The sequence below is a fragment of the Bufo bufo genome, chromosome 9 (assembly GCF_905171765.1).
Source record: "Bufo bufo chromosome 9, aBufBuf1.1, whole genome shotgun sequence".
Taxonomy (NCBI): Eukaryota; Metazoa; Chordata; class Amphibia; order Anura; family Bufonidae; genus Bufo; species Bufo bufo.
In genome coordinates, this window is record NC_053397.1 from 34,240,102 (window position 1) to 34,481,307 (window position 241,206).

Below are 241,206 nucleotides of genomic sequence, written 5' to 3' on the forward strand. Positions count from 1 at the left end.
TATTCTAAGTTCTCTTCTTTCTCTTCTTCTCTCTCTTTCTGTGGATCTTGTAGAGATCTGTTAGTCTCTGAAGCTTTATGGGCCTAAGAAGGAGCATAGGTCACTGCTTTCTCCCTCTCTCAACTCCCAAGCTAGGGATGTAGCCAGCCACCACCTAGCAACCTGCAGGGGCTGAGACAAGATTGTTAACCCTGGTTGTGTCATCCATACACAGCTATGCTGGGCATAATACATTACATAACATTAAACAACAAACCATTTGCAGATATAGTTCCATCTAACATCTGTTTGTAGCATTTTCAACAAAAAAAAAATACTCATAAGCCCACATTTATCAATTTCTGTATGCCAGATAATTTTAATTAAAAACAATTCCAAATTTTGGCACATGCCTTGATTTGGACACAAATTTGTGTTTCTTTGGAGTTTTTTCACCCACTTTCCACTTTTTCAAAAAGTGAGTGGGAAGTGGGCAGTGTCGGAGCCGGACATAGCCAACCCGGAACATTTATTATAATTTCCTCCAGTAAACGGTTGTAATTTAGACCTCAGATGAGACCAGATTTCCGTTCTGGTGCACAGACCTGCAAATTTATGCTACAAATATAAAGGCATGCACCTCTTAATAATTGTGGTTCATCTAACACCAGCGAGACCGAGATAGAGGCTGGCATACAATACCACCATTAGTGGTTTTTCTACCAAAATCTAAATGTGCCATAAAATTCTTAGGACCAGCACTGCCTCATCTCATGATTGACAGGGCAGTGCAAGCCATGTCCTGTGTGTTAAACCTGAGACCAAGAAGTGGAGAGCAGCGGGGACAGCAACAGCGGTGGGGGATCGGTGAGGTGTGTAATGATTATTTGTTATTTTCAACCCTTGTCCCTCATTTTTTTTAAAGCTATGTGCACCTTTATGGTATTTTTTATTATTGCATTGTACTTATTTTAAGCTAAAAAAAAATTCTTACCTTGGTCTTAAAAATATGGATCTGTACAGAGCTGACATGCTCTAGTAGCAGTCTTTGGATTTTCTGTCTTTTCAGTCAGACCCGGAGCAGACAGACTCCTTATCTCTGCTCTCTGACCTCCTAAACACTCATTATAGCTCAGTCCTTATTTAAGTCACATTCTTATCAGTAAGATAAGTGTTTATGTCCTCTTAGTAGTTTAGAGATAAGGTTTATTAGATGACCTGCACAAAGTGAAAGTGAAAGTACCAGTCACACAGCTAGAAAAACAGTTAACCCTTTGTGACAAAACAGCTCAATATTTTTTAATAAAGGCCAATTGAAAAAAAAAATTTTTATCCAAAAATGAGTAACATGCAATCATAAAAAAATTGCCTTCCGATTGCCTTTTAAGTATTCCTTTGGAAAAACCCTTTATAGTGTAACTGTTAGGAGCTGGGGGGAGCTATTACTCCGGAACGGAGAGCGATGGTACGTATTCAACTCTAACTTCATCCGAGACAGGGACTGATTGGAGACAGGACTCCCCCTTTCTTATATCGAGTGCCATTCCCAGCTGTCAGTCCCGCACTGATCAGACATTTAGGGCACATGTCGATGATATAAGGCAAAATTCTATAATCGAAAAACCCTTAAATTGAATATTGTTTAGTGAAGTCATGGATAAATTCCTATGTAATCTCAGAGGCCGAATCTTATTGTTTTCTAACATTTATTTATTACAGGACATATTACTGCCTCCAACTCCGCCAGTGGGAGTCACAAACTAACCTGGTGCCTTGGCTGCCATTTTACTGTGCCTGCCATATTGTGATGCCTTGGTTATGTTGACTTTTGCTCATACTGTATGTTGTGTGACGCACTTGATGTTATATCATATGTCTAATGGAAAATAAAGCAAGCACGCAAGTCTTGGTTCCTTGGAAATAATTTTTTTAGGTATGGATGACTATATATAAGTTGTACCCTGCGGTTATATATTCTACATTATAAATTTTTACAGCCTAGGTCTGATCACACTGCATCGGCCCGGCGGGTAAAGGCCTGTAGTGAAGAAGAGGACAGGAGTGGTAGTAGTGGAGGATGCTGGGGCTACTCACAGTGGTGGTGGTCCTGCTTCACCGCTTCCCTGGGCTACGAACAGTGCAAGGGGAGTAGGGGACGCACCTGTTGTTCCCCTGGTTTGGGGTCTCCTGTCTGTTGGAAGGTGGGGTGACCTGGATGTTGAATGTCTGTCAGGTGCAAGGAACTGGCAGCAGATGGAATGGAGAGGCCAGGGCAGTTCAACATGTAGCAAACTTTTACTGAAGAACCAGCAATTACCAAATGCGTTCACATTTCAATGTACTGTATGCACAGTTCTTAAGTAGTATTAATAAATTCCAGGCTGAACCAGGAGAGTTGTCTCCGGGTACCTGTCCTTATGTTATGACTGGGGGCCTGAGGCTGTTGAAACCCAGCCATGGCCTGTGGAGTCCAGCAGCCCCAACATCAGCGCTACCTCCACAGTCCATTCCCTCGCACCCTCCAGTTTGTCTGCTCAACCTTCTGAATAAATAGTCTTTTTCCTCACTCCTCACTCAGTCTGGTAAGTTCCCATGAGTTTCTCTTTGGACCCCAAAATCTGACTCTAGATGCTCACAGGACTCCACCTCTTGCAGGCTGTTCATCCGCCATATCCTCATGCCTCATCCGCCAACTATTAAGACACAGAAAGGAGCCAAACCCCTTCCTGGCGATTTTTGACAAGGACCTGGGATTAACCCTATGGGTCAGCCAGGAGTTATATAACATTCACAAAATATAGTATAAAATGAAATCTGCAAAACCCTGGCCACTGGGTCACTGCAACAACCAAGTAAAATTCTTCCAGTTGCTCCTCACTTGCTCCTTTGTAACAGACTATACAATCCCAGCATTCATTATTAATTACAAGGCTTACCCTAAGAATCATTTTAATTGTAACATTTCTACGATATTTTAGCACATACTGCCGATGGTTTTGCAGCAGTTAGGTGATAATCATGGCTGCAGAAATCAGAAAAATAATACAGGGTGGCCCATGAAAAAGTAGCCCGCCTCCAGCGATAGTATGATAAGATGAACGAGCAAGTGAATTGTTTTTTTTAATTACCAAGAAATCACAAAAGATGCTGAAAGTGGTCCCCGTTAACGTCTATGCATCTTTGGTCACGTCTGATTATGTTGACTGATACTGCTTGCAGCTCTCCAGCAGTGATGCTGCAGAAGAAGAAATGTCCTGCCTTTTCCAGCAAGATAGGGAAACATGCCGCACCTCAGGGAACTCACCGGCACGGGTTCATGAACTGTTTACGGAGGAGCGAACTATGAGCAAGGGGTTAAGGCCACTACGTTCCCCAGACTTGTACACGTGAGATTTTGTCATTGGTGGAAAGTGGGGCGGACAACAAGTACCAGGCCCCCCTAGGATGCAAAACATGATGCAGATACAGTAGGGAGCATAATTTGGATATTTGCTATGGTGCCCATCCTTCCCCTCTATGTACCCCCTGTATTGCCCTATTTCCCATCTATGTACCCCTATATTGCCCTTTTCCCCCCTATGTACCCCTATATTGCCCTTTTCCCCCCTATGTACCCCTATATTGCCCTTTTCCCCCCTATGTAACCCCTATATTGCCCTCTTTCCCCTCTATGTACCCCCTATATTGCCCTCTTTCCCCTCTATGTACCCCCTATATTGCCCTCTTCCCCCTATATTGCCCTCTTCCCCCTATGTACCCCCTATATTGCCCTCTTCCCCCCTATGTACCCCCTATATTGAATTCCTTTCCCTCTATGGACACCTTCATTGAGAAGAGCTCTTTTTGTACATTGCAGAAATGTTATTAAATAGAGCAAAGTTGAGCTTTGTGGTTTGTCTTTATGATATGATTATTCATTTACAAACATAACCTTGTCTGCAATCTGATTATCTCATCATATAATCCCAGTTTAGAAGTATTTATGACTCTTTCATCTGCGATAGCACCAGATGTAAGGTAGCTATCCTATAAGTCAATGTTTGACCCTTTAACTAGGCCTTCATACATTACTCATTATTAAATAAGCCAGCACCCCATCTGCAGACAGCAGTTTCGGGGTGATTGTCCCTCATCAATGCAGAGCAGAGAGTATTAGTGTAACTTGGTGAGTGAGGGGCAATCTGCAGATGGGGTGCAGGAGGCGGGGGAGTTAAGAGCTGTACTTACCCCTTCTGCATACTTGTGAGTACTTCCATATGTTTTTGTATACGTTAAACGGGTGGTAAAAATGTCATGTGAACCCAGCCTTAGTGCTAAAAAAAATAGAAACTAAATATTCAAAACATCTCGACTTTGAGTATTGAGTATGAGCACCAGACACAGAAATACTTGACATGCTATCACGCTGAATGCACTTGGGCATGCAAATCATCAAGATCAGCTACTGACAGCTGCCTTTGCAACTGCCGACCAATGATGTAAGATGAAGGACCATTATGTGAGGGTCCAAAATGTAGACTGTACATGTATTTAACCCCTTAGGGACCCATGACGTTCCGGTACGGCATGGATCCCGAGTCCTTAAGGACCCATGACGTACCGGTACGTCATGTATAGTTCCGATCACCGTCGCCCGGCGGGCGGTGATCAAAACCCGGTGCCTGCTCAAATCATTGAGCAGGCGCTGGGGGGTCCCGTGACCCCCCCCCCCCTTCCCCGTGTCGGCGATCGCCGCAAACCGCAGGTCAATTCAGACCTGCGGTTTGCGGCTTTTACCTATTGCGGCGGTGCCATCGGGTCCCCATGGGGCTGTGGGGGGGGACCCGATGGCATGGAAGGCAGCGCGATGCCTAAGGAAGGCATCGCGCTGCCTTCCGGTGAAGAGCCTGTGAGATCCAGCCCCATCTCACAGGCCGGAAGCTGTATGAGTAATACTCACAGTATTACTCATACAGCAAATGCATTCCAATACAGAAGTTGTAAAGGATTAGACCCCCAAAAGTTCAAGTCCCAAAGTGGAACAAAAAATAAAGTAAAAAAAAAAGTTGAAAAAATAAAGTCCCCCCCCCCCCAAAAAAAATTAAAAGTTTCAAGTAAAAATAAACAAAAACGTAATTTTCCCCAAATAAAAATTGGTAAAAAATAGGGGGGGAAAAAAGTATACATATTAGGTATCGCCGCGTCCGTATCGACCGGCTCTATAAACATATCACATGACCTAACCCCTCAGATGCACACCGTAAAAAAAAAATAAAAAAAACTGTGCTAAATAAACCATTTTGTCACCTTACATCACAAAAAGTACAACAGCAAGCGATCAAAAAGGCGTTTGCCCACCAAAATAGTACCAATCTAACCGTCACCTCATCCCGCAAAAAATGACCCCCTACCTGAGACAATCGCCCAAAAAATAAAAGAACTATGGCTCAGAATATGAAGACACAAGAACATCATTTTTTTTTATTTTTAAAAAGCTGTTATTGTGTAAAACTTACATAAATAAAAAAAAAAGTATACATATTTGGTATCGCCGCGTTCGTATCGACCGGCTCTATGAAAATATCACATGACCTAACCCCTCAGATAAACACCGTAAAAAAAAATTATAAAAACTTTGCTAAATAAAAAAAAATTTGTCACCTTACATCACAAAAAGTGTAATAGCAAGCGATGAAAAAGTCACACGCACCCCAAAATAGTGCCAATAAAACCGTCATCTCATCCCGCAAAAATCATACCCTACCCAAGGTAATCACCCAAAAACTGAAAAAAATGATGGCTCTCAGACTATGGAGACACTAAAACATGATTTGTTTTTGCTTCAAAAAAGAAAATCATTGTGTAAAACTTACATAAATATAAAAAAAGTATACATATTAAGTATCGCCGCATCCGTGACAACCTGGTCTATAAAAATATCACATGATCTAACCTGTCAGATGAATGTTGTAAATAAGAAAAAATAAAAACGGTGCCAAAACAGCTATTTCTTGCCTCACAAAAAGTGGAATATAGAGCAACCAAAAATCATATGTACCCTAAACTAGTACCAACAATACTGCCACCCTATCCTGTAGTTTCTAAAATGGGGCAATTTTTTTGGAGTTTCTACTCTAGGGGTGCATCAGGGGGGCTTCAAATGGGACATGGTGTCAAAAAAAACAGTCCAGCAAAATCTGCCTTCCAAAAACCGTATGGCATTTCTTTCCTTCTGCGCCCTGCCGTGTGCCCGTACAGAAGTTTACGACCACATATGGGGTGTTTCTGTAAACGACAGAATCAGGGCCATAAATATTGAGTTTGGTTTCTCTGTTAACCCATGTTTTCTAACCGGAAAAAAATTATTAAAATGGAAAATCTGCCAAAAAAGTGAAATTTTGAAATTGTATCTCTATTTTCCATTGATTCTTGTGGAACACCTAAAGGGTTAACGACGTTTGTAAAATCAGTTTTGAATACCATGAGGGGTGTAGTTTCTTAGATGGGGTCACTTTTATGGAGTTTCTACTCTAGGGGTGCATCAGGGGCTTCAAATGGGACATGGTGTAAAAAAAAACAGTCCAGCAAAACCTGCCTTCCAAAAACCGTATGGCATTCCTTTCCTTTCTCGCCCTGCCGTGTGCCCGTACAGCGGTTTACGGCCACATATGGGGTGTTTCTGTAAACTACAGAATCAGGGCCATAAATATTGAGTTTGATTTGGCTGTTAACCCTTGCTTTGTAACTGGATAGAATGGGGTCATTTTTGGGTGGTTTCTATTATGTAAGCCTCGCAAAGTGACTTCAGACCTGAACTAGTCACTAAAAATTGGGTTTTTGAAAATTTCTGAAAAAATTTCAAGATTTGCTTCTAAACTTCTAAGCCTTGAAACATCCCCAAAAAATAAAATATAATTCCCAAAATGATCCAAACATGAAGTAGACATATGGGGAATGTAAAGTAATAACTAATTTTGGAGGTATTACTATGTATTATAGAAGTAGAGAAATTGAAACTTGGAAATTTGCAATTTTGTAAAAAAAAATGGTAAATTTGGTATTTTTTGATAAATAAAAATTTTTTATTTTTTTTTTACTTCATTTTACCAGTGTCATGAAGTACAATATGTGACGAAAAAACAATCTCAGAATGGCCTGGATAAGTCAAAGCGTTTTAAAGTTATCAGCACTTAAAGTGACACTGGTCAGATTTGCAAAAAATGGCCAAGTCCTTAAGGTGAAATAGGGCTGAGTCCTTAAGGGGGTAATGTCTGGATTTTTTTATGGAAAGTGGATTTTTCAATTTGCCGACCAATGACGTTCCAGATGTGCTCGATGCTCACGGTAGTATGAGCAACATGAGACCTGGTGTTGTTCTGTTGAACACTGGATCCTTTGTCACTTTTGAGAAATGGCCTTACTACTGGTTCAATGTAACGCTATTAGAGTACCTGAAATGAAGACTAGAGGGGTCTGGCTACACCCCACACCATAATCCAGGAAGTAGGACCGGTGTGACTTTCCCTTGTGAAGGCCTCTTCATGACGTTGCCCACATGGTTTCCAGACCAATCTCCGGTTATCATCGTGTCCGAGACAAAAGCGGGACTCATCGCTGAAGAGGCTAGACCTCCATTCCAGCCTCCATTGCTACATTACTGGGCACAATGATAGGCTTTGAGACCAGTGACATGGGGTCAATGACACGTCGGGCCAATCAGGCTCTGTTCCCGCGTCTAATTCCTCACTAGATTTCTAAGTGTTTGAATCTCTGGATCAAACCTTTGCCTGCTGACGCTGACATTGCTTCTGCTTACTGACTTTGCCTCTGATGTGACCTCCTGGTATTTGACTTGATTGCTAGTTTATGACCTCACCTTTGCCTGCTGACTTTGACGTTTTCTCCTGGTTTCACTTTGCTGTGTATTTGCATCTGATTTTGGATCCTGGTCTGGATTTCAACTCTTCCTGTCTCCCTACTCTTTCCTATTTGGTTGAGGCTCCTCCATTTAGCTATGGCTACTTTCACACTAGCGGCACGGACCTTCGGCAGGCTGTTCCGTCGGGTCAGATCCGTTCTGCCGCTAGTGAACGTTTGCCCCCGGACTGCCGCACCGTCCCCATTGACTATAATGGGGGCGGGGGCGGAGTTCTGGCGGAGGCACAGCAGCGCACGGCGAGAGGCTGCCGGAATAAAACTATGACATGTCCGACATTTATTCCGGCAGCCTCTCACCATGCGCTGCCGTGCCTCCGCCGAAACTCCGCCTGCCCCCATTATAGTCAATGGGAATGGAGCGGCAGTCCGGGGGCACACGTTCACTAGCGGCAGGACGGATCCGACAGGCTGCTTACCCGACGGAACAGCCTGCTGGAGGTCCGTGCCGCTAGTGTGAAAGTAGCCTAAGAAGGGACTGCCGTCCAGTTGTGGGCCGTCACTTAGGACAGATCATGCAAGTAGGTAAAAATAGTGGTGCGGCTGGACCACAGGGCTGCACTGTTCCCTATGCTTTCATGACAGGCATACACAGAAATCATAGGGCCCTATAACAATGTAGTTTAGGCCCCACTGAGAGAGCCAACAAATTTACTTATTTTTTATTCAGGTTATGCTTGACAAAACTTTATAACAGATCTTTATTAATGGAGCTCTGGTAATACTGATGCACGGTGCCAGCAGTGCTCCAGTATCGCTATACTGGGCAGGGTATCCACAGGGTGCCTGCCCTGTTGATGAATCTTGCTTATTCTAAAAATGCCAGGTCGGACCTTTTCCAACACATTTCTAGAAAATTCTTAAATTTTAAGTTCTACATTTTAAATTCTAAGGGGGTCATTCATCAAACTGGTGTAAAGTAAAACTGGCTTAGTTGCCCATAGCAACCAATCAGATTCCACCTTTCATTTTGGACAGCTCCTTTGGAAAATGAAAGGAGGAATCTACTTTACAGTTCTACTTTACACTAGTTTGATAAATGACCCCCTAAGTTTTTTTAAACTAATCAAGCAGCCTATGTACCTCACCGTAGCATCTCCTTCTTCATCCAATTTACCTGCCTCTACTCTAGCGCTGACTTATGCCAGCTTTTACTTTTTTTCCCAATTTATTACCAATCTTGAAAATGTTCCGAACTTGTAGAATGTCTACCACTATGTAATATGGATTTCCCAAAAATATCAGAAGGTCCCCTGCATATAATGACATGTTCTCTTCTAGTGAATCATATCTAAAGTCTTCCATCCTACCTCCTACCTCTATCTCTGATTTTACAGGCTAAGGCCTCATGCACACGACCATATGTATTTTGCGGTCCGCAAAATACGGATCCGCAAAAAGTACAGATGACGTCAGTGTGCATTTTGTATTTTGCGGAACGGAAAAGCTGGCCCCTAATAGAACAGTACTATCCTTGTCCGTAATGCGGACAATAATAGGACATGTTCTATTTTTTTGCGGAACGGAAATTCGGACATACGGAAACGGAATGCTCACAGAGTAACTTCAGTTTTTTCTGCGGACCCATTGAAATGAATGGTTCCAGATACGGTCGGCAAAAAAAAAATTGAACGGACACAGAATGAAAATACATTCGTGTGCATGAGGCCTTAGACCGTGTTGTGTTTTGCGGTCCGCAAATTGTGGATCTACAAAACACGGTTGCGGACCGGAATGGGCCGCCCATAAATAGAACTGTCTATTTTTGTCCGCAAAACGGCTGTGACATCACCACACACAGTTTACAGGGCACGATACTCAGGACGGCTAACCCACAGCACTGAATGCGATACTTCAGTATCACGCTGGCGTCACAAAGTGGCTTAAGGCACTTCACATGTTGTCACACGTAACATATAAGGGTACTTTCACACTAGCGTTAGAGGAATCCGGCAGGCAGTTCCATTGCCGGAACTGCCTGCCGGATACGAAAATCTGTGTGCAAATGGATACCATTTGTTTCCAAACCCGGATGTGGATCCGTTTGACAAATGCATTGAAATACTGGATCCGTCTCTCCGGTGTTACCGGAAAAACAGATCCGGTATTTATTTTTTTTACATTTTTAAGCTTCTGCGCATCCGCAGATCGGAAAAATTTATCAGTTTTTCTGGAACACTTGGTACCGGATCCGGCATTAATACATCTCAATGGAAAATAATCCCGGATCCAGCATGTGTTCCGGAATTCCGGAATGCTGCGGTATTTTCTCTGCCGCAGTACAGTAAAAGTGACTGAACTGAAGACATCCTGATGCATACTGAACAGAATGCTTTCCATTTAGAATGCATTAGGGGAAAACTGAAGCGTTTTTTTCCGGTATTGAGCCACTATGACGGAACTCAATACCGGAAAACTTTAACGCTAGTGTGAAAGTACCCTTAAAGTGCTCACATACAGTACAGACCAAAAGTTTGGACACACCTTCTCATTCAAAGAGTTTTCTTTATTTTCATGACTATGAACGCATCAAACTATGAATTAACACATGTGGAATTATATACATAACAAACAAGTGTGAAACAACTGAAAATATGTCATATTCTAGGTTCTTCAAAGTAGCCACCTTTTGCTTTGATTACTGCTTTGCACACTCTTGGCATTCTCTTGATGAGCTTCAAGAGGTAGTCACCTGAAATAGTCTTCGAACAGTCTTGAAGGAGTTCCCAGAGATGCTTAGTACTTGTTGGCCCTTTTGCCTTCACTCTGCGGTCCAGCTCACCCCAAACCATCTCGATTGGGTTCAGGTCCGGTGACTGTGGAGGCCAGGTCATCTGGCGCAGCACCCCATCACTCTCCTTCATGGTCAAATAGCCCTTACTTTCAAAGTTTTCCCAATTTTTCGGCTGACTGACTGACCTTCATTTCTTAAAGTAATGATGGCCACTCGTTTTTCTTTACTTAGCTGCTTTTTTCTTGCCATAATACAAATTCTACTGATGGTCCCAACCCCATTTATAAGGCAAGAAATCACACTTATTAAACCTGACAGGGCCCACCTGTGAAGTGAAAACCATTTCAGGGGACTACCTCTTGAAGCTCATCAAGAGAATGCCAAGAGTGTGCAAAGCAGTAATCAAAGCAAAAGGTGGCTACTTTGAAGAACCTAGAATATGACATATTTTCAGTTGTTTCACACTTGTTTGTTATGTATATAATTCCACATGTGTTAATTCATAGTTTTGATGCCTTCAGTGTGAATCTACAAATTTTCATAGTCATGAAAATAAAGAAAACTCTTTGAATGAGAAGGTGTGTCCAAACTTTTGGTCTGTACTGTATACATACATGAGGTAGCAAGCCACATAATCACACCACTGGTGTTTGTTCAACAACTGTTCAAAGTCTGTCCTACTGCTAGGTGCAACTGCCTGATATAACTGCACTGTGTGAGGAGTATAGAGACTGTCCTGTTACCAGTGGCAACCACCTGTACAGTATAGAGACTGCCTGTTACCAGTGACAACCACCTGTAGAGTATAGAGACTGCACTGTTACCAGTGGCAACCACCTGTGGAGTTTAGAGACTGTCCTGTTACCGATGGCAACCACCTGTGGAGTAGAGACTGTCCTGTTACCAATGACAACTGTCTGTGAACATATTTTGCAAACTGAATGTAGAGACTGTTCCATTGCTATAGATAACATACTAGGGATCGACCGATTATCGGTTTGGACGATATTATCGGCCGATATTGAGGATTTTGAACGTTATCGGTATCGGCATCTATTTTGCCGATATACCGATAACATATTGGGAACACAGAACACGCTGCTCTCAGCGCTCTGTGTTCCCTCCGCAGCACAGGGGAGAAGGAAGTAGTGTCTCCCTCCCCCTGTGCTGCTGCTGCCGCCAATGAGAGGAAGGAGGACAAGAGAAGGGGAGGGGCTGTGGCCGCTGCGCCACCAATGAAGATGAGTCTTTCATTTATTCATATACAGGAGGCGGGAGCTGCAGAATCACACAGCCGGCTCCCGACCTCTATGAGCTGTAGCTGCGGTCCGCGGTAGTTAACTCCTCAGGTGCCGCGGATCGCAGCTACCGCTCATAGAGGTCGGGAGCCGGCTATGTGATTCTGCAGCCAGCTCCCGCCTCCTGTATATGAATAAATGAGAGAATTATCTTCATTGGTGGCGCAGTGCGCCCCCCCCCCCCCTAAGCCCCCCAGTATTAATCATTGGTGGCGCAGTGCGCCCCCCACCCCCATCCCAATAGTAAAAACATTGGTGGCGCAGTGCGCCCCCCCCACCCAGTATTACTCATTGGTGGCAGTGGCCACAGGGTCCCCTCTCCCCTGCTCCTCCGATCGGAGCCCCAGCTGTGTAATCCTGGGGCTCCGATCGGTTACCATGGCAGCCAGGACGCTACTGAAGCCCTGGCTGCCATGGTAAGCTCCATGCTGCTGTGTGCACAAAGCACAGAGCAGCAGGGACAGAGTGAGATCCTATTCACCCTGATAGAGCTCTATCAGGGTGAATAGGACAAGGGTTCTAATCCCTAAGGGGGCTAAAAGTTAGTAAAAAAAAAACACAAAAATATTAAGTATAAATGAAAAAGATTTAAAAAATAATAATAAATAAATACACATTAACAATAAACAAAAAAAATACACATTAACAATAAACATATTAATTTTCAGCAGATTTGTGTAGGAATTTTTTTTTTTCTCAAAAATGAAAATTCCCAGAATATCGGTATAAATTATCGGCTATCGGCCTGAAAGTTCACAAATTATCGGTATCGGCCCTAAAAAATCAATATCGGTCGATCCCTATAACATACACACGAACAGTATGTGTGACCATGAAGCTCTGTGCCACAATGCATACTGTATGTAACCAACAAGTGAGATTGTATCCTCGAGTGGGGTACCGTATGATGGCCACAGTCGACAGACAGGCCCCCTCACTAAATAAGAAAAAAATGCTGGATTCTTCCCAGATCATAGGTTGTGTCTGTGTTTTGTTATTGTACAACTTTTTTTTTTTTAATCATTAAACTTGTTTAGCATTTTAGACTTTGCCCTGTAATTTTTACCTTTGCCTGGTCTGAAAGAGAGTCCGCCACCTCCAAAATCAGCTTCAATGCAAGCATAGCACCATCTCAGGATTAGGGCTCATGCACACAAACGTATTTTCTTTCCATGTCCGTTCCAGTTTTTTATGCGGAACCATTCATTTCAATGGGTCAGCAAAAAAACGAGTTACTCCGTGTGCATTCTGTTTCCGTATGTCCGTGCCGTAAAAAAATAGAACATGTCCTATTATTGTCCGCATTATGGACAAGGATAGGACGGTTCTATTAGAGACCAGCTGTTCTGTTCCGAAAAATACGGAATGCACACAGACGTCATCCGTATTTTTTGCGGATCGCAAAATACAGGGAGTGAAGAATTATTAGGCAAGTTGTATTTTTGAGGATTAATTTTATTATTGAACAACAACCATGTTCTCAATGAACCCAAAAAACTCATTAATATCAAAGCTGAATATTTTTGGAAGTAGTTTTTAGTTTGTTTTTAGTTTTAGCTATTTTAGGGGGATATCTGTGTGTGCAGGTGACCATTACTGTGCATAATTATTAGGCAACTTAACAAAAAACAAATATATACCCATTTCAATTATTTATTTTTACCAGTGAAACCAATATAACATCTCAACATTCACAAATATACATTTCTGACATTCAAAAACAAAACAAAAACAAATCAGTGACCAATATAGCCACCTTTCTTTGCAAGGACACTCAAAAGCCTGCCATCCATGGATTCTGTCAGTGTTTTGATCTGTTCACCATCAACATTGCGTGCAGCAGCAACCACAGCCTCCCAGACACTGTTCAGAGAGGTGTACTGTTTTCCCTCCTTGTAAATCTCACATTTGATGATGGACCACAGGTTCTCAATGGGGTTCAGATCAGGTGAACAAGGAGGCCATGTCATTAGATTTTCTTCTTTTATACCCTTTCTTGCCAGCCACGCTGTGGAGTACTTGGACGCGTGTGATGGAGCATTGTCCTGCATGAAAATCATGTTTTTCTTGAAGGATGCAGACTTCTTCCTGTACCACTGCTTGAAGAAGGTGTCTTCCAGAAACTGGCAGTAGGACTGGGAGTTGAGCTTGACTCCATCCTCAACCCGAAAAGGCCCCACAAGCTCATCTTTGATGATACCAGCCCAAACCAGTACTCCACCTTGCTGGCGTCTGAGTCGGACTGGAGCTCTCTGCCCTTTACCAATCCAGCCACGGGCCCATCCATCTGGCCCATCAAGACTCACTCTCATTTCATCAGTCCATAAAACCTTAGAAAAATCAGTCTTGAGATATTTCTTGGCCCAGTCTTGACGTTTCAGCTTGTGTGTCTTGTTCAGTGGTGGTCGTCTTTCAGCCTTTCTTACCTTGGCCATGTCTGAGTATTGCACACCTTGTGCTTTTGGGCACTCCAGTGATGTTGCAGCTCTGAAATATGGCCAAACTGGTGGCAAGTGGCATCTTGGCAGCTGCACGCTTGACTTTTCTCAGTTCATGGGCAGTTATTTTGCGCCTTGGTTTTTCCACACGCTTCTTGCGACCCTGTTGACTATTTTGAATGAAACGCTTGATTGTTCGATGATCACGCTTCAGAAGCTTTGCAATTTTAAGAGTGCTGCATCCCTCTGCAAGATATCTCACTATTTTTGACTTTTCTGAGCCTGTCAAGTCCTTCTTTTGACCCATTTTGCCAAAGGAAAGGAAGTTGCCTAATAATTATGCACACCTAATATAGGGTGTTGATGTCATTAGACCACACCCCTTCTCATTACAGAGATGCACATCACCTAATATGCTTAATTGGTAGTAGGCTTTCGAGCCTATACAGCTTGGAGTAAGACAACATGCATAAAGAGGATGATGTGGTCAAAATACTCATTTGCCTAATAATTCTGCACTCCCTGTACATACGGTCGTGCATGAATCGAATTCTCAGAAGATGGTTAGGTTTTGTGGCCTTTACTCTACATGGCGGTATACTTACTTTAAAAATTATTCTGGAGGTGACAGAATCCTTTAAAATGTTTAGCTTTTAAGGTTTCTATTTGGTAAAAAAAAGTATCATTTCTCAAAGCTTCATAAGGCAGGAGTAACGAATTTAGGCTGGATTCACACACCGTATTGTACCACAGTTTTTTTTTTACTTTTTTGGGGGGTAACATTTTTCTTTTTCAGATCAAAATTACTGCAGCAAGACGTTACTTTAGCCACTTGCCGGTCACCCTGCACTGTGATATCACATTGTGGCGGCGATGTGGTTAATACAAGCTACCATACTAGTACAACACAATGATGGTCTATTCACAGGCTCCCTCTGTAAGCCCATCAGTGGCCCACTATACAGCCAAGGGATGCCAATGGGTTACCATAACATGAAAAAAGATACAGCGGCTCACCCCTACTTCGTATGGATAGGTGCTCACCCTCCGGTCCTACCCTCAGGACCTAGAAAGAGTAGATAGATATATGCAAAAATGAGGGGGCACACTCAAAAGGGAAACACTAGATGGATGGTATACTGGTATTTTAATACTTTAAATACACACCCTTAAAATTAATATAAAACATACATAAAACGTACATCACACATATGTAGCAATCCTACACAATAATGTGGCAACAGTATTCCAATTCAATGTGCTGGTATTAGTAGTGCAAAAAATGTCCCAATCAGACTCTTATTCACGTATGGTCCTGATGAAATAATGGCACTGTGGCCAAGCGTCCCAATCAGATTCTGATATTATACAGTACTGATATAGTAATGGCGCTATGGCCAATTCAGTTAGAACAGTAGCGATGATATAGCACTGGCACTATGGCCAAATCCTGATGGAGCAGTAATGGCAGTTATATACCCAGTACCAAGGTCCAGTACTATGAGCGTTCACAAGTATATGCAAGTTATTGGTGCTATCTTCACAATGAGACTGACACTCCGGTTACTTACAGTCTCTCGCAGCCTGTAATGTCCCAGTGTGTGCCTGGTCTTGTCCCTCTCGGCTGCTTAACCGCAGCGCTGGCTTCCCAGGTGGCCGTACACTCGCAGCGTCCCACGTGATGTACTCGGCCTAGCGTGGCGTCCCACGTGACCTGGTTGTCTAGGGTGCCGGCTGCACGCTGAACTGACGTCACTGTTGTGCGACTTGTGTTCCGGTTCTATGCCGAACAGAAAACTCAGATATTCGTATCCTCAGATGTCCGGCTTTCTTGTTCTTTTTATAAATCCACGCTCACTCTGTATTGCCAGACGTGTTTCAGGGTCTTACGCCCCTTCCTCAGTGGCCAACCGAGTGAGTGGATTCTCACTCCTTATAAATGGAATTTTCTTACCCACAATCCCACTTTTTTGTGCTTATCCTAATATGCGGGATGGATTGGATTGCTCATTCTTTATTTCATACTTCACGATTAAAATATACTTAAATGAAAATTATAATCATAAATATTACTTCCCCTATACTTAATCCACAATAAAAACAGTTTGTAGAGAAGACTGCAAGGTCTGGAGATCATTCTGAAGGAAACCGCATGCAAAACGCATCCAAAACGCATCAGTGTGAATTGCGTCCTACATGCGGTTTTGTAGTCTATAAGATCAGGCAATCATGCTGAAGGGAACTGCATCAAAAACGCATCAATATAGATTGCGCTTTATGTGCGATTATGTAATCTATTGGTCATTTCATTACCATATAAGTTTTAGTTGAAGTTATTGTTGTTGTAGCTAGGCAGGAGTCGTCCAACAGGGAGGGGAGATCAGTGTCGATAGTCGGCCAGACTGCGATGTCCCATCCCCACCGGACAACCCCCCCACTGATCACAAAAACCCAAACACCTCCATCTCGGCGTTGAGGCCCCTGGGAGCAATAGTGTCATACTCAAAGATTCTGCGGGATTCCTGTCTTGACATGTGTGCAATATGGTTACCCCCTCTCCATACTTTCTTGACCCTCTCTATGGCCGTAAATTTAAGGCTAGTTGGGTCACAATTGTGTTGAATTTTAAAGTGTCTGGATAGGGAGTGTGTTTCTAAGCCTTTCTTGATATTTGCCACATGTTCCGCTATCCTCTTTTTGAGCGTTCTTTTTGTTCTGCCTATATATTGCTTCCTGCACCCACATTGTAGCAAATATATGACATCAGTAGAATCGCAGGTCAGGCATTCTTGTATTTCTAAGCTAAATGAATTTACCGTAGATACTACTGTTGTTGTTTTTTTAGGAAAACTCGTAATTCTACAATTAGCGCATCTGCCACACTTGAAGAACCCATTTACTGTCAACCAATTGCTTTTTTGTTGTTGTGGGTTATCCTTGCTAACTTTCACGGTCGGGGCTATTTTACCTGCTAAATTATTAGCCCTCGTATAGGTAATTTTCGGTGCATCACTCAGAAGAGGGCCAATTATCTTGTCATTAAGCAAATGTCCCCAATGCTTCCGAATACTCCTTTCCATCACCCTATACTGGGAACTAAATGGAAGGATAATCCTCAATGTTTCATCTCGTGGTTGTAGCGGACCTGCTGCAAAGAATTCTTTTCTTTCCATCATTTTTACTTTCTCTAATGATTTGTCGATAATCTGGACTGGATAATCTCTTTCCAGCAATTGTTGTTTCAAGCCAGTGGCCTCTTCCTCAAATTTGCTATCAACCGTACAGTTCCGCCTGAGTCTGCGGAACTGGCTGGTCGGTATATTGATCAGCCACCGTGGAAGATGGCAGCTAGCAAACCTGATGAAGCTATTTTTGGCCATTGGCTTGAAAAACGTATTGCAGTGCAGCTGGTCTTCCTTTATCCATATTTCCAGATCCAAGAATTCAACCTTTTCTTTACTAACAATAGGACTGAATATAAGATTCCTATCATTGTTATTGATGTTATTGAGGAATAAATCAAAGAGATTCAGTTGTATCCTGCCAAATAAACAAAATGTCATCAATGTACCGCCGTCATAGCACCAGATCCGTCCCCAGCCTGGGTAGGATGACCTCCCTTTCCCACTGAGCCAAAAATAAGTTGGCATAGCTGGGGGCGAATCTGGTGCCCATGGCGGTACCGGTACACTGTACATAGAACTCCCGTTCAAAAGAAAAATAATTATGAGACAAAATATATCTCACTCCATCCAATAGGAATTCCAATTGTTCAACAGGAAGCCCGGCTTCTCCCGACAGTTGTTCATATAGTGCCTGTATCCCCTTAGTGTGCTCAATCACTGTATAGAGGGATCCAACATCCAGTGTCCCCAAGATCCATCCATCCACCCATTTGACATTCTCCAGTGTTTTAATAATGTCGGTGGTATCCCGAATGTAAGATGGCACTCGTTTTACATAAGGTTGAAGCCATTGATCAATGTACTTGGACAAGTTACATGATATGGATTGGATACCCGACACTATTGGGCGACCTGGGGGTGCTTCCAGGTTCTTGTGGATCTTGGGGACACAATAGAACATCGGAATCCTCCTCTCAGTGTCCAGGATAAATCTAGCTTCCTGATCAGAAAGAAAACCCGCTTGTGCTCCCCTAGCACAATAATCCTTCAGAGTATTATAATACTTATCTGTTGGGTCTCCTTTTAATTTTTGATAGGTGTTTTCTAATCCTAACTGTCTGTAGCATTCTTGCAGGTAATCTACCGTGTTAAAGGGCTTCTGTCACCCCATTAAAGTTTTTTTTTTTTTCTTTACTAATAATCCCTACACTGCGATCTCATCATACATAAGCTAATTAATGATTTTCGTTCAGTAGAATTTGTTAAAAATCGATTTTTATAATATGTAAATTACCTTGCTACCAGCAAGTAGGGCGGCTACTTGCTGGTAGCAGCCGCATCCTCCGATGGTAATGACGCCCCCTCTGCTTGTTGATTGACAGGGCCAGGGAACCGAATCCTTCTCTGCTGGCCCTGCCTGTTTTGATTCAATATCTGGCGCCTGCGCCGCGGCCGTACCTCTCTTCAATCTGCGCAGGCGCACTGAGATGTGGCAACTCACTCGGCCGCTCGCTCCTCAATGCGCCTGCGCCGGGTGTAGATGTGACGTCATCGGCGCAGGCGCACTGAGAGGCAGCCACTCACTCGGCCGCTCCATCCTCAATGCGCCTGCGCCGATGACGTCACATCTACACCCGGCGCAGGCGCATTGAGGAGCGAGCGGCCGAGTGAGTGGCCGCCTCTCAGTGTGCCTGCGCAGATTGAAGAGAGGTACGGCCGCGGCGCAGGCGCCAGATATTGAATCAAAACAGGCAGGGCCAGCAGAGAAGGATTCAGTTCCCTGGCCCTGTCAATCAACAAGCAGAGGGGGCGTCATTACCATCGGAGGATGCGGCTGCTACCAGCAAGTAGCCGCCCTACTTGCTGGTAGCAAGGTAATTTACATATTATAAAAATCGATTTTTAACAAATTCTACTGAACGAAAATCAATAATTAGCTTATGTATGATGAGATCGCAGTGTAGGGATTATTAGTAAAGAAAAGAAAAAAAAACGGTTTAATGGGGTGACAGAAGCCCATTAAGTAACACAACAGCCCCGCCCTTATCGGCTGGCCTAATTGTGATATCATTTGCCTCTTGTAATGATTTGATAGCCTTAATTTCTTCTTTATTCAGGTTTGTATTGACCCTACGGCTTTTAATTCTCCTCAAATCACGCTCCACATTGTTCTTAAATGCGGCCATTTCACTACTGATCTCCTGCCTCGGAAATTTTTTGGATCTAGCCTTCAAATCTGTGTGTAGATATTTGCTTGTATTCCCTTCCATATCCCTCTCTCTATTAATGGGATTTTTAAAAAAATATTTCTTAAGACATAATCGTCTGATGAACTTCTCCACTCCTATGTATGTGGCAAACTTGTCCATAGGATTTGTGGGGGCAAACTTTAGACCCTTATTGAGAAGCTGTATCTGAATGTCTGTGAGTACAGTGTTACTGATGTTTATTACATTGGTGGTTGTCACTATTGATTCCTGTGTTTCCTTCTTGTGTGCATGTCGTCCTCTCCGAATTGTTCGTTGTGCTCGTGTCTTTGTGGCCTGCTCATTACTGGTGTGTAGTGATGTGCTGTGTTCTGATCGTGCCTGTGCTCCTGTCTGTGTGTTTGATAGTTCCCTCTGCCCTGTGCATAATTCCTCGGACGCTCCCTCAAATTGTAATCGTGTACATAACCCTGTGTCTTGTGGCTGTGTTTCTTTGTCTCCTGTCGTGTTGGGGTAGGGGTGCGTGTGCTCCTCGTTCGTGCTTTGTGATGCGGGGGAGTGAAATCTAAAAAATGTGGTGTTGCCAGTGTCTCAAATCTATTTGTGATTTTAACATTTTCAAATTGCCCCTGTGTATTGTTGTGTTCAACCTCCCTCTGTTCATAAACCTCAGTGGCTTCTTTTCTCTCCATATGGTGCAATTTCCTAGATTTTTTCCCTATTATCTCCCTTTCCAATGCGTCCGAATTTACAAATTCTCTCATGCCATTTGCGGACTGCATCAGTATCTGGGAATATTTCCATTTCCCTTTTTAGGGTATCTATTTGTCCTGTCATCTCCTCTGTCATTTGAATCCTTCTTTTGATGATCATTTGTATAAGGGCTCCCGGGTTACCATAACAGCTGAGGGTCTAATAAAGACCCCCAGGTCTGCACGGACAGAGGTCTACTAGGCCCTACACAAGGCAATGTCTAATACATACCTGCGGATTTTTGAAAAGCCCAATGAGGGACAACAGCAGTGGTGTCATTTTTATTTTTTGCACTAAATCATGCCTTTAAGGGCTTGTTCACACGACCGTTGCCCCTCCGTGCCCGTGCTGTGGAAATGCAAATTGCGGTCCGCAATGTACGGGCACCGGCCATGGGCTGCCGCATGCAGATCGCGACCCCATTCACTTGAATAGGGTCCGTGATCCGTCCGTTCCGCAAAAAGATAGCTCAAGTTCCGTAGTGCTTCCGTAGGGTTCCGTTCCGCATCTCCGGATTTGGGGACCCATTCAAGTAAATTGGTCCGCATCCGTGATGCGGAATGCACACGGCCGGTTTCCCGTGTATTGCGGACCCGCCTTATGCGTGCCGCAATTCGGCAACGGAGGGGCAACAGTCGTGTGAACAAGCCCTAACTCTGCCTAATGCCTGTCTATACATGCCCAATCCCTTGTGCCTCCACACAGTGGTTATTCCCCCTTAGTACCCCCACAAAGTAGTGTTGTCCCCTTAGTGCCCCACATACAGTAATGTTGTCCCCTTAGTGCCCCCTTTACAGTAGCGCTGTCCCCTTACAGCAGTAGTGCTGTCCCCTTAGTGCCTCCCTTAAAGAGGACCTTTCACCGATTATTACACTATGAACTAACTATACAGACATGTAGAGCGGCGCCCGGGGATCTCACTGCACTTACTATTATCCCCGGGGGCCGCTCCGTTCTCCCGCTATGTCCTCCGGTATCTCCGTTCCCTAAGTTATGGTAGGCGGAGTCTGCCCTTGTTCTTCTGTAGCGCTGGCCAATCGCATTGCAGAGCTCACAGCCTGGGAGAAAATAACCTCCCAGGCTGTGAGCTCTGCGCTGCGATTGGCCAGCGCTAGAGCAGAACAAGGGCAGACTCCGCCTACCATAACTTAGTGACTGGAATCTCCGCCTACTATAACTTAGTGAGCGGAGATACCGGAGGGCATAACGGGAGAACGGAGCGGCGCCCAGGGATAATAGTAAGTGCAGTGAGATCCCCGGGCGCCGCTCTACATGTCTGTATACTTAGTTCATAGTGTAATAATCGGTGAAAGGTCCTCTTTAAAGTAGCGCTGCCTGCTAAGTGCCACCCCTACAGAAGTGTTTCCCCCTTAGTGCCCCCTTTACAGTAGCGCTGCCCCCTTAAAGTAGCACTGCCTGCTTAGTGCCACCCCTGCAGAAGTGTTGCCCCTTAGTGGCCCCCTTACAGTAGTGCTACCCCCTTACAATAGTGCTACCCCTTAAGTATCACCCTTACAGTACTGCTGCCCCCTTAGTGCCCTCTTACAGTAGTGCTGCCTCTTAAGTATTACCCTTAAAGTAGTATTGCCCCCTTACAGTAGTGCTGCCTCTTAGGTACCACCCTTACAGTAGTATTGCCCCCTTATTGCCTCCCTTACAGTAGTGTTGCCCCAGTAGTGTTAATACGATAAAAAAAAATTTAAGTCACTTAGCCCCATTTCCCCTATGAGCGAAGCACATCCCGCTCTCCCCGGCAGCAGGCATAATGCAGTGACATTGATCCTGCTGACCTGGGTGGGAGAGCACACAGGCCGATGCCCCGGGCACGGAATGATCCCCAGCCTGTGTGCAACCCTAATCAGCCTCAGGATACAGATACAGTTGAAATCGTGAGATACCTCAACCGTCCCGAGACCACGGGAGAGCTACCAAAATCTGGGATTGTCCTGCCAAATATGGGACGGTTGGGGATGCTTGTCAGTATAATTGCTAATTGCTAGGCTATGACAAAATGAATGCACGTGCATGCCAGTCACTAGTGTTGAGCAAACTTGGGTTTGTGGTAGCGGAATCCATAACGGAATTCTTAGATAAACCGAACCCAAACCTTGTACGCCAAACTTGAAAACACAAGTTCACTCATTCCTAATCCTCACTTATTTCAAATGGCAGGATCACCTTGCAGTGGCGTCGCTACAGGGGGGCAAGGGGGGGGCAATTGTCACCCCCAGGTCATTCCGTGCCCCCCCCCCTGGTGCCCCCCCTGCTGATTCGCTGAATCGCATTAGTAATCGCTGCCTGCTGCTGCTGCCTGCGCCCGGCCGGCCGGCCGCACTACTCAGTGATTAAAGTTAAAGTACACAGAACAGATGAGAGTCAAATGACAGATGGGGGTGGGGGCGGCGTTCGGACCTAGCGGACTCGCGGAGGCAGAGCGTGCAGGGCGGGCGCAGGCTGGGAGTGTGGCAGCCGCAGAGACGAGTTGACGACTTGACGTCACGTCACGTCGCGCCTGCCCGCGCGAATGGACTTTGCTGGCTAAGCTGCCTTCATGTTCTGCTCCTGCGTCACAGCGGCTGTCTGAGCCTGTCTACCGGTGCCCACTGCCTAGGGCTAGGCCCCAGCTTCCGACTGTCAGGAGAGGAGGACAGTCGACTGTGTCTGTGGCTGCTGTGGCAACTTCCCAACTCTGCCTGCCTGGCCCTAGAGAAAAGAAAACAAAGTAAGGATAAAAAGTAAAAAAAAAAAAGTATGTACCCCAATACCCCCACTACCTCGCCTCATGCCTGCCCTCCTGCTTGGCTTGCGCCCAGCCCCTCCTCAACCCTGATACCCCTATAACTTAGGGGTATCAGGGTACATTATACAGGGGTAATATAACTGAGGACCCCTGTATAATGTCCCCACTCCCCTGATAGCACTGAGTCCTCCTCAGTTATATTACCCGTGTATAATGTACCCTGATAATACCCCTTAGTTATAATATTACCCATAATGTCCCCTGACTGATACCCCTCAGTTATATAACTGAGGGTAATCAGGGTACATTATACAGGGGGTAATATAACCAAGGGGTATCAGGGTACATTATACAGGGGGTAATATATCTTATATTACCACGGTATAATGCCTGATAGGCCTCCTGAGTTATATTACCCTTGCATAATTATATACCCGGATACCCCTTAGTTATATGATCCCGGCGGGATCATATAACTAAGGGGTATCAGGGTACATTATTATACAGGGGTAATATAACTCAGGAGGCCTATCAGGCATTGTACGGTTGCAATATAGCTTACATTACCTCTGTATAATGTCCCATGATAGCCCTCCTCAGTTATATTACATTTACCCTTGTATAATGTACCCTGATACCCCTCAGTTATATTACCCCTGTGTAATGTACCCTGATATCCCTTAGTTATATAATATAACTAAGGGGTATCAGGGTGCATTATACAGGGGTAACATAAGGAGTTCTATCCTATCAGGGACGTAATACAGGGGTAATGTAAGCTAAATTACCCCTTTATAATGTCTGATAGCCCTCCTCTGTTATATTATACCCAATGTACCCTGATACCCCTTAATTATATTACCCCGGCGTCAGGGGCGTAGCTGCAGGGGAAGCGGCTGCTTTAGTATTTTTCAGTAGTATGATTAGCTGGTGAAAATTATTAGTGCCCCCCCCCCATTTTTGACTGTGTATCTTCTGTGCCCCCCCCCCCCCCCCCCCTATATATTGATCCTAGAGTCGCCACTGTCACCTTGGTATAGGTGATAATGGCGGATGACCCCTTTCATTTCATGAATCTCTGTAGAATTCTCTTTCAAGAGGTTTCGCAACTTACAGTCTGGTCTGGAAAGGGTTACCCCAGTGCACGCCTCCCTGTACTGACACATAACTGTGCTCCCATGTGAGGGCCTCCTTCTCCTCCTCCTCCAGCCCTGCACATTACCATCAGGGAGGACAATTCCTTTTATTTGCAGATCAGGTCCCGCCCTCAGATCAGAGTCCCGACTGTACTTAGAGCCTGTGCAAAGCTACCATCCAGGCAGTGTCAGTGTGACCAGTGCAAAGAAGACCCCAGATCCCTGTACACAGTGCACTATGGCCTGGTGGAAAACGAGCGCTGCAGGGAGAGACCCTAACCCTGACCTCAGCAGCGAGAGGAGAAGCCCTTCCTTCAATGTGGAGGCCCTTACTAACATTCTGGATGGAAGTGTGGAGGAGACTCGCTTTAGGAGAACAGTAGGTAAGGGCTCCTGTCAGGTGCACTGGGCACTGTGTCTGACTTTGTGCTCCTCTTTTATTACACTGGGTATCTGGAGTTTTGTTAAGTAATATATACGGATGTAGCAGAGCTGAACTTGTAGTTGTATTACGCACACGCCTAGACTAATTCTCTTTTGCATGCATTCCAATTTATGAAACGTTTGCAACCGTTCCTAAGCCAGAAAGCGCTGTTCAGCCTATGCCCGGTGAGAGTAGTTGGTCACTTAGGCCACCTGCACACGTTGTGGAATACGGGCGGTTTTTCTGTGCGGATTCCAGTGTGAAAAACCCCGCAGCGTAGTACAGTACCAGCAAAGTGTATGAGATTACACAGATCTCATGTACACTTTTTCCTGTGCGGATTTCCAAATTTAAAGCATGTCCATTACCTTTGCAGTTTTAGCTGCGGATTTCACCCTTTTCAATAAAAGAGTGAGATCCGGGGCAAAATTACATCTAATCTGCACAAAAAAGTGCAATTAGACATTGTGGATTTTAGTACGAATATGCTGCAGAAACAAACATATATCCACGCGGAAATTCATGCGGATCTCATATCCGTTCACCCACACCTGTGTGCAAGTGGCAGGGATCAGCAACTCGGGATGAGCGAACTTGTGTTTTCAAGTTCGGCGTACAAGGTTCGGGTTATCTAAGAATTCCGTTATGGATTCCGCTACCATGTTCCGGAATTCTTAGATACGCCGAACTTGAAAACACAAGTTCGCTCAACACTATCCGCAACCTCCGGCACTCCAGCTGTTCTGAAACGACTACTCCCAGAATCCTCCTTTCACTTCTATAACGGCTCATGCACATGACTGTATGTTCGGTCCGTATCTGATCCGCTTTTCTTACGGATGGGATGCGGGCGCAGACCCATTCATTGCAAAAGATGCAGACGGCGCACCCCAAGTCCGTTCCGTGGCCCAGATTTTTTTTTTTAACATGTCCTATTCTTGTCCATTGTGTGGACAAGGATGGGATATTTCTACAGTAGTTTACAAACAAAAATGGTGGCATGCACACGGCCGGGCTCCGTGTTTTGCAGATCCATGATTTGCAGACTGCAAGATGGATGCGGTTGTGGGCATGAGCCATAAGAGTTACAAGAATTAGTAAGGGCTCATTCACATGACCGTGGTTTTGGTCCGCATCCGAGCCGCATTTTTTCACTTCAAAGGGGCGGCAAAAGATGCGGACAGCATCCGTTGCACCGTTCCGTGGCCCCGCAAAAATGATGAGTCGTCCTATTCTTGTCCGTTTTGCGTTTCTATTAATGGGCCTCCTGGTCCGTTCCGCAAATTGCAGAAGATACACGCACGGACCCCAAAACACGGCAAGGTTGTGTGAATGAGCCCTAAATCAAATTACAAACTCGGCTCTGCTGCACCTGTAATGTATTGGAGAAATGCTTTCCCTGAGGATTGTCTCACACCTTAGGGGGTCTTTGCCTCTTTTCACATCAATATCTTATTAACAAACCAATAATTAGACCAGCCATAAGCTGGGCCTAAACGACTGACTCAGCTCTTTTACCCTCCTTTTACCCTCCTTCTAATAAAGTAGCCGTGACATTTAGTAAAACAAGCAGGCGGGGCAGCAATCCTTCCACAGGTACTTGTCTGACCGCGCACGGCTGGCAGACACCGCACTTATAAACCCGAACCAGGTCCCAAGTCCGAAGCTCCCCACCAATCCTATGCCTGTTGCTGGGCATCCTTGCTCAATTCTGCCTAGCAACGGCATCTAATAGGTCCCTCCCACACCCAATGAATGATCTCTGCCCTTCTGCCCAGTAACCCTACTATTTTTAGCCCATATACCTAATTTCTTTGGCGGGAAATTTCCTGCCAAAATCCACTAAATGTAAAATCTCTGGGATGATTATAATCCCATGAGGATCCCTCCATATTTCTTTGCGGGATCCTGACATTTTTTCTGTATCGATGTGGTAATGGCGGCATTAAACTAAGGTTACATACCGTAATCCCATATATCGGTGGTGGTGAACCTATGGCACGGGTGCGAGAGGTGGCACTCAGAGCCCCCTCTGTGGGCACCCGCACCCTGGAAAAAGTCTATGGTGTACCAATATGCCTTAGACTTTTCCTGTCACTCATCAGCGCAGGGCGCGCCATGGACGGCACAGGCAGAGCACTGAATGTAGTCAGGGTATTATAGCTAAATGATAAAGTACATGGAAGATATACTATACTGGACTGTAGTATTCACGTTACATTGCCATGTTGGCACTTTGAGATAAATAAGTGGATTTTGGGTTGCAGTTTGGGCACTCGGCCTCTAAAAGGTTCACCATCATAATATACGCAGATACAGATGTAGCGGTGCTACATTTGTCATTAGGCAAATACATGTTGATAGTTTATCTATGGTTTTACATAGGACTGCAGGTAAATTAGCATTATCACAACATACAAGTGATCTGCTGAATGTGCATGAGCTCGTACTATAGAGCGCAGCTGCTCCTATGACAGTACAGTGTGAATGGCTGCCTAATTACAGTTCCGTACAAAATAAAGCTGCACACGACCGTTTGTATTTTGTAGTCTGCAAAACTCGGATCCGCAAAATGTGGATGTCGTCCGTGTGATGTCCGTATTGACATCCGTTTCTGCAGACCCATTTTGGCGCCAAGTATAGGACATCTTTTGCGGGACGGACATATAGATGCAGACGGTATCTGTGTGCTTTCCGCATTCATATGTCCGTTCCGCAGAAGATACAACATGCTCTTTTCTTGTCCACAAAGGTGGACCATGGACCCATTGAAGTCGATGAGTCAGCAAAAAAAGCGGATGCAGCACGGACACCATCCGTATTTTGCAGGCCACAGAATACATACGGCCGTGTGAATGAAGGAGGCTGAGGTTTTGGGCCGGTCGGAGCCCTTTTTAAGTGAAGGGCGATTTTTAGATCCTTATATATATTTTTTGGTCTCTTGGCCTTGGTGATTACGTAAATCCATTTTCTTGAATATTTTCTTCGCATTTCGCTTTCTATAAATGATAACGGTCACCCATATCTGCTCTGATTTCCCTAGTGGGCGCCATTATCAAGGACCCTGTCTTCAGCCGAGAATATCTGTACTTCAAGACCCGCTCTGAGAGATATGAAGGAGCCGTCAGGAACACTTTCCACTTGAAGAAGATGATGAAGGAAATGGGATGGGATGAAAACGGCCCGGAAATTGAACTAATTTACAGGTTATTTCTCTAGATTTTTACGTATTCTCCCCGGTGAAGGGATGACGTGCAGGAAAATGGAGATTTCCCGTGTACTTAATTCATGTAGGGGTCCTCCAGGATACTCGCGCAGTGAAGGTCAGGACACTGCGGAGTCTACGTGCAGCTATTTTCCTCCTCAAATTTTGTCATGCAAAAATTTTGTCGCAGATTTTCACACTTTGCATTGCAAAAGGTGAAATCCTTTCTGAAAATCCGCTAAATTTCCACCCATAGAGCAGGCCCTGGATTTCGTCCAGATTTTTTCCAATACTTAGGGTTCATGCACACGAAAGTTTTTTGTGTTCCGTATACGGCCCGTATTTTGATTCCGTATTCAGAACCATTCATTTCAATGGGTCCGCAAAAGATGCGGACAGCACTCTGTGTGCTGTCCGCATCCGTTGCTCCGTTCCGTGACCCTGCAAAAATTATGAGGCATGTCCTATTCTTGTCCGTTTTGCGGACAAGAATAGGCATTTCTATAATGGGCCTCCTGTTCCGTTCCACAAACTGCAGAAGGCACACGGGCGGCATCAGTTTTTTGCCGATCCGCAATTTGCGGACTGCAAAAAAAAGGCACGGTCGTGTGCATGAGTCCTTAGAATACCCCATCTGCGTGTGTTCTTCTTTAAGTTGTCGCACACCAAAAAAATCTTTGACAATTTTGCCACTTGACCATATAAGTTTGCAACCCAACCGATCAGGTCATAACTTTAGGGGGGGGGACGGGACGCTCCCCTTCAATTTTCACAGGATTCCCACAAATCTAATTAAAAAAATGGGTTGTGCTGGATTTTTTTTGAAAAATTCATCCCACCCCACAGCGGTACATGTGAAGAGATCTATAGGCACCTGCTTTCTTCCACCCTGGTCACTGCCTATCGGCTTCTGCGCGGATAGGGTCACACGCGCCAATGACTGGCCTCAGCAGTGACACAAGAGACATGTCGCCTTTAGGGTATGTATACACGCACAATGGATTTTCTGCACAGATTTTCACTCGGAGATCATAATACAGTACCAGCAAAGTTAACGCGATTTTTCAAATTCCATTTACACGCGGAAATTGACCTCCAGTGCAATCTTTAAAATCTGCGGCTGTGCAGCTGATGTGATGCGGTTTTTCCTCATAGACACTCATAGGGGTGTCCAAATACACAGGAAATCGGACCATTTGGTGTGGATTTTGCGGCATTATCACACTAAAAACCGCGATAAATAATGTGAATTTATGTGCAGTGTTTATCTCTGTTTTCACATGGATTTTCCGCATACAAATCCGCACGGCGTACATTCGCAGTATGCACACAGCAGTGCGGTTTAGACATTTTTTTTTTTTTTCTCTCATGCGGTTTTCGCGGATTTGCCATAGATCTTTCCCTCTCCATTGTGCAGATTTCACCCTTTGCAATCAGTTCTGGATATTAAAATCCGCTCCGCAGGTCAATTTCCACTTGGAAAATAAATCTCATCCGCTTAGTTGGTACTGTATCATGCTGCGGACTTTCAGCTCGTAATACGCACAGTGTGAATATACCCTTAAAGGGAAACCTGAAGGCTCCCGGCAGTGTCGGACTGGGGTGCCTAGGGCTTACCCGTGAAATTTATTTTGGGGGCCAACTGTACGGATACATTCAAATATTACCTGCTCACACAGCAGCAAGATGCTACCGGATGATTGAATATAGGGGTCCCTGCAGCGACTTTGAGAAGGTAGGTTATACTGTCCTCATACACGTTAGCACAGTGTGTAATCTGACATGTAGCTAAACCTTCTGTCCTCCGAGGAAAAGAGACTGTTCAGCTTTAAGGTTCTCTTTATTGCTCGTAGACTGACAGGAAAGGTGAAACTACAGAATAAAACTGTAGTATTTTAGAACATAAATATCCATGGTACATGGCATAAGACACAGAATAATCTGCTATACATTCAGTATATGAGATAATACAATGATAGTGAGCTATCAGATACAATAAACATAATAAACTACAGTAAATGTCACGTACATAGTGCTCTTACCGACTATGCTCAAAAACAGGCTGAATAACATGATGTGGCAGGAAAACCAGTGAGAGTGTGCGGCTCCTGAGACATAAGATGGTGGCTGCTCGCTGTACCAGCACAAGACTAGCAAGAACCAGGAACTACCCACAATGCTCTGGGACTCCCATACTGCATAGAGAAAAACAGGCTGGATGAAATGCCTAAACTCATCAATAGATGGTGCTGTTACCGCACAATGCAATGCAAATGAATTACAACACAGTTAAATGCCATGTCAATTGCTAAACAGACAGAAACAACTGGATCTGAATCTGGGGACAGAACATAGGTCCTGGGGAAAAGAGGATACTGGCTTTCCTTCCACCAGTGGCGGGGGGGCCTTTGCCCCGGGCGCAAAATTTTAAGGGGTGCCAGCAGGGCCACACCGCCAATTAGGCAAAGTGAGGCGATCGCCCCAAGCGGCGCGGCACGGCCCTGCTCACAAGTGGGGGGCGGCAGCAGGGCACAGGGAGATGAGCGCTTCCATTGTGGAAGCGCTCATCCCCATAGTCATCTGTATCGCTGTCCTCAGGACAGTGATACAGATGGATGGGCTGCGGGGCAGGGGAGGGAGAGGCGTCTCCCTTCCTCTGATAGACAGCAGCCTATCATCGCGCCGCCTGAGCCGTACAGCACGGGACACAGGCCGGAAGAGGCCTACATCGCACCGCTGCCATGGAGGTAAGTATAAGTGTTTATTTTTTTTTATATTTTACAATACTGGCTACTGGCACATGATTGGGGGGCACTTGTTACTGGCACATAATTGATGGCACTTCTCACTGTCACATGATTGGGGGGACATCTATGGGAGGCACTTCTCACTGGCACATTATTGGGGGGCATCTATGGGGGCACTTACTGGCACATTATTGGGGGCATCTACTGAGGCCACAAAGGAGTATTTTATATGGGGGACTCTGTATAGGGGCATTTTATACTGGGACACATTATGATGGGTACTATGGAGAAGGGGAGAGAGGAGTACTATGGTGTCATTTATGGGGGGCACTAAGAAGGGGTATTTTATTGGGGAAACTGAGGGCATCTACTGGGGCACTATATATGGGGCATTTTATACTGGTACAATATGGGGGGGAGAGGAGCACTATGGGGGCATTTACTGGGGGCACTATATAGGGGTATTTTATACTGGCACATTATGGGGGCACTATGGTGACATTAGCTCAACTGGGGGCATTAAAAGGGGGTGTTTTTTTTTTTTGCACTGGCACATTATAAGGAAAATTTATTACTACTGGAGGCATTATGATGGGCTTTATTACTACTGGGGGTCTATGGGGAACATGGTTACTAGTATGGGCACTATGGGAGCATTATTACTTCTGGGGAACAGTGGGGACATGTTGGGGGCACTGTAGGAGCACAATTACTACCATGTGTGCTCTAGCAGAGAATTATTCCTATTGGTGGGACTTTGGGGGCCCCTTGGCACAGTATCGGCTTACTACAATTATTTTTGGGGGGACGTTATGTTTACACTATTAGTGTCAGGGGCACTATTTGGGCACAGTTATTTCAGGGCACTGTGTGCAAATTATTGAAGGGGGCATTATCTGTGTGGTACTAGTATTACCAGGGGGTTTATCTGTTTCTGCAGTATAATATTGGAGAGCACAGCAGGCAGAGTATTGGGGATGGTAGGATGATTTGTCCAGAAGATGAGAGGATGATGGAAAAGTAGTAAACTAATACATATTTTTTTTTTTTGTCAAACTGCAGAAACGAGAAATGGCTGAAAAATGGTGGTCTGGTCTGAAAATAGAAGATGAGGTAAGGAACATCTACATTACTGGATGTAAGAGGTATGGGGCCCTAACCCTGTATGTTCTTATGTTCTGTAGTGATGGGAGGGTGGATATAGAATTTGGCCCCCACTGTAGCAGCCTGGCCCCAGACGTCTGGCGACACTGTGCGTGTTCTGAAATCTGGGGCCTCACACCCATCTACTATATTATCTGTACACAGAGCGTTATCACAGTGTTATCTGTGGTGTTACATAGGACTGCGGGTGACAACTACTACATTATCTGTAAAAAGGGGCGAGTCCACAGGTTGGGGGGGGGGGCAATACTTGGCTTGTCCCGGGTGCTGGCAACCCACGCTACGCCACTGCCTTCCACTATACCTACAAGTCTTCTCAGCTCTGATCGTGTCTATAATAATAAACTGGGGAGTTTTTCTTTAATAATCTATCAAGTTTTTATTTGAACATCGGCTGATTGAGGTGCTGTACATTGAATATATGTCTACTGTGTTATGTGCCACTTGTGCAGGGGGTGGGGGACTAGGGACCCACCTTGCTCAGGGGCCCACCGGGGGATTCACCTGTAACCCTGTGGGCCAGTCCGAGCCTGGTTCCTGGTGTTCATGGCGGAGAGGAACACGAAGACTTGTTCCCTGGGTGTGACTCCCTTTTAGCAACCTTTGATCCTGGACATTTCAAAACAGTCAGCGTGTTTTACATTTAGAAAGGTGTGGATATATGTCATTTACCTCGTGTTTTTCTAGTAAATTGGTGTCTTTTAATATAAGAAAACCCCAAGGGCATTAATTACTGCATTATGACTTGAAAATGAAATTAATTTAATTGTAAATTCAGTGATAGGGCTCCCATCATTTTTACCAATTATTGAAAGGAGTGCTGATCCATTTCTAATGAGAATGTTTCGGTAAGCGGATTATAAAGGAAGGGCGCCGTTTCACAGTTTTTGCATTTGCAGTAACCACGGGGGAACACGCCGGCGGGGGAGTCCCTTTAAGGTGTTATGAGTTAAGAGTTTGTCGTGACGCCAGTTGTATTTCAGCAACAAAGGACGGAGTCCCCCTAAGCAGATGGAGATAGTGATACCCAGGTGTAGGAATGCCAGAGTGATGTAAGGGTTGCCTATAATGTCCCTTTAGGTGTGGCTGTGCACTTGTCATGGTGCTCCGACCTGGATACACTGGAACCCCAGGCGTGGTCATCCACAGCCGTGCAACTAAGATGAATAGTTGGTGAAGGAATAATTAAAGAAATGACTTGATATGACGTTGAACAGCAGCTTTACTTGAATAAACTTGTGTTAGGCAACAATCTTCCAACTTTATCTTGGTCACCAGCAAGCTTTGGCATGAATTCTGGCAGGCAAACACACTTGGCACTGCTACATCAACTGCTCTCTAGCTCTGCTGTGCTGTCAGGATTAAATAGAAACGTTTCCTTTCTGCTGTACTTAACTTGCTGTACTCTCACTCTGTCTTTATCTTTATCCAGGGAACCTTTCCTCCTGGCTTCTCTGAGGCTCTTTTCTCTTGTTCCAGCAGAGCTGATGATGCTCAGCTGTCCTAGGCAGGGCTCGCCCAGAAGGGATGAGCTCTCTGCAGCACAACCTCCCTCTTGCAGGGGGTCCTCTCAACACCACCTCTCCCCTAGAAGGGGAGGCTAGACTGACTTTCACTAACTAAACTCCTTCCTCTAAAGAGAGAGCTAGAATGGAAAGAAAAGCTCTATTCCAGGTAAACTAGGTCTGCCATTACTGCCGCCATCTGCTGGTGAACCAGGTACATTACATATAAACGTAACAGTTACATAGAAATGAATACACACATTTTTGCAGGATCAGGAGAAAAATGCATAGAATGATGTTGTGTCAACCATAGAAGATAGTGGAAAGGCGTAAAAGGTGATAATGCCACTCTGGGGTGTTACACATTTGAAAAACATGGCCTCCTTTCACCTCATTACCAATTGATATAGACCATAAATGTATTAAAATAATATATATATTTTTTTGTTATTTTATATAATTTTATTCTCTAATTTACACTGCTGTTTTTTTAAATTGTCAAACAGGTAGCAGCTTAAAGGGGTTGGCCAGCTTTTACAAACTTTTGGGCAGCGAAACCCCTTTCCGGCCGGACCTGTGGAGGGAGGCGTACTTACCTGCTCCCCACCACTTAGTTCCAGCTCCTTTAGTAAACCACAGTGTTCATTGCGCTCTGGTCCCAGCTCGTTAAACTCTGACCTGGACTGGGTCACATGTGCCGCTGCAGCCAGTAACTGCCGCTTGGGTGATTCATGACCACTGCAACCAGTCATTGGCTGCAGCAGCACATGTGAGCCCTGTCTGTTCATAAGTTTACAAGCTGGGACTGGAACGCAAACACATTGGTGAGGGGCTGCCCAAAAGTGCTTGAAAGCTGGACAACCCCTTTAAGGCCCTATGCACATTAGATTGTGGCCTGCCAAACGTTCCGATTTTGGGTGGGGCTAGACCACTAGTTAATGTATGGGGACCTCCCAACTGTCCCCCAAAATATGATGTTGGGGGAATGGAGTGGGATCGGGCAAACTGCATGTTAATACCCTATTCTTTAGTTAGAGGTGTCTGGCAGCAGCTTCTTTGAAAACCCATGCATGCTCGTCCGAAAGGAGAAGGGGGGGGGGGGAGAACATGCATGTGTATGGAGGAGGCAATCAACCGCTCTTGAGGGTGTAGGGGCAATAAGTTCCCACAATGCACTGCTATTCCAAAACCTGAAACCCACAGACTTCAAAACCTAGCTTTAGACCTGAATGGAGAAGAAAAGATCATGTAACTTAAAATCACTACATAATAAGTAAAAGCAAAGTAAAAGCAGGTGCCTCGTGTCATATAGGATTTCATTAGAGACCAAAGCTGTCAAACTGTGACCACTCTGATCAGGCCGGTTAGACATGGTATATTTATTATTATCCCTACTATATTATTTCTTCAGTGATCACCCCCTGATGAGCCGCGAGTTGCGGAGGAAACGCGTCGGAGTCGCAATATTTCAGATCATCTTCATGCTTCCAGCAGTTCATATACACTTGCTGGGTATATATATGTATGTAGGGCTGTAATAGGGTGTGGTTTAGGGCCTAGGCACAGGCACAGGGACAGGGTGCCTCCACCATTAGGGGGCACCCCTGGGCAGAGACTACCTTAGGGTCGGTTAGGGATAGATTTCTTATCTACCCAGCCTCTTCATATCTGCTACCCCAGAGATTATGCCTATACCTGCACCATCCCTGCTAATCTATCGATCGTATTGTTATTGTTAGGTGAGCGTAGTCTTTTATCAATAGGTTCGTCCTATTGCCCATAATTTATTAATAAAGTTAATTTTAGAAGCACGTATATTCCTCTTTTTCACTTATGCTAATTTAATCATTACGTGTCTAATATCTGAAACATTTACTACTGTATTCTAATTTTCAATGGTTAGACACGGTATACTTTTTCATCAGGCTTTCCGAACGATCAGCGTTAATTGTAATGTCAGAAAATAACTGAAGATGGAGTCTCCCTTTAACCCCTGGGATTTTCCATTTTTGAATTTTCGTTTTTCACTCCCCACCTTCCCATAGCCCTAACTCTTTTTTTCCCCACTCACATAGCCTTATGAGGGCTTATTTTTTGCGGGACAAGTTATACTTTCTTTTTTTTTGGTCATCTGTGTTTTTATTGTTTTGGATAGCTAAGAGAAGATATCCAATATGGTCATGACAAAATACAAACAAACCCCAATCGGGGTCATGAATATCAATGCATAACATGACACATTAAAGATACAGCATATGACTAGTATTACATCATACTGAGTTACATATCCTGATGATATCATATAGGTTAACAAACTTGTTTTATATCCATAGACTAGAGTAGAGAGTTAGTATGCATTTAGGAGAGGATATGCTAGGCTAATGAGGGAGGGGGGGGAAGGATGACAGGAGCATTTCAGGAAGCTATTTCAGGAAGCTATTTCACTAGGTATTAGGAGGAAAGATTGGCACATGTTTCTCTGCTGTATGATGATTTCAGCCAAACGTCCCAAATTTTGAGGAACTTATGATGGGTGCGACATGATCTACTGGACATCTCTTCAAACCTACAAATTTGATGTAACTTTTCAAGCCATTCGTTAGTAGTGGGGGGAGCAGTATTTAGCCATTTCAAGGGAATTAGAGATTTGGCTGCTGCTAAAAAATGATTAATCAAGGCCAAGGAGTGTTGGCGTGTGTCCGATAACGGAGACCCAAGTAAAACCAGAGCCAGATTCAACGTTAGTTGTGTACCCAAAATTTATTTTGCTATACGTTCAATTTCAGACCAAAAGGGTCGTATAATCGGGCAGTCCCACCATATATGAGTATGCGTACCAACCTGAGATTTACACCTCCAACACTGGTTATTGGGGGAGAGGCCATGTGCATAAAGAAACTCAGGAGTTTTATACCAACGAGCAAGAATTTTGTAGTGTGTTTCTTGTAAACGTACACATCTTGAGTAACCGTGGGAATTCTGAAGGATTTGATTTATTTCCATCTCAGTGAAAGAAAGATCCAATTCCTTTTCCCAGGACAAGATATACCCAGGGTTACTCAAGTGTTTTACTCCTCTCATCACCGATAACACTTTAGAAAGCCTATCAAACTTGGAGACCGTAGATGATAGATCTGATTCAAATTCAGTAAGCTCTCTGAAGAGATAGTTGGCTTGTAGGAAGTCTGCACAGCATCTGTTGAAGTGTGAACTATGCAGAAACGTGAGAGTGAAGTTTGGAAGCAATTCTTGTAGTTCTGTACAGCTGGGAATCCCTCCACTCGGGAATAAATTAGAGATTGTTACGTGTGCTAGTTGATCCCACATAGGTTTGAAGGTCAAAGATTCTCTGCCAACGACCACAGGTATTAGGCTGGAAGGCAATAATGGCGAGATTTTAGGAGCTAGAGAAGGTGAGAGTGAGGCCCAGGTGTTAGAAGCCCCTTTAAAAAGCAGGTTATTGTCAAGTAGGTTATACTTATTACGCACTTTAAAGGGAATCCACATATCACGCAATAAATCCCCTTTATAAGCCCTTGCAGACCATTGGAATATGTTCTGCAGTTCAGAGAAGCCAGTCAAATTGATCCATCTTCTCAATTGAATCGCCTTATATAATATTTGTACATCTGGCAAACCTATACCTCCTTTCCCCGAAGGCCTAACTAGGAGTTCATGTGCCAAACGAGGGCGTTTCCGTTTCCATATATAACTCGAGAACAATGATCTTAATTTTGCAAAGAAGACTTGTGGTAATGCAATCGGTAACATTTGCATGTTATATAAGACCTTGGGAAGGATATATGTTTGAATGACATTTTTCCTGCCAAACCATGAGATCAGGGGAATATCATAGTCTGAGAGGATTTTTGGGATTTCCGTAAGGAGCGGGCGAAAGTTCATATCATATAGTTTATGCATGGACGAAGGGGATATGTACACCTAGGTATTTGAGGGAAGAAGGGGACCACACAAAAGGCGAGACACCCTTGACTCTCAAAAGATTTTGTTTGGTGAGGGATATATTTAGTAACTCCGATTTCGTGACATTTACCTTGAAGTTTGACATCTCCCCAAAAAACCCAAACAGATCAACCAGACAGGGCAGCCCCACCTCTGGCTCAGGCAGTAGAAACAGTAAATCGTCTGCAAAGGCCAAAACTTTAAGTTCCCCTTCAGGAATAGGAAAGCCCTTAATGTGCGAATGTTGTCTTACTCTTTGAAGCAACGTTTCCATTACCAGTACAAATAAAGTGGGGGAGAGAGGACAGCCCTGTCTGGTACCATTTGCTATCTCAAAGGGAGGCGACAAATAATCATTAACCAGAAGAGAGGCCGATGGTTGAGAGTAGAGCGAAAAAATCGCTTCTATGAAGGCAATTGGAAAGCCAAACTTTATGAGAGTAGAGTGCATAAAGAGCCAATTAACTCTATCAAAGGCCTTCTCAGCATCTACTCCGAGAAGGACCAATGATTTAGCTTCTGTATGTGCTTGATGTATCGCTGTGAGTAGTTTAGTCGTATTGGTCCTCCCCTCCCTCCCCGGGACAAAACCCGATTGTTCTTCACCTATCAGGTGAGGCAGGAGCTTCTTTGTTCTTAAGGACAAAAGCTTAGCCCAGATTTTCAGGTCTAAATTTAGAAGTGATATGGGTCTATAACTCCCACATTCTTCTGGGTCCTTCCCTTCTTTTGCTATAAGGGTAATATGCGCCTCTTGAGACTGCTTAGGCAATGGGTCGCCTCTAAATAATGAGGAGCAGAGATCTAAAAGATGAGGCATGAGCACGTCTTGAATTTTTTTGTAAAAAAGCAAAGGGAGTCCATCCGGACCTGGGCTTTTTCCTGGGGGGAAGGAGGCGAGGACCATAGATACTTCTTTGTGTGTGATAGGAGTGAGAAGGGAATTTATCATAGCTTGGTCTAGCTTTGGCAGGGAAATGTCTTGTAAGAAGTTTTCTGTCAAGATTTTCTTCTGATTTTCGCTGTGTGTCGTATTTGCTTTATCTATATTATATAGTGCTGAGTAATACTTGTGGAACACTCCTGCCATCTCTGGAAGAGACGAGGTTGTCCTACCCATGTGGTCCCTAATTTTATGAATGTGTTGCTTTGCTTTCTCCTTCTTTAGCAAAGCAGACATAAGCTTCCCACCTTTGTTTCCATGGGCATATATCTTATGTCTAAAATGCAGGTAATCCTTGGCAGATTTATTTTGTAGATGAGTGAGGAGCTCTTCTCTCAAAACTCTCAGTTTCTCTTGCGTTACACGTAAGCTGGAATTTTTATGTTCCTTCTCTAGAATGGTTATCTGTTCTAGCAGCTCGTCTGTGACTTTTTGCCTTTCCTTTTTTAATTTAGATCCCCAAGATATAAATATGCCCCTTACAAAAGCCTTACAAATTATTGGGCTCTTTGGGCCTGAGCTTTTGTTTAGTTCGAAGAAGACGGAAAGTTGCTTTTGTATATCCATAGATGCTTTAGTGTTTTCTAGAATCTGTTCGTTAAGGCGCCATCTCCACGTTGTGGGAACAACATCAACTAAGGTAAGGGATAAGTGGACCGGTGCATGGTCTGATATAGTTATAACCGAAATACCTGTGGCCGTTACCCGTGATAGCAGAGATCCATGAACCATTAGATAATCCAACCTTTGATGCGAATTATGGACTGAAGAGAAATATGAGTAATCCCGAGCGGAGGGATTCTGTAGCCACCAGATGTCTGAAAGAGAAAGTTCACAGAATTTAGAACGCAATTTAGCTAATGCACGTTGAGAAACACCAGACTTATTAGTTGAGGAGTCCAGCAAGGGGTTCAAAGTTACATTCAAGTCTCCTCCCAAAATTATCGGGCCATCTGCAAATAGTTTAAGTTTGTCTAAGGTGTCTATAAGCCAAGGAACCTGCCCATGGTTGGGGGCATACAAATTTGCCAAAGTAAGCTTGGTATTATATATTTGAACCCTCAGAAATAGTATTCTACCTTCTAGGTCTGTGAACTGTTGCAGAATTTTGATAGGGATAGATTTGTGTACTGCTAAAGATACGCCCTTAGAGGCTGAGGTAGCATGGCATGAATGATACCAATTTGTAAAGTATTTAGAGGGTAGCTTGGGGATTTTGTTTTTCTTAAAATGAGTCTCTTGCATGAAGAGAATGGAGGCTTTAAGTTTCCTGAGCATGTCCAGTATATGATGTCTTTTATTAGGGGTATTTAAGCCCCTTACATTGAAGGTTGCACATCTGATTTCGCTCATATTCCTGAATACTCCTTATACCTAGTACAGGAAGAGTGCAGGGAAGGCAGTGGGGCGGGGGGGGGGGGGGGTGGTAATAATAATAATAGTAGCGTGAGAATAAGAATTCACCAGCCTCAGCACACAGGTAGTGTAAAGGCCAATAAGGATGAGATGGGTGAGAGGGGTAAAGCAAAGGATGAGCTTCAAATCTTTGAAGCCAATAAATGGGTTATTGTGTGAGTAAGTACTCCGGGTGGGGGTAACAAAGTGTTCAAATTGTGAACAAGTCTTGACCTGTGGTGTACAGGCATGTAACATTATGCATAACAAAAAGCTACTCGCCAATTAGTGTAAACCTTGACTATAGCATCAGCATCAATCCAGGGAAATAGATAACATCTGGACTGGATTTGGGAAGGGGGGGAAAGAAGGGGGAGGAGGGGGGGGGGTGATCACTTTGCTTCCGAAATAGAAATTATATATATCTATCACATTTTGCAAACATATTCATTTACCTAGAAAAAATGTGGGGGGTTGAGTCAGCACAACCTGTATGTAGGTGCATATCACTATGGCGAAATACATATACAAACGGAAAATGCAAATGTGATCGCACACTACATCCAGCACTCTGCCCTGCCTCCATGCTGGATGAGACATTGGTGTACATTTTGGCCAAAGCGTAATAAGCCACTCACCGCGTCAAGGTCGTCTCATTTGAGTGGTCCCTAACTCTAGTTCCTACCTGTTCATGGGCCATGACAGCCACACAAAGTCCAGGGAATGCAGGTCAGCATGCAAGCCAAGCACACTCTGCTTTTAACCCCGTCCGGTGCCATTACAGCTTTCATCGGATCCAGGGATGCAAGTACCAACATGCATGCTGAGCCCACCATATACTTCTCCTGGAGCCAAATGGCTACTGGTAGGTTCTATATAAGCAGACTCAGTTTTATACTGACTTTAAAACCAGCCTCCAGGACAGATTGACTGGTCAGGTGTGCATGACTCAAAGGAGATCGCCACGCCTCCAGTATAAAACTGGGTTCAGCGAGGAGGTGAGTTGTTATGAGTTGATGATCTCTTGGTTCTCTGGGGTTTCGGACGAGATGAAGCATGCCAGTCCTCTAACTGTGGTAAAGGAGGTAATCGCACTAACTCCGCTGCCGGCGACCATAACGGAACCTCTACTGGTTCTATACCTAGAATAGACCACGCGATTTCCAGATCAGCTGGGGTTTTTATGATGATCCGCTTATCATTCTTTAGTATAGAGATCCCAAATGGAAATAGCCAAGCATATTGTAGGTTTTTTGCACGCAGCTTGTCTAGCAGCGGGCGCAGCATACGCCGTTTCTGGAGAGTAGAGGGAGCAATGTCCTGGTAAAGGGAAATCTCGACTCCTTCATAAGAGGTAGGACTCTTTTCTCTAGCCGAACGTAGGGTCGCCGCTGTATCCACAAATGATAGCAGACCACATATTATGTCACGTGGTGGTTCGTTGGGTTTTGGTTTTGAGCGGAGGGCCCTGTGTATCCGCTCTATTACAACCTCCATGGCACGATCCGGTCCCAAGAGTCCAGCAAATATTTCTTGTGCCACTTTAGGGAGGGCCTCATTAGCCCAGGATTCCGGTAGCCCTTTAATTCTAATATTTTTCGACGGCTTCTGTTCTCTTGGTCTTCTATTAATGTGTACGCCGTATTCACATGAGCTTCCAACTGCTCTGTTCTGGCTGCCAGACCTGAGGCATGAGCAGTGAGCTCCGAGCACGTCGACTCTAGGGCCTCCGTTCGGAAACCGAGGGCATGTAAGTCCGTCTTAATATCGGCTAAGTCGTCTCTTACCGGTCTCAGTGCCTGGGCTAAGGTTCTCTTAAGTACTGCCGCGGTGAGCGTTTCATCTGAAGACCGATCGTCTTCACTGCTGGAGTGATGTTCCTCTTCAGAATCTGTTTGTTCAGTGGGCTCCGGCGCCATCTTAGCCTGCGAGGCGGGAGAGTGCGTATGTCTCTTTGCAAAGAGTTTCGTTACCGCTGCTTGGTTCATCTTTGATCTGGCGATTCCTTCACCTTCCCTCGGCTGGTATCTCCCTATTTTACCCATAATTTAGGCGATTTGATGGGGTATTTCAATGCTAGTGCAAGTACGTGGCAGGAGAGAGCTCTCTCAGGCTGCCATCCAGTCCGCGGTCAAGCTCCGCCCCCCAAGTTGTACTTTCTGATGGCACCATTTACAGTTGCATACCATGTAGTAGGGAGCGGAAAAAAAATTTATGTCCCTATTCTACCTTCAATTTCCCCAATGACCCTTTTAGGTCTCTCACCAGATACCACTCTGTATGTTGGAAATTTGTCATAAGAGAATTAATATCCTCTGTTGACAGATGTTTAGAAATAAAAGCATTCCATTTGTCTAAGAATCTGGTTGACTTCTGATTTTTATGTGCCTCTGCCTCCAGTTGGTCCATCAGTAAATAGTGTCTCATTTGCCTCTGGAATTGTCCTTCTGATGGTGTCTGAGGGACTAACCAGTTGCGTAATAGACATCTCAAAGCTACAAGTAACGCTCCATCCATTAACCCTGGAATCCTAAGATTTTCCGGAAAAACATGAAATAATATCACCCCCGGTTCACAGGGCAAAACTATTTGCCAGGTGTCTTTGATCCAGGATAAGATCCACTCCCAAAATAGACGTACCTTTGGGCAGAGCCAAATACAGTGATCAAGGGTAGCTTTAGGAGTACCACATTTAGGACATTCGGTCAATCTGGCCCTGTTGACACCTGAGCCTGGGATGTTAAAGGCATATATTGCTCTGTGAATCAATTTTAATTGTGACTCCCTCCATCCCTCACAAGCTACTGCTTTCCTGGTTCTCAACCAACCATGCATACTTTTATCCTTCCAATCTTCTTCTTCCCCCAACAACGTCTTCCATCCCCTAATCCCCTACATAGTTGGCCGAAAGCTTTATCATTCTCTCTATCCCTCAGATGTTTATATATTTCCGACAGTGACACCTTATTCCCCAGCTGTTTGAGTAATATATCGAAACTATTTGCAGAACATTCTCGACTTACATCTCTTAATCTGCTTTTACAAAAATGCATGAGTTGATAATACTGTAGTTCATGCCCCATTGGTAGCCGAAATTTTTCCTGCATTTCCGGGAAAGTCAGATATCTTGGATCTCCATCATGAAGGAGGTGGCGAAACAACACAACACCCCTATCTTTCCATAGACCAAATAATTTATTTTGGCTTCCTATTACGAAATCAGGGTGATTCCAGAGTGACATAAATTTAGAAGCCAAAAAGGGTAAGTTATACAGCTTCCTCACCTCCTTCCAAGTAACTATTGTGTCTCTCCTATAACTTTTTTGTAGCTATGGGTACAGGGCTGTGTGAGGGCTCATTTTTTGCGGGACGATCTGTTCTTTTCAGTGATACCAATTTTAAGTGTCTACGACTTTTTGATCACTTTTTATAAAAAATAAATATTGTGTAGTTGAAATGGCAAATTGCTGTTTTTATATATTTTTTTTATATTTGTAAAAACGTTTTACTTTTTTTAATTCATCTTGGGTGACAATAACTGGAAATCATTCGATTGCCCATAGTATTCAGTGATGGCTAAATAGCCATCATTGAAGACTTAAAGAGGACCTTTCACCAGAATAAAGTATCTAAACTGACTATACAGACGTGTAGAGCGGCGCCCAGGGATCCCCCTGCACTTACTGCTATCCCCGGGCGCCGCTCCGTTCTCCGGTTATAGCCTCCGGTATATTCATAGTTAGGCTCCACCCAGCACCTCCAAGGCGTAAAGGGCAAGCTCAGGCCATGTGCCCAATTTGAGGACCCAGAAGTTGAATGGGGCAGACCCGTCATTCAGTACGTGTAGGCGTGTGCACACGTACTGCTCCACCATGTTGGTGAAATGCTGCCTCCTGCTAAGACGTTCCTTATCAGCTGGTGGTCCTGGTTGTTGTGGTGTGCTGACAAAGCTTTTCCACATTTCGGGCATGCTAACCCTGCCTTCTGAGGTGCTGGCGGTGCCCCAGCTGCATTGGCGACCTCTTCCTCCTCCTCTGCCTTCGCCTTGTGCTTCCACTGTGCCCCCGCTGTCAGGTGGGAATGCCACCAGCAACGCGTCTACCAGCGTGCGCTTGTACTTGCGCATCTTACGATCACGCTCTAGTGACGGAATTAAGGACGCCCACCTAACTAACAGACGAATAAAACTACATTTTTCTGTGTCACTGGGCTCCGGGCAGGGTACAAAAATGTTGCATTCCACCCACATAAAAAAATCGCTGTAGATCGCAGAGTTAACAACAAGTTTTGATATCAGATTCTTTCCTATTCTCTCCCTCACAGCAGCAGCATCCTGTCGCTACACTAAGCACAGGAGAGTGATGTGCAGCGCTACTTGACTCCAGCTTATATAGAGGCTGGGTCACATGCTACACTGGCCAATCACAGCCATGTGATGGCCTCTAAGGGCACACTAGTTAAACGCTTGTTGATTTGCTGCCCTGCAGCCTTTCAAAAAGCGCCATTAAATCGACGAACACCGAACCCGAACTTTTACTGAAAGGTTCGCGTCCGGGGTCCAAAAATCCAAAAGTTCGGATTCGCTCAACCCTACCTCCGATCTCAGCCAGGGAACGCTGTTACCGGCCCGGAAGCGCATGACTTCCGGATCTGGTCTGCGCAGGTGAAAAGTAAGATGTATGCGATTATGGCTGATCGCATACATGTGCCACGGGTCTCTTCTAAGGTGCCCGCTGCACGATGCGAGCGGGCGCCATGTTTAGGGATCGGATCCATGACATACAGCTACGTCATGGATCCTTAAGGGGTTAAATTAGAAAGGGGGGGGGTTTAAAATGGTGAGCCTGTGCTGGTGCGAGACGTCTCCTGTTAACTACGATTTCAGCCTTGTTTACTGATTCCGTTTATTCTAATCTTCTGATTTCAGGGCGCTAGGAGGAGAAATTGGTCTTAATATACATAATGTGTTTGTGAAATCAATCAGCGCCCTGGGCAACGATGAGCAAGTTGCTAAGTGGTTGCCCCTCGCACAAAATTATAAAATCATAGGAACCTACGCACAGACTGAACTAGGACATGGTAAGTCGTTATTCTTTAGCTGATGTTAGATCCTAGCAATAATATCTCTGCACATGTAGCAGTGCAGCCATGAACAAGCAGCAATCAATCATATACAAGTCAATTGTCGTTCGTTTTAAGGGGCATTTCACACAGTCAACCTGATGCAAAGGGAATGGGAGCGGAATGATCATTATTACGATCATTCGTCCCCCATTCAGCTTGCATATTGTCGGCAATATGCAAGCTAAATTTTTATTTATTTATTATACACACTTATATAGCGCTGACATATTCGGCAGTGCTTTACAGACATGAACATCATGCTGTCCCCAATGGGGCTCACAATCAAAATTCCCTATCGTAATGTCTTTGGAGTGTGGGGGGAAACCAGAGAACCCGGAGAAAACCCACACAAACACGGGGAGAACATACAAACTCCATGAAGGTGTTGTCCTTGGTCAGATTCGAACCTAGGACCCCAGCGCTGCAAGGCACGGCGGATGAATGATCATAATAATGATCATTCCTCCTCTATTCACCTTGCATCAGGCTGTGTGAAAAGCCTCCTTAAGTGCCAATCTTGTATACCATTGATCAGCGCTTGTTTTTAAGGGGCTTTTCACATTCTCTGAAGAAAGGCAAATGGGGAGTAATGATCGTAATAATGATCATTTATCCCTCTTTCATCTTGCATATAGCTGGCAGAAAATCCCCTGGTTGTACAGGGGGATGTTTGTCAGGTGACTGTATCTTTCATGCGGTAGTACATCAACCTGTATAACCAAGGGATTTGCTGCAAACAATATGCAAGCTGAATGGAGGACGAATGATCGTAATAATGATCACTGCATGAGGCTGTGTTAAAAAAAAAAAAAAAAGCCTCTTTAAAACGAGTGCTGACTTGTATATCATCGATCTCGCTCGTTTTAAAGGTGCTTTTCACATACCCTGAAGAAAAGTGATTGGGGAGGAATGATCATTTGTCCTGATCATTACTATGATCATTATTGCGATCATTAATCCCCCATTCAGCTTGCATATTGTGGATGGCAAATCCCTTGGTTATACAGGATGACGTGCTGCCAAATGAAAGATGTGATCACGCAACAACCAAGTGTTTGCACCTTTTACATATGGCTGTATGTGGCACTGCTATAGTGTATCTGACCCGTACTTTATGGTATTTCTGTGGGGTACTACCGTACTATAAAACCTTTGTACTACACAACTATATGGCACCGAAAATTGAGCCCCAGACTGATCGGCGCACTCGTACTGTATAGGGACACTGCTACTGGAGTACATTTGTCACATGATCTAACCGTCTGCATATTTTATGCCTTTATGTTATACTTTTGCAGGAACATATCTGCGGGGTTTAGAGACCACGGCCACGTTTGACCCTTCCACCCAGGAATTTATAATAGACACTCCCCAGATTACAGCAACAAAATGGTGGCCAGGAGATTGTAAGTCATTTTATTAAATTTTGCGCCCCAATTTTTGAAGTATTATAAAATATGACATAACGTCCTGTTATTTATGTATTTTTGATATGTACAGTAGGAAAAACCAGCACTCATGCTTTGGTCCTAGCTCAGCTATATAGCAACGGAAATAAATACGGCATGCATCCGTTCATAGTCCAGGTCCGAAGTCTTGAGGACCACTCTCCACTCCCAGGTAACAATCACTAGACTGTTTTACGTGGACACCTGAACATGACCCATGCACTGTGTAAGCTTATCCGACATCTCATTTCCAAAAGTTATTTGCGCTATAACAGTCACTCTTCTTAAAGGCTATGTACATGTCACGGATGGTGTACAGGAAACAAGACAATACTATATAAACAATGTCTCTCTGGATCCACAACTAAGGAACAAAGGGAGACCCCTGCAATAGACCTGCCGCTCTCCCTCACTGCTCAGCCTATGCGAACACCCCAAAGGTGGATGTCCGCATATCCACGTTCCTCGGCTATCTATTACCTGAAGACCCTACAATAGTGAAGGGACACGACCACCGGCTCCCTACACTGACACGGAGGGAGTCAGGGTCACCTGGATCCAGAAAAGACAAAATCATAAATACATAAACAGCACTTATCTTGGAGACGAATGACGACTGACGACTGGGAACAGGGAACTGGGAACTGGGAACAGCATGCACACACACTCCAGGAAGTTGTATCAGCCGCACACTACTGCATTATGGGGAGGAACTTAAAGGGTAGCGATCAGTCTGACTGCATGACAGCTGAGATAGACTAACGAGATGAGAAACTAAACCAAAACAAAGAAATTCAAGGAGGAGGATCTGAGAAGCTCCTGTGAGCGCTTCTCAGCTGTCTGGCTGTGACAGTACACCTTTGAGAAAATTATTATTCTTTTTTTTTTTTTGTGATTGTATTTCGGGGCTAAAAATAATTTTTGGAATAGGTCTTTATTAAAAATATTGAGCTGTTCTGTCAAAAAGGGTAACTGTTTTTGTAGCTGTGTGCATCCTACTTTCACTTTGTGCCAGTCATCTAATAACCCTTATCTCTAAATTACTAAGAGGTCATAAACACTTATTTAAGCCACATTCTTATCTGTAAGATAAGGATTGAGCTTTGATGAGTGTTTATAATGTCTGAGAGCAGAGATAAGGAGCCCATCAGCTCCCTGCCTGAAAGAGCAGAGAGAAAATTCAGATCCTGCTAGTAGAGCATCTCAGCTCTGTACAGAGAAGAGAACTCAATATCTTTAATAAAGACCAATTAAAAAAATGATTCTTGGCTCATAAGGAGTGCAATGCACTAATAAAAACAAATTGCCCCCAAAGGTGTACAGTACATAGCCTTTAAAACATGGATTCAAGTCCATTTAGTCAAAAGAGCAAAAGTGAGGTTGACAATCATTTTGGGCACTTTGGTCTGGTTCACAGTTGGCTTCACCCTGACCGATGTAAACCTGGCTATAAAGCTGAGATAACTGCCGGCCTACAGATATCTGTCATGGCTCCCCCATATGCATGGAATAAATGATAGGGCATAATGAAATCCAATATGCCTAATCCTTCGTTCCCCGAATAGCATCTCCCCATAAAATAACAATTCCAGAGCTACCTCCTAGAACTCCGCATTGTGCAGTTCCTCTGTCATTTTTGCAGGTAACGTATGCATAAATTAACTGCCGATTTTTACTATTCCCATTGTCAAAGGGGCGTATTCCTACACAACAGCACTGACCAATCAGAGCTGACAGTGCCAAACTGTGGAGGGACAACACCCTACGGGATAGTAGCACCCAGTTGTTAGTGAAGTCATACATTTCCAGGAGGAATAACAGAAGAACAGCACAATGCTGAGATCTAAGACAAGAATAATTTCTTATAGAATAAAAGCATTTGCTTAAACAAACCTATACTGAAGCTGAACGTTTCTTGTAAAAGAAAATCGTAGCAGTCACAAGTAAGAAATGTCGCCTTGGTGATATATATATATATATATATATATTTCTATTTTTATTTTAACTTGACCAGTTTCTTTAACCCCTTAAGGACGCAGCCCTATTTCACCTTAAGGACTTGGCCATTTTTTGCAAATCTGACCAGTGTCACTTTAAGTGCTGATAACTTTAAAACGCTTTGACTTACCCAGGCCGTTCTGAGATTGTTTTTTCGTCACATATTGTACTTCATGACACTGCTAAAATTGGGTCAAAAAAGTAAATTTTTTTGCATAATAAAATACCATATTTACCCAAAATTTTGAAAAATTTGCAAATTTCTAAGTTTCAGTTTCTCTACTTCTGTAATACATAGTAACACCCCCAAAAATTGTGATGACTTTACATTCCCCACATGTCTACTTCATGTTTGTAGCATTTTGGGAATGATATTTTATTTTTTGGGGATGTTACAAGGCTTAGAAGTTTAGAAGCAAATTTTTTAATTTTTCAGAAATCTTCAAAATCCCACTTTTTATGGACCAGTTCAGGTTTGAAGTCACTTTGTGAGGCCTACATAATAGAAACCACCCCATTCTAGAAACTACACCCCTCAAGGTTTTCAAAACTGTTTTTACAAACTTTGTTAACCCTTTAGGTCTTCCACAAGACTTCATGGCAAATGGACATAAATTTTAAGAATTTAGATTTTTGGAAAATTTTTCCAATATAATCAATGTTTTCCAGGAAAAAAACAAGAGTTAACTGCCAAATAAAACTCAAAATGGGTTGCCCTGATTCTGTAGTTTTCAGAAACACCCCATATGTGGTAGTAAACTACTGTTTGGCCAAACGGGAGGACATAGGAGGGGAACACCATATGGGTTTTGCAAGGCAGATTTTGCAGGACTGGTTTTGTTTATACCATGTCCCATTTGAAGCCCTCCGTTGCACCCCTAGAATAGAAATTTCAAAAAAGTGACTCCATCTAAGAAAGTACACCCCTCAAGGTATTCAAAACTGGGTTTACAAACTTTGTTAACCCTTTAGGTGTTCCACAAGAGTTAATGGCAGATGGAGAAACAATTTAGAAATTTATATTTTTTGGGAAATTTTCCATTTTAACCCTTACTTTATTACTGAAAAAAATGGGTTAACAGCCAAACAAAACTCAAAATGGGTTGCCCTGATTCTGTAGTTTGCAGAAACACCCCATATGTGGTCGTAAACTACTATTTGGCTAAACGGCAGGACATAGAAGAAGGGGAACGCCATATGGTTTTTGGAAGGCAGATTTTGCTGGACTGGTTTATTTACACCATGTACCCTTTCAAGCCCCCTGACCCCATCTAGGAAACTATGGGATAAGGTGGTTGCTGTTTTGGGACTATTTTAGGGTAAATATGATTTTTGGTTGCTCTATATTACACTTTTTTGAGGCAAGGTAACAAAAAATTTAAATTCTAAAATTGTTTCTACATTCGCTATTTAGTTTTGTGGGGTTAACAAAGTTTGTAAAGTAACTTTTGAATACCTTGAGGGGTGTAGTTTCTTAGATGGGGTCACTTTTTTGGAGTTTCTAGTCTAGGCTACATCAGGGGGGCTTCTAATGGGACATGGTGTCAAAAAAAACTGTCCATCAAAATCTGCCTTCCAGAAACCATATGGAGTTCCCTTCGTTCTATGCCCTGCCGTGTGGCTATATAGCCATTTACGACCACATATGGGGTGTTTCTGCAAACTACAGAATCAGGGCCATAAATATTGAGTTTTGTTTGGCTGTTAACCCTTGCTTTATTACCGGAAAAAAAAGGATTCAAATGGAAATTTTGTCCAAAAATTGGTGTTTTGGCACCGTTTTTATTTTATATTTTTAACACTGTTCATCCGAGGGGTTTGGTCAAATGTTATTTTTATAGGGCAGATTCTTACGAACGCGGCGATACCTAATATATCTACATTTTAGAATTTATTTAGATTTTACACTACATTATCATTTTTGGAACCAAAAAAAATTATTTTAGTATCTCCATAGCCTGGGAGCTAAATTTTTTAGTTTTAGTTGGGCGACTATCTAATGTAGGGGCTCATTTTTTGCGAGATAAGATGGCGGTTTTATTGGCACTAATTGGGGGTGCATATGACATTTTGTTCACTTGCTATTACACTTTTTCTGATGTTAGGTGACCAAAAAATTGCTTTTTTTACACGTGTTTTTTTTTTTTTTTTTTTTACGCTGTTCATCCGGGGGGGGGTTGGGTTAAATGTTATTTTTATAGAGACGATTTTTACGGACGCGACGATGCCCAATATGTATGGCTCTCAGACTTTGGAGACACTAAGCAGGCATCCTAAAACTGCGGCCCTCCAGATGTTGTAAAACTACAATTCCCACCATGCCCTGCTGATGGCTGTAGGTTGTCTGGGCATGCTGGGAGTTATAGTTTTACAACATCTGGAGGGCCGCAGTTTGAGGATGCCTGCACTAAAACTAATATTTTTTTTGGGGGAAAAAAATTGTTTCCGTGTCTCCAAAGTCTGAGAGCCATAGTTTTTTATGTTCTCTAGTGGACTGTTGGGGATTATAAAAATGTAGTACTCCATGGAAGTGTGATACTCCCTGAAGCAACCAATAATGCAGAGGCCCGGATGATCGGGGCAAGTGTCGCACTGAGTAGTGGTGTCCTTCCGTATCCTCCTCCTGCGACACACTCTGCACTTTTTTGGGGTTCGTCCCTTCTTTCCAGTATGTGGGACCACACCTGGAAAGTGTTGGCCAGGGACGATCCGGGCGCCTCCAATTCCCAAGGTACTCCGGCCTGCTCTTTCCCGGTCCAAAAAGATCAGGTCCTTGAAGACTGCCTCATAGAATTGGAGGAATATCCCTGTGCTGCCAGCGCTTCGGGATAGTACAAAAGAGTTGTACAAGGCAACCTGTACCAAGTAGACCGCAACTTTTTTGTACCATGCCTGGGTTTTGCGCATGGCATTATATGGCTTGAGGACTTGATCAGAGAGATCAACTCCTCCCATATACCGATTGTAGTCGATGATACAATCGGGCTTGAGGACCGTTGCTGCAGTACCTCGCACAGAGACGGGGGTGGTGCTGTTACCGTGGATTGTGGACAGCATAAGGACATCCCTCTTGTCCTTATACCTGACCAGCAACAGGTTTCCACTAGTAAGGGCACGGGTCTCACCCCTGGGGATAGGTACCTGGAGGGGGTGGGCAGGGAGGCCGCACTGATTTTTCCGCACGGTCCCACAAGCGAACGTGGATCTGGCGGCAAGGGACCTAAACAATGGAATGCTGGTGTAAAAGTTATCCACGTAAAGGTGGTAACCCTTATCCAGCAGTGGGTACATAACACCCAGAGTGGGGGGACATTCTGGGGGTTGAATCCGGGAATCTCGCCCCTCGTACACACAAAATTTGTAAGTGTACCCTGAGGTACTCTCACAAATTTTGTATAGCTTCACGCCATACCTCGCCCGCTTAGTGGGAATGTATTGGCGGAAACTGAGTCTCCCCTTGAACGCAACGAGAGACTCATCAACCGCAACTTCCCTTCCAGGTACGTAGGCCTGCTGAAATTTGGCCCCGAAGTGATTGATGACCGGCCGTATCTTATACAGACGGTCATGGGTAGGATCACCTCGGGGGGGACATGCTGCATTATCGGAATAATGCAGACCTTTCCGGATGGCCTCAAACCGGGAGCGTGTCATGGCCGTACTGTACAGTGGGGTCTGGTAGAGTATGTCCCCACTCCAGTATTGCCTGACACTGGGTTTTTGCACTAGACCCATATGCAGCACGAGGCCCCAAAATGTCCTCATCTCGGCTGCACTGACCGGTGTCCAGCCACCGGGTCTAGCCAAAAATGAGCCCGGGTTTTGAGCGACGAACTGTTGGGCGTACAGATTCGTCTGCTCCACCATCAGATTCACCAGCGGGTTACTGAAAAAAAAAAAAAAAAAGTCAATTTCAGTAAACCCCACTGTGGGAATCTGGATTCCCAGCAAAATCCGGAATCTCGGGCTCAAAGTCCACTGGGGGACACCAGCTAAGTTCATCGGCAGGGGGCTCTGGTGGGCTTATTTGGTGGGCCGGGAAACCAGTACGAACCCCAAGGCGGCTCGTACTAGGGTGGGCCACAGGATCCCTAGCATGTGAGGCCCCTGGCTCCGCCTGTCGGCGTCTCCGCCACCTTGGGGGCTCATCGTCATCAGATGATGATGACGAGGATGCGGATGACAAAAGGAACGTGGGGTCATCCTCATCCTCACTGGGGCTCTCAGAGTCGGAGGCAATCTGGGCGTATGCCTCCTCGGCCGAGAACATCCGGCTGGCCATGGTTGTGTGTGCGTGTATATGTGTGTGTGTGGAAACCTTTATTCTATGTGCGTGTGTGTGGGGGCACGGGTGTTCGCGTACTAAAAAGTCCAGGCAAAAAAATGGGCAAGTGTTAGAGGGGGGGTCTGGGGTCTGAAAGATGGAACAAAGAAAGTTTAGATAAAAGTTTTTTTTTTTTTTCTAACTAACTTTTCCCTTCTGTCCCTGCCTAAAGGTGCCTCTCCCTCACTGACCCTAACCTACCTGGAGGGCGATGGGTGCAGGAGGGTGATGGATGCCGATTAGGGGGACTCAGGAGCTGGTGCTGCAGGGTGCTCGTGCAGAACAGGAAGAGGAGGGGAGAGAGGAGCGCAGGAAGTTTGAATCTTGCGCCTCTCTCCCCTGCACCAATCAGCACCCTGGACAGCAGCATTCAGCACCAGGACCAGCACCGCCTCTCCAAATCTTCGGACTGTGATTGGTGGTGTATAATCACGCCACCGATCGCAGTCTTTTTCCGGTTCATCGGGTCACCGGAGACCCGAATGGACCGGAAACGCAGCAAACCGCAGGTCTGAATTGACCTGCGGTTTTCTGTGATCGCCGATACGGGGGGGTCAAATGCCCCCCTGCGTTGTTACAGGATGCCGGCTGAATGATTTCAGCCGGCATCCCGTTCCGATTAACCCCCGCGGCGCCGGAATCGCGATTTAAAGTTAGGACGTACCGGTACGCCCTGAGTCCTTAAGGATTCGGGAAATAGGGCGTACCGGTACGCCCTACGTCCTTAAGGGGTTAAAGAGTATCTGTCAGCAGGATCAACCCCATAAAAAATAAATAAACATAATGGCTGATCGCACTGACCCAGCTGACTGTCGATATTCCTTTTCCCCCTGATCCATTGCTGCATATAAGAGAAATAAGTACTAATTTTAAAAGAATGCAAATTAGGGCCAGAGTGCACCAAGGCCTGGCCCAAGCCACTTGGTGCACCTAATCTCTTCTGCTTTGCTTCCCCGGACGCACCCCCCTCCAATAGATTAAATAGCAAGGCTTCCAGGTGGAGGGGGGGGACTGTCCAGGGAAGCAGAGCAGAGGAGCAAAGGTGCAGTGGGTAGGGCCAGCCCTTGGGGAATGTAAGCCCTAATTAGCCTATTTTGAAAGCAGTTATTTCTGGCAAATCAGCAAAGTCATCCCTACCAGGCATTATGGCTAGTTTAATAGGGTTGATCCTGCTGACAGAGGCTTGATATTCCATTTCGGTCTATAACAGAGCAGATCATTTACCTCTTTTTAGGAATAACTGTCGGGGACATTGGACCTAAGATGTCCTTTGAGAACATTGACAATGGATTCCTCATAATGAGAAATATTCGCATCCCTAAGGAAAACATGTTAAGCAGATATTCACAGGTAACACTTGCTTATATATCTTGTAAGTCATCGGGTCCCTTGTGTATAGTGGTTTTCCCCATAGATTTCCATGGGGTTGTTACCAAAAACAAAAAATATGCACCAAAAAAACACGTAAATGCACCAAAACCTTGATAAATAGTGCAGATTTATGTGCAGTTTTTTTTAGCCAGCATTATGCCCGATCCTGTTTAGACCTTGTCTGATGACATCTGGGTATCATACCTCATTATAGCACCAACAAATCGTATATTGGCCCCACGGTAGGGCCACATGTTGCCTACAGAACAGTTAAACCCTGCTGTTCTAGATATACAGTGGTGTGCATGTTAATTCTTGGCATGGAAACCGCGATCAGCAGCCATTCGCAGTTTAGCGTTTTTTAAATCCATGGTCGCAACTGCAGCATATAAACTGAAAATCCACAGCAGAAATCCAAGGGTCGTGGATCTCTCACCGTGGGAACCTGCCTTTGGCTGTAATACACTTTCTCAAGCATCTAAGAGAGAGAACCTGTGCACACACTGTAGTCAGGCGGTCCTGGGAGGAGTAGTCGCATCCAGTGTTTGTCTACTTCTGTCACTTGAGACTTATTAAAACTTCTGCAACCCATGGGTGACACCTTGTTTAAGGATCACATGTGCATCTTCTGCTTACATAAGGGTCACCACTGTGTCACATAATGTACGTTCAGCAGATTTTTAGTATCTTCAGCATAATTTATTTGCAAATTCTCTGCATTTAATTCACAGTAGGGTGGATAAGATAAATGGTAGATTAGATAGATGCATAAAGAAAGAGGTAGATGGTAGGTGGATAGATATATGATAGATTATAGGTAGATATTAGATAATGATAGACACAGTAGATAGATGATAGAGAGATATTAGATAGTAGATATATAATAGATAAATAGATAATAGATATATGATAGTAGAAAAATAGATATTAGATGGTAGATGATATACAGATAGTAGATATTAGACAATTTTTTTTTATGTATTCAAATTTTCATCAATTTGTTCGAAACTGAACCATCAAAAAGGGGCAACATAATCTATTATGTGGGTTACCTGTCCGAGGCTCCGACCGCGTTGTCTGAGAAGGCAGCAGTGCTCACATTAGCGCCACGGCCTTCTCACAGCTTTTCCTAGACCATGTGAAGGTCTGTTCACTGGTCACATGGCCTTGGTGCAGTTCAGCCCCGTAGAAGTGAGTAGGCCTAAGCTGCAATGCCACGCACGGCCACTATACTATGTACAGCGCTGTGCTTGGCGAGTTGAGAAAAGACTGCAGCGCTACTGCGAGCTCCAGTGCCTTCTCAAACATCTGATCAGTGGGGGTCCCAGGTGTCCAATCGCCAACGATTAGAGGATAGGTCATCGGTAAAACAAAATTTTGTTAAACCCCTTTAAGTGTGTTTGGGTAAAGTCCCGTGACCCTTGACCAGAAAGGTTAAATTATCCCACAAGACCACAGACTATGAGTAATATCTGCTTGTGGAGACCCACAGCAAAGACAAGAGTCTGAGGGGTAAATGTCAATCTTAAAACCTCTGACAGGTCACATATCAGATCTCTGAAAAGCTTGGAGAACCATTTCCATCTTTCTGGCTGATGGGAGTGTTTTTAGGGATGTAATCCATTATATTTAAGAGATCCTTAATGTCCAGCCCAGGAAAGACAGGGAGCCATGTCACCATGTAACTATACAAGGCAGTGAACGACTGAGAACCCAGTGAAAAGTCGATAGACAGATATTAGATGGGTACGGGGTTGATTTGGCCCAGCAGAGTACCAGAAAATCCTTTTGGTGGGCCCATGTTTTGACAATAATGGACCCCTAATTAAACATGGCCTTAAAGGTCCTGTATAAACAGAGGTTTGGGCCCTCAGAATAATTTCCTTTGGACCCAAGGGACATCAGTCTGATGCTGGATGGATAGATATTTAATCGATATCATAAATTAGATACTAAAAAGTGAAGATAAAAATATTCCCCATTACGACGCTGATGGTGGCTGTGCCTGCAATACTAAGTAGAATGTCCTACATGGGGCCGATCACGGGGTTCTACATAGTATGTGATGCCCCAGCAGTAGATGGTGTAGGGCAGGAACAGACATCGGGAAGGCCGGGACCTCACAATGTCAGCTATGATGAAACATGTGAATGGTATATTACTGCAAACAAAGAAGGACTGTGTGTGAACATAGCCGAGGACGTATCACCCCAGCCGTGAGAGAAGGAAAGTACTTTTCGTGATACTGCTTCATGTAGAATCTGTTATCAGCCACACACGTGTCTCAAGAGATTTATTCTCCGCACACCCAGTGATGTTTCGACCCATAAGCATAGTTGGGCCATTCACAAGCCGTGTTCATGGCCCTATAGGTGTGTGGAGAATAAACTTTTTAGAAATTGTGAGACCAAAAAAGGGATTATCCAGTAGAAGCACCATGGCCCCATCATGTGTGCTGTTCCACATGTTTCACGCTGTACAACAGGAGAAACGTATAATAATCCAGCGCTTGATATTTCCATAAATTCTGTACAGTAGAGATATTGATGTTGATTACCTCTTTGGCAACAGGTTCTGCCTGATGGCTCCTATGTTAAACGTGGATCTGACAAGATGAACTATTTCACCATGATCGCTGTGAGGGTCAACATGCTCCAACGCGAGGTTCTGGATGCTCTGATGAAAGCCTGTACCATCTCTGTCCGATATTCTGCTGTGAGACGCCAGTCAGAGCTAAAACCAGGGTAAATTTCTCCAGCATTCGATGACCATGTATATCACCAAGAACCTTCTGCTTGTGTATAACTTTCAGTTGTCTTCTTCTGTCAAGTTTTTTGAAACTTCTACTCAACCATTCATAATGATTGCTTTTCAAAGAAGTGACAATTAATTTGGCCGCCATAACACCTACATCAATGTTTGTCAACCAACTTTCTCAAATATCTGAAATGCAACTTTCTCTATCCCTATATAACTAGGCAGGTTTGTTTATGAGGCCTCTAGAAAAGCAAACTGTAATAGCGGTCACATCGGGAGCCACAAATTTTTAATTTTTTCACCTACCGAGTGAGTTTTTATTGACTTCTCATGAGATCACAGGTTGACTTGGTGACATCACTCATCCTTAGGCTGTAGTCTGAACATAATGGCTGTCATCACTTGAAGGAGTTGTCCACCTTTTTCGTTAGAAGGATCCCTTGATGAGTGTACCCCAACAATCTGCTGTAATTTGTGGGTTGTTCAGTCTCCCTGCAGCGCCTCTACAGGAAAAGTCAGCAATTACATGGTTTTCATTAAAATAAATGGGCTCCCCCTATTATTGCCTGGCCATGCTAGGTCCTTCAGAGTAAAAGATACACCATCTTTAGGTAGCACTAACTAACAACAGATAAGTGCCTATAGTTGGTGACCACCCCCTCCCTCCTCTATTAACTCAGTTTTCCTCAAAATGGTAATTGAAAATGAGTTTTCTAAAGCGGATAACCCCTTTAAGATCAAATACAGGCTACCACTATAGTGGAGACTTGAGAGCTTCATCAGACGTGGTAATGGTTTCCATGCTGGTAAGAAATTATCAGAAATTACAGGCAGCTCTTTATGTTTTTTCCATGCTTTATTGTGACTTTTTTTTATTTTTCACCCTAGGGACAAAGAACCAAAAATCCTTGAGTACCAAACTCAGCAACAAAAACTTTTGCCCCTCGTGGCTACGTGTTATGCTGTCAGTTTTACAGCAAAATATGTGAATACATTTTACCACGACGTGTACAGTGAGATTAAGAAGGAGAACTTTAACACTCTTCCTGAGGTACAGTACAATGATGACTTTGTTCAATCTTGTAGATCACCTATTCTATCACTCGTATATTAACACCTTAAGGACTCAGCCCTATTTCACCTTAAGGACTTGGCCATTTTTTGCAAATCTGACCAGTGTCACTTTAAGTGCTGATAACTTTAAAACGCTTTGACTTATCCAGGCCATTCTGAGATTGTTTTTTCATCACATATTGTACTTCATGACACTGGTAAAATTAAGTCAAAAAAATTAATTTTTATTTATAAAAAAAATACCAAATTTACCAAATTTTTTTTTAAAAATTGCACATTTCCAAGTTTCAATTTCTCTACTTCTATAATACATAGTAATACCTCCAAAAATAGTTATTACTTTACATTCCCCATATGTCTACTTCATGTTTGGATCATTTTGGGAATGATATTTTATTTTTTGGGGATGTTACAAGGCTTAGAGGTTTAGAAGCAAATCTTGAAATTTTTCAGAAATTTTCAAAAACCCAACTTTTAGGGACCAGTTCAGGTCTGAAGTCACTTTGCGAGGCTTACATAATAGAAACCACCTAAAAATGACCCCATTCTATAAACTACACCCCTCAAGGTATTCAAAACTGATTTTACAAACTTTGTTAACCCTTTAGGTGTTCCACAAGAATTAATGGAAAATAGAGAGATAATTTAAAAATTTCACTTTTTTGGCAGATTTTCCATTTTAATAATTTTTTTCCAGTTACAAAGCAAGGGTTAACAGCCAAACCAAACTCAATATTTATGGCCCTGATTCTGTAGTTTACAGAAACACCCCATATGTGGTCGTAAACAGCTGTACGGGCACACGGCAGGGCGCAGAAGGAAAGGAATACCATACTGTTTTTGGAAGGCAGATTTTGCTGGACTGGTTTTTTTGACACCATGTCCCATTTTAAGCCCCCCTGATGCACCCCTAGTGTAGAAACTCCAAAAAAGTGGCCCCATTTTAGAATCTACGGGATAGGGTGGCAGTATTGTTGGTACTAGTTTAGGGTACATATGATTTTTGGTTGCTCTATATTACACTTTTTGTGAGGCAAGATAACAAGAAATAGCTGTTTTGGCACCGTTTTTATTTTTTGCTACTTACAACATTCATCTGACAGGTTAGATCATGTGATATTTTTATAGACCAGGTTGTCACGGATTCGGCAATACCTAATATGTATACTTTTTTTTTATTTATGTAAGTTTTACACAATGATTTCATTTTTGAAGCAAAAAAAATCATGTTTTAGTGTTTCCATAGTCTGAGAGCCATAATTTTTTTAGTTTTTGGGAGATTACCTTGGGTAGGGTATGATTTTTGCGGGATGAGATGACTGTTTTATTGGCACTATTTTGGGGTGCGTGTGACTTTTTGAACGCTTGCTATTATACTTTTTGTGATGTAAGGCGACAAAATGGTTTATTTAGCACAGTTTTTATTTTACATTTTTTACGGTGTTCATCTGAGGGGTTAGGTCATGTGATATTTTTATAGAGCCGGTCGATACGAATGCGGCGATACAAAATATGTATACTTTTTTTTTATTTATGTAAGTTTTACACAATAACAGCTTTTTTTTTAAAAAAAAATGATGTTTTAGTGTCTCCATATTCTGAGCCATAGTTTTTTTTTTTTTGGGCAATTGTCTCGGGTAGGGGCTCATTTTTTGCGGGATGAGGTGATGGTTAGATTGGTACTATTTTGGTGGGCAAACGCCTTTTTGATCGCTTGCTGTTGTACTTTTTGTGATGTAAGGTGACAAAAAAATGGTTTATTTAGCACAGTTTTTATTTTTTACGGTGTTCATCTGAGGGGTTAGGTCATGTGATATGTTTATAGAGCCGGTCGATACGGACGCGGCGATACCTAATATGTATACATTTTTTTCCCCTATCTCTTACCAAATTTTTTTTACTTTATTTGGGGAAAATGACGTTTTTGTTTATTTTTACTTGAAACTTTTAATTTTTTGGGGGGAAAACTTTATTTTTTTCACTTTTTTTTTTCCACTTTTTTTTTTGTCCCACTTTGGGACTTGAACTTTTGGGGGTCTAATCCTTTACAATGCATTCCAATACTTCTGTATTGGAATGCATTGGCTGTATGAGTAATACTGTGTGTATTACTCATACAGCTTCTGGCCTGTGAGATCCAGGGGGCTGGATCTCACAGGCTCTTCACCGGAAGGCAGTGCGATGCCTTCCTTAGACATCGCGCTGCCTTCCATGCCATTGGGTCCCCCCTACAGCCGCATGGGGACCCGATGGCACCGCCTCACAGCCGCCGCAACCGCAGGTCTGAATTGGACTGCGGTTTGCGACGATCGCCGATACGGGGGGGTCCATCCTGTCACATGACCCCCCCCAGCGTTGTGACAGGATGCCCGCTGAATGATTTCAGTGGGCATCCTGTTCCTATTAACCCCCACCGCACCGCAATGTCTGTTTAAAGTTAGGACGTACCGGCACGCCCTGAGTCCTTAAGGACTCGGGAAACAGGGCGTACCGGTACGCACTAAGTCCCTAAGGGGTTAAAGGCTATTGACACCTTCAGGGGCAATTTTTTTTATGATTGCATTTTACAAATTTTGGGCTTAAAATCATTTTTTCAGTTGGTCGTTATTAAAAAATATTTAGAAGCTTAACTTCTGGGTTAACTTTTGCCTTGCTGTGTAAATCGTACTTTCACGCTGTGTCTGTCATCTAATAACCATTATCTCTAAATTACTAAAAGGTCATAAACGGTTATTTAAGCCACATTCCTATCAGTAAGGTAAGAACTGCACTATAAGAGTGTTTATAAGGTCAGAGATTAGAGATAAGGAGCCGTCAGCTGAGCTGCTGGCCAGAACACAGCAAAAACACAGAGCCTGCTACTGGAGAATCTCAAGGCTGTACAGAGAAAGGGGCTAAACATTTGTAATAAAGACCAAATGGAAAAAAATGATTTTTAGCTCAAAATAAGTACAAGGCAGTAATTTAAAAAAAGTCTCTAAAGGTGTACATAGGATTTAAATACTGTATGGAGGGAGCATGTCTACTGGGTATACAAAGCTGACATCTATTACATCTATTTGGATGCTTGCTTAAAAACTGTGCTGCCTGCAGGATGTAAGTGCGGATTATGCTGCTTGTATTCTGTGAAAGGGTTACTGATCGGGGCTATCACAATATCCTGATAGGCATCTCAAAAGCCCCTGTAGGCAAAACATTCACAGAATAAGAGCTGCTGTAAATGGCACCTATACTCTGATAGTGGCCCCTACAGGGCTGCAGAAACTAATCTGATTTCTCTGGCAGTGCTCTGCTCTGTTACTGACATTGCGATGTGATGGTGATATTATAATCTGAACTGTTTATAGTGGCATTCACTAATAAGTGACTCCAAGTTAGAGTTGCACTTTAAAACTACACATGTTCATTATATCTATTTGAAGGGTCAATGAGTTCTTATAAAACGTATGATATGTCATAGACACATATAAAACGTGTTGATCCCCGGCGGTGGTGTCAGCGCTGAGACCCTCACGATCACTTGAACAAGGAGAGAGAAGTGTTCACATATTGTGTCTCTCTCACAGAAGTGAGATGGGCCCATAGATATTCCTGCAGTGAGAAAATAGAGCGCTATATGCATACACTTCTTTCTCCTCCCCCTAGCGATTGGTGGGGGTATCAGCACTCACTTCTTTTACTGGAGGAACTCAAATTGAAAGCAATACAGGCAACGCACTAAATTGGCTTCTCCAGTTTTCACTCTGGCAGAAGAAGGTTCTGTGCTGAGGAAAGGTCTGAGCTAGTTGTCCCTCTCTATTTCAGAAAACTGGTACCCTGACCAAAAGGGCTGTTGAACCAGGGTCAGTGGCAGAGTATACCTGTTTCCGCATCTTCTTCTGGTCACTTGTGCAGTCTGGCACTCTCTCCTACTGAACCCTGGTCCCTATCTGCAGAAGACTAGGTGCTCTGACTGCTCTATTTTTATACAGTTTCTAAATGAACGAGAATATTCTAGTGGGAGGGGTGAAAACGGAAGTAATGTTGCAATTTTAGTCTGTCATAGACTTGTATAGAACCTCAGTACAAGTCAATGGGAAAAACTAAGCAATTTTAAGACCTAAACAGTCTAACCGAGATTAATCAGATGGTCAAAAGGTCTGTTTTTTTTCCTTCAAAAACGTAGCTTTCCATATTCTCTAATAATTAATAACTGTGGAAAATTTATCGATTCTCAGTGCACAGGTAAAAAGTCCCAAAGTCTCTCAGTATTATCTGGCTGTGTATTACCCCTTTCTACGGAACAGTGCAAATGAACAAGATAATAAACCATATAAAATTTAGTTCAACAATATAAAACAGTATAAGTGCACAAAACAGCATAAATCATAGTGCAAGTCAACCCTTTGAAGTGCAATAAAGTAGGGAGTTGATGTCTTTGCATAGTAGCAATAGGGGCAAATGTCCAAAATACCCTTTCTCCAGGGCACTACAGATGTTATGTAGATTGTGTAACACTTGTAGATGAGTAGAACAGAATAAATAATCTAGTTTTTCACATTGTACTATCTTTTTTGTATTTTCAGCTCCATGCCCTTACAGCCGGAATGAAGGCTTTCGCAACAGAAGTCTGCTCAAATGGAGTAGAAGTTTGCCGCAAGGCATGTGGGGGCCACGGCTATTCCCTTTACAGTGGTTTACCCTCTCTCTACACCAAAGTGACTGCTTCGTGTACTTACGAAGGGGAGAATACCGTCCTGCACTTGCAAACTGCAAGGTAACAATATATAACAATATCTGATATCAACAGAGATGTTGTTCATGCATTTTCTTTCTGAATTCATTTTCACTTATTATTTTTCCTAGATTTTTGATCAAATGTTTTACTGGTGCCCAGTTGGGGAAACCATTACCAGCCAGTACAGCCTATCTATCCTCTCCAGGGGCTGTTGGATGCAAGGCCATGAGACCTGCTGACTTCCTGAATCCGGAGGTGTACCTGAAGGCATATGAGTATAGGGCATACAGGTAAGAGAAGGTTGGCACTGAACTTCTGATGCCCTCTTCTGATGTTCAATAGCACATTACAGAACCGTCTCATACATAGGCAGATTACTTACCAGTTATGTTTTGGTGGTTGGAGGACAGGGTTAGCCCAAATGGCACCAAATCTGAATATCCGCAGTAAGGTTATGGTGTGGAGGGACGGACTGTACAGCAATTTCCCTCTTTAGAAAATGGTGAATTGAAGCATTTGCCTTCTTAAAGAGAACCTGCCATCCCGGAATGTAACTGGAAGTCTCCAGGACAAGATGCAGAATCTTTTAACAGGTCCACAAAGCTATTACCCACCATAGTACCATACTGTTATGTGGCAGAGAGGCTGTTGGGCCATCTCGAGGGCCAGGTAGGAGGGAAGAAGGAGTGGACATAGTTGAATTTTACATTCTCGATCTTTGTGTTCTCTAAGCCTGGCAGCGAATTACTCCCCTCTCCGGTTTAGAACACATATATACACTTGACAGAAGTTGAGCGTGTATTAGGGAAGGGGTCTAGAGGAACCTTAAAGGCTATGTACAGCTTTTGGGGGCAATTTTTTTTATTTATTATTGCATTGTACGTATTTTGAACTAAAATTCATTTTTTCAGTTGGTCTTTATTAATAATATGGAATCCTTTTTTGTGTACAGAGCTGACGTGCTCTACTAGCAGCCTCTGGATTTTCTCTCTTTTCCGTCAGTTGGGGATGTGACAGACTCCTTATCTCTGCTCTGTGACATTATAAGCATTCTTTTAAGCTCAATCCTTATCTTACAGATAAGAATGTGACTTAAATAAGTGTTTATGACCTCTTAGTAGTTTTTAGAGAGAAGGTTTACCAAGTGAAAGTACCAGTCACACAGCTAGAAAAACAGTTAACCCTTTGTGACAGAACAGCTCAATATTTTTAATAAAGGCCAATTGAAAATATGATTTTTAGACAAAAATTTGTAAAATTCAATCATAAGCAAAAATTGCCTCCCAAAGGTGTACATAGCCTTTAACCCTAAAGTTGATGTAAGATGTAACAATTATACAATTGGTAAAAGGGGTGCTCCTGGAGAACAGTAATGATGACCCGTCATCAATATTTAATTGGTAGGGGTCCAACTTCTGGCACTGCCATAGATCAGCCATGATAAGGAGCCCACAGTGCTCTGGTGAGTGCTGCAGCTTACCAAGCAGAGCGCCATACATTGTATAGTGGCTGTGCTTGGTATAGCAGTCCAGGCCCCTTCACTTGAATTGGACTGAGCTGCACCTAGGCCATGTGACTGATGAATGTGACATCACTGGCCTAGGAAGAAGCAGTGGCGCTGCAGCCTCCTCAAACAGCTGATCGACAGGGGTGCTGGGAGTCGGATGAATATTTTACTCTCTTTAAATCTAATAGCAGTGTAGTAACATAAAATTGGGTATCATCAGAGAGAGTGCATACTGAGCCATGGAAATCCATAATATTTCACACTGTACACTGCCGAGTATTCCAGTGACAGACAAAATGCTCATCCTAACCAGTCACCACTGAAAAGCCATTCTGCAGACTTCCCGCCCGCCGGCCAGGTGTATAGTGCTGCTCTATCTCTAGAACTGCATTGTATCTCCATGATGTTCGTCAGTGTAATTACACTGTAAATGATACAATAATATATATTTTTTTCAGTTTAGTCAAATCCGCAGCAAATAAAATCGAGAGCTTTGTGAAATCGGGGGCTGAGCAATACCTGGCGTGGAACAGCACCTCTGTGGAGCTTGTGAAAGCCTCAATAGTAAGTGTCTACTCACCTAGTCTGTCAATGTAATGAAATGTGAGAAAAATTCTCATCAGAGGGCCATCTCATTATTCCTCCTAGAAAATGATGAATAAATTGACAGCCGGATGTTACCCGTTGAAGGTGTGGTTCTTTACATTGTCCATTGAGTCCCAACAGTGTAGGGACACACCCGTATGACCAGGGGAATTGCAACATCTAGTTGTCAGTTTATACGTTTCCAGGAGGAATAACAGAGGAACGGCACTGTGCAGAGTTCTAAGAAATGATGATCCAGAATTATTTCATGAAGAATACATGTACATACTGTATGTCAGGAGTGGTGATTGATGTCGTCGTGTCTTTTAGGCTCATTCCCACTACTTAACCGTGAAGATTTTCGTCTCGGCTCTGAATTCGCTGTCCGATGAGCCTGACATTAAAGCTGTTCTGAAGCGGCTGTGTGACCTGTACGCATTGCACGGAATATTCACAAGTGCTGGTGATTTCTTACAACATGGCTACCTGTCGGGGAAACAGCTGGACATGGTCACCACTGCTTACCTCGGCCTCTTGGCTGAGCTCCGGTGAGTGATTTGGTGAAGGTTGGCACATGGCACATAGTGGCAAGAGCTGATATGAATGGCTTGGGATTAAAGAGGTTGTCTGAGTGTTTAACACTGATGACCTACAGTACGAAGTGAACGCAGGAGTCTGTAACGCACTGGATGCAGGACTTAATGTAAAAAAAGAACACTCACAAGAGAGAATACCAGCCTTCCCCTGGCCCTGCTACCTGCTTGCCCAGTCTGTCTCCTCAGTAGGTGCTGCCTGCTCATCCCGTGCACTTATGAAACAGTCTGCCTCCTGCAGAGTCCGCACTGTACGAGAGGGAGAGAGATAGCAGGGCTGTGAAGGGAAAAGTACCAGAGCGCACAATGACAGCCCCAGAGCCTTTCTGCTGCCTGGCCAACCGTATGGTGCCACAGCGCCAGCCTGCAGGACATCAGAGAGGCCAGGGGTCCACATTACAGCACCACTACATTTACATTTATTTATTATCAAAAAGCATCATACATTACAGGGGGAAAAAACAAAACAATTTTTACTGTCCCTTTAAGCAAAACCCAGAACATAATAAAAGACAAAAACAGACATTAAACGTAACTATATTTATAATAAAACAATTTACTTACAAAATAAGCTATTCAGTCGTCTGCTGTGCCGTCCTCTGCTTGCTTTCGCGGATTCTTTCCCCTCCTTTCTGTCTCTCCTCAGTGCGCAGGCGCACTGTTATGGGGGATCTGTGGATAACACACTGTTTGTCCCCATTCACACGTTCATAACGTGTTTCGCGGATCCGCAAAACACGGACACCGGCAATGTGCGTTCCGCATTTTGTGGACCGCACATCACCGGCACTAATAAAATATGCCTATTCTTGTCCGCAATTGCGGACAAGAATAGGACATGTCCTATTTTTTTCGGGAAAGGAAATGAGGACCCGGAAGTGTGGGTCCGCATTTTCAGAGCCGGGCCGCATATTGTGCGGCCCCATACAAATGAAGGGGCAGCAATTCCGTTCCACAAAATGCAGAACGAAATTGCGGACGTGTGAATGGGGCCTTATGGTGGATCTGTGGATGACACACTGTTATGGGGGACCTGTGGATGACGCACTGTTGTGGGGGACCTGTGGATGAGGCACTGTTATGGGGAACCTGTGGATGAGGCACTGTTATGGGGAACCTGTGGATAACACACGGTTATGGGGGGACCTGTGGATAACACACTGTTATGGGGGGACCTGTGGATAACACACTGTTATGGGGGGACCTGTGGATAACACACTGTTATGGGGGGACCTGTGGATAACACACTGTTATGGGGGGACCTGTGGATAACACACTGTTATGGGGGGACCTGTGGATAACACACTGTTATGGGGGGACCTGTGGATAACACACTGTTATGGGGGGACCTGTGGATAACACACTGTTATGGGGGGACCTGTGGATGACACACTGTTATGGGGGGACCTGTGGATGACGCACTGTTATGGGGGGACCTGTGGATGACGCACTGTTGTGGGGGACCTGTGGATGACGCACTGTTATGGGGGACCTGTGGATGACGCACTGTTATGGGGGGACCTGTGGATAACACACTGTTATGGGGGACCTGTGGATGACACACTGTTGTGGGGGACCTGTGGATGACACACTGTTGTGGGGGACCTGTGGATGACGCACTGTTATGGGGGACCTGTGGATGACGCACTGTTATGGGGGGACCTGTGGATAACGCACTGTTATGGGGGGACCTGTGGATGATGCACTGTTGTGAGGGACCTGTGGATGACACACTGTTGTGGGGGACCTGTGGATGACACACTGTTATGGGGGACCTGTGGATGATGCACTGTTATGGGGGGACCTGTGGATAACACACTGTTATGGGGGACCTGTGGATGACACACTGTTGTGGGGGACCTGTGGATGACACACTGTTGTGGGGGACCTGTGGATGACGCACTGTTTTGGGGGACCTGTGGATGACGCACTGTTATGGGGGGACCTGTGGATAACACACTGTTATGGGGGGACCTGTGGATGACGCACTGTTGTGGGGGACCTGTGGATGACACACTGTTGTGGGGGACCTGTGGATGACACACTGTTGTGGGGGACCTGTGGATGACGCACTGTTATGGGGGACCTGTGGATGACGCACTGTTATGGGGGGACCTGTGGATAACACACTGTTATGGGGGGACCTGTGGATGACGCACTGTTATGAGGGATAATGGATCTGTGGATGACGCACTGTTATGGGCAGGCAGTGTCCCCTAGTGAGTAGTGAAGCGGTGCTCCACAGTCCGTGCCATCCCCACCCCTCTACACCAGGGCCCAAAACCCCCCACTTCCCTCATCTCAGATGAGCCCCCTCCTCCTGGTGGATGCCCCTTGAGGGGCAGCAAGACAAGCCTGGGTACGTGGAAACCCCGCTGGCAAACGTGGGGTGTCCGTGCACAAGGCTTCTTGAGTGCATCGGTGCAGAGGGAATGGACCTCCAGCATCAAGCATGCCACCTCACAGCAGCAGCCAGGAGACCACGAAAGGACCAAGAACCCCTGCATCCTCCCTCCCTGCTGGGTTTGGGGGTCTTTGGGGCTGAAGGAGCGTAAGTGTCTGCGCTCATTGCTGTTCGGTAGGGTTGAGGGGTGCGATAAATGCTGGGGAAAGCCTCATTCAGAAGTTTGGGATGGGCCTCTGGGGAGGAGCCTCTGGCTGTGCTCAGTGTCGCCCTCTGCTGCAGCAGAGAGGAGCGGAGAAAGGGAAGTGATAACTGAGATGGGCATATTTCTGATTTACAAAAGTGGTTGTCAGTCTTCCAGTCCATCTGTTGTCATACTAACCTGAACCCCCTTAGGGTGTATTCAGACGTTATGTACATATTGCATTTTTTTTTTCACGTCTTCCTTCAAATACATGGCAAAAACTGCAATCTGACTGTCACGTGTGAACACGCCCTGAAGCTGACGGCCCAGCGCAGCCTTGGCTCATTTTCCCGAGGAGGGATATGCTGCCTTTCCCTTTAAGTGACAGCTCCACCAGCTCTTAACTCAGTCTCTACTCGCTCTCACAGTACTAGTGTTGCGTAGCAGCAGTCCGGACAGCAGCGTAACGCCACGCGCCTGCTCCTCCCACTTTATTAATGAAGCAGGTGCGCGGCGTGAAGTGAGTGACGTTAAGCTTGCGCTGCCATCCGGCCAGGCCTGCCTGCTGCGCTACTTTGATAGTGACCCCTTCTTGAGTAGTACAGTACAGTAGACCCTGCAGCAGGAACCTCTCATGGGGCCCCCTAGGACGTGGGCCCTCGGTCCATGCCTGAGTGCCTGAATGGTCAGTCCACCCCTGTACAGTATCCTGTACAGCTTACCAAGCACAGCGCCGTCCATTGCATAGTGGCTGTGCTTGGTACTGCAGCTCAGCCCCATTCATTTCAATGGGACTCAGCTGCACCTAGCCCATGTGACTGTGACCAATGAAGGTGAGGTCACTGGCCTAGGAAGGGGACATGGCGCTGTGTCTCTTTAAATAGCTGAAGTGCCAGGTGTCGGACCCCAGCGATCACCTGTTTGAAATATTTTAACCCCCCCACCTTTTAGGAAATTTTCCTAACTTTCCGCCTGTAAAACATTTCTTTTTATTTGTAGGAAAGACGCAGTTCTACTTGTTGATGCCTTTGATTACACAGATGAAGAGTTATTATCGGCCCTGGGGAGCTATGATGGCCACGTGTATCATAACCTGCTTGAGTGGGCTCAGAAAAATCCGGAGAACAAGAAGGTGAGTCCTGAGGGTGATGGCGACTGATATCCCAGTGCTTATCGGAGCACGGGATTGATGGTCCTCTTAGTTGTCAGGCCACCAAATTTTTATGGTATACCCATTTAAAGGGGTTGGCCACTGTATGCTAACTTTTCCTAGTGTCCTGGAAACTGCATTATATTCAGCCTACGAATAGGCTGCAAAAAGAGCATCAGCATTGTTGGCCTCCTGTGCTGAGCCAGCTCCCCCTTATATATAACAGTCATGCTCAAACATGGCTGCTGATGGAGGGACTCGAGACAATCCAATCCATCAGTGGGCCCCCATTCAGTAACGCTGTGCATGCACTGGTTGCTCATGCTGGGCACACGGGTCTCTTCTCTTGCCCATCCATCAGTGGTCCTATAGGGGCAGGATTGTTATGCATATGCAGGAACTGGCTGTCAAACCAGTGGGGGTTTGGGGCTGCACAGAAAGGTTAAAGGGTATGTTAACATTTGGGGGCAATTTTTTTTTTATTATTGCATTGTACTCATTTTGAGCAAAATTTTTTTTTTTCAGTTGGTCTTTATTAAACATTTTGAGACCCTTTCTCTGTACAAGCTGCAAAGAAAAAGGGGGTCAGTCAGCACATCCCAAAGCGCAGGGGCACGTTGCTATGGCTGAGAACAAGACTGTTAAACAAAACAAGCAATGCAACAGCTCACTGCAAACCAAATAAAGTACAAAATTGCATCTAATTGCAAATGCTGAACTAATAAGTTAGAGATACTTGGCAAATCGTTTTGTACAAAATTATTTGAGCCCGTCTGCCGAACGTCAAGGCAATCTCTAGTTAGACGGGTTCCTAACACTAAATATACCTGTTATGTGCCATAGCGGCTATCATATAATTCAGAAAGTGCAGGTTCCACTTACATGCTGGATCCGCCAGAATTTCCGGTGCCAAAATGGCCTCCATTATATCCAGGGAAAGCAGTTACCAGCATGTATGCCAGGCCCACTCCACACCACCCCTGGCGCCACATGGTCACCAAGGACTGCAATGAGAGTCCACACACTATCTCTCTCCTGGTGCCAGATGGCTTCAGTGAGTGAGGGGGAGCGGGCCAAGCTATATACTAACACTAATTAAAAACCTGTGGGACAGACGAGCTGGTCAGGAGTGCACGACTGGTGAGGCAGCCACACCTCCAGCACAAGCTGCAAAGAAAAAGGGGGTCAGTCAGCACATCCCAAAGCGCAGGGGCACGTTGCTATGGCTGAGAACAAGACTGTTAGTAAGTGGAACCTGCACTTTCTGAATTATATGATAGCCGCTATGGCACATAACAGGTATATTTAGTGTTAGGAACCCGTCTAACTAGAGATTGCCTTGACGTTCGGCAGACGGGCTCAAATAATTTTGTACAAAACGATTTGCCAAGTATCTCTAACTTATTAGTTCAGCATTTGCAATTAGATGCAATTTTGTACTTTATTTGGTTTGCAGTGAGCTGTTGCATTGCTTGTTTTGTTTAACAGTCTTGTTCTCAGCCATAGCAACATGCCCCTGCGCTTTGGGATGTGCTGACTGACCCCCTTTTTCTTTGCAGCTTGTGCTGGAGGTGTGGCTGCCTCCCCAGTCGTGTACTCCTGACCAGCTCGTCTGTCCCACAGGTTTTTAATTAGTGTTAGTATATAGCTTGGCCCGCTCCACCTCACTCACTGAAGCCATCTGGCACCAGGAGAGAGATAGTGTGTGGACTCTCATTGCAGTCCTTGGTGACCATGTGGCGCCAGGGGTGGTGTGGAGTGGGCCCGGCGTGCATGCTGGTAACTGCTTTCCCTGGATATAATGGAGGCCATTTTGGCACCGGAAATTCTGGCGGATCCAGCATGTAAGTGGGACCTGCACTTTCTGAATTATATGATAGCCACTATGGCACATAACAGGTATATTTAGTGTTAGGAACCCGTCTAACTAGAGATTGCCTTGACGTTCGGCAGACGGGCTCAAATAATTTTGTACAAAACGATTTGCCAAGTATCTCTAACTTATTAGTTCAGCATTTGCAATTAGAAGCAATTTTGTACTTTATTTGGTTTGCAGTGAGCTGTTGCATTGCTTGTTTTGTTTAACAGCCTTTCTCTGTACAAGCTTGAGTTTCTCTAGTAGCAGGCTCTGTATTTTTACTGTTTCCTGTCAGGCAGCTCAGCTGACGAGCTCCTTATCTCTGACCCTACAAACACTCATTATAGCTCAGTGCCTTATCTTACTGATAAGAATGTGGCTGAAATAAGAGTTTATGACCTCTTAGTACTTTAGTGAAAATGGTTTTAGATGACCGGGACAAAGTGAAAGTACGATTTAACACTGCTAAACAATCCTTTGTGACAGAACCGTTGAATATTTTTAATAAAGACCAATTGAAAAAATAACTTTTAGCCCAAAATGAGTAAAATGCAATAAAAAATAAATAAAAAAATTCATCCCCACATACAGCAGCCTGGATCACCAGTGCTTGTGGGCAACATGACCGTAGGATGCCTCAGTATGCATCTATTTTCATATTTATAATTTTTTTTTTTGTTGTATGCTAAGATCCCATGTTAGTGAGCTATTCTCCCCCAAGAGAATGGCATCTGATAGAGCATTATGTTATGGGGGCTCTGCCATGTGCATAAGGTCTTACTGTTCTATATGCTTGTCCTCTGCTTGGTGGGACATTCAAAAATTTATTTATAAAAAATGTAGTCAGGCACCTAACTGCATGGATGAAGCCGAGCACGGAGAAACCAGGAACAAGTCCAAAAGCTCCTATTCACACTATACTAATAAAGACGCACGTATCACCGGCTCTAAAACGTTTCATCCAACAATAAGGCAGAGGCCTCAGAGACTCGCCTCGACCTCAAAGAGAATATAGGATAGAGTGGTCTCCTGTGATTAAATAAAATCTAAATTTAGTTGCATTTCCTGAGTATTGCTCAATACTAAATCTGTGGTGTGGATAATATACCCCTTTCTAATTCTCTTGCAGGTGACTCCAGTGTTTGAGACTTACCTGAAGCCTCACCTGCAAAGCAATCAATCCAAATTATGAAGAGGACATTCCCACAAGACCCAGATGCCACATTACGTGATTATAACGTGTGCTCTTTTCCTGTTTTCACACCTCAGGGATGGTTTTTATAAAGTTTTTAGTCACTGATAAGAATCTCAAGGAATTAATGGTAGAGCGAAACTATGTCTGAGGCCTCATCTCGGCTGCCGTCAATCAATGTCTGGAAGAAAAGCCATTAATCTGAACTGTAAATGTAAACTTCTACAGAAGATCACGATGTCAGCTAGAGAAGAGATTGACCAGAAATGGTGCATGTGAAGAGTGGAGAAGCGGCAGCTAGTTGCCTCTTTCCTCTCTAAATCTCCTCTGTCCTCTCTGTAGCTGAAACAGAGTCTCTTAGAAACGGAACTTCTTGTCTTTCCCCCATCTACTAACCTACCTAAGGCCTCAAGCTCACAACCGTATCCATTTTGTGGTCTGCAAATCGTTGATCCTGTCAATGTGTCATCTGCACCTTTTTTGCGGACCCGCTGACTTCACTGGGTCCGTGGTCCGCATTTTGTGGACATATTCTATCTTTTTGCAGAACGGACATATGGATGCAGAAGGCAAATTAACGATCGTGTGCCTTCCACATCTGTAGGTCCATTCCACGAAAGGATAGAACATGTCTTATACTTGGCTGCAAAAAATGCGGATGCAACAAAGATAGTATCTGTATTTTGCGGATCTGCAATTTGCAGAGTGCATGAGGCCTAAACCTAATAATTCAGTTTCAGTCTGTGGCACAATCGTAACTCCTGGGCAGCATGCCTACTGTCTTGGGGTTATGTGTGACTCAGATATTTCCTTTGCTTCCAATAGTCAATCACTTGTCACCTGCACCTTAAGAACATCTCCAGAATCCGCCCTTTTCTCATTGTGGAAACGGCCAAAACTTCTCACCCACAAAGCTCTCCACAGTGCTGCACCTCCTTACATCTCCTCCTCTCTGATGTCCATCTACCACCCTTCTTCTGCTCTCTATTCTGCCAATGATCTAAGACTAACATCCTCCATAATTCGAACCTCTGTCTGGTCTTCAAGACTTTTCTCAAGCTGTACCTGCTTTCTAGAATGCATTGTTCCGGACATTCAGGTTGATGCTCAACTTTCTTTGCTTGAAACGTGCCTTAAAAAACATTTCTTTTGAGGCCGGCTGCGGACTATGGTGGCGCTATAGAACTAAAGATTATTATTAAAAGGGCCTCCAAAAATTAGAGCTTTACTCTGATTACTTGCTGTAGGAAACTGCTCCACTTTTCTTTTTTTTTTTCTTCTTTTTTTGCACCCCCTGATGATGACTGTATAGAATATCAGCATTTAGTCACCGGATCACCAGGGGCCCACTGGGTTTTAGAACTGCCCCCTTTGTGGAAACTATCATCCTTCTCTTGTCTGCTCCGTGGGCAAAAGAAAAATGCATTGCAGTAAAAAAAAAAATATATATTTAAGAACGCAAGTTCGAAACGCGTCAATTGTGCGGGATAGCAGGGATGTGTTCATACATGTGAAGCTGTTTTTGAAAATAAAGACTATGCAACAAAATCGCATTCAAGTGCTGGAACCTTTCTTTTCGTTTCTCTACAATCAAAGGACTTACCTGGTTCGTTCCGTGCATGTGGATAAAGATTAAAGGGCTTCTGTCACCCCACTAAACCTTTTTTTTTTTTTTTGCTTACTTATAATCCCCACACTGCGATGTATGCCTACATAATCAAATTATTCATTTTGGTCCTGTAGATTTTGTTTAAAACATGCTTTTAAAATATGCAAATTACCTTGCTACCAGCAAGTAGGGCGGCTACTTGCTGGTAGCAGCCGCATCCTCCGATCCTAAAGACGCCCCCTCCGCATTGTGATTGACAGGGCCAGGGAACGGAATCGTTCTCTGCTGGCCCTGCCTGTTAGCATTCAAAATCTGGCGCCTGCGCCGCGGCCGTACCTGTCTTCAATCGGCGCAGGCGCACTGAGAGGCGGACCTCGCTCGGCCGCTCCATCATCAATGCGCCTGCGCCGATGACGTCACATCTACACCCGGCGCAGGCGCATTGAGGATGGAGCGGCCGAGCGAGGGCCGCCTCTCAGTGCGCCTGCGCCGATTGAAGACAGGTACGGCCGCGGCGCAGGCGCCAGATTTTGAATGCTAACAGGCAGGGCCAGCAGAGAACAATTCCGTTCCCTGCCCCTGTCAATCACAATGCGGAGGGGGCGTCTTTAGGATCGGAGGATGCGGCTGCTACCAGCAAGTAGCCGCCCTACTTGCTGGTAGCAAGGTAATTTGCATATTTCAAAAGCATGTTTTAAACAAAATCTACAGGACCAAAATGATTAATTTGATTATGTAGGCATATATCGCAGTGTGGGGATTATAAGTAAGCAAAAAAAAAAGGTTTAGTGGGGTGACAGAAGCCCTTTAAGGTCAGCTGGATCTCCATATAGACGGTAAAAAAAAACTAAAAAACTAAATAATGTTCCCTAAATGTCTACTGATCTTATGCCTGATATATAAAATTATAAAATAACTATTTAAAAACAAATAAATAAATAATAAAAATATATATAACAAATGTGCTGACCAGAACTCCGCTTGGATTTTACTGCGCTATGTTAGGCTGCCATCAGATGACGGTCATGGGGGGTGCATTTTGGCATCATATTTCCACCGCAGCACCCGGATATCCGCTGTGGGTTTCTATGCTGATCTAAGTCTGGTTTATTAGAACTACAGGAAATCTGAGATTTGAGGCTTTAATATGGAAACTAAACCCACATTATATGAAAATGTGTTACCAACATGAAATAAAGAATCAATTTTATCGCCGTAAACCAGATTGTGACTGGCTTCATTCAGACTGTCTAAAGCAGACATGCCCAACCTGCGGCCCTCCAGCTGTTGCAAAACTACAATTCCCAGCATGCCTGCACAGCCTACAGCTTTTAGGGCATGCTGGGAGTTCTAGTTTTGCAACAGCTGGAGGGCCGCAGGTTGAGCATCCCTGTAATTGTCAAGTGACACATTTTTTATTTTTTATTTCTTTTTTCTTTTCTGTGTGCGGATTTCACCCTTTTCAATGCAAAAGGTAAGATATGTGGAAAATCTGCAAACGCATTTAGTTTTTAGTGTGAAAATGCACAGAAATCTGCATGAAAAACGACATGAGTTTTTTCTCTTTTGAAACCAGCACCCGTGTGGGTTTGTCTGAAACATCTGCAAAGGCTAAGTGGCTGCGTACAGCTTCACTAGCAATGAAGGTGCTGTGTACTTTGTTTTAGGCCTCATGCACACAACCGTAGTTTCCGGATGCGGACTTGTTCATATCAATGGGGCCAGAAAAGATGTGTAAAGCACATTCTTGTCCATTTTGCAGACAAGAACAGGACATTATTTCAAAAACAGCCCTACTCCTGTCTAGTAATGGTGCCTGGTATTGCATCTCGGCTCCCTTAAAGTCAATGGGGCCCATAGTACCCACCATAATGTGCCCTAGTATAAAATGCCCCTATACAGAGCCCCCCCCCCCCTATTAAAATACCCCTAAAAAAGATTTTTTTTTTAAATCTTTATTTGACAAGTTTTTTATTAGAAAAACATCAAATAACACAAATAGTGTACATCAGAGAATATAGCACAATTGAAGATCATTAGAACATATCTCCGACTCTGTAGTTATATGGCCATAAGACCAATCCATAACGCCAAAATGGCGCGAGGAACTAATAAAGGGTAGCAGTATAGTTACAACAAGCTAGAGTCATCCAACTGTACCATTCACGCTGATGTTGACTGTTACCTTAAGGCCTCCTGCACACGACCGTTTTTTTTCCCCGTTTACTGGCCGTTTTTTGCGTTCCGTATACGGAACCATTCATTTCAATAGTTCCGCAAAAAAAACGGAATGTACTCCGTATGCATTCCGTTTCCGTATTTCCGCTTTTCCATACTGTTTAAAGATAGAACATGTCCTATTATTGCCCGCAAATCACGTTCCGTGGCTCCATTCAAGTCGATGCGTCCGCAAAAAAACTGAACACATACGGAAATGCATCCGTATGTCTTCCGTTTCCGTTCCGTAGATTTTATAAAATCTACAAAATTCCTCTGCTATGGCAGGGGTCGTGGTCAGTCTGTTGCCTTCTTTAGATTTAAAAGCACTAATAAAGGTTTTATTTCTCTGGGCTTTCAGAAGGGAGGACATTAACTTAGAACCTTTGTCCCCATGTGAGTAATATTTAAAACGCAATGACTGTAAGGTCCTAGCTGACTTGACATTTAACATGTCTTTCAATTGGGAGCGTAAAAGGCTAAGTGTATTTTGGATATCTTCTGACAAAGTAGACTTATGTTGTGGAGATCTGTAGAAGAAGGGAGTCTATTTTTTTTGTTCTTTGTCTTTTTACTTTGGTACCTAGGCTAATCATTTCTCCCCTAATTGTTTTGTGGGCTTCCCATAATATTGTTCTGGATAGGTTGGGGGTATCATTATTTCTAAAATAATCCAAGATCCTCTCCTTTATATGCTCCTTGTTAAGCGTATCTTCGATTAGAGTGGTATTTAGCCTCCAAGACCATGCTTTAGGTGGTATATTCTGAAGCCTCATTTGTAAGCTTACTGGGGCATGGTCTGATACTGTTATAGAGCCTATTGAAGTGTTTATGACCGAAGGGAGAGCATTATTTGAGAGGAATAAATAGTCCAGCCGTTTGGTAAGACTTATGGACTCGGGAATGGTAAGTATAATCCCTGTCCCCTGGATTAAAAATTCTCCATACATCAGATACTCCCAATTCCGCTAACCCTATTTGGAGCTTGCGAATTTGTTTTAGAGATACTGAGACAGAGTTGGAGGTGGAGTCCTTAGAAAAATCTAAGGCCAGCTTGAAGTCTCCGCCCATGATGAGTGTTCCTTCAGCGAAAGATTTCAGGATATCTAATGTCTGGGTTAACAAAGCAACCTGCTTAGTGTTAGGAGCATACAAGTTGGCAAGTGTAACCGCAGAGTTCAGGATCTTACCCTTAATAAACAAATATCTACCTTCTGGATCTACCAGTTTAGCCGACATCACTAAAGGGACATTTTTACCTAACCCTATGGATACTCCCCTCGCTGCTGATGAGTATGTAGCATGCTGGGTACATGGAGTATGTAACAAGCTTGGTACATGGAGATGCCTGAAATGAGTTTCTTGAAGGAAAGCTATATCTGCTTTCTCCTTCCTAAGCATATGATATATCTGACTGCGTTTTTGCCCTATGTTCATCCCGTTCACGTTAAGTGTCACTACTGTGACATTAGCCATTTGAGAGTTGTTTAATGCTAGAGGCTAGCAATAGTATAAAGATCCTAACTGACTTAAAAAAAAAAAAGTGAACCATATACAAGTGTCAACCTAAAATAGAGGTGCAGACACCTCTGAAACGCACATCTGCGTATGAATAAGGTAAAATAAAGAGGAAAGAGTGTTAGGGGTGGTAACTTAGTGGTGTGAGCCAAGGTCATATTCGGAGCACCACGACCGTGGCTTAGAATGAGTGTAACCTGCTTAAGGCTATTTAATACAGGTCTGTATTGAATTGAAGGCTCTGGGGTATCGCCTCAGGGGAGGGGCCGAAACATCTTCAAACTGGCTCAGAGATTACATTGCCCGATCTACCCCCAAGATCCCTCACCAGAGCCCACAAGGATCTATACAATTCTAATAAAGAATAACCAAACCAGTTATATATTCAGTTATGAGAATAATGGTAAGCTATAAACTGGGCAAACTTCTAAATCCTACTATAGGAAGTTGATGTAATTACAAACATTACGTTAATCACATCTGTAAACCAGTAACTGTGCTTTTGAGTCCCTCCAGTCGGACCTAAAAAGGAAGATGTTAAAGCATTTTCACATGAGTCTCACGTGTGGAACCTCAGTCTGCTGGATCAGCTCTCTTCTTTGGAGACTTGAACTTCGTCACCCGGTTCCACGGAGAAGGGGCGGTCAACTGGGGAAGTTCTTCTAAGTCTGCGACCGGGAGCCAAGGTGCAATGTCCATCGGCGCGATATCAAGTGCTTCACATATCTTTGGTAGATCGTCAGGGTGTCTCACAAGGATCTGTCTCCTATTGATGGAAGTGCTCAAACCGAAAGGGAACAGCCATCTAATGGGGTGCTTCCTAGATCTCAGCTCTGACGTGAGCGGGCAAAGGGCTCTGAGCTTAACCAGAGTGCTTGCGGCCAAATCTTGGAATAGCAGAATCTTATGGTCGTCAAGCAGGATTTCTTCCCGATCTCTTGCTGCTTTTAGGACTTACGCAGTGTCCAAATAATTTAGCAATGCGCAGACCGTGTCTCTGGGAGGATCCCCCGCCGGAGGTTTCGGTCTCATAGCCCTGTGGGCTCTTTCTACCGTGATGGTGGCTGCACTATCCGGGCCCAGCAAAATGGCGAAAATGCGTCGGGCTGCTTCCATCAGCTCATCAGCTGAAATAGATTTGAGTATGCCCCTTAATCATTTTTTCTCCTTCCCCGACTTTTGATCTTCAAGATACAGGTAAGCGTTATTAATCTGTGAGCAAAGTGATTGCACTTGAGTTTGCATCCCTTTGCTATGCTGGACTATTGCAGCTTGAGATTCTTCCAGAGCCTCCACTCTGTGCCCCATGTGCTTTACCTCCGACTTTATATCGGCCAGCTCCCTCATTACTGGGGTTAAGGCTTGCGCCAACGTGTGCTTCAGGAAGGATCTGGTGATGGCCATCAGGTCTTCCCCACCATGCGCTTCAGAGTGGGTGCACGAGCTCGCGCCATCTGAGTCTTCTTCCTCATGAGCCGCTTCACTGTAATCTGCAGCCGCCATTTTACAGCGCTCGGCCGCTAAAGACAACTTCTTCTGGAAGTATTTATTCATGTCCCCTTGGGATTTCTTGACCCGCGGGGTACTCTCCGGGTCCTTGCTTCTCTCTTTGCTCAGTTTGCCCATGTTTTGGCAGGTAAAATCGCTATTTTAGCTAGTAAGCCGGGCAGTGTGGTGAGGAGCTCAAAGCTCAAGCATCCTGCAACATGCTCTGCTGGCTCCGCCCCCCCAAATACCCCTTCTTTGTGGTCTCAGTAGATGCCCCCAATAATGTGCCAGTAAAAAGTGCCACCAATAATGTGCCAGTAAGATGTGTCCCCCAATAATGTGCCAGTAAGGGCTCTTTCACACTTGCGTTCTTTTCTTCCGGCATAGAGTTCCATCGTCGGGGCTCTATGCCGGAAGAATCCTGATCAGGATTATCCCCATGCATTCTGAATAGAGAGAAATCCGTTCAGGATGCATCAGGATGTCTTCAGTTCCGGAACGGAACGTTTTTTGGCCGGAGAAAATACCGCAGCATGCTGCGCTTTTTGCTCCGGTCAAAAATCCGGAACACTTGCCGCAAGGCCGGATCCGGAACTAATGCCCATTGAAAGGCATTAATCCGGATCCGGCCTTAAGCTAAACGTTGTTTCGGCGTATTACCGGATCCGACGTTTAGCTTTTTCTGAATGGTTACTATGGCACCCAGGACGCTATTAAAGTCCTGGCTGCCATAGTAGTAGTGAGGAGCGGGGGAGCAGTATACTTACAGTCCGTGCGGCTCCCGGGGCGCTCCAGAATGACGTAAGGGCGCCCCACACGCATGGATGACGTGATCGCATGGATCATGTGATCCATGCGTATGGGACGCTCTGATGTCATTCTGGAGCGCCCCGGGAGCCGCACGGACTGTAAGTATACTGCTCCCCTGCTCCCCACTACTACTATGGCCGCCAGGACTTTAATAGCGTCCTGGGTGCCATAGTAACACTGAACGCATTTTGAAGACGGATCAGTCTTCAAATGCTTTCAGTTCACTTGCGTTGTTACGGATCCGGCGGGCACCTCCGGCAAATGGAGTGCACGACGGATCCGGACAACGCAAGTGTGAAAGAGCCCTAAGATGTGCCCTCCAATAATGTGCCAGTAACAAGTGCCCCCATAGATGCCACCCAATCATGTGCCAGTAAGTAGTACCATATAAAAAAATAAACACTTGTACTTACCTCCATCAGGCTGGCAGCGATGCGATTCAGGCCTCTTCCGGCCTGTGTCTCGCGCTGTACGGCTCAGGCAACGTGATGACGCCATCGCACCGCCTGCACCGGCCTCTGATAGGCTGCAGGCATGCCTCTACGTCCCCTGCCCCGCCGCAGCACATCTATCTGTATCTCTGTCCTGAGGACGGTGATACAGATGACTATGGAAATGAGCGCTTCCACAATGGAAGCGCTCATCTCCCTGTGCCCTGCCGCCGCCCCCCCACTTGTCACCAGGGCCGCACCGCCTGGGGCCATTGCCTCACTTTGCCTAATTGGTGGTGCGGCCCTGCTAGCGCCCCCTGGAATTTTGCGCCCGGGGCAACTCCCCCCCACGCTACGCCACTGGGCAGCGGGACTCAAGAGGCATCTGCCTTGGGCCCCCCAGGAGCAACTGGGCCCCGGGCAGCTGCCTATTTTTCCCCGCATTAAAGACTGCCCTGAATATAGGCTGGTTGAGGTGCTGTACATTGAATATATGTATGTAGTGCAGTAAATCTAATGTGTTATGTGCCAGGTGTGCAGGGGGTGGGGGACTAGGGGCCCACCGGGGGATTCCCCTGTACCCCTGTGGGCCAGTCCGAGTGTGGTGGAATCCATAACATATTCTTAGATAACCCGAACCTTGTACGCCAAACTTGAAAACACAAGTTCACTCATTCCTACTCCTCACTTATTTCAAATGGCAGGATCACCTTGGTATAGGTGATAATGGCGGATGACTAGGGATGAGCGAACCCGAACTGAAAGGTTCGGGTTCATACCGAACTTTAGGGTTTTTTGTACCAGGACCCGAACCCGAACATTTTCGTAAAAGTTTGAGTTCGGCGATTTAATGATGCTTTTTGAAAGGCTGCAGGGCAGCCAATCAACAAGCGTTTACCTAGTGTGCCCTTAGAAGCCATCACAGCCATGCCTACTAATGGCATGGCTGTGATTGGCCAAGTGCAGCATGTGACCCAGCCTCTATATAAGCTTGAGTCACATAGCGCCGCTCGTCACTCTGCTCTTACTAGTTGTAGGGATAGGATGCTGCTGCTGTGAGGGAGAGATTAGGAAAGACTCTGATATCTGCACTTGGTGTGAAGTCTGCGATCTACAGCGTTTTTTGTTTTGGGGGTGCAATGCAACATTTTTGTACCCTGCCCTGAGCCCAGTGAGACTGAAAAAAAGGTTTTAATCCGTCCGTCCGTTAGTTGGGCGTCGGCGGCCATTTTGTGCATCCGCAGTGCACCAGCACAGCATATGTGCCAGGGACAATAATTTAATCCTGTTCTTGTAGTTCAGTGGCCGACATATACCCATTTGTAAAGTTCACCTGCACTGCGTATGTGCCAAGGGAAGGGAAAATAATACCGTATGTGAGTTCAGGGACACAGGGGGTGACATATCCCCATTTTTTTCTGTAAAGTACCCCTGTGCTGCATTTCTGAGAGCGAAATATAATCAGTTAAATCCATCTGTTCCATTGTGGGGTGACATATTTACTTTATTTTTTTTGCAAAGTACCTCTGAGGCCTGCACTGCATATGTGAGAGGCAGGCACATAAATTCAGCAAATCCATCTGTTCCATTGTAGGGGTGACATAGCCACCATTTTTTATGTTAAAAACCCCTGTGATTCATTTGTGAGAGTGAAATATAATCACAGTTAAATCCATCTGTTTCATTTAGGGTTAAATAAAAACCTTGTTTTTGGGCAATAAAGTACCTTTTTGCCCTGTGCTGCATTTCTGGTAGTTAAAGAAATACAGTTAAATCCATCTGTTTCATTGTGTGTGAGAAAAAAAACTTTTTTTGGACAATAAAGTACCTTTGCTGCCTGCACTGCATAGCAGACCGGGCAATAAGTTTAAAAAAATCGTCTGTGCCATTGTTGGGTGACATTCACCACTTTTTGGCTGTGATATACCCCTGCTCTACATAGCGGACAGGGACATAAATTTCACTAATTCGTCTGTTACATTGTTGGGTGACAAATTCTCATCTGTTGCGCTAGAAAGTACATTTGCGGCCTATGCTGCATTTATGACAGTCCAATAAAACCATTAAATACTGATGTTACATTGTTGGTTGAAGAAATAACACTTTTTGTGCTAGATAGTACATTTGCAGACTGCGCTGCATTTCTGGCAGTCAAATAAAACCAGTAAATACTGCTGTTACATTGCTGTTTGACAAATTAAAATAATTTTTTTTGACAGTGAAGTAATTGTATTCAATTCAACTGTCACACTGTCATGTGACGTCAAGAAATTTTTCCTCTTTATGACACCGGCACAGCCTTTCTGTCAATTAACTTAATTGTTGACTATTGGCGGTTACATTGTCGCCTGACATAAACCATCTGTTAATTTGATTAGTGAACGCAAAGAATGAGGAGAGCATCAAATAAGGGACGTGGCCCCGGGCGTGTTGCTGCTGGTGGAGCTCCTGTTGCAGGGAGAGGACGTGGTCGATCTGTGCCAGCTACACGCACAAGTGAAACACCTTCAGCATTATTTGGTAGGGCCGAATGCCTCTCTACGAATAGTGAGTCCAGAACAAGTACAGGCGATAGTAGATTGGGTGTCTGACAGCGCCTTCAGTTCCTTCACATTGTCTCCCACCCAGTCCCCTGCTGAAAGATCAGAGTTGCCACCTGCAGCCGATGTCCATCAGTCTTTCAACTCACCCAATTGCAAATCAGCCAAGCAGTCTGAGCTCCAAGTCATGCACTTCTGCTTTTTGATGACTCTGCTGATAGGGTTTCCGTGGGCCATCCACATAGCCCTGTCCCAGAAGTGGAAGAGATTGAGTGCACCGATGCCCAACCACTTATGTTTCAGGATGAGGACATGGAAAGACCACCTCAGCACGTCTCTGATGATGACGAAACACAGGTGCCAACTGCTGCGGCTTTCTGCAGACCGACAAGGAGGGCAGGGGTGAAGACTGGGTGGAAGATGATGTGGAGGACGATGAGATACTAGATTCCACATGGAATCAAGGTCATGTGAGAGACGTGTGCAGTTTGGAGGAAGAGGCGGTGGTCGCTCAGAGGCACCAGCACAGCAAAAGAAAAACGTCTGTTACATTCTCAGGTGACATTTTACAATTTTTGCCGTATACAAACCACTGCTCTGCATAGGTGACAGGGACCTAAATTTCTAAAATTCGTCTGTTACCTGCATAGGTGACAGGGAACTAAATTTAGTAAAAACATCTGTTACTGATCAGAAGATGCGCGACTACAAGCGCATGCTGGTAGACGCGCTGCTGGTGGCATTCCCTCCTGACAGCGGGGGCTCAGTGGAAGCACAAGGCGAAGGCAGAGGAAGAGGTCACCAACACAGCTGGGGCACCGCCAGCCCCTCAGAAGGCAGGGTTAGCATGGCCGAAATGTGGAAAAGCTTTGTCAGCACACCGACACAACAACCAGCACCACCAGCTGATACGGAACGTCTTAGCAGGAGGCAGCATTTCACCAACATGGTGGAGCAGTATGTGTGCCCACGCCTACACGTACTGAATGACGGGTCTGCCCCCCTTCAACTTCTGGGTCTCCAAATTGGGCACATGGCCTGAGCTTGCCCTTTATGCCTTGGAGTGCTGGCCTGCCCTGCAGCCAGTGTATTGTCTGAACGTGTGCCTAGCCAACGTGGACAAGCTCACGTTCATTAAAATGAACCAGGCAGGGATCCCACAGGACTTGTCCGTACCTTGTGCAGAATAGACATGTATACCAGCCTTAACCAGCCATTGTTATACTCCAGCGCACTCTCTCTTTGTTTTATTTTTTATATTTCCCAATGTTTTGGGGTCTACCCAAATTTAAACAAAAAAAAAAAACTGTGTTGGCTACCTCCTCCTTCTCCACTGCCACTTCCACCGCCTCGTCAACCTCCTCCTCCTAGATCAAGATTATTATTTTTTATTTTTACGTATTTTATATTATTTTAAGTCATTTCCCTATCCACATTTGTTTGCAGAGCACTTGCCATACTCTTAACCATATTTTGCTGCCTTTTGCAGCCCTTTCCATAACTTTTTTCGAGCCATTTAGTGCTCAAAAGTTCAGGTCCCCATTGACTTCAATGGGGTTCAGGGTCAAGTTCAGGTCCCGAACTCAAACTTTTTTGCGAAGTTCGGCCGAACCCATCGAACCCGAACTTCCAGGTGTCCGCTCAACTCAATGGATGACCCCTATAATTTCATGAATCTCTGTAGAATTTTTCAAGAGGTTTTGCAACTTACAAGTCTGATCTAGAAAGAGTTACCCCAGTGCACGCCTCCCTGCACTGACACAGGAGCATAGCTGTGCTCCCATGTGAGGTCCTACCCCCCCAGCCCTGCACATTAGCATCAGGGAGGACAATTCCTTTTAGTTGCAGATCATATCCCGCCCTCAGATCAGACTTCTGACTACTTAGAGCCTGTGCAGAGCTACCATCCAGGCAGTGTCAGTGTGACCAGTGCAAGGAAGACCCCAGATCCCTGTACACAGTGCACTATGGCCTGGTGGAAAACGAGCGCTGCAGGGAGAGACCCTAACCCTGACCTCAGCAGCGAGAGGGGAAGCCCTTCCTTCAATGTGGAGGCCCTTACTAACATTCTGGATGGAGGTGTGGAGGAGACTCGCTTTAGGAGAGCAGTAGGTAAGGGCTCCTTTGTGCTCCTCTTTTAATACACTGGGTATCTGGAGTTTTGTTAAGTAATATATACGGATATAGCAGAGCTGAACTTGTAGTTGTATTACGCACACGCCTAGACTAATTCTCTCTTGCATGCATTCCAATTTATGAAACATTTGCAACCGTTCCTAAGCCAGAAAGCGCTGTTCAGCCTATGCCCGGTGAGAGTAGTTGGTCACTTAGGCCACCTGCACACGTTGTGGAATACAGGCGGTTTTTCTGTGCAGAATCCAGTGCGAAAAACCCTGCAGCGTAGTACAGTACCAGCAGTGTATGAGATTACACAGATCCCATGTACAGTACACTTTGCAGGTTTTTCCAGTGCGGATTTTCAAGTTTAAAGCATGTCCATTACCTTTGCAGTTTTAGCTGCGGATTTTACCCTTTTCAATGGAAGGGTGAGATCCGGGGCAAATTTGCACAAAAAAGTGCAATTAGACATTGTGGATTTTAGTACGAATATGCTGCAGAAACGAACATATATCCACGCGGAAATTCATGCGGATCTCATATCCGTTCACCCACACCTGTGTGCAAGTGGCAGGGATCAGCAAGTAGGGATGAGCGAACTTGTGTTTTCAAGTTCGGCATACAAGGTTCGGGTTATCTCAGAATTCCGTTATGGATTCCGCTACCACGGTCCAGAATTCTTAGATACGCCGAACTTGAAAACACAAGTTCGCTCAACACTATCCGCAACCTCTGGCACTCCAGCTGTTCTGAAACGACTACTCCCAGAATCCTCCTTTCACTTCTATAACGGCTCATGCACACGACTGTATGTTCAGTCCAGATCTGATCCGCTTTTCTTACGGATGGGATGCGGGCGCGGACCCATTCATTGCAAAAGATGCAGGCGGCGAAACCATGTGCTGTCCTTATCCGTTCCGTGGCCCAGAAAAAAAAATGTAACCCGTTCTATTCTTGTCCATTGTGTGGACAAGGATGGGATGTTCCTACAGTAGTTTGAAGGGAAAAAAAAATGGTGGCATGCACACGGCCGGGTTCCGTGTTTTACAGACTGCAAGATGGATGCGGTTGTGGGCATGAGCCATAAGAGTTACAAGAATGAGTGAGTAAGGGCTCATTCACACGACCGTGGTTTTGGTCTGCATCCGAGCCGCATTTTTTGCGGCTGGGGTGCGGACCTATTCACTTCAATGGGGCCGCAAAAGATGCGGACAGCATCTGTTGCTCCGTTCCGTGGCCCCGCAAAAATTATGAGTCGTCCTATTCTTGTCCAATTTGTAGAATGGGCCTCCTGTTCCGTTCCACAAATTGCAGAAGGCACATGGGCGGCATCCGCGTTTTGCGGATCCGCAATTTGCAGACCGCAAAACACGGCATGATTGCGTGAATGAGCCCTAAGTGTGCATGCTGGGAGTTGTAGTTTCACAGTAGCTGGAGTGCCGGAGGTTGCTGCTCCCTGCTTTAGCGGTATATGCACACGCGGTGTAATACCGTCCCAGCTAAGTGAGATGAGATTTTCAAAATCTCATGTACTCGATGCAGAAATTGACCTGCCGTGTGGATTTTGAAACCCGCAGCATGTCGAGTGTTGCGTGTGGATTTTTTGTGCAGATTTCACCCTTTTCAATGTCAAAGCTGGGACCGGGTGCAAATCAGTCAAAATCCACAAGCGGCTCATGCGGGGAAAATCCGCAGAAACTACACTGCCGTGTGCATCTACCCTTCAGGTAGGTTGTAAATTGCAGGAAGCACGCCAAAGTCGCATACGTCGGTGTGACATTTGTATGCGTTCAGTGGAAAACGTTATTTTATTTTTATTTTATAGGAACGTGTGAGCAAAATGTCATTATATGGCACGGGTGCGAGAGGTGGCACTCAGAGCCCTCTCTGTGGGCACCCGCACCCTGGAAAAAGTCTATGGTGTACCAATATGCCCTAGACTTTTCCTGTCACTCATCAGCGCAGGGCGCGCCATGGACGGCACAGGCAGCACATTGAATGTAGGCAGGGTATTGTAGCTAAATGATAAAGTACATGGAAGATATACTATACTGGACTGTAGTATTCACGTTACGTTGCCGAGTTGGCACTTTGCGATAAATAAGTGGATTTTGGGTTGCAGTTTGGGCACTCGGTCTCTAAAAGGTTCGCCATCATAATATACGCAGATACAGATGTAGCAGAGCTACGTTTGTCATTAGGCAAAATACATGTTGATAGGTTATCTATGGTTTTACATAGGACTGCAGGTAAATTAGCATTATCACAACGTACAAGCAATCTGCTGTATAAGCTCGTACTATAGAGCGCAGCTGCTCCTATGACAGTACAGTGTGAATGGCTGCCTAATTACGGTTCCGTACTAAATAAAGCTGCAGTGCGTCCATACGCATGAAGCCTGGGGTGCATTTGCAGTAAGCCGGGTTTGACTAATGCACACTGGTGCAGGTATAAATAATAGTTAAGCTTTTTTTTTTTTTGTGACGCCAATTGCAATGCACGCAGGTTACAGTCTCGGGGCCCTTTAAGGTGTTGCAACTCGCGTACCAAGTGAGGAATGCCAGAGTGGGGATAATGTCTCTGTGTAATGTCAACGGTGTCTCCTACCTGGGTACGGCTGGACTCCTGGATACTGGCTCACTTGCAATAAATGAGTGTTGCTAGTAGGAGTAATTGAGGATTTTGGTAGCAGTAAATTAGATCCAGACTTGAGATATAATCCAACTCGTCTTTACTAAAGGCAGCATTAATCCATATGAGGTACAGCAATAGTCTTGGGTCCCAGCAGGTATTGGCAATGTATGGCAGGGATCAATATCTCTTCTGCTCCTATCATGTGCCTGGAGAATATGGCAGGAATCTGTCTTCTGCTCTGTCTATCTTCTGCTTGGTATGGGCCTGACTAGCTGAGGGGGAATTTGGCTTCTCCTGGTCTCTGGATAAGTACTCACAGTTATGCTCACAGGGAATGGCTCTTCCTGGAGGACTGGAGGTGGCTGCTTGCTTGTCACCAGTTGAGGCTGAAGGGCTCAGACTGGGAATGGAGATCTTTGGCCTCAGCCGAGGCACGATCAGAGTTGGGATCCCTAGAACTGGGAGCTCCTACCAGCACAGCCTTCCCCTAGCAGGGGTAGCTGGCACACTAACTAGAACTCCCCTTCCTCTCCATGAGACAGGACATGGGCCAGCCCACTTTTGCTCAAAAAGGGGGGAGCTAAGCTGGAATGAACTATTCCAGTTTAAAAACACTAAACTGACACTAGAGACCTGCTAACATTGCTGCCACCTGCTGGTGTACATGGAAATTACAGCAAATATATGAAACAGGCATAGAAAATGCACATAATGAAGGATGCAATGTTAGATTATACCAGGTGACAAGATAAATACACTTAACATGTTGTAGCGGGGTTAAAGTGTTTAGTAACATAACTCTGAGATGTTACACATTCACACGACCGTATGTATTTTGTGGTCTGCAAAACTCTCATCCGCAAAATGTGGATGTCGTCCGTGTCATGTCCGTATTGACATCCATTTCTGAAGACCCATTTTGGGGTATAGGACATCTTTTGCGGAACGGACATATGGATGCAGACGGTACAGTCCTGATGAAAAGTTTAAGACCACTTGAAAAATGGCAAAAAATCATATTTAGCATGGCTGGATCTTAATAGGGTTCCAAGTAGAGCTTCAACATGCAACAAGAAGAAATGAGAGTGAGACAAAACATTTTTTGAGCATTCAATTAATTGAAAATAACGATTAAACTGAAACAGGCTGTTTTTCAGCTGATCCAAATTTTAGGACCAGATACCTTTAAAAGGCCAAATCTGTGCAAAGATGTGGATTCATTGTCATTTTCTGTCAGATAGTCACACGTTGTGATGGCAAAGGCAAAAAAACTCTCCCTTTTTGAACGTGGTCGGGTTGTTGAACTGCATAAGCAGGGTCTCTCACAGCGCGCCATCGCTGCTGAGGTGGGACGCAGTAAGACAGTCATTTGGAATTTCTTAAATGATCCTGAGGGTTATGGAACAAAAAAGTAAAGTGGAAGACCCCAAAAAATTTCATCAGCACTGAGCCGGAGGATCCAATTGGCTGTCCGTCAAGACACTGGACGATCCTCGACCCAAATTAAGGCCCTTACTGGTGCTGACTGCAGCCCCATAACCATCAGACAGCATCTGAGACTGAAGGGCTTCCATAACAAAAAAAGTCTTCAAAGACCTCGTCTCCTTGAACGCCACAGAACTGCTCGTTTGGACTTTGCAAGAGAGCACCAAACATGGGACATTCAAAGGTGGAAGAAAGTTTTATTCTCTGATGAGAAAAAATTTAACCTTGATGGTCCTGATGGTTTCCAACGTTACTGGCATGGCAAGCAGATCCCACCTGAGATGTTTTCTACGCGCCACAGTGGAGGGGGCGCCATAATGGTCTGGGGTGCTTTTTCCTTTAGTGGAACAATGGAGCTTCAGGAAGTGCAGGGGTGTCAAACGGCCGCTGGCTATGTCCAGATGTTGCAGAAAGCATTCCTCATGACTGAGGGCCCTCGTTTGTGTGGTAACCACTGGGTTTTTCAACAGGACAAAGCTACAGTACACAATGGCCGCAGGACAAGGGACTTCTTCCAGGAGAATAACATCACTCTTTTGGCCCATCCTGCGTGTTCCCCTGATCTAAATCCAATTGAGAACCTTTGGGGATGGATGGCAAGGGAAGTTTACAAAAATGGACAACAGTTCCAGATAGTAGATGGCCTTCGTGCGGCCGTCTTCACCACTTGGAGAAATGTTCCCACTCACCTCATGGAAAAGCTTGCATCAAGCATGCCGAAACGGATTTTTGAAGTGATAAACAATAACGACGGAGCTACTCATTACTTAGTTCATGTTTGGAAGTTGGATTTCTGTTTTGGGGAGGCTTATTTTTTTTTTGGAGGTGTGGTCCTAAACTTTTGATCAGCTGAAAAACAGCCTGTTTCAGTTTATTCGTTGTTTTCATTAAATTGAATGCTCAAAAAATGTTTTGTCTCACTCCCATTTCTTCTTGTTGCATGTTGAAGCTCTACTTGGAACCTTGTTAAGATCCAGCCATGCTAAATATGATTTTTGCCATTTTTCAAGTGGTCTTAAACTTTTGATCAGGACTGTATCTGTGTGCTTTCCCCATCCGTATGTCCGTTCAGCAGAAGATACAACATGCTCTATTCTTGTCCACAAAGGTGGACCATGGAACCATTGAAGTTGATCAGTCAGCAAAAAAAGCGGATGCTACACGGACACCATCCGTGTGAATGAAGGAGAATGAGGTGAACGGTGCTTTTTAGATCCTTTCTATTTTTTGGTCTCTTGGCCTTGGTGATTACGTAAATCCATTTTCTTGAATATTTTCTTCATATTTCACTTTCTATAAATGATAACGGTCACCCATCTCTGCTCTGATTTCCCTAGTGGACGCCATTGTCAAGGACCCTGTCTTCAGCCGAGAATATCTGTACTTCAAGACCCGCTCTGAGAGATACGAAGGAGCCATCAGAAACGCTTTCCACATGAAGAAGAAGATGAAGGAAATGGGATGGGAGGAAAACTGTCCGGAAAATGAACTCATATTCAGGTTATTTCTCTAGATGTTTACGTATGATCCGTGGTGAAGGGATGACGTGCAGGAAAATGGAGATTTCCAGTGTACTTAATTCATGTAGGAGTCCTCCAGGATACTCGCGCAGTGAAGGTCAGGACACTGCGGAGTCTTCGTGTTCTTAGGCCTCCTTCACACTGGCCGGAGGGCCGGTCACGTGTGAGGGCCGGACAAGATGCGGGTGCGTTGCGTGAAAATCGCTGCTCATGTGCACAGCCCCATTGGAGTGAATGGGTCCAGATTCAGTGCGGGTGCAATGCGTTCACCTCACGCATTGCACCCGCACGGAACTCTCACCCGTGTTAAAGGGGCCTTAGGGCAGCAATTTTCCTCCTCAAATTTTGTCGCAGATTTTCACACTTTGCATTACAAAAGGTGAAATCCTTTCTGAAAATCTGCTAAATTTCCACCCGTAGAGCAGGCCCTGGATTTCGTCCAGATTTTTTCCAATACCTAGAAAACCCCATCTGCGTGTGTTCTTCTGTAAGTTGTCGCACACCATAAAAATCTTCGACAATTTTGCCACTTGACCATATAAGTTTGCAACCCAACCAATCAGGTCATAACTTTAGGAAAGAGGGGTGGGGGGCGCTCCCCTTTAATTTTCACAGGATTCTCACAAATCTAATAAAAAAAATGGGTTGCGCTGGATTTTTTAGAAAAATTCATCCCACCCCACAGCGGTACATGTGAAAAGATCTATAGGCACCTGCTTTCCGCCACTCTGGTCCCTGCCTATCGGCTTCTGCACGGATAGGGTCACACGCGCCAATGACTGGCCTCAGCAGTGACACGAGTCATGTCACCTTTAGGGTATGTATACACGCACAATGGATTTTCTGCACAGATTTTCATGCGGAGATCATAATACAGTACCAGCAAAGTTGATGCGATTTTTTATTTTTTTACACGTTGCAAATTGCGTACGTGCGGAAATTGATCTCCACTGCAGCTTTTAAAATCTGTGGCACGTCAATTTCTTGTGCAGCTGATGTGATGCGGTTTTTTCTCATAGACCCTAATAGGGGTGTTCAAATACACAGCAAATCGGACAATTTGATTTGGATTTTGCGGCATTTCCACACCAAAAACCGCGATAAAGAATGTGGATTTATGTGCGGTGTTTCTCGGTTTTCACGTGGATTTTCCGCATACAAATCCGCACAGCGTACATTCGCAGTATGCTCACAGCAGTGCGGTTTAGACAGTTTTATTTTTTTTATGCGGTTTTCGCGGATTTGCCATAGATCTCTCCCTCTCCATTGTGCAGATTTCACCCTTTGCAATCAGTTCTGGATATTGAAATCCGCTCCGCAGGTCAATTTCCACTTGGAAAATAAATCTCATCCGCTTAGTTGGTACTGTATCATGCTGCGGACTTTCAGCTCGTAATACGCACAGTGTGAATATACCCTTAAAGGGAAACCTGATGGCTCCCGGCAGTGTCGGACTGGGGTGCCTAGGGCTTACCAGTGAAATTTATTTTGGGGGCCAACTGTACGGATACATTCAAATATTACCTGCTCACACAGCAGCAAGATGCTACCGGATGATTGAATATAGGGGTCCCTGCAGCAACTTTGAGAAGGTAGGTCCTGGGAAGAAGAGGACACTGGTAGCGTTCCTCTATACCCTGAAGTCATCTCAGCTCTGATCGTGTCTATAATAATAAACTGGTAAGTTTTTCTTTAAAAATCTATAAAGTTTTTATATGAACATCGGCTGGTTGAGGTGTTGTACATTGAATATATGTCTGTAGTGCAGTAAGTCTACTGTGTTATGTGCCACTTGTGCAGGGGGTGGGGGACTAGGGACCCACCTTGCTCAGGGGCCCACCGGGGGATTCACCTGTAACCCTGTGGGCCAGTCCGAGCCTGGTTCCTGGTGTTCACGGCGGAGGGGAACACGAAGACTTTTGATCCTGGACAACCAAAAACGTAACATTTCAAAACAGTCAGCGTATTTTACATTTAGAAAGAATATATGTCATTTACCTCGTGTTTTTCTAGTAAATTGGTGTCTTTTTAATATAAGAAAACCCCAGGGGCATTAATTACCGCATTATGACTTGAGAATGAAAATAATTTCATTGTAAATTCTTACCATTTCATTTTTACCAATTATTGAAAGGAGTGCTGATCCATTATGATAATGTTTCGGTAAGCGGATTATAAAGAAAGGGCGCCGTTTCACAGTTTTTGCATTTGCAGTAACCACGAGGAACACGCCGGCGGGGGAGTCCCTTTAAGGTGTTATGAGTTGTTAAGAGTTTGTCGTGATGCCAGTTGCATTTCAGCAACGAGGGACGGAGTCTCCCTAAGTAGATGGAGATAGTGATACCCAGGTGTAGGAATGCCAGAGTGGTTTAAGGGTTGCCTATAATGTCCCTTTAGGTGTGGCTGTGCACTTGTCACGGTGCTCCGACCTGGATACACTGGAACCCCAGACGTGGTCATCCGCAGCTGGGCAACTAAGATGAATAGTTGGTGAAGGAATAATTAAAGAAATGAAGTCCAGACTTAATATAACATAACATTGAACAGCAGCTTTACTTAAATAAACTTGTATCAGGCAACAATCTTCCAACTTTATCTTGGTCACCAGCAAGCTTTGGCATGAATTCTGGCAGGCAAACAAACTCAGCTCTGTTACACCAACTGCTCTCTAGCTCTGCTGTGCTGTCAGGATTAAATATAAACTTTTCCTTTCTGCTGTACTTAACTTGCTGTACTCTCACTCTGTCTTTATCTTTATCTTTATCTTTATCTTTATCCAGGGAACCTTTCCTCCTGGCTTCTCTGAGGCTCTTTTCTCTTGTTCCAGCAGAGCTGATGATGCTCTGCTGGCCTAGGCAGGGCTCGCCCAGAAGGGATGAGCTCTCTTCAGCACAACCTCCCTCTTGCAGGGGGTCCTCTCAACACCACCTCTCCCCTAGAAGGGGAGGCTAGACTGACTTTCACTAACTAAACTCCTTCCTCTAAAGAGAGAGCTAGAATGGAAAGAAAAGCTCCATTCCAGGTAAACTAGCTCTGCCATTACTGCCGCCATCTGCTTGTGAACCAGGCACATTACATATAAACGTAACAGTTACATAGAAATGAATACACACACATTTGCAGTATCAGGAGAAAAATGCATAGAATGATGTTGTGTCAACCATAGAAGATAGTGGAAAGGCGTAAAAGGTGATAATGCCACTCTGGGGCGTTACACATTTGAAAAACATGGCCTCCTTTCACCTCATTACCAATTGATATAGATATAAATGTATTAAAATAATAATTTTTTATTTTTATGTTATTTTATATCATTTAATTCACTAATTTACATGGCTGTTTTTTTTAATTGTCAAACAGGTAGCAGCCTAAAGGGGTTGGCAAGCTTTTACACACTTTTGGGCAGCGAAACCCCTTTCCTGCTGGACCTGTGGAGGGAGGCGTACTTACCTGCTCCCCACCACTTAGTTCCAGCTCCTTTAGTAAACCACTGTGTTCATTGCGCTCTGGTCCCAGCTCGTTAAACTCTGGACTGGACTGGGTCACATGTGCCGCTGCAGCCAGTAACTGCCGCTTGGGTGACTCATGACCACTGCAACCAGTCATTGGCTGCAGCAGCACATGTGAGCCCTGTCTGTTCATAAGTTTACAAGCTGGGACTGGAACGCAAACACATTGGTGAGGGGCTGCCCAAAAGTGCTTGAAAGCTAGACACCCCTTTTAAGGCCCCATGCACATTAGATTGTGGCCTGTCAAACGTGCTGATTTGGGCGGGGATAGACCACTAGTTAACGTATGGGGACCTCCCAACTGTCCTCCAAAATATGATGTTGGATCGGGCCAACTGAATGTTAACGTCCGATTCTTTTGGTTAGAGGTGTCTGGCAGCAGTTTCTTTAACCCCTTAGGGACGCATGACGTACCGGTACGGCATGTTTCCCGAGTCCTTAAGGACCCATGACGCACCGGCGGTTGCGGCGCGGCGGGGGTTAATTGTGACAGGATGCCCGCTGAAATCATTCAGCGGGCATCCTGTCACAACGCCGGGGGGGGGTCATGTGACCCCCCCATATCGGCGATCGCCGCAAACCGCCAGTCAATTCAGACCTGCGGTTTGCGGCTTTTACCTGCGGTTGCGGCGGTAGTCGGTGGTGCCATCGGGTCCCCATGCGGCTGTGGGGGGGACCCGATGGCATGGAAGGCAGCGCGATGTCTAAGGAAGGCATCGCGCTGCCTTCCGGTGAAGTAGCGGCATCCATGGGGTTAATAGAGGGAGGGGGCTCCCTCTCTCAACCATCAGGGCTGCTGCGATCGCAGCGCCCGATGGTTGCCATGGCAACCGGACGCTTTGCAAAGGCGTCCGGTTGCCATGGCAAAGGCGTCCGGTGCTGCCACCTACAGGGCATCTGATTGTATTATACTTTGCAATGCAAGAGCATTGCAAAGTATAGTACAACCATCAGCCCCACTGGATCTTCAAGATCCAAGAGGGAACTGATAAAAAAAAAAGTGAAAATAATAAAAGTAAAGATAAATAAATAAAAATGTAAAAAATAAGTTGCCTTTTCCTATAAAAAAAAACCAAAAAACCAAACAAAAACCACACATATTAGGTGTCACCGCGTCCGTAACGACCATCTATATAAATATATCACATCATCAACCTCGTCCAATAAACACCATAAAAAATAAAAACGGTGTAAAAAAATATGCTATTTTTGTCACCTTACATCACAAAAAGTGCAACACCAAGCGATCAAAAAGGCGTATATACCCCAAAATAGTACCAATCAAACCGTTACCTCATCCCGCAAAAAATGAGCCCATATTTAAGACAATCGCCCAAAAAATAAAAAAGCTATGGCTCTCAGACTATGGAGACACTAAAACATCATTTTTTTGGTTTCAGAAATGCTATTATTGTGTAAGGCCCCTTTCACACGGGCGAGTATTCCGCGCGGATGCGATGCGTGAGGTGAACGCATTGCACCCGCACTGAATACCGACCCATTCATTTCTATGGGGCTGTTCAGATGAGCGGTGATTTTAACCCATCACTTATGCGTTGCGTGAAAATCGCAGCAAGTGCGGATGTGGTGCAATTTTTACGCACGGTTGCTAGGAGACGATCGGGATGGAGACCCGATCATTATTATTTTCCCTTATAACATGGTTATAAGGGAAAATAATAGCATTCTGAATACAGAATGCAAAGTAAAATAGGGCTGGAGGGGTTAAAAAATAAATTAAAAAAAATTAACTCACCTTAGTCCACTTGATCGCGTAGCCCGGCATCTCCTTGTGTCTCCTTTGTTGAATAGGACCTGTGGTGAGCATTAAATACAGTTACAGGACCTTTGATGACGTCACTCCGGTCATCACATGGTACGTCACATGATCTTTTACCATGGTGATGGATCATGTGATGACTGGAGTGACGTCATCAAAGGTCCTAACAAAGGAGACAGAAGTAGATGCCGGTGTTCTATGAATAAACCTTAAGTTATAACCAAACCTTAAGTCAGCTGATTTAAGTGGGCTCGCCGGGGGTGTGTTCTTCGGCGCAAGCGCACTACGCCGAGACTGGTATTCAGCGCATGCGCAAACAAATGGAGGTCTGAAGAAACCTCTCTCATTCAGCCCTATTTACGGGGTTATGAGAGGCGCGGGGATCACACGGGCACGGGTGTATGAATAAACCTTAAAGGGTTTCTATCACTTCGTTTCACCTATTTAGCTTTCAGACACTAGCGATCCGCTAGTGTCTGCTTTATCTAACCATCCTAATATAAGAGCTTATTGTCCTGCCGTTTAGCTAAAAAAAGAACTTATATAGATATGCAAATGAGCCTCTAGGTGCTATGGGGGCGTGATTAGCACCTAGAGGCTCCGTCTACCTTAACAAACTGCCGCCGCCCAGCGCGTCCCTCCAGCCCGCCCATCTCCTCCGGAATGCGATGCTCCTCGTATTCGGCGCATGCGCAGTGAATGTCTGATCGCTTCCCTGCTCAGACATCTCCACTGCGCCTGCGCCGATGACATCATAGTGCTCAGAGGAACAGGCGCAGTGGAGATGTCTGAGCAGGGAAGCGGTCAGACATTCACTGCGCATGCGCCGAATACAGACGCGCACAAGGAGCATCGCATTCCGGAGGAGATGGGCGGGCTGGAGGGACGCGCTGGGCGGCGGCAGTTTGTTAAGGTAGACGGAGCCTCTAGGTGCTAATCACGCCCCCATAGCACCTAGAGGCTCATTTGCATATCTATATAAGTTCTTTTTTTAGCTAAACGGCAGGACAATAAGCTCTTATATTAGGATGGTTAGATAAAGCAGACACTAGCGGATCGCTAGTGTCTGAAAGCTAAATAGGTGAAACGAAGTGATAGAAACCCTTTGTCATTCAGCCCGACACTGACACTGCGCAAGTTCTGAAACTGACATTCTACTGTGTGTGTCTTAAATTTTAAAATTGCCGCTTAGCGCATGCGCGGTGTGTAACGCTAATTAACATATAATCATTTCATTAACATAATCAGTTATAGGGTGGCCGCGCAGTGTCAGCACGTGCCGCGCGTGCACGTGTAAAGTAAATCGGGCTGAATGACTTAAGGTTTATTCATACACCCGTGCCCGTGTGATCCCCGCGCCTCCCGCGCCTCTCATAACCCCGTGCCTCTTAAGTTTTCTTCATACCCACGTGCAATGTGAGCTCATAACCCCTTGCCACTTAAGGTTTCCTCATTAAGGTTTCCTCATACCCCCGTGCGATACGTGCCGCGCGTGCACGTGAAGTAAATAGGGCTGAATGAGAGTTAAGGTTTCTTCAGACCTCCGTTTGTGTGCACACCCCCGGCGAGCCCACTTAAATCAGCTGACTTAAGGTTTGGTTATAACTTAAGGTTTATTCATAGAACACCGGGCCGCGATCAAGTGGACTAAGGTGAGTTAAATTTTATTTTTATTTTTTTAACCCCTCCAGCGCTGTTTTACTTTGCATTCTGTATTCAGAATGCTATTATTTTCCCTTATAACCATGTTATAAGGGAAAATAATACAATCTACAGAACACCGATTCCAAGCCCGAACTTCTGTGGGTACCAAACATGCGCGATTTTTCTCACGCACATGCAAAACGCATTACAATGTTTTGCACTCGCGCGGAAAAATCGCAGGTGTTCCCGCAACGCACCCGCACATTTTCCCGCAACGCCTGTATGAAACCAGCCTTAAACTTAAATAAATAAGAAAAAGTATACATATTGGGTATTGCCATGTCTGTAACGATCTGCTCTATAAAACTGTCACATGACCTAACCCCTCAGATGAACGCTGTAAAAAAAAAAAAAAAAACTGTTCCAAAACAGCCAATTTTTTTGCCACCTTGCCCCATAAAGTGTAATAATGAATGATCAAAAAATCATATGTACCCAAAAATGGTACCAATAAAAACTTCAACTCTTTCTGCAAAAAACGAGCCCCTGCACAAGACGATCGGTAGAAAAATAAAAAACATATGGCGTTCAGAAAACCAATCCAGCAAAATCTGCCTTCCAAAAACCATACGGTGTTCCTTTCCTTCTGCGCCCTGCCGTGCGCCCTTACATCAGTTTACGACCACATGTGGGGTGTTTCTGTAAACCGCAGAATCTGAGTAATAAATATTGAGTTTTGTTTGGCTGTTAACCCTTAATGTGTTAAAGAAAAAAATGTAATAAAATAGAAAATCTGCTAAAAAAGTGAAATTTAGAAATTTCATCTCCATTTTCCTTTAATTCTTGTGGAACACCTAAAGGGTTAATAACGTTTGTAAAATTGGTTTTAAGTAACTTGAGGGGTGTAGTTTCTACAATCGGGTCATTTATGAGTAGAGATGAGCGAACTTCTGTTTTAAGTTCGGCGTCTAAAGTTCGGCTTCCGGTTAGCGGAGGATCCCGATATGAATTCCGAATTCCGTTGTGGTCCGTGGTAGCGGAATCAATAATGGTCATTATTGATTCCGCTACCACGGACCACAACGGAATTCGGAATCCATATCGGGATCCTCCGCTAACCGGAAGCCGAACTTTAGACGCCGAACTTAAAACAGAAGTTCGCTCATCTCTATTTATGAGGGGTTTCCACTATGTAAGCCCCACAAAGTGACTTCAGACCTGAGCTGGTCCTTTATTAAAAAGTGGGTTTTGGAAATTTTCTTAAAAATTTTAAGAATTGCTTCTAAACTTCTAAGCCTTGTAACGTCCTAAAAAAATAAAATAACATTTCCAAAATGATGCCAACATAAAGTAGACATATGGGGAATGTTATGTAATAAATATTTTATGAGGTATCACTTTCTGTTTTAGAAGCAGAGAAATTGAAATTTAGAAAATTGCTAATTTTTTAAAATTTTTGGTAAATTTGGGATTTTTTCATAAATAAAGGTGATATATATTGACTCAAATTTATGACTATCATGAAGTACAATGTGTCACGAGAAAACATTCTCAAAATGGCTTGGATAAGTAAAAGTGTTCCAAAGCTATTACCACATAAAGTGACGCATGTCAGATTTGTAAATTTTGACCTGGACACTGGGGCATCAATGACCTTTGGTCATTAAAAGGGTTAAAGTTATCAGCACTTAAAGTGACACTGGTCAGATTTGCAAAAAATGGCCAAGTCCTTAAGGTGAAATAGGGCTGAGTCCTTAAGGGGTTAACAACACATGCATGCTCGTCCGGAAAAAAAAAAGCATGCATGTGTATGGAGAAGGCAGTCAACCGCTCTTGAAGGTGTAGGGGCAATAAGTTCCCACAATGCACTGCTATTCCAAAACCGGAAACCCACAGACTTCAAAACCTAGCTTTAGTCCTGAATGGAGAAGAAAAGATCATGTAACTTAAAATCACTACATAATAAGTAAAAGCAAAGTAAAAGCAGGTGCCTCGTGTCATATAGGATTTCATTAGAGACCAAAGCTGTGACCTCTCTGATCAGGCCGGTTAGACACAGTATACTTTTTCATCAGGCTTTCCGAATGATCAGGATTAATTGTAATGTCAGAAAATAACTGAAGATGGAGTCTCCCTTTAAATTAGAAAAGAAAAAAGGAAAGAAAAAAAAACCCGATTACAATGGTGAGCCTGTGCTGGTGCGAGGCGTCTCCTGTTACCTACGATTCCAGCCTTGTTTACTGAATCCGTTTATTCTGATTTCAGGACGCTAGGAGCAGAAATTGCTCTTAATATACATAATTTGTGTGTGAATTCGATCAGGGCCCTGGGCTCCGATGAGCAAGTTGCTAAGTGGTTGCCCCTCGCACAAAATTATAAAATCATAGGAACCTACGCACAGACTGAACTAGGACATGGTAAGTCGTTATTCTTTGCAATCTAGCTGATGTTAGATCCTAGCAATAATATCTCTGCACATGTAGCAGAGCTGAATTTGTCATGTGCTTGACATACAGTAATTAAATCACAATCGATATGTGCTAGGCTCTTTTTACACCAGGAAGCAATGAACAAGCAGCAATCAATCATATACAAGTCAATTGGCGTTCGTTTTAAGGGGCATTTCACACAGTGAACCTGATGCAAAGGGAATGGGAGCGGAATGATCATTATTACGATCATTCGTCCCCCATTCAGCTTGCATATTGTCGGCAATATGCAAGCTAAATTTTTTTTTATTTATTATACGCACTTATATAGCGCTGACATATTCGGCAGTGCTTTACAGACATGAACATCATGCTGTCCTCAATGGGGCTCACAATCAAAATTCCCTATCGTAATGTCTTTTGAGTGTGGGGGGAAACCAGAGTACCCGGAGAAAACCCACACAAACACGGGGAGAACATACAAACTCCATGAAGATGTTGTCCTTGGTCAGATTCGAACCTAGGACCCCAGCGCTGCAAGGCACGGCGGATGAATGATCATAATAATGATCATTCCTCCCCTATTCACCTTGCATCAGGCTGTGTGAAAAGCCTCTTTAAAATGAGTGCCAATCAACTTGTATATCATCGATCAGCGCTTGTTTTCAAGTGGCTTTTCACATACCCTGAAGAAAGGCAAATGGGGAGGAATGATCGTAATAATGATCATTTATCCCTCATTCATCTTGCATATAGCTGGCAGCAAATCCCCTGGTTGTACAGGGTGATGTTTGTCAGGTGACTGTATCTTTCATGCGGTGGTTCATCAACCTGTATAACCAAGGGATTTACTGCAAACAATATGCAAGCTGACTGGAGGACGAATGATCGTAATAATTATCATTTCTCCCCTATTCACTTTGCTTGAGGCAGTGTTAAAAAAAAAAAGCCTCTTTAAAACGAGTGCTGACTTGTAGATCATCGATCTCGCTCGTATTAAAGGTGCTTTTCACATACCCTGAAGAAAAGTGATTGGGGAGGAATAATCATTACTACAATCATTTGTCCTGATCATTACTATGATCATTATTGCGATCATTTCTCCCCCATTCAGCTTGCATATTGTGGATGGCAAATCCCTTGGTTATACAGGATGACGTGCTGCCAAATGAAAGATGTGATCACCCAACAACCAAGTGTTTGCACCTTTTACATATGGCTGTATGTGGCACTGCTATGGTGTATCTGACCTGTACTTTATGGTATTTCTGTGTGGTACTACCGTACTATAAAACACCTTTGTACTACACATATATATGGCACGAAAATTGAGCCCCAGACTGATCGGCGCACTTGTACTGTATAGGGACACTGCTACTGGAGTACGTTTGCCACATGGTCTAAACCGTCTGCATATTTTATGTCTTTATGTTATGCATTTGCAGGATCATTTTTGCGGGGTTTAGAGACCACGGCCACGTTTGACCCTTCCACCCAGGAATTTATAATAGACACTCCCCAGATTACAGCAACAAAATGGTGGCCGGGAGATTGTAAGTCATACATTTATTTTTTTTTAACCATTTTGCGCTCCAATTTTTGATATATTATAAAACGTGACATAACGTCCTGTTATTTATGTATTTTTGATATGTGCAGTAGGAAAAACCAGCACTCATGCTGTGGTCCTAGCTCAGCTATATAGCAACGGAAATAAATACGGCATGCATCCATTCATAGTCCAGGTCCGAAGTCTTGAGGACCACTCTCCACTCCAAGGTAACAATCACTAGACTGTTTGTACGTGGACACCTGAACATGACCCATGCACTGTGTAAGCTTATCCGACATCTCATTTCCAAAAGTTATTTGCCGCTATAACAGCTTCTTAAATGCTATGTACACCTTTGGGGACAATTTTTTTTAAAAATTTAATTTTTAATTTTTTATGATTGTATTTTACGCCTTTTGGGGCTAAAAATCACTTTTTCAATAGCTCTTTATTAAAAATATTGAGCCGTTCTGTCACAAAGGGTAACTGTTTTTCTAGCTGTGTGCATCCTACTTTCACTTTGTGCCGGTCACCTAATAACCCTTAACTCTAAATCACTAAGAGGTCATAAACACTTATTTAAGCCACATTCTTATCAATAAGATAAGGATTGAGCTTTGATGAGTGTTTATAATGTCTGAGAGCAGAGATAAGGAGCCCATCAGCTCCCTGCCTGAAAGAGCAGAGAGAAAATTCAGATCCTGCTAGTAGAGAATCTCAGCTCTGTACAGAGAAAAGAACTCCATATTTTTAATAAATACTAATTGAAAAAAATGATTTTTAGCTCATAAGGAGTGCAATGCACTAATAAAAACAAATTGCCCCCAAAGGTGTACATGGCCTTTAAAACATGGATTCAAGTCCATTCAGTCCAAAGAGCAAAAGTGAGGTTGGACACTGATTTTGGGCACTTTTGCCTGGTTCACAGTTGGCGTCACCCTGACCGATGTAAACCTGGCTATAAAGCTAAGATAACTGCCGGCCTACAGATATCTGTCATGGCTCCCCCATATGCATGGAATAAATGATAGGGCATAATGAAATCCAATATGCCCAATCCTTCGTTCCCCGAATAGCAGGTAAAGGACAGGTTGTCCATTTCATGTAATACAGATAAAAGTCTTGGTCTCCATCTCCCCATACAATAACAATTCCAGAGCTACCTCCTAGAACTCCGCATTGTGCAGTTCCTCTGTCATTTTTGCAGGCAACGTATGCATAAATTAACTGCCGATTTTTACTATTCCCATTGTCAAAAGGGGCGTATTCCTACACAACAGCACTGACCAATCAGAGCTGACAGTGCCAAACTGTGGAGGGACAACACCCTACGGGATAGTAGCACCCAGTTGTTAGTGAAGTCATACATTTCCAGGAGGAATAACAGAAGAAAAGCACAATGCTGAGATCTAAGACAAGAATAATTTCTTATAGAATAAAAGCATTTGGTATTTATTCACACATTAAGTAAGTGACAAAAAAAATCAGTTCCCAGAAAAAACTGTCACCATGATTCTGGTGTTCGTTCACACCAGGCAGTAACGCAGAAGTCCTTGTAGAAAGCAGATTCCACGTGCTTTCACACAAACAAGGTAGCAGGCCTTAATCCCGGCCCAAACTCCCAGGCCCCAACACAGAGACTGGCAGTGCTCCACTGTCAGAGAGGAGTAATCCACACCACCTGACAGTGCTGCCTGTGTTTTATATCCCAAACCAAGACATGGCCTGGAACGTGGGGAGTAGCCACCCACCCTTCACTTTGACTACTCCCAATAAGAGCCGTCCCGGGTTAGCTTTGCAGCCATACTAAGACAGCTGAAGTGTCAGACTGCAATCTGCAAAACTGACACTTTGAGAAAAACCGGCTCTTACCTCACCGAGGCCAGGAACTTTGGTGATATGTACCATCCATCAATGATGACCCCTTGTTCCTTCCTACAATATATATATTTATATAAATTTATATTTTTATTTTAACTTGACCAGTTTCTTTAAAGAGTATCTGTCAGCAGGATCAACCCCGGCCGACTGACAATATGCCTTTTTCCCCCAATCTATTGCTGCATATAAGAAAAATAAGTGCTAATTTTAAAATATGCAAATTAGGGACAAAGTGCACCAAGGCCTGGCCCAAGCCACTTGGTGCACCTAAGCTCTTCTGCTTTTCTTCCCCGGACGCACCCCCCGCCAATAGATTAAATAGCCAGGCTTCCACTAATGAGATAACTCTGCTTTATGACAACATCTCTGTTTTATGATGGATGTGAATTGTGTTAACGTCCTCTATACATGAAGATGCATCATCTATATGTAATCCTATCATTTTGCCTGTCAATTGAATGTGATGTTTGAGGTTACATTGTGTTGAGGGGGTTGTTCCCCTATTCAATGTATTGTTTACTTTTCTGTGAAAATGGAAAAATAAAGCCTTTAAAAAAAATAGCCAGGCTTCCAGGTGGAGGGGGGGGGGGGGGGGGGGGGGGGACTGTCCAGGGAAGCAGAGGAGCTAAGCTGCAGTGGGTAGGGCCAGCCCTTGGGGAATGTAAGCCCTAATTTGCCTATTTTGAAAGCCGTTATTTCTGGCAAATCAGCAAAGTCATCCCTACCAGGCATTATGGCTAGTTTAATAGGGTTGATCCTGCTGACAGAGGCTTGATATTCCATTTCGGTCTATAACAGAGCAGATCATTTACCTCTTTTTAGGAATAACTGTCGGGGACATTGGACCTAAGATGTCCTTTGAGAGCCTTGACAATGGATTCCTCATAATGAGAAATATTCGCATCCCTAAGGAAAACATGTTAAGCAGATATTCACAGGTAACACTTGCTTATATATCTTTTAAGTCATCAGGTCCCTTGTGTATAGTGGTTTTCCCCATAGATTTCCATGGGGTTGTTACCAAAAACCACGTAAATGCACCAAAACCTTGATAAATAGTGCAGATTTATGTGCTTTTTTTTTTTTTTTTTTTTAGCCAGCATTATGCCCGATCCTGTTTTAGTCCTTGTCTGATGACATCTGTGTATCATACCTCATTATAGCACCAACAAATCGCATATTGGCCCCACGGTACGGCCACATGTTGCCTACAGAACAGTTAAACCCTGCTGTTCTAGATATACAGTGGTGTGCATGTTCATTCTTGGCATGGAAACCGCGATCAGCAGCCATTCGCAGTTTAGCCTTATTGAAATCCATGGTTACAACTGCAGCATATAAACTGAAAATCCACAGCAGAAACCCAAGGGTCGTGGATCTCTCACCGTGGGAACCTGCCTTTGGCTGTAATACACTTTCTCAAGCATCTAAGAGAGAGAACCTGTGCGCACACTGTAGTCAGGCGGTCCTGGGTGGAGTAGTCGCATCCGGTGTTTGACTACTTCTGTCACTTGAGACTTATTAAAACTTCTGCAAGCCATGGGTGACACCTTGTTTAAGGATCACATGCGCATCTTCTGCTTACATAAGGGTCACCACTGTGTCACATAATATACGTTCAGCAGATTTTTAGTATCTTCAGCATAATTTATTTGCATGGCAGAATAAACACATTAAAAATGGACGTTCTACCCAGACTTCTTTATTTATTCCAGACAATCCCCTGTCGGATCCCAGCCTCTTACTTCACACGTTTAAGGAAACTCACTTCTCGCTTTATATGGGGTAGATCCAAAGCCAGGTTGAGCTACAATCTTATGATCAAGTCCAAGGAACACGGAGGCACAGGTTTGCCTAACTTCCTATCATACTACAGAGCAGCGGTCGCCAACTGCGTGATTGACCTTACCCATAATCTTGAGGGAAAACTTTGGGTTGAATTAGAACACACTCTAGCCCCTGGTCTTATCCCAGGCGTTTTCTGGTATCCGACAAGTACACTGACCCAAATGCCCATTCAAAGGTTATCACCTTTTCTATCTTCTCTAGTACACATTTGGATCAGGTTCGCCTCTACAACTCGATTGGTTACGATCCCTGGCCCTCTCACAAACATATCTGGTCATCCGTTGATGCCAGCCGCACTGTTAGCTCTACCAGCCCTCAGCTTACATGCCAGACCCCAGATTAGAGTCAAAGATATATACTCAGTTAGAGGGTTGAAAGATCTTAAAGACCTAGGCCATATTATACCTGACTCTCCAGGGCGATGGTTTCACTACCTACAATTACGCAGTTTCATTGGATCTCTGGCACCCGGTATGCAACTTCAATCCTCAGTGACTGATTTTGAGAAACTATGCCTAGCTTCCTCTGCTCCTGGGCATTCTATATCTCTTATATATGCCATTCTGAACTCGGGAGAGATCGGGGATGACACAGAAGAGTTCCCTCCCCCAACTAAGAAAATTATGCTATCATGGGAATCTGAGTTGGGATATCCTCTCACACCTGATCAATGGAAAAGATCTCTCCTTTTCACCCATAAATCTTCAATTTCCTGCAGGATTCAGGAACTTAATTATAAGATTTGGTCTAGATGGTATAGGACCCCGGTTAAACTTAACCAGTTTTATCCCTTGGTTCCAGACACGTGTTGGAGGTGTTCGAAAGATAGAGGCACTATGCTACACATCTGGTGGGAGTGTACGGGAGTAGCAACACTATGGAATGACATCTTCAAGCTACACAAATATTTGTTCAAAATCCATATCCCTTTGTCGCCCCAGATAGCTCTCCTTTCAGTTTACCCGGGCAGAATTAAGATAGTCAAGAAGGGCATTCTTAGATTTTTTGTTATAGCAATGCGTCAAATAATTCCCAGGGCTTGGAGATTGCCAGATAGTCCCCTTAGGATCACTTGGGTTAATGCGTTGGACTCTCTGGCACGTCTTGAGGAGCTGGGATCCGAAGATCAAGGTCTTGGAGTCGCTCACTCTAAACAATGGGAGGCCTGGTACCAGTTCCGTGCATCAGCAGGTTTCTCGGGTTGGTTGTCCTCAGGATCTACCACTTAAAATATTCTATCCAGTCTGACTGCAGTCATATCTTGTATAGATTGCCAATTCAATCTCATTCCCCCCCCCCCCTTCCTCCTTACCCTTCCCCCCGGATCCCTTGTCTTGTCTCCCCCTGTTCTACCTCATCCGTCTAATATTGATGTTTGATGACTCTTTTTTCTATGTACTGACTTGATTTGTACTATGGTAATACCCACAAAATACATATACTCAAATGTAACTAGCTCATACTGCATGTTTTCAAATGTATATGGTTTTCAATAAAAACAAATTGAACCATAATTTATTTGCAAATTCTCTGCATTTAATTCACAGTAGGGTAGATAAGATAAATGGTAGATTAGATAGATGCATAAAGAAAGAGGTAGATGGTAGGTGGATAGTAGGTAGGTGGATAGATATATAATATATAAATAGATAATAGATACAGTATATGATAGATGATAGGTAGATATTAGATAGATGATAGAGAAATATTAGATAGTAGATATATAATAGATAAATAGATATATGATAGAAAGATATTAGATGGTAGATGATATACAGATAGTAGATCTATAGATATATAGTAGATATTAGATAGATATTAGACAATTATTTTTTTTATGTATTTAGTCAAATTTTCATCAATTTCTTCGAAACTAAACCATCAAAAAGGCACAACATAATCTACCATATAGGTTACCTGTCCGAGGCTCCGGCCCACAAGCCATATTTAGGTAAGCTTTCTAGGGAAAGGCAGATGTTAAAAGTTCAAGTGGGTAAAGATATGGGCTGTGGATGAGCAGCAGTAACAGGGCAACACAAGGTCCTCAAAGAAAATGGCACAGGTAATCGGAGACTTGGACAAGAGTCGGGAGCAGTGATCGAACACATCAGGCAACACTGTCCTCGGTGTTCACATTAATACAGAGAACAAGCAGCGTTACAAAAAAAAGGGAAGGAAGGGGGAAAGTCTGAGTCCGCAGCTGCTCCTTCCATAAGTGGCGCCATATAACATGCAAAGGGGATCACCCTGTATTTCAGGTACCACGTAGTGTATGTGAAGTGATCTTTGACTGTATTCTGAATGGGGTGTGAGAGAATGGATGGCTAGGACTTTCATATATGAAAAAACATTTTGACCTAAAGTTCTTTATGACCAGTTACTTCAACCCAATCTGGGACTTGGGGGTCTGTCCATTTTTGTAGAATGGCTTCACGTGCAGCTGCAGAGATCATGTGAAGCAATTTTATTGTCCCTGGATCACAAAAATGTTGCTTTGTGTCCGCTCAGGTCATCAGTATCTGATCCGTGGGGGTCCGACAACCGCGTTGTCTGAGAAGGCATCAGTGCTCACATTAGCGCCACGGCCTTCTCACAGCTTTTCCTAGACCATGTGAAGTTCTGTTCACTGGTCACATGGCCTTGGTGCAGTTCAGCCCCGTAGAAGTGAGTGGGCCTGAGCTGCAATGCCGCGCACGGCCACTATACTATGTACAGCGCTGTGCTTGGCGAGTTGAGAGAAGGCCGCAGCGCTACTGCGAGCTCCAGTGCCTTCTCAAACATCTGATCAGTGGGGGTCCCAGGTGTCCAATAGCCAAAGATTAGAGGATAGGTCATCGGTAAAACTAAATTTTGTTAAACCCCTTTAAGTGTGTTTGGGTAAAGTCCCGTGACCCTTGACCAGAAAGGTTCAATTATCCCACAAGACCACAGACTATGAGTGATATCTGCTTGTGGAGACCCACAGCAAAGACAAGAGTCTGAGGGGTAAATGGCCATCTTAAAACCTCTGACAGGTCACATTTCAGATCTCTGAAAAGCTTGGAGGAACCATTTCCATCTTTCTGGCTGATGGGAGTGTTTTTAGGGATGTAATCCATTATATTTAAGAGATCCTTAATGTCCAGCCCAGGAAAGACAGGGAGCCATGTCACCAATCTGGTGGAGCAGATATGATAATGTAACCTGGGATGTAAATAACTATACAAGGAAGCGAACGACTAAGAACCCAGTGAAAAGCTGAGTCGATAGACAGATATTAGATGGGTACGGGGTTGATTTGGCCCAGCTGAGTACCAGAAAATCCTCTGGTGGGCCCATGTTTTGACAATAATGGACCCCTAATTAAACATGGCCTTAAAAGTCCTGTATAAACAGAGGTTTGGGCCCTCAGAATAATTTCCTTTGGACCCAAGGGACATCAGTCTGATGCTGGATGGATAGAGATTTAATCAATATCATAAATTAGATACTAAAAAGTGAAGATACAAATATTCCCCATTACAACGCTGATGGTGGCTGTGCCTGCAATACCAAGGAGAATGTCCCACATGGGGCCGATCACGGGGTTCTACATAGTATGTGATGTCCCAGCAGTAGATGGTGTAGGGCAGGAACAGACATCGGGAAGGCCGGGACCTCACAATGTCAGCTATGATGAAACATGTGAATGGTATATTACTGCAAATAAAGGACTGTGTGTGAACATAGCCGAGGACGTATCACCCCAGCCGCGAGAGAAGGAAAGTACTTTTCGTGATACTGCTTCATGTAGAATCTGTTATCAGCCACACACGCGTCTCAAGAGATTTATTCTCCGCACACCTAGTGATGTTTCAACCCATAAGCATAGTTGGGCCATTCACAAGCCGTGTTCATGGCCCTATAGGTGTGTGGAGAATAAACTTTTTATAAATTGTGAGACCAGAAAAGGGATTATCCAGTAGAGACACCATGGCACCAGCATGTGTGCCGTTCCACATCTTTCACGCTGTACAACAGGAGAAACGTATAATAATCCAGTGCTTGATATTTCCATAAATTCTGTACAGTAGAGATATTGATGTTGATTACCTCTTTGGCACCAGGTTCTGCCTGATGGCTCCTATGTTAAACGTGGATCTGACAAGATGAACTATTTCTCCATGATCGCTGCAAGGTGCAGCATGCTCCAAAACGAGGTTCTGGATGCTCTGATGAAAGCCTGTACCATCTCTGTCCGATATTCTGCTGTGAGACGCCAGTCAGAGCTAAAACCAGGGTATGTTCTCCAGCATTCGATGACCATGTATATCACCAAGAACCTTCTACATGTGTATAACTTTCAGTTGTCTTCTTCTGTCAAGTTTTTTGAAACTTCTACTCAACCATTCATAATAATGATTGTTTTTCAAAGAAGTGACAATTAATATGGCCGCCATAACACCTACATCAATGTTTGTCAACCAACTTTCTTAAATATCAATTCAACTTTCTCTATCCCTGTATAACTAGGCAGGTTTGTTCATGAGGCCTCTAGGAAAGCGAACTGTAATAGCGGTCACATCGGGAGCCACAAATTTTTAATTTTTTCACCTACCCAGTGAGTTTTTATTGACTTCTCATGAGATCACAGGTTGACTTGGTGACATCACTCATCCTTAGGCTGTAGTCTGAACATAATAGCTGTCATCACTTGAAGGAGTTGTCCACCTTTTTTGTTAGAAGGATCCCTCGATGAGTGTACCCCAACAATCAGCTGTAATCTGAGGGTTGTTCAGTCTCCCTGCAGCGCCTCTACAGGAAAAGTCAGCAATTGCATGGTTTTCATTAAAATAAATGTGCTCCCCCCTATTTTTGCCTGGCCATGCTGGGTCCTTCAGAGAGAAAGATACACCTTCTTTAGGTAGTACTAACAACAGATAAGGGCCCATAGTTGGTGAAACACCCCTTCCTCCTCTATTAACTCAGTTTTCCTCAAAATGGTAATTAAAAAAGATTTTTTTAAAGCGGACAACCCCTTTAAGATCAAATACAGGCTACCACTATAGTGGAGACTTGAGAGTTTCATCAGAAGTGGTAATGGTTTCCATGCTGGTAAGAAATTATCAGAAATTACAGGCAGCTCTTTATGTTTTTTCCATGCTTTATTGTGACTTTTTTTTATTTTTCACCCTAGGGACAAAGAACCAAAAATCCTTGATTACCAAACTCAGCAACAAAAACTTTTTCCCCTCGTGGCTATGTGTTATGCTGTCAGTTTTACAGCAAAATATGTGACTACATTTTACCACGACGTGTACAGTGAGATTAAGAAGGAGAACTTTAACTCGCTTCCTGAGGTACAATGATGACTTTGTTCAATCTTGTAGATCACCTACAATCAGGTCCATAAATATTGGGACATCGACACAATTGTAACATTTTTGGCTCTATACACCACCACAATGGATTTAAAAGCTTTAATTTGAGGGTATTTACATCCAAATCAGGTGAACGGTGCAGGAATTACAACAGTTTGCATATGTGCCTCCAACTTAAGGGACCAAAAGCAATGGGACAGAATAATTATCATAAATCAAACTTTAACTTTTTAATACTTGGTTGCAAATCCTTTGCAGTCAATTACAGCCTGAAGTCTGGAACGCATAGACATCACCAGACGCTGGGTTTCATCCCTGGTGATGCTCTGCCAGGCCTCTACTGCAACTGTCTTCAGTTCCTGCTTGTTCGTGGGGCATTTTCCCTTCAGTTTTGTCTTCAGCAAGTGAAATGCATGCTCAATCGGATTCAGGTCAGGTGACTGACTTGGCCATTGCATAACATTCCACTTCTTTGCCTTAAAAAAAAACTCTTTGGTTGCTTTTGCAGTATGCTTTGGGTCATTGTCCATCTGCACTGTGAAGCGCCGTCCAATGAGTTCTGAAGCATTTGGCTGAATATGAGCAGATAATATTGCCTGAAACACTTCAGAATTCATCCTGCTGCTTTTGTCAGCAGTCACATAATCAATAAATACAAGAGAAGCAGTTCCATTGGCAGCCATACATGCCCACACTATGACACTACCACCACCATGCTTCACTGATGAGGTGGTATGCTTAGGATCATGAGCAGTTCCTTTCCTTCTCCATACTCTTCTCTTCCCATCACTCTGGTACAAGTTGATTTTGGTCTCATCTTTTCATAGGATGTTGTTCTAGAACTGTGAAGGCTTTTTTAGATGTCGTTTGGCAAACTCTAATCTGGCCTTCCTGTTTTTGAGGCTCACCAATGGTTTACATCTTGTGGTGAACCCTCTGTATTCACTTTGGGGAAGTCTTCTCTTGATTGTTGACTTTGAAACACATACACCTACCTCCTGGAGAGTGTTCTTGATCTGGCCAACTGTTGTGAAGGGTGTTTTCTTCACCAGGGAAAGGATTCTTCGGTCATCCACCACAGTTGTTTTCCGTGGTCTTCCGGGTCTTTTGGTGTTGCTGAGCTCACCGATGCATTCCTTATTTTTAAGAATGTTCCAAACAGTTGTTTTGGCCACTCCTAATGTTTTTGCTATCTCTCTGATGGGTTTGTTTTGTTTTTTCAGCCTAATGATGGCTTGCTTCACTGATAGTGACAGCTCTTTGGATCTCATCTTGAGAGTTGACAGCAACAGATTCCAAATGCAAATAGCACACTTGAAATGAACTCTGGACCTTTTATCTGCTCATTGTAATTGGGATAATGAGGGAATAACACACACCTGGCCATGGAACAGCCAAGAGGCCAATTGTCCAATTACTTTTGGTCCCTTAACAAGTGGGAGACACATATGCAAACTGTTGTAATTCCTGCACCGTTAACCTGATTTGGATGTAAATACCCTCAAATTAAAGCTGACAGTCTGCAGTTAAAACACATCTTGTTCATTTCATTTCAAATCCATTGTGGTGGTGTATAGAGCCAAAACTCCTGTGTGGATACTATTTCTTTTAGTATACACCATGATATACAGGAGATTTCATTTTTGGATCTGCGCCTGAGGGGGATCCTTCCACCAGTAAAATCCATACGTGTACTTACAGAAAGCCCCTGGCAGGGAATACGACCCTACATGCCACATCCTGTCATCCCAGACATGTTATAGCAAACATACCGAGGGGCGAGAAAATCCGTGCAAGGAGAATCTGCACGGATGAAAAAAGCTTCATGATTGAGGCTGAAAATATCGCCCATAGATTATACAAAAGAGCATATGCCACAAGACATGTTGATGATGTAATACGGCAGGTCATTGACATTGAAAGAGGGTCTCTGATCTATCCAGAGCAGGAGAGTATGTTTAAGGGGGATGAACTCCGCAGTATAGTTGCAAACAAAAACAAAACTAAAACTAAAAAGAGTTCACACAAATCTGTTACATCATAAAGAAACACTTTCCTGTTCTGGCATATGATAAGGAATGGACTGACATAGTTGCGGATGGGGTTAAATGTGCAGCTAGAAGAGCGCCTACCATCGCAAACTATGTTAGTCCGAGCCTATACCAGGAAAAGAAAAAAACGCAGCCTGTCTGGCTTACGACTAAAGGGAGCTACAGGTGCGGACATCATAGATGCATCTGTTGCACCCATATGTCGATTTCCAATACCTTTGTCTCAGCTTCAAATGGCAGGATTTTTCAAATGAAAACATACCTCAATTGTAACACAACCTTTGCAGTTTATTTAATTACATGTAAAAAATGCAAACTGCAATATGTGGGTTGCACCACTAATGCCATCAAAGCCAGAATACGCAAACACATTTCCAATGTGCCCCACCATGGCAGCCGCAATATATCTGCAGCTAGTCTGCATTTTGCTGTCTGCCATGGTGGTGACACATCGGATCTGGTGGTACAGGGTATAGAAAGGGTCCTACTGCCCAAAAGAGGAGGAGACCACAGAAGAAAATTATTAAATAGAGAATCCTTTTGGATTTTCGCACTGAACACGCAGCAACCTGATGGTCTGAACAAACGTTTCGATTTAATTCTGCAACAATAACCTACACTATTAGTGTCCCTGCAGCTTCCCAATTTTTATGAAAAAAACTTTCTCCTTTATTTCTTATTTCCTACAGCCACTATATGTATAGGCTTTCTTATTGTCTAGTGTATGTTTTTTTTATTTTTCTCATGAGAAGTTTTGCCCATAAGCGTGGCATTTTTTAGAGGGTAACGTATATAGATAGTGGCTTACCCTTCCTGTTAACACAGACAGGTGCTCTCACTATTATGTGATTCACCCTAATCACAAATTAAGGAATTGCAAAAAGTAGAAATATAGTGGGCACTCAATATCTGGTCATACATATTGGGTACAACATGTTTATTTACTCAAAAATCAATCAATATAAAACACCTTATTATGAGACAATCAAAACACAATATAGACAATCCCTAAAAATTGATAAAGGAGTTAGTTATTAGTGAGTTAGAATGTTCCATAAAAATATTCCATGAAAAATTCCATAAAATTTATCAGAGAATTTTGCATTGAATGATAAGGTGTGCTTAATAAGATCCTGCTGTTATACTTCAATATTCTTGGAAAGAAGTCACTTAGGAGTCGTGGTTATATTGCACATATTTTTTACCACTGCTGGATATTATTTCAGTCAATCTGGGTGTTAGTTCTTATTAGGGGTTGTTATATGCAGTTTAGCTATGGAATACTCACTGCTTGCTGTTCAATTCTTTCTGTGATCTGGCCGTGGTGGCGTCCCACCACAGGTCAGTACTCACCCCTCGTCTTTCACCCAGTGGCGTATGTCTGCCTGCAGTATCCTCCAGAGCTGTGGTTGCGGTGTTCGAGGACCTCCTTCCAGTTTCGGTTCGGCGTCCCACGTGTTCAAAGCGTCCCACGTGATCAGAGCGTCGGAGCATCCCACGTGACCTGGAAGCTATTCAATTCGCTTAACCACCTCCCGACCGCCTAACGCAGGGATGCGGGCGGCCGGGTTATTCCTCCTGGACGCATCGGCGCGTCCTCTCGTGAGACGCGAGATTTCCTGTGAACGTGCGCACACAGGAGCGCGCGTTCACAGGATCGGCAGGTAAACGAGTGGATCTACAGCCTGCCAGCGGCAATCATTCGCTGGCAGGCTGTAGATGCGATTTTTTTTAACCCCAAAAAGGTATATTAGACACTGTTTTGTTAACAGCGTCTAATATACCTGCTACCTGGTCCTCTGGTGGTCCCTTTTGCTTGGATCGACCACCAGAGGACACCGGCAGCTCTGTAAGTAGCACCAAGCACCACACTACACTACACCCCCCCCCCCCCGGTCACTTATTAACCCCTTATTAACCACTGATCACCCCATATTAGACTCTCTAATCACCCCCCTGTCATTGATCACCCCCCTGTAAGGCTCCATTCAGACGTCCGTATGTGTTTTGCGGATCCGCGGATCCGCAAAACACATACGGACGTCTGAATGGAGCCTTACAGGTGGGTGATTAATGACAGGGGGGTGATCACCCCATATAGATTCCCTGATCACCCCCCTGTCATTGATCACCCCCCTGTAAGGCTCCATTTAGACGTCCGTATGTGTTTTGCGGATCCGATCCGTGGATCCGTAAAACACATACGGACGTCTGAATAGAGCCTTACAGGGGGGTGATCAATGACAGGGGGGTGATCAATGACAGGAGGGTGATCAGTGAGTATATATGGGTTGATCACCCCCCTGTCATTGATCACCCCCCTGTAAGGCTCCATTCAGACGACGGTATGTGTTTTGCGGATCCGCAAAACACGGACACCGCGGATCCGCAAAACACGGACACCGGCAATGTGCTTTCCGCATTTTGCGGATCCGCACATTGCCAGAACTATATAGAAAATGCCTTTTCTTGTCCAATTGCGGACAAGAATAGGACATGTTCTATAGGCTCTACAAAAAACGCAGTGTTCGCCCCGATCAGGCCTGATCTTGTGCGCACACTTGCGTTCAGTCCGCCCCACCACAGTGACAGAATATTTTTTTTTCTGATCACTGCAAAAACACAGTAAAATCGCTGCGGCGCTATAAAGATCACTTTTGAGGGGCATGGCGAGTTCATAGATTTTTTTTTTTTTTGCCACAAGTTAGTGGAAATAGATTTTTCTTTTTTCTTTTTTCTTACAAAGTCTCATATTCCACTAACTTGTGACAAAAAATAAAATCTCACATGAACTCACCATACCCCTCACGGAATCCAAATGCGTAAAAAATTTTTGACATTTATATTCCAGACTTCTTCTCATGCTTTAGGGCCCCTAAAATGCCAGGGCAGTATAAATACCCCACATGTGACCCCATTTTGGAAAGACGACACCCCAAGGTATCTCGTGAGGGGCATAGCGAGTTCATGTAAAATTTAATTTTTTGTCACAAGTTAGTGGAATATGAGACTTTGTAAGAGAAAAAAAATATATAATTTTCCGCAAACTTGTGCAAAAAAAAAATATTCTAGGAACTCGCCATGCCCCTCACGGAATACCTTGGGGTGTCTTCTTTCCAAAATGGGGTCACATGCTAAAGTGTGAGAAGTAGTTTGGAATCCTAAAGATACTCATTGGAATTTAGGCCCCTTTGCCCACCTAGGCTGCAAAAAAGTGTCACACATGTGGTATCGCCGTACTCAGGAGAAGTAGGGCAATGTGTTTTGGGGTGTCTTTTTACATATTCCCATGCTGGGTGAGAGAAATATCTCTGTAAATTGACAACTTTGTATAATTTTTTTTTAAAAGTTGTCATCTACAGAGATATTTCTCACACACAGTATGGGTATATGTAAAAATACACCCCAAAACACATTGCCCTACTTCTCCTGAGTACGGTGATACCACATGTGTGACACTTTTGGCATGCCATGAGAGAATAAATATGAACCAAGAATAAATATGAATCAGGAAAAAAACATGAATCCAACATGAATTGTGTAGAACAGAGAACAATCAAATCCCAGTTTTATTAGTATATAAAGGGAAGGAGGGGGGAAATATAAAACCGCATGAAAACCGCATAAATATTATATACATCTGAATAGTGAGAATCTTCAGGTATACGATAATATACCGTATAATCCATATTTTATATTTTATATATTTTTTATTTTATTTTATGAATGTATGTATAGATGTATGCATTTTATACAAGAGTCAATGTTCAATAAGATGTTAATGATTATGTAGAAGGGGGAACAATCTTATCATTATATAAAGAGAAGAAAGAAGGTGAAAATTTAGAATCGCATGAAACTTAAAATCGCATTAAATTCGCATAAAATTCAAAATCGCATAAAAATCGCATGAATAGTATACCTTTATATAAATAGCAGTGAGGATTAAGAATTTCCAGACATTGGATAGGATATTATATTGATTGCCAGAGGAGGATGTATATTCCATATCTTATGAATACATAGATAATGCATTCAATAAGGTGCAAATGAAGGAATGATTATAGGATCCTGACCAGATTTTGTAAGGAGCCCTAATTAAGCCAAAGGACGCAACCCATAAGGGTATATAAGGAAGCAATATAGGATCTCAAAAAACAGCTACTGAGGAAGAGGTGTGCAACCTCGAAACGCGTATAGCAGGAGTGGATGAGATCCTTATATTAAGAAGACGTCTTATAGTAATATTACTGAAACATTCAGCGGACCGTTGTGGAAAAATCAATAACAACATTGATAAAATCACATGTACGGAGGCTGGTACCACCTCCGGAATACGTAAGGAGCTTTAATTAAGCGAATTGAATAGCTTCCAGGTCACGTGGGACGCTCTGATCACGTGGGACGCTTTGAACACCTGGGACGCCGAACTGAAACCGGAAGGAGGTCACCGAACACCGCAACCACAGCTCTGGAGGATACTGCAGGCAGACATACGCCACTGGGTGAAAGACTAGGGGTGAGTACTGACCTGTGGTGGGACGCCACCACGGCCAGATCACAGAAAGAATTGAACAGCAAGCAGTGAGTATTCGATAGCTAAACTGCATATAACTACCCCTAATAAGAACTAACACCCAGATTGACTGCAGTGGTAAAAATATGTGCAATATAACCACGACTCCTAAGTGACTTCTTTCCAAGAATATTGAAGTATAACAGCAGGATCTTATTAAGCACACCTTATCAAGCAACGCAAAATTCTCTGATAAATTTTATGGAATATTTTTATGGAACATTCTAACTCACTAATAACTAACTCCTTTATCAATTTTTAGGGATTGTCTATAATGTGTTTTGATTGTCTCATAATAAGGTGTTTTATATTGATTGATTTTTGAGTAAATAAACATGTTGTACCCAATATGTATGACCAGATATTGAGTGCCCACTATATTTCTACTTTTTTCTAATTTTTTAGAGGGTGTCCGCAGTCATGTGACCACAATCAGTTAAGACAGGTGCAGTCCCTCTATAAATACTGCCACTTTTAATGTCGTATTGTGTCATGAGTAAGGGCTTGAATTGTTTTTGGTAGCCCGAAACGCGTAGACAAGACTTTTGTAATTGTAACTGGATGTGATTTTACCGCAAGCAAAATAAATTTTTCCTTTACCGAAGTGGAGCTGGATTTCTTGAACTCTATTGCATAGTGCCAAAAATGTTACAATTGTGTCGATGTCCCAATATTTATGGGCCTGACTGCATGCTTGACTCGTATATTAAAGGGTATTGACACCTTTAGGGGCAATTTTTTTATGATTGCATTTTACAAATTTTAAGCTTAAAATAATTTTTTCAGTTGGTCGTTATTAAAAATATTCAGCAGCTTAACTTCTGGGTAAACTTTTGCCTAGCTGTGTGAATCGTACTTTCACGCTGTGTGTGTCATCTAATAACCATTATCTCTAAATTACTAAATGATCATAAATGGTTATTTAAGCCACATTCCTATCAGAAAGGTAAGAACTGCACTATTAGGCCTCTTTCACACGGGCGTTGCGGAAAAATGTGCGGGTGCGTTGCGGGAACACCCGCGATTTTGCCGCGCGAGTGCAAAACATTGTAATGCGTTTTGCACTCGCGTGAGAAAAATCGCGAGTGTTTGGTACCCAAACCCGAACTTCTTCACAGAAGTTCGGGCTTGGGATCGGTGTTCTGTAAATAGTATTATTTTCCCTTATAACATGGTTATAAGGGAAAATAATAGCATTCTGAATACAGAATGCTAAGTAAAACAGGGCTGGAGGGGGTTAAAAAAAATAAAAAATCATTTAACTCACCTTAATCCACTTGCTCGCGATGCCGGGCATCTCCGTCTGACTCTTTTACTGTATAGGACCTGTGGAGAGCGTTAACTATAGTTTAAGGACCTGGGATGACGTCACTATGGTCATCACATGGTATGTCACATGATCTTTTACCATGGTGAATCACCATGGTAAAAGATCATGTGACGTACCATGTGATGACCAGAGTGACGTCATCCCAGGTCCTTAAACTATAGTTAATGCTCTCCACAGGTCCTATACAGTAAAAGAGTCAGACGGAGATGCCGGCTACGCGAGCAAGTGGATAAAGGTGAGTTAAATGACTTTTTATTTTTTTTTAACCCCTCCAGCCCTGTTTTACTAAGCATTCTGTATTCAGAATGCTATTATTTTCCCTTATAACCATGTTATAAGGGAAAATAATAAGGTTCGGGTCTCCATCCCGATCGTCTCCTAGCAACCGTGCGTGAAAATCGCACCGCATCCGCACTTGCTTGCGGATGCTTGCGATTTTCACGCAACCCCATTCATTTCTATGGGGCCTGCGTTACGTGAAAAACGCACAAAGAGGAGCATGCTGCGATTTTCACGCAACGCAAAAGTGATGCGTGAAAATCACCGCTCGTGTGCACAGCCCCATAGAAATGAATGGGTCAGTATTCAGTGCGGGTGCAATGCGTTCACCTCCCGCATCGCATCCGCGCGGAATACTCGCTCGTGTGAAAGGGGCCTAAGAGTGTTTATGAGGTAAGAAATTAGAGATAAGGAGCCGTCAGCTGAACTGCTGGCCAGAACACAGCAAAAACACAGAGCCTGCTACTGGAGAATCTCAAGGCTGTACAGAGAAAGGGACTAAACATTTGTAATAAAGACCAAATGGAAAAATATATATTTTTAGCTCAAAATAAGTACAAGGCAGTGATAAAAAAAAAGTCCCCAAAGGTGTACATATGCTTTAAATACTGTATGGAGGGAGCATGTCTACTGGGTATACAAAGCTGACATCTATTACATCTATTTGGATGCTTGCTTAAAAACTGTGCTGCCTGCAGGATGTAAATGCGGATTATGCTGCTTGTATTCTGTGAAAGGATCACTGATCGGGGCTATCACAATATCCTGATATCATCTCAAAAGCCCCTGTAGGCAAAACATTCACAGAATAAGAGCTGCTGTAAATGGCACCTATACTCTGATAGTGGCCCCTACAGGGCTGCAGAAACTAATCTGATTTCTCTGGCAGTGCTCTGCTCTGTTACTGACATTGCGATGTGATGGTGATATTATAATCTGAACTGTTTATAGTGGCATTCACTAATAAGTGACTCCAAGTTAGAGTTGCACTTTAAAACTACACATGTTCATTATATCTATTTAAAGGGTCAATGAGTTTTTATAAAACTTTTGATATGTCATAGACGCATATAAAACGTGTTGATCCCCGGCGGGGGTGTCAGTGCTGAGACCCTCACAATCACTTGAACAAGGAGAGAGAAGTGTTCACTTATTGTGTCTCTCACAGAAGTGAGATGGGCCCATAGATGTTCCTGCAGCAAGAAAATAGAGCGCTATATGCATGCACTTCTTTCTCCTCGCCCTAGCGATTGGTGGGGGTATCAGCACTCACTTCTTTTACTGGTGGAACTCAAATGGAAAGCAATACAGGCAAGGCACTAAATTAGCTTCTCCAGTTTTCACTCTGGCAGAAGAAGGTTCTGTGCTGAGGAAAGGTCTGAGCTAGTTGTCCCTCTCTATTTCAGAAAACTTGTACCCTGACCAAAAGGGCTGGTGGCCCAGGGTCTGTAGCTCAGTCGGCCAGCTGGCCCCCTGGTCAAAGCGCTGTTGTACCAGGGTCGGTGGCAGAGTATACCCGTTTCTGCATCTTCTTCTGGTCACTTGTGCAGTCTGGCACTCTCTCCTACTGAACCCTGGTCCCTATCTGCAGAAGACTAGGGTCCCTATCTGCAGAAGACTGCTCTACTTTTATACAGTTTCTAAATGAACGAGAATATTCTAGTGGGAGGGTTGAAAACAGAAGTAATGTTGCAATTTTAGTCTGCCATAGACTTGTATAGAACCTCAGTACAAGTCAATGGGAACAACTAAGCAATTTTCAGACATAAACAGTCTAACAGAGCTTAATCAGACTGTCAAAAGGTCTGTTTTTTTTTTCCTTCAAAAACATAGCTTTCCATATTCTCTTATAATTAATAACTGTGAAAAAGTAATCGATTCTCAGTGCACAGGTAAAAAGTCCCAAAGTCCCTCAGTATTATCTGGCTGTGTATTACCCCTTTCCACGGAACAGTGCAAATGAACAAGATAATTGTCACGACGGGGAGTGGGGGAATCCCCCCCATCGCGCAATGTCCTTTGCTACCGGGCTGCAATGCAGGGAAAAGGGAGCTGGTCACCTCCTAAAACTTCCCTCAACAGGCCCTAGTCTCCTAGCTGTATGAGCCCCCTTCAAAGGTAAGGGGACTCATACCCACGTGCCTAAAAGTCTAAGTATCCCTGCATTGCCCTACAGCTGGTGACAGGGCAGAGAACACCTGTTCATCCAGGACACTGATGACAGGCGTCTCCAGAGGCCCAGTAGCTGGCAGGGTGCAAGACTATAAACAGCACGGCAGGTAAATAGCACAGCAACACCACAAATGATATCAACTCTTACCTGCCGCAGCCGAGATGGAAGGAAGGCACCAACGACAACCCGGACCTCCCTGCGGCTACAAGAAGCATGGAGGTTCCAGGCTGGAAAGCACACAGTCTTGCATATTGCTTAAACCCCTCCAGTGCAACATACACACACCAAAAGTGACACATCAAGCAGCCATGCTGGTAACAACACCACAAAGACCAGACATGGCACACCACACTAGACGTACAACAAAACCAGAGAGGAAGGGTACAGGGAACAGACACAAATAATAACAATGACAACTAAGGGTGGCTCACACAGCATGACACATTCAGCCAGGGAGCAGAGCGCCAACACAGACTGACAACAAGCAAACTCAAACTGACCTCAGCTCCACCACATCAACATATAAGGAGGCCTGAGGTCACACCCACCACACTCCAACAAGTTTAACCCCGTGCACAGCAAAGCAGGGAAAACACCATTAAACGTTGCCGCAGGCAACTAAATGAAGCTACGAACTTAACACAAGGTCGTGACAATAATAAACCAAATAAAATTCAGTTCATCAATATAAAACCGTATAAGTGCACAAAACAGCATAAATCATAGTGCAAGTCAACCCTTTGAAGTGCAATAAAGTAGGGAGTTGATGTCTTTGCATAGTAGCAATAGGGGCAAATGTCCAAAATACCCTTTCTCCAGGGCACTACAGATGTTATGTAGATTGTGTAACGCTTGTAGATGAGTAGAACAGAATAAATAATCTAGTTTTTCACATTGTACTATCTTTTTTGTATTTTCAGCTCCATGCCCTTACAGCCGGAATGAAGGCTTTCGCAACAGAAGTCTGCTCAAATGGAGTAGAAGTTTGCCGCAAGGCATGTGGGGGCCACGGCTATTCCCTTTACAGTGGTTTACCCTCTCTCTACACCAAAGTGACTGCTTCGTGTACTTACGAAGGGGAGAATACCGTCCTGCACTTGCAAACTGCAAGGTAACACTATATAACAATATCTGATATCTACAGAGATGTTGTTCATGCATTTTCTTTCTGAATTCATTTTCACTTTTTATTTTTCCTAGATTTTTGATCAAATGTTTTACTGGTGCCCAGTTGGGGAAACCATTACCAGCCAGTACAGCCTATCTATCCTCTCCAGGGGCTGGTGGATGCAAGGCCATGAGACCTGCTGACTTCCTGAATCCGGAGGTGTACCTGAAGGCATATGAGTATAGGGCATACAGGTAAGAGAAGGTTGGCACTGAACTTCTGATGTCCTCTTCCGATGTTCAATAGCACATCACAGAACCGTCTCATACATAGGCAGATTACTTACCAGTTATGTTTTGGTGGTTGGAGGACAGGGTTAGTCCAAATGGCACCAAATCTGAATATCCGCAGTAAGGTTATGGTGTGGAGGGACGGACTGTACAGCAATTTCCCTCTTTAGAAAATGGTGAATTGAAGCATTTGCCTTCTTAAAGAGAACCTGCCATCCCGGAATGTAACTGGAAGTCTCCAGGACAAGATGCAGAATCTTTTAACAGGTCCACAAAGCTATTACCCACCATAGTACCATACTGTTATGTGGCAGAGAGGCTGTTGGGCCATCTCAAGGGCCAGGTAGGAGGGAAGAAGGAGTGGACATAGTTGAATCCAGGCCTGGGAGCGAATTACTCCCCTCTCTGGTTTAGAACACATATATACACTTGACAGAAGTTGAGCGTGTATTGAGAAAGGGGTCTGGAGGAACCTTAAAAGGCCATGTACAGCTTTTGGGGGCAATTTTTTTTTTATTAGTGCATTGTACGTATTTTGAACTAAAATTCATTTTTTCTTTTGGTCTTTATTAACAATATGGATTCCTTTTTTGTGTACAGAGCTGACATGCTCTACTAGCAACCTCTGGATTTTCTCTTTTTTCATTCAGTTGGGGATGTGACAGACTCCTTATCTCTGCTCTCTGACATTATAAGCATTCATTAAAGCTCAATCCTTATTTTACAGATAAGAATGTGACTTTAATAAGTGTTTATATATGACTTCCGGTTCCTGCGCAAACATGATCGGCAGCATGTGTAACATCCCAGAGTATGTCACTAAACTCTCTTCACCCAGCTTCATTATGTTAAGATGTGAATGTGTTAATATCCTCTGTAATCTGACATTGCATTTGTGTTTAATATGTATATGCTGTAATTTCCAATGTACACCAGCAGGTGGCAGCAATATGTAGACAGCATAAGGCCAGTTAGTATACCTAGACTGGAATAAACCATTCCAGGCTAGTTCCCCCATCTGAGGAGGAGTGGAATGTCCCAGATCCTACTTCAGAGGGAGGACAGAAAGTTTTAGTGAGTGTGTGCCAGCCACCCCCTGTTGGGGTAGGCTGTGTGAATAGGAGCTCCCAGAAAACAGGGACCCCAACTAAGGATTCAGGCCTAACCTGAGGCCTAAAGCAACCTTCCCAGCCTGAGTTCCTTACCTCAGCTGGACGACCAAGAAAGCAGCCAATTTCAGAACTACTAGATCTCCAGGAAGAAACCACCATTCCCTGCGAGCAGTCCTGTAAGTACAGATTCCAAATACCAGGAGAAGATAAGTACCTCCATAGCTAGTCAGGCCCAAACAAAGCAGAAGATAGACAGAGCAGAAGACAGATACCTGCCAGATTCTTAAAGGCATATGTTCTAGATGCAGAATATATAGATATAATTCCTGCCACATATTGCCAACACCTGCTGGGACCCTAGACTATTGCTGTATACTTGTATGGATCTAGAGCTGCATAAGATAACCTCAAGTAAAGACGAGTTGGACCCTATTCTCTGTGTGGAATTCCATCATTCCTCCATTACTCCTATTTACAACACTCAATTTTGTTGCATGTGAGCCAGGATACAGGAGTCCAGCCGTACTAAGGTAGGAGACACCGTTGACACAATACAGAGACAATATCCCCCTCTGGCATTCCTAACCTAGTACATGAGCTATACCATCTTAAAGGGCCCTTCTATAGTACCTGCGCAAGCTGCAACTGGCGTCACGAACTTAGTTACACCCAAATCTGACCCACTGCATAGCAGCCCCAACTGAACCAGTGTCCTGCTCATTGCACATGCAGTGAGAGCTCCGCTCCCTAAAGCTCGGAATTCGGAATTCCTATCAAACTGACTGCCTCAACACCTGCTGCGGTCAGGACAACCGGTCAGGAAGAATAACTCCTGGTCTATGGACCGATTTCTTATCCCCATGGGGAAAAAAAAACAAAAAAAAAAACTGCCAAGACATCAGGGGACGGCAAGATGGCTGCGATGCGGGAAAACTCGGAGGAGCCCTGTTCCCTGATGTGTGCGGGATCGGACGGCTGCCCTGTGGGTGAGGACTCTGATAAATTAGACATTGACTATAAACTGCTGGCAGTGGAGGTGGCGGCGTGTCTCTTGCCCGACCTCCAAGAGGCTTTGTCAACCACAGTTGCGCAGTCCTTTGCAGCCCTGCAGGCAGAGGGTCACATTTCATGCCTGCAAGATTGAGGACCTGGAGACAAGAGTACAGGGGATTGAATCCCTTGCCAACACAACTCAGGCGCAACTGCGAAATGCCTTGGCAGAGAACTCTAAGCTTTGGCACAAGATAGACTATCTCGAGAACCGCTCAAGGCGCAGCAACCTTCACATTGTCGGCCTCCCAGAGGTGATTCCGGCTGGTGAGTTGGATACACTCTGTGAAAAAGAACTCCCTGAGGCCCTGGGTATTTTTACTCGTTGCAAGGTGGAAAGAGCCCACAGAGTGGGTATGGGTATGCCTTCCCTGACTGAATTCCGCCAGCCGAAGTCAGCCACAACACCACCCAGGAACAACAGGCCAAGACAAGTTATCGTGAAATACTTGGACTACTCAGATAAGGCCTCCATTCTACGAGCCTACAAGCGGGGTGGAGGTCGGGTGACAGTATGGTACGGAACCACCTGGTTCTCATTTTTGGAGACTTTTCTGCGGACGTGTGCAGACGCAGACGGGCGTTTGCCCCCATTTGCACTGCACTGGTTCGGGAGAAAATTTGCTTTGCGCTGCTGTTCCCAGCTATTCTAAAGGTCTTCCGATGGATCCGCCACTACCTTCATTGATCCGGCAGAACCTTCTAAAGTCTTGAAGATCCTGTGTCTAAAATCTACGCAACTGCTGGCACTCACCTACGTGGCGGACTCGGCCGCGACACATCGGGAGCATACCCGGCACAGAGATGAAGATACCCACCGGTTTTCCTCCACCTCTAACAGAGACTCGCTTACATCTGATGCTTCAGGGGCGGGATGAGAAGCCATTGCTGCATCCTCATGGGCGATAAGTATTAACGTTTGCCTTGTTTTATCCAGGCTAATAGACTTTCCAGGGAACTAGACCATTAACTTCTATACTTTCCTTGTAGTGTGTTTAGTTTTTTTTAATTTTATTTCATATGTCTGTTAGGCTCTTGTACACATATACTGTGGTTCCCTAAAGATGGCGGCAGGGACGGGTTCCCGCCGGCGGGGAAGTTGACCCGGTAATACCTGACATGTGTTCTTGTAACTCAAAATCTCGGGGAGCACTGGACGTAGGGATGATCATGCTTAGCACGTTTCTTGTACTTGGGCAGTAACACCGTAGTCTCCCTATTCCCTTATATGTTCTGTGCTCTCTGATGACCCTACACTCATCCAGGAATGATGTCCTGTGTTCGTTGCTTACAGGGAAATGTACACCTCTGTTTCTGTATTCCTCCTTATGTTGGAAAAAAGTGAAGTTCTAGCTAAGCATTTAACCGTAACTGTTCTGGTTTTGTTTGCTATAGGGCTATGTGTTGCCCTTCATGCACCACTATGGTGTTGGTTCTCAATTGTTATTTGGGGAAGGGGCTCTGGGGGGGGTAGTTTTTGTTCAGTTTGCTCTCTCTGTGGCAATTGAACAACTCTTTATCTCACATCTAATGATCCATGATGGCTAGCTCTATAAAAGTGATATCGTGGAATGTACTTGAGGGGCTAAGATCTCCATGTAATCAAATGATGATTTTAAAACATTTGAAACGGTTGGGGCGCAGATATCGCCCTGTTTCAGGAGACACATCTGAAGCTTGTAGATTTTCCCCGTATGAAACGCCTGTGGGTGGGGGAGGTACAAGGCTCACCGGCAAATGGGAAGAAAGATGGAGTTCTCACACTGCTGACGCGAGGCCTCCCGTATACAGTCCACGCACACGAACATGATGAAGTGGGAAGATTGTCTCATTTACATCTTACTTCGCCGAGGGGGGATACAAGTATCTATAATGTTTATGTTCCCAATGACCCTGATGCAGAATTTTTTTTATCTCTTTGAGGCAGAGGCTAACTAAGACTTGTGGGAGGGGATATGAATGCGGTAGTAAGCCAGACGGCTGATAGGAGAAAAATGGATGGGACACCTATTAGATCCGGCCTCGGGGATCAGAGACTCCAGCATTTCCTGAAAGATGCTGACTTAATTGATGTATGGCGATTGTTTAACCCCGAAGGTAGGGAATTTACCAATTTCTCGCATGCCCATTGCTTATGGTCACGCATTAATTATATATTAACTATTAGGGATGGTATTGGTTACTACTCACACCCCAAAATTGAAGATATGGTAATCTCTGACCATGCGCCAATATCACTCCTATTACAGGGCTCGATACTCAAAGGCACTGACTTTATATGGAGATTCCCCTCTAATATGATAAAAGATGAAAACTTTCGAGATCTCCTCAGAGGGTGGTGGCTGGGAATATAAACAGGACAATGAGGGCTCTGCTGATCCTCAAGTACTGTGGGACGCAGGGAAAGCGGTTCTTAGAGGTAGAATTATGACATACATGTACAATATCAAACGCACGATTAAGGGCTTACTTGGCCGACTCAGTGCCAATCTTAGCGATTCGTACACAGCGTTTACCCTCACCCCGTCCCTGATCCTGCGGGGAAAAGTGGCAGAAGGCCAAAACAGAGTATGAGGAAGTACTCCAGAAATGGGAAGATATGGCTCAGTCCAGGTGGGAAGCACATCTATTTAGATATGGGAATAAAGCTGGTGGTCTTCTAGCCAGAAGGGCTAGGGGCCATAGAGCTCCAACTGTTATAGCTACTCTTAAAAATGATAACGGAGGAGTCTGTACACATCCGCAGGATGTAAATAAGATCCTGAGAGAGTTTTACGCCACCCTGTATAAAGATCCATGTCTCCTGATCTCCGAGATGGAAAAATGGTTGAATGAAGTCCCACTGCCCGTTATAACTGATCTAGATAGAGAAGTGCTAAACGCACCGATAACAACAGAGAAGGTCACCAAAACTATCAAATCTCTATCTTTAGGAAAAGCCGCTGGCCTGGATGGGTTTATGGGCAAATTTTTTTCGCAGTTTGTCTCAGGATATTGCTCCCAGGCTTTCTCAGATCTATTCTGGGTACATGCGGGGTTCTATGATTCTGGCTCAGACTAACACAGCACATATAAAGGTTTTGCCTAAACCAGGCAAAGATCCTACATTAGCGACGTCCTATCATCCAATCTCCTTAATTAATGTAGATCTTAAGATTGCCTCAAAGATCCTTGCTGACCGATTGGCACTTATTCTACCTGCATTGATCGCCCCAGCTCAGGTGGGATTTTTTCAGGGGAGGGCAGCCGTAACCAATGTCCGTAAAGTACTGGCGGTACTGGATGAGGTGAAACTGCATCCGACAGCCCATTCATCCCCGGGCCATGATAACCATAGATGCACAGAAGGCATTTGACAATGTGAGTTGGGGATGGGTGGGGTCTGTTCTGGACCGTATCGGTTTCCATGGACCTTTCAGACAATATTTATCAGCTGTATATGCCAACCCGCAGGCCAGAGTTCACACCCCAGGGTACCTCTCAGCTCCATTTCCTCTATATAAGGGTACTAGGAAGGGGTGTCCTCTCTCTCCCCTATTGTTCAACCTAGCAATTGAACCATTATCTCGTAAAATAAACCTTAGCCGGAACATTGAAGGCATTAGAATAGGCAAATTGACTCTCAAACACGCTCTTTTTGCTGATGACCTCTTAATTTTTCCAGACCACCCGGAAAGGGATCTATCGCATGTGCTTCAGCTCCTGGAGGAATTCGGGGCCATATCGGGTTTTAAGGTCAACGCTACAAAATCCTAGATCTTGTTTCTTAAAAACGATCCGACTAAAGATGGTTCTTGCCACTTTACCGTCCCCATTAAAATAGCCCCTACCCACATAACGTACTTAGGTGTACGCATTAGAAAACGGCCGGAATCCTTGTATCTGTTAAATTATCCACCTCTTATTAAAAAGATCATGGCTGATATTGAGCGTTGGATGAATCTCCCTCTGTCGTTGGGGGGGAAGGAGCCAGCTCCTAAAAATGATCTCTGTCCAGAAACTTTTGTACCCCATGCAAACTATCCCTCTCCTCTTGAAACATTCAGACGCAAACTTATTGGAAACGGTGTTCAGATCCTTCTTATGGGCGAGTAGGAGACCTAGGATAGCTTTAACGAAGCTTCAACTCCCTAAAATTAAAGGGGGCTTAGCCATCCCAAACCTTAGTAACTATAAAGAAAAAAGGGGGTTAGTCAGCACATCGCAATGCGCAGGTGCACGTCGCCACGGCTGAAAACATAAATAAAACAAATAATGCAACAGCACTCTGCAAACCAAATGAAGTACAAAAACGTATTACTTTGCGAATGCTATGCTAATAAATTAGAGATGCTTGGCAAATACATTTGTACAAAAATATTTGAGCCCGTCTGCCGCACGTAACTATAACTTGGCTAGTCTTATGAGACACTATCGACTGGATCTTCGATACTAACTTTTACACCAACGGGGCCCTGGAGGCTCAATTGGTCTACCCTTGGAACCTGAAAGCTCTCTTACACACCAAATATGCAATCTGCCCCCCCCCCCCCCCCCCCGGTAAGATCTAGCTTGTTGTTGAAAGATACAATAGCAGCATGGAAAGAGACACACAAAATATTCCGTCTTCCCGTCACACTTTCCAAATACATGTGCAGCGTCCCACTACGTGTGTGTGGGCACTGCTTAAAAGCACTTTTTGGTCTTAGCAATGTATTGTACAGTATGGTATAACTTTGTATTTATTAGAGGTGGGACGAATCCAAATTTTTTCGAATCCGAATCCGAAAAGGTTCTCGAATATATCGAATCTTTCGAATCTCGAATCCTACGAATCCTGTACATAATTGTGTGAACGCACGGTGTAAGAAACAAAGTCAGACCGCGTCAGTTTGTCTGAACCTCCACCTCCCAGTCACGGTCGCACACTATATGACCGCGATGACCCCTGCTCCTATCACTACAGAACATACAGGGTAATACAGCCACATACCTCTTACATCCAGTGACGTCTCTTGTAGATGTTCTCTTTCCTCATCTTCTCCTTTCAGACCTTCAGACCAGACACCAGTTTTCAGCCATTTTTCGTCTCTGCAGCTTGACAAAAAAAAATAAAATCTTAGTTTACTACTTTTCCATCATCCTCCCATCTTCTGGACAAATCATCCTAACACCCCCAATACTGTGCCGCTGTGCTCCCCAATACTATACTGCAGAAACTACCCCTGATAATACTAGTACCACACAGAGCCCCCCATATAAAATACCCCTTCTTTGTGGCCTCAGTAGATGCCCCCACAGTGCCACCCAATAATGTGCCAGTAAGTGTCCCCATAGATGCCCCCCTAATCATGTGCCAGTATCAAGTGCGGAGTGCCTCTCTCCTCCCCCCATGTGCCGGTATCATAGTGCCATCTCCCCCCCAATGTGCCCGTATCATAGTGCCACCTCCCCCCATAATGTGCCCGTATCATAGTGCCACCTCCCCCCATAATGTGCCCGTATCATAGTGCCACCTCCCCCCATAATGTGCCCGTATCATAGTGCCATCTCCCCCCATAATGTGCCCGTATCATAGTGCCACCTCCCCCCATAATGTGCCCGTATCATAGTGCCATCTCCCCCCATAATGTGCCCGTATCATAGTGCCATCTCCCCCCATAATGTGCCCGTATCATAGTGCCTCCCCCCAATGTGCCAGTAGTATCATAGTGCCTCTCACCTCTCCCCCTGGCATTCACAGACCCCCCCCACCCCATAACGGTGCCATCCACAGACCCCCCCCACCCCATAACGGTGCCATCCACAGACCCCCCCACCCCATAACAGTGCCATCCACAGACCCCCCCACCCCATAACAGTGCCATCCACAGACCCCCCATCCTATAACAGTGCCATCCACACCCCATAACAGTGCCATCCACACCCCATAACAGTGCCATCCACAGACCCCCCCACCCCATAACAGTGCCATCCACAGACCCCCCCCCCACCCCATAACAGTGCCATCCACAGACCCCCCCCACCCCATAACAGTGCCATCCACAGACCCACCACCCACCCCTTAACAGTGCCATCCACAGACCCCCCCACCCCATAACAGTGCCATCCACAGACCCACCACCCACCCCTTAACAGTGCCATCCACAGACCCCCCCACCCCATAACAGTGCCATCCACAGACCCCCCCCACCCCATAAAAGTGCCATCCACAGACCCCCCCCACCCCATAAAAGTGCCATCCACAGACCCCCCATCCTATAACAGTGCCATCCACACCCCATAACAGTGCCATCCACAGACCCCCCCACCCCATAACAGTGCCATCCACAGACCCCCCTACCCCATTACAGTGCCATCCACAGACCCCCCCACCCCATAACAGTGCCATCCACAGACCCCCCCACCCCATAACAGTGCCATCCACAGACCCCCCCACCCCATAACAGTGCCATCCACAGACCCCCCCACCCCATAACAGTGCCATCCACAGACCCCCCATCCTATAACAGTGCCATCCACACCCCATAACAGTGCCATCCACACCCCATAACAGTGCCATCCACAGACCCCCCCACCCCATAACAGTGCCATCCACAGACCCCCCCCCCCACCCCATAACAGTGCCATCCACAGACCCCCCCACCCCATAACAGTGCCATCCACAGACCCACCACCCACCCCTTAACAGTGCCATCCACAGACCCCCCCACCCCATAACAGTGCCATCCACAGACCCACCCCTTAACAGTGCCATCCACAGACCCACCACCCACCCCTTAACAGTGCCATCCACAGACCCCCCCCACCCCATAACAGTGCCATCCACAGACCCCCCCACCCCATAAAAGTGCCATCCACAGACCCCCCCCACCCCATAAAAGTGCCATCCACAGACCCCCCATCCTATAACAGTGCCATCCACACTCCATAACAGTGCCATCCACAGACCCCCCCACCCCATAACAGTGCCATCCACAGACCCCCCTACCCCATTACAGTGCCATCCACAGACCCCCCCCACCCCATAACAGTGCCATCCACAGACCCCCCCACCCCATAACAGTGCCATCCACAGACCCCCCCACCCCATAACAGTGCCATCCACAGCCCCCCCCACCCCATAACAGTGCCATCCACAGACCCCCCCACCCCATAACAGTGCCATCCACAGACCCCCCATCCTATAACAGTGCCATCCACACCCCATAACAGTGCCATCCACACCCCATAACAGTGCCATCCACACCCCATAACAGTGCCATCCACAGACCCCCCCACCCCATAACAGTGCCATCCACAGACCCCCCCCCACCCCATAACAGTGCCATCCACAGACCCCCCCACCCCATAACAGTGCCATCCACAGACCCACCACCCACCCCTTAACAGTGTCATCCATAGACCCCCCCATTGCCGCTCCAGTAGTTATATAATGTGTAATTGTGATTAATAATCATGCTGCCCCCTCTGTGTGTAGTATTACATTCAATAAATCTTACTTACAGCCGGCTACTGCTATCGTAACAGGCCGGCCGGGCAGACGAGCGGCAGCGTCACTGACTGACGTCACCTGCCTGAGCCGCCTGCTTTATGAATGAAGCGGCGCAAGCAGGTGACGTCAGTCAGTGACGTTGCCGCTCATCTGCCCGGCCGGCCTGTTACGATAGCAGTACTAGCCCTGTAAGTAAGATTTATTGAATGTAATACTACACACAGAGGGGGCAGCATGATTATTAATCACAATTACACATTATATAACTACTGGAGCGGAGGGGCCGGAGCACAGTGAACGCACCGGCCCCCAGCTCTGCCTCCCAGTCCCTCCCACCAGATTCGTCGGATTCGTTTCAGGCAAATTACGTCTGGATTCGAGTCCACGAATCCCACGAATCCAGCAAGATTCGAGGGATTCGTGGATTCGACGAATCCTCCGTCCCATCTCTAGTATTTATGTATCTGCAAAATCCCTGTTAGCAGGCAGTTTAGGTGTAATTTATACATCCCACCACTAGATGGGGATAAAGTTCAGGTCATATATATATACCTAGGTCAGGCCTAGTTAGTCAGTTGAGGCAGATGAGAGTTGATGATTAGTTCAGTGGGGACAGAGACAGGTCAGTGTGGAGATCAGTAAGTAGACTGATACTGAGAGAGTGAAAAGGTGCAGATCCAGCACTTCAGCTCTGAGGAAAAGTTTTAGTCCAGAAAGGGACAAAAAGGACAGACTTATATACATCCAAAGGATAAAAGCCGCAAACCAGGCATAAAGGACCTTTGGGATATTCAGGTGAAGGATACTATAGCCTCCGGCAACCTCACCAAAATTGCACTGATATTGGAGATAACCCACTGCTCCCAAAACTAGAAACCTGAAAAGCCTAGAAACAGTGGATTTGCAGAATCAACTCTGTACCATCAAGAAACTGTATTCAGTACTGCTGCAACCAAAGACATCAAAAGTAAAAGTTGTGAGTTGCATTTCACCACTGTCTACCTCATTATTACCACTATTGGTTGTACCACCATTAACGGTACTGGCGTCATGACAAATACCATCAAGGGACTCAGCTGCAACAAGCACCCTAAGCACCCCTAACATCAAGGGCACCTCAACCACCATCTTGGCTGATGCTTCCTACCACAGAGTGTGCCCCGGAGGATTTCGTGCTGTCCACCTCAACACTGTGCTGCCAGCCCAGGGAGGCTATCTGCTAACCGTGAGTAAACTGATGAACTGTGTGTTATACTATCTGGCCCCTCATCGGTCCACCGTGCACCTCATATGTTGCCCCTGCGACTGGCTGGCTGCACATGACTGTATGGGGACACCCGGAATTCCCAGCAGGGATGGAATCCAAACACTTTACAAAATGGAAGGAAGCAGGCATTGGGAACACTTTAGATTTGTGGAAAAAACAGGAGAGGCGCTATTACTCTTACACCGAACTTCAGGAAAAATATCAACTGGATTGCTCCCAGCACATACTGGCATACTTTCAACTTAAAAAGTTTCTATATCAGAGAGTTTTGGATCCGAAGGAGACTCCCCTAACAGCTTTGATTGCCTACTAGGCCAGGGTAAGAGTAAGAAGTCACTTTCTGAAATGCATCAAGTGACTAGAGACACTAGACCAAAACCGGTGGCAGAAACCTTTTTTTTTTTTTTCCTGCTGGAAGAAGGACTTTCCCACTATGGATGTGCAGCGGACAATCTTGCAGGGCTGGGAACGGTTAAGAAAAATTATTCATAATGAGGGGTGGAGAGAAACCCACTTTCGAATGATGCATAAGGCCATGTATGGCTTCCAATTCTCTGCGCAAGCCCCAGGTCAAAACAAGTTGACTAGATGCCTGAAGTGCCATCGTACTGGCGCCGACATGGTCCATGGAGTATGGTCCTGCCCGGTAACGAAAAAATTCTGGAAACTGATTTAAAAATCAAATTAAAACTCATTTGAAACTTTCCGTTCCTTTAGTTCCTGAGATTGTTCTGTTTCATGACACAGTTAACCCTTTGTGACAGAACGGCTCAAAATTTTTAATAACGGCCAGTTGAAAATATGATTTTCAGACAAAAATTACCGTAGTAAAATTAAATCATAATCAAAAATTGCCTCCAAAGGTGTACATAGCCTTTAACCCTAAAGTTAATGTAACAATTATACAATTGGTAAAAGGGGTGCTCCTGGAGAACAGTAATGATGACCCGTCATCAATATTTAATTGGTAGGGGTCCAACTTCTGGCACTGCCATAGATCGGCCATGATAAGGAGCCCACAGTGCTCTGGTGAGTGCTGCAGCTTACCAAGCAGAGCGCCATACATTGTATAGTGGCTGTGCTTGGTATAGCAGTCCAGGCCCCTTCACTTGAATTGGACTGAGCTGCACCTAGGCCATGTGACTGATAAATGTGACGTCACTGGCCTAGGAAGAGGCAGTGGCGCTGCAGCCTCCTCAAACAGCTGATCGACAGGGGTGCTGGGAGTCGGATGAATATTTTACTCCCTTTAAATCTAATAGCAGTGTAGTAACATAATATTGGGTATCATCAGAGAAAGTGCATACTGAGCCATGGAAATCCATAATATTTCACACTGTACACTGCCGAGTATTCCAGTGACAGACAAAATGCTCATCCTAACCAGTCACCACTGAAGAGCCATTCTGCAGACTTCCCGCCCTCCGGCCAGGTGTATAGTGCTGCTCTCTCTCTAGAACTGCATTGTATCTCCATGATCTTCGTCAGTGTAATTACACTGTAAATGATACAATAATATATATTTATTTTTTCAGTTTAGTCAAATCCGCAGCGAATAAAATGGAGAGCTTGGTGAAATCGGGGGCTGAGCAATACCTGGCGTGGAACAGCACCTCTGTGGAGCTTGTGAAAGCCTCAATAGTAAGTGCCTATGTAACATCCCAGAATTATGTTACGAAACTCTTTTACCCCGCTACAACCTGTTAAGTGTATCTGCATTGTCATCCTGTGTAATTTAACATCACATTCTCACAAATTCTAAGCCGGTTACATGTATTTGCTGTAATTTCCATGTACACCAACAGGTGGCAGCAATGTGTTACCAGGGCCTTAGTAACAGTTTAGCATATCTAGACTGGAATAGTACATTCCAGTTTAGCTCCCCCCTCTTTGAGCAGAGTGGACTGGCCCATATCCTGCCTCATGGGGAAGTTCAGTTAGTGTGCCAGCCACCCCGGCTAGGGGAAGGCTCTGCTGGTATAGGAGCTCCCAGTTCTAGGGATCCCAACCCAGGATCTTGTCTCGGTTGAGACCAAAGATCTTCATCCCCAGTCTGAGCCCTTCAGCCTCAGCTGGTTGACAAGCAAGCAGCCACCTCCAGATCTCCAAGACGAACCATTCCCTGTGAGCATAACTGCGAGTACCGTCCAGAGACCAGGAGAAGCCAAATTCCTCCTCAGCTAGTCAGTCCCATACACAGCAGAAGACAGACAGAGCAGAAGACAGATTCCTGCCATATTCTCCAGGCATATGATAGAAGCAGAAGAGCTAGTAATCCCTGCCATACATTGCCAATACCTGCTGGGACCCAAGATTATTGCTGTATCTCGTGTGGATTAATGCTGCCTCCAGTAAAGACAAGTTGAATTATATTCCAAGTCTGGATCTCATTTATTGCTACCAAGTTCCTTAATTACTCCTACTAGCAACACACTCAGTTATTGCAAGTGAGCCAGGATCCAGGAGTCCAGCCGTACCCAGGTAGGAGACACCGTTGACACTATACCTACTACTACACAGAGACATTACACCACTCTGACATTCATCACCTGGTACGTGAGTTGCAACACCTTAAAGGGTCCTGAGACTGTACCCTGTGCACGCTGCAATTGGCGTCACGAACAAAAACCATACATTTATATACCCATATCCGGACCCACTGCAAAATTTGGCGTCCTGCTCATTGCACCTACTCACCTAGTCTGTCAGTGTAATGAAATGTGAGCAAAATTCTCATCAGAGGGCCATCTCATTATTACTCCTAGAAAATGAAGAATAAATTGACAGCCGGATGTTACCCATTGAAGGTGTGGTTCTTTACATTGTCCATTGAGTCCCAACAGTGTAGAGACACACCCGTATGACCAGGGGAATTGCAACATCTAGTTGTCAGTTTATTTATACGTTTCCAGGAGGAATAACAGAGGAACGGCACTGTGCAGAGTTCTAAGAAATGATGATCCAGAATTATTTCATGAAGAATACATGTACATATGTCAGGAGAGGTGACTGATGTCGTCGTGTCTTTTAGGCTCATTCCCACTACTTAACCGTGAAGACTTTCGTCTCGGCTCTGAATTCGCTGTCCGATGAGCCTGCCATTAAAGCTGTTCTGAAGCGGCTGTGTGACCTGTACGCATTGCACGGAATATTCACAAGTGCTGGTGATTTCTTACAACATGGCTACCTGTCGGGGAAACAGCTGGACATGGTCACCACTGCTTACCTCGGCCTCTTGGCTGAGCTCCGGTGAGTGATTTGGTGAAGGTTGGCACATGGCACATAGTGGCAAGAGCTGATATGAATGGCTTGGGATTAAAGAGGTTGTCTGAGTGTTTAACACTGATGACCTACAGTACGCACTGAACGCAGGAGTCTGTAACGCACTGGATGCAGGACTTAATGTAAAAAAAAGAACACTCACAAGAGAGAATACCAGCCTTCCCCTGGCCCTGCTACCTGCTTGCCCCGTCTGTCTCCTCAGTAGGTGCTGCCTGCTCATCCCGTGCACTTATGAAACAGTCTGCCTCCTGCAGAGTCCGCACTGTACGAGAGGGAGAGAGATAGCAGGGCTGTGAAGGAAAAACTACCAGAGCGCACAATGACTGCTGCCTGGCCAACCGTATGCTGCCACAGCGCCAGCCTGCAGGACATCAGAGAGGCCAGGGGACCACATTACAGCACCACTACATTTATTTATTATCAAAAAGCATCATACATAACGGAAAAAAACAAAGTGTCCGCTAGTGAGTAGTGAAGCGGTGCTCCACAGTCTGTGCCATCCCCACCTCTCTACACCAGGGCCCAAAACCCCACCACTTCCCTCATTTCAGATGAGCCCCCTCCTCCTGGTGGATGCCCCTTGAGGGGCAGCAAGACAAGCCTGGGTACGTGGGAACCCCGCTGGCAAACATGGGGTGTCCGTGCACAAGGCTTCTTGGGTGCATTAGTGCAGAGGGAATGGGCCTCCAGCATCAAGCATGCCACCTCACAGCAGCAGCCAGGAGACCACAAAAGGACCAAGAACCCCTGCATCCTCCCTCCCTGCTGGGTTTGGGGGTCTTTGGGGCTGAAGGAGCGTAAGTGTCTGCGCTCATTGCTGTTCGGTGTGGTTGAGGGGTGTGATAAATGCTGGGGAAAGCCTCATTCAGAAGTTTGGGATGGGCCTCTGGGGAGGAGCCTCTGGCTGTGCTCAGTGTCGCCCTCTGCTGCAGCAGAGAGGAGCGGAGAAAGGGAAGTGACAACTGATCCGGGCATATTTCTGATTTAAAAAAGTGGTTGTCAGTCTTCCAGTCCATCTGTTGTCATACTAACCTGAAACCCCTTAGGGTGTATTCAGACGTTATGTACATATTGCATTTTTTTTTCCGTGTCTTCCTCAACTACACGGCAAAAACTGCAATCTGACTGTCACGTGTGAACACGCCCTGAAGCTGACGGCCCAGCGCAGCCTTGGCTCATTTTCCCGATGAGGGATATGCTGCCTTTCCCTTTAAGTGACAGCTCCACCAGCTCTTAACTCAGTCTTAGCAGGAACCTCTCATGGGGCCCCCTAGTGGACGTGGGCCCGCGGTCCATGCCCGAGTGCCTGAAAGGTCAGTCCACCCCTGTACAGTATCCTCAGAATAGCTCCTCAGTATGTGATCGGTAAAGGTCCGACACCCAGAAACCACCCCCCTCTTTCCCTCCCTCCCTCCCCCCCTCCCCCGGGGGCAGCTATTCAAGGAGGCCTTAGCGTTTTGGTGAGTGCCACAACCTCCTCACAGCTTACCAAGCACAGCGCTGTCCATTGCATAGTGGCTGTGCTTGGTACTGCAGCTCAGCCCCATTCATTTCAATGGGACTCAGCTGCACCTAGCCCATGTGACTGTGACCAATGAAGGTGAGGTCACTGGCCTAGGAAGGGGACATGGCGCTCTGTCTCTTTAAATAGCTAATTAGTTGAAGTGCCAGGTGTCCGACACCCAACGATCACCTGTTTCGAAACATTTGAACCCCCCCCCCCACACCTTTTAGGAAATTTTCCTAACTTTCCGCCTGTAAAACATTTCTTTTTATTTGTAGGAAAGACGCAGTTCTACTTGTTGATGCCTTTGATTACACAGATGAAGAGTTATTATCGGCCCTGGGGAGCTATGATGGCCACGTGTATCATAACCTGCTTGAGTGGGCTCAGAAAAATCCGGAGAACAAGAAGGTGAGTCCTGAGGGTGATGGCGACTGATATCCCAGTGCTTATCGGAGCACGGGATTGATAGTCCTCCTAGTTGTTAGGCCACCAAATTTTTATGGCATACCCATTTAAAGGGGTTGGCCACTGTATGCTAACTTTTCCTAGTGTGCTGGAAACTGCATTATATTCAGCCTACGTACAAAAAGAGCATCAGCATTGCTGGCCTCCTGTGCTGAGTCAGCTCCCCCTTATACATAACAGTCCTGCTCAAACATGGCTGCTGATGGAGGGACTCGAGACAATCCAATCCATCAGTGGGCCCCCATTCAGTAACGCTGTGCATGCACTGGTTGCTCATGCTGGGCACACGGGTCTCTTCTCTTGCCCATCCATCAGTGGTCCTATAGGGGCAGGATTGTTATGCATATGCAGGAACTGGCTGTCAACCCAGTGGGGGTTTGGGGCTGCACAGAAAGGTTAAAGGGTATGTTAACATTTGGGGGCAATTTTTTTTTTTTATTATTGCATTGTACTCATTTTGAGCTAAAAATAATTTTTTCAGCTGGTCTTTATTAAACATTTTGAGCCCCTTTCTCTGTACAACCTTGAGTTTCTCTAGTAGCAGGCTCTGTATTTTTACTGTTTCCTGTCAGGCAGCTCAGCTGACGAGCTCCTTATCTCTGACCCTACAAACACTCATTATAGCTCAGTCCTTATCTCAGGCTGGGTTTACACTTGAGCGTTTTACAGCGCGTTCAAACGCGCTGTAAAACGCTCAACACATGAAAACCAATGCTTCCCTATGACCCTGGTTCACACTTGAGCGTTTTACAGCGCGTTTGAACGCGCTGAAAAACGCCCTACGCTCAAACAAGTTCTTGAGCTTCTTTGGGGCGTTTTTTTTTAATCAAATCGTTTTTATTGAAACAATAAATACATAGTATTACAGAAAACAATACGTTGTTTTTTCTTTCTTGCTTTATCCACCGTGTGGAGTCAGAATACAACAGTAACCGTACAAATATTGACACACAGTTTTATCCAGTATCAGTACATAATGTGTATACATGCTAAAACAAATATTGAAACAAAGGATTATACATATCTAAATCCCCCCAAATCCCTTCCCCCCCCCCCCCAACTTACCTAACACCCCCCTCCGTGATAACTAATCTTGATTTTGACGAGCCTAAATAACCACGTGAGTGTGAGATAACCAATCACTCCACAATTTATCAAACTTTTGCGGACATCGTCTCTTCACATACACCCCTTTTTCAAGTATCATCATGTCATGCACCTTCCGTTCAAACTCACCCAGTGTAGGCGGACTTCCCTGGATCCACCTCATAGCAATCAGTTTCCTGGCCACATATAGCAATCTCCCCACAGCTACCTTGACCGATTCAGTCCCTCCAATCTCAGACACGTATCCCAGTACACACACCTTTGGGTCCTTTTGGATTCTCAATGTCATTCTGCTATTAATCATATTTCTTACCTCTTCCCAATAATTACCAATTACTGGGCAAGACCACAGCATATGTACCAAATCCGCACCCTCTTCCATACACTTTGGACACCTGTCATCAATTCTTACTCCAACCTTTTTTAGAAACACCGGTGTTTTGTACACTCTATGTATAATAAATAGCTGGGATAGTTTGCCCTGTTCGCTCAAGGACACCTTGGGGACCCCTTCTAATATATCTTCCCACTTATCTTTAGACATAACCCCCACGTCAGCCTCCCATTTTTTCATTCTTGAGAGCGGAAACCCCTCCAGGAATTTTTCCAATAAAAGAGCATACAATTGTGATATCAGCCCTCTTTTACCTCCCCCTGTCGGGAGAACAAGCTTATGAACCACCTCCATCTGAGCTATCACACATCCTTTCCGCAGTGTGACCTCAAGGGCATGCCTCATTTGGAGATATTTATAGAACCACCCCCTAGGAATATTAAATTCCTGCTGCAGGTTTTGAAATGACTTACATATCTTGTCCTCGATTAATTGGCCAATTCTCGTCACTCCATAAGTTTCCCAGTTCCTAAGTCCTGGTATGGCAAAAAATTCGGGCAACAGATGATTCTTTCCAATAGGGGAAAGTTCACTAATTCCACCTACACCTCTTAGCTGCTTCACCTTTGCCCAAACTTTTTTCATAAGTTCAATAAGAGGGAGTTTTTCTCTCCCAGCATGCATTCCTGAGCCTTCCAGAATGCCCATGAGGTCCCGACTGCCCAACCAATGTTGCAATATGTGCCCTGTCATATCTGGAGCTTGTAAATCAATCCATCCCTTGAAATGTTGACATTGGGAAGCCAGAAAATAGATCCATGCATTAGGGACAGCCAGGCCCCCTTCCGACTTAGTATATTGCAATGTCTCCAGTTTAATCCTAGCCTGCCCATATTTCCAAGTAAGATCCCTAAATATAGAATGAATTTTCTTGAATCTATCCTGGGGGATCCATACGGGAGCATTATTCAGTACATAAAAGCAACTGGGGCATCATAACCATTTTTAAAAGGTTAACTCTACCTACCACCGAAAGAAAGAGTCTACACCACGACCTCACTTTAAGCCTGAAAGTAGCCAGCAATGGGGACAGATTAAGGTCTTCAAAATCCGATAGTCTCGGTGTTATATATAGTCCCAGATATTTAAATTTATCCACCCAAGGCACCAGGCTATCTACTTGTCTGCCTGACAGGGCCTGCCCATCTATTGGCATCAAAGAGGATTTTTGCCAATTTATCTGAAGTCCAGAGAAGCCACCAAATCTGTCAATCAATGCCATGGCCGCATCCAGGGACGCACCAGTATCGCCCATAAAAAGCAGAGTGTCATCAGCGTACATAGCCACTTTATTGTGCAGCCCACCGTATCTAAACCCCACTATATTTGTTGATAAGCGAATATGCGCCGCGAGCGGCTCTATTGCGAGAGCAAACAATAAGGGCGACAATGGGCATCCCTGTCTGGTGCCCCTGGCAAGAGCGAAACAATCTGACAACCCTCCATTAGCTCTAATTCTCGCCTTAGGACTAGAGTATAGGACCTTTACCCACTGAATGAACCGTGCTCCAAAACCCATAGTTTTCAAGACCCCCCACAAGTAGATCCACTCCACACTATCGAACGCCTTGGCGGCGTCAAGAGCAAGCAAGGCCCTGTCTCCACAATTATCCGCCGGAATATTTAAGCTAGCATACAGCCTACGGAGATTAATAGCCGTCGATTTCCCAGGCATAAAACCCGTCTGGTCCGGGTGTACTATAGTCAGAATTACTTTGGACAGCCTGTTCGCCAACACCTTCGCCAGGAGCTTAACATCGGCTGTGAGAAGCGAAATTGGTCTGTAGGAATCCGGTATTTTAGGATCCTTCCCAGGTTTAGGTATAACCACAATTATAGCTTCCTGCATCGAATGTGGTAACGAACCTGCCTCCAATGAGTGCTCAAGCACCTTAAGTAATTCAGGAAGTAATATCCCCTGCAGCTTTTTATAAACCTCTACTGGGAGGCCATCAGCTCCAGGCGCCTTACCATTCGCCATACCCCCAAGCGCAGCCTCCAGTTCTTCCAGTGAAATCTGCTCTTCCAGCCTTACTCTATCCTCCTCTGACAGCCTCGATAACTGTGCCTCCCCTAGAAATTCATTAAGAGCCTCCTTAGAACTAGAACCAGTGGAAGCATATAGAGATACATAAAAGCTTTTTAGAATATCTAATATTCTTTTCGTATCCTGGCTACTATTCCCCATGTCATCTCTCAGTTCCTGGATACAAGAGGAGCCTCTCTGAGCCTGTGATACCACCAACAACAGATGACCCACCTTCTCACTTTCTTCAAAGGATCTCTGACGATAAAAACTTCTCTTTCTCTCTGCGGCCTGCACTAAATGACACCTCAGCTGCTCCTGAGCTACCGCCAGCGCCTCACTATTAATCAGGGTGGGGGATCTACCAAACTCTCTCTCCGCCTCAGCCACCAGTACATGCGCCTTAACATCCGCCTCCCTAGACCTAGATTTATGCTTGTTAATTTCTTTCATCAAGACTCCCCTCAGGAATGCTTTCATGGCGTCCCAGACACCCGGTACCGAGGCCGTCCCTGTATTGATGGCAAAGAATTCCTTAATTTCAAGAGAGATCCCAGATAGGTCACCCAACACATTTAGCCAATGTGAGTTACATTTCCACAGCCTCGGTCCCTGTCTGAGCACCCCCAGGCACAAGTCTATCTGCACCAAAGAATGGTCAGACAACGACCGAGGATGATAGACAACATCCCCAACCAGTGGCAGCATTATATCATTAACAAGGGCCAAATCAATACGCGATAACGAATGATGCGCGGCAGATCTGCACGAGAATTCACGCTTATCAGGGTTACGCAATCTCCATACATCATGTACACCTATTTCCCCCATAATATTTCTGAGAGCCACACTCCCCGGTAAACCCCCTGCTCCTTCCACCCGGCATCTATCTAGGGAGTCATTCAGCGTGCAGTTAAAGTCCCCAACCAGTAGCCACGGCAACCCAGGGAAGTCCGCCACAAAGTCCATAATCTCTCTTATCAATGGGGATGCAAATGGTGGGGGCACATACACAGACACCAGCACCACCTGTATTCCGTCCACCTTACACACCGCACACACATATCTACCATCCGCATCCACACATTCCTGCATATGTTCATACCTAATGCTACTATGCACAATGATACTAACCCCTCTAGAGTGAGAAGAATGAGTTGAATGTAACGCATATGTCACCCAATTTTTACTCATCCAGTGTAGATTTTCTCCAATCAGATGAGTTTCCTGAAGACAACATATAGCCGGCTGAAACCGCCCCAAGTACTGAAAAACACACTGTCTCTTTCGTGCATCTGCCATCCCTCTCACATTCCAGCTTAAAACTCTAATCACCTGTGACATGATAGAATTTCAGACCATACTTGGACCTCACATCCCACTCCAACTTCCTCAGCTCATATTTCAAGACCATATCTCTTCCCCCCAACTCCCTACCCAACCTCCCACCCCCCTCCCCCCCTTTCCCAATCAGATTTCTATAACTGGGGAACGTTTTCCCTATGATATCAACCTCACACATTAAAACAGGGCCATCTGAGAGCAACTTACCCCCCAACATATAATAATCATAGCAGATTATAACAACATCCCTCAGGTAGAGAATCCTCCCCACATCTGAGAAATACATTTTACTCTCAGCAACCTAATCCCTCCACAGGATCTACCTTGTGGTAGCATTACATAATACACTTCTTAACTGGTGCAACATTTATAGCAACCTTAGAGTGCAAATGCAAATAAAAATTGAACATAAGAAACTATATCTTAGCCTCCTTCAAGTGTCCAGGACTCCACTTCTCAATTGCCGCTCGTGGACGTCCAGCCACTGCGCCGCCTCCTCCGGATCTTCAAAAAATCTGGTGGATCCCAATGCCACCACACGCAGTTTAGCAGGAAACAACATAGCATATTGAACTTGTAGACTTCTCAGCCTTTTCTTTATGTCCATAAATCTGCTTCTCCTCCGCTGCACTTCATTGGAATAATCCGGAAATATGGACACTTTCACCCCGTTCAGGACCATCTCCTCATTGTCCCTTGATTGCCGCAGGATAGTGTCCCGGTCTTTAAAATGCAGGATCTTCGCCAGTATAGGACGAGGTGGTCTGCCTGGCGGAAGCGGCCGCATGGGGACTCTGTGCGCCCGCTCCACCGCATACAGGGAAGATAGACCTTTCTCATGGAATAGCTGATGCAACCATTTCTCCACAAACTCTGTAGCGTTATCTCCCTCCGTCTTTTCTGGCATTCCTACAATCCTCAGGTTGTTCCTTCTGGACCTGTTCTCCAGATCGTCAGTTTTAGCATATAAAGCAGCTATGTCCTTAGCAGTTGTTTTTGCCGCCATTTGCAGAGGCCGAACATCATCTTCAATAGTAGACACCCTCTTCTCCAATTCAGAGGTGCGCTCAGATATCTTGTGTAGGTCGTGCCTAATTATAGACACATCTGACCTCAGGCTACCAACTTGTACAGAGAGCACCTTCAGGGTATTGTTACAGCTAGCCACAGCAGCCATAATATCTTTTAGCGTGGGCTCTTCATTAGCCGCATCTTTGGGGCCTACCGCGCTTTTAGCTGGACGTGCAGGGGTCAATGGCGGCCACTCCGCCGCATCCAGGGCCTCCCCATCTAGGGATCCGTCCTCTTGTTCAGAAGAATTATGCACTTCTGCCTCCTTCTCCTCTGCCCAGTCTCCCACACCGCTATCAGCGCGGGCAAACTTGCTTAACTTTGCGGCTGCACTCTGGCTCAGTTTGGACTGTAAGGCCGGCCCCTCTTCCTCCTCGGCGCCGCCATGCTGGCTCACCTCCGGCCTATCTTATCGCGGCCCCTTGTTGGATTTTCGCGGCATGTCGGAGCTCTCAAAATCACCCCCGCACTCTCCGGTCTCCACTCACCCACCAGGTAAGAAAAAATTATCGAAATAGACGTTGCTACCACACTAATGTTCAGGATGCCGGCAGGAGCTGTGAGCGGTGCGTCCTACTCCATGCGCTCTCAGGCCACGCCCCCGATGGCCTTCTTTGGGGCGTTTTGGCGCGCGTTTGTGGCCATAGGACACTGCAGTCAATCACACAAACGCGCGTTTACTATTGCAAAAAACGCGCATAAAAACGCGCGACAAAAACGTGCGTTAAACGCGCATATCAAATACGCTCAGGTCTGAACCCAGCCTCACTGATAAGAATGTGGCTGAACTAAGAGTTTATGACCTGTTAGTACTTTAGTGAAAATGGTTTTAGATGACCGGGACAAAGTGAAAGTACGATTTAACACTGCTAAACAATCCTTTGTGACAGAACCGTTGAATATTTTTAATAAAGACCAATTGAAAAAATAATTTTTAGCCCAAAATGAGTAAAATGCAATAAAAAAAAAAATTCATCCCGACATACAGCAGTCTGGATCAGCAGTGCTTGTGGGCAACATGACAATAGGATTGTCACAGGGTTCCGAAGGTGCACTCGGTCCCCCATTGCCCGCAGAACTGTTGCTTAGCTTTGGGAATGAGGATCTGTGTTTGACCTCATTCCCAGGGCGGCTTTACTAGTTGGGTGGCTCCCTGCTCCTAGTCTGCCTTGAGCGCCGAGCTGATCACTCGGTGCTCGACTGGTTGGTCTGTCGGTCATGTGACGCTGGCCATGTCACATGACCCTCCCTCCCCACTATAAATACAGGCAGCCTGCTGGCTACAGGTTGCCTGTTAATTTCTAGGTTCCTGGCTATTTGTTGGACTGCTGAATACTTACCTGATCCTGTTCCCTGACCATCCTTTTGCCTGCTCCTCCTGTACTGCGCTTCCGTCCTGGTATTGTGACCTCAGCTCCCACCTGACTACTCTCTTAGGACTCCTCTTGTACTTCTCTGCTCTCCTGGTATTTATGACCCCGGCTTCTCCTGACAATTCTCTGCTTGCTCCATTTGTACTTTCCTGGTATTGACTCGGTCCGTTCACGTCCTGTTGTTTGTCTGTCTGTCATCCCTGCACTTACTCCAAGTTAGGGATTGCCGTCCAGTTGTCCCCTGTCATTAGGACTCGCGAGGCAAGTAGGCAGGGCCAGGGGTAAGGGTGGAGCGCAGTGGTCACTTCCCTCCCCCCTGTGTGTGTGTGTGTGTGTACGCGACCGTTACAGATTAACAGGACCAATAACCACTGTATTATGAATCCTCTGGTGACCCTGACTGACCATGTCTCTAATCTGACGCAGAGGGTTCAGGAGTTAGGGGAAAAACTCAGTTCTTTTGAGTTAGGGCAAGGTTCTTCCACTCCTCAGGCCTCCAGTCCGCATTTTGAGCCCCAGATTAAGCTCCCAGAACCCTTTTCTGGAGAGCGGAGGAAGTTTCTCTCTTTTAAGGAGAGTTGCAAACTTTACTTCCGTTTGCGCCCCGTGTCCTCTGGCCCCGAGAGTCAACGCGTGGGCATTATCATTTCCCGATTACAGGGTGATCCCCAGGACTGGGCGTTCTCTTTACCTGCTGGCACCAGTTGTTTATATTCTGTGGAGGGGTTCTTTCAGGCCTTGGGTACCCTCTATGATGAACCAGACAGGGCTCTAGTAGCCGAGACGGCTCTAAAGGCACTGGTTCAGGGAAATTTACCAGCGGAGGATTATTGCACCCAATTCAGAAGGTGGTGTGTCCCCTCAGGATGGAACGAACCAGCCCTGAAGAGTCAGTTCAGGTCAGGTCTGTCTGATAAATTAAAGGATCTTCTGGTCAGTTATCAACTTCCAGAGACCTTAGAAGAGATGATGACCCTTGTTGTCCGACTTGACCGACGGGTTAGAGAGAGACGACAGGAACAGTTCTCTTCCCAGATGGTGGTCCAGCCAGAGGCCTATCCCAGAGACAATGCTGAGGTCTCCACCAAGGAACCCATGCAGGTTGGCATGACCCGAGGGAATCTTCGCCGCAGACGTGGAGAATGCTTTTACTGTGGAGATCCTGACCATTGGATCAACCAGTGTCCTAAGAAGGTCCTCTCTGTCAAGTCTCCTAAGACAAGGCAACCTAAAGACCAGGTACACCCTGAATTTTCTAAATGTAAGCTTTCGGTACCCATTACGATTTCTCTGGGAGTAGATAAATGGCCGGGTAAGGCCTTTATTGATTCTGGCTCAGCGGCTAGCTTTATTGACTCTGAATATGCTGTAAGATTGGGTATTCCTATGTTTGCCTTACCAACTCCTATCCATGTCATGGCTATTGATGCTACTCCTCTTATTGGTGGTACGGTGAGTTTATGTACCTCGGAGATTTCTCTAACCGTGGGTGTGTGCCACTCAGAGAGATGTTCGCTTCTAGTCCTGGAGAACCTACCTGCTGAGGTGGTACTAGGGTTGCCTTGGCTCCGACTACATAACCCCACTATAGATTGGTCCAATGGGGAGTTGGTGAGATGGGGGCCTAAGTGTGACTCGTGCTTGTCCGTGGTACAGGCTGGGGTCTCAGTAAAGTCTGATACTTTACCCTCTGTTGTTAGAGAATATTCTGATGTATTCTCATCACCAACCCCGGAGGTTCTACCCCCCCATAGACCTTATGATTGTACCATAGAGCTAGTAGAGGGGGCCAAGTTTCCTAAAGGACGAATTTATAATCTTTCTATGCCCGAACGCAAGGCCATGGAAGATTATATTAAGGAGAGCCTTGGTAAAGGGCATATTAGACCTTCTGTCTCTCCTATGGGGGCGGGGTTTTTATTCGTTAAGAAAAAAGATGGTGGTCTTAGGCCATGTATCGATTACCGGAGATTAAATAAAATCACTGTCCAGAATAGATACTCCCTCCCATTGATTCCGGATTTATTTAACCAGGTTCTGGGGGCAACCTGGTTTTCCAAAATTGACCTGAAAGGGGCCTACAATCTAATCCGAATCAAGGAGGGAGACGAATGGAAGACGGCGTTCAATACTCCGGTAGGACACTTTGAATACCAAGTGATGCCTTTTGGACTCGGCAATGCCCCAGCTGTGTTCCAAAACTTCATGAATGACATTCTTAGGGAGTACTTAGGTAAATTTGTTATTGTCTATCTTGACGACATTTTGATATTCTCTCCTGACTTCGAATCCCATGTGTCTCATGTTAAACAAGTATTAGAGGTGTTGAGGGAGAATCAGCTATCCGCTAAACAAGAGAAATGTGTCTTTGGTGTACAGGAGATTCTGTTTCTAGGGCATGTTCTGATTCCTCACGCCTTCAAGATGGATCCTGGTAAGGTACTAGCAATTAAGGAATGGGTAAGACCTTCATCCTTAAAGGCCTTACAACGGTTCTTAGGTTTCGCCAATTACTATCGTAAATTTATTATGAATTTTTCCGTAATTGCTAAACCGTTGACCGACCTTACTAAGAAAGGGGCCGATTTGGAGAATTGGTCTACTGAGGCCATTTCTTCATTTGAAAAATTAAAAAAGGCATTTAGTAGCGCTCCCATTCTGATCCAGCCTGATCAGGAGAAACCTTTTATTGTGGAGGTGGATGCGTCCGAGGACGGCGTAGGAGCAGTCCTTTCACAAGGTCCTGCTAGCCTCACTAATCTGAGACCATGTGCCTTCTTCTCCAGGAAATTCTCTCCCACGGAGAGAAACTACGACATAGGGAATAGGGAGCTGCTGGCCATTAAATGGGCATTTGAGGAGTGGAGGCATTTCCTGGAGGGGGCAAGACATTGTGTAACTGTTGTCACTGACCATAAAAACCTTATGTTTCTCGAGTCTGCTAAGAGGTTGAATCCCCGTCAAGCCAGATGGGCTCTGTTTTTTACTCGTTTAGATTTTTCCATCACGTTCAGGCCGGGAAGTAAAAATGTGAAGGCGGACGCATTATCTCGGAGCTTCCAGGCTTTTCAACCTACTGAGGTACCACCTGAATCCATCCTACCAGCAAAAATCTTCTTAGCAGCTCTTACCCAGGATATCTCGGCTCGCATTAGGTCTGAACAACATCTGGCACCGGTATCCACCCCAACAGATAAGTTGTTTGTTCCCGTACAATTTCGTCTCCAGCTGTTGGGTGAGTGTCACGATTCTGCCTTTTGTGGACATCTGGGTGTTGAGGGCACTAAGGATCTGGTTTCTAGATCTTATTGGTGGCCCACTCTAACTAGGGATGTCAAGTCCTACGTGTCAGCCTGTGAGGTTTTTGCCAGGTCCAAGACACCTAGGACTCGCCCTGCTGGTAACCTACGACCCCTACCCATTCCCAGTAGACCCTGGTCCCATATCTCGATGGACTTTATAACTGACCTACCGCTGGCGGAGGGTAAGACTGTGGTTTGGGTAGTGGTCGATAGGTTTAGCAAGATGGTTCATTTCATTCCCCTGTCTAAACTTCTGAATGCTAAAACCCTGGCGTCTATTTTTGTGAGAGAGATTGTTCGTTTACATGGCATCCCGGAAAATATTGTTTCTGACAGGGGTGTGTAGTTTGTGTCCAAATTCTGGAGGGCCTTCTGTCAAAGATGTAAAATTTCATTGTCTTTTTCTTCCGCCTACCATCCTGAGAGTAATGGGCAGACTGAACGCCTTAATCAGTCTGTGGAACAATTCTTGAGGTTGTATGTTGCTGATGACCAGCAATTATGGGTCAAATTCCTTCCGTTGGCTGAATTTGCTTTGAATAACCGTGTCAATTCTTCTGCTGGGGTCTCCCCTTTCTTTTGTAACCATGGTTTTCATCCCTGTTTTCATTCTGGGTCGTCCGTCTCCGCCTCTAACCCTGAAGCGGATAAAATCTCCTCCGAACTGTGCACAGTTTGGGCCCGGGTTCAATCGAACCTAGAAAAGGCTCAATGTTCTCAAAAACTCAAGGCCGATAGGAGACGTTCAAGGGGGGGTAAACTTTCAGGTTGGGGATAAAGTATGGTTGTCCTCCAAGAATCTATCTCTCAAGGTAACTTCTAAAAAATTTGCTCCTCGTTTTATTGGACCATATAAGATCACGGAAGTGATTAACCCGGTATCTTTTAGGTTGGAGCTGCCTGAGTCATTCCACATTCATAATGTGTTCCATAAATCTCTGCTTAAAAAATATTTTGAACCGGTAGTACCATCAAAAGCCTCGCCTCCGCCGGTTCTTGTTAATGATGCTGTCGAGTATGTGGTGTCTAAAATAGTGGATGTCAGGAAGGTGCGTAATTCCTTGCAGTACCTGATTCACTGGAAGGGGTATGGACCTGAAGAGAGATCTTGGGTACCTGCCAGGGAGGTTCATGCTCCTAGACTTGTTCGTAAATTTCATTTAGAACACCCTGAAAAGCCATCGCCTGAAGTCTTGGGTCCGGTGGCCCCTCGTAAAAGGGGGGGTACTGTCACGGGGTTCCGAAGGTGCACTCGGTCCCCCATTGCCCGCAGAACTGTTGCTTAGCTTTTGGAATGAGGTTCTGTGTTTGACCTCATTCCCAGGGCGGCTTTACTAGCTGGGTGGCTCCCTGCTCCTAGTCTGCCTTGAGCGCCGAGCTGATCACTCGGTGCTCGACTGGTTGGTCTGTCGGTCATGTGACGCTGGCCACGTCACATGACCCTCACTCCCCACTATAAATACAGGCAGCCTGCTGGCTACAGGTTGCCTGTTAATTTCTAGGTTCCTGGCTATTTGTTGGACTGCTGAATACTTACCTGATCCTGTTCCCTGACCATACTTTTGCCTGCTCCTCCTGTACTGCGCTTCCGTCCTGGTATTGTGACCTCGGCTCCCACCTGACTGCTCTCTTAGGACTCCTCTTGTACTTCTCTGCTCTCCTGGTATTTATGACCCCGGCTTCTCCTGACAATTCTCTGCTTGCTCCATTTGTACTTTGCAGCTTTCCTGGTATTGACTCGGTCCGTTCACGTCCTGTTGTTTGTCTGTCTGTCATCCCTGCACTTACTCCAAGTTAGGGATTGCCGTCCAGTTGTCCCCTGTCATTAGGACTCGCGAGGCAAGTAGGCAGGGCCAGGGGTAAGGGTGGAGCGCAGTGGTCACTTCCCTCCCCCCTGTGTGTGTGTGTACGCGACCGTTACAAGGATGCCTCAGTATGCATCTATATTCATATATACACTGCTCAAAAAAATAAAGGGAACACTTAAACAACACAATGTAACTCCAAGTCAATCACACTTCTGTGAAATCAAACTGTCCACTTAGGAAGCAACACTGAGCGACAATCAATTTCACATGCTGTTGTGCAAATGGGATAGACAACAGGTGGAAATTATAGGCAATTAGCAAGACCCCCCCAATAAAGGAGTGGTTCTGCAGGTGGTGATCACAGACCACTTCTCAGTTCCTAAGCTTCCTGGCTGATGTTTTGGTCACTTTTGAATGCTGGCGGTGCTTTCACTCTAGTGGTAGCATGAGACGGAGTCTACAACCCACACAAGTGGCTAGGTAGTGCAGCTTATCCAGGATGGCACCTCAATGCGAGATGTGGCAAGAAGGTTTGCTGTGTCTGTCAGCGTAGTGTCCAGAGCATGGAGGCGCTACCAGGAGACAGGCCAGTACATCAGGATACGTGGATGAGGCCGTAGGAGGGCAACAACCCAGCAGCAGGACCGCTACCTCCGCCTTTGTGCAAGAAGGAACAGGAGGAGCACTGCCAGAGCCCTGCAAAATGACCTCCAGCAGGCCACAAATGTGCATGTGTCTGCTCAAACAGTCAGAAACAGACTCCATGAGGGTGATATGAGGGCCCGATGTCCACAGGTGGGGGTTGTGCTTACAGCCCAACACCGTGCAGGACGTTTGGCATTTGCCAGAGAACACCAAGATTGGCAAATTAGCCACTGGCGCCCTGTGCTCTTCATAGATGAAAGCAGGTTCACACTGAGCACATGTGACAGACGTGACAGAGTCTGGAGACGCCGTGGAGAACGTTCTGCTGCCTGCAACATCCTCCAGCATGACCAGTTTGGCATTGGGTCAGTAATGGTGTGGGGTGGCATTTCTTTGGAGGGCCGCACAGCCCTCCGTGTGCTCACCAGAGGTAGCCTGACTGCCATTAGGTACCGAGATGAGATCCTCAGACCCCTTGCGAGACCATATGCTGGTGCGGTTGGCCCTGGGTTCCTCCTAATGCAAGACAATGCTAGACCTCATGTGGCTGAAGTGTGTCAGCAGTTGCTGCAAGACGAAGGCATTGATGCTATGGACTGGCCCGCCCGTTCCCCAGACCTGAATCCAATTGAGCACATCTGGGACATCATGTCTCGCTCTATCCACCAACGTCATGTTGCACCACAGACTGTCCAGGAGTTGGCAGATGCTTTAGTCCAGGTCTGGGAGGAGATCCCTCAGGAGACCGTCCGCCACCTCATCAGGAGCATGCACAGACGTTGTAGGGAGGTCATACAGGCACGTGGAGGCCACACACACTACTGAGCCTCATTTTGACTTGTTTTAAGGACATTACATCAAAGTTGGATCAGCCTGTAGTGTGTTTTTCCACTTTAATTTTGAGTGTGACTCCAAATCCAGACCTCCATGGGCTGAAAAATTTGATTTCCATTTTTTTTATTTTTGTGTGATTTTGTTGTCAGCACATTCAACTATGTAAAGAACAAAAGTATTTCAGAAGAATATTTAATTAATTCGGATCTAGGATGTGTTATTTTTGTGTTCCCTTTATTTTTTTGAGCAGTGTATATATATATATATTTTTTTTTGTATGCTCAGATCCCATGTTAGTGAGCTATTCTCCCCCAAGAGAATGGCATCTGATGGAGCATTATGTTATGGGGGCTCTGCCATGTGCATAAGGTTTTACTGTTCTACATGCTTGTCCTCTGCTTGGTGGGACATTCAAAAAATTATTTATAAAAAATGTAGTCAGGCAGCTAACTGCATGGATGAAGCCGAGCATGGAGAAACCAGAAGCAAGTCCAAAAGCTCCTATTCACACTATACTAATAAAGACGCACGTATCGCCGGCTCTAAAACGTTTCATCCAACAATAAGGCAGAGGCCTCAGGGACTTGCGACGACCTCAAAGAGAATATAGGATAGAGTGGTCTCCTGTGATTAAATAAAATCTAAATTTAGTTGCATTTCCTGAGTATTGCTCAATACAAAATCTGTGGTGTGGATAATATACCCCTTTCTAATTCTCTTGCAGGTGACTCCAGTGTTTGAGACTTACCTGAAGCCTCACCTGCAAAGCAATCAATCCAAATTATGAAGAGGACATTCCCACAAGACCCAGATGCCACATTAATTGATTATAACGTGTGCTCTTTTCCTGTTTTCACACCTCAGGGATGGTTTTTATAATGTTTTTAGTCACTGATAAGAATCTCAAGGAATTGGTGGTAGAGCGAAACTATGTCTGAGGCCTCATCTCGGCTGCCGTCAACCAATGTCTGGAAGAAAAGCCATTAATCTGAACTGTAAATGTAAACTTGTACAGAAGATCACGATGTCAGCTAGACAAGAGATTGACCAGAAATGGTGCATGTGAAGAGTGGAGAAGCGGCAGCTAGTTGCTTCTTTCCTCTCTAAATCTCCTCTGTTCTCTCTGTAGCTGAAACAGAGTCTCTTAGAAACTGAACTTCTTGTCTTTCCCCCATCTACTAACCTACCTAAGGCCTCATGCTCACGGCCGTATCCATTTTGTGGTCTGCAAATCGTTGATCCTGTCAATGTGCCATCTGCACCTTTTTTTTTTTTTTGCGGACCCGCTGACATCATTGGGTCCGTGGTCCGCATTTTGTGGACATATTCTATCTTTTTGCAGAACGGACATATGGATGCAGAAGGCAAATTAACGATCGTGTGCCGTCCACATCTGTAGGTCCATTCCACGAAAGGATACAACATGTCTTATACTTGGCTGCAAAAAATGCGGATGCAACAAAGATGGTATCTGTATTTTGCGGATCTGCAATTTGCAGAGTGCATGAGGCCTAAACCTAATAATTCAGTTTCAGTCTGTGGCACAATCGCAACTCCTGGGCAGCATGCCTACTGTCTTGGGGTTATGTGTGACTCAGATATTTCCTTTGCTTCCCATAGTCAATCACTTGTCACCTGCACCTCAAGAACATCTCCAGAATCTGCCCTTTTCTCATTTTGGAAACAGCCAAAACTTCTCACCCACAAAGCTCTCCGCAGTGCTGCACCTCCTTACATCTCCTCCTCTCTGATGTCCATCTACCACCCTTCTTCTGCTCTCTATTCTGCCGATGATCTAAGACTAACATCCTCCATAATTCGAACCTCTGTCTGGTCTTCAAGACTTTTCTCAAGCTGTACCTGCTTTCTAGAATGCATTGTTCCGGACAATCAGGTTGATGCTCAACTTTCTTTGAAACACTTCTTTTCAGGCCGGCTGCGGACTATGGTGGTGCTATAGAACTAAAGATTATTATTAAAAGGGCCTCCAAAAATTAAAGCTTTACTCTGATTACTTGCTGTAGGAAACTGCTCCACTTTTCTTTTTTTTTTCCTTCTTTTTTTGCACCCCCTGATGATGACTGTATAGAATATCAGTAATTAGTCACCGGATCACCAGGGGCCCACTGGGTTTTAGAACTGCCCCCTTTATGGAAATATCACCCTTCTCTTGTCTGCTCCGTGGGCAAAAGAAAAATGCATTGCAGTAAAAAATAAATAAAAAAAATTTAAGAACGCAAAGTTCGAAACGCGTCAATTGTGCGGGATAGCAGGGATGTGTTCATACATGTGAAGCTGTTTTTGAAAATAAAGACTATGCAACAAAATCGCATTCAAGTGCTCGAACCTTTCTTTTCGTTTCTCTACAATCAAAGGACTTACCTGGTTCGTTCCGTGCATGTGGATAAAGATTAAGGTGAGCTGGATCTCCATATAGACGGTAAAAAATAAATAAATAAATAAATAATGTTCCCTAAATGTCTACTGATCTTATGCCTGATATATAAAATAACTAATTTATAAACGAATAAATAAATAATAAAAATATATATAACAAATGTGCTGACCAGAACCCCGCTTGGATTTTACTGCGCTATGTTAGGCTGCCATCAGATGACGGTCATGGGGGTGCATTTTAGCATCATATTTCCACCGCAGCACCCGGATATTCGCTGTGGGTTTCTATGCTGATCTAAGTCTGGTTTATTAGAACTACAGGAAATCTGAGATTTGAGGCTTTAATATGGACACTAAACCCACATTATATGAAAATGTGTTACCAACATGAAATAAAGAATACATTTTATCGCCGTAAACCAGATTGTGACTGTTTGGCTTCATTCAGACTGTCTAAAGCAGGGATGCCCAACCTGCGGCCCTCCAGCTGTTGCAAAACTACAATTCCCAGCATGGCACAGCCCACAGCTATTAGGGCATGCTGGGAGTTCTAGTTTTGCAACAGCTGGAGGGCCGCAGGTTGAGCATCCCTGTAATTGTCAAATGACCAATTTTTATTTTTTTTTTTTTTTCTTTTCTGTGTGCGGATTTCACCCTTTTCAATGCAAAAGGTAAGATCAGGAGCGGATTAAGTGCATGATAGGCCCGGGGCTGTCTACCCCTTCCCCCCCCATTTTAGTTTTTTTTTTTCTGTATGAAGAGGCTGCGGTGCTTCATGGGCGCCAGAGTCTCTTCTTAGGCCATATGACATCTTCAGACTAAAAAAAAATACCCCAAATTGGGTCCTAAACTGAAAAATTTGGTCGCCAAATTTAAAATACATATAATTGTAATAAAAAAGACATGGAGGAGAATACAGCACCACATACCTCTTACATCCAGTGACATCTCCTGTCATGTAGACCTTCTCTTTCCTCTTCTCCTCCATTTGACCCAGACCACCATGGCAAATTCTTTCAGCCGCATCTCGTCTCTACAGTTTGTAACACAGACACGTTAGATTTCTCAATTTTTCCATCAACCTCCTCATCCTGGTGTCCCCACAGCGTCATCCTGCCACCCCCAATACTGTGCCCATTGTGCTCCCCAATGCTCCAGGAACTATACTGCTGAAAAAATAGTGACCCTAATAGACATAATTGGGGTAATTTATCAAACTGGTGTAAAGTAGAACTGGATTTCCAAAAGAGCTGTCAAATATGAAAGGTGGAATCTGATTGGCTGCTATGGGCAACTAAGCCAGTTCTGCGTTACACCAGTTTGATAAATTACCCCAAATGTTCCTATAGTGTCCACAGCCGCTATAATGTCCCCTAGAGACCCCCATTAATAATAACACCCTCTATTGTGCTCCAGGCAATAATCCCTGTATAGTGTCCCCAGAAATAATAGAATTGCCCCTACAGTGCCTCCAAAATAGCAACACCCCCATATAGTAATTTCCACCACACTGCCCCACATAGTAATCCCCCCATAGTAATTTCCCCCAAACTGCCCCCATATAGTAGTCTGCCCCCCACACAGTAATTTGCCCCACACTGCCCCCACATAGTAATCCCCCCATAGTAATTTCCCCCCACACAGTAATTTCCCCCAAACTGCCCCATATAGTAGTCTGCCCCCCACACAGTAATTTGCCCCACACAGCAATTTCCCAACATTGCCCCCACATAGTAATTTGCCCCCACACTGCCCCATATAGTAATTTGTCCCCACAGTGCCCCATATAGTAATTTGTCCCCACACTGCCCCATATAGTAATTTGTCCCCACATAGCAATTACCCCCACACAATAGTTTCCCCCACACTGCCCCATATAGAAATTTTCCCCCACATAGTAGTCCCTCCCATAATAATTTGCCCCCCACACTGCCCCCACATAACAATTTGCCCCCACACTGCCCCATCTAGAAATTTGCCCCCACATAGTAGTCCCTCTCATAATAATTTGCCCCCACATAGTAGTCCCTCCCATAATAATTTGCCCCCACACTGCACCAACTAGTAATTTGCCCCCACATAGTATTCCCTCCCATAATAATTTGGCCCCATACAGCCCCCACATTCCCCCCCATGTACTTGATTTATCTTCCCTAATATGTCCTCCTGTGTGTGTCCCCCCCAAAGTAGGCACATGAAATAAAAAATGAACAAAAAATGAAAAGATAAATACTCACCTATGTCCAGGGCCAGGCGCTTGCTCGCAGAGGAAGGCGGGATGAGTCAGGCGCGTCACAGTGCTGCGTCCCGACACAGGCGCACGATGACGTCATCACGCACGCCTGCGCCGGGATTTCACTACCGCATAGGCCTCAGGCCTACAAGGCCTGAAGCCTATGGCGGTGATCGGCGACGGGACAGGGAGTTATGCGCTCCCGTGCCCCGCCACAGTATGTGGGCGTTCGGGTCAGCATTGGGCCCCCCATCGGTGCTGGGCCCGGGGCTGCCGACCCGAACGTCCCTATTGTAATCCGCCACTGCTTTCAACTCACCCAATTGCAAATCAGCCAAGAAGTCTGAGCCCCAAGTCATGCAGCGTCTCTTCTGCTTTTTGATGACTCTGCTAGCAGGGTTTCCCAGGGCCATTCACCTAGCCCTGTCCCAGAAGTGGAAGAGATTGAGTGCCCCGATGCCCAACCACTTATGTTTCAGGATGAGTACATGGGAGGACCACCGCAGCGCGTCTCTGATGATGACGAAACACAGGTGCCAACTGCTGCGGCTTTCTGAAGTCTGCAGACCGACAAGGAGGGCAAGGGTGAAGACTGGGTGGAAGATGATGTGGGGGATGATGAGGTCCTCAACCCCACATGGAATCAAGGTCATGCAGAAGAGGGAGCAGGGTGCAAAAGCGTCTGTTACATTCTCAGGTGACATTTTACCATTTTTGCCGTGAATAAACCCCTGCTCTGCATAGGTGACAGGGAACTAAATTTTGTAAATACGTCTGTTACTGATCGTAAGATACGCGAGTACAAGCGCACGCTGGTAGACGCGCTGCTGGTGGCATTCCCACCTGACTGCGGGGGCACAGTGGAAGCACAAGGCGAAAGCTGATGACGAGGAAGAGGTCGCCCACGCAGCTGGGGCACCACCAGCACCTCAGAAGGCAGGGTTCGCAAGGCTAAAATGTGGAAAAGCTTTGTCAGCACACCACAACAACCAGCACCACCAGCTGATACGGAACGTCTTAGCAGGAGGCAGCATTTCACCAACATGGTGGAGCAGTATGTGTGCACACGCCTACACGTACTGAATGACGGGTCTGCCCCCTTCAACTTCTGGGTCTCCAAATTGGGCACATGGCCTGAGCTTGCCCTTTACGCCTTGGAGGTGCTGGCCTGCCCTGCAGCCAGTGTATTATCTGTTTAGCACGGCAGGAGGGGTAATCACAGACAAGCGCAGCCACCTGTCCACAGCCAACATGAACAAGCTCATGTTCATTGAAATGAACCAGGCATGGATCCCACAGGACTTGTCCGTACCTTGTGCAGAATAGACATGTATACACGCACTAAGCAGCCATTGTTATACTGTAGCGCACTTTCTCTTTGTTTTATTTATATTTCCCAATGTTGAAGTCATTTCCCTATCCACATTTGTTTGCAGAGCACTTGCCATGCTCTTAAAGGGAACCTGTCACCAAAAAAAACGCTTACTAAGCTGTTAATAGTACCTTATAGTGCTGCATAGTAGTTTCCTAATGCACTTTTTCATCGTTTAGCCGCATCTAGCCTCCTTGAGAAATCAATGTTTTATTCAGTCGCTGCCCCGTGCTTCAAATCAGGTTTGAAGTCAAGGGGGCAGCGGCCTAGGCGTCTCCAATGCTGCTCTCCCCGCCTCCCGCCGCTTTTATTGACACGCCGGATCTCAGTGCCGGGACCGCGCTCCCAGCCCGCATGCGCAGTAAAGGGCTGCTGTAGCGCGATCCCGGCTCCGGCTCGTACACTCAGCTGGCTTCAGTTTCGCTACTGCGCATGCGCCCGCCAGCCTTACATACTAGCGCAGTTACAGAAGATGCCAGGTGCATGAGCAGTAGCGAAACTGAAGCCGGCTGAGTGTACGAGCCGGGATCGCGCTACAGGCTACAGCAGCCCTTTACTGCGCATGCGGGCTGGGAGCGCGGTCCCGGCACTGAGATCCGGCGTGTCAATAAAGGCGGCGGGAGGTGGGGAGAGCAGCATTGGAGACGCCTAGGCCGCTGCACCCTTGACTTCAAACCTGACTTGAAGCAGGGGGCAGCGACTGAATAAAACATTGATTTCTCAAGGAGGCTAGATGCTGCTAAACGATGAAAAAGTGCATTAGGAAACTACTATGCAGCACTATAAGGTACTATTAACAGCTTAGTAAGCGTTTTTTTGGTGACAGGTTCCCCTTTAACCACATTTTGCTGCCTTTTGCAGCCCTCTAGCCCTGTCCATGACTTTTTTAGAGCCATTTTAGTGCTCCAAAGTTCGGGTCCCCATTGACTTCAATGGGGATCGGGGTCAAGTTGGGGTCCCGAACTCGAACTTTTTTGCGAAGTTTGGCAGAACCCGAACTTCCAGTTGTCCGCTCAACTCTACGGATGACCCCTTTAATTTCATGAATCTCTGTAGAATTCTCTTTCAAGAGGTTTCGCAACTTTACAAGTCTGGTCTGGAAAGGGTTACCCAGTGCACACCTCCCTGCACTGGAGAACAGCTGTGCTCCCATGTGAGGTCCTACCCCCCAGCCCTGCACACAGGGCCGGTACAAGGCAGGGGCCGAAGGAGCGGGTGCCCTGGGCGCTACAAGGAGGGGGGCGCAGGTGGGCCGGCAAGCCTGAGTGCCGCAAGGCCGCGGCCCTGGTGACAAGTGGGGGCGGCCGCGGCCGGCGGCAGGGCAGAGCAGGAGATGAGCGCTTCCATTGCGGAAGCGCTCATCTCCATAGTCATCTGTATTGCCGTCCTCAGGACTGCAATACAGATGCCTGCGCTGCGGCAGAGGAGGGAGAGGTGTGTCCCCTCCTGTTCCTCTGATAGGCTGCCGGCCTAATGCTGGCAGCCTATCAGAGGCCGGTGCAGGCGGCGCGATGACGTCATCGCGTCGCCTGACTGCCGTATAGCGAGGGACACAGACGGAAGAGGCGGCCTGCATCGCATCACATTGCTGGAGGTAAGTATAAGTTTTTTTAATTTATTTTTTTATTTATATAGGTACAATACTGGGCTGGGCTGGCACATAAGGGGGGACTACTGGGCTGGCACATGATAAGGGGGGACTACTGGGCTGGGCTGGCACATGATAAGGGGGACTACTGGGCTGGCACATGATAAGGGGGGACTACTGGGCTGGCACATGATAAGGGGGGCTACTGGCACATGATAAGGGGGGCTACTGGCACATAAGGGGGGCTACTGGCCCATAAGGGGGCTACTGGCACATAAGGGGGGCTATTGGCACATAAGGGGGGCTACTGGCCCATAAGGGGGCTATTGGCAATAAGGGGGGCTACTGGCACATGATATGGGGGGCTACTGGCACATGATATGGGGGCACTCTGGCTACTGGCACATGATATGGGGGCACTCTGGCTACTGGCACATGATATGGGGGGGGGGCTCTGGCTACTGGCACATGATATGGGGGCACTCTGGCTACTGGCACATGATATGGGGGGGGGGCTCTGGCTACTGGCACATGATATGGGGGGGGCTCTGGCTACTGGCACATGATATGGGGGCATCTATGGGGGCACATCTTACTGCAGATTATTTAGGGGCATCTACTGAGGCTAAAAAGAAGATATTTTATATGGGGGGCTCTGTATAGGGGCATTTTATACTGGGACACATTATGGTGGGTACTATGGGGAAGGGGGGAGCACTATGGGGGTCATCTACGGGGGCACTGAGAAGGGGTATTTTATGTTGGCACATTATGGGAACATTAGCTCAACTGGGGGCATTACAAAGGGGTATGTTTTGCATATTATAAGGAGAATTATTACTACTGGGGGGGGCATTATGGTGGGCTTTATTACTCCCCCATGGTATGACCCCCTAGTAGCAGCACCAGCCTCTCCCTGCTCTGCTATTCCTCTGCCCCTTCTCCAAATCCTTATTATGAAATCTTTCTCATTAGGATAAAGCACAACATCAGCTCCGCCGAGCCCCCGGCCAAGTGTTGAAGTGGCGTCCGAGATCCCCAAGGGCCAAGTCAAGTAACTGTAAGTTTTTATGGGGGTTCTACAAAAGAGCTATCGTGGGGCAAAGTTCATATTCGTGTTTACACACGTGTTTTAAAATGAATACTTTCAAAGTCCCACAGTCCTTTGTTCTATTGCTTTAAGTATATTCTTGTTTTGAAACAACATTGATTCTTTCTTAAAAACGGGGGGGGGGGGGGGGGGGGGGGGGCGCAGTTTGCCATCTTCGCCCTGGGCACCAAATGGCCTTGTCCCAGCCCTGCCTGCACATTACCATTAGGGAGGACAATTTCTTTTATTTGCAGATCATGTCCCGCCCTCAGATCAGAGTCCCGACTACTTAGAGCCTGTGCAGAGCTACCATCCAGGCAGTGTCAGTGTGACCAGTGCAAGGAAGACCCCCAGATCCCTGTACACAGTGCACTATGGCCTGGTGGAAAACGAGCGCTGCAGGGAGAGACCCTAACCCTGACCTCAGCAGCGAGAGGAGAAGCCCTTCCTTCAGTGTGGAGGCCCTTACTAACATTCTGGATGGAAGTGTGGAGGAGACTCGCTTTAGGAGAGCAGTAGGTAAGCAGTGGCGGATTATAATAGGGTCGTTCGGGTCGGTAGCCCCGGGCTCGGCATCCCTGGGGTGCCCAACGCCGACCCGAACGCCCACATACTGCGGTGGGGGCACGGGAGTGAATAGTTCCCTGCCCCTCCACCGCCATAGGCTTCAGGCCTCATAGGCCTGAGGCCTATTCGGCAGTGAAATCCAGGCGCAGGCGTGCGTGATGACGTCATCGCGCGCCTGTGCTGGGAGGGACGCAGGACCATGAAGAATGTGCGCCTGCCTCACCATGCCGGACAAGTATAGCTTTTCATTTTTGTTTTGTTTCTGTGTGTGGTAAATCAGTTCGGGGGGCAGATTATTAAATGGGGGCAAGTGACTTAATGGGAGCGCAGTGTGGGGGCAAGTGACTTAATGGGAGCGCAGTGTGGGGGCAAGTGACTTAACCACTTCAGTCCCTATAGCTTAAACACCCTTAAAGAGGACCTTTCACCAGAGGAAAGCCTCTAAACTAACTATACAGAAGTGTAGAGCGGCGCCCAGGGATCCCGCTGCACTTACTGTTATCCCCGGGCGCCGCTCCGTTCGCCCGGTATAGCCTCCGGTATGTAAGTAGTTAGGCTCCACCCACTTGATCCTGCCGGCGTCTTCTTCTCCTATGCTGTAGCGCTGGCCAATGGCAGCGCTCAGCTCATAGCCAGGGTATGAGCTGAGCGCTGCCATTGGCCAGCGCTACAGCATAGGAGAAGGAGACCGCGGCAGGCTCAACTGGGTGGAGCCTAACTACTTACATACCGGAGGCTATACCGGGCGAACGGAGCGGCGCCCGGGGATAACAGTAAGTGCAGCGGGATCTCTGGGCGCCGCTCTACACTTCTGTATAGTTAGTTTAGAGGCTTTCCTCTGGTGAAAGGTCCTCTTTAATGACCAGGCCACTTTTTACACTTCTGACCTACACTACTTTCACAGTTTATTGCTCGGTCATGCAACTTACCACCCAAATTAATTTTACCTCCTTTTTCTTCTCACTAATAGAGCTTTCATTTGGTGGTATTTCATTGCTGCTGACATTTTTACTTTTTTTTGTTATTAATCGAAATTTAACGATTTTTTTTTTTGCAAAGAAATGACTTTTCACTTTCAGTTGTAAAATTTTGCAAAATAAAATTACATCCATATATAAATTTTTCTCTAAATTTATTGTTCTTACATGTCTTTGATTTAAAAAAAAAAAAAAAAAAAAAAAAGTTTGGGTAAAAAAAAAAAATGGTTTGGGTAAAAGTTATAGCGTTTACAAACTATGGTACAAAAATGTGAATTTCCGCTTTTTGAAGCAGCTCTGACTTTCTGAGCACCTGTCATGTTTCCTGAGGTTCTACAATGCCCAGACAGTACAAACACCCCACAAATGACCCCATTTTGGAAAGAAGACACCCTAAGGTATTCGCTGATGGGCATAGTGAGTTCATAGAACTTTATATTTTTTGTCACAAGTTAGCGGAAAATGATATATATTTTTTTTTTTTCTTACAAAGTCTCATATTCCACTAACTTGTGACAAAAAATAAAAACTTCCATGAACTCACTATGCCCATCATGAAATACCTTGGGGTGTCTTCTTTCCAAAATGGGGTCACTTGTGGGGTAGTTATACTGCCCTGGCATTCTAGGGGCCCAAATGTGTGATAAGTAGTTTAAAATCAAAATCTGTAAAAAAATGGCCGGTGAAATCTGAAAGGTGCTCTTTGGAATGTGGGCCCCTTTGCCCACCTAGGCTGCAAAAAGTGTCACACATGTGGTATCGCCGTACTCAGGAGAAGTTGGGCAATGTGTTTTGGGGTGTCATTTTACATATACCCATGCTAGGTGAGATAAATATCTTGGTCAAATGCCAACTTTGTATAAAAAAAAATGGGAAAAGTTGTCTTTTGCCAAGATATTTCTCTCACCCAGCATGGGTATATGTAAAATGACACCCCAAAACACATTGCCCAACTTCTCCTGAGTACGGAGATACCACATGTGTGACACTTTTTTGCAGCCTAGATGCGCAAAGGTGCCCAAATTCCTTTTAGGAGGGCATTTTTAGACATTTGGATCCCAGACTTCTTCTCACGCTTTAGGGCCCCTAAAATGCCAGGGCAGTATAAATACCCCACATGTGACCCCATTTTGGAAAGAAGACACCCCAAGGTATTCAATGAGGGGCATGGTGAGTTCATAGAAAAAAAAATTTTGGGCACAAGTTAGCGGAAATAGATTTTTTTTTTTTTTCTCAAAGTCTCCCTTTCCGCTAAATTTCAATCTTTCATGGACTCAATATGCCCCTCAGCGAATACCTTGGGGTGTCTTCTTTCCAAAATGGTGTTATTTGTGGGGTGTTTGTACTGCCCTGGCATTTGAGGGTCTCCGCAATCATTACATGTATGCCCAGCATTAGGAGTTTCTGCTATTCTCCTTATATTGAGCATACAGGTAATGAGATTTTTTTTTTTCCGTTCAGCCTCTGGGCTGAAAGAAAAAATGAACGGCACAGATTTCTTCATTCACATCGATCAATGTGGATGAAAAAATCTCTGCCCAAAAAAAAATGGAGGGGAAAGGCGTCTGCCAGGACATAGGAGCTCCGCCCAACATCCATACCCACTTAGCTCGTATGCCCTGGCAAACCAGATTTCTCCATTCACATCAATCGATGTGGATGAATAAATCATTGCCGGGATTTTTTATTTTTTTTTATATATACAAAGTGTTTGCCAAAGCATATGAACACCGCCACCTCCTCAGCTCATATGCCTCGGCAAACGTATCTTTTACTGCAGAGGAGAAATCTCGTCTTGCATCGCCGCATACACCGACTTGCGTGTAATCTGACAGCAGCGCAATGCTTCTGTCCGAATGCACATCAGTGCTGCAGCTAGTCGATCGGTTGGTCCACCTGGAAGGTAAAAAAAACAAAACAAAAAAGAAAAAACCAGGCCGCAACGCAATAAATTTATTAACTGTTGAACAGAACATATAAACTTTTTGAACTGAAAGTTAACTTTTTTGCTTACTGGTTTTTTTTTTTTTTTTTTTTTTTTTTTTTTAACCTTTTTTATAGGACAAACCTCTCCTTCCCCATGGGACAATGTGCAAATCGCCCAAAGATGTGGCGAAGTACATTATGCACTTTATCCCAGGTGAAAGGAGAGGTTTGCAGCAGCTGTGAGTAAAAGGGCCCTAATAGCCCTGTGTGCCTGTCCTGTGAGATGCAATCCCTATGCTAAGTGTACCTGGGTGTGGTACTTCCGGAAACACTCTCCAAAGCATAGGGCAGGGTGGTCAGCACAGTCAGGACAGAAATAGAGGGTGTCACGCCTTATTCCACTCCTGCTACAGACACAACATTTTTTTTCGGGGTGACGGTTGGGTTGAGGTACCAGGAACGACACTGGGGAAATGTCGTTCGTGTAGACGGCTCACTACACTGGTGGATGGGGCCACGGAACCTTCTGGATACAGGAGGTTCTCGATGATCTCTTCCTGGAATTTTAGGAAGGATCCTGTTCTCCCAGCCTTACTGTAGAGAACAAAACTATTATATGCAACCAATTGAATTAAATATACAGACACCTTCTTATACCAGCGTCTGGTGCGTCGGGAAACTAAATACGGAGACAACATCTGGTCATTGAAGTCCACCCCTCCCATGAGCAAATTATAGTCGTGGACTGAGAGGGGCTTTTCAATGACACGGGTTGCTCGCTCAATTTGGATTGTCGTGTCTGCGTGAATGGAGGAGAGCATGTAAACGTCACGCTTGTCTCTCCATTTCACCGCGAGCAGTTCTTCGTTACACAAGGCAGCCCTCTCCCCCCTTGCAAGACGGGTGGTAACGAGCTGTTGGGGGAAGCCCACGCGTCTAGTTCGCGCGGTGCCACAGGCGCAAATCCGTTCTAGAAACAAATGCCTGAAGAACTCCACACTTGTGTAGAAATTGTCCACATAAAGATGGTACCCCTTGCCAAATAAGGGTGACACCAAGTCCCAGACTGTCTTCCCACTGCTCCCCAGGTAGTCAGGGCAACCGACCGGCTCCAGGGTCTGATCTTTTCCCTCATAGATCTGAAATTTGTGGGTATAGCCTGTGGCCCTTTCACAGAGCTTATACAATTTGACCCCATACCGGGCACGCTTGCTTGGGATGTATTGTTTGAAGCCAAGGCGCCCGGTAAAATGTATAAGGGCCTCGTCTACGCAGATGTTTTGCTCAGGGGTATACAAATCAACCAGAAATTTGCAGAAGTGGTCTATGAGGGGCAGAATTTTGTAGAGCCGGTCAAAAGCTGGGTGGCCTCTGGGACGAGAGGTGCTGTTGTCGCTAAAGTGCAGGAAACGCATGATGGCCTCAAATCGTGCCCTGGACATGGCAGCAGAGAACATGGGCATGTGATGAATCGGGTTCGTGGACCATTCAGGACTGTATCAAGGACCTGATTAGACGCGAATGGGAGAAGCCTGATAAAAAATTCTTTATCCCTAGAGCGGTCAGGAGAAAGTACCCCATTTGACGATCAAAAAGTATCAGCTTGGCAGGAGGTACCGAAGGTAGACGCTTCCGTAGCTAAGATAAATAAGAAGTCAGCTCTCCCGTTTGAGGATTTAGGGTCCCTTACAGATCCCATGGACAAAAGGGCTGATGCGTACTTAAGGAAGAATTGGGAAGCTTCCACTTCTGCCTTTAAACCAAATATAGCGACTACCTCGGTGGCAAGGTCATTAAAGCTCTGGTTGGAGGAATTAGAGTCTCATATAGAGAACAAGACTCCTAGGGATCAGCTGCTGGAGGCTATACCAACTATGTCCAGTGCAGTGGATTTCATCTCTGATGCCTCTGCTGATGCATTGAGGCTTTCCGCTAGGGCGGCTGCATTGTCCAATTCAGCCAGAAGGTCGTTATGGTTGAAAGGGTGGAAGGGCGATGTAGCTTCAAAATCTAAGCTCTGTGCCCTCCCTTGCCAAGGAGATTTTTTGTTTGGGTCAGCCTTAGATGATATTTTGGATAAGGCATCTGATAAGAAAAAAGGATTTCCAGCACCGTCCTTTCCTAAACAGGGGAAGCCATTTCGGATCAATGAAAGAAGGAAAGGTTTTGGGGATCAAAAGATAAGGAGGGAGTGGAGTTCCGATAAATCCAAAGGTGTGCTGTTTAAATCCAGACCTCAAACATCAAGTTCCACTCAACAATGACGCCAGACCCCAAGTAGGCGGTCGTCTTTCCTTATTTTTTCCGGCCTGGCGAAATATTACCGCAAGCGCCTGGATAAAGGATGTTATAAGGGAAGGCTATCGCCTAGACTTCAAGAGACTACCACCCAGGACATTCAAAATTACTTCATTAAACCAAAATCCTCCAAAACAGGTGGCACCTTCGGAGGAAATAAACAACCTCCTGGAGAAGGTAGTCCTTGTTCCAGTCCCAAAGGAACGGAACAAGGAGAGGGTTTTTATTCAACCCCATTTCTGGTCCCCAAGCCCAACAGGCTGATGATAAATCTGAAGGGCCTAGTCTATGCTTTCCCTCCCATCACCCTATTGCCCAGAGTGATCCAGAAGATCAGGGGGGAACAGGCTACAGTGATACTAATAGCACCATTCTGGCCAAAAAGAGTTTAGTTTGCTTGGTTGAGGAGACTATCAATAGTCGATCCCTGGGTGCTTCCAGAAAGACAGGACCTATTATATCGGGGCCCTCTACGTCATCCGGAAGTCAAGAACCTCCACCTGACAGCTTGGATTTTGAGAGGACATTCTTCAGGTCTAGAGGCCTATCAGAACAAGTCATTGGGACTCTCCTGGCTAGTGGGGAAAAAAGTCACCTCCGAAATCTGAGAGTATGGAAAACCTTCCTTCAGTTTGCAGGTCCAGGCTTAGACTTGAACTCGCCCAACATCCCGTTAATTTTGAACTTTTTGCAGGAAGGCCTTAACAAAAAGCTTAAACCCAGTACTCTCAAGGTGCAGGTCTCAGCACTGAGTGTCCTGTTTGACTTTCGATTGGCTACTCATCCTTGGGTCAAAAGGTTCATTAGGGGGTCCTCTAGACTATGTCCTATAGTTAAATCTAAGTCAGCCCCATGGGACCTTAACCTGGTTCTTTCTGCTCTAACCAAGGCTCCGTTTGAGCCTCTGGGGGACATCCCCTTAAAGATGTTGTCCTATAAGACCGTATTTTTAGTGGCCATTACATCTGCCAGACGAGTAGGAGAGCTGTCCGCCTTGTCCTCTTCCCCACCATATACTCAGATTCTGGAGGATAGGATTGTTTTCAAACCAGACCCTGCATTCCTGCCCAAAGTAGTGTCGGTATTCCATAAGTCTCAGGAGATAGTTCTCCCTTCCTTTTGTCAGGACCCAAAGAATGAAGGAGAAAGATCCTTTCATACTTTAGACGTTAGAAGGTGTGTCTGTGCGTATTTAGAGTCTACGAAGGACTTTAGAAAGACCCTGCCACTCTTTGTTCAATTTCAGGGTCAGAACAGGGGCTCAAAGGTTACAAGCCGTACCTTAGCCAGATGGATCAAGAGAGCGATAGGTTTGGCATATTCACTATCAGATTGTCAGGTCCCTTCAGATTTTTCAGCCCATTCCACCAGGGCAGTAGCCTCTTCCTGGGCAGAAAAAGGGTGTGCTACCATAGAACAAATCTGCAGGGCTGCAACGTGGAGTTCCCCCTCTACGTTTTACAAGCACTACAGGTTGGACCTTTCATCTGTGCAGGATATGTCTTTTGGGAGAAAGGTGCTGCAGGCTGTAGTCCCTCCCTAATAGTTATCTAGTCTAGTCTCTCACAGGTGCTGTCATGGGGCGTAATGGAAATACTTCAATTACTCTTACCGGTAATATGTTTTCCATGAGCCCATGACAGCACCTAAATAATTCCCTCCCTTAATATTTAAAAAAAAAAAAAAAAAAAAAAAAAAAAAGAAATAAAATAATAATATTTTTTATAAAGAATGATGAGGAAAAAAAAAAAAAGAAAAAGAGAGAAATTTACTCTTTAGTATGGTGCCAAAGAAGAGATATGCCTGGCATATATTTGGCGCAGAGTTTTTTTCTATTATGTTTTCTCGCCTATGTTAGTTTTCACTATATATAGGTGTGTTGCTGGTCCCAGGAATCTTGTCAAATACTGAAGGTGGAAGGCATGGGACCAATTTAAAGATCTGGGAAGTTCCTGTTTCCTGTCCGGAAGGAGGAGGATCTCTCACAGGTGCTGTCATGGGCTCATGGAAAACATATTACCGGTAAGAGTAATTGAAGTATTTTTTTGTCACTGCGGCGGGGCGGGTGTGGGTGAACGCACGTGTGGGCGACCGATCAGGCCTGATCGGGCAAACACTGCGTTTTGGGTGGAGGGCGAGCTAAGATGACACTAATACAATTATAGATCTGACTGTGATCAGTTTTGATCACTTACAGATACTATGAAAGTACAAATGCTGATTAGCGATACGCTAATCAGCGAATAAGTGACTGCGGCGCGGTGGGCTGGGCGCTAACTACCTAACCAAGGGGCCTAAACTATCCTAAAACCTGTCGGTCAATACCAGTGAAAAAAAAGTGACAGTTTACACTGATCACTTTTTTCCTTTCACTAGGTGATTTGACAGGGGGCGATTAAGGGGTTAATTCGGGTGATGGGGGTGATCTGGGGCTAAGTGAAGTGTTTGGTGCTACTCACTGTGATGTGTGCTCCTCTGCTGGAACCAACCGACGAAAAGGACCAGCAGAGGAGCACAGAAGCCATATAACAGATCATATTTACTAATATAATGTGTTATCTGGCTTGTGATTTAGATTTTTTGAAAATCGCCAGCCACGATCATTGGCTGGCAGGCTGATGACTAAATACTCTTCTAACTTTTGCCGGCCCGCGATATCTCGCGTCTCGCGAGATGACGCATATATGCGTGACTGTGCGCAGGGCTGCCGCCTCCGGAACGCGATCCTGCGTTAGGCGGTTAATGGGAGGGCAGTGTGGGGGCAAGTGACTTAGCGGGAGCGCAGTGTGGGGGCGTTTCTATTAGGGGACATTATATTTGGGGACACTATACAGGCATTATTACCTGGAGCACAATATAGGGTGTCATTACTGGGGGCACTCTAGGGGACATTATAATTGCTGTAGACACTATAAGGACCTCCTGGGTCAAACAAGGGGGAGAGGAAAGAGAAGATCTACATGACAGGAGATGTCACTGGATGTAACAGGTATGTGTATTCCCCTATATGTAGAGCCGGCTCACCACTGTGACCTGTGTCTCATCTTCCTCTCCAAGTCTTTTTTTTTTTATTTTTTTTTTATCATAATCGCATGCATTTTAAATTTGGCAACTAAAATTTTTAATTTGTCACCTGCAGTCCTATGTAACAGCCCAGATAACAGTGATAACTTTCTGTGTGCAGATAATGTAGTAGATGTACCATGCAGTCCTATGTAACACCCCACATAACACAATAGTTCAACAGGTAACATCTATGAAATCTGTACTCAGAGTTATGAGATGGTGGGGGTCTGACTCCTGGCACCCCCACCAATCAAATGTTTGAGGAGACCGCGATGTTAAAGTGAGCGCAGCAGCCTCTTCGCTCCTTACCAAGCACAGCTCTGTCCATTTGATAGCACTGCGCTTGGTATTACAGGTCAGACCCAATCACTCAGATAAGACAGAGCTGCACCTAGACATGTCATGTCATAAGGCCTAGGAAGAGACTTTGGCACTTACGAAGCACCGCAGCCTCTTCATACAGAGAAAAAACTAAAATGGAGGGGGGGGGGGGGGGGGGCGCCTAGTTGGGTAGACAGCCCCGGGCCTATCATGCACTTAATCCGCCCCTGGGTAAGGGCTCCTGTCAGGTGCACTGGGCACTGTGTCTGACTTTGTGCTCCTCTTTTATTACACTGGGTATCTGGAGTTTTGTTAAGTAATATATACGGATGTAGCAGAGCTGAACTTGTAGTTGTATTACGCACACTCCTAGACCAATTCTCTTTTGCATGCATTCCAATTTATGAAACGTTTGCAACAGTTCCTAAGCCAGAAAGCGCTGTTCAGCCTATGCCCGGTGAGAGTAGTTGGTCACTTAGGCCACCTGCACACGTTGTGGAATACGGGCGGTTTTTCTGTGCGGATTCCAGTGCGAAAAACCCCGCAGCGTAGTACAGTACCAGCAAAGTGTATGAGATTACACAGATCCCATGTACACTTTGCAGGGTTTTCCCGTGTGGATTTCCAAGTTTAAAGCATGTCCATTACCTTTGCAGTTTTAGCTTTTTCAATCGAAGGGTGAGATCCGGGGCAAAATTGCACAAAAAAGTGCAATTAGACATTGTGGATTTTAGTACGAATATGCTGCAGAAACGAACATATATCCACGCGGAAATTCATGCGGATCTTATATCCGTTCACCCACACCTGTGTGCAAGTGGCAGGGATCAGCAACTCGGGATGAGCGAACTTGTGTTTTCAAGTTCAGCGTACAAGGTTCGGGTTATCTAAGAATTCCGTTATGGATTCCGCTACCATGTTCCGGAATTCTTAGATACGCCGAACTTAAACACAAGTTCGCTCAACACTATCCGCAACTTCCGGCACTCCAGCTGTTCTGAAACGACTACTTCCAGAATCCTCCTTTCACTTCTATAACGGCTCATGCACACGACTGTATGATCGGTCCACATCTGATCCACTTTTCTTTCGGGTTGGGATACGGGCGCGGACCCATTCATTGCAAAAGATGCAGGTGGCGAAACCATGTGCTGTCCTTATCCGTAAGTCCGTTCCGTGGCCCAGAATTTTTTATTTATTTTTTTACATGTTCTATTCTTTTCCATTATGTGGACAAGGATGGGATGTTTCTACAGTAGTTTTAAAAAAAAATAAAAAAAAAAATGGTGGCATGCACACGGCCGGGCTGTGTTTTACAGACTGCAAGATGGATGCGGTTGTGGGCATGAGCCATAAGAGTTATAAGAATGACTGAGTAAGGGCTCATTCACACGACCATGGTTTTGGTCTGCATCCGAGCCGCATTTTTTGCGGCTCGGGTGCGGACCCATTCACTTCAATGTGGCCCCGCAAAAATGATGAGTTGTCCTATTCTTGTCCATTTTGCGGCCAAGAATAGGCATTTCTATAATGGGCCTCCTGTTCCGTTCCACAAATTGCAGAAGGCACATGGGCGGCATCCGTGTTTTGCGGATCCGCAATTTGCAGACCGCAAAACACGGCATGGTTGCATGAATGAGCCCTAAGTGTGCATGCTGGGAGTTGTAGTTTCACAGTAGCTGGAGTGCCGGAGGTTGCTGCTCCCTGCTTTAGCGGTATATGCACACGCGGTATAATACCGTCCCAGCTAAGTGAGATGAGATTTTCTAAATCTCATGTACTTGATGCAGAAATTTTGAAACCGGCAGCATGTCGAGTGTTGCGTGCGGATTTTAGTGCAGATTTCACCCTTTTCAAAGTCAAAGCTGGGACCGGGTGCAAATCAGTCAAAATCCACAAGCGGCTCATGCGGGGAAAATCCGCAGAAACTACACTGCCGTGTGCATCTACCCTTCAGGTAGGTTGTAAATTGCAGGAAGCACGCCAAAGTCGCATACGTCGGTGTGACATTTGTATGCGTTCAGTGGAAAACGTATTTATAGGAACGTGTGAGCAAAATGTCATTATAATAGGCTCCCGTTATAATATTTCAATAAGGGCTCATGCACACAGCCATGCACGTATTGCGGCCTGCAAACAGCGGGTTCGCAATATGCGGACACCGGCCGGTGTGCTCACCACATCAAGTGAATGGGTCCGCAATCTGGAAGGTGCGATGCGGAACGGTGGCTTCGAAGCATTCAGTAGTTCTTCTGTGGAGTTTCTCTCCGTGGCTCTGCACCGTAAAAAAAAGTTGAATAGGTCTGGATCCGTATGCGGAATCCGCACGGATGTTACCTGTGCATTGGGGAACTGCAAATTGCACGGAACGGCTGAGCAACAACCGTGGGCATGAGCCCTAAATCAAATGACAAACTCCGCTCTGCTGCCCCTGTAATGTATTGGAGACATGTTTTCCCTGAGGATTGTCTCACACCTTAGGGTGTTTGACTCTTTTTTGCACATGATGCGCAGCACCACAGTATTTTTTTCTGTATCGATGTAGTAATGGCGGCAATAAACTAAGGTTACATAATCCCATATATCGGTGGTGGTGAACCTATGGCACGGGTGCGAGAGGTGGCACCTGCACCCTGGAAAAAGTCTATGGTGTACCAATATGCCTTAGACTTTTCCTGCCATTCATCAGCGCAGGGCGCGCCATGGACAGCACAGGCAGAGCACTGAATGTAGGCAGGGTATTATAGCTAAATGATAAAGTACGTGGAAGATATACTATACTGGACTGTAGCGTTCACGTTACATTGCCATGTTGGCACTTTGAGATAAATAAGTGGATTTTGGGTTGCAGTTTGGGCACTCGGCCTCTAAAAGGTTCACCATCATAATATATACAGATGTAGCGGAGCTATGTGTCACGACCATGGTTATGGTCGTGACTCCTCGACCCGCATGCAGTTGCCCGCGGTCTAGTATTGTTGTTCAACCACTGGTGAGTGCTGTTACTATGTTGCCTCACGTGTGGTTGCCGCTGGCAACATGTATTGGCAGTATAGCAGCCCGAGCTGTTGCTAGGCAGCTTGCTGTCAAGTGCATGCGGTTGCACCTGGCAACCTCTGTTTGTAGGTGTGCCTTTTGTCTGTATGGTGTGCACTGTGACAGTTTCTCTTCACTGGTTGTCCGCGGCAACGTGGTGTTTTGTGTGCATGTGGTGGCAGTGTCTCGGCCTTCTGGCTGATTCCCAGGACATGGTTGCCACGCATGCCGTTGCCGGCGGTAACAGGTGGAGTCTGTTGTTTATATGTGTGCACTTTCCCTGTCTGGTGTGCACGGGGTTTATTGTGTGTATTCCCCTTTAAGTGGCTTTCTTCCCTTTGCCCGGTGTAGGAAGGGTTAACTCCCTTTGTGTGTGAACACTGGGTGTGTCTGTGTGTGGCTACTTGGGGCTATTTAGCTCCTGCTGGCTGCCTGTATCTGAGGGGTACTTCAGCCATGGTTAGCTGGAGTCATCCTCCTGGTTATATATCACCTCTCCAGTGAGGGCCACCCTTGTGGTCATAAGTTTATGTTATGTATGATGTATTGAAGATGTTTCTTTGGTCTCTGTTTATTGCAGCTATGGTTTCCTGTGTGATGTGTGTTGTGTCCGTTTGTATTGTTGTGGACAGCAGCATTTGTACATGGGTTCCAGGCTGTGTGTCTGTGGCAGGTAGGTGTTGTACTAGTTGCATTTACCTGCCATTGCCATAAGCTGTTTATGTTCCCCTTTCTTTGCAGCTTGGCCAGTGAGACTCCTGTTCATCCGTATCTAGGAGGAACAGGTTGTCTTACCCTGCTCCTAGTTCAGGGCCACCCTGAGGGCTAGTAGGGACCCCAAGGTTCCGGAGTATGAGCCCTCCTACCATCAGGGTCGGCTCATACAGCTAGGAGTCAGGGTCAGAATTAGGGACGTAATAGGAGGTGACCTGATTCCTGTCCTGGCCTAGCAGTGACCACCATCTTCAGTCATCGCACGGCTGAGGGTTTTCCCATCCTCAGCCGTGACACGGTTTGTCATTAGGCAAAACACATGTTGCTAGTTTATCTATGGTTTTACATAGGACTGCAGGTAAATTAGCATTATCACAATGTACAAGCGATCTGCTGTATAAGCTCGTACTATAGAGCGCAGCTGCTCCTCTGACAGTGCAGTGTGAATGGCTGCCTAATTACAGTTCCGTACTAAAGTTGCAGTGCGGCCATACGCATGAAGCCTGGGGTGCATTCACACGACCGTATGTATTTTGTGGACTGCAAAACTCTGATCCGCAAAATGTGGATGTCGTCCGTATTGACATCCGTTTCTGCAGACCCATTTTGGGGCCAAGTATAGGACATCTTTTGCGGAACGGACATATAGATGCAGACGGTATCTGTGTGCTTTCCGCATTCGTATATCCGTTCCGCAGAAGATACAACGTGCTCTATTCTTGTCCACAAAGGTGGACCATGGACCCATTGAAGTCGATGAGTCAGCAAAAAAAAGCGGATGCAACACGGACACCATCAGTATTTTGCAGGCCACAGAATACATACGGCCGTGTGAATGAAGGAGGCTGAGGTTTTGGGCCGGTCGGAGCCCTTTTTAAGTGAAGGGCGCTTTTTAGATCCTTTCTATTTTTTGGTCTCTTGGCCTTGGTGATTACGTAAATCCATTTTCTTGAATATTTTCTTCGCACTTCGCTTTCTATAAATGATAACGGTCACCCATATCTGCTCTGATTTCCCTAGTGGGCGCCATTATCAAGGACCCTGTCTTCAGCCGAGAATATCTGTACTTCAAGACCCGCTCTGAGAGATACGAAGGAGCCGTCAGGAACGCTTTCCACATGAAGAAGATGATGAAGGAAATGGGATGGGATGAAAACGGCCCGGAAATTGGACTCATATTCAGGTTATTTCTCTAGATTTTTACGTATGATCCGCAGTGAAGGGATGACGTGGAGGAAAATGGAGATTTCCCGTGTACTTAATTCATGTAGGAGTCCTCCAGGATACTCGCGCAGTGAAGGTCAGGACACTGCGGAGTCTACGTGCTCTTAGGCCTCCTTCACACGGGCGTCGCGTGTGAGGGCCGGACAAGATGCGGGTGCGTTGCGTGAAAATCACCGCTCATGTGCACAGCCCCATTGGAGTGAATGAGTCTGGATTCAGTGCGGGTGCAATGCGTTGACCTCCCGCATTGCACCCGCGCGGAATCCTCGCCCGTGTGAAAGGGGCCTTAGGGCAGCTATTTTCTACCTCAAATTTTGACATCCCAAAAATTTTGGCGCAGATTTTCACACTTTGCATTACAAAAGGTGAAAACCTTTTCTGAAAATCCGCAAAATTTCCACCCGTAGAGCAGGCCCTGGATTTCGTCCAGATTTTTTCCAAAACCTAGAAAACCCCATCTGCGTGTGTTCTTCTGTAAGTTGTCGCACACCAAAAAAATCTTCGACAATTTTGCCACTTGACCATATAAGTTCGCAACCCAACCAATCAGGTCATAACTTTAGGAAAGAGGGGTGGGGGCGCTCCCCTTTAATTTTCACAGGATTCCCACAAATCTAATTAAAAAAATTAGTTGCGCTGGATTTTTTTGAAAAATTAATCCCACCCGACAGCGGTACATGTGAAAAGATCTATAGGCACCTGCTATCCGCCACTCTGGTCCCTGCCTATCGGCTTCTGCACGGATAGGGTCACACGCGCCAATGACTGGCCTCAGCAGTGACAGCTTTAGGGTATGTATACACGCACAATGGATTTTCTGCACAGATTTTCACGCGGAGATCATAATACAGTACCAGAAAAGTTGATGCGATTTATTTTTTATTTATTTTTTTCAAAATTCCATTTACACGTTGCGTATTGCGTACGTGCGGAAATTGACCTCCAGTGCAGCTTTTAAAATCTGTGGCACGTCAATTTCTTGTGCAGGTGATGTGATGCGTTTTTTTTCTCATAGACCCTAATAGGGGTGTTCAACTACACAGCAAATCGGACCATTTGGTGTGAATTTTGCGGCATTATAAAGGAAGGGCGCCATTTCACAGTTTTTGCATTTGCAGTAACCACGGGGAACACACCGGTGGGGGTCCTTTTTAAGGTGTTATGAGTTGTTAAGAGTTTGTCGTGACGCCAGTTGCATTTCAGCAACGAGGGACTGAGTCCCCCTAAGTAGATGGAGATAGTGATACCCAGGTGTAGGAATGCCAGACTGGTGTAAGGGTTACCTATAATGTCCCTTTAGGTGTGGCTGTGCACTTGTCACGGTGCTCCGACCTGGATACACTGGAACCCCAGGCGTGGTCATCCGCAGCCGGGCAACTAAGATGAATAGTTGGTGAAGGAATAATTAAAGAAATGGAGTCCAGACTTGATATGACGTTGAACAGCAGCTTTACTTGAATAAACTTGTGTCAGGCAACAATCTTCCAACTTTATCTTGGTCACCAGCAAGCTTTGGCATGAATTCTGGCAGGCAAACACACTTGGCACTGCTACATCAACTGCTCTCTAGCTCTGCTGTGCTGTCAGGATTAAATAGAAACTTTTCCTTTCTGCTGTACTTAACTTGCTGTACTCTCACTCTTTCTTTATCTTTATCCAGGGAACCTTTCCTCCTGGCTTCTCTGAGGCTTTTTTCTCTTGTTCCAGCAGAGCTGATGATGCTCTGCTGGCCTAGGCAGGGCTCGCCCAGAAGGGATGTGCTCTCTGCAGCACAACCTCCCTCTTGCAGGGGGTCCTCTCAACACCACCTCTCCCCTAGAAGGGGAGGCTAGACTGACTTTCACTAACTAAACTCCTTCCTCTAAAGAGAGAGCTAGAATGGAAAGAAAAGCTCCATTCCAGGTAAACTAGCTCTGCCATTACTGCCGCCATCTGCTGGTGAACCAGGTACATTACATATAAACGTAACAGTTACATAGAAATGAATACACACACATTTGCAGGATCAGGAGAAAAATGCATAGAATGATGTTTTGTCAACCATAGAAGATAGTGGAAAGGCGTAAAAGGTGATAATGCCACTCTGGGGTGTTACACATTTGAAAAACATGGCCTCCTTTCACCTCATTACCAATTGATATAGACATAAATGTAATAAAATATTTTTTTATTTATATCATTTAATTCTCTAATTTACACTGCTGTTTTTTTAAATTGTCAAACAGGTAGCAGCTTAAAGGGGTTGGCCAGCTTTTACACACTTTTCGGCAGCGAAACCCCTTTCCTGCTGGACCTGTGGAGGGAGGCGTACTTACCTGCTCCCCACCACTTAGTTCCAGCTCCTTTAGTAAACCACTGTGTTCATCTGGTCCCAGCTCGTTAAACTCTGAACTGGACTGGGTCACATGCGCCGCTGCAGCCAGTAACTGCCGCTTGGGTGACTCATGACCACTGCAACCAGTCATTGGCTGCAGCAGCACATGTGAGCCCTGTCTGTTCATAAGTTTACAAGCTGGGACTGGAACGCAAACACATTGGTGAGGGGCTGCCCAAAAGTGCTTGAAAGCTGGACAACCCCTTTAAGGCCCTATGCACATTAGATTGTGGCCTGCCAAACGTGCCGATTTTGGGTGGGGCTAGACCACTAGTTAATGTATGGGGACCTCCCAACTGTCCCCCAAAATATGATGTGGGATCGGGCAAACTGCATGTTAACGCCCTATTCTTTGGTTAGAGGTGTCTGGCAGCAGCTTCTTTGAAAACCCATGCATGCTCGTCCAAAAGGATAAGGGAGGTGGGAGAACATGCATGTGTATGGAGGAGGGAGTCAACCGCTCTTGAAGGTGTAGGGGCAATAAGTTCCCACAATGCACTGCTATTCCAAAACCGGAAACCCACAGACTTCAAAACCTAGCTTTAGACCTAAATGGAGAAGAAAAGATCATGTAACTTAAAATCGCTACATAATAAGTAAAAGCAGGTGCTGTGACCTCTCTGATCAGGCCGGTTAGACACAGTATACTTTTTCATGAGGCTTTCCGAATGATCAGGATTAATTGTAATGTCAGAAAATAACTGAAGATGGAGTCTCCCCTTAAATTAGAAAAGAAAAAAAAACTAACAAAAAAAGTTTACAATGTTGAGCCTGTGCTGGTGCGAGACGTCTCCTGTTACCTACGATTCCAGCCTTGTTTACTGATTCCGTTTATTCTGATCTTCTGATTTCAGGGCACTAGGAGGAGAAATTGCTCTTAATATACATAATTTGTTTGTGAATTCGATCAGGGCCCTGGGCTCAGATGAGCAAGTTGCTAAGTGGTTGCCCCTCGCACAAAATTATAAAATCTTAGGAACCTACGCACAGACTGAACTAGGACATGGTAAGTCGTTATTCTTTGCAATCTAGCTGATGTTAGATCCTAGAAATAATTTCTCTGCACATGTAGCAGAGCTGAATTTGTCATGTGCTTGACATACAGTAATTAAATCACAATCGATATGTGCTAGGCTCTTTTTACACCAGGAAGCAATGAACAAGCAGCAATCAATCATATACAAGTCAATTGGCGTTTGTTTTAAGGGGCATTTCACACAGTCAACCTGATGCAAAGGGAATGGGAGCGGAATGATCATTATTACGATCATTCGTCCCCCATTCAGCTTGCATATTGTCGGCAATATGCAAGCTAAATTTTTATTTAATTATTATACGCACTTATATAGCGCTGACATATTCGGCAGTGCTTTACAGACATGAACATCATGCTGTCCCCAATGGGACTCACAATCTAAGTTCACTATCAGTATGTCTTTGGAGTGTGGGGGGAAACCAGAGAACCCGGAGAAAACCCACACAAACACGAGGAGAACATACAAACTCCATGAAGATGTTGTCCTTGGTCAGATTCGAACTTAGGACGCCAGTGCTGCAAGGCACGGCGGAAGAATGATCATAATAATGATCATTCCTCCCCTATTTACCTTGCATCAGGCTGTGTGCAAAGCCTCTTTAAAATGAGTGCCAATCAACTTGTAGATCATCGATCAGCACTCGTTTTCAAGGGGCTTTTCACATACCCTGAAGAAAGGCAAATGGGGAGGAATAATCGTAAAAATGATCATTTATCCCTCATTCATCTTGCATATAGCTGGCAGCAAATCCCCTGGTTGTACAGGGTGATGTTTGTCAGGTGACTGTATCTTTCATGCGGTGGTACATCAACCTGTATAACCAAGGGATTTACTGCAAACAATATACAAGCTGGATGGAGGACGAATGATCGTAATAATGATGATTTCTCCCCTATTCACTTTGCTTGAGGCAGTGTTAAAAAAGCCTCTTTAAAACGAGTGCTGACTTGTATATCATCGATCTCGCTCGTATTAAAGGTGCTTTTCACATACCCTGAAGAAAAGTGATTGGGGAGGAATAATCATTACTACAATCATTTGTCCTGATCATTACTATGATCATTATTGCGATCATTTCTCCCCCATTCAGCTTGCATATTGTGGATGGCAAATCCCCTGGTTATACAGGAAAAGTGTTTGCACCTTTTACATATGGCTGTATGTGGCACTGCTATGGTGTATCTGACCTGTACTTTATGGTATTTCTGTATAGGTACTACAAAACGCCTTTGTACTACACATAGATATGGCACTGAAAATTGAGCCCCAGACTGATCGGCGCACTCATTCTGTATAGGGACACTGCTACTGGAGTACATTTGCCACATGGTCTAACCGTCTGCATATTTTATGCCTTTGCAGGATCATATTTGCGGGGTTTAGAGACCACGGCCACGTTTGACCCTTCCACCCAGGAATTTATAATAGACACTCCCCAGATTACAGCAACAAAATGGTGGCCGGGAGATTGTAAGTCATTATTATAATTTTTTAACTATTTTGCGCTCCAATTTTTGATATATTATAAAACGTGACATAATGTCCTGTTATTTTTGATATGTGCAGTAGGAAAAACCAGCACTCATGCTGTGGTCCTAGCTCAGCTATATAGCAACGGAAAGAAATACGGCATGCATCCGTTCATAGTCCAGGTCCGAAGTCTTGAGGACCACTCTCCACTCCCAGGTAACAATCACTAGACTGTTTGTACGTGGACACCTGAACATGACCCATGCACTGTGTAAGCTTATCCAAGATCTAATTTCCAAAAGTTATTTGCTGCTATAACAGTCCCTCTTCTTAAATGCTATGTACACCTTTTGAGGACAATTTTTTATTTTTTTTTTATTTTATTTTTTTTAATTAAATTTTTATGATTGTATTTTACGCCTTTGGGGCTGAAAATCACTTTTTCAATAGAATAGCTCTTTATTAAAAAATATTGAGCCATTCTGTCACAAAGGGTAACTGTTTTTCTAGCTGTGTGCATCCTACTTTCACTTTGTGCCGGTCATCTAAGAGGTCATAAACACTTATTTAAGCCACATTCTTATCAGTAAGATAAGGATTGAGCTTTGAGTGTTTATAATGTCTGAGAGCAGAGATAAGGAGCCCATCAGCTCCCTGCCTGACAGAGCAGAGAGAAAATTCAGATCCTGCTACAGGGAGTGCAGAATTATTAGGCAAGTTGTATTTTTGAGGATTAATTTTATTATTGAACAACAACCATGTTCTCAATGAACCCAAAAAACTCATTAATATCAAAGCTGAATATTTTTGGAAGTAGTTTTTAGTTTGTTTTTAGTTTTAGCTATTTTAGGGGGATATCTGTGTGTGCAGGTGACTATTACTGTGCATAATTATTAGGCAACTTAACAAAAAACAAATATATACCCATTTCAATTATTTATTTTTACCAGTGAAACCAATATAACATCTCAACATTCACAAATATACATTTCTGACATTCAAAAACAAATCAGTGACCAATATAGCCACCTTTCTTTGCAAGGACACTCAAAAGCCTGCCATCCATGGATTCTGTCAGTGTTTTGATCTGTTCACCATCAACATTGCGTGCAGCAGCAACCACAGCCTCCCAGACACTGTTCAGAGAGGTGTACTGTTTTCCCTCCTTGTAAATCTCACATTTGATGATGGACCACAGGTTCTTAATGGGGTTCAGATCAGGTGAACAAGGAGGCCATGTGATTAGATTTTCTTATTTTATACCCTTTCTTGCCAGCCACGCTGTGGAGTACTTGGACGCGTGTGATGGAGCATTGTCCTGCATGAAAATCATGTTTTTCTTGAAGGATGCAGACTTCTTCCTGTACCACTGCTTGAAGAAGGTGTCTTCCAGAAACTGGCAGTAGGACTGGGATTGAGCTTGACTCCATCCTCAACCCGAAAAGGCCCCACAAGCTCATCTTTGATACCAGCCCAAACCAGTACTCCACCTCCACCTTGCTGGCGTCTGAGTCGGACTGGAGCTCTCTGCCCTTTACCAATCCAGCCACGGGCCCATCCATCTGGCCCATCAAGACTCACTCTCATTTCATCAGTCCATAAAACCTTAGAAAAATCAGTCTTGAGATATTTCTTGGCCCAGTCTTGACGTTTCAGCTTGTGTGTCTTGTTCAGTGGTGGTCGTCTTTCAGCCTTTCTTACCTTGGCCATGTCTCTGAGTATTGCACACCTTGTGCTTTTGGGCACTCCAGTGATGTTGCAGCTCTGAAATATGGCTAAACTGGTGGCAAGTGGCATCTTGGCAGCTGCACGCTTGACTTTTCTCAGTTCATGGGCAGTTATTCTGCGCCTTGGTTTTTCCACACGCTTCTTGCGACCCTGTTGACTATTTTGAATGAAACGCTTGATTGTTCGATGATCGCGCTTCAGAAGCTTTGCAATTTTAAGAGTGCTGCATCCCTCTGCAAGATATCTCACTATTTTTGACTTTTCTGAGCCTGTCAAGTCCTTCTTTTGACCCATTTTGCCAAAGGAAAGGATAATTATGCACACCTAATATAGGGTGTTGATGTCATTAGACCACACCCCTTCTCATTACAGAGATGCACATCACCTAATATGCTTAATTGGTAGTAGGCTTTCGAGCCTATACAGCTTGGAGTAAGACAACATGCATAAAGAGGATGATGTGGTCAAAATACTCATTTGCCTAATAATTCTGCACGCAGTGTAGTAGAGCATCTCAGCTCTGTACAGAGAAAATAACTCCATATTTTTAATAAAGACTAATTGAAAAAAATTATTCTTCGCTCATAAGGAGTGCAATGCACTAATAAAAACAAATTGCCCCCAAAGGTGTACAGTACATAGCCTTTAAAACATGTATTCAAGTTTATTCGGTCAAAAGTGAGGTTGGACACTGATTTTGGGCACTTTGGTCTGGTTCACAGTTGGATTCACCCTGACCGATGTAAACCTGGCTATAAAGCTGAGATAACTGCCGGCCTACAGATATCTGTCATGGCTCCCCCATATGCATGGAATAAATGATAGGGCATAATGAAATCCAATATGCCTAATCCTTCGTTCCCCGAATAGCAGGTAAAGGACAGGTTGTCCATTTCATCTAATGCAGATAAAAGTCTTGGACTCCATCTCACCATAAAATAATTCCAGAGCTACCTCCTAGAACTTCCTCTGTCATTTTTGCAGGCAACATATGCATGAATTAACAGCCTATTATTTTTTTTTTTTTTTTACTTTTCCCATTGTCAAAGGGGTGTATTCCTACACAATAGCACTGACCAATGAGAGCTGACAGTGCCAAACTGTGGAGGGACACACCCCACGGGATAGTAGCACCCAGTTGTTAGTGAAGTCATACATTTCCAGGAGGAATAACAGAAGAACAGCACAATGCTGAGATCTAAGACAAGAATTATTTCTTATAGAATGAAAGCATTTGCTTAAAGGGATTCTGTCATGAGATTTGAGCCCTATAAGCTAAACATATGGCCAGGTCCGTACTAATAACATGAATCCTAAACTGCCCTTATTAAACCTGCTTGTGGCTCTATTAGCCCAAAAAACTGTTTTTTATAAGCTGTCACTCACCTACCTAAGGTGCCCAAGGGGTTTTGCGTTAACCCAGGGTGCCCGCCCGCACCCTTCGCCGTCTGGTGCCCAGCGCCGCCTTCCTCACCTCAGCCCCGCCTCCGCAATCCTCCCGTCCCTCTGCTAGATCCTGCGCACTAGGCTCAGCCTGATGCGCCGCGGACTCCTGGCAGCGGCTTCGTTGAGCAAAGTGCGCATGCGCATCAGGCGGCGCATGCGCACTTTGCTCAACGAAGCCGCTGCCAGGAGTCCGCGGCGCATCAGGCTGAGCCTAGTGCGCAGGCGCCGGATCTAGCAGAGGGACGGGAGGATTGCGGAGGCGGGGCTGAGGTGAGGAAGGCGGCGCTGGGCACCAGACGGCGAAGGGTGCGGGCGGGCACCTTAGGTAGGTGAGTGACAGCTTATAAAAAAACAGTTTTTTGGGCTAATAGAGCCACAAGGAGGTTTAATAAGGGCAGTTTAGGATTCATGTTATTAGTACGGACCTGGCCATATGTTTAGCTTATAGGGCTCAAATCTCATGACAGAATCCCTTTAAAGAAACCTATAATGAAGTTGAAAGTTTCTTGTAAAAGAAAATGGTAGCAGTCACAAGTAAGAAATGTCGCCTTGGTGTGTGTGTGTGTGTGTGTGTGTGTATATGTATATATGTATGTGTGTGTGTATATATATATATATATATATATATATATATATATTCTCTATCTCGCTCTGGTAGGCAGTTTAGCGGATGCAGGATAGAGGCAATCACAAAGTCTTTAACTTAAACAGTTCACGACCGTTGTTGGGTTCCGTGATCCGTTTTTGTTTCTGTGTGTCTTCCTTTATTTTTGGAGCACCACCAAACATAAAGGAATGTAAAAAAACAAGTCTAAGACAGGTTTGCCATGCAAATGATAGGAAAAAAACAGACACGCGGATGACAATCTTGTGTGCCTCCGCGTTTTTTTTGCGGTCCCATTGACTTGAATGGGGCCGCAAACCGTTTTCCGCGAAAATAGGACAGGTTATATTTTTTTTTACGGACTGGAACCACGGATCACAGACGCGGATGGCAAACGGTGCATTAGCAGAGTTTTCAACGGACCCATTTTCAATGGGTCTGCAGAAAATCACGAAAAAAGGCGCAACGGACACGGAATAAAACAACGGTCGTGTGCATGAGGCCAAAGTAAGTGAGAAAAAATATCAGTTCCAAGAAAAAACTGTCACCTTGATTCTGGTGTTCCTTTACCAGGCAGTAACGCAGAATTCCTTTTATAAAGCAGAATCCACGTGCTTTCACACAAACAAGATAACAGACCTTATTCCCGGCCCCAACACAGAGACTGGCAGCACTCCACTGTCAGAGAGGAGTCATCCACACCACCTGACAGTGCTGCCTGTGTTTTATATCCCAAACCAAGACCTGGCCTGGAACGTGGGGAGTAGCCACCCACCCATCACTTTGACTACTCCCAATAAGAGCCGTCCCGGGTTAGCTTTGCAGCCATACTAAGACAGCTGAAGTGTCAGACTGAAATCTGCAAAACTGACACTTTGAGAAAAACCGGCTCTTACCTCACCGAGGCCAGGAACCTCGGTGACACGTACCGACCATCAATGACAACCCCTTGTTCCTTCCATATATACTTATACATATATTTTTAACTTGACCAGTTTCTTTACTTGACCAGTTTCTTTAAAGAGTATCTGTAAGCAGGATCAACCCCAGCTGACTGTCAATATGCCTTTTTTCCCCGATCCATTGCTGCATATAAGAGAAATAAATGCTAATTTAAAAAATATGCAAATTAGTGACAAAGTGCACCAAGGCCTGGCCCAAGCCACTTGGTGCAGCTAAGCTCTTCTGCTTTGCTTCCCCGGACGCACCCCCCGCCAATAGATTAAATGGCGAGGCTTCCAGGTGGAGGGGGGGGGGGGGGACTGTCCAGGGAAGCAGAGGAGCTAAGCTGCAGTGGGTAGGGCCAGCCCTTGGGGAATGTAAGCCCTAATTAGCCTATTTTGAAAGCCGTTATTTCTGCCAAATCAGCAAAGTCATCACTACCAGGCATTATGGCTAGTTTAATAGGGTCGATCCTGCTGACAGAGGCTTGATATTCAATTTCGGTCTATAACAGAGCAGATAATTTACCTCTTTTCAGGAATAACTGTCGGGGACATTGGACCTAAGATGTCCTTTGAGAACCTTGACAATGGATTCCTCATAATGAGAAATATTCGCATCCCTAAGGAAAACATGTTAAGCAGATATTCACAGGTAACACTTGCTTATATATCTTGTAAGTCATCGGGTCCCTTGTGTATAGTGGTTTTCCCATAGATTTCCATGGGGTTGTTACAAAAAACTAAAAAGATGCACCAAAAGCCACATAAATGCACCAAAACCTTGATAAATAGTGCAGATTTATGCACTTTTTTTTTTTGCCAGCATTATGCCCGATCTTGTTTAGTCCTTGTCTGTTGACATCTGTGTATCATACCTCATTATGGCGCCAACAAATCGTATATTGGCCCCACGGTACGGCCACATGTTGCCTACAGGACAGTTAAACCCTGCTGTTCTAGATATACAGTGGTGTGCATGTTAATTTTTGGCATGGAAACCGCGATCAGCAGCCATCTTTAGCCTTATTGAAATCCATGGTCGCAACTGCAGCATATAAACTGAAAATCCACAGCAGAAATCTAAGGGTCGTGGATCTCTCACCGTGGGAACCTGCCTTTGGCTGTAATACACTTTCTCAAGCATCTAAGAGAGAGAACCTGTGCACACACTGTAGTCAGGCGGTCCTGGGCGGAGTAGTCGCATCCGGTGTTTGTCTACTTCTGTCACTTGAGACTTATTAAAACTTCTGCAACCCATGGGTGACACCTTGTTTAAGGATCACATGCGCATCTTCTGCTTACATAAGGGTCACCACTGTGTCACATAATGTACGTTCAGCAGATTTTTTTTTTTTTGTATCTTCTGCATAATTTATTTGCAAATTCTCTGCATTTAATTCACAGTAGGGTGGATAAGATAAATGGTAGATAGATGCATAAAGAAAGAGGTAGATGGTAGGTAGGTGGATAACAGTAGATTTTAACAGAAGTTTTTTCAAAATGTATTTATTCAAATTTTCATAAATTTCTTCGAAACTAAACCATCAAAAAGGGGCAACATAATCTATTATGTAGGTTACCTGTCCGAGGCTCCGACCCACGAGCCATATTTAGGTAAGCTGTCTAGGGAAAGGCAGATGTTAAAAGTTCAAGTGGGTAAAGATATGGGCTGTGGATGAGCAGCAGTAACAGGGCAACACAAGGTCCTCAAAGAAAATGGCACGGGTAATCTGAGACTTGGACAAGAGTCGGGAGCAGTGATCGAACACAACAGGCAACACTGTCCTCGGTGTTCACATTAATACAGAGAACAAGCAGCGTTACAAAAAAAGGGAAGGAAGGGGGAAAGTCTGTGAGTCCGCAGCTGCTCCTTCCATAAGTGGTGCCATGTAACATACAAAGGGGATCACCCTGTATTTCAGGTACCATGTAGTGTATGTGAAGTGATCTTTGACTTTATTCTGAATGGGGTGTGAGAGAATGGCTTTCATATATGAAAAAACATTTTGACCTAAAGTTCTTTATGACCAGTAGAAGTGAGTGGGCCTGAGCTGCAATGCCACGCACGGCCACTATACTATGTACAGCGCTGTGCTTGGCGAGTTTAGAGAAGGCCGCAGCGCTACTGCGAGCTCCAGTGCCTTCTCAAACATCTGATCAGTGGGGGTCCCAGGTGTCCAATCGCCAACAATTAGAGGATAGGTCATCGGTAAAACAAAATTTTGTTAAACCCCTTTTAAGTGTGTTTTGGTAAAGTCTCGTGACCCTTGACCAGAAAGGTTGAATTATCCCACAAGACCACAGACAATGAGTGATATCTGCTTGTGGAGACCCACAGCAAAGACAAGAGTCTGAGGGGTAAATGGCCATCTTAAAACCTCTGACAGGTCACATCTCTGAAAAGCTTGGAGAACCATTTCCATCTTTCTGGCTGATGGGAGTGTTTTTAGGGATGTAATCCATTATATTTAAGAGATCCTTAATGTCCAGCCCAGGAAAGACAGGGAGCCATGTCACCAATCTGGTGGAGCAGATATGATAATGTAACGTGGGATGTAAATAACTATACAAGGCAGCGAACGACTGAGAACCCAGTGAAAAGATGAGTCGATAGACAGATATTAGATGGGTACAGGGTTTATTTGGCCCAGCAGAGTACCAGAAAATCCTTTTGGTGGGCTCATGTTTTGACAATAATGGACCCCTAATTAAACAGGGCCTTAAAGGTCCTGTATAAACAGAGGTTTGGGCCCTCAGAATAATTTCCTTTGGTGGGCCCAAGGGACATCAGTCTGATGCTGGATGGATAGAGATTTAATCGATATCATAAATTAGATACTCAAAAGTGAAGATACAAATATTCCCCATTACCACGCTGATGGTGGCTGTGCCTGCAATACCAAGGAGAATGTCCTACATGGGGCCGGTCACGAGGTTCTACATAGTATGTGATGCCCCAGCAGTAGATGGTGTAGGGCAGGAACAGACATCGGGAAGGCCGGGACCTCACAATGTCAGCTATGATGAAACATGTGAATAGTATTTCTCGTTCATTCCATTGGGGGACACAGACCATGGGTATAGCTTAGAGATATTACTAGGAGGGACACTATGCAAAAAAAGAAGCTCCTCCTCCTCGGGCTATACCCCCAGGCACCTCCAGGAGAACTTCAGTCTTTGCTTAGTGTCCGTTCAAGGAGGTTGACGCTTATTCTTCTCCTGTTTGTTATTTTCTGTTTTCAGATGGGGACGCAGGTCAGCATTGCGCTTTCCTGGCTCCTGTGGAGTGTCTGCCACGGTCTTCTGAAGGTTCCTGGCTACCTCCCATTCCCCCACAGAAGAAAAGTGGATCCAGGCTCGACATGTAAGCTCTGGCATCCCACCAGCTGCTGGGACACCTGCTGCCTACCCTCCACCAGAGCACTGCCCTCCTTTGGAGTCAGATGTCTGAAGAGGTGAATCCCTGCTGGTCTGGACATCGAGGGAGCATGCTGAGCAGATAATTAATGCCTGCTTCAATCTCCCTCCTCTCTCCCCCCCCATCTTCATGTCGTTTGTCTGGCACTCTGAGGCCGCCTGGGTGAGCTAGAAAAGGACCTGCTGAGGGCTTTTTTTTACTATGGGAGGGGGCCTTCTGGGTAGGGCTGGTGATTCCTGCCTACGGATATATGCCTTCCCTACCTGCCTACAGCTCAACGGCAACTTGATATCGGCAGAGGCAGGACGCCTCTGCAGATGGTGTATTTCTATTCACTTAGACAGCGGCCGCTGCGCTCTTTGCAGCTCCCCACTGGACCGCTCCTTCATATATTAACCCCCGCTGCGCCGTACCAGGCGAAGGGGTGTATTTTAAATCGCCCGCGCGCTTATTTCGCGCCGCAATGACGCGTTCAAGGGGGCGGAGCTTCGGCGTCCCGCTCTGTCTCTCCTTACGCCGGAGACTTTGCTGGATTGCGGCCGTGCAGCTCCTCAGTTCTCGGTGACTGGAGACTTCTGCTGTTGCCTGGGTGGTAGGAATTGCAGCAACCTGGTAGGAAATCTATTTTTTGGAATCCATCATGCCTAAACCCAGGGCCCCTAAGCCTTCCAAGGCTTCCTCTCAGGCTCCACTGGAGTCATGTAAGATATGCCTTAGGCCTTTTTCTGTCACTGGTTCCTGTGACTCATGCCCTGCTCCTGGACAGGATCAGCCTCCTTCTCTTGCTCAGCCCGGTCCTCCCTCTGCCCCTGCGGAACCAGCGGTACCCGCCTGGGCCTCCGCCATGTCTAATGCGGCAGCTGATCTGGCCTTAGCTGCCAAGGCAGCCATGTCCTTCATGGAGCGCATGGCGGCTACTACTCCAGTGGCATCCACCACTCCATCCCCTCTCAGTGACTCTCACAGAGGGCGTCTGACTTCTAAAAGGCAGCGTGAGCGGCAGCATTCCTCCTCGGATGACTCCGCCTCGCCTTGAGGCATGCCCTCTGTGCCCGGTTGACTCTCCCCCTCTCAGGGAGCGCAAATCCGATGGGGAATTGTCCGAATCGGACGAAGTCACGGAGCGGGAACCCCTGCCTAAGCTTTCCACCATGGTAACCGAGTTGGTGGTAGCTGTCCGGGACACTTTTAATATACAAGGGGATTCTCCTCCCTCCACTAGTCGGGAGTTATCCCTTTTTCCACCCAAGAAACAGGAGTCCGCCGTGTTCCCTATTCATGAGGAATTCACTGCGGTCATATCAAAAGCTTGGGATCGACCTAATCAAAAATTTTCGGCCACCAAGCGTATGGATATGCTTTATCCTTTTCCAGCTGACACAGTGGAAAAGTGGACTTCTTCCCCTAAGGTAGATCCTCCGGTGGCCAGGTTAGCCAAGAACACGGCCCTTCCCGTCCTAGACGGTTCCTCTCTGCAGGATGCGGTGGACAGACGTTTGGATTCACTTTCCAAGTCCATCTTCTCCCTGGCGGGCGCTTCCCTGCGACCGGCCTTTGCGTCGGCTTGGGTCGCCAGAGCCCTTACGACGTGGTTGCAGCGCCACCACCAGGATCTGTCAGAGCAGGACGCCTCTGCAGATACTCTGGATTTTATCATCCAGATGTCTCAAGCTTCTAAATATCTCTGTGAGGCTTCAATGGACATCGGCTCCCTCTTTGCCCGTATTTCTGCCCTCTCTGTCATTCAGCGCAGGGAGGTCTGGTTGAAGGTGTGGGATGCTGATGCCTCATCCAAGCGTTCCCTCGCTAACCTTCCCTTTTGAAGGGTCCAGGCTCTTTGGGGCTCAACTAGATGAATTAATTTCTGCCGCAACTGGGGGCAAGAGCACTCATCTACCCCAGCCCAGGACCAAGCGTCCCTTTCGGTCTCGGCCTTCAGGTTTCCGGGGCCAGTCCTTTCGTCGCTTCTCCACTGCCAGGACGCCGTCGTCCTCATCAGCAGGGGGATCCCAGGACTCCCGCAAGAAGCCTTTCTTCAAGCCCCAGCCCTCTTGGCGGCCTTGGGCGTAGTCAGCCCGTCCTCCTGCTCCCAAGAAACCCTCCGCATGAAGGGGTGCCCCCACTCCTCGTGGTGGGGGGCCGTCTGCTCTGCTCTCCTTTCAACAGGTCTGGAGGGCTCACGTTCAGGACGCCTGGGCTCTGGAAGTGGTGACGTCCGGCTACAAGTTGGAGTTCGCGTCCAGCCCGCCGGAACGTTTTTTCCCTTCTCGCGTTCCGGGGGATCCAGCCAGGGCCTCGGACCTCTTTTTTGCGGTCTCCTCTCTTCTGGACCGTGGTGTCATTTCCCCCGTTCCCCCAGAAGAGCAAGGGACAGGTTTTTACTCAAACCTGTTCGTTGTTCCAAAGAAGGAGGGGTCAGTGCGTCCGATCTTGGATCTAAAACTTCTCAACAAGTTTCTACGGGTGCGGAAGTTTCGCATGGGAGTCCCTTCGCTCCGTTATTGCTTCTCTGCTTCCAGGAGGATTTCTCGCGTCTGTGGACATTCAAGACGCCTACTTGCACGTCCCTATTGCAGAGTTCCACCATCGCTTTCTGCGCTTTGCCATAGGGGGGCGTCATTACCAGTTCGTCGCCCTACCTTTTGGGTTGGCGACCGCCCCTCGAGTTTTTACAAAGATTCTGGCGCCACTCATGGCGCTTCTTCGCACCAGGGGCATCTCTTTGTTACCATACCTAGACGACATCTTGATAAAAGCTCTGTCTCTTCCACAGGCCGAGGACAGCGTCCGAATCACGGTTCAATCCCTGGAACGGTTCAGGTGGCTGATCAATCTCCCCAAGTCCTCTCTGCACCCCTCCCAGAGACTCTCGTTCCTGGGGATGATCTTGGACACCTCGATTTCTCGGGTGTTTCTTCCAGATTCCAAGGCTTCCCAGATTCGTCTGGCAGTGGTGCTCCTTCTACGCTCTCCACGTCCCACCATTCGGGAGTGCATGCGGGTGCTGGGCCTTATGGTCTCCTCTTTCGAGGCGATTCCGTACGCCCAATTTCACACTCGTCCGCTACAACAGATGATTCTTGCCCTCTGGAACAAGAACCCTCGGGGTCTAGACACTCCTGTTCGTCTGTCCCGGCAAGTTCGAGCGTCTCTCCCTTAGTGGCAGTCTTCCCTGAACCTATCGTCAGGAAAGTCCTTCCTTCCGTTCTCCTGGACGATAGTCACCACCGACGCCAGCCTCATCGGTTGGGGAGGTGTTCTCCGGAACCTCACAGTTCAGGGTGTCTGGTCGACGGAGGAATCCCGTCTCCCGATAAACGTTTTGGAATTAAGGGCGATTTTCCACTCCCTCTCCCATTGGACTCCTCTCCTTGCAACTCGCCCGGTGCGGGTTCAGTCGGACAATGCCATGGCTGTGGCTTATGTCAACCATCAGGGAGGGACCCGCAGTCGGGCAGTAATGCGGGAAGTAGCGAGGATCCTCTTATGGGCAGAGTCTCATGTTCCAGTATTGTCGGCAGTGTACATCCCGGGAGTCGACAATTGGACGGCGGATTTTCTGAGTCGCACCAAGGTGGATCCGGGAGAGTGGTCTCTCCATCCGGAGGTGTTCGAGGACATCTGCCACCGATGGGGCCGTCCGGACGTAGATTTGATGGCTTCCCGGCTCAACCACAAGGTGCCGGTGTATCTAGCCCGCGCTCGAGACCCACGGGCGGGCGGGGTGGACGCGCTGGTATCTCCATGGCAGCGGTTCAGCCTCCTTTACGTCTTCCCTCCGATTCCTCTGTTGCCGAAGGTGCTGCGCAAGATCGAGGCAGAGGGGATACCAATCATTCTCGTCGCTCCGGATTGGCCTCGCCGCGCCTGGTTCTCCAGCGTCGCTCGTATGTTGGCGGACGTTCCGTGGCCTCTGCCCGACAGAGAGGATCTCCTGTCTCAGGGGCCGCTCTTCCACCAGAATTCACGGCAGCTGCGTTTAACGGCGTGGCTGTTGAGACCGCCATCCTGAGGAAGAGAGGCTTCTCTGATGCGGTGGGGAGAACCATGATCAGGGCTCGGAAGCCGGCTTCTTCACGGATCTATTATCGCACCTGGAAGGCCTTCCTGTTTTTTTGTGAGAAATCGGGCTACCCGCCCCTACGTTTCTCTGTCCCAGTGGTGCTGTCCTTTTCTCCAGTCCGGCCTCGACATGGGTCTGTCGCTCAGTTCTTTGAAGGGTCAGGTTTCTGCTTTGGCTATCTTTTTTCAGAGGTCCATTGCCTTTTTGGGACCTGTAAAAACCTTCCTGCAGGGGGTGGCGCATTCTGTTCCCCCGTATGTGCCTCCCTTGCCCCCCTGGGATCTCAACTTGGTTCTGCGCGCCCTTCAGGCGGCGCCTTTTGAACCTCTGAGGGAGGTCTCTCTCTGGCTTTACTCACCTGGAAGGTCGTTTTTCTGGTGGCCATAACCTCCATCAGGCGATTTTCGGAGCTGGCCGCACTTTCCTGCCGGGAACCTTTTCTGGTCTTTCACCAGGATAAGGTGGTGCTCAGACCGGTGCCTTCTTTTTTGCCCAAGGTGGTTTCTCCCTTCCACCTTAACGAGGATCTTGTCCTGCCCTCTTTTTGTCCTTCTCCGGCGAACCCCAAGGAATGCGCTCTCCACTCCCTGGACGTCGTCAGGGCTCTGAAGGTGTACCTGGGGGCTACCGCTTCCGTCCGGCGTTCAGACTCTCTCTTTGTGATTCCTGAAGGGTCCCGTAAGGGCCTGGCGGCTTCCAAGGTCACCGTGGCGCGGTGGATCCGTTCCGCTATTGCTGCGGCCTATCGCGCTCGTGGCCATGTTCCGCCGTCGCGGATTACCGCTCACTCCACAAGGGCAGTGGGAGCTTCCTGGGCTAGACGCAATTGCGCATCCGTTTCCCAGTTGTGTAAGGCGGCCACTTGGTCGTCCTTACATTCACAAAGTTTTATCAGTTACACTCTCTGGCCTCGGCTGATGCTGTTCTTGGGCGCAGGGTATTGCAGGCTGTGGTTCCGGTTTGACTGCTGGACGTTTATTCCTGGCGGTGTTGGATTTGTTCTTTTTTCCCACCCCATGGACTGCTTTGGGACGTCCCATGGTCTGTGTCCCCCAATGGAATGAACGAGAAAAGGAGATTTTTGTGAAACTCACCTGTAAAATCTTTTTCTCGTAATTTCCATTGGGGGACACAGCTCCTGCCCCTTTTTTGGTTTACGCCTTATGGTGTGCTGTGTGATGGTTTCCATAGTGTTTTCTTTCCGTTCTCCTACTGCTTTTGCAACGACTGAAGTTCTCCTGGAGGTGCCTGGGGGTATAGCCCGAGGAGGAGGAGCTTCTTTTTTTGCATAGTGTCCCTCCTAGTAATATCTCTAAGCTATACCCTTGGTCTGTGTCCCCCAATGGAAATTACGAGAAAAAGATTTTGCAGGTGAGTTTCACAAAAATCTCCTTATTACTGCAAATAAAGGACTGTGTGTGAACATAGCCGAGGACGTATCACCCCAGCCCCGAGAGAAGGAAAGTACTTTTCGTGATACTGCTTCATGTAGAATCTGTTATCAGCCACACACGCGTCTCAAGAGGTTTATTCTCCGCATACCTAGTGATGTTTCGACCCATAAGCATAGTTGGGCCATTCACAAGCCGTGTTCATGGCCCTATAGGTGTGTGGAGAATAAACTTTTTATAAATTGTGAGACCAGAAAAGGGATTATCCAGTAGAGACACCATGGCACCAGCATGTGTGCCGTTCCACATCTTTCACGCTGTACAACAGGAGAAACGTATTATAATCCAGCGCTTGATATTTCCATGAATTCTGTACAGTAGAGATGTTGATGTTGATTACCTCTTTGGCAACAGGTTCTGCCTGATGGCTCCTATGTTAAACATGGATCTGACAAGATGAACTATTTCACCATGATCGCTATAAGGGGCAACATGATCCGACGCGAGGTTCTGGACGCTCTGATGAAAGCCTGTACCATCTCTGTCCGATATTCTACTGTGAGACGCCAGTCAGAGCTAAAACCAGGGTATGTTCTCCAGCATTCGATGACCATGTATATCACCAAGAACCTTCTGCTTGTGTATGACTTTCAGTTGTCTTCTTCTGTCAAGTTTTTTTTAAACTTCTTCTACTCACCCATTCATAATAATGATTGTTTTTCAAAGAAGTGACAATTTGGCCGCCATAACACCTACATCGATGTTTGCCAACCAACTTTCTCAAATATCTGGAATGCAACTTTCTCTATCCCTGTATAACTAGGCAGGTTTGTTTGAGGCCTCTAGGAAAGAGAACTGTAAGGCCTATTGCACACGACCGTATGGCTTTTTCAGTGTTTTGCGATCCGTTTTTCACGGATCCGTTGTTCCGTTTTTTGTTTCCGTTGTGTTTCCCCTCACCCATGACGGCACCCAGTGCGACTCAGGACCTCCCATCAGGACAGGAAACCTGAGAAGATAAAAAGGACACACCTCCACCCAACACCAGTTCAGGTTTCCTGTCCTCCAGATGGGAGTTCCTGAGAAGCAGCAGTAGTACTGCACGACATACCTCAGAAGAAGAAGCACCAGCGCTGGGGGGGGTCTGTGGCTATGCCGTGGGAAGACCTATCCCTGGGGAGCGGTAGTTCTGTGGCCGTGCCGGAAGCCGCTCCCCACAAGTCTGCCTGCGCCCGCACTCGCTGCCGGTCCTGCGGGGAGCTGCTGTGGCCGTGTTCAGGCGGCTCCCCATGCCGGCTTGCCCAGTTTGAGAATGGCGCCCGCGCGTCTGAGCGCTTATGCGCATGCGCGGGGCCATCTTTCGAGGGCTGGCCGATGACGTCGGGGGGGCGGGGCTTCTCCCTCGACGCGCAGGACCCGGAAGTGAGGGCCGAGGCGCGTCTTTTAAATCTATAAATGCGGCAGCAGGTGCAGGCAGCCAGCGGAGGCACAGTGTGTTTGTGCTGAAGTAGGATCCAGCTAGCAAGCATGTCGGAGCCTACTGATGGACGCGCTGAACCCCTGGACCCCTTGAGGCCTGCAAGTCCGGTACTGGTCCTAAGGATGGGGAAGGAAAAATTCACATGGTGAGAACGTTCCTTTTTTTTTTACTAATAAGGTGTTTCTGTCTTAGATCCCAAAGCCTCCAAAAAAGTCGTCTTCCAAGTCAAAACACAAAGAGTGTGCAGATTGTAAGACGACTCTATCTGCATCCTATCAGAAACCTCTGTGTACGGCATGTATAGACAAACTGGTAGCGGAACAGTCCCAGACCCTTACAAGATCTATGAGGTCCTTAATCAAAGCATCCTTCAAGACATTCAGTAAAGGCCGTGCCAGATCCCCGGATAAAGCCACAGAATGTGATAGTATGGAAATGGACTCGTCCGATAGTGAAGCCAGAGAATCCGGGCAGCTAGATTCCAGTAATTCAGATTCCTCGGACGAGGAATATTCAGGGAAGTCCTTCTTTTCCCCTGAGGATACGCAGCCATTATTAAAAGCGGTCCGAGCAACTATGCAGCTGGAAGACATTAAGCAGACCAGATCAGTTGCGGATCAGGCCTTCCAGGCATTAGGCCCTAAAAAGCATAGGGTTTTTTCTGTGCATGAAAGCATGCAGGCGATTATTAAAAGAGTGGAAGAATCCTGACAGAAAGTTCTTCATACCTTCCTCTGTTAAAAGAAAATACCCTTATGAAGAAAAAGTGTCCTCAAGTTGGGATAGGGCCCCTACGGTGGATGCACCAGTCGCCAAAATTGCAAAAAAGTCTGCCCTCCCATTTGATGATTTAGGTTGTCTTTCTGACCCGTTAGATAAGAAAGCGGACATATATCTTAAACGGGCTTGGGAGACATCGGCCGCCTGTCTCAGACCGGCAGTCGCAGCCACCTGGGTTTCCCGGTCGCTGAGACTATGGATTGACCAGCTAGAGTCACATCTTAAAGAAAAAAGACCTAGAGAAGAGCTCCTAGCTTCTCTCCCCACCTTCTCTAAAGCAGCTGATTTTTTAACGGATGCCTCCACTGATGTGATGCGCTTTTCCGCCAGAGCCTCTGCTATGACAAATGCGGCTAGAAGAGCTATTTGGCTTAGATCCTGGAAGGGTGACCAGGGATCTAAGGCCAGACTCTGTGCCCTTCCGTGTGAAGGCGACAGATTATTTGGGTCATCTTTAGATGACATCCTGGAGAAGGCCTCTGACAAAAAAAGGGGGTTTCCTGTCCCTCAGAAGCCCCCCTTTTTTCGTAGGCCCCAGCAGAGCTTTAGAAGGCAGAGGGGCAAGCCCTACGATAGGAAAGAGAGAGATCGATTTCAAAGGAAATCTAGCGGCTTTCTTTTCAAATCCCAGGATAATAAAAAAGATAAGCAGCAATGACGCCGGGCTCCAAGTTGGGGGGAGACTCTCTTCCTTTCTCCCTGCTTGGTCAAAGGTCACCCAAAACAAATGGGTTTTGGGAGGGATAGCAGAGGGAGTCAGATTGGAGTTTCTCTCCTACCCCCAAAATTTCTTCACCCACACTCCAACTCCGAAAGATCCCTTAAAATCCACAGTTTTAGAGGCAGAGGTTCAGTTATTATTGGACAAAGGAGTCGTTTGCCAAGTTCCCATAGAAGAGGAGGGCAGGGGGTATTACTCCCCACTCTTTCTAGTAAAGAAACCCAATGGGTCCTTTCGAATGATTCTAAATCTAAAACGACTAAACAAGTTCCTGAAATACAAAAGATTCCGGATGGAAACGATAAAGACAACTATAGACCTGCTATACAAAGATTGCTGGATGGCAAGTATAGACTTAGAGGATGCTTATTACCACATCCCTATTCATCCCTCCTCCCAAAAGTATTTGAGAACGGCAGTCCAAGTAAAGGGCCAGCTTCTGCACCTGCAATACAGGGCCCTCCCGTTTGGGGTCTCACAAGCCCCGAGAATTTTTACAAAGGTTGTGGCGGAGATGGTGGCATTCCTCCGATTGTCCAGGATAGTGTTAGTACCCTATCTGGACGATTTTTTGTTCATAGCCCAGACGAAGGTACAGTTACAGACGGATCTTGTCCGGGTGTGTTCTCTACTGAAAGATCTGGGATGGAAGGTCAATCGAGAAAAGTCTTGCCTAACCCCCTCTCAAAATTGCGTATTTTTAGGGATGCAGCTAGATTCCAGGGCTCAGAAAACATTCCTTCCTCAGAAGAAAATAGTTTCAACAAAGGAACATGTTTGGAGCCTTTTCCGCTCCTTCCGATGTTCCATCAGGAAGGCGATGGCAGTATTGGGGCACCTGACGGCTACGATTCCCGCAGTGCCGTTTGCTCAGATTCACACAAGATCGTTACAGTGGGATATCTTAAAGAAATGGAATGGTCTTCCACAAACACTAGAGGAAAAATTTCATCTCTCCTCCAGAGCAAGGTATTCCCTCCTATGGTGGACATCCGAGAAGAATCTTTCGGCAGGGATGCCCTGGTCCTTCATAGAACCCATACGGATAACAACAGACGCCAGTCCGTGGGGTTGGGGGGCTCATTCAGATGGGAAATATTGGCAGGGAAGATGGGATCTAAGAACCCAAGCCTGCACATCAAATTACAAGGAACTCAGGGCAGTAGAAAGAGTTCTAAGGGTGGCAGTTCCAGATGTCTTGAACAAAAAACTGGTCTTTTACTCGGACAATTCAACAACAGTGGCCTATATAAATCACCAGGGCGGAACAAAAATACCATCCCTAATCTTCCTCTGCCAGGAAATTTTCAAAATAGCAGAAGACAGGAACCTGCTCCTATCTGCAATACATCTAAAGGGAAAAGAGAACACGGTGGCCGACTTTTTAAGCCGAGTGGAACTCAGCCAGGCAGAGTGGAGTCTGAACGAGGAAGTCTTTTCCCAGATTGTCTTAAGGTTTGGGACACCAACTATAGACCTCTTCGCTACCCGGAAGAACAGGAAGACAGAGAGGTTCTTCTCTTTAAATCACACAGAGAACCCCACGGCCGTGGACAGTCTGGCCCAGGATTGGAGCCGAGAACGAGGCTATGCCTTCCCACCTATTTCCCTAATTCCACACGTACTGAAGAAGGTACGGAGGGAGGGAGCCTCTATAATCCTGGTAGCCCCGAAATGGCCCAAAAGGATCTGGTACTCCACCCTGTTAAATCTAGCCAGAAGCCCCCCCTGGACGATCCCTCCAAGGGAGGACCTCCTTCTCCAGGGGCCTGTATGCCACCCCAATCCGGAGATTCTACAATTGGCAGTGTGGAGTTTGACAGGGGCATCTGGTTGAGTAGAGGGCTCTCTAACAAGGTTGTTTCCACCCTTTTAGGCAGTAGGAAAGCTACAACAGCCAGGAAATATAATAGAGTGTGGAATATCTTTGCTTCCTTTCTAGGGTCTAGCCCTGATCCATTTAAACCTCCCAGAAATACCTAAAGTTTTAGACTTCTTGCAGGCAGGTTTAGACAAGGGACTCAAAGCCTCCACCCTAAAAGTACAGGTATCCGCCTTGAGCTATTTTTTCGACTATCAGTTAGCAATGCATCCTTGGGTCAAACGTTTTCTTTCTGCCGCGGCCAGAATCCATCCTTCTGTAAGGCCTCTTTCCCCTCCATGGGATTTAAACAGGGTCTTGACAGCCCTAACCGATAAGCCATTTGAGCCCTTGTTAGAGATCCCAATTGACATCCTGTCCATTAAAATGGCTTTTCTACTGGCAATCACCTCTGCTAGGAGGGTCTCGGAGATCCAGGCCTTCTCTGCACATCCACCATATACTGTCATCCAGGACAATCAAGTAGTAATTAGGCCCCTGCCTTCCTTCCTTCCCAAAGTTGTCTCGGATTTTCACAGGAGCCAGGACATTGTGTTGCCTTCCTTTTTTCCTAACCCCTCCAATAGCAGGGAAAAAAGTTTTCATTGCTTGGACGTTAAAAGATGCTTGTTAGTTTACCTGGATGTTACGTCTTCATGGAGGAAAGACGAGAACCTTCTTGTCCAGTTTTTAGGGAAGAATAGGGGTAAAAAAGCATCCTGCGGGGTTATTGCCAGATGGGTGAAGAAGGCCATAACAAAGGCTTACATCTCCTTGGGTCTTTCCCCTCCTTCTGGGTTCGGGGCCCATTCTACTCGGGCAGTGTCTACTTCATGGGCTGAAAGAGCTGACGTGTCCTTAGCTCAGATTTGTAGGGCAGCTACATGGAGTTCCCCACATACCTTTCTCAGACATTATAGGTTGCAGCTCCATTCTGACGCCTCATTTGGGCAGAAGGTCCTGCAGGCTGTGGCCCCCCCCTAGACTCTACTTATAGTCTATCTCGCACTGGGTGCCGTCATGGGTGAGGGGAAAACAACATTGCTTACCGGTAATCGTTTTTCTCGATACCCATGACGGCACCCGATAGTTCCCTCCCCATATATAGATACGGATACATTTATAAAAATATATAAAGTATCAGTCAGGTCTATATGAAGTAATATAGATAAAAAAAAAAAAAAAAAAAAGAGGGTCTTTAATCCCTTATCACTTCTCTCCGGAGAACAATTTATTTCTTCCACTGGTGTTGGGTGGAGGTGTGTCCTTTTTATCTTCTCAGGTTTCCTGTCCTGATAGGAGGTCCTGAGTCGCACTGGGTGCCGTCATGGGTATCGAGAAAAACGATTACCGGTAAGCAATGTTGTTTTCTGTTCCGTTTTTCCGTTCCGTTTTTCCATATGGCATATACAGTATACAGTAATTACATAGATAAAATTGGGCTGGGCATAACATTTTCAATAGATGGTTCAGCAAAAAACGGAACGGAAACGGAAGACATACGGATGCATTTCCGTATGTGTTCCGTTTTTTTTGCGGACCCATTGACTTGAATGGAGCCACGGACTGTGATTTGCGGGCAATAATAGGACATGTTCTATGTTAGAACGGAAAAACGGAAATACGGAAACGGAATGCATACGGAGTACATTCCGTTTTTTTTGCGGAACCATTGAAATGAATGGTTCCGTATACGGAACGCAAAAAACGGCCAGTAAACGGGGAAAAAAAACGGCCGTGTGCAAGAGGCCTAATACAAATTTTTTTATTTTTTCACCTACCCAGTGAGTTTTTATTGACTTCTCATGAGATCACAGGTTGACTTGGTGACATCACTCATCCTTAGGCTGTAGTCTGAACATAATGGCTGTCATCACTTGAAGGAGTTGTCCACCTTTTTCGTTAGAAGGATCCCTCGATGAGTGTACCCCAACAATCTGCTGTAATCTGTGGGTTGTTCAGTCTCCCTGCAGCGTCTCTACAGGAAAAGTCAGCAATTGCATGGTTTTCATTAAAATAAATGGCTCCCCCTATTATTGCCTGGCCATGCTAGGTCCTTCAGAGTAAAAGATACACCTTCTTTAGGTAGCACTAACTAACAACAGATAAGGGCCCATAGTTGGTGACCACCCCCTCCCTCCCTCTATTAACTCAGTTTTCCTCAAAATGGTAATTGAAAATGAGTTTTCTAAAGCGGACAACCCCTTTAAGATCAAGTACAGGCTAACACTATAGTGGAGACTTGAGAGCTTCATCAGACGTGGTAATGGTTTCCATGCTAGAAAGAAATTATCAGAAATTACAGGCAGCTCGTTATGTTTTTTCCATGCTTTATTGTGACTTTTTTTTTTCTTTTTCACCCTAGGGACAAAGAACCAAAAATCCTTGAGTACCAAACTCAGCAACAAAAACTTTTGCCCCTTGTGGCTATGTGTTATGCTGTCAGTTTTACTGCAAAATATGTGACTACATTTTACCAAGACGTGTACAGTGAGATTAAGAAGGAGAACTTTAACACTCTTCCTGAGGTACAATGATGACTTTGTTCAATCTTGTAGATCACCTATTCTATCACTCGTATATTAAAGGCTATTAACGCCTTCAGAGGCAATTATTTTATGATTGCATTCTACTCATTTTAGGCTTAAATTATTTTTTTTTCAGTTGGTCGTTATTAAAAATATTTAGAAGCTTAACTTCTGGGTTAACTTTTGCCTTGCTGTGTGAATCGTACTTGTCACAATTTACTAGTCACATTTTATTTTGGGGCAGATTTATCGACTATGTGCTATTGTTTTGGGAGGGAGAATATAGCCTATTCCTTGAGTTTGTCAGTGAACTAAATAAAAACGACATTGGGATGCATTTCACCCATGAGATTCATCCCAATGAGATTTGTTTTCTGGATTTGAAAATATGTAAGGACATGGACGGACGCATCCCGACAGATATTTATCGAAAGCCGACCTCAACGAACAGTTTCTTGCTGGTCTAGCTGGCATCCAACCTCGTTAAAAAAGGGTATACCTGTTGGTCAGTACATGAGGGCCAGAAGAAATTGTGCCACCGAGGAGGCTTTCAAAAAAGAGGCGGACGAGTTATATAAACATTTTAGAAATAGGGGATACCCACGTAAAAGTCTCAAAAGAGCTTTTAATCGAGCTAAGAATGAAAGGAGAGAAGACCTTTTTGCTGCACAAGAATCAGATCAGTACTCAAAATGAGACTAAGGCCGAATGCACACAGCCGTGTTCCGCGGCCGAGAGCAGTCCGTGGTATGCCGCTGTTCAGAGCTGGAGCGCACGGCGTCATTGGTTGCTATGACGCCGTGCACTTCATGCCGCCGCTGCTGTACAGTAATACACGTATGGATCATATGAGTGTATTACTGTAGTGCAGCGGTGGCATGAAGCGCACGGTGTCATAGCAACCAATGACGCCGTGCGCTCCTGCTCTGAACACGGACCGCTCTCGGACGCGGAACACGGCCATGTGCATTCGGCCTAAGAACATCAGATGTATTGGCACCTAGGATGGGTGTCGGCAGCAAATCACAAGTATCCTCAGGAAACATGTTTGACGAGTGAACCAGACCTACATGGGGTAATACCATCTTTTCCAAGTATCACATATAGATGAGGACCTAATCTGAGAGATCAGTTGGTCCACAGCTTCCTCCCTAAAGCACAAATTGATAACTGAATGTGGCTAAAATCAAAAACTGTGGGCTCTTTTCCCTGCGGGAACTGTACTTTTTGCAGGTTTTTACCCAGAATTAAAGGTTTTACGAACCCAGTGGATGAACGTGAATACAAAATTAGGGATTTTTTCAATTGCCGCAGCAGTGGCATTGTTTACGTTGCATCATGTACCTGCCCCAAACTTTATGTGGGTAAGACTGTACAGGAACTAAGGAGAAGAATCTCAGGTCACGTGCTATAAATACAAAAAAGGACACGTCCCTATACAGACATGTATCTTATGTCCATAATAACAATCTGGGAGTCCTGAAATTCTGGGGACTTGCAAGGATCAAGTTAGGCCCAAGAAGTGGGAATCTGGATCAGAAATTGCTACAGGAGGAAGCTAGGTGGATACATGGGCTACGGTCACGGAGTCCGAGCGGCCTTATTGAAGGCTTTTCGTATACTGCCATTGCAAATGTATACTGGCATGTATTCAAAGGGTCATTGACCCATAGGACAAATTGCCACTATATCTGTTACTATGGATCATATACATTAGATGGGGTCATAAGGTTATAGACCCATTAAATAAAATGAGACGGTTGATCATGTCTCTGTACGCCCCCTGTCTGGTCATGTCATAAACCCAGGATTCAAACCTGGACCCACCAGATCCTAATGAATTTATAATAAGGGGATCTTTACCTACATCCAGGAATCCACTATACAGTTAATAAATATGTGCTAGGATGAAAAAAGTGATTATAATAACTAAACAGGCAACGGCCACTTTTGTACATTATGCACAGTGATATATCATATTATTAGTACATACCTTGGACACCCGGTTGGTGGCTCGTGTTGGGTGGATTGTGTTCTGGTGTTCGCTTGATGATGCGGACTGATGCGATGCCGGTGTTTGTGGATGGTGTGCTGGCAGCCACTAATATGAGAGAAATATATGGAACATTACTGTTTAATCCCGATAACTAGAAGTACTATCTATCGCGATCCTAACACTGTTACAATGATTGCGATTGTACTGTGCCTTTGATCCAACTGTTAAGATGTGAGTACAAGTGATTATGTATTTTCTACTGTGCAGTCTTACCATCATTGAGATGTATAGAAGTGCCGCTGCTCTGCTGTAAAATTAATGCACATTGAAAGGCTGTAGTGATGCAGGCAAAAAATAATAATAAAAAAAGGGGAGTGGCTAACGCTTGGTGACGAGCGTGCCGCTCCTCCCACTGGAGAGGTCAGGTCCCGTAGATCTGGAGGTCATTGGTGGATAGTTCCAGGGCGGGGTCTGAATGACTATGTAAGAGGGCGTCTAACAGCGCTCGATCACTATTACCCCTATACTCCTCACGAAGTCGCAACAGCGGCGAAACATGTCGGGAGGGGCAGTAGTTATGTATGTGTGATTTTAGACAGGGCTGAGCAATAGGAACAATACATCAGCTGAGGATAGATAGTGACTGGATGCATATGTGGATGGGCTGGAATGCCGGCAGTAATCTGTGTGTGGTGATACAAACAGCCACATTTCACAAATGCTGGCAGTGATTAATCGGCATGTGGTGATACAAAAAAGCCATATTGTGTGAACGCTGGCAGTGAATCTGCACGTGGTGATACAAATAGCCACATTGTATGAACACTGGCAGTGAACAATCCGCATGTGGTAATGCAAATGGCCACATTGTGTGAACACTGGCAGCAAATTTGTACGTGGTGAGACAAATAGTCACATTATATGAACACTGGCAGCGAATAATCTGCAGGTGGTGATATATAGCCACATTGTATGAACGCTGGCAGTGAGTTATTTGAATGAGGCGATACAAATGGCCACAGTGTATAAATGCCGCAAGTGAGCAATTTGAATGTGGTAATACAAATGGACACCGTGCATGAACCCTGGCAGGGAACAATTGATATGTGGTAATACAGACAGCCACATTGTGTGTGTGCACCTAGTGAATTGAGCAGAAAACTGCCAAGAATGTTGCGCAGACTTATAATAAACAGTGTGGCTGCCTGATCGCCAATTTGTGATAAGTCCTAACCGTCCCCAGTGGCTACTGTGTATGGTGACAGATGGAAGTGAGTCTGTTCCATATAACACAATGTGGTAATAATATGCATACACACACAGATAAATAAAGCACCCACTCCGTCCTCCCAGCAATTCCAAGACTACAAGTGACATATTGCCAGTCCCTGATAGTTTTAATTGTTCATGATCTGTCTGTAGGTTTAATTTTAAAGGTACATTTAAAGAATTAGTTTTATATACATTAAACTCTTTTGTTGTGACCCCTAAAGGGATTTTTTTGGTCTGGATGACCTTTCGTATAATAAGTCACCTATTCTATCACTCGTATATTAAAGGCTATTGACACCTTCAGAGGCAATTTTTTTATGATTGCATTTTACTCATTTTAGGCTTAAAATCATTTTTTCAGTTGGTCGTTATTAAAAATATTTAGAAGCTTAACTTCTGGGTTAACTTTTGCCTTGCTGTGTGAATCGTACTTTCACACTGTGTCCGTCATTTAATAACCATAATCTCTAAATTACTAAAAGGTCATAAACGGTTATTTAAGCCACATTCCTATCAGTAAGGTAAGAACTGCACTATAAGAGTGTTTATAAGGTCAGAGATTAGAGATAAGGAGCCGTCAGCTGAGCTGCTGGCCAGAACACAGCAAAAACACAGAGCCTGCTACTGGAGAATCTCAAGGCTGTACAGAGAAAGGGACTAAACATTTGTAATAAAGACCAAATGGGAAAAAAATTATTTTGGGCTCAAAGTAAGTATAAGGCAGTAATAAACAAAAGTCCCCAAAGGTGTACATAGGCTTTAAATACTATATGGAGGGAGCATGTCTACTGGGTATACAAAGCTGACATCTATTACATCTATTTGGATGCTTGCTTAAAAACTGTGCTGCCTGCAGGATGTAAGTGCGGATTATGCTGCTTGTAATTTGTGAAAGGATCAATGATCCGGGCTATCATAATATCCTGATAGGCATCTCAAAAGCCCCTGTAGGCAAAACATTCACAGAATAAGAGCTGCTGTAAATGGCACCTATACTCTGATAGTGGCCCCTACAGGGCTGCAGAAACTAATCTGATTTCTCTGGCAGTGCTCTGCTCTGTTACTGACATTGATGTGATGGTGATATTATAATCTGAACTGTTTATAGTGGCATTCACTAATAAGTGACTCCAAGTTAGAGTTGCACTTTAAAACTACGCATGTTCATCATATCTATTTGAAGGGTCAATGCGTTTTTATAAAACTTTTGATATGTCATAGACTCATATAAAACGATCACTTGAACAAGGAGAGAGAAGTGTTCACATATTGTGTCTCTCACAGAAGTGAGATGGGCCCATAGATATTCCTGCAGTGAGAAAATAGAGCGCTATATGCATGCACTTCTTTCTCCTCGCCCTAGCGATTTGGTGGGGGTATCAGCACTCACTTCTTTTACTGGAGGAACTCAAATGGAAAGCAATACAGGCAAGGCACTAAATTGGCTTCTCCAGTTTTCACTCTGGCAGAAGAAGGTTCTGTGCTGAGGAAAGGTCTGAGCTAGTTTTCCCTCTCTCTTTCAGAAAACTGGTACCCTGACCAAAAGGCTGGTGGCCCAGGGTCTGTAGATCAGTCGGCCAGCTGGCCCCCTGGTCAAAGAGCTGGTGAACCAGGGTCAGTGGCAGAGTATACCCATTTCCGCATCTTCTTCTGGTCACTTGTGCAGTCTGGCACTCTCTCCTACTGAACCCTGGTCCCTATCTGCAGAAGACTAGGGGCTCTGACTGCTCTACTTTTATACAGTTTATAAATGAACGAGAATATTCTAGTGGGAGGGGTGAAAACGGAAGTAATGTTGCAATTTTAGTCTGCCGTAGACTTGTATAGAACCTCAGTACAAGTCAATGGGAACAACTAAGCAATTTTCAGACATAAACAGTCTAACAGAGCTTAATAAGACGGTCAAAAGGTCTGTTTTTTTTCCTTCAAAAACATAGCTTTCCATATTCTCTTATAATTAATAACTGGAAAATTAATTGATTCTCAGTGCACAGGTAAAAAGTCCCAAAGTCTCTCAGTATTATCTGGCTGTGTATTACCCCTTTCCACGGAACAGTGCAAATGAACAAGATAATAAACCATATAAAATTCAGTTCAACAATATAAAACTGTGCACAAAATCGCATAAATCATAGTGCAAGTCTACCCTTTGAAGTGCAATAAAGTAGGGAGTTGATGTCTTTGCATAGTAGCAATAGGGGCAAATGTTTACAAACGTCCAAAGTACCCTTTCTCCAGGGCACTACAGATGTTATGTAGATTGTGTAACACTTGTAGATGAGTAGAACAGAATAAATAATCTAGTTTTTCACATTGTACTATCTTTTTTGTATTTTCAGCTCCATGCCCTTACAGCCGGAATGAAGGCTTTTGCAACAGAAGTCTGCTCAAATGGAGTAGAAGTTTGCCGCAAGGCATGTGGGGGCCACGGCTATTCCCTTTACAGTGGTTTACCCTCTCTCTACACCAGAGTGACTGCTTCGTGTACTTACGAAGGGGAGAATACCATCCTGCACTTGCAAACTGCAAGGTAACACTATATAACCATATCTGATATCAACAGAGATGTTGTTCATGCATTTTCGTTCTGAATTCATTTTCACCTTTTATCATTTTTCCTAGATTTTTGATCAAATGTTTTACTGGTGCCCAGTTGGGGAAACCATTACCAGCCAGTACAGCCTATCTATCCTCTCCAGGGGCTGTTGGATGCAAGGCCATGAGACCTGCTGACTTCCTGAATCCGGAGGTGTACCTGAAGGCATATGAGTATAGGGCATACAGGTAAGAGAAGGTTGGCACTGAACTTTTGATGCCCTCTTCTGATGTTCAATAGCACATTACAGAACAGTCTCATACATAGGCAGATTACTTACCAGTTATGTTTTGGTGGTTGGAGGACAGGGTTAGCCCAAATGGCACCAAATCTGAATATCCGCAGTAAGGTTATGGTGTGGAGGGACGGACTGTACAGCAATTTCCCTCTTTAGAAAATGGTGAATTGAAGCATTTGCCTTCTTAAAGAGAACCTGCCATCCCGGAATGTAACTGGAAGTCTCCAGGACAAGATGCAGAATTTTTTAACAGGTCCACAAAGCTATTACCCACCATAGTACCATACTGTTGTGTGGCAGAGAGGCTGTTGGGCCATCTCGAGGGCCAGGTAGGAGGGAAGGAGGAGTGGACATAGTTGAATTTTACATTCTTGATCCTTTTGTTCTCTAGGCCTGGCAGCGAATTACTTCCCTCTCCGGTTTAGAACACATACACTGCTCAAAAAAATAAAGGGAACACTTAAACAACACAAAGTAACTCCAAGTCAATCACACTTCTGTGAAATCAAACTGTCCACTTAGGAAGCAACACTAAGTGACAATCAATTTCACATGCTGTTGTGCAAATGAGAGACAACCGGTGGAAATTATAGGCAATTAGCAAGACACCCCCAATAAAGGAGTGGTTCTGCCGGTGGTGACCACAGACCACTTCTCAGTTCCTATGCTTCCTGGCTGATGTTTTGGTCACTTATGAATGCTGGCCGTGCTTTCACTCTAGTGGTAGCATGAGACGGAGTCTACAACCCACACAAGTGGCTCAGGTAGTGCAGCTTATCCAGGATGACACATCAATACGAGCTGTGGCAAGAAGGTTTGCTGTGTCTGTCAGCATAGTGTCCAGAGCATGGAGGCGCTACCAGGAGACAGGCCAGTACATCAGGAGACATGGAGGAGGCCGTAGGAGGGCAACAACCCAGCAGCAGGACCTCTACTTCCGCCTTTGTGCAAGGAGGAACAGGAGGAGCACTGCCAGAGCCCTGCAAAATGACCTCCAGCAGGCCACAAATGTGCATGTGTCTGCTCAAATGGTCAGAAACAGACTCCATGAGGGTGATATAAGGGCCCGACGTCCATAGGTGGGGGTTGTGCTTACAGCCCAACACCGTGCAGGACGTTTGGCATTTGCCAGAGAACACCAAGATTGGCAAATTCGCCACTGGCGCCCTGTGCTCTTCACAGATGAAAGCAGGTTCACACTGAGCACATGTGACAGACGTGACAGAGTCTGGAGACGCTGTGGAGAACGTTCTGCTGCCTGCAACATCCTCCAGCATGACCGGTTTGGCATTGGGTCAGTAATGGTGTGGGGTGGCATTTCTTTGGAGGGCCGCACAGCCCTCCATGTGCTCGCCAGAGGTAGCCTGACTGCCATTAGGTACCGAGATGAGATCCTCAGACCCCGTGTGAGACCATATGCTGGTGTGGTTGGCCCTGGGTTCCTCCTAATGCAAGACAATGCTAGACCTCATGTGGCTGGAGTGTGACAGCAGTTCCTGCAAGACGAAGGCATTGATGCTATGGACTGGCCCGCCCGTTCCCCAGAGCTGAATCCAATTGAGCACATCTGGGACATCATTTCTCGCTCTATCCACCAACGTCACGTTGCACCACAGACTGTCCAGGAGTTGGCAGATGCTTTAGTCCAGGTCTGGGAGGAGATCCCTCAGGAGACCGTCCGTCACCTCATCAGGAGCATGCACAGGCGTTGTAGGGAGGTCATACAGGCACGTGGAGGCCACACACTACTGAGCCTCATTTTGACTTGTTTTAAGGACATTACATCAAAGTTGGATCAGCCTGTAGTGTGTTTTTCCACTTTAATTTTGACTGTGACTCCAAATCCAGACCTCCATGGGTTGAAAAATTTGATTTCCATTTTTTATTTTTGTGTGATTTTGTTGTCAGCACATTCAACTATGTAAAGAACAAAGTATTTCAGAAGAATATTTAATTAACTCAGATCTAGGATGTGTTATTTTTGTGTTCCCTTTATTTTTTTGAGCAGTGTATATACACTTGACAGAAGTTGAGCGTGTATTAGGGAAGGGGTCTGGAGGAACCTTTAAGGCTATGTACACCTTTGGGGGCATTTTTTTTTTATTATTATTATTATTGCATTATACGTATTTTGAGCTAAAAATCATTTTTTTCAATTGTTCTTTATTAACAATATGGAATCCTTTTTTGTCTACAGAGCTGACGTGCTCTACTAGCAGCCTCTGGATTTTCTCTTTTCCGTCAGTTGGGGATGTGACAGACTCCTTATCTCTGCTCTCTGACATTATAAGCATTCATTAAAGCTCCATCCTTATCTTACAGATAAGAATGTGACTTAAATAAGTGTTTATGACCTCTTAGTAGTTTAGAGAGAAGGTTTACGAAGTGAAAGTACCAGTCACACAGCTAGAAAAACAGTTAAGGAAAATTAGAAGAAATGCTCCAGCACCACGGTGGATGATGTGATAATCCCGGTCTTTATTGTCACCAAAATTCAGGTAAAAACAGCAGTCAAAAGTTTTGACTGCTGTTTTTACCTGAATTTTGGTGACAATAAAGACCGGGATTATCACATCATCCACCGTGGCGCTGGAGCATTTCTTCTATTTTCCTTATCTGTAACCGGGACTGGCTTGAGTCCGCTCCGTGCACCGCTGTGCAGGACGCTGAGGTGAGCTGGCTGTAACCCTTTCCATGCTAGAAAAACAGTTAACCCCTTGTGACAAAACAGCTCAATATTTTTAATAAAGGCCAATTGAAAATATGATTTTTAGACAAAAATTTGTAAAATTCAATCATAATCAAAAATTGCCTCCAAAGGTGTACATAGCCTTTAACCCTAAAGTTGATGTAAGATGTAACAATTATACAATTGGTAAAAGGGGTGCTCCTGGAGAACAGTAATGATGACCCGTCAACAATATTTAATTGGTGGGGATCCAACTTCTGGCACTGCCATAGATCGGCCATGATAAGGAGCACTGTATTATTGTAATATATATATATTTTTTTTCAGTTTAGTCAAATCCGCAGCGAACAAAATCGAGAGCTTGGTAAAATCGGGGGCTGAGCAATACCTGGCGTGGAACAGCACCTCTGTGGAGCTTGTGAAAGCCTCAATAGTAAGTGTCTGTCAATGTAATGAAATGTGAGCAAAATTCTCATCAGAGGGCCGTCTCATTATTACTCCTAGAAAATGATGAATAAATTGACAGCCGGATGTTACCCGTTGAAGGTGTGGTTCTTTACATTGTCCATTGAGTCCCAACAGTGTAGAGACACACCCGTATGACCAGGGGAATTGCAACACCTAGTTGTCAGTTTATTTGTACGTTTCCAGGAGGAATAACAGGAACGGCACTGTGCAGAGTTCTAAGAAATGATGATCCAGAATTATTTCATGAAGAATACATGTACATATGTCAGGAGAGGTGACTGATGTCGTCGTGTCTTTTAGGCTCATTCCCACTACTTAACCGTGAAGATTTTCGTCTCTGCTCTGAATTCGCTGTCCGATGAGCCTGCCATTAAAGCTGTTCTGAAGCGGCTGTGTGACCTGTACGCATTGCACGGAATATTCACAAGTGCTGGTGATTTCTTACAACATGGCTACCTGTCGGGGAAACAGCTGGACATGGTCACCACTGCTTACCTGGGCCTCTTGCCTGAGCTCCGGTGAGTGATTTGGTGAAGGTTGGCACATGGCACATAGTGGCAAGAGCTGATATGAATGGCTTGGGATTAAAGAGATTGTCTGAGTGTTTAACACTGATGACCTACAGTATCCTCAGAATAGGTCATCATCAGTATGTGATCGGTAGAGGTCCGACACCCAGAAACCCCCCTCTCTTCCCCTCCCCCCCCCCCCCCCCCCTTCCGGGGCAGCTATTCGAGGAGGCCTCAGCGTTTTGGTGAGTGCCACAACCTCCTCACAGCTTACCAAGCACAGCGCCGTCCATTGCATAGTGGCTATGCTAGGTACTGCAGCTCACCCCTATTCATTTCAATGGGACTCGGCTGCACCTAGCCCATGTGACTGTGACCAATGAAGGTGAGGTCACTGGCCTAGGAAGGGGACATGGCGCTCTGTCTCTTTAAATAGCTAATTAGTTGAAGTGCCAGGTGTCCGACACCCAACGATCACCTGTTTTGAAACATTTGAACCCCCCCCCCCCCCCCCCCCCCCCACACCTTTTACAAAATTTTCCTAACTTTCTGCCTGTAAAACATTTCTTTTTATTTGTAGGAAAGACGCAGTTCTACTTGTTGATGCCTTTGATTACACAGATGAAGAGTTATTATCGGCCCTGGGGAGCTATGATGGCCACGTGTATCATAACCTGCTTGAGTGGGCTCAGAAAAATCCGGAGAACAAGAAGGTGAGTCCTGAGGGTGATGGTGGCTGATATTCAAGTGCTTATCGGAGCACGGGATAGATGGTCCTCTTAGTTGTCAGGCCACCAAATTTTTATGGCATACCCATTTAAAGGGGTTGGCCACTGTATGCTAACTTTTCCTAGTGTCCTGGAAACTGCATTATATTCAGCCTACGAATAGGCTGCCAAAAGAGCATCAGCATTGCTGGCCTCCTGTGCTGAGCCAGCTCCCCCTTATACATAAGTCCTGCTCAAACATGGCTGCTGATGGAGGGACTCGAGAATCCCATCCATCAGTGGGCCCCCATTCAGTAACGCTGTGCATGCACTGGTTGCTCATGCTGGGCACACGGGTCTCTTCTCTTGCCCATCCATCAGTGGTCCTATAGGGGCAGGATTCTTATGCATATGCAGGAACTGGCTGTCAACCCAGTGGGGGTTTGGGGCTGCACAGAAAAGTTAAAGGGTATGTAAACGTTTGTGGTCAAATTTTTTAATTATTATTGCATTGTACTCATTTTGAGCTAAAAATAATTTTTTCAGTTGGTCTTTATAAGGCTACTTTCACACCTGCGTTAGGTGCGGATCCGTCTGGTATCTGCACAGACTGATCCGCACCTATAATGCAAACACTTAGATCCGTTCAGAACGGATCCGTCTGCATTACCATGAACAAAAAAAAGAATTTTTTTTTTGTTCATAATAATGCAAACGGATCCGTTTTGACTTTACATTGAAAGTCAATGGGGGACGGATCCGTTTGAAAACTGAGCCATATTGTGTCAACTTCAAACGGATCCGTCCCCATTGACTTACATTGTAAGTCTGGACCGATCCGTTTGCTTCCACACGGCCAGGCGGACACCCGAACACTGCAAGCTGCGTTCAGGTGTCCGCCTGCTGAGCGGAGCGGAGGACAAACTGTGCCAGACTGATGCATTCTGAGCGGATCCGCATCCACTCAGAATGCATTAGGGCTGGACGGATCCGTTCGGGGCCGCTTGTGAGAGCCTTCAAACGGAACTCACAAGCGGAGCCCCGAACGCTAGTGTGAAAGTAGCCTTAAACATTTTGAGCCCCTTTCTCTGTACAACCTTGAGTTTCTCTAGTAGCAGGCTCTGTGTATTTTTGCTGTTTCCTGTCAGGCAGCTCAGCTGACGAGCTTCTTATCTCTGACCCTACAAACACTCATTATAGCTCAGTCCTTATCTTACTGATAAGAATGTGGCTGAAATAACAGTTTATGACCTCTTAGTACTTTAGTCAAAATAGTTTTAGATGACCGGGACAAAGTGAAAGTACGATTTACACGGCTAGACAAACCTTTGTGACAGAATGGTTGAATATTTTTAATAAAGACCAATTGAATTTTTTTTTTTTTTAGCCCAAAATGAGTAAAATGCAATCATAAAAAAAATTGCCTCCGAAGGTGTCCATACCCTTTAACCCCTTAGGGACATAGCCTTATTTCACCTTAAGGACCAGGCCATTTTTTGCAAATCTGACCAGTGTCACTTTAAGTGCTGATAACTTTAAAACGCTTTGACTTTTCCAGGCCATTCTGAGATTTTTTCTTCGTCACATATTGTACTTCATGACACTGGTAAAATGAAGTCAAAGAAATAAAAAAAAATTTGCATAAAAAATACCTAATTTACCAAAAATTTGGAAAAATTACCAAATTTCAAAGTTTCAGTTTCTCTACTTCTGTAATACATAATAATACCCCCAAAAATTGTGATGACTTTACATTCCCCATATGTCTACTTCATGTTTGAATTATTTTGGGGATGTTACAAGGCTTAGAAGTTTAGAAGCATATCTTGAAATTTTTCAGAAATTTACAAAAACCCAATTTTTAGGGACCTCTACAGGTCTGAAGTCACTTTGCGAGGCTTACATAATAGAAACCACCCAAAAATGACCCCATTCTATAAACTACACCCCTCAAGGTATTCAAAACTGATTTTACAAACTTCGTTAACCCTTTAGGTGTTGCACAAGAGTTATTGGCAAATGGGGATGGAATTTGAGAATTTCATTTTTTTGCCTAATTTTCCATTTTAACCCATTTTTTTTTCCACTAACAAAGCAAGGGTTAACAGCCAAACAAGACTGTATCTTTATTGCCCTGATTCTGTAGTTTACAGAAACACCCCATATGTGGCTGTAAACTACTGTACGGCCACACAGCGGGGCGTAGAGTGAAAGGTGCGCCGTTTGGTTTTTGGAAGGCAGATTTTGCTGGACTGGTTTATTTACACCATGTCCCATTTGAAGCCCCCCTGATGCACCCCTAGAGTAGAAACTCCATAAAGGTGACCCCATCTAAGAAACTACACCCCTCAAGGTATTCAAAACTGATTTTGCAAACTTTGTTAACCCTTTAGGTGTTGCACAAGATTTAATGGGAAATAGAGATACAATTTCAAAATTTCACTTTTTTGGCAGATTTTCCATTTTAATATTTTTTTTCCAGTTACAAAGCAAGGGTTAACAGCCAAATAAAACATTATTTATGGCCCTGATTCTGTAGTTTACAGAAACACCCCATATGTGGTCGGAAACTGCTGTACGGGCACACGGCAGGGCGCAGAAGGAAAGGAATGCCATACGGTTTTTGGAAGGCAGATTTTGCTGGACTGGTTTTTTTGACACCATGTCCCATTTGAAGCCCTCCTGATGCATCCCTAGAGTACAAACTCCAAAAAAGTGACCCCATTTTAGAAACTACGGGATAGGGTGGCAGTTTTGTTGGTACTAGTTTAGGGTACATATGATTTTTGGTTGCTCTATATTACACTTTTTGTGCGGCAAGGTAACAAATAGCTTTTTTTGGCAGCTTTTTTTTTTTGTTATTTACAACATTCATCTGACAGGTTAGATCATGTGGTAATTTTATAGAGCAGGTTGTCACGGACGCGGCGATACCTAATATGTATACCATTTTTATTTTTTTTACGGTGGTCACCTGAGGGGTTAGGTCATGTGATATTTTTATAGAACCGGTCGATACGGAAGTGGCGATACCGAATATGTATACATTTTTTATTTTATTTTTTTTATTTTTTTTTTTTATGTAAGTTTTACACAATGATTTCATTTTTGAAACAAAAAAAATCATGTTTTAGTGTTTCCATAGTCTAAGAGCCATAGTTTATTTTTCAGTTTTTGGGCGATTATCTTGGGTAGGGTATGATTTTTGCGGGATGACATGATTGTTACAATTTTGGCGTACATGCGACTTTTTTTTATCACTTTTTTATTACCTTTTTTGGGAAGTAAGGTGGGCACAATTTCAATTTCATCATAGTTTTTTTATTTTTATGGCGTTCACCGTTCGGGTAAAGTAACATGACCGTTTTATAGATCAGGTTGTTACGGACGCGGCAATACCAAACGTGTAGGGAATTTTTTTTTTTTTCATTTTTATCAGTGATAAATGTGTTTTTGATTTACTTTTTTTTTCACTTTTACCCAGACCCACTTGGTTCTTGAAAATCCAGTGGGTCTGATGTCTGTATAATACAGTACAGTACACTATATAGTTTTTTGTACTGTATTTTACTTACTTTGTCTGAACAGATCTCTGCCTTTAGCACAGATCTGTTCAGCACCATGGACAGTAGGATGCCTGAGAAGGCGTACTGTTGCCATGGGAACCTTCCCCGTCTGCTCAGTTGTGGCCACAACTGCGCAGACGGGGAAGGGTAAGGAGGGGGGCTGTCTGGGGGCTCTCTCCTTCTCCATCGGGGGGCTATAAAGGCACAGCAGCCCCCCCGATGGGAGAGGGAGGGAGCTCCCTAAGCTGTTAACCTTTTTCATACAGCAGTCCGTATGGAAAGGGTTAAACGGCTGACATCGCATCACAGATGTCAGCCCTTTATACCAGGGTGTCAGCAATGTGCTGACACCCTGGTATACCCACTGGCCACCAACGATTATTCAAGGGGAGGCTTGCCGCACCGCCCAAACCTCCCGCCCGCCGCCATCAAATCATTCAGGGGTGGTGAAACATATATAGTTTAGGCATACTAAAGTTTCTGATCCCCGCGGTCAGGGACCACGGGGATCAAACTGCAGAAAGCGCAGCAAACCGCAGGTCTGAATTGACCTGCGGTTTGTTGCGATCGCCGAATTGGGGGGGGGCATTTAGCCGAGGTCCCTGCCGCCTGTGCGGCGGTGATCAGAAATACACAGGACATACAGGTACGCCCTGTGTCCTGAAGAGGTTAAGGAACCCAGAGGCTCTTATTACAACACAACCTATTAGCAAGTTGATTTTAGTGATGTTTCCAGCACATTTGCAAAAGTTAGAAACCCCGTTTAAAGGGATTTCCCAGTTTTTAGATATTAATAACTTGCCCTCAGAGTAGGTCTTCAATATCATCTTGGTGGCGATCCATCAGCCTCACCGAGCATCTGTTTTCAGCAGCGGCTGACGTAGTTAAAAAGGCACTGGATGTGGCCAGAAGCAGAAGGCTCAGCCCACAGCGTAGGAGCCATGCAGACGACCGAGCTGCTGCATGTCGGCACAGACACTACGCAGTGGACGGAGCCTTCTGCTTCTGGTCTCGTCTACTGTTTTGTCCAATGTCTGATATTGATGATGTATTTTGAGGATAGATCATCAATATCTACAGACTGGAAAACCCCTTTAAGCCTCCTTCCTGTCCTCATACTTAGCCACTGTGGAACAACCCCCAATGCAATGACTGGCAGCGGTGATCTGCAACATTGGTCACGGTCCTTAGAATACAGCGGCTCCTTCCTGGGAACCTGCCCCACTCCCATGGATCCCAGAGGTCAGACCCCCACTGATCAAAATAAGACTGCATTTCTTTATTTGAATGTAAAGAGCATAATATCATATATTTAAGAAAACATATTGTATGTAGTATACAACTATGATCCAGACTTATCACATCATGTACATCCTTTTAGATCATATGATTACATTACACTTGAAATAGGATAATCATACCCATTTTTATATTCCCCCCCCCCCCCCCCCCCCAACACCCGTTGCTCATGCTGATCTTAATCACTGTCTCAGAACTCCTATTCTTATGGTACTGTCTGCGACTGCTCATCTAAATCTCCAATGATCCTAGCGTGCCCTTAACTTTTGCTTCCAAATACCATTTGGTTTGCTCAAAAGGAGACATCAATTCCTTGATTTCCTCTCTCGTCAGGATATGTGCAACCAACTTCCTCCACTTTTTTATGAATTTTCCCACTGTCTTCTCCTTACTTTTACCCGCTTCCAGCCTCTCCAAATAAAGTATCCTTTTTACCAGACCTACAACTTCATCTTTTGTAGGATATGTACTAGTCAGCCAGTGACGCAATAGACTTTTTTTTTTTTTTTTTTTTTTTTTTTTACTGCCACGAGGACAATATGTATCCCTGGTTCCACAACCCCTTTCCCCTGGGAGTCATCTTGTCCCACCGGGATATATTGAAATATACATTGCTGGGGTTCTGCCTTTGCCTTTACCTCTACCTCCCAAACCTCTCTAATAAAGAGAATTATTTTGTTCCACAATGGTTTGATATGTGGGCAACTCCATAAACCATGCAAGAGATCTGCTTTTGGTTGTGAGCATTTAGGGCACTCCCTAAGATAGTGAGCCGGGGCATTGGAATAGGAAAGGTTAAAAGCATAGGTTGCTTTATGCAGGATTCTTAATTGCGATTCTCGCCACGGTTCACTTTGGACTGCCTTTCTAATATATTCCAAACCTTCTCATTTTGAGGGCTAGATCTGTAACCTTGATGTCTTTTTCCCAATGTGCAAACACATTTTTCGTTAAGCCTATAAAACTCCTATCTCGGATACGTCTATATAAGTCAGCAAGTGAAGTCATATCCCCACCTCTCCCTAGAAGAGCTGCAAACCAGGTCGGCCTATCCGCTTCCCCCATGGACGTCGATTGGGCCTTGCAATAAGCAGAAAGCTGATAGAATGGTAATGGATGTGAAGCATTAAGTTGGTATTTGTTCACTAATTGCTCCCATGACATCAGTTTATGATCTGGGCCTATTATTATGTCACTTAGCGTGTGTATGCTTTTCTCCCTCCATTTTTTTTTTTTTTTTATACATCTTATTCTCTCTTCCCTGCGGGAAGGCAGGGAGAGACCACAGGGGCATCTGGGGTGACAAATAGATCGGGAGCTTGTACAATTTCCTGATCGCTCTCCATGCCATTATGGTGTCCCTGAGAAGAATGGACTGTTTAACTTCGCCTGGAAGATCTTTAAGCCAGGTGTGTGTATAAGGGCTGCTAAATCCCATGGTTGCGCCAATTCTTGCTCAACTCTACCCGCCGAAAAATAATTAGTGTTCCAAACCCAATCCCTTACATGGCGGAATAAGGCCGCCAGGTTATATAACCTAATGTCAGGCATATTTAGGCCTCCCTCCCATTTCATTAAACAAAGCTTCTTGTAGGCTATGCGAGGTCTTTTCCTATTCCAAAGGAAGGCCACGAATGCTGACATTTCCTGACATCAACATGTTTAAGAAGCAAGGGGATTGTCTGTAACGGGTACAGCATTTTAGGAAAGCTGATCATTTTTATTAGGCATGCTCTTCCCATCAGAGACAATGGTAGGTCTCTCCATTTATCCAGTTCTTTGATTATCTTATTAAGAAGCGGTGGGTAGTTTAAGGAGTAAATCGAGGACGCTGTTCTGCCTATTTTAATCCCTAGATACGTGATATAATCTCTACGTACCTCTACCCCAATTTGGGATACGGATGGTATATTCTTGTCTCCCAAAAATAATAGCTGACTTTTAGACACATTTATTTTATATCCTGTTACTCCGCTGTAATTATGGAATATTTCAAGGATAGCTTTCAGATGTAGGCTCGGCGAGCTCATGTAAATCAACAGGTCATCTGCAAAGCATGTGAGCTTCAGTATTTATTTTCCCACCTTAATCCCTTCATATGCATTGGACTTTAAAAGGTACAAGGCCAGTGGTTCCAGAGCTAGATCGAATAATAAGGGCGACAAAGGACACCCCTGCCTTGTTCCCCTGTAAAGCCAAATGGTATCAGACAAAAAACCTGGAATGTGTATCCTCGCTTGAGGGTCTGCATATAATGCTGCCAGATGGTTCCGAAAGGCACCTCTCGGAGCCATCGCATCAACGCATCATTTAGCCACTGCCAGCTGACATTATCGAATGCCTTTTCGGCATCGATTGCCAGGAGGGCCTGTGTAACATTAGATCTTCTACCCTGCAGACTGTCTTGCACTGCCAGTACTTTCCTGATATTTGTTACTGCAGAGCGGCCTTTGATAAATCCCACCTGGTGTTCCCCAATCAGATCTGGCATAAGTGACGCCAATCTATTGGCCAGTATCTTAGATGCCAACTTAAGATCTTGATTGATCAAAGAGATTGGCCTAAATGATCCCGGACTTGTTAAATCTTTCCCTGCTTTTGGGATCAACTTAATATAGGCTATATTACTGGAAGGGGGTATCCTCCCCCCTGGATCACACCGTTAAACAGGGCGGTCAACCTAGACACGATTTCAGGTCCCAGGGCCTTATAAAATTCTGCCGGGAACCCATCAGGGCCCGGCGATTTCCCATTTTGTAGGGTTTTGATAGTCTGCTGTATCTCCCTCCGTTATCTCTTTAAGACTCTCTAACGCTTCCGCTGACAGTGTTGGGAGTTGCACTTTGCTTTCTGTTGGTCATTGGTCTCCTGGGAGTACATATATGTGAAGTAATTCTTCATTATTTCTAACAATTTTCTAGGGTGGGAGTGAAGGACCCCCTTCTCGTCTCTTAGGGGATATATTTGCAAACGCCGGGTATGTGGGCGTGTAAGATTCGCGAGCAATTTGCCCGCTTTGTTACCGTGCTTGAAAAGAGCGGCCTGTCTACAGTCAGCAAACCATCTAACTTTCCCTTACTGAAAATAATCATAATTATGTTTGGCGGTGACCCATTGCACCTCATTTCTGTCTGATGGGTCGTTAAGATATCTTGTGTATGCTAGTCGGACTTGCCGTATGGCCTGTTCATATTTCTTCTGTATTTCCCTGCTCTTCCCTATTGTGTACGACATTATACGCCCCCTCAAGACCGCTTTAGCGGTTTCCCAGAACAGCTCAGGGTTTTGCCTATGAGATTCATTTATCTTGAGAGTATTCCCACCACCATCCCCTCAATCTATCAATAAAATCTTCATCTGTCAACAGGTGCTTTGGCATTCTCCAAACTTGATCTATACCCCTTGGGAGAGTTTCTGCCAACTCAATCCAGAGTGGAGCATGATCCGATATCAGTATATCTGCTAGTTCAGCATTATGTACTCTCGGAACTAAGTCCGGTGATACCATTTTATATAATCTATTCTTGACCAAGATTGCTGAGAGTAAGAGTAGTGGGAGTACTCCTATCAGTCGGGTGATACCGCCTCCATATATCAACCAAGTCTGTAGTTTCCAGCAACGGAGTAAGCGTATGGGATCCTTCCGGATTTTGCACGAGTTTACTTCGACCCGTCTGTTTTCTGTCTTCTATACTGTTTCTTACCCTATTAAAGTCACCTGCTACTATCATAGGGGGCCCCTTGTTTTGTAAAACAGTTTTCTAGGGCCTGGTAAAAGCTTGCTTGGGCCAAATTAGGGGAATATACATTATACAGGAGCAGTTGCCTACCCCCCAAATTGAGCTCCGCTTTTAGCCTTCTTCCTTCCCTGTCCGCTTCACTACCCTTTAGGGTGTACTGAAGATTTTTATGAAAGAGTATCATTACCCCTGCTTTTCTACCTACTGACGGCGAACCGAATACCTGTCCTACCCACTGTTTGCGCATTCTCCAGAAGTCTTGTTCCTCCAGGTGTGTCTCCTGTAGCAGGGCCACATCTGCCTTCAGCTTTTTAAGGTGTCAAAGTACCATATTTCGTTTGGTCTGTGAACGCAGACCTTTTACATTCCATGTCACGATTCTCATATAGGCACCAGATTCAGAGCTATCTCTGGAGACACACCTGGAGAAGATCCAGACTGTCTATCCCTGAAAAGAGAGTGCATGTCAGCAATGAGCAACAACAAGAACATTTCCCAACTTAAGGCCGCCCCCCCCCTTCCCTTTCCCAACAGTGAACATAACAAACGTCCATGAATAATATCCATCTCATAGTATTGACTCCTCCTCTTTTTTTCACGCATCGTTCGCAACTATCGTAATTCCGTGCCCTATTCCAATAACTTGTCAAAACAATAAAATTCTAGGTAAATCTCCTACCCCCAAAGCCCTCTGCAACTCTTTTGCATATAATTTCCATGGCAAACCGCTTAATTTCCCTCCATTCAGAATCAGCAATGATGTTGGGCATCAATTTTTTTAGTTATTTTCGTTTCATATTTTCGTTTTATACCTTCATCTTTTCTCTCCTAAATTTTCTACCACCTCACTGCTGATTCGATCCCTCCCTCTCCCCAACCTCTATGTATAACAAACCCAGTGAAACCTGATAATGTGATCTTCCATCACAAGGAAGTTGTCCAGGATAGTCTATCAGCCGTCGGACAGACAACCTTAGTAAACAAAAGTCCTCCGGACCTCAATCCTTCATCCTTGGGAGTCATCCATGGCTTCCATGAATGCCGGGGATCTCTTGCGGTATTGGGAGTCCGTAAATCTCTCTTTTTTGCGACGGTGCATAGACTCTGACATTCTTCTTTCTCTCCCCTGGCTTGGTTCCGCTTCCATGTTTTCCTCCAGTGTCCCCATAGCCTCTTTTGGAGTGAGGTAGGTATCAATGCAGCCATCTTGGCGGAAAACCCTCAACGTGGCAGGGAACAGCAAAGCAAACTTGACTTTTTTCTTGACCAGAGTGGAACAAATTTGCGAGAAAGCTCTTCTGCGTTTTGTAACCTCCACCGAGTAATCACTGAAGAGGAACACTTTCGAACCCCGCAACATGAGCGGGTGTTGAGCTCCTTTGTACTTTTTCAGAATCGCCTCCTTGGCGGCATAATTTAAATATTTCGCAATGGCCGGCCTTGGCCTCGGACGGCACCATTCTGTGTCTGAGGGCCTAGCTCAGTGATGTCGAACCTTTTAGAGGCAGAGTGCCCAAACTGCAACCCAAAACCCACTTATTTATCGTAAAGTGCCAACACTGCAATTTAACCTGAATACTATAGTTCAATATAGTATATATTCCATGTACTTTATCATTTAGCTATTAAAGCCTGCCTACATTCAGTGTCCTGCGTGTGCTGTTCATAGCGCGCCCTGCGCTGATGAATGGCAGGGAAAGTCTAAGGCATATTGGTACAACACAGACTTTTTTCAGAGTGCGGGTGCCCACGGAGAGGGCTCTTGAGTGCCGCCTCTGGCACCCGTGCCATAGGTTCGCCATCACTGGCCTAACTGGTCCCAATCTATGAGCTCTCTCGACTGTATTTGCCCTGGAGCCCCAGGGCTTGAGGGAGTTCCACTGCAAAGATTTGGGGCAGCTGTGATGGCGGGATATCCTCCGGTAATCCCACCACTCGAAGATTATTTCTTCTGGATCGATTTTCCAGATCCTCTAGCTTATCTTAAGTGCCTGGTTATTTGACGGCACCTCTCGCACCCTTATTTGGGTTTGCTCTAACTCTTCTTCCATCAGAGCTACTCTTTGCTCCAACTCCGTTATCTGAGTGGAGTGCTGGGACACCTCCGTTTGAATCTGGAGTGCTGCCGAGACCGTGGCTTCCAGCGTAGATTTAATGTCTGGCGCTAATAATTTCGCCACTTCAATCGCCATGGTTCGGCAAGAGATAGTGATATCTTGGTCTGGGGTTAGACTGACCTCTGTTCCCCCTGGTTCCGTCTCTGAGCACTTAGCAGATGGCTGTGCCGCCGATTGGGTGAGTCTGTTTTCTCTGCCGCCGCCATCTTGCCTCGCGGCTGGCGCTCTTCACCCTGAGAGAGACGCGCTGGCGTGTTCGTTATGCCGTCTTTTTTCAGGAATTTCTCCATCCACCTTTCCTGTATCTCTTGCGGAGGTCAGAGGAGGATAAAATTACCCCCCGAAGGGTCTTGTGGCTCGATTTACGGGCTTTGGGTATCGGAGCTCCGGTCTTCCTCACCCTCACATGCGCGCGCCGGAACCGGAAGTCAAGACTGCATTTTTTTAGCTAAAGCAGAGATGTCTTAGGGCAGGGATGTTCAACCTGCGGCCCTCCAGCTGTTGCAAAACTACCGTTCCCAGCATGTCCTAATAGCTGTAGGCTGTGCTGGCATGCTGGGAACTGTAGTTTTGCAACAGCCGGAGGGCCGCAGTTTGGGCATCCCTGTCTTAGGGGAAACAGGAGTGATCCAGTAATCATTGTGCAGATCTGAAGAGGTCATGCCACATACAGCAGCCTGGATCAGCAGTGGTTGTGGGAAACATGACCATAGGAAGCCTCAGTATGCATCAAATTTTTTTTTTGTATGCTCAGATCCCATGTTAGGGAGGGAGCTATTCTCCCCCAAGAGAATGGCATCTGATAGAGCATGTTATGGGGGCTCTGCCATGTGCATAAGGTCTTACTGTTTTACATGCTTGTCCTCTGCTTGGTGGGACATTCAAAAAATGATATATAAATGTAGTCAGGCACCTAACTGCATGGATGAAGCCGAGCACGGAGAAACCAGGATCAAGTCCAAAAGCTCCTATTCACACTATACGAAGGCTACATGCACACGACCGTTGTGCGTTCCGCAATTTGCGGAATGGCACGGACAGCCATTAATATAACTGCCTATTCTTGTCTGCAAAACGGACAAGAATAGGACAGGTTTGTTTTTTTTGCGAACCACGGAACGGAGCAACGGATGCAGACAGCACACGGAGTGCCGTCCGCATATTTTGCGCCCCCTTTGAAGTGAATGGGTCCGCATCCAAGACGCAAAAACTGCAGCACGGATGCGGACCAAAACAACGGTCGTGTGCATGAGGCCTAAAAAATATGCACGTATCACCGGCTCTATAACGTTTAATCCAACAATAAGGCAGAGGCCTCAGGGACTCGTGACGACCTCAAAGAGAATATAGGATAGAGTGGTCTCCTGTGATTAAATACAATCTAAATTTAGTTGCATTTCCTGAGTATTGCTCAATACAAAATCTGTGGTGTGGATAATATACCCCTTTCTAATTCTCTTGCAGGTGACTCCAGTGTTTGAGACTTACCTGAAGCCTCACCTGCAAAGCAATCAATCCAAATTATGAAGAGGACATTCCCACAAGACCCAGATGCCACATTATGTGATTATAACATGTTCTTTTTCTGTTTTCACACCTCAGGGATGGTTTTTATAATTTTTTTTAGTCACTGAGAAGAATCTGAAGGAATTGGTGGTAGAGCGAAACTATGTCTGAGGCCTCATCTCGGCTGCCGTCAACCAATGTCTGGAAGAAAAGACATTTAATCTGAACTGTTAATGTAAACTTGTACAGAAGATCACGATGTCAGCTAGACAAGAGATTGACCAGAAATGGTGCATGTGAAGAGTGGAGAAGCGGCAGCTAGTTGCTTCTTTCTTCTCTAAATCTCCTCTGTCCTCTCTGTAGCTGAAACAGTCTCCTAGAAACTGAACTTCTTGTCTTTCCCCTACCTAAGGCCTCATGCTCACAACCGTATCCATTTTGTGGTCTGCAAATCGTTGATTCTTTCAATGTGCCATCTGCACCTTTTTTTTGCAGACCCGCTGACTTCACTGGGTCCATGGTCCGCATTTTGTGGACATATTCTATATTTTTGCAGAACGGACATATGGATGCAGAAGGCAAATGAACGATCGTGTGCCTTCCACATCTGTAGGTCCATTCCACAAAAGGATAGAACATGTCTTATACTTGGCTGCAAAAAATGCGGATGCAACAAAGATGGTATCTGTATTTTGCGGATCTGCAATTTGCGGAGTGCATGAGGCCTAAACCTAATAATTCAGTTTCAGTCTGTGGCACAATCGTAACTCCTGGGCAGCATGCCTACTGTCTTGGGGTTATGTGTGATATTTCCTTTGCTTCCCATAGTCAATCACTTGTCATCTGCTCCTCAAGAACATCTTCAGAATCCGCCCTTTTCTCATTGTGGAAACGGCCAAAACTTCTCACCCACAAAGCTCCCCACAGTGCTGCACCTCCTTACATCTCCTCCTCTCTGATGTCCATCTACCACCCTTCTCGTGCTCCTTATTCTCCCAATGATGTAAGACTAACATCCTCCATAATTCAAACCTCTGTCTGGTCTTCAAGACTTTTCTCAAGCTGTACCTGCTCTCTGGAATGAATTGTCCCGGACAATCAGGTTGATGCTCAACTTTCTTTGCTTTAAACGTGCCTTAAAAACACTTCTTTTCAGGCCGGCTTATGTTCAGTAAACTGACTCTTCCTTGTTTATCCCCCAACCCCTTCTTTTCGCACCGTGTGAGGGATTGCACCTTCATTATTATCCTGGAATCCATTTTACTTTGCTGGTTTATTTTAGGTCAGAATGGAGAATTGCTGAGCCGTGTGTACTTGAGACAAACAAAGTTAATTACTTGTTAGTTCTCAGAACTATGCGTGTCTGATGTTCTGGGGGAATACAACTGGTTCTAGATACTTCTCAAGGATGAACAACTCAAAGATAAGAGTTTTTTTTATTTTTTTATTAAATGTGCTTGATTTGCAAACATCAAAAAGAAGTGATTATTATTATTAATCACGTGATGCTTACGTAAATGACGATATTTGTGTTGGCTTGAGTTCTAGAAAATGGGTATAAATATTTTGTATCCGCCCAATAAAGATGAGAGATCATTCTGATGCAACCTTGAGCCTGTGTCATTTATCTCTTCCGAGTACTCGTACCTTTACCTGATTTGGACCCCAGCAGATCATAGAAGTAGGGGTTTTGCACTAACAATTCTTGGTGCCATCAACGTGGGGCTCGACCAGTGGACTCCTCCCAACAACTCCGACCGATTTAAGGAGAAGGACCAGGACGCATAGATGATCTAAAAACAGCGCTGTTAAGGTAAGAAGCTTATTCTTACAAATCTATCTGTCTCCTCTGCCTTTCTGCCTGGGATCAGAACTGTGGGGAAATATAAAAGGTCTACTTAAGGTCGAGCCATATTTGAGAGGTAAGAACCCCAACCACGTCATTCCTATGATCGCTGGGTATGGATAATATTGTTTTTTGGAACACCTTTGGGTTTGCACTTGGTATCGTGATATATGTCTTTGTAGTCCTCTGGATTTTGTATAGAATCACAGTGAATGCAGCACAGGGCAATCAGGAGCCCTGGAACCCCTTAAGGCGCTGCTGAAAGCAGGTAGGGGTTGGTATTCTGCTGTCCTACGTAGTGTACACTAGAGGAAGGCAGTCTAGTGGGAAAGCACCACGAGGAAGGGACAAGCAGGGAATAGAAAATACAGACATCTGGAGATAATTAAGGTTAAGGGATTGGAAAGTAAAATGGGGAAACTCCCATGCAATCCCTGAGGGCTGCAAACTGGCTAAGGAAGTGATAGAAGATATAGAAGGTAAACAAGATAAGAAAAAGACAGAGAAAGTGTTAGAAAAGGCTGGGATGAAGTATGGAAATTTAAACCCTATAACATGGCAGAAGTTTAGGGAGTTAAATGGAGGGTGGATAAAGGATCATGCATGTGAGGAGATAGTGAATGCTTGGTGTAAAGTCGCAAATCATGTGGAGAATCAGCACTGGGTGTGCAGACATATTAGAGGTAATCTGTATTACGATACCAAGTCCAATCCTCAAGGGAAAAAGGGGGGAGCATGGTTTTTCCTCTGCCCCTCCCGCTCCACCACCGGCTTATCCGATGATGGTTGAGGGACTGGCCGGTTGGACATGCCAAGTATGTGAAACTCAAAATCCTGACTGGACTGACGTGTGTAGGGTCTGTGGAGCACCAAGACATAGACAACATTCTGCAGGACTGTTTCCAGTAACTCTGAGAACACGTTTTGTCCCACAGCCTCCACCTCTGGCCGACGATGGGGACAATCGGGCTCCTCAGGGACCACCTGCCCAACCCCAGTAGGCCCAGCAGCATATAGTAACATACGCACCATGATGTCCTAAAGACCAAATGGGGCTTCTGGGTAGGGTTCCTGACCCACTGACAAGACCAATGCTCGCCCACCGTATGTTACAGCAGATTCAAGTCACTTACAGAGCGACATGGTCTGACTTAAAGCGAACCTGTCACCATGATTTTGCGCATAGAGCTGGGGACATGGGCTGCTAGATGGCCACTAGCACATCTGCAGTACCCAGGTCCCACAGCTCTCTGCGCTTTTATTGTGTTAAAAAAACGTTTTGAGTGATATGCAAATTACCTGATATGAGTCCTGTATCCGGAGATGAGTCAAGCGTCAAGGAGCCCAGCACCGCCCCGCGTCCTCCGAATCTCCTCCTTGCCGGCTGACGTCACAGAGCTGGAGCGCCGAAATCTGCGCAGTGTCAGCATCCTGTTCATTCCCTGTGCTGGCATCAGCACAGGGAATGAACTACGCATGCGCTAGCTCGCGCATCGCGAGATTTCGGCGCTCCAGCTCTGTGACGTCAGCCGGCAAGGAGGAGATTCGGAGGACGCAGGGCGGTGCTGGGCTCCTTGACGCTTGACTCATCTCCGGACACAGGACTCATATCAGGTAATTTGCATATCACTCAAAACGTTTTTTTAACACAATAAAAGCGCAGAGAGCTGTGGGACCTGGGTATTGCAGATGTGCTAGTGGCCATCTAGCAGCCCATGTCCCCAGCTCTATGCGCAAAATCATGGTGACAGGTTCGCTTTAAATGATTTAATGGCTTTAAAAATGGGAGAGTCTTCTTACAGCCCCCTTAAGGAGCAGTTGTTTAATGAGCGGGTGAAGAATGAGCAAAATTTAGCATGGGGTGACTGGGAGAAGGCTGGGGTCTTAGGGACAGAATACTGTAGAATTTTTGGGAAATGGGCAAGGACAAAAGAAGTGCACGGAGCCTGAAGGATGTAGTACAGGAGACCAAGGAGGACGTGGTGTCATTTGAATCCAGAGTACAGACTGTGTGGACAGACATGTGATGGGACACGACATGACAGGACCAATGGGACAGAAACTGTTGACATCTGCCTTCATGGAAGGACTGAGACCTGCTATGCAGGCAAAATTAATAGCCTGCAAACCAGAGTGGAGGGTAACACCATTACCTCAAATAGTTGCTGCTGCTAAAGGTCTGGAGCTGGACATGTCTAGTTCCAAGCCCTCAAAGATAAACATGGTCCAGGGCCAACAGACACAATGGTCTGGTCAGCAAGGGAGACAGAGGAGGAATGATTTTAAATGTTACAATTGTGGAAAACCAGGACATATTCGGAGAAACTGTCATTCCCCTCCCCAACAGCCTCAACAGGACCAGGATCCTCAGACTCGGGGACCTGTGCGCACCCCTGCCTCTATGGGTTCACAATAGGAGGCCGGCAACCCTGTGTCCTTATCTGCCATAAGTACAGCAAAAGCAGGATGTCAAATACCGGTTCAGGTGGGGAATCAACAAATTCCCTTTCTGGTAGACACGGGGGCCGCCAAAACAGTGCTAAATCCGGATTATGTTAAACCATGGCAGATAAGTGCACAGCGTGTACCCGCGTCTGGTTTCACGGGGGAAGTAGTCTATGTTCCAGAAACATTGCCTATAAAGTTGAAGATCAAAGACAGCACGGTGGTAACACAGTTGTTGGTCAAAGAAAATATTCCTTTTTTTTTTTTAATCAGATCTTTTTTATTAATATTTATACGATCAGTGCAATTACACCATATAACAAGCAAAAATGCAATATACAGTGTTACAATTGAAATGACATACTGGGGTAAACGGAGGTACAGAGTATATGTGCATCCATACATAAATAAAGACAATGATCTGAAACCATCCCATCTACCAATCTGCAAAATTCCACCCCCCCCCCCCTCTCTTTCCGGTGTTGTTTACATCTACTCCGACTGTCTAAAACGATACTCATACGCCAGCCACGGTTCCCACAGCTTTTCATATTTAAGAGGACACCCCCTTTTCTGAAAAACAGCCTTTTCATAACCAAGCATGATGTTTACGTCGAAATTCACCAAACGTAGGAGGGCTGGCCTGTATCCAATGCTGAGCAATCAGTTTCCGGGCAACATAAAGCAAGCGGCCCACAGCCACTTTAAGTGATTGATCAAGCGCAAGCTCAGAAATATACCCCAAAATGCAGACTATGGGATCGAGTGGAATACATACTGAATAGGCTGATTGAACAGCAGTAATGATCTTCCCCCAATACATAGTCAATGCCGAACAGCGCCATAACATATTCCTCAGCACATCTAGGACATTTAGCATCAAGTCTGACCCCAATTTTCTGTAAAAAGATTGGCATTTTGTAAACTCTGTGTATAATAAACAATTGCGAGAGCTTTCCACCCTCAATCAAGGATGATCTGGGCACTGCCTCCAATATATCCGTCCATTGTTCTGGAAAGATATTACCTACATCCTGAACCCATTTCTGCATTCTAGACATCGGATGCGCCTCCAGATATTTATCCAGCAACCATTTATACGTGACAGATATCACTCCCGTCACAACATGGTGTAAACCAGCATCCCTCTGAGAAAACACATTGCACTTCTGGGTCGTGGCCATATAGGCATGACGTGATTGGAGGTATTGATAGAATTTGCGCCTGGAAATACCAAATTTCTCCTGAAAGCTAGAGAAAGTTCTAAAGACTCCACTTTCTAGCAGATGACCAAGCCGCCAGACCCCTCTCTCCTTCCATTCCTCAAAACCGTTCAGCAGCGTAAATTCAGATAGAACTGGGTTACCCCATAGTGGAGTATATTCACATATCTTAGCAACCCCCCTCAAGCGGTTGACCGAGTTCCATACCAAGTACATTGTACGATGCAAGGGAAGATCTGACCACCTCGTTTTTCGCCTCTACCCCTTCCAACAATAACATGATATCAGTAGCCCGCAGGTGTGACAATAATATCCGACTGGTCACATCCGAGAGCTCCGAGTCTAACCACCCCTTAAAATGTTGACTTTGGGCCGCCAAGTAATATACCCACGGGTTGGGAATCGCCAATCCCCCTTCCGTTTTGTAATGTTTAGCGTTTCGAGTTTAATTACCTAAACATGGAGTTAATTCTACCAAATTTATCTGCAGACAGCCATATTGGGGCGTTATGTAGAATATATAGAAGCTGTGGCATCAGTATCATTTTAATAAGGTTAGCCCTGCCCACCACAGAAAGGAACAGTTTACACTAGGCTTTGCACTTATTTCGTTGTTTATCTAGCAGTGGAATAAGATTCAACCTCTCAAAGTAATCCTAGGGGAGACATTAATCCCCAGATACTTAAATACCTCTACACACGGGACATTATTATCAGATACCGCCCCTGATATTGGTTGACCATCCACAAGCATCAGTGCCGATTTATGCCAGTTAATCGTCAGACCAGACAATCGCCCAAATCTGTCGATAAGGGACATCACAGCCACCAATGACGAAGATGTGTCCCCCAAAAACAATAGGGTATCATCAGCGTACATGGCTACCATATTTTGTAAAGTGCCATACTGAAACCCTTGGATCTGGGCGGACTTACGTACCGCCGCGGCCAGCGGTTCTATCGCCAATGCGAACAACAAGGGCGATAAAGGGCAGCTCTGTCGGGTGCCCCGATATAGATTAAATTGCTTGGACACCCCTCCATTCGCTCTTACACTGGCCTTCGGGATAGAATACAGTACTTTAACCCACGCAATAAAGGTATCCCCAAAACCCATGTACCGGAGGGTAGTCCATAAGAATTGCCACTCTACACTATCAAAAACCTTGGCCGCATCTTAGGAGAAAATGGCCCTGTCCCCCACATTGTCCGAAGCAAACTGCAAGCTAGCAAAAACCCTGCGAATATTGATAGCGGTTGACTTCTGAGGCATAAACCCCATCTGATCAGGGTGAACCACAGACAATATTACTTTGGACAAGCGTGCGGCCAAGGCCTTTGCCAGTATCTTAACATCCGTGGATAACAAGGATATAGGCCTATAGGAGTCCGGCAACTTCGGGTCTTTTCCAGCCTTAGGCAAAACCACTATCAGGGCCTCTTGCATTGAAGCCGGTAAGTAACCAACCTCCAGGGAATATTTGAATACCTTCAGTAGATCCGGTAACAAAACCCCAGAGCATCTCTTATAGATCTCAACAGGCAGCCCATCTAACCATGGTGCCTTATCGTTCGCCATCATTCGTACTGCCTCTTCAAGCTCCTCCAATTTCAAAGGGGCATCTAGCAAAGAGCGGGCCTCCGGAGTTCAGTCTCACTCAAAAACGTCATTATATCCTCCTCAGAACAGGATGTCTTCGATTCATAGAGAGAGGAATAAAAATTAGCTAAAATCTCTAATCTGCTACCAGAGTCATGCCTAAATTGCCCCCCTGAATCCACTAAGCCCGTGATACACGCCGTGGCCTGTTGCTCCCTTGAAACCACTGATGGCATATGACCCCACCTTTTCACCTTCCTCAAAGGATTGCTGCCTGTAGAAGGTGACATCTCAACGCTTCCTGCGCCTCCCGTAACCGCACACCATTTTCTGTAGTCGGGGTCTGGGTGAAGGCGGCCTCCACTACCTGTATGTCCTTATGCATCCGAGCGTCCATCTCTCTAGATTTAGATTTTATTTTACTGACCGATTTTAATCAAAATCCCCCTCAGATACGCCTTGGAGGCTTCCCAGACTGAGTGAATGGAGGCCGTGTTCCGGTTTACCTCAAAGTATTCAGTCATGGCGGTCACCACCTCCTCCATGTCTCCCATCAATGTCAGCCAGAATGCATTAAGGCGCCACACCCTTCTCCCCAATACTGGGTTGCCAGTCAGTGCCAGATCAATACACAGTGGTGAGTGGTCCGACAGAGTCCTAGGCAAATATACTGATTTAGTCACAAGCGAGTACATACGGGAGTTCACTAAGCCTATCCTAGACAGGGACGTGTATGTGGATGAGCAGCAAGAGTACATCCGCACCCCCCGGATGAGTTTCCCTCCAGACGTCTAAGAGACCTACTTCCGTTAGCAATCTGCTAAAAGCGGTTTCAGCCCCAGCATCACCTCCCGCCGACACCTTATTGTGGATTCATGTAGTACATTATTAAAATCACCTATGAGGAGGCATGGTAAATCGGAGAATTCCGCCACAAACTCCAGTACCGACCTCAAAGGCACTGAGGTATATAAATGCTCACCAGCACCATTCTGATTCCATGAAGAGCACAATGTACGCCCACAAACCTGCCCTCCGGATCTACTAGTTCCTTCAAACACTCAAAGCGGACCCTCTCATGAACCAGGAAGCTGACACCTCTAGAATGTGCGGAGAAGACAGAGTGCACCGAGTAACCCATCCAACATTTTTTTAATCATATGCAGTCTAGATTGAACCATATGCGTCTCTTGTAAACGGCAGACATCTGGTTGGTGCCTGAATAGGTACTAAAATATACTGTTTCTCTTGTTCACCTCCGCCATTCTCGCACATTCCAGCTAATCACCCTGGTTGTAGCTGTCATAGTAGGTCACAGAACTATAATAGCCGCAACCGGCGCTTCCGCGTAGCCGACCTCTATTGCATTGAATTATTACCTGCATTCTTAAAACAACACCGGAAAGTTCCCTCCCTCCCCACCCAATCCCCCCCTTCCCAACCAGTAAAGCATACTGAAAGGACATTAATACTCCAACAATACAGGGCTATTTTAAAAAGAACCAGCCCAACGTTGCCAAAAGCAAACTTAAGTTCAAAACGCAGCGAGATATAGTCTCGCCCCAGAGTACATGTAACAGCGGTTACTCACGCTCCTGTGAGAGGACCCCCCCCTGAACAACAGGTCCGGGAAGTCCAGATTAAATACCGCTCAAGGAAATAGACATTCCCCACGGAAGGGTGTTGTAGGTACGGCAGCCGCCAGTCAGACTTCAAGTGTCCAAGTTTTGATTCCGGAGCTGCCGTTCGTTCTTATCTAGCCATTGCAGAGCCGAATCCGGGTCATCGAAGAACATCGCAGAACCGAAGGCTACCACACGGAGTCTAGCCGGGAACAACATGGAGCATTGAACCTGCAATCCACGAAGGCGTCGCTTAATCTCCACAAAACGGGCTCTTTGCTTCTGCACTTCAGACGAGTAGTCCGGAAAAATAGATATTTTGACCCCGTCTATTGCTAGATCCGGATGATCCCTGGACTGCCTCAGTATAGTGTCCCGATCTCTGTAGTGTAGCACTTTAGCCAAAATTGGCCTGGGCGGGCGACCAGGTGGCAGAGGTCTAGTGGGGACGCGATGCGCTCTCTCAATAGCGTACATGGAGGAAAGGACTTTATCTTTAAATGGACTCCTGGATCCTGGCTCACTTGCAATAAAATGAGTGTTGCTAGTAGGAGTAATTGAGGGTTTTGGTAGCAATGAATGAGATCCAGGACTTGAAATATAATTCAACTTGTCTTTACTGGAGGCAGCATTAATCCATATGAGATACAGCAATAGTCCTGGGTCCCAGCAGGTATTGGCAATGTATGGCAGGGATCAATATCTCTTCTGCTCCTATCATGTGCCTGGAGAATATGGCAGGTATCTATCTTCTGCTCTGTCTATCTTCTGCTGTGTATGGGACTGACTAGCTGAGGAGGAATTTGGCTTCTCCTGGTCTCTGGACGGTACTCGCAGTTATGCTCACAGGGAATGGTTCTTCCTGGAGATCTGGAGGTGGCTGCTTGCTTGTCAACCAGCTGAGGCTGAAGGGCTCAGACTGGGGATGAAGATCTTTGGTCTCAACCGAGACAAGATCCTGGGTTGGGATCCCTAGAACTGGGAGCTCCTGTACCAGCACAGCCTTCCCCTAGCCGAGGTGGCTGGCACACTAACTCTAACTTCCTTTCCTCACCATGAGGCAGGACATGGGCGAGCCCACTCTGCTCAAAGAGGGGGGTCTAAACTGGAATGTACTATTCCAGTCTAGATATGCTAAACTGACCTAAGACCTTGCTAAACATTACTGCCATCTGCTGGTGTACATGGAAATTACAGCAAATACATGTAACAGGCTTAGAATATCCACATTTGTGAGAAATATTAAATGAAATCACATTAGATGACAAGGCATATGTTACCAACAAATAGTAGCGGGGAAAAAGATGTTATAGGTCCTTCCGCCTTTTCGGGCACACCAGTTAGTCGCAAGTTGTTGCGTCGCGACCTATTTTCCAGGTCGTCCGTTTTAGCGTATAATGCCGCTATATCATGTGCAGCAACTTTGGCGGCCTTGTGCAGCGGTTTAGCACCATCCTCCAATGCAGATACCCTGCGCTCTACTTCAGAAGTCCGCTCTGCCACTTTATGAAGATCATGCCTTATGATAGAAATGTCCTCCTTGAGGCGGCCAAACTGTGAAGGTTTAAATTCTTCAAAGTGGAATTGCAGCTTGCTATGGCTGCCATTATATCTTTTAAAGTAGGATCTACATCTGATGCAACTGGCACTGGGGTCAGCCTGCTGACTAAGAATCACATCCGAGTCCTGCAAAGGCATCTCTTCGTCAGAGGAGCTGTCATTACCCCCTGAAACATTCTGGTCTCCTCCTGCCTCTCCCCATTGCTCTGGCTGGCTTCTCTGGGGCTGATGGGCATATTTCCCCAGTCGCGCTGCGATGTCCTGGTGCTGCAGCATACGCGCGACATTCTCCTCCTCCCCACTGGCGCCATCTTGGGATCGCAGATTCCGCTCCGGTTTTGGCGTGTTTTTAACTTTCTTAGGCATTGCAAGCAGTCGCACTTGCCGGGCCTCTGTAATGGCACCTCAGGTACGTCTGCGGGGATATTTTAAAAGGCAGAATACACTTGCGGTCAGGCTGAACCGGACGGATGTTTGCAGGAGCTCTGAGCCGTGCACCTTACTCCATGCTCGGTCAGGCTCCGCACCCCGAAAATATTCCTTTTAATCTGCTAGGCACTGATGTTTTGCAGGCACTGGGAGCACGTATTCATTTTAATGAGGACGGTACCACACAGGTAGATATAGGAGCCTCGGATGAGGTTCTGTGTCAAGTTATGGCCCTGTACCTAGAGCCCGAGATAGGATGCCATTTTCACTACAATTTACAGGTAGTCCCGGACAAGTTATGGGCATCCACAAAGTTAGACATTGGGAAACTTAATGTTACCCCTTTCATGGTTCATCTCAAACCAGGTTGCCAACCACCCCGTGTTAAGCAGTACCCCTTGAGTCATGCCCAAGAGCAGACAGTAGCCTTACAAGTGAAACAATATGAGAGAATGGGTGTCTTAGTAAGGACCAGTTCACAAGCAAATACACCCCTGTTCCCAGGTGAGAAGAAACCAGTAAAGGGACAACCAGTAACATACACGATGGTTCATGATCTTAGGGAGGTCAATAAGGTCACGGTGCTGCAGACTCCGAATGTACCAAACCCACACACCTTGTTATCACAAGTACCACCAACTGCTACACACTTCACTGTGATAGACCTGACAAATGCGTTCTTCAGTGTTCCCCTACACCCACACTGTAAATACCCGTTTGCATTTACATTCAAAGGTAATCAATATGCATGGACAGTTTTACCCCAAGGAGCACAGAATTCACCTACCATGTACACACAAGCTTTACAGTCAGTATTATCTGGATGGCAAATTCCTGATGACATTGTTCTGTTGCAATATGTTGATGATTTACTTTTGTGCGCAGGAACTTGGAAAGGTTGCAGGGAAGCCCCTCTGCCATTGCTGATCTTTCTTGCATAAAGTGGATATAAAGTCTCCAGAGAAAAACTGCAATACCGACAGTCAAGAGTTACATTTCTGGGACATTGTCTCTTACTGAGGAGAGAAAACAAGCGGTGAAGGACCTAAAACTCCCTCAGGGGCCAAAACCCCTCAGGATGTTTTGGGGTCTGGTCTCATACTGCATACCCTGGATAAGGCACGCATCCATGCTTATGCAGCCAGGTCATCAGAACCTTTTTGTCTGACGGAACATGCAATTGAGTCCTTTTTCACTCTGAAACTGGCAATATTGTCAGTCCCATACTATGATCAACCGTTTAACCAGTTTTGTTCAGAGCTCCAGGGACACAGCACAGCAGTACTCACTCAAAAACATGGTGAAAGGCACAGGCCAGTTGCATATTTCTCTGCCAGATTAGATCCTGTGTCCCGAGTAGCTCCTTCATGTGTCAGAGCTGTGGCGGCTGTGCAGCTCATGGTGGAAAAAGCATCTGACATTGTCCTTGACTACCCCCTAGTGGTACAAACACCACATGACATTCAAGGCATACTCTGTCAAGTACAGCCAAAACACATTTCTATGGCCAGACAACTGAGGTTACAATGTTCCCTCTTCATGCCATATAGCATTACCTTTAAAGGATGCACAACTCTGAATCCTGCTACTTTGTTACCAGTCACAGATTCAGAAATGGGGGAGGAAGGTACAGGTCCATTGCTTGCAGAGTTAATGGAAACAGAAGATCATGATTGTGAGCATTTGATGCAACAAGAGACCTCTGGTTTTTCACATGTTCATGACAAACCTCTTGATAACCCTGATTTTGAGTATTTTGTAGATAGAAGCAGATTTATGGGAGAGGATGGCCGGTTCCATACTGGATATGCGGTGGTCACACAGCATGAGGTAGTACTTGCTGAACCACTCCCTCCTCACTTGTCAGCACAGGAGGCAGAGCTGAAGGCACTCTGAGGCGTGTAAAATGGCTAAAGACAAAAAAGGCGAACAACTACACGGATTCCAGGTATGCTTTTGGTATTGCACATGATTATGGACCAATTTGGCAGGCCAGAGACTTTTTGACATCGGCAGGCCAGCCCATTAGGAACAAAGACTCTTTATTTGAACCAATTAACTCTCTATTGTTACCTGAAGAAGTGGCTGTCATAAAGGTAAAAGCCCACACAAAAACAAGTGACTAATGAAGCAAAAGGAAACGACAGGGCTGACAGAGCTGCTAAACAAGCCGCCCTCAAGCCCAGAGACACTGAGACTGTACCGGTGAATGCCTTTGAGCCTCAGGAGATGTCTGTGGAGGTTTTGGTAAAACTGTCTGCTTAAGCAGATGAAGAAGAAAAAGAAAATTTGGACTAAGAGAGGCGCTACCCTAAATGAGCAGGGACTATGGGAAGTTCAAGGTAAGATCTTCCTACCCAGAGCCCTGTATCAGATGATGGCCCAAGAAGCCCATGGGGTGACGCACCAGGGAAAAGGTCCTATGATCAACACTGTGGCCAAAAGGTGGATCGCTCCAGGGTTCTCCACCATGGCAGGTTTGTACAAAGTTGCATGATTTGTGCTTTGAATAATCCAGGTCAAGTGGTGAAGACTCCGAGGCCGTTTTACCCATTCCAGAGACTGCAGATAGACTATATACAACTGCCTAAGGTAGGAGTATATGAGTTGGTTCTCGCGTGTGTGTTGATCTCTTTTCAGGGTGGCCGGAAGCTTATCCCGTGTCTAAGGCAAATGCAAAGAACACCGCAAAGAAACTGGTCAGTGAACTGATATGCAGGTATGGTGTTCCTGAGGTTATTGAGTCAGAGGCTCCCACTTTACAGGTGAAGTGATAAGAGAGGTTATGCAAGCTTTAGGGGTTACCCAAGCCTTCCATACGGTGTACCACCCACAAAGCAGTCGAACGCTTGAACGGGACAATAAAACTGAAAATTCAGAAAGCCATGCAGGAAACAGGTAGACCATGAACAGAGTGTTTGCCTCTAGCCTTGTACTCAATAAGAACCACACCAAACAAGAAGACAGGGTTGTCCCCATTGGAGGTATTGTTTGGCAGTGCCCCAAGGCTAGGATTGTATTTCCCTCAACAGTTGCAGGCTGACAGTATGGTCAGTTACATGAAGGCCCTTACTGAAAGGTTAGATCACACTCATAAATAAGTGTTTGCTTCCATTCCAGATCCTGACTCAGTAGAAGGTACACACAGTCTTGAGCCTGGAGATTGGGTGGTGGTAAAGAGGCATGTGAGGAAAACCTTTGAGCCCAGATTTGATGGTCCCTTCCAAGTCCTGTTGAAAACTGCAACTTCCATAAAGGTGGAAGGAAAGCCTAACTGGATTCACGCCTCACATTGCAAGAAAGTGCCAAAACCTGAGGATGGAGATCCTTGCACTGCTACTCCTGGCTCTGAGCATCCAAGCTCTACATGTGAACCTAAAAAGTGACTGGGACAATGCTCTTATTAGGCATCATCAGGTCATGTTAAAGAATATGACAGATAAATCAACAAAAGAGGGCTGGTACCACAAAAATACCCAAATTATCAAAGTTTATTAATATAATTTAAAAGACATATGACATAAATACACATGTACAAACATGTGGAAAGCACTAAAGTGCCAATACCGGTATCTCATACAATCTCATGGAATCACAATTAGCATACAGGTGAATACCTAGAGCACAGCACTATGGATACAAGGGGGTAAAGCATCTATCATAAAGTCCCCAGTATATGCAACAAGTGTGGCGGGCAACAAAGACTAGCAAGGTCCACCTATCAGTAGTCAATTAATACGAAAATAGGTTACATAAGGAATGGCGTAAAGCAGTGATAAAGCCCCTCACAAGAGCTTAACTCAGAAAATGATAAATAACCTATAAAAAGACACAGCGCTAATAAGCTATAAAAATATCGTTTTATTGAATATATAATTAAAAGCATGTAAAGAGATGACAGACAAATGCACAAGGTGCAGTACAATCCTGGGAGAGTTTGTAAGATACAACAGTATAAAAAGAGTAAACGACCTAATTGTAAGTATTAATAAATGAAACAGAGCTGCCGTATGTGATATATATTAAGAGAGTGCCCACTATTGATAAAGATACAGATAGCAAAACATAGATCACCAGGAAGAGTATGATAAAGGAGTATATAAGCAACTGCAGTAATGGTTACACTTTCATTATATAGACACCATTTTTGGCCACCATCATTATCCCTGCCTATTTCCCCCCCAAACTCTTTCCTCCTGAAGAAGCAAACGCGAAAAGCGCGTAGAGGGACACGCCATACAGCGACAGCTCATTCACACCGCTTATCAGGGTAAGATAGATCCAGACTGTTCAGTACACTTCATCATTTTATGTTTGGGAATGTTGGCACTGCTGACTTTAGAAAACGCCCCATTTCCTCATAGAATATAAGCTCTTGTCAGCAGGGTCCCCACTCCTGGTGTTCCGATTGTATATTAGCCTGTAATTCTGTGATGTCTTTTGATTCGTACATGAACCCTCTGACTTGTAAAGCGCTGCGGACTATGGTGGCGCTATAGAACTAAAGATTATTATTAAAAGGGCCTCTAAAAATGAGACCTTTACTCTGACTCTAACCATTCAGAAAAAGCTAAATGTCGGCTCCGGTAATGCGCCGAAACGACGTTTAGCTTAAGGCCGGATCCGGATTAATGCCTTTCAATGGGCATTAATTCCGGATCCGGCCTTGCGGCAAGTCTTCAGGATTTTTGGCCGGAGCAAAAAGCGCAGCATGCTGCGGTATTTTCTCCGGCCAAAAAACGTTCCGTTCCGGAACTGAAGACATCCTGATGCATCCTGAACGGATTTCTCTCCATTCAGAATGCATGGGGATAATCCTGATCAGGATTCTTCCGGCATAGAGCCCCGACGACGGAACTCTATGCCGGAAGAAAAGAACGCAAGTGTGAAAGAGCCCTAATGCAGAGATGCCCAACCTGCGGCCCTCCAGCTGTTGCAAAACTACAATTCCCAGCATGCCTGCACAGCCCACAGCTATTAGGGCATGCTGGGAGTTCTAGTTTTGCAACAGCTGGAGGGCCGCAAGTTGTGCATCCCTGTAATTGTCAAGTGACAAATTGACCTGCCGTGCAGATTCTGAAAATGCACAGCTTGTTAATTTTTTTGTATGTTTTTTTTTTTTTCTGTGTGTGGATTTCACCCTTTTCAATGCAAAAGGTAAGATATGTGGAGAATCTGCAAACACGTTTAGTTTTTAGTGTGAAAATGCACAGAAATCTGCATGAAAAACTGCATGAGTTTTCTCTTTTGAAACCAGCACCCGTGTGGGTTTGTCTGAAACATCTGCAAAGGCTAAGTGGCTGCGTACAGCTTCACTAGCCATGAAGGTGCTGTGTCCTTCGTTTTAGGCCTCATGCACACAACCGTAGGATGCGGACTTGTTCATATCAATGGGGCCAGAAAAGATGCGGAAAGCACATTCTTGTCCGTTTTGCAGACAAGAAAAGGACATTTCTACAGAAGCTAAAAAAATAAATGGTGGCATGCAAACGTCTGGAATCCGCAGACCGCAAAACACTTATGGCCATGGGCATTAGATTTCGCTTTTCTAACTCTGCTCCCCCATTTTGCCAACACATTAATGTCAAGAACTGACTGTACTCTTGCTACCAAGTATATACCCTCCCCTTGTCTGGTGCTATTGTCATGAGTTAGTCCATGTTACGTACTTCAACAGTCCGTGGCCCCAATATACGACTTTTAAACTGCAAAGCAATTAACTGCGAGCTTTGAAAACTGTGCATGCAGGCGTGGAATCGGTGAGCTGATGCTATGGCTGATCGGTGTGTATAGATATATATATTTATTACACACACACACACCAGTATATATAATAGGTCTATAGCGAGCATAGAGAGGACTTTTAGGGAGACTGGTGTTGCATATGCCAAACTTAACCTTGAAATATGGCGCCAAATCTGAGGCCGGGCCCCTTAGAGGGGGTTGTCCAGGATTGGAATTGCTTTATTTAAAAAACGGCGCTACTCCTGTCTAGTGGTGGTGCCTGGTATTGCAGCTCAGCTCCCTTGAAGTCAATGGGGCTGAGTTGTAATACATCCCCCAACCAGAGTGTGCCGCTGTTTCTGGAAGAAAGTAGAAATGTTTTTCAAGTCCTGGACACCCCTTTTAATAAGTTTGTTGCATCTTCTGGCACTCTGTGCACCAGAATATCAAACCTATGCGACAAGCTAGTTTAGACATGAGACATAATCTATGCCAGCGTGCAGTATATCTATCAGTGCATGGGCATCCCTGCCCCGTCTTGCTAAACGACGCAGATTTTTTTTAAATTTTTATTAAGAGGGCAAAAAGTTGCACATTTTGTCAGAACCCTGGCTTACAGGTTCTAGAGACGTCTCCCCATAGACTGCTGTGAACTTTTGGGTCAGATTGGAATAGCATTTTAACTGTGCAAAATGATCACAATATAAGAAATGAACAGGCAAATTTTAATTAATTTTTTTTTTATTATTAGAATACCATAAGCAGGCAATACATTATTATTTTATACTGAACCAGATTTACAAAATAAAAAAAAAAATCAACCATTTAGGTTTAAAATCTATCTAGAAACCTAAAAAGTTCTAATCTGCGAATAAAGTGGGGATTGGTCACTTGTATATGCATAGAGTCGGCTATCAAACCTGTACACGGCTCGTACTGAAGGGTCTAATACTGATTTACGTGTGAACAGACCGACAGCGCTGCGATATAAAACCGTCTGTAACCTCCAGCAGAATTTCTGCCAATAACTGGGCAGTGGATGCGACAATTGTGCTTGAAATCTCAGCCTGAAAAGTCTGGGTCCTGTAGATGAATTTAAAACTCTTCAATACTTTATTGATGCAGGCACACATAAGGAAAACACTCCGGTAAAATCTCTTGTGCGTTTCGACTGGGTATAGTCTTAAAGGGATTCTGTCACCAGGTTTCACCCCTGTCAGCTAA

The 241,206-nt window shown here is 45.3% G+C and overlaps 3 protein-coding genes and 2 long non-coding RNA genes across 5 annotated transcripts; 4 read left to right on the forward strand and 1 right to left on the reverse strand.

Annotated features, from left to right (window-relative positions):
* Positions 1-24,430: 24,430 nt before the first annotated feature.
* LOC120979104 (peroxisomal acyl-coenzyme A oxidase 2-like) lies at positions 24,431-73,101 on the forward strand. Its single transcript, XM_040407646.1, has 14 exons — positions 24,431-24,707; positions 27,792-27,954; positions 44,598-44,749; positions 46,093-46,200; positions 46,295-46,414; positions 53,799-53,914; positions 56,507-56,679; positions 57,581-57,743; positions 62,332-62,522; positions 62,612-62,773; positions 64,449-64,554; positions 64,906-65,123; positions 68,756-68,888; positions 71,894-73,101. Exons 1-14 carry the CDS (start codon positions 24,563-24,565, stop codon positions 71,954-71,956), a joined length of 2,013 nt encoding a protein of 670 aa, XP_040263580.1. The 5' UTR covers positions 24,431-24,562; the 3' UTR covers positions 71,957-73,101.
* An 11,329-nt stretch (positions 73,102-84,430) lies between these two features.
* LOC120979106 (peroxisomal acyl-coenzyme A oxidase 2-like) lies at positions 84,431-153,515 on the forward strand. Its single transcript, XM_040407649.1, has 14 exons — positions 84,431-84,681; positions 90,144-90,306; positions 99,525-99,676; positions 101,134-101,241; positions 101,348-101,467; positions 103,944-104,059; positions 109,055-109,227; positions 110,125-110,287; positions 121,638-121,828; positions 121,918-122,079; positions 134,554-134,659; positions 136,050-136,267; positions 138,083-138,215; positions 152,901-153,515. Exons 1-14 carry the CDS (start codon positions 84,537-84,539, stop codon positions 152,961-152,963), a joined length of 2,013 nt encoding a protein of 670 aa, XP_040263583.1. The 5' UTR covers positions 84,431-84,536; the 3' UTR covers positions 152,964-153,515.
* Positions 136,281-158,178, reverse strand: LOC120979111. Its single transcript, XR_005774241.1, has 3 exons — positions 158,168-158,178; positions 150,641-150,643; positions 136,281-136,416 (listed from the first exon to the last, which is right to left on the reverse strand). It is a non-coding gene; the product is annotated as an uncharacterized LOC120979111 (long non-coding RNA).
* Positions 158,179-161,210: 3,032 nt separating this feature from the next.
* On the forward strand, positions 161,211-223,597 carry LOC120979105 (peroxisomal acyl-coenzyme A oxidase 2-like). Its single transcript, XM_040407647.1, has 14 exons — positions 161,211-161,375; positions 174,782-174,944; positions 178,214-178,365; positions 179,759-179,866; positions 179,963-180,082; positions 185,125-185,240; positions 193,875-194,047; positions 200,668-200,830; positions 206,438-206,628; positions 206,721-206,882; positions 209,949-210,054; positions 210,390-210,607; positions 211,179-211,311; positions 223,492-223,597. Exons 1-14 carry the CDS (start codon positions 161,231-161,233, stop codon positions 223,552-223,554), a joined length of 2,013 nt encoding a protein of 670 aa, XP_040263581.1. The 5' UTR covers positions 161,211-161,230; the 3' UTR covers positions 223,555-223,597.
* A 1,707-nt stretch (positions 223,598-225,304) lies between these two features.
* On the forward strand, positions 225,305-237,647 carry LOC120979110. Its single transcript, XR_005774240.1, has 3 exons — positions 225,305-225,346; positions 236,899-236,957; positions 237,379-237,647. It is a non-coding gene; the product is annotated as an uncharacterized LOC120979110 (long non-coding RNA).
* Positions 237,648-241,206: the final 3,559 nt, after the last annotated feature.

Excerpts from the sequence above, each read along its gene's own strand:
- LOC120979104 (XM_040407646.1), top strand. The coding sequence starts at position 24,563 with ATGGCCTGGTGGAAAACGAGCGCTGCAGGGAGAGACCCTAACCCTGAC. Across the intron at positions 27,955-44,597 it reads GAAATTGAACTAATTTACAG|GGCGCTAGGAGGAGAAATTG; the intron begins GTTATTTCTCTA and ends TTCTGATTTCAG. Across the intron at positions 46,201-46,294 it reads AAAATGGTGGCCAGGAGATT|TAGGAAAAACCAGCACTCAT; the intron begins GTAAGTCATTTT and ends TGATATGTACAG.
- LOC120979106 (XM_040407649.1), top strand. The coding sequence starts at position 84,537 with ATGGCCTGGTGGAAAACGAGCGCTGCAGGGAGAGACCCTAACCCTGAC. Across the intron at positions 136,268-138,082 it reads GGCCTCTTGGCTGAGCTCCG|GAAAGACGCAGTTCTACTTG; the intron begins GTGAGTGATTTG and ends TTTTATTTGTAG. Across the intron at positions 138,216-152,900 it reads AAAATCCGGAGAACAAGAAG|GTGACTCCAGTGTTTGAGAC; the intron begins GTGAGTCCTGAG and ends ATTCTCTTGCAG.
- LOC120979105 (XM_040407647.1), top strand. The coding sequence starts at position 161,231 with ATGGCCTGGTGGAAAACGAGCGCTGCAGGGAGAGACCCTAACCCTGAC. Across the intron at positions 185,241-193,874 it reads TGTTAAGCAGATATTCACAG|GTTCTGCCTGATGGCTCCTA; the intron begins GTAACACTTGCT and ends CTTTGGCAACAG. Across the intron at positions 211,312-223,491 it reads AAAATCCGGAGAACAAGAAG|GTGACTCCAGTGTTTGAGAC; the intron begins GTGAGTCCTGAG and ends ATTCTCTTGCAG.